Source organism: Gigantopelta aegis, chromosome 9, assembly GCF_016097555.1.
Source record: "Gigantopelta aegis isolate Gae_Host chromosome 9, Gae_host_genome, whole genome shotgun sequence".
NCBI lineage: Eukaryota > Metazoa > Mollusca > Gastropoda > Neomphalida > Peltospiridae > Gigantopelta > Gigantopelta aegis.
Window position 1 is genome coordinate 35,133,656 of NC_054707.1, and position 288,358 is coordinate 35,422,013.

Here is a 288,358-nt window from a genome sequence, read left to right on the forward strand (position 1 = left end):
CTAGGTATCTCCCAGGAACGAGTCCATGCAGTCATTCACAACAATGACTGCCATCCAGGAATGTGGATTCAAACTGATCGAACACCCATCGTATTCTCGTGATTGGCACCCTCTGACTACTACCTCTTCCCGAAGATGAAGGGGCTTGGTTGTCACCATTTTCCCTCGGATGATGACGCCATGGATGCTGTGGCAGACTTCCCGGTGGTCCAAGACGCCATCTTCTGCAGGGAAGGGATACGTACGCTCCATTACCGCTGGACTCGGTGTGTTAATGTACAAGGAGATTATGTAGAAAAATTACTCCTTCTACCTTAGGCCACAAACTCATCAATCTCTCCTCGTATGTCTAAATTAATAAAAGAATTATGAGTTAGGAAAATATTTATACAAAATGACCGGCCTCTGTGGCGTCGTGGTTAGGCCATCGGTCTACAGGCTGGTAGGTAATGGGTTCGGATTCCAGTCGAGGCATGGGATTTTTAATCCAGATACCGACTCCAAACCGTGAGTCAGTGCTCCGCAAGGCTCAGTGGGTAGCTGTGAACAACTTGCACCGACCAGTGATCCATAACTGGTTCAACAAAGGCCATGGTTTGTGCTATCCTGCCTATTGGAAGCGCAAATAAAAGGTAATCGGAAAGAGTAGCCCATGTAGTGGCGACAGTGGGTTTCCTCTCAAAATCCTTAACCATATGTGTTGAATGCGTCGTTAAATAAAACATTTCTTTCTTTATACAAAATGATTAAAAGAAGAGAATCGATAGTTTTTGACACTTGTGTTCTTAAATTTTATACACAGTTTTATACACATTTTAAAATATTATCCTTATCTATCTGTTTCATAAAACCTTTCCTTATGCCTGTAAATTGTTGTCATATAAGCAAGTCAACTGTTGAGCTGCAGACACTCACGGTTAATAAAGAATTGAATTGAATGTATCTAGAATGGGAGTATACCTAGGTTTTTCATAATGTAAACTCCATTCGATATCGATTTTAATGCTAGTTTGATCCAATTGTTTTCGACTCATTCTTCATATAACACCTTTTTAGTGTAATATGCCTTAGTATTTGTTTCTCGGACCGTACGCAGTCTCGGGCCAGCACCACGACCTGTTGTTTAAGGACCTGTTCATTCGTGGACACGTGAAACACACACCCCTGGTATTCAACAGCTCATCCACCGTCTCCATGACCCTGTCAATCACTCTCTTGCAAATTGAAGATGTGGTATGTACAAGTCGGATCTTGTTGAGGAGTCATTGTAGGCGTCGTGTGTTTATTGTGTGTGTGTGCGTGTGTGTGCGTGTGAAAGAGAGAATATGTGTGTATATGTGTGTATATGTGTGTGTGTGTGTGAGAGAGAGCGAGAGAGAGAGAGAGAGAGAGAGAGAGAGAGAGAGAGAGAAAGAGAGAGGGAGGGCGCGATATTGTGTGTGTGTGTGTGCGCGCGCGCACGTGCGTGTGTGTGCGTGTGTTTCTTTTTGTGTCCCAGTTTTTGACGTGGATTAATAAGCCGAAGATTTTAAAATGTTTACAGTGTTTCAGATGTTGTACGTACGAATGGTAAACTGATAGTCAACCTCATCGCCGACTCCTACCGCAGCCAAAGTATTTTGATTCTAGAATAAAAAGTATTTCATTACTTCTTCCAGATCCCCCCCCCCCCCCAACACTTAGAGATTTCCTTTTTTTATCCCTCGACTGCACACATACACGCTTACACACATACACGCGCACACACATACACACACATACGCACATACACACACACACACACACATATATACACACGCACACACACATACACACACACATACACACATATTACACACACACACATACACACGCACAAACACACGCACACACAAACACACACATTACACACACACACACACTTACACACATACACATACGCATACACATACATACACACATACATACACACACACAAACATACACACACACATACACACACACACATACACATACACACACACAAACGCAAACACACACACATACAGAGAAAGATTTGGGCATTTTTGTTTAATTTGAGCAAAAACCAGCCTGATGCCTTACACAGGCCCGTGGGACGGATTTTTAAAGGTGGGGGGGGGGGGGGGGGGGGCTACTTTGTATGGTTGTATCGTCTGGTTCCCGTATTACCATTATAAGACATTTTAAAGTCCCGAAATACAAACTGGCGAAAAAAGTGAGGCACGTTCAACAGGAGTTCAAATATTCATATTTGGTGGAGGAAATCCCTTCGTACATCATGATAAAGAAGTGGGCTGCGACGTTCAAACATCCACACTTGGGGAGGATGTCCCTTCGTACATCATGGTAAACAAGAGGGCTGCGGAGTTCAAACATCCACACTTGGGGAGGATGTCCCTTCGTACAGCATGGTAAAGAAGTGGGGTGCGGAGTTCAAACATCCACACTTGGGGAGGATGGCCCTTCGTACAGAATGGTAAACAAGTGGGCTGCTGAGTTCAAACATCCACACTTGGGGAGGATGGCCCTTCGTACAGCATGGTAAAGAAGTGGGCTGCGGAGTTCAACCATCCACACTAGGAAAATGATTCCCCTTCAGACAGCATGGTAAAGAAGTGGGCTGCGGAGTTCAAACATCCACACTTGGGGAAGGATTCCCCTTCAGCATGGTAAAGAAGTGGGCTGCTGAGTTCATACATCCACACTTGGGGAGGATGCCCCTTCGTACAGCATGGTAAAGAAGTGGGCTGCGAAGTTCAAACATCCACACTTGGGGAGGATGTCCCTTCGTACCGCATGGTAAAGAAGTGGGCTGCGAAGTTCAAACATCCACACTTGGGGAGGATGCCCCTTCGTACAGCATGGTAAAAACGTGGGCTGCGGCGTTCAAACATCCACACTTGGGGAGGATGTCCCTTCGTTCAAACATCCACACTTGGGGAGGATGTCCCTTCGTACAGCATGGTAAAAACGTGGGCTGCGGCGTTCAAACATCCAAGTGGGCTGCGAAGTTGCGGAGTTCAAACATCCACACTTGGGGAGGATGTCCCTTCGTACAGCATGGTAAAAGAAGTGGGCTGCGGAGTTCAGGATGTCCATCCACAGCTTGCGGAGTTCAAACATCCACACTTGGGGAGGATTCCCTTCGTACAGCATGGTAAAGAAGTGGGCTGCGGAGTTCAAACATCCACACTTGGGGAGGATGCTGCCCTCCACACTTGGGTACAGCATGGTAAAGAAGTGGGCTGCTGAGTTCATACATCCACACTTGGGGAGGATGTCCCTTCGTACAGCATGATAAAGAAGTGGGCTGCGGCGTTCAAACATCCACACTTGGGGAGGATGTCCCTTCGTACAGCATGATAAAGAAGTGGGCTGCGGCGTTCAAATATCCACACTTGGGGAGGATGTCCCTTCGTACATCATGATAAAGAAGTGGGCTGCTGAGTTCAAACATCCACACTTGGGGAGGATGTCCCTTCGTACAGCATGACAAAGAAGTGGGCTGCTGAGTTCAAACATCCATACTTGGGGAAGGATTTCCCTTCAGCATGGTAAAGAAGTGGGCTACTGAGTTCATACATCCACACCTGGGGAGGATGCCCCTTCGTACAGCATGATAAAGAAGTGGGCTACGGAGTTCAAAGATCCACACTTGGGGAGGATGTCCCGTCGTACAGCATGATAAAGAAGTGGGCTGCCGAGTTCAATCATCCACACTTGGGGAAGGATTTCCGTTCAGCATGGTAAACAAGTGGGCTGCTGAGTTCATACATCCACACTTGGGGAGGATGTCCCTTCGTACAGCATGGTAAAGAAGTGGGCTGCGGAGTTCAAACATCCACACTAGGGAAAGGATTCCCCTTCAGCATGGTAAAGAAGTGGGCTGCGGAGTTCAAACATCCACACTTATGGAGGATGTCCCTACCTACAGCATGGTAAAGAAGTCGGCTGCGGAGTTCAAACATCCACACTTAGGGAGAATGTCCCTTCCTACAGCATGGTAAAGAAGTCGGCTGCGGAGTTCAAACATCCACACTTGGGGAGGATGCCCCTTCGTACAGCATGATAAAGAAGTGGGCTGCGGCGTTCAAACATCCACACTTGGGGAGGATGTCCCTTCGTACAGCATGATAAAGAAGTGGGCTGCTTAGTTAAAACATCCACACTTGGGGAAGGATTCCCCTTCAGCATGGTAAAGAAGTGGGCTGCGGAGTTCAAACATTCACACTTGGGGAGGATGCCCCTTCGTACAGCATGATAACGAAGTGGGCTGCTGAGTTCAAACATCCACACTTAGGGAAGGATTCCCCTTTAGCATGTTAAAGAAGTGGGCTGCTGAGTTCATACATCCACACTTAGGGAGGATGCCCCTTCGTACAGCATGGTAAAGAAGTGGGCTGCTGAGTTCAAACATCCACACTTGGGGAGGATGGCCCTTCGTACAGCATGGTAAAGAAGTGGGCTGCTGAGTTCAAACATCCACGCTTGGGGAGGATGCCCCTTCGTAGAGCATGGTAAAGAAGTGGGCTGCTGAGTTCAAATATCCACACTTGGGGAGGATGCCCCTTCGGACAGCATCGTAAAGAAGTGGGCTGCTGAGTTCAAACATCCACACTTGGGGGAGGATGCCCCTTCAGCATGGTAAAAAAGTGGGCTGCGGCGTTCAAACATGGCAGCGAGAGCCTGGACGACGACCCTCGTCCGGGAAGACCAGTCGCCGTCACCACACAGGAGACCATCGCCAAGATTCTTAACATCACCATAACAGATCGACGAGTAACAGAGCGTTACATTGCCACTGAGATAGGTATCTCCCAGGAACAAGTCCATGCAGTCATTCACAACAAACTCCAAATGTCCAAGGTTTCAAAGGGGGAAGCTAACAATGGGGGGGGGGGGGGGGGTGCTCTTCCATCAAGACAATGCTCCAGTCCACAAGTCCACAGTGCCCACGACTGCCATCGAGGAATGTGGATTCAAACTGATCGAACACTCACCTTATTCTCCTGATTGGCACCCTCTGACTACTACCTCTTCCCGAAGATGAAGAAGTTTGGTGGTCGTCATTTTCTCTGAGATTGTGACGTCATGGATGCTGTGACAGACTTCCCGGTGGTCCAAGATGCCATCTTCTGCAGGGAAGGGATACGTACGCTCCATGACCGCTGGACTAGGTGTGTTAATGTACAAGGAGATTATGTTGAAAAATTACTCCTTCTACCTTAGGCCACAAACTTCTCCTCGTATGTCTAAATTAATAAAAGAATTATTCGTTAGGAAAATATTTATACAAAATGTTTGAAAGAAGAGAATCGATAGTTTTTGACACTTGTGTTCTTAAATTTTATACACAGTTTTATACACATTTATTATCCTTATCCATCTGTTTCATAAAACCTTCCCTTATACCTGTAAATTGTTGTGATATGTGTAAGTCAACTGTTCAGCTGCACACGCTCACGGTTAATAAAGAATTGAATTGAATGTATCTAGAATGGGAGTAGACCTAGGTTTTTCATAATGTTAACTCCAGTCGATACCGATTGATCTAATTGTTTTTTACTCATTCTTCATATAACACCTTTCTAGTGTAATATGCCTTAGTATTTGTTTCTTCGGATCGCACGCAGTCTCGGGCCAGCTCTACAACCGGTTGTTTCATGACCTGTTCAGCAACAGTCCTAGATACATGAAACACACTCCCCCGGTATTCAACAGCTCATCCACCGTCTCCATGGACCTGTCAATCACTCTCTTGCAAATTGAAGATGTGGTATGTACTAGTCAGATCTTGCTGAGGCGGCGTCGTAGGCGTCGTGTGTTTGTTGTGTGTGTGCGTGTGTGTGTTTGCGTATGTGTGCGCGTTTGCGTGTGTGTGTGCGTGTGAAAGAGAATATATGTGTATATATATGTGTGTGTGTGTGTGAGAGAGAGAGAGAGAGAGAGAGAGAGAGAGAGAGAGAGAGAGAGAGAGAGAGAGAGGGAGAGAGAGAGACAGAGAGAGAGAAAGAAAGAGAAAGAGACGGAGACACACACACACAGTCACACACACAATATATATATATTAGCACTGTAGTTGTGTTTGTATTTTACATTAGAAATTTAATGTTACAATAAATGAATGGATGAATGAATGAATGAATGAATGAATGAATGAATTTATGAATGAATGTTTAATGGTTATTGGGTGTCAAACTACAGTAAATGCAAAAATGAATTATCAACATAAATATAAAATTTCAACAGTTCAATTAAAACACAGTGTACAGAACTGTGGAGAAAAAAAAATATATATCACAGATAGGTAAAATTAAAATTTAGAATAAAATTCAGTAAAACGAAGAAATTGCAAGAAATGTTAAGGATGGAAATCTAATGTTACAAGATAGGGAGATAAGATTGCACCTTTAATGACTACACATGTGCTAGATACGTCGCCATCACACCGACATAAGAACAAAAAATAGCCTACAAACCTATCAAACAAGACACACACCATACAATTTAGGTTTGTGAAATGCAGAATTGATATTTGGTTTGTTGTGTAGAGTACCAGGTTTCAGTCCCTGAAGATGCAGACGTGGATGATGATGACGTGGAAAGACGGGAGACTGGCATGGGACCCCCACGAATACGACAACATCATGAACATCCGGGTTCCGTCCTCCATGGTGTGGGAACCTGACGTCATGTTGTGGAACAGGTGAGTCGACAGAGTGGGATTTTAAAGGCACTGTCCCGAGTCTGCTACCATTGCAGTGTGTATACCACCAATTCAAAACCCATAGACGACAATAGTAACATGTGTGGCCAAAACTCCCATAGACGACAACAGTAACGTGTGGCTAAAACTCCTACCTGCAGCGTATCATTCGACATAAACACCACAGATATAAATACTACCACACCTTGCCCTTAAAGTGAATCAGAAAAATATTGGGGTGAAGCTGCTCATTTCAGACATAACGGATAGCATCTATGACTACCCTAGTTCAGCACAAAATCTGAGTACATTTTTAACAGGTACCCCAAACATGTTTCAAGCACAACGCTACATGACACAGTGGTACTATATGAAATAAAATTGCATACATTTTTTGCCCAGATAAAGCTATTGGACTTGTGGTGTTAACTTCTCTATCAAAAGTTCGGTGCATCTCGAACTTTGACCCAGCCGGAAGTTATTTGGTTTAGTACTACCTGTAACATCTTTACGATCATCAGATCCTTTTTGATGACTAAATAGAGGATTCGTCACTGGTGCATATAAAAGATCCCTTGCTACTAATGGAAACATGCAGCGGGTTTCCTCTCTATGACTTTGCCAATATGACCATATGTTTGACATCCAATAGCCGATGATTAATAAATCAATGTGCTCTAGTGGTGTCGTTAAACAAAACAAACAAACAAATCGTCACGAGTGTTGTGTTTTAATATGGAAAATATCAACCGAGTCTATGTTAATCATTATTTTTCGAGGCTCTGTCGAGACAAATACCGATTAACTAGACGAAGTTGTAATTTTACATATTTAAAAAAACAACACGAGTAGCAAATTCTATTTATCCTATAACACTTCTAAAATTACATTTTAATTCGATATTTAGTAAATCAAAGTTCTGAAGTGATCGCGATTAGCACAAATATAGTTTGACGTCACGCACTTCAACTAAATCTCACCAAAACGTTACGCTCAGATATACAAGTCTTGTTGGCTGTAAACAAACGACCCATTGACAGCAAAACATTATTAAAGGGACATTCCTGAGTTTGCTGCATTGTAAGATGTTTCCGACTAAAAAAATATTTCTACGATTAAACTTACATATTAAATATATTTTCTTGTTTAGAATATCAGTGTGTATATATTCAGTGTGTTATTGATCGTTTTGATATTTGTAAGAAACCAAACTGGATTTTGTCTTCAGATAATTTCGTACGTACGAAAAAAACATATTTTAGGAAATAAAATGAAATTTAACCTAGTACAAATATTAGAACGATCGTATACAGCCACTAATATTTTATGCAGAAAAATATATTTGATATGTAATTACAATTGTTAAAATGTCTCTGTTAGTCGATAACATCTTAAAAATTGCAGCAAACTCAGGAATGTCGGAAAGTGCCTAGAAATGCACCATATGTGAATGTTAGTTCAGTTTTACTTTATCAGTAGAAACACAAACTCCTGATAGTTGCCCCCTGCCCCCTTCTCGAATACCAGAACACCCCTTAAAACCAGACAGTTGATTTGGTCCATGTTGAGTGCAGATTGAATCCATAGTTTAAACAGAATCAAAACTCAGTCGAGCTGTACAGCTACTTGTGTTACTGTTATGCTCCCTTCATTTCTGAAGTAATCGTTTCAGTTACCCCTGCGTTAGCTGTTCCTCGTCGTGGTGGGGCGGGCCGTAGCCCAGTAGTAAAGCACTCGCCTAATGCCCAGTCGGTCTGGGATCGATCCCCATCGGTGGATCCATCAGGCTATTTCTCATTCCAGCCAGTGCATAACGACCGGTATATCAGGCCGTGGTATGTGCTATCCTGTCTGTGAGATGGTGCATATCAAAAACAAAAAATTCCTTGCTACTAATGGAAACATGTAGCGGGTTTCCTCTCTAAGACTGTAATGTCAAAATTACCAACTGTTTGACATCCAATAGCGGATGATTAATAAATCAATGTTCTCTAGTGGTGTCGTTAAACAAATCAGTAACTCCTTCGTATACTATTCCTCACCGTGGTATAGGGTGGTAACATTTCCATGGGTCTCCTTGACAGTGGCGAATACAACATATATTTAGTATATCTTCGAAATTTAAAAAAAAGAAAGAAGTTATACAAGCATCTGTGATACTATAATGTTTATAGACATGTTTTTCGTGTTGTGCAATATCGGTTTCTTTATCACAGCTCCATACACCGTTTGCATGATCTGCGTGACCACAGCGTTTGTTTTTGTCTTAGCGAACATTTTATTTTTGGCATGTTGTGTTGATCTTTCGCAGCTGTATACTTTCAAATCTGTTGTGTTTTTTAGCCTTGATAATTCGGTTCAGTACTCAGGCCCATAGCCAATGGGGGGTCGGGGGATCGGGGGTGTGTCGGTCGATCCCCTTTTTTTTTTAATATGCCCCCAGACCCCCCCCCCCCCCCAAAATTCTTGGCTACATAAGCCTATACGACTCCCCCCCCCCCCCTCCCTTCTCAAAATTCTGGCTACGGTCCTGTACTACTGGTTTGTTTACCACATCTCTGTTGGTCACTGTTTTCGTGGTCTTATCATAGCGTTTATTTTTGTCTTTTTGATAATTTTAATCTTTATGTGCTTCGTTATGTCTTTCACAAAATTTAATTAATGTGTCTATTTCTTTGATGTCTTTGATATCAATATATATATTTTTTAATTTTACAGTGATGTTGATCATTATATAACTTTGATACCTAATAGCCATACGCCTATGATATTCATGAAATGTATTATAGACAGGATACATTTAAAGTTAACATTTGATTAACGTGTAATTTAGGGCGGGGCGTAGTCCAGTGGTAAAGCGCTCGCTTGATGCGCGGTCGGTCTAGGATCGATCCCCATCGGTCGGCCCATTGTGCTATTTCTCGTTCCAGCCAGTGCACCACGACTGGTATATCAAAGACTGTGGTATGTGATCTCCTATCAGTGGGATGTTGCATATAAAAGATCTCTTGTAGCTGGTTTCCTCTCTTAAGATCCAATAGCCGATGATTAATAAATCAATGTGCTCTAATGGTGTCATTAAACAAAACAAACTTAACTTTTATAAACCTCCGACGCCATATAGCCGTAAATAAAATGTGTTGAGTGCGTCGTTAAATAAAACATTTCCTTCTTTTATAAACCTCCGCCATATAGCCGTAAATAAAATGTGTTGAGTGCGTCGTTAAATAAAACATTTCCTTCTTTTATAAACCTCCGACGCCATATAGCCGTAAATAAAATGTGTTGAGTGCGTCGTTAAATAAAACATTTCCTTCTTTTATAAACCTCCGACGCCATATAGCTGTAAATAAAATGTGTTGAGTGCGTCGTTAAATAAAACATTTCCTTCTTTTATAAACCTCCGCCATATAGCCGTAAATAAAATGTGTTGAGTGCGTCGTTAAATAAAACATTTCCTTCTTTTATAAACCTCCGACGCCATATAGCTGTAAATAAAATGTGTTGAGTGCGTCGTTAAATAAAACATTTCCTTCTTTTATAAACCTCCGACGCCATATAGCCGTAAATAAAATGTGTTGAGTGCGTCGTTAAATAAAACATTTCCTTCTTTTATAAACCTCCGACGCCATATAGCCGTAAATAAAATGTGTTGAGTGCGTCGTTAAATAAAACATTTCCTTCTTTTATAAACCTCCGACGCCATATAGCCGTAAATAAAATGTGTTGAGTGCGTCATTAAATAAAAAATTTCCTTCTTTTATAAACCTATATAGCCCAATGTGGTCAAGCGTATCTGCACTGGGTAGGAGTTATGACTGCTAAAAAGCACCAAAAAACAACAAACAAACAAAAAAAACCCACAAATTTGCTCACGGACAGCACGGGTAACTTTGACATCCTTGTTTGTCTATTTTATAATAAAACTTTTTTGTTGTTGTTTAAAGACACCACTGGAGCAGATCGATTAACTAATCATCGGCTATTGGATGTCAAACATTTGATAATTCTGACTCGTAGTCATCAGAGGAAACCAGCTACATTTTTCCTAATGCAGCAAGGGATCTTTTATATGCACTTTCTCACAGACAGGATTCTTTGCATTACCATAGTTTGACACCCAATAGCCGATGTATTTTTCGTGCTGGGGGTGTCGTTAAACATTCATTCATTCATTCATTCATTGTTCAGTTGCGGTGCACTGGTTGGAACGAGAAAAAAACACACCAATCAGCTGAATGGATCTACCGCGGTGGTTCGATCCTGCGACGCAGGCACCCCAAGCGAGCACTCAACCGACTGAGCTAAAACCCGCCCTAACATGTGACTTGAAACATCTTCTTCTTCTTCTTCTTTTTTTTTTTTTGGGGGGGGGGGGGGGGGTGGCTGGAGTTGCTCAGTGGTACAGCGCTCGCCGGATGCGCGATCGATCTAGGATCGATTCCCGTCGGTGGTTTAACAAAGGACGTGCTATGTACTATCTTGTCCGTGGGATGATACATATAAAAGATCCCTTGCTGCTAATCGTAAATCAAATGTGTTGAGTGCGTCATTAAATAAAACATTTCTTTCTTTTAATATTTCAGCCCAACCGGTGTTCACTTCACTCGGGTGCCGCTCGTTCTGTATCACGATGGGTCTCTGACGCACGTGCGACCCACGTCCATCAAGAGTCGGTGCTCCATTGACAAGCATCGTCCGAACGACAGCTTCACATGCAAACTCAAGTTCGGTTCGTGGACATACGACGGCAACATGTTCGACATTAAGATGAAGGCTGGTGAACGCGGTTTCGACATGGCATGGTTCCAGCAGAATCCGAACTACGCCGTGATCAGCACGAACTCCACCCGCCACGTCGAGTACTACCCGTGTTGCCCGGAGCCTTACGTCGACATCACATTTGAAATTACCTTACAGCGAAGACAAGTCTGAGAAGAAACTCACTGTCCTCCTACCCTCACATTCACCCCATCCAGGCGCGTTTAATATGTACCGTGTTAAAATCATACTGAATTGACTGAACAATGAGGACTGGATTTCAGTAGGACTGGGCGAGTCAACTACTCGCCGACAAGAATCGGCGGTGAAAGTATATATATATATAGCTTTAAGTACTTGACAGGATTTTTTTTTAATTCGGGCAAAAACCAGCATGCCCTCCTACATAAATGGGAGCCCGTACGCCTATGGTTAGTTGTGGCATGGAGGGGTCTAGACTGTGGCGATTGAAGTTTATGGGGTGGGGGTCGAATCTGCTACCCCGGAAAATATATTGGACAAAAAACGAAGAAGGGTTTCTACCCTCGACCCCCCCCCCCCCCCCCCCCCCCCTTCATCTGCACATGCGCCTGCCATCCGCTTCGAAAGAATTCTTCGTGTGTGGAGTAGTGATGGACTTTTCGAAAATGTGGTCCTGAGGCTCAGTGGACTTAATTCAGGAGTTATTCTGTTGACAATCTATTTTAAGTTTCATTTAAAATGTTGAAAATAATAGAAAAAAAAAAATCTTTAAGATATAAAAGAAACTGGTTTTTCACAACAGTAAAGATCGCTTGCTTTTCACGCCAATCCAATTTTCTTATCCCCATCATGTAACGCCTTTACTCATTAAAAAAAAAAAACAATCTAAAAAAACAAAAAGCAACTTCAACAGACATAACGGCGTTTTGAAATTAAAACTGATTGGGATTGAATTGGATAACATATTAACGTGCCTACGTCCAGTTAAGGTTCAAACACGTCTCTCCTGAGCACAATCTCCGACTTCGCCAGCGACTGGTTCCGGGACGGAGGGGGGTAGGGGTGTGCGCATGGGCGTCATTTGCAAGGAAAAAGTGTGGGGGGGGGGGGGGACAATTGGGTTCTAACAATATTTCGTGCGACTAATCGCGAGCGCCCTAGGCGTGAAACGACTCTAGGGGGGTCGGGGGGCATGCCCCCCCCCCCCCAGAAAATTTTGAAAAATGAAGGTCATTGTAGCTGTCTGAGAACATTATTTAGAGTAGTACACCACCATGTACACTGAATATTTTTTGCCATCCCAAAAAGTGTGTGTGGGGGGGGGACATCAGATATTCTGTCCCCCCCACTGCTAAAAGTGGGGGGGGGCATGTCCCCCCTGTCCCCCACCAAATGACGCCCATGGGTGTGCGATAGAGTTGGAAATGGGCAGAATTATGGAAATAGCAATTAGCGAAACAGTTAATATAATTTTAAAACTGCTTTTTTGGATGCGATACTTTTACAAACGGGCTGCATCGTGGTATGTAAAACCAAGATTATTGACAGAAACATTATCTTCTGAGAAACAGTGGGTGCTTGTGTCTTTAAAAAATGGCAGCCTAATCCGTTTACAATATCTCAACAGTATTGAAACCTGGTGTGTTAAATATCACGAGTCAAATGTAGTCAAATTATTCGCGAGCGGTCGGCTTCCTGAACACGCCACTGTTACAATCATGTCTTAAATATAATGAAAAATGCATTACGCAAAAGTAGAACTGCGTGAATTAAACTATCATTCTTGCATTTTTAAAGGCCAACTGGTAAGAGTTCGCCAAATGGAAACACCTTAAACCCTAGCCGCAATTTAAACAGTAACTAGATCCTAATTTTTCAAGAAATACCAAATGGATGTGAACACGAGATCTGAATCCATATGATGATGTACTAAGGCGTTACACTCAACAAACTGTCCTGAAATCCAGAGATCGTTGATGACAATCAGACAAGTACAGCTAAAGCAACTTCACTCACCTAGCAACCTATAAGGACTTGCTTTAATAGTGATCCCACGAACAAAACAATCTACTGGATAAAGTTAAACCTAAGTGATCGAACCATAGGGGAATATGGGCACGTTAATAAGAATTCCAAGTTAAACCTAAGATCCGCTAAGCTAGAATTTATTAGAACTTCTTAAAACCAGCACACGATCATCTTCAATGATACGAGTACGTTTCATTACAACTGTATTTATTCTAATGGGAGTTCTGTTCGATGCCAGTTTTGATTTAGTACACGAGTGGCAATCCTCTTTGTGGCGGTGCAAGAGGGATGGAATCTCCAGTAAAGGATCTCCTCGGGACTGGCTGTCCTATAGACGAGGCAATAGATACAAATTCATGGAATAAACCACTATTTTGCCAAATGCCCATTCGACTCTGTATTGTGCAGATGGAGCCCAGGCTCCGTATTCATAAACGTACTTAAGTCAGTGTAGGATACCTAAATACATACTTAAAATACATTAATAAGTATCATATATTGACTTAAGTTCGTTTATGAATACGGAGCCTGGGGCCTATTTCACTAAACATCGAAAGTTTACGACTGCTACTAGCAGTTATACCGGACGTGCGTTTACACGTGTTTGGCATCTATTTCACATATAAAATTGCATAATTACGGAAGATGGAGCATTTTAAAGACAAACAAACAAAACAAAAACAAAAAAAAGTGTATTTCTAACTATATTTATTGTACTATAATTTTTTCATTTTTTTAAAATAATAGTATTCAGTTTAAAACCTATTAGCTTTTGTGTCTATTAAAATTATTGTCTTGTCAACATTTTAAGTCCATTTTTATAGTCTATTTACCGCATTAATTATATCATTAAATATACATATTAAAATATTCGCGTTTCTTTTGTTGTTCAGTATATTAAAAATTCACGGTATCTTATAGGCTACTCCAGAGATAAGAGTCACATTTAGGACAGTTTTTTTTATTGCTTAAAGGTATAATTTTTCATAAACAGCCATGTATATGTAACAATTTACAACAGCCACGTGTACACTCGATATTTTGTCCGCAGTTTAGGAGTTACAAGCATCTAGAACAGGACTTCCGAGATTATTATTAAAGCAATACATGTCTCCTACAGGGACCTATACATTTCCTATTTTCTAAGTTCAAGGGCCATAACTCTGTGAAAATGAGTAAATTTGTATATTTCCCAAGTTCAAGGGCTGTAAATGATTAAATCGCCATGAAATTCAAACTTGACCTGTAACAGTACATTATAAAGCTATATACAAAATGTCAGCTCGATATCTTAATTATTGTCAAATTAAAAAGTTTATTTTATTTAACTAAGAGCAAATTGATTTTTTTTATCTTATCGACTATTGGACGTCAAACATATGGTCATTCTGACAGGTGTTTTTTTTAAGGAAACCTGCTGTCGCCACACAGGCTACTCTTATACGGCAGGCAGCAAGGGATCTTTTATTTGCGCTTCCCACAGGCAGGGTAGCACAAACCATGGCCTTTGTTGAACCAGTTATGGATCACTGGCCGGTGTAAGTGGTTTACACCTACCCACTGAGCCTTGCGGAGCACTCCCTCAGGGTTTGGAGTCGGTATCTGGATTAAAAATGCCATGCCTCGACTGGGATTCGAACCTAGTACCTACCAGCCTGTAGACCGATGGCCTAACCACGACGCCGGTTATTGTCAAATTACTAGTGTGGAAACTAATATATGGGACAGACGGACGGACAGACAGACAGACAGACAGACAGAAGGACGGAGATGAAATAGCACATAACGCCAGCATTACAAGGATGGTACATGGTCTATTGCTATGTAAAGTATAATCCTCCAATCACTAGTCAACTTTAAAATCACACTGATACATCGATTCACTTGATGTCAGCAGTTAGCGTCATTTTAACAATGAAGTACATGCCACAGATTCCCGGAACCCTCAAAAGAACCTTTAAAAAGCCAACTAAGACTTTATGCTAGTCTCAGACTACCAACTGCCAGCAGAAAATTGGCCAACTCGATGGTTGCGTTGTAATTTCCCAAATTTCCGACTTACGACGGGTGCGCTCACATTAACAACTAATGGGTTATACGACGAGAATCGAGTTGTAAGAGCGTTCAGACTAGCAACATGACAGTCGTAGAAGTAGTGACAGCAGAATGTTGGCCAACTTTTTGCTGGCAATTGGTATTTTTAGCCTAGCATAAGAGTTTTGTGAATAAGGCTCCTGGTTTGAAAAAAAAAACACCCAAAACAAAAACAAAAACCCCACAGCAACCTAATCAAATGTTGTTATAAATATTTTGCTAAATTACGGAGATAAACCTCAACACGGCCACACGTTTAACAGATTTTAAAAGTCAGTCTCGCTTTCTTGAACACCATTCTGTTTTTGCCAATCCAAAGAGTACGAATAAATCATGCATAACAAAATAACTCTCATGACTTTTAAACTCTTTAAAATCATTTTATTACATGAATGGTAGTGCTTGTGTTGCCTATATCTACAAGACCTCAGCAACTATATATTACAGTGACATACTAGACCATACAATTGTACAAGTCAAATTTACTAACACCGACGAAACCAAAGCCTTGTTTATTAAATCTTTACCTGGACCCATGTTTAAAACTTGAGAATCCAGACTTAAGTCATATAACCGTGATACAACTTTAGTCCATACTAATACTTAAGCTCAAACCCCAAACCTATAAACAGGCCTAAATCCTTCAGAGCTAGCTGCCTGAATCCATGGTTCCACCGTGGCAATACCTATACCGCAAATGTGAGGAAAAGCCTTTTTTTCTTTTCCTTTTTTTTTTAAATGCAATATTAAAAGACCCGTTTTTATGCATGTTACAGAGACTTCTGAAGAATTCCAGTCCTATCGGCAGGGAAAGGAGACCAGGGACCAATGGAAACCACCACAAAAGCATTTCTGCTTTTAACAAATATGACCACTGACTAAAGCTTTAGAGATGGATGACTTGGTTGAAAAATATACATAACGTTAATGACGGTTTCATATTCACAACCCAAACCATACTGTCAAATAGTACCAGGCACAATAATTAATATTCATCTTAACATGAAAAAAGGACGAGGTTTAAAAACAGCCATGTATGTACCATACCAAAGCTTAATGGCCATATGTCTAATTTTAACGCTAGATGCTTGTGGCATGTAATTCTGAAGTAGATGCAAAAAATGGTCACAATCGCTGGACAAAATTATATTAAGTCCCTCTGTCCATGGGACATACCATTTCAGCAGCGGAATCTGCGAATAATACCAGGGTTCTCGTGGAAAAATATCGACCTTTGCTAGTCATTGGTAAAAACAAAAATAAAAATCCACATTTCTAAATAAAATTTTGTTTATGTAAGGAATAACATCTGTAGTCGGTAGGATGGTAGGTAGGTTGCAAAACTTTTAGTCCAACATCGAGACCCTAATCTTTCTGATGGAAAAAACCCCCAGAAGATGCAATGAAGTCCACAACTCTACATTACAGCAACCCACATTATAAGTCAAGTCAATTGAACATAAGACATTATAAGTCAAGTCAATTGAACATAAGGTTCAGCTTTTATTATACAGTACCACTGCAGTAAAACGGTTTGAAACAAGGACCCAGAGCAGTGGACCCTGGAAAGATATTGTTAACGGCCTAGGCCCCATGAGAGAACAAGTAATCATCACCACAGTGATAACAGGAAAGAAGGTCTGTGTTGATAGCAAAACTACCCGTACCAACATTTACAGTTTTATTTAATTACAATAAATACAAGATGGTCAATAATTTGGATCCTAGTTAAAATGGTTGTAAAGTTATAGTGTTCTCATTTAATATTCACAAATGTTGTTAATACAGCTTCATTGGCATCAAAATCAAATACAAGGCCAAACCTCAGACATCTAATTATTTTTGAAATTTTAAAGAAAATTATTAATATAACCACAACATTAGATGGACATACCTCTTTTAATTTATAACACACCTTCTTTTTTTTAGCATTTTAAGTATTTTAACAGTAAGCAAAATGTAGTTGGGTCGAATAAATGTCATTACTAATTTTACCTTAATGCAGACCAAAGGATTTGTTTCATGTGTGCCTAGGGTAACTTGATGAAATTGCTTATATGTGACAACATTCCAAGGAACCCCATATATGTATAGTCTATATATTTTAATAATTTCATGCACACATATATTATTATATTGTCATAAACACCATCGATTATACTCACAACATAAACATAACTAAAATAGACCTGTTGTAATAAATAATCTTAATGGTAAAACCTATTGTGACCTTCCAGTATAATAATCTTTCAACTGATCAGTTTCTTTTCATTATATTTCATTAATTAGGGGTCGTTAGTGATCAGTTCCAGCATATAAAGAACACCTCAACATGGCACTCTGTAACCAAGAAAAAAGAAGATTTAATGGAATGAAACATGGTGCTGTTATTCAACCACAAGTGTCTGCATAGAAATATACATAATGGAATGCGAAGGTGGCTGGATAAAAAAAAAAGAGAAAAAAAATATAATCAGGGCTGGGGGGGGGGGGGGGGGGGGGGGGGGGAAAGAGATATAAAATGAGCCCAAATGATGAAATACATTTTCACAAATATTTTAAAGATTTTACTGAATACCTTTCCAATGGCAAACCAAGAAGCATTGCTGTCTGGCAATGAAGCACGCATGGTTCATAACTAAATTCGCCCCCAAGGACCCTGAGCCCATATTTTCGAGGCTATCTTAGCACTACGATATCATAAAACCAGTTTGCAATGGCGTTTGCTGTAGTGACATCATAGCCTAAAATAGTTTTGCGATATCGTAGCAGTCAGATAGCTTCTAAAATCTGTAGCCAGAATACTTAACCTATCCTACCCTGTCCACATGTGTCACTTGATGGAAAGGAATAACCAGACTGAAAGGACTGAAAGAAATAATATGCAGTACACCTAACTCGTCATTTGTATTAAATATGAGATGCACTTCGTGGTGTGTTTGGTATTGTTTATTGTCTATGAGTATCTAAATGGTCTAAGTTACACAACCACTGCATCCGGTCTGTGTTACTGCAGCTGGTAAGACATCCACCTGGTATCACATATAATACACATAAAACATATCACTAGTCCGTCGGCCTGAACCGCAATCATTTCGTCTAATCATACAAAACAAATACACATTTGCTAGATAGTCATTATAAGTACATAGTTTAATAACCTTACATATATACACTATGGTTGGTCCAAAGGGTTTTTTTTGTTTGTTTTTTTGTTTATAGTAATTATGTTCGTAAATTATTCTATGTAATAAACATATTACATTAATGTACAATGTCATAAAATATGGATCTTGTTTAGACAGGCATTACATTTCTCCAATGTTGTCCATATCCAAAGTTGTTCACAGCATTCCCATTTGCATTTTTCAAAGCTGTTAATAAAATTGAAAGTCGTTAGTTTGAATATAATTTGATATTATGATATAGGCCAAGAGCTAACAACATGTCTCACCTGATACGAACCAATCACAAATCAATATACATGTATTCAACATTCAAATTTCAAAATGGATTATTCTCCACACTATACAACTAACTGCCAACTATTATCAGTAATAATTAACAAATCAAACAAGCTGACAAGTTCCATATATATATATATCTTATATTATATAATATATATATATATATATATATATATATATATATATATATATATATCTAATATTTATATCTTTTTTCTAAAAAATTTTGACAAACTACTATGACATATTAAAGTAAATCCATCACTGTTAGCAATAAGATTCTGACCTACTGACATCTATACACATCAGCTTAATTTATTATTTAATTAAGAAAAATAAAGACAAATGGGTTTATATTTAACTGGCTTGTTGGAATATCACTTCTGAAGGTTCAAGAATGAAAAGAAGATATTTTTAGTCCAATATGCACATCATCATGACCTTCCTTTGTAAAAAAAACAAGTCTTTATAGCAACAAAATGAACTTCCATTATTTTTCCAGACATGTTGGTTTAACTTTTAACTTTTTCATTAAAAAAAAAAAAAAAATAATAATAATAATGCCTGAAAAAACAAAAGTCGGTCTCTGGTGAGACCAAAGTTCCAGAATTGATGCAGTATAGATTGCACAGAAAAGGTTTAGTTTTTTTTACGTCCTCCTCACCTGCATTGGTCCATCCTCAATTGCCATGGTGCCCTCTCCTTTGCCTTGATACCCTAAATATTTTCCTAAACAGTAGCATGGGGGATTCTGTACAACCCACAGGTTACTCCTACAAAAATCGACGTAGTACAGCAAGAAATTAAAGAAAAACAAAAGTTGATGCTCTAGGTCAAAATCAATGACTCGCTGACCAGACACCATAAATTTAATAATAATAATAATAATAAAAAGCCTAAATGAACAAAGAAAATGCAACATTTAAAGATAATGTACATTGCACCAAAATGTACATGTATATAGGATCTCCTGGGCTTCTTATTCATATGAATTTATCCACACAAAAAAAAACCTTAATTCTATGAGAGTCAAAAGTTCAAAATATAATATATTTAATTTGGATTACAAAGCAGAAGATATTTTTCTACATTCAAGCACACCAAGCTATATTATTGGAAGTGGTTTTGAATAGACCAATTCAAATGCAATTTATTTTTTTAATTTAACACCTAAATCTAATTATAGTGTTACTGACACAACAGTGCAAATATTCAGAAAAAAACTTCCATATCTATGTGAACTTTTGATGCAGAACTAACAATATGCTACTTATACTTTTTACACTGTGGGTTCAAAACTGGTCGCATACCATCATAGAGCAACTGTTTACGACATCTGTAAAAATGTTTTGAGATCAATGTTCTATTTATTAAACCACTTGTGAAGGAATATCGTCAACCCTGTTATTTGGCAAATGTTGAAGTTTATTTATTCTATTTTCAATACATTGTACATATAAATCACTGTTAGCAATTTATTTTACAGCATAAAACTAAACAGTAGCTAACATGATTACCTATACATCTAATTTAATTAAAATGGACTTAAAATATTGCACATGAAGTAAATGTTAATCTCTATACCCAACGACTACACTAATTCGGTGAAACGTTAATTAGATGATGCTTGGAATAACTAGCCTCCAATATGTTTATATCATTTCATACTTGAATGCACATGTGCCTCTCACACAATAAGAAAACACAAAACAAAATACTGCATAAAATATTATGCAGCAATAACATATATTATATAATTCTAATCGTTTCCTAAACTTGGTTTAATAAAGTATGAAAAGGAAGAAGCTCAATTTACTCATCAGATATAACAAAAACAAAACAATATTTTTAAATGGTGCTTTTGTCACTGAAAACCATAAACAAAACTATTCGTACAACTGCAGTGGAAAAAGCTTTTTCTACACTGACCAAATGTAAATTATATACATGTACAAAAAAGGTTAACTCTGATAATAATTTCAATTAGATTTAAAAAGCTGTCAGACAACACCCAATAAAAAACTGACATTTAAATTTGAACAATGCAATAATGTACAAGAGCTGTGCTTATCAGATATGTTTATTAAGCTTTATGGTAATTACTTAACCTACATCAAAATTTTATCTTGCAGCACATTTTAGTTTTAAGAGGTCACCATGAATTATCTACACAATAACCATGTTATGAAAAGAAACAGGCAAAAATAAATAAGACAGAGAAAAACATTCTTACAAATATAACATCAGTCTGTAATAATAACTAAATATTTTTTTTACAAATAAAAAAATTTAAATAAACAATGTCCCACTTTAACAAAATGTATAAAATTGTATTTACATCTCCGTAGCAAAGTTGTTTTATTTTACTACTAGGTCATAACCGAGTTAGGGAAAACACATCTAGATGTGCTGTTAATTACAGTGGAGTCAAATATGGTGACCATGTTATGTAATCTTTCTGACTCACTCAGTTAAATAAATCAAAATACTACATAAGGAATGTATTATTTCTTTTAGCTTCATCAAGGTATTAAAAAAAAAAAAATAATCGAAAACACACCAAACATGAGCAAACTGTGACTCAGCAAAGCTGTTCATACAAACGTTTGCCATGCTTCTTTTTCTTTTTTGTGTTCATACCCAGATGAACCAAACGAAACAGAAAGCAACCCTTATAATTAAATTTTAAACATACTTATTAATATAAACTCAAAGTCACATTTTGTTTTCAATTATTTTTTGGTTCTAGGACAATAATGCTCAATAATACAAACTACCAATATAAAATGACATCATCTTATATGAGGTTCTCCGATATCACTTTTACATTCATCAAGAAATTAACAAAGGTGTTGCTACGACTGGATCAATGGGATGCCTTTAAATTGTATTGAATATAACAGAAATTTAATTATTAATCAAACAGACTGGGTGACTGGCTGGTTGGAAAGGTATTTCTATTTCACATCTACTTCCTAAACTAAGCTAGCCTGCACACTAACTAACCTACGGGAATTGTCTTGAAAACCAAGAACCAGTGGAATTGTTCTTAAACACTACATGATAACATCACATCACTAAACAGTGTTCTCTGTAACATATTTTTAGCAACACCGTTTATTAATAAGCAAAACAAAATAAATTTACAGATATATATATTACATAGGTTTATATATAGATCTATATATACGAAAATGTACAAAATCATGTAAATTATCAAATATTACAAGCAAGCATTAACAAACCCCTTAACAACAAAACAGATTTACCATAAACAATAACACTCAGGTTATAAATAAAATTTGTAATTTCACAGTATCAACAATTTTATTTTATTTTGTTTCAGATGACTGATGTTAATTTTTCAACGTCCTTGGTATTATTCTAACCTTCAAAAATATATCATGAAAAATAACATGAATTTCCTTTATATCACTTACTAATAATTCTAGAATATACATGACTGAAAATCTTCTGAATTTTTAACTTGATATCGACTTGTGCCTTCTGTGTAAGTTTACATGTTTTAATAAACTGGTATGATACAACCGAATATAATGTCGCATTTGTCTGAACATTATTAGATATTATTAATTTATTTATCTATTAAACTGTCATACCTATACCATTCTACAATATATTGGTATTTACAAGCATACTGGATTTTTTCCCTCACTTGAGCTAAACTGGTATATTATAAATTCTTACCTGCATTACTATACAGTTACTTTACTTAACACTAGTATTAATTACTTCAAAAGCACCAAAGCCTGAAAATGGAAATATGATGCACCACAGGCAACCCACTCATACAATACAGAATACCGGTATTGTACATATTGTAATATTAGAGAAAAAGTCACCAACGACAGAAAATCCAGCCCATTTTGAATCCAAGGGAGATCACCCACTAATGAGAGATCAAGAATGGGAGGGACCATGTTTATTATTGTTGTAACTGTTTCAGTAACAGGGAGTATAATTACAGATTATACCAAAACTGAACAGACAGCCACCATTATAACTGCTATTACACGATTGCAGACCATCAGGGATGGGAATGGGTGAACTGTTAAAAAGAGGATATCTAGAGGGGTCCCAGAAATTCTTGAAATCCTAGGTTAAAATCTGTGCCATCTGACCCATTTTGGAGGAAAGGACGATTAAAATGTGAGGAAACGCAATGTGCCATGAGAGGAAAATGGCTGATCCGAGGAGAATTCCCACCCCTGGATTATACTTTTGTCATAGCTGTAATGTCAAACGTAAACAATTTTGAATTCAAGGGGTTCACGCACTGTCAAATCGAGAATGTGAGAGGCCCTGTTCATTATTGTTACAACTTTGCATTAACAGGGGGGATAACTAAAGATTATATCAAAATTGAACGGACAGCCACCTTTATAACTGCTTTATAACTATAACAAACATATAATCTGCGATAGCATAAATACTATCGCAGATTATACGTTTATGTTATAGTTGTACTGTCAAATGTAAACAATTCTGAATACAAGGTATTTAATAACCGACATGACCATTGTATGCACCAAAAGGACAAATCTATTAGGTATATACGAGGCAATTTTAAAAGGGGGAATTAATTACAGTATATAAAATCAAACCTGGTCCTTGTGAATGTTGCACATGGCAGAACTAGATAATTGTGTGGTGTATGAATAGGGATTATCCCTCTTTCATCACTAATATAATTATTGTTGACTGTCAAATTAACGTTCTAAAAAAAATTATTAAAAAAAAAAAAAATCTAGTCAACATAAAGAGACTAGATGGCATGGCACATAAAGAGGCGTTCTTATGTTAAAGAGTTTTGTAGTAATGACTTGTAGTGCTCAGATTAATATGGGTGAACCCTGCAATCATAACCACTTTTCTAGGAAATAAGAACATGTTCTATTCCCTACTACAAATGGCAAGTTCCATGTCCAATCAAATTATGTTAAAACATACCCGTCAAGTTCTGTCCATTATATGACATCTTCCCACACGATATGATTCAAGTCACTACTACAAGTCGTTACTACAAACATTCTAACAAGAGAAAACACCCCTTAACACACAGCCAACGACCAAGTTCCTACCAACAAAGCAGGCAGACATTTTTAAATCTCTAATGCACAAAGAAGTCGACACTGAGAACGAAAGACCAGTCAATAGGAATGATTTTGTTTTGTTCTGTCACCACTGATAACAATCATGCAATATAGTCAACACTTTGTGTAACACAGAAACTGGTCACAGTTTACGCAGTGTGTTTCTACCCTCCTTTACTAAATGCTCAACTATTAACACAGATTACAATTAATCATACGCCTTTAACATTGGCAGGCAGATTATCAATATGACGGGAACCAAGAGTGTACACGCCTAACAAGTGATCTTCATGCCCACCAGAACTCCATGACAACAGCAAACCACAAATGTGTTTCACTCCAACAACGTGGTCCACGCTTAAAACAATCCTTCCAACAAGTTGGCAAGAATTTGTGCCACTGCATCTTTTGTCGACCGGACAGTCAGCCGATACATCTGAAATAATTGCAAGAAAATAAGCTGATTAAATAAAGAAGGAAGGAAATGTTTTATTTAACGACGCACTCAACACATTTTATTTACAGTTATATGGCGTCGGACATATGGTTAAGGACCAAACAGATATTGAGAAAGGAAACCCGCCATCGCCACTTTATGGGCTACTCTTTTCGATTAGCAGCAAGTGATTTTTTTATATGCACCATCCCACAGACAGGATAGCACATATTAAGGCTCTTGTCACACCAGCTGTGGAGAACTGGCTGGAACGAGACATAGCCTTGATTCAACAATGATAACAGTGTGGTATTATCACACTTTTTGAAGAAGCTGCAAAGATACAAAACAAAATTCTATAGGGAGTGGTTAGGACGCAATGCTATGACCCATCGTACCTCAGACAGAAAACTCCACTGATCAACATCTTGCTTCTGCTCTACCTACTCTGTACATACAAGTAGCTATCAAATTTACATTATAATAATACACATACAGTCAAACCTGTCTTAAGCGGTCACACAAGGGAGTAGATAAAAGTGGCCGCTTAAGACAAGTGGCCGCCGAATGCAGGTTGCCACATATATAGTCTTTAAAACATTTGTTGTTGTTTCTTGTTTTACCATCTGTATACTACTAATCAACGGGTGTGTGCTTCACAGTAGACTATAAATCTACTTTTGACATGTCGTCTCCTTCAGAAATAATGCAAATAGAATGTATTAAAATAACCGTTCTCAACAAGATTTTTTCTTTTTCTATTTAATTCCAACTTCATGCGGTGTATTGTTATAGTACGAGAAACTACAAATGTCAAGCGTAGCCTGCCCAGAGGCAATTAGATGCATTGCAGAGTCATACTTTCTTAATTGATACACGGTAGACATGTCAGGACAGAATGGGTCCTGAAGGTGTGAAGATCGATTCTTTGCTGCACCTTATGGCTGTTGTTAAAATATCCCTTTTGTATAATAGTACATATTTAATGTGGCTGCTTAATACAGGTATTTTAGCTATTTAAGATCAGATTTAGGTGGCCGCTGGCCATGTTAGACAGGTGACCGCTTATTACAGGTGCATTTACATCATAAATCGTTTGGGAGGGAAAAAAGTGGCCGCTTAAGGCAGGTGACTGCTAATTACAGTTGGCCGCTAGAACAGGTTTGACTGTATATTTACTTTTTTACCCATCTATCTTGAATTAGGTATGTGTTGTTGTGGATTAATTATGTTTAATGACACCACCAGAGCACATTGATTAATTAAACATCAGCTATCAGTTGTCAAACATTTGGTAATTATCATAGGCAGTCTTCAGAGGAAACTTGCTACATTTTTTATTTAGCAGCAAGAGATATTTTATATGCACTTTCCCATAAACAGAACAGCACATATTATGGCCGTTGCTGTATCAGTCATGGGGCGTTGGTTTGGAGGGAAGGGGGGGGGGGGGGGGGGGGGAGGAGAGAGAGAGAGAGAGAGAGAGAGAGAGAGAGAGAATAATTCAATTCTATTACCCAATCACATCAGATGAGCTCTTAGATGTATTTAAACAACCTGAATAATGTTCAATATCAAATCTAGGTGAAGCTGCGCTCTCTCAAGATTGTTAGCATTGTAAATACCTTCACTTCCAGATTAGGTTCCAGTCGAACCAGACAGCCAATTTGTTGATTCCTATTATGAAGAATTCCAGCTGACACAAAGTTTTCTGGGTTTGGATCGATTCCTTGCAAAATACTCAAGCCAAAGGAAAGAATCTAAAACGAAGCAAGAATGAAAGAAAAAGAAACAGAATTATCAATTAATAATTAAATGTACGTGTTAAAGATTCCAAATACTTAATCTAACACTTATTTTGTCAACAGTTCTATCAAATATTAAGTGTCTTTTCTGATGTCAAATTAAAATTCAAACTTTTAGCCAATATGTCGTGTTCAAAAACAAAATGTGACTTATGGGATAGTTCTTATTCATCAGTTTTACTTCTTTTTTTTAAACAGTTTGTTTGTTTTTGTTTTGTTTAACGACACCACTAGAGCACACTGATTTATTAATCATCGGCTATTGGATGTCAAACATTTGGTAATTTTGACATATATTCTAAGAGAAAACCCACATTTTTCCATTAGTAGCAAGGGATCTTTCATATGCACCATCCCACAGACAGGATAGCGCATACCTAGGCGTTTGATATACTAGTCGTGGTGCACTGGCTGGAACGAGAAATAGCCCTAAGGACCCACCAACGGGGATCGATCTCAACCGACCGTGCAACAACAAGCAAGCGCTTTACCACTGGGCTACGTCCCACCCCCTTTTTTAAAGGAATAAAGTTTTCCTCATTTAAAAAAGAACTCTAGCTACTACCATAACAAAACAATCGCATATTAATGACCAGCAGACATATATCTGGGAAACGTGTGTTGCATACTGTTGTAATCTTGGGGTGCTTAATGTAAAAATGGAATGTTTAAACAGTTAGGTCAGAAACCGACATTTAAACTTTTTTAATTATTTAAATTTAAAAAAATAAAAAAATCTTTGCTTTACCTTTGCTTTGCTCTGTTCTACATCTATTGGAAATTCAGCCTTAAATATTTTCTGACATTCTTGATTGGGTCTGAAAATAAAACAAATTAAATTACAAAGTGTAAGTGATAGGGATGATATACCCATTAAAAAATAAAGTTGAAATTATCTTTAAAAAGCTGAAAACTATATGCCATACTTAAATAAAGGTAATTTTTTAACATTTTACATAAAATAGTTTGTTCTTGGAAAAATATTTTATGCTAAAGCAAAAAGAGTAAAATCGAAATCTAAAATATCACATTTCTGTAGAGAACACTGAAAATTCACATTTCTGTAGAGAACGACGACAAAGTGTCTTATTCACCATTAGGAACTGACAGACGACCATATGCACTAACGGTAGTAAATTTGACTGTTTTACTGACAAAAGTGATTATATGTTTCGATATGGAATCACATTTTAATATTCCTTTCATCCTTTAATATTAATAAATGGCAAGACAGCCACTATAGTTTGATAAACATAATATACATTATGATCTGTCAGTGTTGATGATGAATAAGCTATCTTGCATGCACTTTACTATTATAAACAAAATTGCTTAAAATACCACAAAAACCAGGACAGTCAAATATAAAAGACACACTTCTAAGTATAATTCTCAAGGCAGTCCCATCCCTAGAAACATTCGGAGTTATCACCGAAATGTTTTTGAAATGAAATACTTACAAACTCAGTGCCTTCCACCTGGCGAAAAATGCTTCCGAGTTCATTTCAGCAGCCTCTAGAAATTTATTTAAAAACAGCGGCAACTTCAGGTTTAGTTTCTGTAACACGCCGCTGTATCTGGAACAAAATACAACAAACAATTCAAATACCTGTGACAGCCAAAATATTATTTACCTAGTGGATCTACAGAAAATTTATACAGACAATATAGCAGCCTAGAGAAACTGCAAGTGGATTTCATTTCATTGAAGAATCACACTTAAAGCTTCAGCTATCACATATACCCTAACATCATCATCAATTCCTGTCATGCCTAGTGGCATTTAGGGCAGTGACGAAGTTTCTCCAAGCCGGTCTATCCCTTGCCAATCTCTCGGTGGTGCCCCAACTGTGTCCTGTCTCCTTCATCTTTATTTCCACTGTTCAGCGCCATGTTGTTTTCAGACATCCTTTCTTTCTTTTCCCTTCAGAGGTCCAGCGCACTGCAGTTCTGGTGATAGATGTGTCTTGTTTTTGGAGCACGTGGCCAATCCACTTCCACCGTCTTCTGGTGATGATGGTTCTCATACCCTAACGTGGAAAGGTTAATTACCTTTTTTGATACCTGCCTTAAGCTGAAATACCAATCAACTGTGGGTGCGTGGGCAGTCCTCAAAATTCGCGGCGGCAATCGGCAATGCCGTCGCAAAAGCTATTGCAAAATTGATTTGTGACAGCATTTCATTGCCGTCGCAAATCTGAGAGTGGTGAAAGGTCTATAGGCATTTTTCTCTTAACTCTGTCCAATTACAGATCCCAGAAAAAATCATTTATAATCTAGTGTGGCCCAATGTTTCCTCAATTAATATAAATTGGTTTATTCCAGTATAGAAGCGCACTAAAGTAAAGATGAGATGTCATCTTTTAGCATATTATTACTACAGTGGATCGTAGATGAATAATTTTGACAGAAGTAATCTTTTCTTTAAAATTGCTGCCGTAGTGCTGTTGAAAAACTGATTTGCGACGGCACTTAACTGTAGTAGCAGACTTGTCAGAATTTCAAGGACTGCTTGGGTGTGGGTAATTTTTGGCATGCTTCCATCAGAACACTGTTCAAGCACACCTGTCATGGGCACAACTTCTGACTTTGCCAGAGAGTTCTGTCCATGACAGGCCAATCAACCAATCAACTTAATACTCAACTGACTTATGGGTAAAAGAAAAACATAAATGAAGACACAGAATATGATTTTACAGACCAATTAACGTAGTCTTCTCATATGTTTAATGTTGGCTGGCATTAAATAATGTAAAACCAAATCAAGGTGGTGAAATACTAGACACCGATTACATGTTATTAGCTTCGATCCTGGGTAGATGGGGTGGAGTTAAAATGCTGTTTAATTAGGGTAGCACATACCCTGATTAAACAAGCATTTTGAGAATACTGCTAAAGCAATACATGTCCTCTACTGGGCCCAACAATTTTTTGTATCTCCTAAATTCAAGGGACATTACTCTGAAAAGTGGGTAAATTGCCACAAAACTTCAAATTGATCTATAAAGCTATATACAAATGATAAAGCTATATACAACATTTTATCTTGATATCTCCAGGCATCGCAAAAATCCGGAATACAAATTTTCACATCTCCTAAGTTCAAGGGCCATAACTCCATCAAAAATGGGTAAATTGTCATGAAAGTCAAATGTGATCTGTAACAGTACATGATGAAACTATACACACAATTTCAGCTCAATATCTCAAAGCCTTCTGTAAAAAAACACTCGAAAAACATATGTGGGACAGACAGACAGACAGACAGATGGACAAACAGAGATGAAACATTAGTCCCCTCCGATTGGACTGGCAGGGGACTAATAATTCACTTACATATAGTTAATGTTGAGGAGGGGAGCTTCTGTGAACTCAACACACTCACTGTTAAACATTTAATGTTTAGTTAGGGCAGCACATACCCTGATTAAATGATTCACTTACACATAGTTAATGTTGAGGAGGGGAGCTTCTGTGAGCTCTTCAACACACTCAATATTAAACATCTGTTTAGTTAGGGCAGCACATACCCTGATTAAATGATTCACTTACATATAGTTAATGTTGAGGAGGGGAGCTTCTGTGAACTCTTCAACACTCTCAATATTAAACATCTGTTTAGTTAGGGCAGCACATACCCTGATTAAATGATTCACTTACACATAGTTAATGTTGAGGAGGGGAGCTTCTGTGAACTCTTCAACACACTCAATATTAAACATCTGTTTAGTTAGGGCAGCACATACCCTGATTAAATGATTCACTTACATATAGTTAATGTTGAGGAGGGGAGCTTCTGTGAACTCTTCAACACACTCAATATTAAACATCTGTTTAGTTAGGGCAGCAAATACCCTGATTAAATGATTCACTTACACAGTTAATGTTAAGGAGGGGAGCTTCTGTGAACTCTTCAACACTCTCAATATTAAACATCTGTTTAGTTAGGGCAGCACATACCCTGATTAAATGATTCACTTACACATAGTTAATGTTGAGGAGGGGAGCTTCTGTGAACTCTTCAACACTCTCAATATTAAACATCTGTTTAGTTAGGGCAGCACATACCCTGATTAAATGATTCACTTACACATAGTTAATGTTAAGGAGGGGAGCTTCTGTGAACTCTTCAACACACTCAATATTAAACATCTGTTTAGTTAGGGCAGCACATACCCTGATTAAATGATTCACTTACACATAGTTAATGTTGAGGAGGGGAGCTTCTGTGAACTCTTCAACACACTCAATATTAAACGTCTGTTGTACCTGGGCTCCACCTTCAACCAACTGGTCCACCGGCTTCGGCTGCACACTAAGAGCTGTTCTATGGTTAAGGTCCTTAACGTTTGTCAATGTAAATACAACCAGAACAAGGCTTAAAATTCATTTTGTGGAGTGGGATAGATAGAATAGATGTTTAACGACACCCCAGCACTTTTGTCAACTTGGAAGCAAAGATCTGCTTTTCAAAATCTTAATTCTGAAGCAAATGTAATAAATTATTATTTCAACGAAAAACGATGGGTTTATCGATTTAGAATGGGGATAGCTATCTTGTATTTGATCATCTGCAGATGTTGTTGCTGGTTTTACAGTCACAAATATCCATTTTACAGTCTCCACTTAGCATCACCGGGAAAACTCAATTTGCGACAGTGAAACCAGCATTAATGTCTGCAAATGGTCAAATACAACATTTATCCCCAAATTATTTTCGTTTCCTTGAAATACACCGATACCTTTGCCCTTTGCACAATCAAACTGTCATGTAGAAAACACGGATAGTTTTATCTTCTTTTTCCCATGGACTGAGCCGAACGTTCCGACAGCCCATTAATAGCTAAAATCTTCCTCAGAGTTCATCCTATTCCCAGGAATAGCCAATCCCTTCTTTCTCATTCATTGCTACAGTCCAGGGCCCCCATTCCATGAAACAATCTTAGTGCTACGATCACTTTAAGTGCACAAGGTAGTTATACACTAAAGGTGATCTTAGTGCTAAGATCGCTTCGTGGAACATGGCCCTGATGTTTTATTTGTTGCTCTAACAAATCTAAGCCAACTTATGTTTGGTGTTGGATTTGGACACATTTTTAGTTGGGGATTTTCATTCATCCACGTTTTATCTTATTCTTGTACCTTTTTTTTTTTAAAAAGCCATAGGTCAGAGGTCAAAGTTAAAATCTGTTTTGTTTAACGACACCACTATAGCACATTGATTATTAATCATTGGCTATTGGATGTCAAACATATGGTGATTTTGACAGTCAGAGAGGAAACCCGCTACATTTTCCCATTAGAAGCAAGGGATCTTTTACATGCATCATCCCAGAGACAGGATAGTACATACCATGGTCTTTGATATACCAGTTGTGGTGCACTGGCTGGAATGAGAAATAGCCCAATGGGCCCACCAACGGGAGCCAATCGTAGACCGACTGTGCATCAGTCGTGCGCTTTACCACTGGGCTATGTCCCACCCCTTAGGTCAGAGGTCAAATTATGTATCAAAAAACCCATCATATGTACATACAAAAGGGACAAACAAGGCTAATGTTATAAACCCTGGCATAATCACATGTACAATGACTGAAGAACACTGCTGAAAAGGATACCAGAAGTAAGTTTGCCCGGAGTGCTCAGAGTGCTGACGAAACTTGTGAACTGGAATGAAGTTTTATTCCCATAAAAAATGCCGACCCGTGCAAGATTCTGTCGATATTCCGACTTCACTCCAATCTGGAGGAGGTCATTTTCAAATAATACTCCATTATTTTTGGTGATAAATCTGAATAAAAACAAAAAACAAAGTCAATCGATCAACATTCCCAACAACTAAATATCAATCATTAGAGACAAACATTACTGCGGTGGATATTTTGTCTACACACGAAACTGGAAAAGATCATTTTCAAATTATACTTTGAAATTTAGAAGTAACACATAGCAATCAATCATTAAATAAGATTTTGTTCATTAAACAAAAATATATATAGTCTTGAATATACAGGATATCTATAACATTACAGTAAGTGCAAAGTTTAATTATTGTTTTTAACAGTTAATTTCATTTAATCTTAAAGATGTAATTCATCTCCCTATATTATAAAAAAAATTCTTAATGCAATACAAACACAACTACATTTTAATGAACTTGTGTTTTCAATATCGACTGTCTTGATATACTGACATGTTTTTAATACACTATTACAGAGAACAGTGAAGAAAGTCTGTGCGGTTTTTTTTATGATTACTGGCTGGTTAATACATTTTTATGTGACCAAGGTTAATGACTCCATTAAGACACCATGCCATTATTTTGTGTAGCAACTTAATAATGTCTGCTTTAGGAAATGAGTCTTCATTAAAAAAAATTATATAAAATATTAAAATGCCTTTTCAAATCTTTCTTTGACAATTACAAGTAGGCTGACCTATGTAGGATATAATCCACTGCTTTGAATTTAATTGTTATTTATATTACTTAAAACAAATGCATATGTAGAATGCTGCCATTTATATAACATTGAAATGAGGTCGTTCTCATGCTAAAAAGGGTGGATTAATGCAAAATTTTGGTGGTCAAACCCATTTTGATTTTGTTTTTGGAAGGTAGTTACCATATGACTATACTTCCTAAAAATAGCAGTCACATAGCAGGCTTGAACTTAAGAATTTGTCTTTTGTGCCATTGATGATGCTCCCAACCTACAGCAATTTGTATGTGAACAACGGCAATTGCCACTGGTGCTGTCATTAACTTCGAGCCCTGCATAGTCCTCTACAGAATGCCCCATTTTCACAAAAAAATATATTCAGACATAAAAATTGTAACGAACGTAAAAAGTCAATGGTGGTGAGTAACCTTTTAACCGATCAAGCAAACATACTTTTTAAAGTTTTCATTATTGGCAGCCGACAGACCGTCGATATCGAGACCATTTGTTGTGGTAGCCGTGGGCACACTTGAAGCTAGCGTGTCGAAAACGTCCACCAGAAACCCAGATGATGCTGGAACGGTGTTGGCAGACGGTGGAGCTGGCGAGGTGTCCATTCCCAACAGATCCACAGACCCGGTACTGCTGGGTGTCGACACGGAAACCTGGCGGCAAAACAAACATTGTCGGTTTTAGTATTCAAATAGTCTTCTTAAAGTGACAAACCCTAGTTTTTAAACATTAATGCAGATTTTTCAGGGGCGGGACGTAGCCCAGTGGTACAGCGTTCGCTTGATGCACGGTTGGTGTGGGATCGATCCCCTTCGGTGGACCCATTGGGCTACTTCTCGTTCCAGCCAGTGCACCACGACTGGTATATCAAAGACCGTGGTATGTACTACCCGGTCTGTGGGATGGTGCATATAAAAGATCCCTTACTCCTTAATCGGAAACAGCGGGTTTCCTCTCTCAATATCTGTGTGGTCCTTAACCATATGTCCGACGCCAAATAACCGTAAATAAAATGTGTTGAGCGCATTGTTAAATAAAACATGTCTTTTTTTCTTTGCATATTTTTCACCATCAGAACCATTTTTGATAACTGAAATCATACTTTACTTATATTTCATTCTTTAAATTATCCACATCCAAAGTGTTTCTGGTCATCCTGGTGTTTGTAATATCACAAAATGTATTAAAACCATTGGATCACATTGATTTAGTAATCATCGGCTATTGGATGTCACAACATTTGGTAATTTTGACCTATGTCTTGAGAGAGGAAACCCGCTACATTTTTCCATTAGTAGCAAAGGATCTTTGATATGCACCATCCCACAGACAGGACAGCACACACCACGGCCTTTGATATACCAGCCATGGTGCACTGCCTGGAACGAGAAATAGCCCAATGGGCCCACCAATGGGGATTGATCACAGACCGATCGCACATTAAGCGAGCGATTTACTACTGGGCTACATCCTGCCCGCTGTCCTATCAGAGACTGTCAATCACGACATACAGTCACCTGTACAGCCGCTGGCTGCTGCGGTTGTTGTTCTGTAGTGCTGTTGCCCATCTGCGGAGCCGGCAGACGATGCTCCTTCTGCTGATCAGATTGCTCCGGGATGCTCGCCGGCTTCTTCTTCTTCAGCTTCGCCAAAATGGACGACTCACGTTCAGGGAATGGAGGCATTTCTTCTAATACTGTTGCCTGTACAAACAAAACAGAACCAATTTTTAAAACATTTTTTATTGTTATGTTTTTTTAAACAAAGAGAACAAAAGAACAAAAAAGTGTAATGTTTACAATGTGGTCATAGTATGGACAAAACGGTCAACAAGGTATTGCGTACATAATACCATCATTCAAATCACATGTAATTAAAACCATTTATAGTCTGTCCCATTTTTCTATAAAAATGTTTTTGGTATTTAATTTCAGTTGTGTAAAAGTGTTTTGGAAATAACAAAAAATACTGTTTTTGTGTCCAATTTAGAAAACAACTGGCTCAAAAATAAATAACTTATAGCAAATTCCATAGCATGAAAAAAGGTGTTTCCCGAGGGACGGACTATAGACCATAGTCCTTCCCACAGGGAACACCATTATTCAGACTATAGAATTTACTACAAATTATTTATTTCTGAGTCGACTGTTTTTTAAATTGCACACAAAAATAGTATTTGCTTATTTCCAAAACACTTTTACTTTTCTTCTTACGTCAAACCAAACTAAAATTATTTACAAAAAAAACCTCAGTTTTGTAGGAGAATAGGACTGACTATAAACCGACACTTGAAATTTGACTGTTATATATTTAGCCTGACTAATCTTTTATATGAAATTTGTGCATTTTTAAATTTAGTTAATGAGTTAAAATTTCCAATCATGATCGTAGTATGTTAACAATAATAATAAAGTTTTGAACACGACTGAAAGAAGACTTACAAGAACATCTTGAGAGGCGACAGAGCTCAGATGTAGATACTCTACGGCTCTCTGCTGCAATTCAACATCTGGATTTCTTAGATTGTTATCACTGCGAAGCATCTGCCGATGAGTAAAGAAAACAAATATAATCACAAAATATTAGATGCTTTCATCAAGGATTTTATGTTAAAGTGTTGTTAATAAAGGTAAAACAATAGCTTATTTACACACAATACATTAATTCGTAAATATGTTTACAGATTAATTGTAATATTGGATACAAAGAAAGAAAGAAATGTTTTATTTAACGACGCACTCAACACATTTTATTTACGGTTATATGGCGTCAGACATATGGTTACGGACCACACAGATTTTGAGAGGAAACCCGCTGTCGCTACTACATGGGCTACTCTTTCCGATTAGCAGCAAGGGATCTTTTATTTGCGCTTCCCACAGGCAGGATAGCACAAACCATGGCCTTTGTTGAACCAGTTATGGATCACTGGTCGGTGCAAGTGGTTTACACCTACCCATTGAGCCTTGCGGAACACTCACTCAGGGTTTGGAGTTGGTATCTGGATTAAAAATCCCATGCCTCGACTGGGATCCAAACCCAGTACCTACCAGCCTGTGGACCGATGGCCTAACCACAATGCCACCGAGGCCGGTATATTGGATACAAAGGATATGAAATATTATGCAACCAATTCAAATAACCATAAGACAAAGGAAAGGAATGTTTGCTCAATGAAGTATCAGCACATACTGAACTAGTCTTAAGACATATGACACATCAGAAGAAACCTACTGTGATAGTTGTGGAATGAAAAAAAACAAAAAAACATTTGGATCCATCCACTAAAGGGATTGATCCTGCAACCCAATGCATGTTAAGAAGAGCTGTACCACCAACTCAAATCCCATTCCACAATACTGTTAAAAATGTCAACTTTCCCCTAAAATCATGAGAACATGACCGGATCGATATCTTAGTCATTTTAATTAGTTATCTCCCTTTCAACCAACAATTCCTTTCTTGCTTTGGTTAAACCGGCCTCGGTGGTGCAGTGGTTAAGCCATCGGACTACAGGCTAGTAGGTACATGGTTCAGTCCGGTACCGGCTCCAACCCAGAGCGAGTTCTTAAGTGCTCAATGGGTAAGTGTAAGGCCACTACACCCTCTTCTCTCTCACGAACCACTATCAATTAACAACTAACCCACTGTTCTGGACAGACAGCCCAGATAGCCGAGGTGTGTGCCCAGGACAGCATGCTTGAACCTTAACTGGATATAAGCACATAAATAAGTTGAAATGAAATGCTTTGGCTGTCGTTATTACTAATGGAGAGTATGAATTCCTTACTTCTTGTATCTGTGGTTTAATCTCAGGGAAGAGGTTGACAAACTTGATGTAGGTTGAGAGTAGCAGACCTCGTGTAGATGGCCCACACAAGTGATACTTCGAGTGAAGTAACCGAAACTGTACAATGGGACTGCAACACACAAAGTGTAGAAACAATTAATTCATTAAAAAAATGGTTTTACAGGATTTTTGTTCACTGGTAATACTGCAAGATTTAGTTACTTTTCCATCAGGATTCCAATGCACTGTAAATATCTTACCAATGAATGTATGTACATTGTTTTCAATTCTGTGTTTTCTTAAGGAATACATTACATTAATTATGAACTGAACCTATTGTCCTAAGGTACCTGCACAAATAGTTTGATGAAAACAGCTTCTTTATAAAAAAATTAAAAAAAACAACAAAAAAACCCAACACATTTACTATCAAAGCTTTGAACATTTTTTGTCTATAGGCTTAGAATACATGAATTTTCTCTGAAAAATAAATGTAAAACACGTCGGAAATCAACAGTTTGGACACCTCTAAGAGAAGCTCTATTTAACTGTATGACAAGGTATTGAGTCGAATAAGATGATACTACACACCTAGACCTGGGGTCTCCAGCAATGAGGTTACCAAATTCACCTAAAATGTAGCCTCCAACTTTCACCATGTTTTCATGGCAAGCTGGAGCCTGCAATGCCTGAAATAGACACAAAAAAACTGTTACAATATTGCACCAGCAAATAAAGCATAAGAATAAAGAAAGAAAGAAATGTTTTATTTAACGACGCACTCAACACATTTTATTTACGGTTATATGGTTAAGGACCACACAGATTTTTTTTAGAGGAAACCCGCTGTCGCCACATAGGCTACTCTTTTAAGACAGGCAGCAAGGGATCTTTTATTTGCGCTTTCCACAGGCAGGATAGCACAAACCATGGCCTTTGTTGAACCAGTTATGGATCACTGGTCGGTGCAAGTGGTTTACACCTACCCACTGAGCCTTGCGAAGCACTCACTCAGGGTTTGGAGTCGATATCTGGATTAAAAATCCCATGCCTCGACTGGGATCCGAACCCAGTAGCTACCAGCCTGTAGACCGATGGCCTGCCATGACGCCACCGAGGCTGGTCCCATAAGAATAATGACAAAACTAAAATATGGCATTGCAGTATATAAGATAGTCAGGTAATATTATTTTAAGCTGTATATATTAATAACACTTTTTTAAGAAATCACTCTGTCCACAAAGAGAGAAGTTTGTTTTGTTTAACGACACCACTAGAGCACATTGATTTATTAATCATCTGGCTATTGGATGTCAAAAATAATATGGTCATTATGACATAGTCAAAGAGGAAACCCGCTAAATTTTTGCATTAGTAGCAAGAGATCTTTTATATGCACCATCCCACAGACAGGATAGTACATACCACATCCTTTGATATATCAGTCATGGTGCACTGGCTGGAACGAGAAATAGCCCAGTGGGCCCAACGACGATGATCGACCCTAGACCGACCGAGCATCAGGCATGTGCTTTATAACTGGACTACATCCCGCCCCCTGTCCACAAAGAGTCTTATCATAAAGCTGGATGTGAAATGTTAGGCAGCTAGTGTGCTTTGGGATGTCACAGAAAGATTGATGATATTACATTACCTCAAAAACCGTTTTGGCAGCATACCCTTGGACATCATCTCTGTTTATTACTATCTGGATGACACGATACCACACCTTAAATAGCAAAATTCATCATTTATATAATAATCATTCTTAATAAAAACAATTTAAAGGAAAGGAAGATGCTTTCGTGGCAGTACGTCTCATAAGCACCAAAACTACTTGATCAGTCAATGCTCTATATTTCATTTCATTTCAACTTATTTTCGTGCTTAATCCAATTAAGGTTCAAGCACGCTGTCCTGGGCACACACCTCAGCTATTTGGGCTGACTGTCCAGGACAGTAGGTTAGTTGTTGTTAGTGGTTAGTGAGAGAGAAGAGGGTGTAGTGGCCTTACACCTACCCAATGAGTCATTAAAACTTGCTCTGGGTGGGAGCCGGTACCGGGCTGCGAACCTTGTACCTACCAGCCTTATTTCAGATGGCTTAACCATGACGCCACCAAGGCCGGTAATGCTCTATAAGAGAGCCTTTAGACTAAATCAACTTTAAAATTCTTGAACACACAAACAACAAATATTTGATGAAGAAATGAAAATACATGTTTCAGTCCGTTAACTATTACAATGTTATTATGATGATGTAATATTTTAGTAGTTCTCATGAAAAAAATAAATAGCAATCCATTATTACTCATCCTTGTTGCCGCAATTGCTATGGCCGATTTTTATCTCTGTTCTAAGTTTTTTTCAGAGCCAGTGTTACATGTATTCTTACCTCCTCACTGACATAGTCTCCAGCTATTCGGATAAGGTTCAGTATGACGTCCACATACCATGTGTAGTCTATGGCATACTTCTCGGCCAAGATGGCAACCTTCAAAACCTGAAATAAAATGTACAAAATAAACAGCATGTTATTCAAGGAAATGTTTTATTTAATGACGCACTCAACACATTTTATTTACAGTTATATGGCATCGGACATATGGTTAAGGACCATACAGATATTGAGAGAGGAAACCCACTGTCGCCACTTCATGGGCTACTCTTTTTCGATTAGCAGCAAGTGATCTTTTATATGCACCATCTCACAGACAGGATAACACGTACCACGGCCTTTGATACACCAGTCGTGGTGCACTGGCTGGAGCGAGAAATAGCCCAATGGGCCCACCGACCGGGATCGATTCCAGACTGACCGCGCATCGAGCAGGTGCTTTACTACTGGGCTACTTCCCGCCCCTACATGTTATTCAAAGGCAATCAGCAGATTTATTATTCTGATGAAATAGGTGCATGTCATTAATATATTTCAAAATATTCAATTATGGTCCGAGTACATCTATCTTCTTTTGCAGCCTCCTCATTCTGTTACCAAAAATCTTTCCGCAAAAGAGTTTTTCATTCAGTTACACAATGTACAAATATTTCATCAATGGAATGAAATGTCAAGGGAAATAACTCCAATGAGAATGATTATTACTGTTGAAACTATGTATATTTAAACAAAATGCAACAAATATGAAAAAAAGCACAACATCAATAGGTAAATGGGAAGATTATTTATTTATTTAGACTGATAGAGAATGTGACAAGAAAACTGCCACCTAGTTCAAACAGTGGACTGTTCTCAATATACTGTTATGTTTTCATTTAAAATGTCCAAGTGTGCTACGTAAATATGGAATATTGGTTTGAATTTAATTACTGAATTCAATTTTTAATGTTTACCATTTCCTCTCTGATAGAGTAGTCTGCTGTTTCAAGGTATTCTAACATTTCTCCAACTATTTCCTCAGCGTTTGTTCTGTCACACATCGCATACAACAAGTCCACAGCCCGCTGCCTCACGCTGACATCTCGCTCAGTCTACAAGGAAGGAAATGTTTTATTTAACGACGCACTCAACAAATTTTATTTACGGTTAAATATGCATCAAACATATAAAGAGGAAGTAAGGAAATGGTTTATTTAACGACGCACTCAACACATTTTATTTATGGGTATATGGCATTGGACATATGGTTAAGGACCACACAGATATTGAGGAAGGAAACCCGCTGTTGCCACTTCATGGGCTACTCTTTTTCGATTAGCAGTAAGGGATCTTTTATATGCACCATTCCATAGACAGGATAGCACATACCACAGCCTTTGTTACACCGATTGTGGAGTACTGGCTGGAACGAAAAATAGCCCAATGGGGTCAACAACAGGGATCGATCCTAAACCGACCGCACATCAAACGAACCACTTTACTAGTGGGCTACGTCCCATCCCTTCACTTCGTTTACAATACATCATACAAATATACAAATATATTCACATATCTATGTTATTATCCACTGTAAACTGATGGCGAGTGTGTTCTGTACTGTCATTGGTTAATTACATTCTTTTTCCGGGATCAAATAACACCTGGAAAGCTAATGACGTCATTAGAAAGTGACATTATTAGCAATTGGAACAGGCCAAGTGGACGGTTCAAGGGTCTACAGGTATTTTTTTCAAGAAATACCAAATATACAGTTAGTTCTGTAGAAAAATTATTCAGTTTACAATGGACATAACCGAATGGAGTTTTTAGATTTGCCGGTGTTATTATCTATTTGATGCCCGCAAATATTTCAGTTTTAACCTCAGGTTAACACCTTTAGTCCAAAATGACATTTGCAGGATCAAATAGACAATAACACCTACAAATCTCCTTAGTGTACATTTTTCTTCTAAATAGAAAGTACTGTAAATCTTCACGTTGTAACATAAGATACCATTTTGATTTTATCTGTCTTGATGCTGGGCATATTTGGATACCAAAAGAAATCACAGAAAAATATAACCATTTCATAAACATTATCGTTAATATGTTGTTTCTTAGACTGCATGTCCACTGCATACACAGATCTATACGTATGTTTTACAAAATATCCTAACTCATTAAAACATGTTTTAATTCCTTATGTCCGTAAAATGTCGGTATTTGTACATATCTGTGCGCCTACAGTGGAATCATGACCTACATCCATATATAATACAAATATATACAAGCAAAATTATCTTTTTTCCATGTTATATTTCACATCTACTAGTCATTTTAAAATAAATAAAAACTATAACAAAGATTAAAAAATTTTGCATTTAATTTTTTTGCATATAGTTGGTAGATTTCGGCAAACTTTTGATGAAATCAAAAAATATATATTCTATTTTAATCTCACCTTCAAAGCTGTTATAACTGTATCTTGGTGTTTTTTCACAGCCTCATGAGAGAATTCTGATGTTGCTAATAAACACATGCTTTCTAGAGCTAAATATCTGGAAGAAAACAAGAAAACCCCCAGTAAGTATCCACTCTAAAAAAGGGTTATTGGACAGACAGCATCAATTAACCACAGCTCCACATAGTGTTTTGAGGGTCTGACCTCAAAATATTTTATTGTGTTTCATTTATTGATTCATAGTACGCGACACACCACCATCCCAAGTTGTTCTTACATGGGAGGTTTGATGGTCCTGTATGCATCTGTATGTAAGATATGGTCTGGACAAGGATTTACTGTTATGTGCACAAGACTGAAAAGTTGGTCACAGTGACCTAGTAATAGTATGCGACATACCACCATCCCAGGTTGTTCTTACATGTGAGGTTTGATGGTCCTGTATGCAAGATATGATCTGGACAAGGATTTACTGTTATGTGCAATAGAATCATGAAAAGTAGGTCACAGTGACTAGTAATAGTACGCAACATACCGCCATCCCAAGTTGTTCCTACATGAGAGGTTTGATGGTCCTGTATGCATGATATGGTCCGGACAAGAAAACGTTAACAGACGGATGTACGTACGGATGAATGGACAACGCCATACCATAATACGACCCATCATAGATGGGCATATAAAAAAAGAAAAGAAGATAATTTCTGGATTCACATTAGTAAAGAACATAGCATCATTTTGTACCTAAGATTAGTTTCTTTATGCTGCAGGAATTGGCCTAGTTGGTTGCAGGCCCTGACTAGAAGGTTAGGATCACTATCCATGTGGATTATGAGGTTGATGGCTTCGAAGAGAACAGCGTTCTTCGCGTTAGAATGCTGCACTTTCTTCGACTTGGGTGGCTCCTGGGCCTTGTTCAGAATGGTTTCTAGACACTCGGATAGTCTTGTGCGAACACTTGGGTCCTCTGTAAACAATAGAATAGAACTCTTTTTAAAAAAACACCTACATAACCGCACAAACCCAGGTCTTTACCTAAGATTTTGACTTGATCAGGCAGTAAATAGCACAGAATCTTAAAAATGTGTAACTTAAATGAAAAGCATATGGTTTTAATGGTCTGAACACTATTTCAAAACACAACAAAAATGTGTTTATAGATAATTGTGGTATCACTACAATAATTTTGGATCAAGTATCAAGTATAAAACTAACAAAAATTTTTTTTACCAGTTTGATAATTAAAAAAATATATATGAATTTTCAGTAGCAATTTAAGTATGCATGTCTGGTAATACAGAGCATTGTAAACATACTTGTTTTGTGATAAATACCAACCTGGAGGGGGATAATTCTGTAACAACCTCAGCAGCTTGACAGACAACCATGGAGCGGGAACAAAATAGTATGTATAGTCCTGAAGATCTGTGTACGAGGATGTCACAATCTGAAAAATTAAATAAAACATAATTCGCCATACATTATTATTGTTTTATTTATTTTCTTGATTTTTTCCAACTGAAACTGTATTTCAAGTACACTTCTATGTCTTAACCATTCAGAATCGACCTACATGTTTCTTTCTGTGATATGCTATACTTCAATCAATTGGAGAAGAAAATGATTCTCAGATTCATTCTATAATGTACATGGGTTACGCAGATAGAACAACCAATACTACAAGCCTCAAATGCAAATAAAAAGTAAAATAAGGCCTGCTGTTGGTTGTTGTTTTTTTTGGTTGTTTTTTTTTTAAATAAAAGATAAAAAGAAACACGACTTGCCTAGAAAATATATAGCTTGCTGGATATAAGACAGCACAGGATGATGGAAGAGTTTGGGATGATGTATGAAGATTTAGCACCTCTGATATGTACATGTACTTCAGAGCATTATTGAATTACAATATCGCAGAATCATGAGCTAAATAGTAGAGGAGATAATTACACTTACATCTGTTTTTTGTTGGGGTGGTAGGGCAGATTAGCAGATGAATTAGTACTTAACCTGCTATTTCTAAAACATACACTGCTTTTCACAGGCTTCCATTTCAAGCCCTGTACATGTCACGAAGCAAAGACTGGAGGTACAAGCAGTGACATTAATAAGACTACTCTTACTCTGTTCAGTGTGGACACTGCCAGCGACACACAACCCCGGTATTCCTACATCCCACCCCAGTTATATTAATCAGACAAGTCTTACCCTGTTCAATCTGGACACTGCCAGCGACACACAACCCCAGTATTCCTACATCCCGCCCCAGTTATATTAATAAGACAAGTCTTACCCTGCTCAGTCTGGACACTGCCAGCGACACACAACCCCGGTATTCCTACATCCCACCCCAGTTATATTAATAAGACAAGTCTTACCCTGCTCAGTCTGGACACTGCCAGCGACACACAACCCCGGTATTCCTACATCCCACCCCAGTTATATTAATAAGACAAGTCTTACCCTGCTCAGTCTGGACACTGCCAGCGACACACAACCCCGGTATTCCTACATCCCGCCCCAGTTATATTAATCAGACAAGTCTTACCCTGTTCAGTCTGGACACTGCCAGCGACACACAACCCCTGTATTCCTACATCCCACCCCAGTTATATTAATCAGACAAGTCTTACCCTGTTCAGTCTGGACACTGCCAGCGACACACAACCCCGGTATTCCTACATCCCACCCCAGTTATATTAATCAGACAAGTCTTACCCTGTTCAGTCTGGACACTGCCAGCGACACACAACCCCGGTATTCCTACATCCCACCCCAGTTATATTAATAAGACAAGTCTTACCCTGTTCAGTCTGGACACTGCCAGCGACACACAACCCCGGTATTCCTACATCCCACCCCAGTTATATTAATAAGACAAGTCTTACCCTGCTCAGTCTGGACACTGCCAGCGACACACACGTTACCCCGGTATTCCTACATCCCACCCCAGTTATATTAATAAGACAAGTCTTACCCTACTCAGTCTGGACACTGCCAGCGTCTACATCCCACCCCAGTTATATTAATAAGACAAGTCTTACCCTGCTCAGTCTGGACACTGCCAGCGACACACAACCCCGGTATTCCTACATCCCACCCCAGTTATATTAATAAGGCAAGTCTTACCCTGTTCAGTCTGGACACTGCCAGCGACACACAACCCCGGTATTCCTACATCCCGCCCCAGTTATATTAATAAGACAAGTCTTACCCTGCTCAGTCTGGACACTGCCAGCGACACACAACCCCGGTATTCCTACATCCCACCCCAGTTATATTAATAAGACAAGTCTTACCCTGCTCAGTCTGGACACTGCCAGCGACACACAACCCCGGTATTCCTACATCCCACCCCAGTTATATTAATAAGACAAGTCTTACCCTACTCAGTCTGGACACTGCCAGCGACACACAACCCCGGTATTCCTACATCCCACCCCAGTTATATTAATAAGACAAGTCTTACCCTGCTCAGTCTGGACACTGCCAGCGACACACAACCCCGGTATTCCTACATCCCACCCCAGTTATATTAATAAGGCAAGTCTTACCCTGTTCAGTCTGGACACTGCCAGCGACACACAACCCCGGTATTCCTACATCCCGCCCCAGTTATATTAATAAGACAAGTCTTACCCTACTCAGTCTGGACACTGCCAGCGACACACAACCCCGGTATTCCTACATCCCACCCCAGTTATATTAATAAGACAAGTCTTACCCTGCTCAGTCTGGACACTGCCAGCGACACACAACCCCGGTATTCCTACATCCCGCCCCAGTTATATTAATAAGACAAGTCTTACCCTGCTCAGTCTGGACACTGCCAGCGACACACAACCCCGGTATTCCTACATCCCACCCCAGTTATATTAATAAGACAAGTCTTACCCTGCTTAGTCTGGACACTGCCAGCGACACACAACCCCGGTATTCCTCCGGATTCTTCTTCACCAGTGCCTCTATCAGACTAGCTGCTGATGTGACAACACCCTGAAAACAAACACATTCAGTCAGTGATACACAGAAATAGTTCTGTCTTTAAAACAAATATATAATGAACTGAGAACATATTGCTCAGCATTGTATCGAGACCCGCAGATCGCTATTTTGACACAGTTCTAAAACTAGTTGGTAATCACTTTCCATGTCTTCTCTTCAAGACTAAGTGGTGGGAGAATAGGATGTAAAAGTATTTTTCTGACTTGATGTTTATTGCAGGGCACAATACGTTACATGAACACAGGGATCGAACTTAAGAATTCGTATCCCACTGCAATTTTGTTTTTAAAAAAGGTGAAACGGCCTTTGCTATATGAAGTCTTTTTCAAATGTAGATAACTGTGTAAACATTTTGCCATCATTGGAGAGCTTTACTGCGACGGCAGTAATTATTATATTAGTGACATCCCTGATGTACAGCAATTTATATCATGACAGAAATTCACCGCCATTAAGTTCGAGCCCTGTGAATCCCCCTGACCTGTTCATGTGTCAGCTACAAAGTGTTGATCACTGAGATGTACCAACCCTTATTAACTTACCATGTGTTGATCATTGAGGAGATACAATAACACTTGTTAACTCACCATGTGTTGATAACTGAGGAGATACAATAACACTTATGAACTTACCATGTGTTGATCATTGAGGAGATACAATAACACTTGTTAACTTACCATGTGTTGATAACTGAGGAGATACAATAACACTTATTAACTTACCATGTGTTGATCATTGAGGAGATACAATAACACTTGTTAACTTACCATGTGTTGATAACTGAGGAGGTGTACTGACCCTTATTAACTTTCCATGTGTTGATCATTGAGGAGATACAATAATACTTGTTAACTTACCATGTGTTGATCATTGAGGAGATACAATAACACTTGTTAACTTACCATGTGTTGATAACTGAGGAGGTGTACTGACCCTTATTAACTTTCCATGTGTTGATCATTGAGGAGATACAATAATACTTGTTAACTTACCATGTGTTGATCATTGAGGAGATACAATAACACTTGTTAACTTACCATGTGTTGATAACTGAGGAGGTGTACTGACCCTTGTTAACTCACCATGTGTTGATCATTGAGGTGTGCTGACCCGTGTTAACTCACCATGTGTTGATCATTGAGGTGTACTGATCCTCGTTAACTCACCATGTGTTGATCATTGAGGTGGTGTACTGACCCCTGTACTGACCCGTGTTAACTCACCATGTGTTGATCATTGAGGTGGTGTACTGACCCGTGTTAACTCACTATGTGTTGATCATTGAGGTGGTGTACTGACGCCTGTACTGACCCTTGTTAACTCACCATGTGTTGGTCATTGAGGAGGTGCACTATCCTGGACGTCCACTCGCCCATGGGGATCAAGTCATGAGATGAGCGGAGCAATTTGAGCAGTGTGAGGGCAGCACTTTGTTTTACAGCATCAATCGTATCTCTGCAAATCAAAAGTAAATACAAGGATTATACACAATTTGGATAACAAAATTCAACTTTTAAAACAATTTTTCACTGTAAAATTCCAGATTAAAAAAAATGAATTTGAAAAAGATTAATTTTTAAATCTATCGGCGGAAATATGCAATGCAAGCACTTTTCAAGTTGATTTTTTGAAATTCAAGCTCTTTTCATGGGGTTTGACAAATTCAAGGACTTTTCGGTTTTTGTCCACTCAAATTCAGTCACTTTTTCAATCTGTATGAAGCCTGAAATCATGAATAAATTTTGAAATGCCTTGCAATAGTCTGTATGATAGCAGCATGAATATTAAAGTCCTGTGTTTAACAATTCACCAAAGTTAAAAGTTTGTTTTGTTCAACGACATCATTTGAGCACAGTGATTAATCATCAGCTATTTGATGTCAAATATTTGGTAATTCTGACACTTAGTTTTCTGAAGAAACATTTTTCCATTTGCATCAAGGGATCTTTTATATGCACTTTCCCAAAGACAGGACAGCATATACCACTAGTGATTTCCCTAGAAATTAGGCAAGGCATGGTAGAACAAACACTTTTGGGGCATTTTTACCATTTTCGTGGCACTTGTTTTCCATTAAAAATACCATTTTTTTTTATTAAAATAAAAATTAATGTAATTTATGTGCTTGCTTAAATAAATGAATGGCAAAAGATATAAAAGGCATATTTTATTAATTAACAATACCTTTTTGGGTGTTATATAAAGGCAATTTTAGAATTAATTACTGAAAAAGGCTTTTTAATTTCAGGGCAGCATGGCGCTGATTGAGGCAAGATGGTGCTAGACTATTGAGGCATGGTGCTGCACCATGCTAAAACAAGCTAGGGAAAATAATTTCAGTTTGTTTGACGTAAAAGTAAAAGTGTTTTGGAAATAATAAAAAATTACTATTTTTGTGTGCAATTTAGAAAACAATCTGCTCAGAAATAAATAACTAGTAGTAAATTTCATAGTATGAAAAAAGATGTTCCCTGTGTGACGGACTTTAGCAATGTTAATCAAATAAACATACACTGTTCTTTGGGAAACTGGGGGAAACTTTCCTTACTACTTTCTGCAATATTAAAATTTTCTTTATTGTTTTTTTTAATGGATCCTCTTTACATTCACCAACAGTACTCAATGAATGTTGCTTACCCAGAGACGAGCAGTCGTGGGATATCGGTGCACAGTGTCTCGGCCATGTCGCGGCTGCCGATGTTGGCCACGCACTGCAGGGCGAGGTTCACGTGGATGGGGTTGCGGCTGCAGAGATCGTTCTTGATGGCCTGGATGACTAGCTTCATGAGGTCACTGCTCGCTCCAACAAGCACAGAAATAAACAGGTAACCCTGCGGGCAGACAAAAAAACTACAGAACAAACTTGATTTAAAATGTTCACAAATTGTTATAGCACTTAATAATGTTCCATATGCTGTAAGGGTATTTGAATTTGTTTTGGTTGTTTTTCATCAAGTTATGTCAGAAATAACAGTTAACTGTCATAAATGGATTGGGGTAGTGATAATAAAGGGATAAATGAATGAAGGTTTTAACAACAAATTCTAACATGACCCTAATATATTACTAGTAATCAGTTATCGGTTACTGTCACACTTAGCATAGGAAATAAAAACTGCTACACCTTTCAACTAGTTGCAAGAGATGCAATGTATGGACTTTCTCATAAGCAGAATAGCACATATCATAACCTTTCAATATACCAGTAACCCAGAGGAAACACTAGGGGGAGGGGAGATTTTATCACCCAATGTATATCAGGTAGATGCTATAGTTACACTACATTTTGGACTATAAAGAATATTACATTCATGAGTAGCTGCTGTATACCATTTATCACATTCCTTTCAGATGTATCTAACAAGCAAAAGTGAGTTCAATACCTTTAGAAACAATGAGCTGTAAGATAAAGAGTACTAAAAAAAAAAATAAGTGTAGTATTCAATTTCTCACTTTCAAAGACTCCACAACTTCTTTATGCCACATTTGCACTTGCAGAGTTAAACTTAAATACATCACACAGAGCAATCAGTTTCATTTGTAGTCATTTCATTAGTCAGTGTGTCTTTGGTGCCCAGGTTGTTGCCAATCAATGTTTATAAAATCAATATCCCCCATGTGTGATATCATACCACATTCATGCACTACACATTAATTAAAATTAAAATGATTCAAACTTACAATCTGCTTTTCTGTGTATTTGTTGGAACTAAGTAGGTTGACTGCCTCCATGTGTCCGAAGTCAATGTCATGACCCAGCAAGAAGATGAACAGCAGCTTGCAAACATATTTCTTCTTCTGGTAGCCATCCAAAGTCTTGTCCCCTAAACAAGGCAACAGCATTAAAAGTGCACGATTACTTATGAAATTATGTTTTAGTCTTTCACTTGTAACTTCAAATCAGGAATTATATTAAAACACAGAATCAAGTATTGAGACTAGATTAACAATTCTTACATAGAGACTTGAAGTAGGAAATACTCAATTACCTCACCTGCAAATCTGTTGCAAGTAAAATACAAAATACACATTGGCAGTTCAGTGTCAAACAAATATCCAATGTGTATTTTTGTGCTGGGTTGTCAGTAAAAATGTGTTGAACAAAAGATCCCATATCCATCATTTATTCACGCAAAACACAAACACAAGTACAGTTTTAGCTATCAACAAAAATAACAGAAATAGCAGCTAACAGCAAAAACAGCAGCTAACAGCAAAAACAACAGAAATAGCAGCTAACAGCAAAAATAACAGAAATAGCAGCTAACAATAAAAATAACAGGGTTTTTTTTAACACCATCATCAGAGCACATTAATTAATTAATCATCAGCAACTTGAACATTGGAGAAAACGTGGAGTGTTTTCTCTTTTAAGAATACATAACCTGACCTAAAAAAAATAGGCATATCCCCCTCTAGGGATATTAGCATGGTCCAAACATTCCAACAGCTATTGGATGTCAAGCATTTGTTAATTCTGACAGCCTTAAGAGGAAATTTGCTACATTTTTTGTCATCAGTATCAAGTGTCCATTTATGTGCTCTTTTCCACAAAGGACAGCACATACCACTAATTTCTTAAAGCCATTTATCCTACATCACATTGTCCCTTGCAAGTTTGGCTGCTGTACTGTGCGCGGTGGGCGAGAATCACTGATGTAAGTTATTCTTAGGAAATCGGGTATATTTATGTACGTGGGTATGTGTACACATGGACAAGTATATTAATTTAATGGTCATTTAGACTTGTTTTTATGTTCGAGTGCAAATTATTTAATTGTTTCTAATTCTCTGAAGAACATGTCAACTGATATGTGTATATTATAAATTGTATGTAACAAAGTATGTGTGGAGAGGCATTAATATAGGCCAATGGCCTGTTTGCCAATCCATTTCTTTTGTGAAATATTGTTTAAACCACATACCACTACCTATGATATACCAGTGGTTAGGATGGGGAAAAAATCTAGTAGGTCTGCCAAAGAGGTTAGATCTTACGGCTCTGGCAGCTAACAGCAACTGACAGCTAGGAAATTAAACTGTACTACCTATTTTGAATACGTAACTATTATAATTGAAAATATACTTGAGATGCAGACGGTTGTTTTGTAATGCTTACCTTTGAATTTGTTTCGGACATTTGCTAGTTCTTTGTTTATCCTCTTTATTTCTGCTTCTTTGCTCTTGCCTGCAAACACATAAAACAGTATCATGAATCGTTACCTGTCAATTCTACACTGTTATTACCGATTCTCATGCTAATTGGTTAGGCATTGATTAAAAGTTAAGAAAAAACTCCATAAATACCAGAAAACAAAATTAATCAAAGCAGTGAATCGCAAAATCTCTTTAAGGCTTATCAAAGAGAGATTCTGACTGCTCCATTAATTATTGAAGGCGGTCGGAAACAAAAGAAATGGTTATTTCACGGACCTTCAGAATACTGTTTTAAGAGCAGCTAACACTTGACGTGTATGTAGATATGACTAATCATGCCAATTAGAAGACACCTTTATATGTATTTTTGTTTTTAAGAATAATAAATAGCAGTTATGCTTATAACAAATATAAGAATGTTTCATTTAACGACACCACTAGAGCACACTGATCATCAGCTATTGGATGTCAAACATTTGGTAATCCTGACTCGTAGTCATCGAAGGAAACACGCTACATTTTTCCTAATGCAGAAAAGTATCTTTTATATGCACTTTCCCACTGACAGGAAAGCACATACCACAGCATTTGACCAGTTGTGGTGCACTGGTTGGAATGAGAAAAACCCAATCAGCTGAATGGATCCACCGAATTGGTTTGATCCTGCGACACAAGCACCTCAAGCCAGCACTCAACTGACTGAGCTAAATCCCGCCACTTATAACAAATATAAGCAAACAAATTGATTCTACAAATCAAAACACACCAAAAAGATGCTCTACTACAGATTTATATTCCACTCTCTATACAGAACATAAAACGCTTCATTCACTACATGCACTTGTGACTTACTCCTACACACACATATACTGGCACGTATAATGTACAATTAACCATTAAATAGCTCAAAATTAATTAAAATCTAGTCTAGTGTTTACATTGTTCAAAACATTCTGTTAGCATTTTACAAATATGTTTGAGTTATGCTGCCAATGTTGTTTTTTGTTTTGTTTTTTTAAATGCCAAACAGAAGGTAACAAAATAAGGGATCTTTATGCAAGTTAGTTGCATGAACACATGTGATCGCTCCAGGGTTTTAGATTGCCTCAAAGTTGAGGCAATAAATGTGCCCAAAATACATTTGCCCAGATTAATCATGACAAATTAAATACAAACATGCTGACCTGAAAATATTTTACCCCCAAACCACTGAAATGTCAAGTTTAATTACTTAAGGATTGTCCGTTATTTCTTTTACGTTCATCGGGATATGAACAAAACAAAAATCATCAACAAACTGTAGTTTTGGTCTATAAACAATAACGCTCAATAACTTGCCCATATAAAATGACGTTCCCCAACGACGTAATTTTTACATTCATAGAGAAATTAATAACCTCCCATTGTTATGTCTTGATCAATGGATTTAATGTAACGGAAATTTAATTATATTAAAATCATTTGAAAAGCATTTCTGAATATTGCCAACTCTCCAGCAGCTGTTAATGACAGTACTGAACTAAAACAACCTTCCTGCGCTTAGAAAAGACAAAAGTCCCCGTTGTGCCCAAATTAGTGTGATTTAAAGTCCTGTCGCTCATATAGTGTTTGAAGAAGAAAATACACCCACACTTTTACTACTTCTCATGTTGTTTTTTAATCGACCAATACCATGATTCTGTCTTGGACAGCTAATAAACTAGTGGAACACGAGTCAAGGTTTCAGATGTGAAGCCAAACTGTCTTGATCTTTACTTCATATCATTAACTATGGCAGATGACGAGAGGTAACTAACATTCTGCAGCCAAGAATCAATGACAGAGACCACCAACTGGCAATTACCTGAAGCAAAAACCCACACATCTATACCTGATATGTGTATACCAAGAGCAAAAATTTTAGCAACTTGTTAAGTACTACTGAAATTAAAATACAAGCCACATTCAATGACCAATGACATGGCAGTTACGTCTTTCATATTGTATTGAAAATCTCCTGTTGTACTTAAATACTGACAAATGGTGCGTCAGTTAAATCCAGTGTCTGATTTCATTTCAAAGAAAGTCACAAGTTTTCTTTTATTTAAGCACATTTACCAAACTGCTAACCTTGTTTGTGTTAGTATATTTCTCACAGACTTCCAGTGGGGTATAATCACGATAAATACATTATGCAACTCAATGGGAGAAAAAACCTATTTCAAAACACAGCTTTACAAGATCAATAATGTAATCTTTCGTTTTACATGTATATATTTATACATCATTGATTTTTTTTATCAGTTGTTAGCTGCAATAAAAGATATAACTAATAATATATTTTTAAGACAAATGCAAAACACAAGCAACAGATCACATTAGATTGGATCTTGTTTTTAGACAGTTACATATTTTGAAATTACAGTTAACAACACCACTAGAGCACATTGCAGGGTTTCTGCCAGAGGGTAAAATGGGTATGGCGCCATACCCAGATTTTTTTGCAATTGTTTTTAAAAAAGTTTACCTTTTAACAAAATGAATAACTCTTATTATTAATGTACGATTTTCTTAACCCTAACTCTAAACGTAATCCATTTTCTTTTTGGGGGAGGCCTCCCATATCCCCTGTTGACTGCGGTTGCATTCAATTCCATAGTGCCATACCCAAAAATTTCTTTCTCGCAGACACACTGCATTTATTTATTAATCATCAGCTATTGGATGTTAAACATTTGGCATTTTATATGTAGTCCTAGAGAGAAAACCCGCTAGTTTTCAGTTAGTAGTAAGGGATCTTTTACATGTACTATCCCCACACACAGGATTGTGCATACTACAACCTTTGATATATACCAGTCATGGGCCACTGGCTGGAATGAGAAATAGCCCAATGGGCCCACTGATGGGGATCGATCCTAGACTGAACGCACATCAAGCAAGCACTTTACCACTGAACTATGTCCAGCCCCTAACCAGTTTAAAGAGATTGTTCTGTACTGATATTTAAAAAAGGACCGTGAAATTGAGGAAATTCTGGTTCACAGAGGTTCCAGTTAAATTATTAGGGCTTTTACTGTATTTAAAAGTTGAGCTCATACAATTAAATACAATTAAATCACGAAGAATTTAATGTGGATAATATCTGAGCACTAAAAACTAAAAAATACTTTGTATACATGAGATAAGCCGCTGAACCATTACTACTGCATAAATTTACAAACCAAATGACCACATGACAATTCTTAAGTTATTTAGCATGATGAGACTGAGAGACCCTTCAGAATCATACACATTTATGAGCACCTCATAGTAATTTTGCTGTTACTTTGCAGTAAGCATAGTGTCTCAGTAATTTTTGCAGTCATTCTGCAATAAGAATACCGTGTACAGCATACCACAAAATATAGACCTTGTAACGTACATGTATAGCTGAAGTTAAAAGCATGGATTCACAAGTCATCTGACTAGCAATATAAACTGTGTGTACAGTCTCCAGCTATGTTCACTTATATAAAATGTTTTGTAAACAGCTAACATTAGTCACAAATTAAAAAATTGCTGCGTTGAAAATTAGACCTTTATTAGCTACGGGCGACTAAGAATTTTAGAAAGGTAGTCCGTTGGGCGACCATCGATTTCAGTGTCTGGCGAGTATGATACTAGTGAAAAAAGAAACACTGATACTGAATCGAATGTGACAAAAGACACCGCGTCTAAGTCAACTACAGATCAGAAGACATAGAACATGTTCTATATTTTGACAGCGCCAACATAATGAATAAAGATAAAATTCATATAAAAACATATTAATTTATTAAGTTTTAAATCCATACCATCTCAAATAACATTTTATTGGGGGTAAAAGTGCAGTGTAAATTTAAAAAAAAATTCTTCACAAATTACAATCAAACTGCATAGGTTACCTCTTTTTTGTGATACAAGTTTCAAGGCAATTGATGGAACATCCAAGGTAATCTGAATGACACAACCGTAATACGTGATCAGGGCCGTATCTCTGCAAAATTATAGTTGAATGGGCATTTGGCAAAATAGTGGATGATCCCATGGATTTCCATCTAGGAGAACAGCCACTCCTGAGGAAATCATTTGCTGGGAATTTCACCCCTCTTGCATCACCACAAAATGTATTCCATCCCTCTTGCATCATGACACAGAGGACTGCCACTCCCAAACTAGTTTACTAAAGCACGCACAGTTCTACCTTTCGTCTGTTTGTACTGCATTATCTTTTACCCTGTCTTAAAAATGAGATTTAATATGTTTAATTTAATGGTACTTTGTAAAGAAACATGTTTGTTTATACTGGATTTCTTTTTCATTTTTTTTTTTTTTTATTTGAGTTGGTATGGGTTTAAAACTTAATGACATGTTTTTATATAAATTTTTACTTTATTCATTATGAAGTTAAATGTCAATTCATCGATTTTCTTTAATGCAAACAGTTATTATTGAACAAAAAACACTCTCCATAATTGGAGGGCTAGTTGAATTTGAGAAGGGTCAGTATGATTTTTCTTCAACTGGCCCTGCTGGTGACCTTGGCTTTCATATTAATTTTCAACCCTGAAATTGTGTTTGCCGTTTTTAATTAAATGGCTATGTAGGTGATATTTACCAATATACCACAATATCTGTAACAAGAAGACTACATGTATATAGCTGCATGAATAAAATACTTTTGGGGACAAATTAAAGGTATTTATCATGCAGCCATACTTCCTGTTGGTAAACCTAATAACACATATCTGATACAGTGAAAGCCCTATAAACCGGACACCCTCAGGACCAAGCAAAATGTCCAGTTTTAAGAGGTATCCGGTTTAGAGAGGTTACGTTCTTTACTGATTTTTTAAAAAGGACCATGAAAAATGTCCGGTTTTGAAAGAATTCCAGTTTACAGAGGGTCCAGTTTTGAGAGGTTTCACTATAATTTGAAGACTTAAGTGTTATCACATTACTGACTGATAATACCGGTACCTAAAATTGCAAGCATGATGATAACTTTGGCATTGTTATATGCATGACAGTAGGTTGGGCTCCAATTCTTACAATAAATCTTGAACTTCATAAATATCACTTTTATACAGTCTGCTTAAGCTTTAACACAAGTCTCCAAGACCGTTGCAATCTACATAACATGACAAGTTGTAACCGCATCCTAACCAAACCTTAATCCTTTTAACTCATTCTATCAGTGCACACACAAAATATACATGTGATTTACTATGGAAATCAAGCAAAATCCTGTTAGCTCTAGAATTCTACTGAGAATGAAGTACTGGTAACCTAACGACTTTTCTTTCAGGCATCGAAACGGCCTGTGGCCAGGTCACCAAATGCGACCAATGTCCTGTGTGGGTGACTTAAATATTGAAAAAATAATGGCATTAGTCGCCCAAATTACATTATGTGGGCAATCTTCTTCAGAGCTAAAACCTATGAGCTACTATTAATATTTGTATTCCACATATTAAAATCTTAAGTTTCGAGCCCTGTTCTTTACTATTTTGTTGCCTGTATTGGCAAGCTAATATTAATACTGAAAATGTTGGTACAATTTGACAGCTCTCAGAATTTACAACAGAAATCCGCAGTGTTGCTGCAGAAAGCTCAAGATTGCAAAATGAATCTGCAACAGTGGTGGTGGTGGTGGTGGTGGGGGGGGGGGGGGGGGCTCTTCCATCAGGACAGTGCTCCAGTCAAGTTCACACGGCCATGACTGCCATCCAGGAATGTTTATTCAAACTGATCGAACACCCATTATATTTTCCTGATTGGCACCCTCTGACTACTACCTCTTCCCGAAGATGAAGGAGCTTGGTTGTCGCCATTTTTCCTCAGATGATGACGTCATAGATCCTGTGGCAGACTTCCCGGAGGTCCAATATGCCATCTTCTACAGGGAAGGGATACATATGCTCCATTACCGCTGGACTCGGTGTGTTAATGTACAAGGAGATTATGTAGAAAAGTAAATGTGTTTCTACCTTAGGCCACAAACTTATCAATCACTCCTCATATGTCTAAATTAATAAAAGAATTATGAGTTAGGAAAATATTTATACAAAATGACCGGTCTCGGTGGCGTCGTGGTTAGGCCATCGGTCTACAGGCTGGTAGGTAATGGGTTCGGATCCCAGTCGAGGCATGGGATTTTTAATCCAGATACCGACTCCAAACCCTGAGTGAGTGCTCCGCAAGGCTCAGTGGGTAGGTGTAAACCACATGCACCGACCAGTGATCCATAACTGGTTCAACAAAGGCCATGGTTTGTGTTATCCTGCCCGTGGGAAGCGCAAATAAAAGATCCCTTGCTGCCTGTCATAAAAGAGTAGCCTATGTGGCGACAGCAGGTTTCCTCTTAAAAACAGTGTCAGAATGACCATATGTTTGACGTCCAATAGCCAATGATAAGATAAAAAAATCAATGTGCTCTAGTGGTGTCGTTAAATAAAACAAACTTTACTTTTTTACTTTTGTTATTATTTGTCCAAAACTGCCATTGCAAGATGATCTGACTGTCAGGGACTGATTTGTTATCTGCGTGAATACCAGTACATGTATTGATGCGGAATTACAGAGCAACCATAACAGTGTTTAAGTTGCCATCTTTCGGGACAGGTCTTCTCATGAATAATAATTGCATAAATTATACATGTATACACATAGACGTACAACCAAATGGGGAAAGCATATCTGGTAATATTTATAATTTAAGGCTAAAGGCATGGAATCAATGGTGTTACCATGACTGGACAAAAATGCAACATGAAACCATATATGGTTTAAATGAACAATTGATAAAACTACCTAGAAATGTCTATTTTAAAATATTCTTAAAACCAAACAAGAGTTTTGGTTGTCTGTAATGGTTTAATCAGACATTCACGATTCAAGTGAAAATAATTACCTGGCAGACACAAAACAATCCCATACTGTTACATGTAGATACTGTTTTATTACATCAAGACAAAAATAATTAAACACACCAAGCCTCATTAAAGAACGGCTTAAGAACCCATATCTTTTCAGCATCACAGAATCACATGAAAACCATTCAATAAAAAATACTTTGCACAAAAGCAGACAAGAGCTAAATTCAGATAAAAGCAAAAGCCAAAATGAGGGAGAAAAAAAAATCCATATCCGTGGAACTCCCATAACATGAAAATTTAAAATGTCAGATGAAATTAAGCACTGATTAAGAATTTTCCTTGTGGTGACAAGAAAAGCAACTGTGTGACAAACACTTTTACCGTCTCTCTTCATTATGTGAATAGCATATCTCTAACACTTACACTACAAGGATAAACCTAATCTATAGTCCTTCCCACACAGAACGCCTTTTTTCATACCACTGAATGTATTTCTTTCTGAGTCGATTGTTTTCAAAATTGCACACAAAAATTGTGGGGATTTTTTTTGTTATTTCCAAAACACTTTTACTGTTTTTCTTACTTCAAACCAAACTGAAATTATTTTTTAAAACATCTTTATAGGATTATGGGATGAACTATAGATGTGTGCGAAGGCCTGTTTTGAGCAAATTAGCCATTTTCATTAAGTTGCAGGGAAACCTGTGACAGTTCACATGCTTTACAAGACAGCTCCGATTTGACAAACTGTGAACAACGCTGAGGAAACTGGTCAATACTTTATCCCACACACTGCCATACAAGCACATGCTCTGGTCGGCAGATTTCCACAGATCAATACCCTGAATAAGACCTCCTATGACTCGTATCATGTGTTCATCGCTAAACAGTCAGCGGAATTATTTATCTGTTGTTCTTTAGACTGCATCCAGCTGGACAAAAGAGAAAACCCTAAGTGCACCTATACGTAGCAGTCAATCAAGCTGACAAATAATGTCGATGTTTACAGACGAAAACCCATTAATAGTCAGTCAACACTTAATCAATGCTTGATAATGATTCATTACAGTTTTGCAACTGGTCATTTGCCTAGTAGTCACAAACCTGAATAAAAACAAATATTAAATTAATTTAAAAGGAAGGAAATGTTTCATTCAATGATGCACTCAACACATTTTATTTACGGTTATATGGCATCCCACATATGGTTAAGGACCACGCAGATATTAAGAAAGGAAACCTGCTGTTGCCACTTCATGAGCTACTCTTTTCAATTAGCAGCAAGGGATCTTTTATATGCCCCATCCCACAGACAGGATCGCACATACCACGACATTTTATATACCAGTTGTGGTGCACTGGCTGGAACAAGAAATTAATTAAAAAGGAAAGTAATGTATTGGTTTCAAAGCTCCCCAGCACACTGTATAATCCAAAGATATGGTGTCAAAATATACAGAAAGTCTTCAACACGGGACCCTCTGTAAACTGGAATTACATCAAAACCAGTCATTTTTCAAGGTCCCTCGTTAAATATTAGTACAGACTATAACATATCTAAACCAGATATCCCTTAAAACCAGTGTAGAGACTTGGGTTTCACTATGCATCATGACGTTTTGGGAAGACACTCGTTGCTGACAAACATATTTGTTCATGTACTGTACATGCAAACTACATTTTTTTCTTCTTTATTTGTAACGACAGAATGCACATTCAAACAGCATAAGACATACCACTGTCTTTTCTTTAATACAATTCAAAAGGTCATGAATCAATTATAGGGCTGCCGAAAGTACTATAGTGCTGTCGGAAATAGAATAAAAAAGATTCTCGTCGATTATTTCTTACATATTAACCTTCTGACTACTGCAGGCGAGATATCTCGCCCGACGTCACGTCAGTCGATATACTGTACACTGTATACAGTGCATTCCCCAATTCATATTTCCCGCCGTTTTGCACACGACACTCACCGGAAACGGAAATATAATTAAAGAAAAAAGAATTTTTTTCAAAATGGTGGTTTTTGTTTTGATTTTTTCAATTGAAAATACCTTGAAATTTTGAGTTCAAAAAGTGGTTTTCGGCAAGTATTTTCGCTTGACAACAATGGCGGCACGTCGCGGTAATTTTCAGGGATCGATAGCTGATTGTAACAGCTAATTTGATAATAAATTTGATCGTTTTACCAACAACGAAAATTACCAAATATTGCAATATGAATCGTAGTTCAGGTTTAAAAAAAAAATCTGGTCAAAAAACCACTGTTATCGGGAATAATGGACATAAATACTGGACAGCTGGCCACAAATGCCCGTAAGTAAACGCAACTTTTTCGATTTTTTGCCTAATTTTAATCACCATTAGCCGATCTAAAATAATAAAAATTACAAAAAAAGACACGAAAATAATACTTACCGATTCATATATGAACTTTATTTCATGTATTTATGAAACATTTAAGTGAATATATGTGAGTAAAAATTATAAACTTGTACCCACTCAACGAGGTTTTTGTTAAAAATTAATCCAGTAGTCTAAAGGTTAAACAGATAAGTAAATATTTTGTAAATATCTATTTAATTATAGTCTACCTAATTTAGCATTTACTTGTTTTGGCTCTCAATGATGTACAAGGTGGTGTTTACTCTTGACATTAAAAGAAAGATGTCAGTAAACAGGTGATTTGTGCACTTTATTGGAACGGACTGTAACAAATTTCGGTCAACATATGTCAATGTCATTGCTGTTACTATATGTGAAGGACCGTTTCTGATGATGGTTTACCCCTATTCCTCTACAAAACTAATTATTTGTAGACATTTATAAGTAACTTTTGAGCAAAACTGTCAAGAACCATTTTGTGTTTGTGATCTATTATACCGGTATTAAAGGTGCTATCTCAAAGTTTCATAATGACAGCTATTGCAAATAATGCTTTTATTAAATTTTGCTTTAACATTTAAAGACTACACTTTTAACTATATGTCCATAAATGATTATAGGAAATGATTTTATCTACTAGTAGAAAATACATTTTTATTGGAGAATCTTTATCGCAAACAGATGCTCACATATAACTTCTGATATAGCACCTTTAAGTGGTTGCACGATTGTATAAATTTGAAATTTCTGCTGTACTTATATTGAATTTATATTCACTAAATATGCTGGTCATAATTAAAAATTTATGCTGCAATTCAAAATAATCAGTTAACTTGCAGTTTTAAATTAAGTTTGTTTACGGGTAATGAAATACGACACATATGGATCAAAATGTGTTATAGTCTGTTCCAATAAAGATCACAAATTTCCTGTTTACTGACATTTTAATTTTAATTTCAAGAGTAAACACCACCTGGTACATCAATGAGAGCCCAAACAAGTAAATGCTAAATTAGGTAGAGTATCATTAAATAGGTATTTACAAAATATTTACTTGTCAGTTTAATATGAAAGAAATAATTGACAAAAATCATTTTTATTCTATTTCCGACACTACTTTAGTCAAATGCGAGTGAAACTTCTGACGGACGGACTAGTGGGTTATATTTCATTTTTGCACGGCTGAATCACTCCACCTGGCACATACCCTGTACTCGTACAATTACATGCAATTGGACAGGTAGAGAATCCTGCTTCTAACATGGGACCATTTCATTCCTATACCCATTCTATGGTTCAAGCACACTGTCGTGGGCATTTAACTTGTATGCCTACCCAGACGTTACTGGCATGTGACAGCATGAGAAAACCCACAAAGGCCACTTAATATCAGTATTAACAGCAAGGTGTCTTTCATGCACAATGGGAAGAAGGGACTATTTGTTTAACACCTCAGCACATTTTAAAACCATGGCTACATGTATTTGGTGTCTAACATATGGTCCAGAGAAAAAGAAAGAGTAGAAATCAGCTACCACCACATAGGCTATTCCTAATGCTAAGGCAGCATGGGATCTTGTATATGCAATTTCCCACAGACATGACAGTACATACCACGAACTTGGATGTACCAACTTTAGTCTAAACTGGCTTCAAAGAATCGAAATACAGCGAAACCTGTTTAAACCGGACTCTGAACAAACCGGAATCCTGTCAAAACCGGCCACGTTTCATAATCTCAAATGTTCTAAATTCGAAAAAGCGATCCTCTAAACAGCGGATCCTGTCTAAATCAGATAAATATTAGGTCCCCGACGTGATCCGGTTTAGACAGGTTTCACTGTATAGCAAAGATCTGTGTTGTGTTGTGATTCGCTATGCAAGTTTAGTGATTTCACTAAAAATTTGGCAAGGCATGGTAGACCAAACACTTTTGGGGCATTTTCACCATTTTCAGGGCATTTGTTTTTCATTAAAAATACACAAAAATTAATTGAAATAAACATTAATGTAATTTATGTGCTTGCTTTAATAAATGAATTGGCAAAAGATATAAAAGGCATATTTTATAAATTAATAATAGCTTTTTGGGTGTTTTATAAAGGCAATTTTAGAATTAGTGAAAAAGACTTGTTTAATCTCAGGGCAGCATGGTGCTGATTAAAGCAAGATGGTGCTAGACTAGTGAGGCATGGTGCTGCACCATGCTAAAACAAGCTAAGGAAAACATTAAAGTTTCATAGATCACTACACAATTTTAAAACATTAAACAGTAGTTGCTAATCAATTTTCATTTGACTAGAAATATTGCTAATAAATATTTTGAAAGCAAAATGTTCCTTGAAAAATACTGGCCTATCAAGACTAACCTGGACTGAAGTCAAAAGAAGACTGACCCATTTTTGTAAACCAAGGTCAAAACGAAAACAACCAAAAGATACTGTCATGAAGTGGATATCTCTTTAGCAGGTACTGTAACTATCGACTTTGTTGGTGGATCTAACAAATGTAAATGTGACAACATCCGTTCACAGTGTGCCATAACCATGAAGCAACACGTCTTGTAGACCATTACATTTTTAATTTTCTACTGAAGAAACTGTTGTGTTTATGGAACAAAATGTTAATAACACACTATATTAAACATTGAATTTTTTTTTTCACTTCTGGTGATTGCATCTTAAAAGCACTCTTTTGTAATATAAAACATCAGTAGGTTAGGGTAAAAAGTGCTTTAATTTTAAAATTAAAAACATGTCCATATATATATATATATATATATATATATATATATATATATATATATACGTAGACACCATATATTGCAGAGTACGGTTCTGAGTTGGCTAGTGGGTTTTTTATTTATTTCCTAGCCAGTTGGCCGTACCTGTTTTACCCTCTAGCAGAAACCCTGCTGTTCTACATAAAGTATTAACAAAGAAACAGAAAACACCAAGAAACACAAGTTTCAGTCTACAACTTACATGATGATGCTAACAACCTGAGATATGCTTACTAGTAATAACTAAAATGCTTACAACTTAAAATGACAAATATTTCATTTAAAATTGAGACAAATGGTTTTAATTAATTTTTTCCAACACTGAATAATGGGTAGCCTAAAATACTATTTAAAACCAAACCAAACCAAACCACATGTACATGACAATGTTGTCAAACAACGTTATTTTGATTACGATGATTAATGCACTTGGTGGTCATACATAATAGGTGATGATGAGAGATTATTATTAGATAACTAATCAGAAATCTGTCATTTGGCTATCTAGCCATAATCAACAACCTTGCTAAAATGAGATATGTCATGGATGCAAGTAGCCAGAGTGATTTTAACGATTTCCCTAAAAATTAGTTTATCCCCTGCAACAGAACAAACCCTAAGAGATTTATCAACATTGATAACATGGCATAAAATTTGAATTTTTCAGACAACCAATATGTTGTTCGTGTGGTTTTTAGATTTTGTTCATAGTTCAGATACAAATGAAAAGGTTAATGGGCAACAATATTCAAACGAGAATCTCAGGATAAGCGATTTTCGTAGCTTTTCTCCTATCATAAATACGAAAATATACTTTTTGTGTGCTAGGACTAACTTAAAAAGCTACCAGGTGAAACTAAAAATTAGCTTTGCTTTTCCTAACCCGACCAACCCATTCTTCTGCGTTCAATCTTTTTATGGCCGTCATATCAGTAATCCGGATGTGGCGATAAAGTTTGCCGTCTTCCGGAGGTCGTCGACAGGTCCCCAGAGTTTAGTGTTGTGGGGTTTGTCTTCCGTCCAAACTTTCTGTCAAATTTCTTCTATGTGCGAGCAGGTTTGTAGAACATGTTCTGGTGTTTGCTCTTCAGCACCACATTCACATTGGGCCACCTCTGCAAGTCCTATCTTTTTAGGTTCTTCTTTAGGTCACAATGTCCAGTGCGAAGACGGAAGATTAAAGTTTGTTCTTTTCTGTCTAGTTGGTTAATGCTGTTACAGTCAGGGCTGTATCCACCATTCCTCGTCTTGCAATCACATTTGAATTTTCACTTTAGGATTGGTATTGGCTTCACTGTATGATATGGAAGAGTTGGGTTGTGGGAGGCAGCTGCCTGCTTTGGCCAGTTGGTCAGCCTTTTCATTGCCTGCAACTCCTTCATGTGCAGGGATCACCTTGCAGTTTTGATTAAAAGCAGTTTTTCTTGCAGTTGTCTAATCAGAAGTTCTGAGGGTCTGATGAAAGTGACTGGAGAGCTCACAAGGAGTCTGTTAGAAGCACTGTAGTCTGTTTCTTTCCTTTCTCTATCAAAGCTCTGTCGCGACAATCAGGTCTTGCAATTCTGCTCTGTAGTTCGAGCTTAGCTCACCAATTGGAATGGAGAGGGAGGCCGAGGAGCCATCTGGATTACTGATGTATGGTCCACTTTCACCTTTTCGTATAGCATTCTCCTCTGAGCCATCTGTGAATGCATGGATCCAGGCTGTCTTTGGATATCGCCAACAGACCCATAAAAATCAACCCGTGTCAACATCGTTTTTTTGGCTCTTTTGGTGAAGAATGTTTTTGTAAATATTTAACCAATTTCAATGTAGGCGTAAACAAGTATAATATATAATATAATGTAGATGATATCTGTCAAACATTTTAAAACCTCGATATAATTTAACAAAATTTTATTAACATCAGTTTGGATTCATTGAAAATTAGAAATTCTGTAAAATGCTATTCATAGTAATGAGAACACGATTGATTATCTCGTGACGGTTCGTAATACATGGTACATGCTCTTGTGACAGGCAGAATGGGTTTTAAACTAAATTAATCTTACAGTAGCTGCACAGGTACCTTCGTGTGAGCAAGATGAAATGCAGTGTCGAATTTCAAAACATTTCAAATTTATTATCACCTAATATTAGTAATAGGTGTAGGCTGCAAATTGAATACGATTCCATGCTTCTGCAAATGCCAGATTTTGGGCAGGAAGATTAAGAGACTGAATTCTAAAATATCTACCATTTTCACAATTCTAGCAGAATCTTGAAAAATAAATCCCAAATTCAGTGACTGGGATGTTTTACTTTTATTATGTACCCGCATTTATTTTCTGGCAGAAAGCCTGAGAAAAGTTTGGACAACATGGTTGAATAACCAACAAAACACAGGGTAATGGCTTCCTAAAATCATACAAAATGTCATTTTTGTTGAATACTTACAGTTTCGAATGTCCGATATGAAAACGGCAAGGCCTCTCATGCCATCTCCTTTGACTGCAGGCATCGTGTCTCACTAACCTGCTGGGACAAACAAAACATACATTATGTTAGGCTTCACATTTAGAGGAATTCCTTGTGAATCTATATATTAATTCTATATTTTGGCCCAGAAAACTATACATTTTCCTTTTAAGTGTTCAATAAATAATTTCAATTTTTTTTTTTTTTTTTTTTGCATCTATACACTTTACGGCAATCCGATTGGTTACCTTTTTTCACTCATATTTCAATGAACCGAAAACATTTAAGGCACGCCTACTACCCCCACCCCACCCCACCCCTCCACCGACTCGCACTACTTTTGTGCAACAAGCCGGATTATTCAGGCAACCATATTTAGATATTTTGAAGAAAACACATGTGAAAGATACAAAAGCAATTTAAAAAATGTATACAATAAATTAATGGAAAATGCTATAGCAGAGTACACATGTATAATATGCATTGATTAAAAAAAAACCCACTTTGCTAATAATGACACGAGACTCGGTCGGTGTCCAAAGAAATGTAGGAAACTTCACACCTGTAACTTACTTGTAAGCATTGTTCTACAGCTGTTGGCAAAAATTAAACGGTTCCCCCGACAGCATAAATGTTAGACACGTTCCCTTCATTCACATTCAAAACAAACTAAACACGAATTGGACAATTCCTTCCTATATAACTAAATGATCCGTAAAAATGCACACAACAGCAGCTAGAGGAAATGGCGCTGCTTATCAAAATTACGTCATTTACCAAATGATGTCAATTAAAAAATCATCTGATTCAAATAAAAGTAAATGAATGTTTGCATTTTTATGCGACATAAGTATCAATGAAGTTTAAACAAACAATACTACAGGCATATTTAAAGGTAAACAAAATAAATTCAGTTATGTATTATTAAAATATGCATATAAATTTAATTATAAGAATTGACTGCAATTATTTTTTGGTTCATGCAAGTATGAACCGAAAAAATAACTGTAGTCAATTCTTAAATGAACTAAAGTAAAGTAAAGTAATTTTATCAAAAGTCCACATTGACAAGCACTGAAGAATTTCTTTCAGCCTATTTAAAGGCATATTGTCACAGACCACTGTATTTTTTAATGGTCTAACAAAGTATTACCTGAACAAAAATAATTTGATTTGTCCCTAAATGTACTTTATTCAACCATCTTCATAACCACCAAACTCCATTTATTAATGACATTTTGTAAAAATAACTGAATTATGGCAATGGTCCATAATTCAAAAACTAAAATTGCCGAGAGGGTTGACATGGATTTCACTCCATCGTGGTTCAGTTAAGGCGATGCAATAGCTAGATTTGGTTTCCAACAATTAATTTAAGTTTTAGTTATTATCCATTTTTTAGAGAAATAAGGTCCTTAAATCCGTGACAGTATGCCTTTAAAAAAATAAAGTCGAAAGTTAATTTTTTTTATTTATATTAATTAATAAGCAACAAGTAGTGATTTTCCTTCTTACAATTAGATTTTCCTTCTTACAATTAGATGTGAATGTAGCTACCTGCAGTAATAGATTTCTGCTAACCTGCAGTCACCTGTATAATCAGCTATTGATCAATTTTAACAGGGCTACTAGAATTTTTTTTTTAATCATATTAATTAATAAGCAACAAGTAGTGATTTTCCTTCTTACAATTAGATGTGAATGTAGCTACCTGCAGTAATAGATTTCTGCTAACCTGCAGTCACCTGTATAATCAGTTTAAATGTACTAGCCACAATTAAAAATTCACTAGCCCTACTTTACTTTAAGTTAATACAATTTTACTAAATAATAGTAATAATCAGATATGTCACCTAAAGAGGGAGATAGAGCTTAAAAACACTAACATTGGGGTGGGGTCAGGATATTCATATTTACAAAATAGATTTAACTGCAACATTTGACCAAAAACATTTCACTAGCCATCAGGCATGGCAATAGCAGTTATTTACTAGTCCAGCACGGAATATCACTAGACATGGGAGTGGGGCTACCATAATCCAGAAGCCCTTATTTTAAACTAATATTGATCTGCTGGGCTCTAAGTACTGTTGTGATGATTTCATAATAAAAATCTATAATCAACTGTCACGAAAACTGTAATTGTTAACAGTTTAGTGATGGAAGTGTTATAATGGTATATGTATGCTGAGGTTGTGTTTGTTTTCATATATAAATAAACCCACCAGATACTGAATAGGTATTAAAAGGTAAAATGTGTTATTTGAAGGGTCTATCCCAGTTAACACAACAACAGGTGCATGGTTCTAATAATTCAAATCCTTCATGAATTCATATTTAATTCTAACCAACTGTATAATCAAAAGTTGATTTTTCGTTAGAGCAAACTGATTATAACTGAACAGCGATGATGAGATAAAAACTGCAATCTGTCAGGGGCATCATCGATGGCATTTTTGTGCCGCCGGATAAAAATTACTGCCATCGGTAATACCGGTACTCCTCACGGACGGAAAAACGTATAAACCTGTATGAATATTATCTGCCTGTATTTAACACAGGCATTTGGGTCCTGGTTGGAGTTAATGGGTGTTTAGTTAGTACCACTCGATGGAACGAGTCAGGCGCACACCTTGTATTGTCGTATTCCAAGTTTTGCCGCCCTTCTTCCGCCCCCTTTCATGTTCGGTAGCACCCTTTATTTTTCTGCACCCCTCTGCTCCACTATTTTAAAATGAAAAACACTGAAAAACATATTAGTCTGCACACTGGACATCGAAGGAAACAAGCTGTGGTGTGTACGGAAACGCAACATTACTGTTATGTAATTTAACAGTATTTTTAACAGTATCTATTATGTCCCATACCAGTATCCATTTGTATATTAGAAACACACAATGAACAATAAAACATTTAATTTTTTATCGTTTTGGGAATCTCTGACTGAAAGAACACTTATTTGGCACCAAATTTGTCATGTAATCAGAATGGTCATTCTGTCTTTTGTGTCTCCTGACTCTTGTCTGATATTTTGTCCTCAATTGCAGGTTTAATTGGTCGTAACTGGTGATTTTTCTTAGCGTCATTTGTTTAATATAATATTAGAAACTTTTAATTTTGTTAGGGATATTGCCTCTGATAAATAATATGTACACCGCCTTTACAAAAACGAGAACTACTTTTATTAGCTAGCTAGTGATACCATATTATCAATGGGATCGATTCATTAAAAAAAGATAGCTCTAATAAAAAGAAGTTTAAGAACAGACAAATGTTATCACACATTAGGGGATCATTAAAATCTTTATTACTTTTCAGATATTGCAAAAAGGTTATTAAAATTTTTATCGGTTCACCAAAACAAATGTCCGTGAATGTCAGACCGCCAAAAGCCTATTTCTGGTTCAACTACATAAAAGATGAGTCAGCTTGTACATCGTACCACCTTTTTTGTACCAGATATCAAAGGGCAAAATATGGGGTAGGACCAACACACAACGATATACAGTAACCAAGCTTTCCATTTTTATTATTATTATTTGTGGGGTTTTTGCTTTGCTTTTCCAATTTTTTAAATTTTAAAATGCTACTAGTCCATGATTCCATTTATAATAATTCTTGTTTATTGAAGTTTATTGACATAAACTGAAGAAATAAGACTACATGTACATAAAGTAAAATAAACTTTCAGTCAAGTTTATTGGCTGCAAAAGTCAGTTTAAAAAAAATAACTGTCAACCGACTTAAAATTGCTGTTAGTGGGTCCTTTCACCAATGGCAATTAAGACAAAAAATTCCAGTGGGTGATAAATTCTTACGTTTGAGCCCTGGATTACTGTTTAATGTTCCCTGTGTTGCATGCAGTAGTTTGAAGGGGGGTAAAAAAAAGATACTAAAAATGGCTGCTTTACTTTTAGTTTTTCGTGAGAAATACCTGGGACTTTTTAGTTGAAAAGATGGTTTCCAGCGATTATTTTCAGATGACAACAATGGCAGAATGTTTCAATCAAGTTATGGAATTGATACCTTATTGTGAAAGCCAATTTGACTGTTTTACCAACAAATGAAAATCAGGAAATATTGGGACATTAATCATAGTTGGTTTCCAAAAAAGATTGTGTTCAGTAAAGCATAGTGATTGGAAATAATGGCCATAAATACTAGACATCTGGTCACAAAGGCTTGTAAATAACCCAGTTCTCGCTGCTCAGCTTCATTTAAGTCGGGCGGGTCACCCCGCTTTTGCGTTTTGCCAAACCACGTTCGTGCTTTGCCGCCCCCCCTCCCCTTTATTTCCACGCATCCTAACATACTCTGTAGCACCCAGTTCCGCTATTTCAAAATGCACACTTTTTCACACTGAATAAAACTGATCAGTCTGCACACTGGATATCAAAAGAAAACAAGCCACTGTGTAAGCTACTGACGAAAAACTTCAGTAGCTTACAAGAGTTACAGTAACGTAATTTAACAATATTTTCAATAGCCTCTATCAATTGTGTCTCATACCAGTATCTAATTGTATGTTTGATACACACAAAAAAAGTTATTTAAATATTTTATTTGAGCAATGACAACATTTTATGGTTATCGTTTCAGCAATCTCCAACTGAAAAACCCCCACTTATTTGGTGTCAAATATGTCACATGAACAGAACTGTCATTCTGTCGTACAGCTGCAATCTTTTTACTTTCACCTATCGAGAACACTGTAACAGCAAGTTTATAAATTTTTTGCATAATTTTAAACAGATTTAACTACTCTGAATGTTCGTTAAAATGAGAAAACCCTACCAAAATAAGGCTTAACATTTCACATATATCAACATAATTATAATATTTAATTAAAATTTTAAAGTGAAAATATGTCAATAAAATCTTAAACCATGTACCCCCGTAACATGTTTTTTGTCAAAAATTAATCCAATAATCAGAACATTAAACAATACCATTTAAAGGAAGGGACAATCAAGGCATTTGACCTGGTATGCATATTCAACAATATATAATACACATTATTGCTTATTATCAACAAGTATAATCGTATAGTTAATTAATAAAACGATTAAATGTGACAGCTATTATATATAACGGGTGCAGCCATTTTGTATCATCCCAGTGAATACGCCCCGTGGTTATGTAATACCTAACGTGTCACGTCAGGAATTAGTCTTCGAAATGAAGAAACAAAAGATACCTGATTTTTTTGCGGATGCATCGCAATATTCTGTAATAATAGTCATCCCAGTAAGCCAGTAACAATTATATATTTATGTTTAATACAAAATAAACCACCATTGTCAAAGTGTTGAAATAAATGTATTATGGTTTGTACATAAATTAACACATGTACTGAAATAATAATCGGTTTTCTTAGTTAATTGGTCTTTTCTTTCCGTGGCCTGTACCTGTGGTTCTTGATTGGCAGGTGTATATTTAGACGGTCCCCAGACACTGTGTCTAGACACACTAAAAAGACGTACCTCTTTTATTAAGATCACAGGGTATTGTGTGTTAACCGTGCGGACTCCCCTCTAATTGTAATCAATCAGCCATCTGCTTTATCTGTAAGTAATTCTGTAAAACCCTTGATTAAGTACTTTCCCCATCTAAAATCACAAAACTGACCAATTACGTAGTCCCAAATAAAATAAAATTATTACTTGGGTATCGTGAGTGGTTGTTTTTGCTCGAACGTAGCATACAAATAGGCCTAATAATATGCTGCTTTTTTTTAGATTTAAAAAAAAAATAAAAATACTATAACTCCATTTCGTTCTATTGATGCAAACTGAAATATATTTAGTTAAATACTTTATTATACTATCAAGTCATTTATGTTGTTTACAAGTCAGGTTGATGAAAGTGAAGCGCCTTGTAAATCAGAGCGTTTGTTTACACTGTATATAGCTGAAGATGGACGGAGCTGACGTCACTTCACCCCAAGCTATACCACCGGTCGTCACAAAAACGAAACAAAATGGCTGCCCCCAGTTAGCAGGAATAATCATGTTTTTTTTATTAACTCTACAATTACGCGTTTTTCATTTGTTAAAGTGTCAGTATGTGTTGGTGGTCCGGGTATGCATCTTTCCAACACATAAATTTCTTGTTTGAGTTTACTCTACCTTTAAATAATATTCTTCAAGCAAACCAACATAATGTTCATACTTTGTAATTAATCCAATATCGCTATATTTTGCCTGCACTATGCTAAGCTAGACATTTTGGATATTTTGTGTAAAACTTTCTCCACAGGGGTGCTTTCATTGGTGGTATTGATATTGGCGAAAATATAGCATAGAAAAAGAGATATGGAATTATTTCATTTTATTCTATACATGTTCAGTTCAATGCATAACAATACTGTGAATACACCCCTATGAGCTATATATATATAAGTATTGATGATCCATTGTGTGGTTGTGTGGTCGGAATGCTCAGCTACAGTACCAGGGAACATTTTGTTTTCAAAATCTTGATTAGCGATATTTCTAGTCAACTGATAATTTATTAGCAACTTAGAACTCGGCTCGCGCTGTCGGTAGCCAAATTAGTCATTGGCTAATTTTTACAAAAAATGGCTAATAAAATTTGCAAGTGGCTAAAATTTTGGCTAAGCCATTTTCTGTCTTCTGATGTGAACAAACAGTTACATAATCTATCCGACACCTCAAACATAATAATACTACCAAATATTCAATTAGCGTAATAGCCATCTCGCGACCAGTAACGAGAAACAATGTCGGGCAGAATACAGCGTAGGCCTTATAATGTTTGCTTATGTTAATAATCACAGTTATTAATTTTAACGGCATGCATTCAACATGTATGACAGCAATGTCTGGAAGATCTGTAACTTGTTATTTTTATTTTGTAAAATCTTTGAACCAAAGTAATAAAAACAGACAGACAATGCGTGTCAATTTGAATACACAAGCCAGTTCAGGGCCGAAAGACATGTAGGCCGTCTTAAGGGCTGAGTTCAGCCAGACCGAACGAAAACAAAACGTTCGCTAGACTGGTTTGTGTGCTTCACGTTAAACCAAATGGACACGACGATCACCAATCAAATAGTTCGCAAACGTTAGGAAGAACGTTCGTTGGCTGAACTGAGGACAGCTCTCGGTGCGAATATACATCACGCTTCAGAGTCAGCCGACACCCTCGTGTCAAGAGACATCGTTGCGGACATTAAACAATACGATTACGTAAAAGTAAATCTTGATGTAAATTTGTAGAAAAACTAGTTGTTCGAATCAATGAATACCTAACTGCAGTTTTTGTTTATTCCTTTGTCTTTGTTAATTTCGTACCCATGGTCGATAGCACGCATGCAGATCGCTGGAAATGAAAATGCAGTCAGGGCGCAAAGTAGCACTTTATATTTACTCACCAACTGGCTAGTGAATGAAAAAACAATACTAGCCAACTAGAGATTGTTACTCGCCAGGCAACTAACTCCTAAAAAATCCGTTTCCAAGAATCCAGAAACAAATCATCAATTAGGCCCTATTTTGTTTTACTTTCCTTTGTAAACCGTTTTTTAATTGGGTTACGCGATTCCGACAAGTATACCGACGGCTACAGTTACCGAAACTAGGACGTATTTTATTTATTTATTTATTTTTGTTCACGATATGCTATCGTTACCAACAACTTTCTCAAACGTTTTTTAAAAATTTATTTAGCATATTCCCACCATGTAACATTTAGCTTAACTTTAGGTGCAAGCAAATTGGCTGCGAAGCAATTGGTCCAATGCTTTGTGAAAACTCATTTACAATCGGAAAACCCTGATGTGTCACGAGGCTTTCCGAACACCTCGATCGTCAAGTCGGCCGGAGAGTTCCGAGTGTGATATCAGCAAACAGGGCAAAATGCGGAAGTGTATGTTTACAGTTCCGATCATTAGTATATGTGTCGTCTGACTGATTAGTGAAATAAATGTTCCAGTGACAGCTTCATTCTGAAAAAATAATCTACTCGCCAAAAGGCTAGTGTTTTGCAAATTTAAATCGCCATAACAGAATTTCACTCGCATAGGCGAGTGTTTCACTCGCAGTATTGTGCCCTGGCAGTATTTAAATTGTACAAATTGCAGTTAAATGTACACTGAATAAAATTAGTTTACAATAATCATATTTGTTAGATAATTTTAGATATAAATTTGTAAGACTGTGAGGTGACATTTAATAAGTTAGCTGGATTTTAAAAAGACCGTAAATTTTAATTTTATTAAAGGTTGGGTTTTTTTTTTAATAAATGGAGTATACTGTGAAGTCGGCATTCTTAGCCATGGTATTTTGTAAGCATAAATCACAACAAGCATTTAACACGACGCTGAAATCAACAGCAACAACATGGCACAAATTATGAAATTGTTTGGGGTGAGGAATTGATGGGTCACTTTATAATAAAAAAATAAAAAAAAGCAATTTAAACTAATATAAAGATTGCTATTTAAAGAAATAATGAGCTCTATAAAATAAAATAAAAGAATAATAAAAAAAAAGCTCTCAAACTTTTATTTGGGGAAAAAAACCCAACACCACCCTCCATAAACATCCACCCACCCCCGTATTTCTGTATGTTTGTTAATTTAATGTCATACGCCTTAGAAGTGGGGGTGGGTGTAGGGTACTAGCTTCAAACTCTGAAAATATTGCATAACCCCATTCCCACCCCACCCACGCTGAAAAATCGAAGTAATATATTAACTGCCCCTACCCCCCATTGAGGTTTTATTATTCCAATTTATTCCAGTTTGTACACAATTAGCTGAAAAAGATAAATTTTTATATTCATATATAAATACTCTATACAGTTCTGCGTAAAACTAGCATGAACCAACAGGAACGATAACTCGTGACAGCATGAATTGCGTCTGCGCAAAAACTGGCTCCAGATTTGTCTCATTTAATGGGTACAAACTCCGTCTGAAAGCTCTTTTCTGATAGGTTCTGACACGGGAAACATAGCCAATGAGAAAAGTTAATACATTAATCTGCTAGAACATTCTATTTTCACTAATTATGCACGCATTTGCCTAAAAATAATTCAGTGTGAAAAGTTTGCTTCAGGTAAAAATGTAGTTAGGAGAGGTGTTCTACATCGTGGTTTGGTAATATGAAAAACCATCCATACCTTTATTAGTGTAAATCAGAAAAAATACAAAAAATGGGCGTAAAATTGTTGATTTTGGAAGTTTAACAATGTGACTATTTCCGAGCGCTCACGGAAATCAACGGAAATTTCCGATCGAAATCCAAGATGGCGGCGCCCATCTCCGATCAGTATTTACAAACTTTTAAACATGTATTCCTTGACAATGCAAGCAATTCTACATGGATTATTACAAGTAATTTGGGGACATATATCATATAATCAATACTTCGTATATGTATAGACCTCTATTATTGAGTAGAAACTGTTGCAAATGTTGAAACATTTATTTTGTAACTTCCTCCTCATACCACTTCGCACCCTTTTCATACTATTTAAAAAAATATATTATTGAGACGTTATAATCAAGGTACAAACATCATGTCAACTTCCCCAACCCATTCAGAATATTGTAATGCATGTTTTCCATGTCCATGTTGACAATGATACATCCACTCCGGCTCTACTCCATCGGCATCGGACACGTCCAACAAACTTTACAAAGATTATTCCAAATCACAGTCCTACCAAGTCAGTTCAGTATTTTGTTTGGTGATTCCTGATGGTGTATTTTGTGAGATCTCTGACTGATCTCTGTCTCTGAAGGAAATATTTGATAGATTTTGATTGGTCTATCTATTTATTACTGGCTTCAGGGGTCCCACAAAAGACACCACGTCACCAGCAAAAGTATTTCATGAAAACAAAAAACAAAAAATAATTTTCAGACATTGGTGGGTGAATATGAACATGACTATTCTCATTACTGACCCTAGTTGTGGACACGTTACTGTGCCAAAACTCCCGTAATATCCATAGCAGACACAGTACAGGAGTTTTTGCGGAGTTACGTGCCCACAACTACATGTACATACATACCAGTTCATTTTTCACATGCATTCTATAATCATAATGCACTAACATCAACATGGAGGAACCAAAGATATAGACGTAAGTAGTCTGTTTCGCTGAAAATTGTGACTTTTTGCTTGCATATATCGTTGTAAAACGATACTTAAAACCATTTTAATTCTGCTTTATATTATTTGTTTCCATTTTCAATCAGATTAGAGGTCATATTACATGTAAAAAACAAAATAATCACCAGTTATTTGGATGATTGCCCTGTTACATTCATTATATTTATTATACAGGTTTTTGGACAGAAAATGAAAAAAAAAATTTAAAGGTCCATCAACCGGTCGTATACAAAAATTAGTTAAAAATTAATTTTTCACTCATTTTCATTAAAACAAAAAGCATTCATCTTCTAAAACCCATACTATTATGTATGCAAACAAAGAGTTTCCTATTTGAAATTTTAAAAAATCATTGGTTCATGCTAGTAAAACAAATTTGGCTAAAGCATTTTCAATATGGCTAATAAAAATTCCCTTTGGCTAATATTTTGGCTACAGGTATTTTTGATCCAGGGTGAGCCTTGAGAACTACTGTTTAATGGGATGCTGCACACAATGTTCCCAAGTACTCACGGCTTTGAGTTCGAATCCAGGTGGAACTCTTTCTGATAATTTGTGAACCAGGTTCCAGTTAATAGTTATGGCTAAGATTTTTAAAATATTGTCCACTGCATTTTAAGACTCATAAATTAATGTTTTTAGATCAAATGTCAACAATACACATAGCCTTTTAGGTACCTGTATATTATTTATATATCCATCTGGAATTACTTTCAAATATAATAGTACGAACTATATAATTACGAAATTACTATAATTTGTTTGACCCATCATACCACGATAATACAGAGTTCCGGGTTACACTTACCATACATCAAACACCACTGAACAAGGAGCATTTGGTAACAAGCGAAAGTTAATCACATATTACGGATGATGCCATGAAATGTTAATTTTTTGTGAGAACAAACCAGAAAAAAAGAAATCACTAATTGCACGATATTCGTAAACCGTAAGCCTCGCCCCCCTATCAACATCATCAAATTTCAAGCGAGACACCGGTTCCGTTTATACCTGCAATCTACGTCACTTGTTTCGCGCTATACCTAGTTTGCACATAATGTGTTTTACTGACCGTCTGCTAATCCTCTTGCAATTGTCTTATGTAATGGAACCTATTTTGTGACTTTGGCAGGATAGTAGGTGTATCACAGTCTACAAATGGCCGCCATTAACATGCTTAGTTCAGAACGAGGTAATTTTCGAAAACGAGGCAGCAGAAGTAATCGGGAACTCCCACCATGGACATTTTATTGACCGTGAAGGACCACATGTGGTACACCGATCTTATAAAAACCATCTCAAGTACTGTACCTATGTAAGCGTACACATAAAATCTAAAGAAAGTTATTGTTTTAAACATATGTTTTGTGGACATTAAACTGCAAGTTGAATACTAATGTCCAACATTTAGTTTAACGAAAGAAAAAAACGCTGATTATTACGGACACCTAGATAGACTTTCATATCATGGGACAGTGGTTGCAATGAGAAATAATCATATAACGTTTTTTACTGAGGGGAAGTTTCGAAGGGCAAATATGTTGTAAGAAAAAATACTCAACTGTCAAGGCAAAATACTTTTGGTAGCAATTCTACTAAAATAGTAGGCCCATATATGTGAACTTTATCCAACTTTCAAAGAATTTTATTCAGTTGTTGATTGTAACCGGAAATTATGATTATGAATAAAACATTGATAAATTAAAAAATATTATGTAAATGTTATTCATTTGACTATGTTTGTACACACTTGAAAATGGAAAGTAATGAAAATTTAATTTAGATATCTCCATAACGATACAAATAAAAAATGAGTAAGTGATCAATGAGAATTTAATAACACCATACGCACGCACGCACGCACACACACCACACCAAACCACACACACAAACACACATACACCACACACACATCACACGACACACACCACACCACACACACTACATCACACAACACAACACACAAAACACACACACATACATACATACACCACACCGCAGCGCACCTCTCACACACACACACACACACACACACACACAAAAGAATACCGGCCTACCCTATCCCACCCCCAAATACTTGCTGCTGGTGGTCTACTTGGTACTTGGTGACACTGAAGAGGAAGACGTCGTTGACTGCAACAAGAAGATCGGGAAAAACCTCGGAACAACAGCGTCTTGCCTACCGGTGTGTACACAAGTGCACGAGCCTCCTCTGGGTTGTCATGCCATGACCAGAAGCGGTCAGGCCCATTTTAAGGGCCATATGGGCAACCTAGGGAGACACCACAATATCATAGAAGTCTAATTAACGAGCTACTCTCGATTCACTAATGTCAAAACCTATATTAGCTCTGGAACTTTCTTTTTGGCCGACCGTTCAAAATTGCGCCCAATTTCCTCAACCCAAATTGCGCACCTTTTCTCTTTGGCATAGTATATACGAAAGTGGGTCTAAGCAACCCATAAATGAATTAAAATCCACTGTCATTGACACTGTCGACTAGTTCTAATGGCGAAAACATGCTTACATTTGCACGTAAATTAGGGCGAAAGCGAAAGGTCTGCTAAGTGCCCATAACTTGCTTTTTCACAAAGCGCTTCATTTGCACGCTTTGCACGTGTATTCCATGTTCCCAATGCTGAATTTCCGTATAATTGGAGCTTGCGTTCGTGTACGGTGCACACTCCAAATTCGACAATGGTACGACTTCAACTGTCTATCGAAGATCGAGGAAGGGCTATTGCTTGGCTTCAGGATGGCAATACGCAAAGAAATGTTGCTCTGAGACTTGGTGTCAGTCAGAGTGTCGTTGGCCGACTGTGGCAACGGTACCAAGCACCGAATTCTGTTCGAAATCGTCCACGTTCGGGAAGACCCCGAAGCACTACAAATAGAGAGGACCACTACATCACCAATATGGCTCTACGTCAACGCACAACCACTGCACGCCGATTACGTGACAATCTGCGGACTGCGACTGGAACTCGAGTGTCTGATCAAACCATACGCAATCGTCTGAGAGCCAATAATCTACGCTGCCGTCGCCAGGCTGTTCGACTACCACTCCTACCACGTCACAGAACGGCAAGACGTCACTGGTGCACGCTTTATCTGCGGTGGCAACGTGTTCAGTGGGGTCGAGTGATGTTCACTGATGAGTCCAGGTTTAGTCTCCAGTTCAACGACGGTCGGGTTCGTGTCTACAGACGTCCTGGGGAACGCTTCGCTGACGTTAACGTTAGACAACGTCACCGGTTCGGTGGTGGCAGCGTCATGGTGTGGGGCGGCATCTCTATCTACCACAGGACCCCCCTCTATGTGGTGGATAGCAATCTGAATGGAATCCGCTATCTGAATGAGATTATCCGGCTGTTGGTTCTCCCAGGCCTTCAGCAGATTGGCGGCGGGGCAGTTCTGCAGGATGACAATTCCAGACCCCACCGCGCCAGGGTGGTAACGGACTTTCTCAGACAACAAGGTATCGCCAGGATGGATTGGCCAGCATATTCGCCTGACTTGGCCCCAATAGAGAACGCCTGGGACGAATTAGGCAGGAGAGTTCGGGATAACCATGCCCCTCCGGCCAACCTTCATGATCTGGGTCAACTTCTTATGGCAGAGTGGCAGGCCATATCCCAAGAGTTCTTCAGACGTCTGATCAACAGCATGAGGCAACGATGTGTCGAGTGTATTCGCGCCAGGGGTGGATTCACACACTATTAAACGAATGTTCTAATGTGTAAAATCCATGTTTGACAACCTTCAACTTTGACAGCATGTCATGTGACTTTCTTGTATACAGTGACGTTTATTTGTGTTTTTTTGTAAATATGGAACAATAAATAAAAATTTTGGTGTAGTTTACATCATCAATCTAATACACTCTGAAAGTTATTTGGTTATAAATTTTTGACCCTTAAATTCTTTTGAGTAGTATATACTTTGCTCCATTCCAAATTTAATAGCACCATCAACCCCCGCCTCCGCCTGCTACCGACCACGGTCGGGCTGCTGGTGCACTCTTGCACCTGTCAGTGCAGGCGGTCCCTCCTCTCCCCCTCCCCCCACCTTTCCTGTCCTGGATGGAGGAGCCGGCTCTTGTGCCCAGGACAGGCGTGCGTTACAACAGCTTGCTCTGAATGTGCACGTAAAGCCCTATGACCTGACCTGACCTGACACACACACACACACGCACCGCACCACACATACACATAACACACACGAAATAGCCCATGGACATACACCACACGCACACACACACACACACACACACACACACACACCACGTCGCACCACACACACACACACATGTATACACATAACACACACGAAATAGCACATGAACATACCCACAAATACGCCACCACACACACACACACACTACTTATACACCACACCACACATCGCACCACACCACACACGAAATAGCCCATGGACATACACCACACACACACACACACACACACACACACACACGAACACATACACTTACACACCATACCACACCACACCACACACACACAACACACAAAATAGCCGATGGACACACACACACACACACACACACACACACAATAAATATACGGAGCAGCTGTAGTAAATACAATATCACAATAATACATTTTAATTAGCTTTATTATTATAAATAGTAGATACCCTAAGTAAAATGATTTGTGATTTTAAAAAAAAGTTTAAGTTAAGCAGTACGCACAATGGTTAACTTATATCAACAAAAACAATAGTTCAAACTTGTGGTTAAACCTTAGTTTCGGTTAAAGGGACTGTCAAACTGAGTTTGTAGCCATTGTAACTTGTTTTTGACTAACAGAAAATTTTTGAGAACTAAAATTACGTATTAAATACATTTTTGTTTTCCTTAAATGGGGGGGGGGGGGGGGCTTTTTTTTTTTTTTTTTTTTTTTTTTTTTTTTTTTTTTTTTTTCTTCACCATATAGACATCGGAAGATGACAGTAACTGAGTTGGAGTCAGTAATTTGACTTTCAAACAGGCGTGTCAGGGCATTGTTTTGTTTTAATTAAGATTTGGAGCGCAGTGGCCCTGTCCCCTTCCCATGCTCGAGGACAAAAATGGTCTACTTTAAATAAATAAAGATAAAAAATATGGCTTGTGCCCTAATAACACACACACACACATACACACACACACACACACACACACACACACACACACACACACACACACACACACACACACACACACAAGGTTGTGCCCCTTTCCCCACTCGTTTCTGCGCGCCTGAACACTTTTTTTTTTTTTTACCTCCGAGTTATGTTGACGTCATTACTGTTATGATGTCAAATGGTTGCTAGGCCGACGTTAAGTTTCTTTTCAGAAGGACGATTTTCAAAGTTTGGTAAGTTTTGGTTATAATGTTGTTTTCTTTAAATATAAAAATTCTAATCCTTGATCGGATGCCACACACTGAAGTAGTCAGGATTTTAGGGTGGGTGGGGGGGGCAAACCACACTATGTATGTATATATGTATGTATGTATGTATGTTGTATGTATGTATGATTTTATAAAATTTAATATAGTTTAAAAAAAGAGAGAAGAGTTGGGGGGTGGATCCTGTGCCCCGCCTCCTTCGCTACGCCACTGATAGCTGTCGAAAAGGACAACAATTGGATGGTTGAAGTCTGTAATACATTAAATCGACTTCAGCTGGGAGGACAATATATTATTTTCAGCGTTGGAGGGCAGTGTCCCTGCCCCTACCAAGGCTTCCTTTTATATATATATATATATATATATATATATATATATATATATATATATATATATATATATATATATATATATATATATATATATAAAATACAAATCAGTAATGCGGAGTTTTCATTCGGCTACTTTGAAGTCCTATTGAACACGTTTTCACTGGTTATCGCCGATTTATGTTGACGTCATCACTATTATGATGTCACATGGTCGCTAGGTCGACGTAAGTTTCTGTTCAGAAGGAAACATTTCAAACTTTGGTAAGTTTTTTTTAAATATTTATTTTTAACATTACATATTAATCCTTGATCATCATGGGATGGGTTTATGAGGTAACTGATCTGTACTATGCCCCTATATGACGTTGCATGATGCGATAAGTAAGTTGGGTTCAGACTTGTTTTAAACGGCCTAAAAGCATCTAATACAAGTTATAGTTACATCATTCTTTTATGACAGATTCTTCTAGGTAGACCACGGCTATTGCGGCCGTCGAGTGACGGGTGTAGGCCTAGTGATCGATGGTGTGGCGTAGCCCGAGATCTATTACGCCCGTCACTCAACGGCCGCAATAGCCGTGGTCAAACTAGACGAATATCGAGTGATGGATAAGGTGTCTACCTTGTACTTTGCCCCCATGACGTCACTATGGTCGTGAAGAAGTTTTCTAATTTAATTTTAGCGGGAACATTTCACCTTGCTTCGTACGGACGTAGCAAATGTGGGTTTTTGCAATTTATTGGGTCCGCCTTGGGCTACTTGTTTCGATTAGCCTATATGGGGAAACATGTCGGGAATACTAATCCATTAAGATGATGACTTAGATGACATTCCAGGCGCGGATACAAAGAGAGAGTGCTGCGTAACCCCTCCTTCAAATTTGAAATGTCTGGGAAAAAATTAAATTTTTAGCAGGTGAATACAATGCATTTATTGTTTTGTTTTTGGTGGGGAACGTAATATCTTGCTCAACTTGATAATTATCCAGTGGCGGACCCAGAAAATCCATTGGGGGGAGGCAGTGACATGAGGTGGAATGCCATGAAAACTGGGGGAGGTTTGGAGGGGGATCGTAAAAACAAAAATGAAAATTAATATATAATAAAATTATAGCTATCGCAAAATTTAAGCGGGCGGGCCCCTGCCCCACCCCCTAGATCCGCATGTTATCATGTAGATAATATATATGTTGGTGAACCTTTGCACTATAGCTTGGCCGTGATTTTATATTATGGGTAGTCTACGCATACGTGGGCAGAATACCTACAGTGACACTGTCTTATGAGTCGTGTTATAAAGCAACAGGTAGTTGGTGGTGGGGGGGGGGGGGGGGGGGCACGGAGTATATTTGAAAATGGAGGCGGGGATGGGCCGAATGTCTGTATTTGTGGGCCCGAACTTTCGGGGAGGTGGGGGTGGGGACATGCTTCCCCGAGAACATTTTGAATTTCAGGTGTTAAAACACGCCATTTCAAGTGTCTGAACACAGTAACAGGGAAAAGTGGGTGCCCGTGCTCCGTAGCCCTTGCTATAAACGTCCTTTTTAACGCTGCTAACTTCCCCAATACTGAAGGTGCCCTTTTTAAATGTTGCAGCTGATTAGTAATGTAATGGAAAATGAAGTGAAACTATTTATTAATATTTAATTTTAGGTTTTTGGGGGCTTTTTTTTTTGGGGGGGGGGGGGGTTAAAGAAAATAATTATTTAATTTTTACATATTTATATTGTATCTTTATTACTGTTAGTGAAAGTGTTACTTTTAAAACCAATCTAATTAAAATTAGCTCCACTATTACATGTCATGACCGGCCTCGGTGGCGTCGTGGCAGGCCATCGGTCTACAGGCTGGTAGGTACTGGGTTCGGATCCCAGTCGAGGCATGGGATTTTTAATCCAGATATCGACTCCAAACCCTGAGTGAGTGCTCCGCAAGATTCTGCAAGTAAGGTTTTGATTGGTGGACATGAGCTCCAACTGGCTGTCTTTAGATCCACATGTAATAGTGGAGCTAATTTTAATTAGATTGTTTTAAAACAATGTTCTAATTTACTTCCTGCTGAACTATATGTGACCTGTAGGCGTAACTTTCTTCAGCCATTCAGCAATCGCTATTAAATGTAGGTTAGACACGCCCGTGGTCTTAACTATGGGATACACCACGGGTAAAATCAAAGGTACCGACACCAAAGCGTGGTACAATCCCAAATACCCGTATTTGAGGGATTTAGCTCAGTCGTTTGAGTGCTCGTCCGAGGTGCATGCGTCGCAGGATCGAACTGCGTCGCAGGATCGAACCACCTCGGTAGATCCATTCAGCTGATTGGGTTTTTTCTCGTTCCAACCAGTGCATCACAACTGGTCAAAGGCGTGGTATGTGTTTTTCTGTTTGGGGGAAAGTGTATTTCAGGCCCGTAGCAGGGAGGTGGCCAGGGGGGCCCGGGCCCCCAATGAGTTTGGCTGTTTTTAGGGTGTTTTTTTTTATAACCTTTACATCTCGACTGAATGTAAAAGTCGTAGCGAGACTAATTGATCGAGATTAACAGCGAAAGTTACAGTAACGGGCAAATAACCTTTGAATCATGCCCCCCCGGACCCCCCAAATAATTCGCTCGTTCAATCCCCCCCCCCCCCCCCCCCCAATAATGTCCACCATGCTACGGGCCTGCATTTAAAAGATCCCTTGCTGCATTAGGAAAAATGTAGTCGGTTTCCACTGATGACTAAGTGCCAGAATTACCAAATTACCAAAATCCAATAGCCGATGATTAATTAATCAATGTCTTCTAGTGGTGTCGTTCCTAGCTAGAAAACTGGGATATTTCTCATTCCAGCCAGTGCACTATGACTGGTATATCAAAGGTCATGGTATGTGCTGTTATGTCTGTGGTATGGTGCATATAAAAGATCTCATGCTACTAATGGAAAAAATTAGCGGGTTTCCTCTCTAACATTATATGTCAAATGTATTACATGTTTGACATCCAATGGCCGATGATTATTAAATCAATATGCCCTCGTGGTGTCGAGGGGCGGGACGTAGCCCAGCAGGCCCGACACACACACCCCACGACGCCCCCCCCCCCCTCCCTACTTGTGACCCTTTTTTCAATATTTGTTAACGCAAAATTGAACCTCAAAATTGCTTTGTGCCCTCAAAATCCTGGCTACGGGCCTGCCCAGTGGTCACAGGGGGATAATCGCAAGATAGCGGCGGACGCACATGGTGAGGATTAATCAGGGGCGTAGGCTGGGGGGTTCGGACAACCCCCCCCCCCCCCCCCGCTGAAGCAAATGGTCCGCTTTCAGAACTAAAACATACAGGTTGGTGCAAAAACAAAATAGAAAAGGTCCACTTGGTTCATATTCGACCCCCCCCCCCCCCCCCCCAGGTCCAGCTGACGCTACGCCCCAGTTAATCGATGTGAATTTCCATTCTTAGAGGGAATGTTTTAGATATCCATATAAAGAGACTTCATGAAATATATCAAATATATGCATTTTTGAATCATACGTTTAAAAAAAATAGTATTTGGGAATTAGATAACGGACATTAAAAATCGCGTGTGATGTTGGTAACTGGACGTGTTAACATCGTGAGGATGTGGGTATCTGTTAGGGCTGGATGAGGGTAACTGTTCAATGCAGAATGCCGTTCAAGTCACAAATAAATCAAAATTGGGTGATTGATTACTTTAATTTGAACCTAAGACGAAATGACTCGTATCGACGGTAATGTCATACTCTATTCTGTAAAAATATAATATAGATAGCTTTGTGTCTTTATAGTTTTCTTGTATTAACTTGATTAAAATAGTCCGACATACTACCCAAACTCTGAAAGAAATTAACTTCAACTCAGATGAAAGGACAATTATCCCAAATGAAAATTTAATAGCAGATAATACCAAAATTATAATTAAATTATACTGCCAATACATACCAAATCCCACACGCACGTACGCTTGATATTGTTACGTATTTAGTTGTTCAACATCGAATTGCCCAAATGTGCGAAGCTGTCCAACGTTTTTAGGTATGAGTGCTTCAATTAAAGTTTTGCCAGTTGATATAGTTATTAGATGTGGAATTGCAGAGCGCGTTGGCCATGACCTCGGGCTAGGACCAGAAGACATTCGAGTTATTGTCCAGTCAGTACAAATGCATGACAACCACACACATATCAAGGCATCCATATCCAACAAATTGCATAGGTCATATGGTGAAATATTTTTGTCTGAGAAACTTGATAGATAGTAAGTTGCCTTCGTGCCCCTCTTTTGATTGAAGGAAATGTTTGCCTTGGTGCCCCTCCAACTTGCCTTGGTTCCCCTCCAACTTGCCTTAGTGCCCTAATGTTTGCCGTGCCTCACAAATTTTTTAATTCGACCCCTGTTATTCACAGTGCATTTTGATGGTGTATGTGTTGGCTCGGGCGGGTATGTATCACACAAATAGCACATGTAATACTATGAATAAGAAAATTAATAGGAAAACATAAGAATAAATTTGTTTACTAATTGTTTCTAGACGCACATGGCAATAATTAATTATGAAGAGACAACTACAGCAGTTACTCTCGTCCTACAGTTACGCTCATCATTGCTTCGAAGTTACCTTCATCATTTTTAACTTTGTGATTTCATTATCAACTTGTCCTTAGGGTATCGATTCAAAATATATTCATCCTAAACCAACTGTCGATACGCTCTATTAAAATGTGAATGCCATGCTTAGAAACCATGCGGAAATTCACATTGATTAATACTCACCATGTGTGTCCTTCGCCATCTTGGATGCGAGTAACTACAATTACCCGCATGCGGTTATCCCCTGTGAGTGGTAAAGCTCTCACTTGATGAGCGGTCGGTTTGGGATCGATCTCTGTCGGTGGGCCCATTGAGATATTTCTCGTTCCAGTCAGTGCACCACGACTGGTTTATCAAAGGCCGTGGTGTGTGCTATCCTGTCTGTGGGATGGTGTATATAAAAGATCCCTTGCTACTAATGAAAAAATGTGGCGGGTTTCCTCTCTAAGACTATATATCAAAATTATTAAATGTTTGACATCGATAGCCGATGATTAATAAATCACCGTGCTCTAGTGGTGTCGTTAAAGAAAACTTCTTTTTTTGCGGTGTTGTTAAAGAAAACAAACTTTAACTTTTTAAACTTTTATAGACAATAGATTTGTTGTTGGGGAGCAGACCAGTTATCTGTGAATCTTTAGCTGAGATTTATGCATACCAGCCCACGGCATCCTATATGCCCACCTATGGTTTAAAAACTAAACAAAGATACAGGGGTTTGTAGTCTCAAGGAAATTACAAAAAGGGACATAATTATAAAGAGGACATATTTTAACTATTTGTAGTTAAATATTTGTGTTACTTTCATCATAATGTGTCCAAACTGCATGATTTTGGGTGCATTTTTCGCAATGTTAACACCCATACAAACCATACCCAAGCGGGAGTTGGCGGATATCACACATATATTTTATGGAAACTTTGCCTCAAACCTTACCAAAAAACTTCATTTCAATAAAGGTTTAGCTATTAAATTTTTCACAAAATCAGAAATTTAAAAATTACCCAAAATGATCGCGCCCCAATTTTGTCATAAGAAAATCCCGGTGTATCAGTTACAGCTAAAGCGTTTGCACTGCTGGTTACAAACCAATTATCATTTTTAAAAAACCCCATAACTCCTTAGCTATTACTAAGCATAATATTTTGCTACCTATTCCAAATAATTAGCCTTCAAACATGGATCTGTGCAAATCCGACTGGCGAACTCTTTGCGCGCACGGGTACACAAGGGAGCTAACTGTATACTAATACCTTGGTGCTATTGGTTTGGCGGGATGAGGTGGGTTGATGCTATTTTACCTTTGTTGGTTTATCGTTATATGTACTAGATTCTGTGTTGTTTCGTCTGTTCAGTTATATTTAGTAAATATGTTGGTATTACTATACAGTGAAAACAAAGAAGATGTTATGATGATGATGATGATTATGATGATAACGACGATGATGACGATGCAGCTGCTGATGATGATCATCATCATCATCATGGCTATACACTATTTACAGTTTTCTCTATTCTGTTCTAATTATTTTAGCTTTCTCTGCTTGATTTTGTATTTCTATTCGTTGTTTTGTTTTACTTTGCCTTTTTGTCGTGAAACGTTTTGTTTTGTTCTTTTCTATGTTTAATATTAATTTTTGTTATCATCCTGTTTTGTCTTTATGTTCTGTTCACATTACTGATTTCTTATTTTGTTTCAAGTTGTTTTGTCCTAGTAGACTGTTGTGTTTAATTGGTTATGTTGTTGTTGTTGTTGTTTTTGTTTTTGTTGGGGGTTTTTTGTGGGGGGTTTTTGGGGTTGTTCTTTTTTTTGGTGGGGGGGGGGGAATGGGGGGATTTACCCTGGGGTTTTTTGTTCATGATTTGTTTCTGATTTGTGTGTTATTTTTTGTTTATATGTGTTGGATTATGTTGTGTTTTGTTTTGATTATTGACTTATGTTATTTTTCATCCTGTTTTGTTCTCTTCTGGTCTGTAAGTTCTGGTTTTGCTTTTGATACTGATTTGTGTTTTATTTATTGGTTTATGCTTATTGGATTATGTTCTGTTTTGTTCTGATTATTGACTTATCATAGCTTAGGTTATTTTTCTGTTTATTGATTTATGTTATTTTCATTATGTTTTGTTTTGTTCTGTTCTGTATGTTCTCTTTATGCTTTTGTTGCTGAGTTGTGTATTATTTATTGGTTTATGCATATTGGATTATGTTCTGGTTCGTTCTGATTATTGACCTATCATAGCTTATGTTATTTTTCATCCTGTTTTGTTTTGTTTTGCTCTGTAAATTTTGTTCATGTTTTTGTTACTGATTTTTGTATTATTTATTGGTTTATGTGTACTGGATTATGTCCTGTTTTGTTCTGATTATTGATTTATATTATTTTTATCCTGTTTTGGTTTATCTGGTTCTGGTTTTGTTACTGATTTGTGTATTATTTATTGGTTTATACGTATTAGACTGTTCTGGTTCGTTCTGATTATTGATTTATGTTATTTTTTATCCTGTTTCGTTTTGCTTTGTCAGTTTTGTTCCTGCTTTTGATACTAATTTTGGTATTATTTATTGGTTTATGCCTATTGAATTATGTTCCGTTTTGTTTTATTGATTTATTGAATTATGTTCTGACTATTGATTGTTATCTTTCATTCTTGTTTTGTTCTGTACATTTTGTTACTGATGTGTATATTATTTATTTGTTTACGCATATTGGATTATGTTCTGTTATGTTCTGATTATTGACTTGTCATAAGTTATGTTGTTTTTCATTTTGTTTTGTTTTGTTTTGTTCTGTAAATTGTGTTCATGTCTTTCGTTACTGATTTGTGTATTATTTATTGGTTGATGTGTATTGGATTATGTTCTCTTTTGTTTTGATTATTGTTTTATGTTATTTTCATCCTGTTTTGTTCTGTTCTTTTCTGTAAGTTCTGTTTATGCTTTTGATACTGATTTGTGTATTATTTATTGGTTGACGTGTATTGCATTATGTTCTCTTTTGTTCTGATGTATGTTTTATGTTATTTTCGTCCTGTTTTGTTCTGTTCTTTTCTGTAAGTTCTGTTTCTTTTTCATACTGATTTGTGTTTTATTTATTGGTGTATATTCTGTTTTATTCTGAGTATTGACTTGTCATAGATTGTTAGTTTTGGTTCGTTCTGTAAGTTTTTTTACTGACTTGTGTATTATTTGTTGGTTTAACGCTGTTAAACGCCGCAGATGGAAATGGATTGGACACGTCTGCAGAATGCCACTGACATCCATCCCAAGAGTGGCCATGCGCAGGACCCCTGGTGGCAAGAGAATGAGGGGGAAACCCAACGAGACCTGGAGAAGATCGGTGGAGCGGGAGATGAAGGCTCTTGGGTGGAGTTGGAGCCAGGTGACGAGGTTTGCAACGGACAGACAACATTGGCGTTCTTTGGTGTCGGCCATATGTGTGACCGCACACGAAGAGGATTAACTAAGTAAGTTATGCATATTGGATTATGTTCTGTTTTGTTCTGATTATTGAGTTATGTTATTTTTCATTCTGTTTTGTTTTGTTCTGTAAGTTTTGTTCCTGTCTTTTGTTGTTGATTTGTTTATTATATATTGGTTTATGCATACTGGATTATGTTCTGTTTTGTTCTGATTATTGACTTATCATAAGTTAAGTTATTTTTCATTCTGTTTTATTTTGTTCTGTAAGTTTTGTTCATGTCTTTGTTACTGATTTGTGTATTATTTATTACTGGATTACGTCCTGTTTTGTTCTGATTATTGAGTTATCATAAGTTATGTTATTTGTCATCCTGTTTTGTTCTGTGCTGTAAGTTCTGTTTATGTTTGTGTTGCTGATTTGTGTGTGATTTATTTGTTTATGCATATTGGATTATATTCTGTTTTGTTCTTGTTTATTTATGTTATTTTTCATTCTGTTTTGTTTTGTTTTGCTCTATAAGTTTTGTTCATGCTTTTGTTACTGATTTGTATATTATTTGATGCTTTATGCTTATTGGATTATGTTCTGTTATGTTCCAATTATTGATCTATGTTAGTTTTTATACTGTTTTATTTTGTTCTGTAAGTTTTGTTCCTGTGTTTTGTTCTGCTTATTGATTTATAAGTTTGTTCCTGTGTTTTGTTCTGCTTATTGATTTATAAGTATTGTTCCTGTGTTTTGTTCTGCTTATTGATTTATAAGTATTGTTACTGTGTTTTGTTCTGCTTATTGATTTATAAGTATTGTTCCTCTGTTTTGTTCTGCTTATTGCTTTATAAGTTTGTTCATGTGTTTTGTTCTGCTTATTGATTTATAAGTAGTGTTCCTGTGTTTTGTTCTGCTTATTGATTTATAAGTTTGTTCATGTGTTTTGTTCTGCTTATTTATTTATAAGTTTGTTCATGTGTTTTGTTCTGCTTATTGATTTATAAGTATTGTTCATGTGTTTTGTTCTGCTTATTTATTTATAAGTTTGTTCATGTGTTTTGTTCTGCTTATTGATTTATAAGTATTGTTCCTGTGTTTTGTTCTGCTTATTGATTTATAAGTATTGTTCCTGTGTTTTGTTCTCTTTATTGATTTATAAGTTTGTTCCTGTGTTTTGTTCTGCTTATTGATTTATAAGTTTGTTCCTGTGTTTTGTTCTGCTTATTGATTTATAAGTATTGTTCCTGTGTTTTGTTCTGCTTATTGATTTATAAGTTTTGTTCCTGTGTTTTGTTCTGCTTATTGATTTATAAGTTTATAAGTATTGTTCATGTGTTTTGTTCTGCTTATTGATTTATAAGTTTGTTCATGTGTTTTGTTCTGCTTATTGATTTATAAGTTTGTTCCTGTGTCTTGTTCTGCTTACTGATTTATAAGTATTGTTCCTGTGTTTTGTTCTGCTTATTGATTTATAAGTATTGTTCATGTGTTTTGTTCTGCTTATTGATTTATAAGTTTGTTCCTGTGTCTTTTTCTGCTTATTGATTTATAAGTTTGTTCCTGTGTCTTGTTCTGCTTATTGATTTATAAGTATTGTTCCTGTGTTTTGTTCTGCTTATTGATTTATAAGTATTGTTCATGTGTTTTGTTCTGCTTATTGATTTATAAGTTTGTTCCTGTGTTTTGTTCTGCTTATTGATTTATAAGTTTGTTCCTGTGTCTTGTTCTGCTTATTGATTTATAAGTACTGTTCTTGTGTTTTGTTCTGCTTATTGATTTATAAGTATTGTTCATTTGTTTTGTTCTGCTTATTGATTTATAAGTTTGTTCCTGTGTTTTGTTCTGCTTATTGATTTATAAGTATTGTTCATGTGTTTTGTTCTGCTTATTGATTGATAAGTTTATTCCTGTGTTTTGTTCTGCTTATTGATTTATAAGTATTTGTCATGTGTTTTGTTCTGCTTATTGATTTATAAGTTTTGTTCCTGTGTTGTTCTGCTTATTGATTTATAAGTATTGTTCCTGTGTTTTGTTCTGCTTATTGATTTATAAGTATTGTTCCTGTTTTGTTCTGCTTATTGATTTATAAGTATTGTTCATGTGTTTTGTTCTGCTTATTGATTTATAAGTATTGTTCATGTGTTTTGTTCTGCTTATTGATTTATAAGTTTGTTCATGTGTTTTGTTCTGCTTATTGATTTATAAGTTTGTTCCTGTGTTTTGTTCTGCTTATTGATTTTTAAGTTTGTTCCTGTGTTTTGTTCTGCTTATTGATTTATAAGTTTTGTTCATGTGTTTTGTTCTGCTTATTGATTTATAAGTTTTGTTCATGTTTTTTGTTCTGCTTATTGATTTATAAGTTTGTTCCTGTGTTTTGTTCTGCTTATTGATTTACAAGTATTGTTCATGTGTTTTGTTCTGCTTATTGATTTATAAGTTTGTTCATGTGTTTTTTGTACTGATTAGTGTATTATTTATTAGTTTATGCATACTGGATTATGTTGTTATGTTCCGATTATTGATTTATGTTAGTTTCCATCCTGTTTTGTTTTCTTCTGTTAGTTTTGTTCATGCTTTTGTTACTGATTTATTACTTATTGGATTGTGCTTCATTTGGTTTTGTTACATTTTCATCTATTTGTTCAGTGATCGTCAATACACATATGGGAATCTATTGTGAATTGTTTTTTGTAAATGAAAAGTGAAAAAAATTGTTGTCAAATATCGAACATTTAAGAAATGAATTATATACATGATATCAAATTGAAAAATGTCGAAAAAATAGATTTTTGTGGGGGACAAAAAAAAAAAAAAAAAAAAAAAAAAGTCAATATATGCAGCCTTTTTTCCCCTGGAAGATTAATATCTATCAAAAATTAAATCATGTACATGCGGATATATGTAAAATGTACATGTTTATACACACACACACACACACACACACACACACACATATATATATATATATATATATATATATATATATATATATATATATATGTATGTATGTATGTATACATCATGTGTGTGTGTGTGTGTGTTCTAAACAAATTTAGACAACAAAACTACAGAAATGGAGCTTGGAGATTAGACAGTCACATAAGTTATCTCCCCTGCTACATCATAATTGAACATTTATCAGTTTAGTTCTAGTGATTGGAAGGGCTAGAAGAATAGGCCTACGTCCCTCCCAAACTCTGAAGATTATACATGTATATGTATTGCCCTTCCACTCACCCATCCTTATATCCCACCCCACTCCCTCCACCTCATTGCTGGCACTTTCCATATGCGTGCGTGCGTGTGTGTGTGTGTACACACATAAATACATATATATGTTACAGTCAAGGCCCTGTTTAGAAGTGATGCACGAATTAGCCTGCGTTCAACATGTCGTCCTACTGAGATTCTGAAGCGCCAGGTGTCAAAGATGACCTGAAAGCTGCACATAGCCACCAACATGAATCCCCTCTGATTCTCATGAAGTCGTGTTGACCAACGAGGTCCTTTCTACATTAAATTTCGTATCACCGAAACATGTATATAGATGGATGAATATAGATGTAGATATAGATATAAATATAGGTAAAGATAGATATAGGAAAGGAAAGGAAATGTTTTATTTAATGACGCCACTCAACACATTTTATTTACGGTTATATGGCGTCAGACATTTGGTTAAGGACCACACAGATATAGAGAGGAAACCCGCTGTCGTCACTTCATGGGCTACTCTTTTCGATTAGCAACAAGGGATCTTTTATATGCACTATCCCACAGACAGGATAACACATACCACGGCCTTTGATATACCAGCCTACCAAACTACAAAAGCCTTTGAATGAAACAAAAACAAACGAATGACAAAAAAACACCCCAAAAATCCTCAATTATTAGATTGGTATATTACATCACAGATCTATTGTATGACTATTCATATACGTTTCGTTGTTGTTTGTAGCTTGGTTTTGTATTGTTGTTTTTTCTGGGAATAAATATTTTTTAAATTTACTTTAAATATTTTTGGAAAGCATCTGGTCACAAAAACTTGAAAGTTTGATAAATATCTGACGAACAACAATCGAATGGCACCAATACTCAACATTGTATCAAGACGGTTATGCATGACTAGAAAACTAATAATAACCGAGGGCCGTATCTAGCGATGGTGTGGACAGATGATTCTGAAATAAAATAGGCCTACTTCTTGTTTTTCTTTTTGTATCACCATATTGATATGGTATTCAAAATAAGTAAAATATGTGTTTGTGCTGCCTTTACAACAATATTGATTAATATTCAAATTGGCGCGTGAATCAACAGGAGAACTTACGATGCTGACGTCTGCCGTGGATAAGTACAGGAAAGTGTGCGGGGGGGGGGGGGGGGGGGTGACTGGCAAGTGACTTTTTATGACGAGGTGGGTCATGCTCCCCTGGAAAATACATTAAAAAAGAAAATTAGCTTAAAGCAAGTTGGGTCCAACTACCTTACCCCACCCCGGCCCTATACACACGCGCCTGAGGCGTACGTCAGCATCGTACATTTTAAATAATGTATTGCATATATATTGTAGATGACGCCGATACGTCTCTCTCTGATGTCTTTGAATGGTGGCCACGAAAGTAAATAAAGTTCAACTCTGTTCTGCCGAACATTCGCATCGTTTGCGCGTTGTCTTCCTCGACTACATTTCCATAGAAATACGATGTGCTGAACCCCTTGAAAAAATCCATTTCATGACAACTTAATGTCTGGATCTCGAGCATTGGGTACGTAGGTACTGCTTTGTTACCAACAACGTTTTCCCTATATTCCACCCACAACTGAAGCATTGTGTATGGACACTATTCCTGCTACCAGCAACGTTTCACTACATGCCGCCCGTAACTGAAGCATTGTGTATGGACACTATTCCTGCTACCAACAACGTTTCCCCACATCCCGCCGGTAACTGATGCATTGGGTACAGACACTATTCCTGCTACCAGCAACGTTTCACTACATGCCGCCAGTAACTGATGCATTGGTTATAAACTCCATTTTTCCACTGGTGAAAGTCTTTAATCTACACCTCTACTAGAGCATATCTAAGCAGTTCGTGTTCTGAAATAAAAAATAAATGAACTGAATTAGTGAAATGAATTAAAGAAAGAATGAAATGTTTTATTTAACGACGCACTCAACACATTTTATTTACGGTTATATGGCGTCAGACATATGGTGAAGGACCACACAGATATTGAGTACGAAATTCGCTGTCGCCACTTCATGGGCTACTATTTTCGATTAGCAGCAAGGGATCTTTTATATGCACCATCCCATAGACAGGATAGCACATACCACAGCCTTTGATGTACCAGTCATGGTGCACTGGCTGGAGCGAGAAATATGAATTAAAGATGCTATGCCAAAGTTGAAATAATGGCGGTTCTCGCCAAAAATATTTATTACTTTTTGCTTTAAAATAAAGTTTATATCTTCAGCTACATGCCTATAAAAAATTACAACTAAATAATTCCATTTACTAGTAAAAATAAATAAAATTAAAGGTGTAATCTTGAGTGTGTCACACACATTAACTAGTGACGTCACTTCTTTATGCGTATACATGTACATTCAACGCAATTAGTTTATCCAGAATTATTTGTGGTCAACTGACAAAAGAAACCAAGATGGAAGCAGGGCTATATTTAGCCACAAATTATTTAGAAAACCACTCTTGTCGTCCAGTGAACACCGTATAAAATTATTATTCTAGAGTTAATTATGGAAAAATTATGCGTGGGATCGATTATTTGTAGGAAGGTGCCAGGGGGGGGGGGGGGGGGGGGGGAGCACACACACAAATATATAAAAACCATCGCTGGTGCTACAAGTGGGAAGCACATGCCCCCTTGCACCCCCACCCCACCCCACCCCACCTCGCTTTCTACGCCATTGTTTAGTTATTTATTACAAATAAATCTGAAAATAACAAAATATTCTAGTTTCAACTTTGACATAGCACCTTTAATGAGGTGAAAGAAATAAAACAAAATGGAAAAAAAACCCATCTAGTCTACACTAATAATTACTTTTTTTTAATGATTTTGGTGTATTTACTTACTGTAAATTTTTATTCTAATACTTTTCTCATATATAAAAGTATAAGAAAAGTTAATCGGCGTCGTTTGGTTATAAGTTTAAAGATATTAATCAGTTGAGTTACATTTCCAAATGAATTGTCAACACGTTGGAAAGTGCTTATATGTACAGTTTTATCCAGATAGGATTCTTGTTCCTAGATAACAGAATACATCAAATACTGCGACCACTGGCGTAGCCCGGATTTTATATTGGAGGGCCAACCCGTATAATTTTTTTTTTTTTTTGGGGGGGAGGGGGATATGGGCAACCCACACTATGTATGCATGTATGATTTTATAAAATGTAATTTAAAAAACAGATTTCCAAGTTTTACCCTGTCCGGAGTCCATTGTGTTGTCCACGACTTGAGTTGGACGTTTTTCATCGATGTTATTTGCTCGACGCCTTTTCAGCCATTTTACAACCAGCACAACCGCGATCACAATTATAGTACCACTCACAACGATGATTATGGTGATATCCAGCGGGGTCATCTTTGCTGAAAACACAAAATATGGATGGAAATGTAGATTATATCTACTACATAGACATACAGGAGTTATCACCGTTGAGAGAGAGAGAGAGAGAGAGAGAGAGAGAGGGGGGGGGAGGGGGAGAGAGAGAGGGGGGAGGGGGAGGGGGAGAGAGAGAGAGAGAGGGGGGGGGGGGAGAAGAGGAGATACAGAAAGAGACAGAGAGAGACAGCGCGTTTTGGTTTTGTCTGAAAAAATATCTTCATATATTTTTTAATATAAAATATATAGACAATAACAGTAATCAAACTTTATTTCAGACTACAGGCACAATTTTCAGATCGCTGATAACCCTCCCAAGAAATAAAATAAATTACATTTCCGAAACCCTCTACACACAGTGATCGTAGCCAGGAGTTTATATTGGCTGGGTGGGTTGGGGATCCATGATATTGTCTAAGAGTTGTGTTTTGGGGCAACAGGCAAATATAAATGGTTGTTGAAAACCCCCAGAGCAGTGTCTTTATCCCAGTTCACCGCACCGCACCTGTACTGGCTACATAGACATAGATGGATCCGTTATTGCCAATGACTAACTAGAGTTGTATCTGATTAAACCTTTGTTTTCTTGCAACCATTATATCAATTTACCTGGTTCTTTGTGTGTTAGCATTTCCGGTTCTACCACTTCCTGTCCTTCCAAATCGGGCAATTCTTTCGTCAAAAATCCTAAAATAATAATTATTATTATTATAATTACATATATTTCCATTGAATTAATTTTAAAAGTTGGGGGGGGGGGGGGGGGGTTCTTCTTTTTTTTTCTTATGTTTCTTCTATAATGAATAAACCTCAACATTAACATTTGTCCACACCAACATCAACAACAAGAGTATTTAAATACACCGAAAATAAAGTTAAACAAATATAAAAGATGAAATATTGATAAAGGAAGGTCTGAAGCTACTTAAGGGGTCGAGGTTGCGTATGATTTTTTTCGAAATATTGTTTATATAATTCTGCACCATTTTAAATCGGCTTTGAAAAAACAAAATGAACGCATCAGGTAAGTTTTAAATGTGGGTTGATCCTGGAACATATAAATGTATACATCTAATTCTACCCACCCCAGATCTTTCTTTTTTTTAATTAGGCGATTACCACCTGTAAAATGTCCAAGAACCTGCGTTTACGTAGGCCTTAATGTCAGCTTAATTGTGTCAAGGGAGTATATGACTGACTTCTGGTTCAAAACTTTCTCAAATTTTTGTTTTGTTTATCTTAACCTATATAGTAAGTACTTTGTGCAATGGCGTAGGAAGGTGCCAAACCATCGTTGCTGCTACTGGATCAAAGTAAAGTAAAGTTTGTTTTATTTAACCACGCCACTAGAGCACATTGATTTTTTTATCTTATCATCGGCTATTGGACGTCAAACATATGGTCATTCTGACACTGTTTTTTTTAGAGGAAACCCGCTGTCGCCACATAGGCTACTCTTTTACGACAGGCAGCAAGGGATCTTTATTTGCGCTTCCCACAGGCAGGATAGCACAAACCATGGCCTTTGTTGAACCAGTTATGGATCACTGGTCGGTGCAAGTGGTTTACACCTACCCATTGAGCCTTGCGGAGCACTCACTCAGGGTTTGGAGTCGGTATCTGGATTAAAAATCCCATGCCTCGACTGCGATCCGAACCCAGTACCTACCAGCCTGTAGACCGATGGCCTAACCACAACGCCACCGAGGCCAGTGCTACTAGATCAAGAAAGTGGGGGGCACATACCCCTCCCCCGCTTCCTACACCTATGTTTGTGTATGTACATACCTAAATAAAAATAAGCAATATTAAATAAATTCAGAAACTGCTCAAAGGAAACATTATAAACAAATTGTCAAAAGGCAGGTCTCGATTATTTTATCACCAAGGTCTCAATTGCTTTCTCTTCGCGTCTCGCTTACCTGGACATTTACTGTTACACTCGTCAACAGTGTCCTGTATGTTCGGTTTGTAGCACAGAACTCCACATGATGCACACTTTGCTACATGTTTGTCGAAGTACCAATCTTTCTTACATTGCTTTGGCGAAGCTTGTTCCCCAATCCGGCCATAGTCTGTCGAAAAAAAAAATGAAAAAAAAATAAAAAAAAAAAAAAAATATATATATATATATAATATATATATATATATATACACACACACACACAAAATGTATTTGACATAATTTTAAACCTGCCATTTCGAGCATTATTTTAAAACATTTATTTATTCAAAATGCGTCATCTAAGGGTGTAAGCTTGTGGTGATTCCGACGCACCTCCCTGCCAAGACTAAAATAATGTTGTACAGTGTAATATTAGGATATTCATATTAGTGTCCAGGAAAAATATAAACAAAAGGGTCTGCAGGGTTCATATTCGATCCAGATCTCTCTGTGCCTCTGTCCAATTTATCTTCCGCCAATGCACCATTCTTCGATTTGTGTTAGCTTTTCTCTCCATAAACGTACGAGAAACCAGTGCTGGAAACAATCTTCAATTTCCGACAAAAACGATAGAGATATTCGGACAAAAGAAGCTGGTCTGAATTCTTTTCACCATGTATTTCCATCTCCATCATTCTACCCACAATATTAGTTGTAATCCATGTAAAAATGCGTCGTGGTTCCTTTGGAACACTATACAGCTCTTTGGCAGTACTGCTAATATGAATAAATGTTGTTATCTAGATTCGGGCATTTTTGCTTAATTCGGGCAAATATTAGTCTGCCCCCAACCCCCCCCCCCCCCCCACCCCAAAAAAGGAAGCCCGTACGCCGATATTACTAATCTAAGATTGTCACGTACAAGGAAGGAAGGAATTATTTTATTTAACGACGTACTCAACACATTTTATTTACGGTTACATGGCGTCAGACATATGGTTACGGACCACACAGATATTGAGAGAGGAAACCCGCTGTCGCCACTTCATGGGCTACTCTTTTCGATTAGCAGCAAGGGATCTTTTATATGCACCATCCCATAGACAGAATAGCACATACCACGGCCTTTGATATGCCAGTCGTGGTGCACTGGTTGGAACGAGAAATAGCCCAATGGGCCCACCGACGGGGATCGATCCCAGAACAACCGCGCATCAAGCGGGCGCTTTACCAGTGGGCTACGTCCCACCCCCATTTCTATAGTTTTGTTGTCTAAATTTGTTTAGAACACACACACACACATATATATATATATATATATATATATATATATATATATATATATATATATATATACACACACACACACGTGTACATACATACACACATACATATGTGTGTGTATATGTATGTATGTATGTATAAACATTATATATAGAAATAGCGCAATGGGCCCACTGACCGCGCATCAAGCGAGCGCTGTACCACTGGTCTACGTCTCGCCCCCTGTCACGTACAAATGCAGTTGGCACATTCGCCATATAGTCTAGTCAATCTAAGTGATTTTGAGGCATAACGCAAAACAAATTCCAGTAGATTGTTTTCTTCACAACTAATTTAAGGGACATCCCTAAAACAACATATTAAAAATCCACCAAAATCCTCCATGGGGAAATAATGTCTAATTAGCGTTTTAACTTAACAATATGATAGAATCTAGAGAACATTTTTGAACCGTTCAAACAATAAAAATGGTTTTGGGTGGATGAGAAAGCTATATTTAATAAAAATCCTAGTTTGATCCAACACTTCCTTCTTTTGATTAATTCCAATATGGCCGCCAAAATACGTCTGAAAAGACAATTTTGTTTCCGGGATTTTGAAGTTGTTTACATACTATTTGGAGATGAGGAAGCTATTCCATACAATAAATAAATTCCTTGTTTTATCGGACACAAGGGGCGGGACGTAGCCCAGTGGTAAAGCGTTCGCTTGATGCGCAGTCGGTTTAGGATCGATTCCCGTCGGTGGACCCATTGGGCTATTTCTCGCTCCAGCCAGTGCTCCACAATTGGTGTAACAAAGGCCGTGGTATGTACTATCCTGTTTGTGGAATGGTACATATAAAAGATCCCTTGCTACTAATCGAAAAGAGTAGCCCATGAAGTGGCGACAGCGGGTTTCCTCTCTCAATATCTGTGTGGTCTGTAACCATATATCTGACGCCATATAACCGTAAATAAAATGTGTTGAGTGCGTTGTTAAATAAAACATTTCTTTCTTTCTTTTTCCATCCATCTTTGGCAAGTTTAGGTTTTTGTTTTTGTTTTCTTTTAATTTTATTATTATTATTATTATTTAATTAAACTAGTAGACAATTTTGTTACAAATGATGATGTAGTAATCAGTCTTACACCATTATCAGCCTCTGATTAAGCGTTAATTATATTATTTATTTTAACCGTCTATTGAATGGCTGAAGTAAGTTTTGACAGGAAGCAAATAGTAAAAAAAAAACATTCTTTGAATTATAACACAGTTTTAAAAAATACATGTCAGGGGCGTAGGACGAACCCCCCCCCCCCCCCCCCCCCCCCCCCCCCCGCTGAAGCAAATGATCCGCTTTCAGAACTAAAACATACAGGTTTATACATATGGAGTTTCTGGTGGTGCAAAAACAAAATAGAAAACGGTCCACTTGGTAAATATTCGACACCCCCCCCCCCCCCCCGGTCCAGATTACGCTACGCCCCTGCATTTAATCAGTTCCATGAATTGTCATAGAAAGAAGGTTGTTTTAAAATGTACGTTTCAAGTCCAGTATCATTGAACAAACACGTATACGCCAATATAGGTCAAAATTTCTATTTGAATGTGCTTTGGCGGCCATATTGGAAGTATACGATTATGAAAAAAAAAGAAAAAAAAAGTTTGTTTTATTTAACGACGCCGCTAGAGCACATTGATTTTTTATCTTATCATCGGCTATTGGACGTCAAACATATGGTCATTCTGACACTGTTTTTTTTAGAGGAAACCCGCTGTCGCCACATAGGCTACTCTTTTACGACAGGCAGCAAGGGATCTTTATTTGCGCTTCCCACAGGCAGGATAGCACAAACCATGGCCTTTGTTGAACCAGTTATGGATCACTGGTCGGTGTAAGTGGTTTACACCTACCCATTGAGCCTTGCGGAGCACTCACTCAGGGTTTGGAGTCGGTATCTCGATTAAAAATCCCATGCCTCGACTGGGATCCGAACCCAGTACCTACCAGTCTGTAGACCGATGGCCTGCCACGACGCCACCGAGGCCTGTAATTATGAACAAAGTATCTGATAAAACAAAAAAATGTATTTATTGTGCGCTTATAAAAATGCTAGATTGAACTAGTTTAAGTACTAGTTAATCACAACTGGTATATCAAAGGTCTTGGTATGTGCTGTCCTGTCTGTGGGAAATGGCATATAAAAGATCCTTTGCTACTGATGGAATAATGTAGCGGGTTTCCTCTCAAGACTTACCAAATGTTTGACACCCAGAAGATGATGATTAATATACCAGTTATGCTCTAGAGGTGTCGATAAAGAAAACAAACTAAAATGAAATTAGTTATGTGTGAATTTTGCATTACACATTGATAATATATGATTGAGGGCGATATTACCTTTAAGCGTCACAATTACATTTAGTTAATGACTCCTTCACAATGTATAGTTTTTCATGGGAGTGGGGGACGGGACTAAATCACCTTAATTATCTTAATTATTTCAAAACAAAATGTTTGGGACTGCCTCCCAGAGCCTATCGGCCATGAATCTAATTTAAGTCATGCCAGTTTTCAATTAGCCATTTTCTGGGAGCGGGACGTAGCCCCATTGGTTCAGCGCTGGCTCGATGCGCGATCGGTGTGGGATCGATCCCCGTCGGTGGGCCCATTGGGCTATTTCTCGTTCCAGCCAGTGCACCACGACTGGTATATCAAAGGCCGTGGTATGTACTACCCTGTCTGTGGGATGGTGCATATAAAAGATCCCTTGCTGCTAATCTAAAAGAGTAGCCCATGAAGTGGCGAACCAAGGAACAAAAATTGGAACCGGCCCGTTTTAAAAATAAAAAACCCTTGCTTGCTAATCCAAGGTACTGTTTTGGCCTTTTCCCCAAAACTTTGTTTATAATCTCGGCTCGATTTAAGGTTGTGGCTTAACCAACTCTTACAATGGAAATTTTTCAAGGGAGGGGGGGCTACCCCCCCCCCCCCAAACATTTTAAATTTTTTTTTTTAATTATTTTTGGGGGGGGGGGAAAAAATTTTGGGAAGCCCAAGAAACCTTCCCCTGAGGTTAAAGTATTTTTTACGTTTTAATTTTTACGGTTTATTTTGGGTGGTTGATAAAATATGGTTCGACACCCCCCCCCCGCTATTGGTCCCATAGTAACCCGCTAATGGGGGCTTTAAAACATTCCCCTGTTGGCCAATTGGGTTTTCCGTTTACAACCACAAACTGTATATCAAAATTTGTGTATTTGGGTCCTTTTGGGGGAAAGTCATTTTAAAGCCGCTAAGGGGAAAATACGGGTTTTCTCTAAACAGTATTCAATTTGCCAAAGCCATGGTAATTTTCCTTTTGTCTGTGGTGTCTAAATTTTTCGTTTTTGATAAAAGTTTTGGGAATAAAGGGAATTATTTGGTTACATTAATAATTTTTAACAATCCCAAAATTCGGCCCGGGGCATTTGGGCCCCTTTTTAAGGTTGGGTAGTACATTATCCGCAGGTTTATTTTTTAAAACCAAATCCGGGTAAACCATGATTGCACCCAAAACCAATGGTATGAAACCCATTAAACCCTGACCATAAATGGTTTAACAAACCTGGGTTTACTGCCTGTGGGAACCAAATAAAAAGGAAGAAAAACCCGATCCAAACGGGTTTCCTTAAAATTGTGGTTTAATATGTTTCGAAAAACCGAAAAAAATTGGTTGGTGCCGGTTAAAAAAAATTTTTTCATCCAAAATTTAAATTTTAAAGGGAAGGATGCCCCAATCCCCCCCCCCCCCCAAAACCCCTTTTAAATCCCTTACAAATCTTACCTTAAAATTTTAGCTTTAAAAAATTTTGGGAATCTTTAGCCCTTGGGAAATTGTTTTTTTTTGGGTTGTAGGGGAAAATTACATTCTTGTTTACCCTTTATTTCCCATTTAAAAGATATTTGAATAATGTTTACACCCCCAACAGAAAATTAATCCTAGGGTCAAATAAGTTGAACCCGTATGGGGTATTATTTACAAAAAGACTTGTAAATAATTTTTAAGTGTTTAAAAAATTGGATATATTCTTAAAAGAAAGAACATGCTTTAATGGGGTTTTTAGCCCGGTCGGTTTATTCCCCTGAGGTGGAAACCCATCAAATGTGGTTTTTTGCAACCACAATCAGTTCAAACCGGTTTGCTTTCCTGGTGGGAAATGTTAAAAGCCTTGGGGGGCCCTAAGGAAAAGTACGGTTTCCGGGGGATGTGGATTCTAAAGTTTTCATCCAAAGGTTTTTTTGTCTTGAGGTCTTAAAAATTCTTTTTTTCCTGGTTAAAAAACCCTTTTAATTTTAAAAAAAAATGTTTGTTTTGGGGAAGCAGTTTCTTGTTTTGCTGGTTTAGTTACCCCCCGGCATCCTAAATTTTCGATTTTTTAAGTGGCCCTTATTCGTCTATAAAATCTTCGCGGTTTTTAATGGTTGCAACAGCAACCCGGTTTTTTATTAAACCATTTGCGCATAACTTACAACAGTAAAGAATCTTTCTTCAAAACCCTCGGAAAAACCCAATTGTATTTTTAAACAAAATGTTTCCTGAGTTGGGCCTTTGCATAAAATAAAACACCCCACGATCCCAAGGTTTTTTTTAAGAACTTAACCAGAAATCTAAATCCGTAAATTGGTTTGGCGGTCCTGGACTAAATTCGCCTTAATTTGAGTAAGGAACTTCCCAAAATCGGGCCCGATCGTTCCGGGGAGTAATTTTAACCCGACAAAATTTTCTGTGACCGTGCTTAAGTCAATGAAGGCGGAAAAAATTTTGTAAAAAAGGTTAAATTTGCCTTAAAACGGGAGGATTGTCTTGTAAATAAACGTTCTGTTTCCTTTATTCCCAACTGAAAAACCAGGAAGCCACTTTGCACTTTTAAATTCTTTTCTTCCGTAAAAGTGCCTAACTTGGCTTGTAAAACGTTCGTTTGGATAATTAATTGAACTTATTTCCTATGCTTTTACGGTGGTGGATGTTTGGAATTTTAAAATAAACAAAAACAACTTAGGAAAATTAATGGTTTTTTGTAAATTTTGGTTTTTTTTAAAGTTACTTATTGTTAAATTTAGAACCTATGAAAAAAAAACCCTTAACAAGGAAACCGGGACAACAATCCGATTCGTTACGCGAACCTGCCGGGAAAAACAAATTGAACGGAGTTGGAGCTAACGCAGTTGGGACTGTAGTAATAGAAGCTGCGTTACAGTAAATCAAAATATTGATCCCTGATTGCCAATTATTTATTTTATTTTTAGTTTCTGTTGGTAACCGATTGAAAAAAATGTGATACTTTCAGGAAATTCAAGCCTACCTGGACACTTCGTTTCACACTCGTCCAGAGTTCCTTGCCTCTCGGCCATGTGACAGATTAAACTACATGGGTCGCACTTGTTGGTCCCATGGTCCCAGTAGGTGCCCGGTCTGCATGGCTTTATTCCATACACCAGCGCCGCGAACAACAACAACAAACCCGTAACGCGTTGTAATGACTCGGTGACACACTTAGCCATCTTCGTAGTGTTCAAGGTGTGTCAGAGCAATCAGAAAACGGGTGGACGAAAACTGAACAACTTTAAGCTGGTGACAACGGTCTCGTCTGGGTGTTCTCGTCATCTCAAAAGTTGTTTTGACTATTGCGTGTTATATATATACACTAGCAGTCCGAAGTTATGTTGCAATAATAAAAGGATGACTCACACAATGGTCACGCGGGTAGTTTAAGATTGGACTATACCAATTAAAATCCCATAGGCGACCATGTTAACGTTTGTGTTTAAAAACACTATATGCAATATATCAAACAAACTGTGACCCATAAATATCAGTACTACAACCCCTACCTCAAAGTATTAACTGCAGAAAATGGTACCTTTCATGGCTCATTTTCGGTATAACCAGATGTTTCTACAACACCCCTAGTTTCGGACAAAATTTGAGTACTTTTTTTTTTTACAGGTACCCCATACATGTTCCAAGCACAAGGCTACTTGACACGGTGGTACTACATCAAATAAAATTGCATACATTTTTAGCCCAGATGAAACTAATTTTTTGTACAACCAACACACATTTATAACCAATCACAGGACTTGTGGTGTTAACTTCTCTATCGACCCAGCCGGAAATTAATTGGTATAGTGCAACCTATATTAAGACTACGTCAATATGACAGAGTCACAGTGCAGTGGGTAAATCCCATAACATTTTGGAACGTTGCCAGATAGCAATGACGCAATGTTCAGCTACTGTTAATATTTCACAAACGATTTTATAGGTAACCTGGTAACAGTGAAACGTGTTTATATATGCTATTATGTATACGTTATTAAACACATGAATTTATCAATCGACCTTTATTAATTCACAGAGATGCAACTGGCTTGTTGCCACACACACATAGTAGTGGGTAGGGTGTGTGTATCACTAGCACCTGCTGGACTGGCGCCTGACCCGATATCATATTTGTAAATAATCTATATAATAGAAGTTTGTTTTGTTTAACGACATCACTGGAGCACATTGATTTATTAATCATCGGCTACTGGGTGTCAAACATTTGGTAATTTTTACATATAGTCTTATAAAACACTACATTTTTCCATTAGTAGTCAGATATCTTTTATATGCACCATCCCACAGACAGGATAGCACATATCACTGCCTTTGATATACCAGTTGTGGTGCACTGGCTGGGACGAGAAATTACCCACCAATGGGGATCGATCCCAGACCGATCGTGCATCAAGCAAGTGCTCTACTACGTCCCACCCCCCACTATATAATATACCTATATGTAACAAACTCTTAAGTACATTAAAAAAGTAAAAGTTTGTTTTGTTTAATGGCATCACTAAAGCACATTGATTTATTAATCATTGGCTATTGGATGTCAAATATTTGGAAATTTTGGATATATAGTCTTAAAGAGAAAACTTGCTTAATTTTTTTTTTTTTATTAGTAGAAAGGGATCTTTTGTATGCACAGATCAAATAGCACATACCAAGGATTATTATTATTATTATTTAGAACGAGAAAAAGCCCAATGGACCCACTAACAGGGATTGATCCTAGACCGACCACACATCAGACGAGAGTTTTACTACTGTGCTACATCCTGCCCTTAAGTACATAAATGAGTTGAAATACCTATGGGCATGCCTAAACACAAGATGCCCTACACTTCATATCACTGAACATCACAAATAAAACAAAATCAAATAACAAATTTAATTTTTCCATTTTCATTCACATATACAATTCATACACTGTGAAACGATATGTACATATTATTATTAATACACATTTTATAAATATTTAAATCATTTATACATGTACAAACAAACCAACCAAAACACTTCAGACATACTCTCTCCAAGATCTATTTTTTATTATAACTAAATGCACAGTTGTTACAATTTTTAAAAACAATTATTTAATGGAACTTTTTCTCCTGAAAATCAGACGTAAAAAAAATAAGACTAACATACTAAATAGGAAAAAAGTTACATAAATTTTTGTTTAAAAAAATATATTCCCAATTTATTCTTAAAAAAAAGAAGTCAAACTTATTATTTAATTATATTTGAGCAATATTAGTCTCGGCTCATTAGTCATATAATAAACTCTAAGCACGAATGGTGTCGCATTTTTCACATGATCTTTCATAAAACAGATACACTAAATTAAATCAATTTTAATGTGAAATATTAAATTTTCACACACAGAAAATTATTTTAAATGTGCCCCTTTTAAGTTTAAAAATGCCCTTCTTATGGGGTACCTGGAGAAGAATCACTCCTACTGTGCCCTCATTCATTTTGTTTTGTCACCCTTATTTATTTAAAGCTACACAGGCCCCAGATAACTCTGACATAACATAGCTGAATGTGCTGGATAGATAAGCAAGGCTACACAAACGTATTGACATTCATGCAAATATGTTAACCATTTTAACAATTAAAAAATCAGATAAAACTGATACTTTAACACTTCATTCATTGAATTCGGTGTGGCAAAATATTTTTCCCTGCCTGCCGCACAATGACAATTTCAGAATGTTTATGGCTTGATAGTCATGAAATGTGAAATAGTTCGTCACTGAATCTCCAAATGAAATAATACTGAGTTACAAAAGTATCAACAATAATTTTAATGCTGATGAACAAAGAAATCATTGTTACATCTTTTCCTATATTAAAAAAATAATAAATTCATTAATGTAAATAACAATTTCATTATTATATTAAATCATCAACTAAATATGTCTTTTTGTATACCTCAACATAGTCTGAACAAGATTTCTAATTTTAAGTTTAACTTGGCAAAAAAAATGGCTATTTCTTATATGTGTTGAAAACAATTCAAGTTGTCACTTAATGAATATTAAAAAACCAACCTAAAATAACAAAACCCCAAAATATCCAAGATGAATAATGAATGGAACATTGGTAGGTAAAAAATTATACTGTGGAATTTGTTCCTTTCGTTCTTTTACTGTTATTCAATAATTCAATATTGATCATAAGGTGCCAAAGAAAAACAACTTTCCTCAATGCTATATTAATTTTTGTCTATTGGGTAATCTTGACTATAAGACAGTCTTCCAATTTTAAGAACTAAAACTAATTTTTATCCCCATTTTATGACTAAAATTGTTTGTCATTTTAAAAAAAATGCAAATCATGGCTTTTTCAAGAGTACTATTCACAAAACAATACATTTCCATGATTATTTTTTAATTACAGTCGAACCTCGTTAATCTGGACTCCGATTATCCGGAAACCCCACTTTCCGGACAGATGAGCGACAAAACGAAACGGCTATTTTGCAAAAAATTTCATTAACCGGATATTCAGCTTCCGGACGGTCATAATCCAAAACAATGTGTCAAGAGTAAAGGAAATTCGCTTCATTTAACCGGTTACTGCTAAAACAACAAATCCCCTGCCTTCAATAAACGCGACCAGTTAAGACCAGTCAGGCAATCCACACACGCTCTAATGGCTGCAAGGGGTTTCACACCTCTGTTTGTTTTACACACTTATCGCTTATTTAGTGCACTGTGTTAGATATACCACTCTATGATCCTGTTGTGTTTTATAATCTTTAGAACAGTCAATTAAGGGTAATTAACTTTGAGTTACTGTTACAATTGGTCGACAAAAGACAAATGGTCAGAGTTAAGGGATATCACGTTTTTTAAATACTTATAGAGAAATGCACATTTTGTAAGGAATTTCCTTTGGTCGATGTTCCATTTAATTTAATGCTTCTTATCTTAACAATGTCCACTCAACTGAGGATAATCAATTTTGAGTTACTGTTGCCATCTGGTTGGGGCATAAAGATCAAACTTTTAAGGTTTTGACACCATTTTCTAACTGTCATTTTGAGACAGTTGGCGAGGAAAACAATCTCGAACTTGTTCTTAAAATGCAAAGCTCTTTTATGTCAAACTGCTATTAGACAATGCCTTATTTCAGAATACTTTGTGAAATATTCACTCTAGGTTTGTGCACGTGTGCATGTCATTTTTTAAAAAAGCAAAAAAAAAAAGCATGAAATACAATCATTTATTTGTTTAACCTTCAATAGAAGGTTAAACAAATAAATGATTGTATTTCATGCTTTTTTTTTTTGCTTTTTTAAAAAATCTTTTGTAATCAAAGAGAGACTACTCTGGACATGATTCAGTAGTCCGGAAATTCGTTTATCCGGTCAATTTGTGGGAAAACAATTCTGTCCTGATTAACGAGGTTCGACTGTAAATGATATTTTGATGGAAAAATATAATCAATTTCCAGGCAAAGATACATGGTTATATAAGAGGATATCAGCTGTTTGCTTTAATTTACAGTACATGTAGTTTTCATCAACAAGATTAGCGATCAATATATTTTTGTAGAATTGTCATATCACACTGTATGAGAGAAACCTGTATCAACCATATCAGAAAGTATTAAAATGCTACCTGAGATCAGTGTTTCTTATCTAGTAAGATATGACATTGATCAAAGTTTGACACAACATTAATTTTTAATACATACTTCACAATTCATTAAAAAGAACAGTACCAATTATATTACTGTATCTTTGGTGCAACTTTATATTGTAAACTACATTTTAGTGTGTCACAAATGCATCATAAGTGCCCATACGATGTGTGTTTTTGACAATTTCCTACGAATATCCTATGGGCGTTGGTGACATCCTATGGACATTGTTGAGTTTTTGGCCGATATTTGGGCATCGTAGTGTCATCAGAAACTATTAATGCGGAATTATAACTTTTTGAGGACCGTATGATTTTTAAAATCGGAAACCTACCACAGACATATCGTAGGGGCACCTTGTGCCTTGAGGTGACCTTGCAGCGGCCTTGAGGTGACCTTGCAATATCTCGAGACATCGCAGGGAGGCCACACGATGCCCCTACAATGTCAGGACAATGTACGGGCATTGTACGGTGACCTTACGATGGCCGTAAACACACCATATCTAATGTGACCATGGCAAAGATTTTTGCGAGAACCGTACGATTCTTTCCCGATGTCGCAGATGCTAGGACGCTGTACAGTTACACACAGACACACACACCCCCCATCACATGGCGGCCGGTGCATTTGTGACTGAGGCATCATCAAGAAAAACCTTTTGAGGAACATTTGTAATGTAAATGATTTCATAAAAGGGCAAAATGACCCCTTAAAGACATATGGTTGCTTAACTGAGGTGGCAACCTGAGTAAACAGGACTATTTATTGGTGAATGATTATCTTTGTGTCCGGAATATTATCATGAATTGAATCAATGGAATCACTGGCATATATATTTTCCTGTCGCCCCATAACATGACTCCCCACCCACTTATAAAATACTGGCTATGTCAGTGAACGGCATATCTCCAAGTGGTGTGATATATTAAATATGAGCTTGATGACATGGTGAAGTATATTCACTCTGTTTGGAACATGATCATGGCTTGCTCGGAGGTAGAAGTGGAATCAGAGTTTGTTTCTTCGGTCACAGTTTCTGCACTCACAGCCTGTGTGTTGAACCTATGCTGCTGCTGAGCCAGTTGCTGTAACAAAAAGTAAACAATTCTAGACATGGAAACCAAAGCATAAAGATTTAGATGCAGTGTGGTACATGTAGACATGTGCAGAGGGTGGTTTGGGGGTCAAAACACCCTCCCCCGCTGCAATATATATATTTTTTTCAATGTATTTTCTTTTTGCGCCAGTCTAGATCCCTCCCCCAACTCCACATTGCAAAATTTCCTGCACATGCGCCTGACATGGAAATCAAAGTTTAAACATTTAAGATGGATTTCATAAAAAAAATCTGGAAATTGAGATGGAACTTTTGTACTCAGAAGCCAAAGTTTATAAAGTTTTACATTCAAACCAAAGCTTAAAGATTTATATAAAAGTTTTTATGTACAAACTAGAGTGTAAATATATAGATGCATTTTTTGTACATGGAAACCAAAGTGTAAAGATTTAGATGAATTTTTCTACATGGAAACCAAAGCATAAAAATTTAGATGACAATGATGGATACAAGTCAACAACAACAAACCACCTAGGCGAAAAATAAATGGGGTTTTTTTTTTACGGAGCTAAGAGCACTAAAAAAAAGAGGAATTTAATTAACGACCAGAACAAAACCAAGACTGGTTGATCCAGAGTTTATAAAGTTAAAAGTTAAAGTCTGTTTTGTTTTATAACATCACTATAGCACAGTGATTAATTCATTGCATATCAAACAGTTGATAAAGTCTAAGAAAAACCAGCTACATTTTTCCATTGGCAGTAAGGGATCTTTTATATGCATTTCCCCCACACAGGAGAGCACATACCACAGTCATTGATATACAGTGAAATCTCTCAAGACCGGACACTCTGTAAACCGGAATTCCCTCAAAACTGGACGTTTTACAGTCCCTTTTTAAAAACCAGGACATAACTTAACCTCTCTAAACCGGATCCCTCTAAAAACCAGATATTTGTTTTGGTCCCAAGGGTATCTGGTTTAGAGGGGTTTCACTGTATCAGTCATCTGGCATTGCTTGGGAAGGGGGAAAAGAATATATCAGAAAATGGGTCCACCGAGGGGGTTTGATCCCATCACCCAGGCGACTGATATGTAAATCATCAAACCTGTAATGCCTCCAGCTGACTGGGGTCGGTAACGACAAGAACCTGTCGCCCCTGCAGATCTCCCACCGTGATGCTGGTGATGCCGTGAGCCTCCTGCAGCTGTTGGAGAGTTGGGGCTGGTAACGTCACCACACCGATACCTGATGTATTGGCACCGACGGCTTCAACCATTGCCACCGAGGCGGAAGTCTGTAGTAAGAAAAGATTGTCAATTTAAACCAGAATTCTGTGGAATTAAACGTCTTGCATACTATTAACTGTCGCTTAATAGTTGCATTTATAGATGCTCATTTAAATGAATTTTAAACTCCCATCATCAATGATAACACAATTTTTTCAAAGCAGTATGTTCAAACCAGATATTAATTATTATTTAAATCTGGGATCACCTTGCCTAAAGCCAAATTAGTCAACAGCTAATTTTTATATAATGTGGCTACAACATTTAGCATATGGATAAGAAATACTCTTCATATCTGAAAATTTACTACAATAGAACTATTCCCAGTTTGAGCCCCATAAATCACTTAATGTACAATAATGCAAACATCAATATAATTTATTTTTTTATACCTGTTGAGCATCTGAAGTATTTATCACTAGAGTTCCGTCCCCTTCTTCAGTTGTCACAGTGCTGCCATCTGCACTAGTAAGGAGCTGAAGTCTAATACGTTTTTCGGGAGGTTCCTCAGAGCCTTCAACTCCTGTTAAAACAATAAAACTTAACATGTACCAATGAAATACACAAACCACTGATTGCAGTATGCCTCAGTCTAGAAATTCCAATTAATTACTACAAAATAGACATTTTTCTTTCATTTGTAAAGCTGCAAAGGATGGTATCATTCATTGGCAGTGCCGACCTTTTTATTTTATTTGATAAGCTGGCATCCAGACTTATTTGATCATTGACAGTGTTGGCCTCGAGGTGTAGTCAATCAATAAAGAAAAAGAAGACATTTTTCTAATTTGTTTATGCACAAAATCCCACTGATACTATCTAAGGAAAAATTTATTACCAGTTTTGAGACCATACTATTCTTTTAATGTTCGGTATACAAGATATTGGTGTTCACAGATAAATATTTTGGTTCCACAAGAATGTTAGGAACAGGACCTACAGGGGTGAACTTAATGGAGTTTAATGAATGAATGAATGTTTAACCTAGCACAAAAAACCCACATCGCCTAGCACAAAAGTATTGATTAATTATATCGCCATGACAACCTACCTTGCAGAGCTGCTTGTGCTTGAAATATCTGAGATTCAGACTCCTGAGATACTTCCTCCCCATGTATTGTTCTCTTGTGCATGGCCAGCGTGGAAGTCTGGCGGTACGTTTTGCCGCAGTGATTACAACTGTAGGGTTTGGAGTGCGTGTGTACCACGTGATGCTTGTAGAGACTAGAGTACTCGGTGAAGCGTTTACCGCAACCTTGAACCGTACAAACATATGGCTTCTCACCTGTAGAAAACAAATTAACAGATTCTACATTACAGACATACGGCTTCTCACCTGTAGAAAACACATTCACAGATTCTACATTACAGACATACGGCTTCTCACCTGTAGAAAACACATTCACAGATTCTACATTACATACATACGGCTTCTCACCTGTAGAAAACAAATTAACTGATTCTACAGACAAACATACGGCTTCTCACCTGTAGAAAAGAAATGAACAGATTCTACATTACAGACATATGGCTTCTCACCTGTAGAAAACACATTAACAGATTCTACATTACAGACATACAGCTTCTCACCTGTAGAAAACACATTAACAGATTCTACATTACAAACATACGGCTTCTCACCTGTAGAAAACACAATAACAGATTCTACATTACAAACATACAGCTTCTCACCTGTAGAAAACACATTAACAGATTCTACATTACAAACATACGGCTTCTCACCTGTAGAAAACACAATAACAGATTCTACATTACAAACATACAGCTTCTCACCTGTAGAAAACACATTAACAGATTCTACAAACATACGGCTTCTCACCTGTAGAAAACACAATAACAGATTCTACATTACAGACATACGGCTTCTCACCTGTAGAAAACACATTAACAGATTCTACAGACAAACATACGGCTTCTCACCTGTAGAAAACACATTAACAGATTCTACATTACAAACATACGGCTTCTCACCTGTAGAAACAAATTAACAGATTCTACATTACAAACAAAGCTTCTCACCTGTAGAAACAAATTAACAGATTCTACATCACAAACATCAATATGACAGAGATCAATACTGCACAGTATTATACATCTTTCTCACACACCAATTGGTGAGAACATCATTCACTATTTTTGATAACACATACTGTTAACACATATATGTGCGATAACAAGTTAAAGACATAAGACTGACTGCTCGTAGGTGAGGACAAGGTCGCCAATACCATGCCATCCAATAAAACAAAAGCATGATCAAAATCAATCACTCTGTGACGAACAAATTAACTTGAAGTTAACTTGTCTGTGACGAATAAGTTAACTATAAGAGCTATGGTCGTAAACAGGTGTTAGTTGGAAAAGGCATTTAAATTTATTTTAAAATTGTTTTTTTGAAGATATGTAGCAAATAGAATACTACATTCGTGTCTGTTAGATACTATTTATCTTACAACTTGTTTAAAAAACATATCTAACTAGCTTTACTTCATTGGATACATTTTAAAACTACTTGTTGTAAGATTAATGGTAACTAATAGCCACTCGTGTAGTATTCTCTATACATATCTAAACCAATTCAAATTACTTCAATTAACACAAATAATCAAACAGTAATATAGCAATAGATATGAAAATAATTAACAAAATCCACACATATTTAAACCTGAATATAGTTCTTTCAACATTTTGGTGTTAATAAACGTGCTGATACTACAAGTACCAAAAGGCAGGAAAACACAAATATATATATATATATATATATATATATATATACACACACACACACAAAGGCCTTGGTATGTGCTGTAGTGTGTGGGAAAGTGCATATAAAAGATCCATTGCTGCTTATGGAAAAATGTGACAGATTTCCCCCAAGACGTGTCAAAAAGAACTAAATGTCTGACTTTAAATTACGTTGTTGAAACAAATAAAACATCACTGTTAAGGTTTCACCAGTTAGATGGCCTGATATTGTAATGATAGAACAGAAGTTAGCTATATTATGGTGAAGTTCATTTAAAGAAACATACCTGTATGTATTCTAATATGATTCTTATAATTGGTTGCACTAGCAAACGCTCTGTTGCAGCCTTCTGCTTGGCACACATAGGGCCGCTCCCCCGTATGTGTTCTGATGTGCACTTTACGGATGTTTGATGTGGTAAATGAGCGATTGCACTCTTCAAATGGACACTTAAAGGGCTTTTCACCTGCAAAATAAATATACAAAACATTTGAGAAAAGTCCTATACTTGAGCTTTTGCCAAAAAATAATTAATCAGGGGACTGTATAAGAATGTTGGGGTAAAGGTTTTCTTTTAGATAAGCCTTCTCATTCCACAATAGTAGCCTTTTTTTTTCATTCTTAATCTAAAACCAAATTCCTTCCAATGGGTTGCTTAAATTACTGGAAACAATTGAAGACAACCAACCTGTGTTCTGATATCAGATTTTAAGACTTAAAAATTAACATCAATCAGGCAATAAGTCTAAAATATTTGTTTTGGGAATTGGAATTTTACCCACTTTACAAGCTGGCAATACATATTATCCAGCAATCCTAGATACTGGAATCACCAAGAGTTTGACCAATCAGTTTTTAACTTGATGATTTAGCCTGAAAGGTTTAAAGTTTAATGAATTAATCAGTGGTTAAGACAAAATGTTTAAATTAGTGTAACCAATTATGCATACAGTATCTATAAGGTATCTTTCAGTATCAATAGGAACCATGGCTTCACTTTTTCCAAATATATTTTAAAAATAAATATTTCATTAACCCACCATTTTATAAACAACTGGGACCAGGGCACATGCTTATAAAACTTTAAAATCCACACTTATCACTTCAGCAAAAGTCTCCATACTATTTGTATGGATGAGACTTTATTCAATACTAAAGTCTAGACTTTAAAGTATTATAAACAACTAGGCCCTGGTCTAAGTGAATACATTTAAGAGAAAATCGAACAAGTAAGATTTAGTTTCAAGGCATAATTTAAATTCACCTGTGTGAGTTCGGACATGTTTCTGTAAATCGCCTGACGTCTTGAAGGCTTTATCACACGGGTCCTCCGGACATTTGTACGGCTTTTCTCCAGTGTGAACTCGAGTGTGGCTCTTCAACCCATAGCCAGTCGCAAATGCCTTGCCGCACGTCTCAAACTCACACTTGAATGGACGGTCACCTGTATGAGATCGTTCATGTACCTGTTGGGGGGAAAAAACTATTTTTTATGCAAGAGGTTTTAAATATTACACAATGCAGGAATTACCATACTAGATCAAAAATTAATTGTCATTTGTTTCCAACATTTAATTCTTTTTAGAGAACTGTGTATTTATATAAGTAGATTATTTTCCTATTTAAGGATTGTCTGGTATATTTTTATGTACATCAGAGTATGAAAAAAAAAACCCCACTAGAAAACTATAAATTTGGCTAATAATAACACTAAAAGTACATATTTTATATCTAATTTTTTTTTGTTCTTAAACAAAAATGCTCAATAAGATAAAGTACCAAAGTATGTTATTTTTTATGTTCATCAAGAAATGACAAAACTCTCATTGCTACAGCTGGACCATTTGGATGACTTTTAAAGTGTAACGAATGTAAAAGAAATTTAATTATTTAATAATGAAAGGTATTCAACTTGTGCACATTTTGTAACTGAACAAATGACAACATAAACCATGCTACCCTACAATACATTTTCTAATGGTAACTACATTTTAAGAATTGGATTCCTTTACCAATAAATGTTTCACATGCCACAGGTCTTTTTGCAAGCCACATTTTTGTATTATTGAGCCGGTTTAATAAACAACATTATAACATTCAAAACAGAATGACTAAAAGACAAAGTTATTCCCCCTAATTAAACCATGTCAATCATACTTAAAACATTACCACCTAATGAAACTTAATACCTAATACACAGTGTCACAAGTGTTTCAAAACAAACCATTTACCTTCAAATGATGAAGTGTTGTGTACATTCTACCACAGCCTTCATAGCCACATTTATAAGCCTTTCCTTCAATACCCTTGTCTCCTGTCACGCGATACACACTGGGGCTGTTAGCCTGTCAACAATACATCCAAAACAATGCATATTATAAATATTATCTGTGGAGTGCATTTGCTGGACAAAAATCTATGAATATGTTTGTGGTCCATAACAGAAAATTTTAAAACAAAATTTTAATCCAATTTTAGTAGTAAGTGAAAAATTAAATATACTGAAATATTTATTTTCAGGAACTTGAGATAGCAATATAACATCAGTTTAGAATAATCTTTAGAAATCAACAAAAGTTCCACAACTAACATATCAAAGACCATGGTATGTACTGCCCTGTCTGTGAAAATGTACATACATAACCTTTTAAGACCCCATGCTGCTATTAAACAAAATATCTTATGATAGTAATGGGTTTATGTCATTGACACCTTCATGTAACAAACAATATGTTGGGGGGGGGGGGGTCGTTAACATTCCCCATCTTTCCTTCAAAATATTGTCAAAAATAAAATATTTAACTTATGGTTTAGTTATCTACACTTTGAACAATGCACTTATATTTACCTGTGAGGTCAGCTGTTCCAAATTCAATGTTCCATTTTCCAGACCAGATCCATCTGCAAAGATGGCCTCTGGGTTTGGATGAGCAATGAATGCCGTGGTCCCATCTTCCAGTGTTATGGCCTGCAAACCTTGATCCACTAAAAACCAATAACAAGTTGAATTAAATTATTTATTATAATTTAAACTAATTTAATAATATGTGCATATTTTTACAGACTTACACATTTTGTAGAATCCGTCAGTGCCATAATTATGAACATTCAATGTTTTTTTAACTATTTAAAGAAAGCCATTTTTTAAACTTTGTTGTACCAAATCACTTCTATCATTTCTAGATTTCTCAAGTTACTCCAATAATGTATCTGTTAACTTTTCTTCAATTCTCAACTTTTATAAGATCAAAAAATTAGTGTTGGGAATTTTAGGCCATCCCATTGGCTGTTGGGATGTTCATACCAGACCACTTGCGTGTGGGGGGAGGTGTACTTGTTGAGGACAGGTAATGTTGAAAAGAAAAGTCTACCTATGTCTTGTACACATGTATTTTCATCCAGTCACATCAACTACAACAGGATGTATTATGATGATACAACAAACAAGTACCCATGATACATTTAAAAAAAAACATTTCAACTACTCACACGCTGCCTTTGGTGTAGTCTGCAGGTAAGCTGTGCTACCATCTTCAAGTTGAATAGCCTGACCCGCTATAAGTTTACTGACCGATTCACCTGTAACAATCATAAAACGATCAGTACATAATTATAGGATATTAAACAAGTTTCCATTTCGTATAATGTTTATGTCCTGAGTGAAATAATTTCAACTGTCATGAGCTTTAGCAAGTGACAATGAACATTATTTCACTAGGAACATAAACATGATACAAAATGGTAGTGAGTTTAATATCCAATTTATTACCCATAGTCGATCTTAATTTATATCGCTTGGCTGACATTCTTGTAAGGTTGTAGTGTGTCAATCGATGATGCCATCGTGTGACGTCGAAGTGTTATGTCCCACTAGAACGCCAATATCACTTTGATATGTACCAGGATATTTTTAACCATACGGGTAATAATAATTTGTGCTAACTAGTACAAAATTATTATTTTAAACTCTCTTTTTCTGTATCATCTTATTCCATTTAGCTGGTCCACTTTAATTTAAGAGTAAGGCAGGGGTAATACAAAAGCTACTCTATTGGTGTAAATAACGCAACCAACATGAAGGTAAGGTTCCAGCAACGTGCTAGTATTCGACTAAGTCAAAACAAACAAAACAAACAAACAAACAAAACTAGCTCTATTTCAATTTCGGTGAACCGTTCTAAATTATGTGTCAAAATTACCTTCACAAAATTATGCAACTGTTTCTATTTGACTATAATCCCACAGGACATTTGCAAATTCAATAGCACCAAAACCACCCTCCTCACCCACCTCCGACCCCGGTTGGACTGCCTTTGCTCCCTTGGACAAGATTGGGAGGTGAGATTGCATGTTTAGAAAGCTTATTTACTTTTCGGTGTATCTCCTTGCACGACAGCTGTACTTCCATCTTCCAGGGTAAGAGTCTGTCCTTCCAGAAACTTCTCATTAGCTAAAATGAATAATGGCAAGACGAGGAGCCAAAGTTATATAGATCTACAAGACACTACAGTAAAATACACAATGACAAAGGCTTTATAAAATAAAATACAATTAGCTCAAATAGACCTTAGATGTTAATTGTTTTAACACAACCTTTCCATACATTTACCTTTCTTGACACCAAATAGTCGATGCATATTTTTGTGCTGGGGTGTCATTAAACATTCATTAATTCAATTCACAAAGCTGTATCAAGAATCTGATGGTATTTAAATTAGTGACTAGAATAAGATGGAGAATATGGACAAATTTGGACAAGCAACAGAAAATCCGGAATCACTGTACAAATGAAAATCAGAAAACTTCAGGATGCCAGCACTTGTGGGTGCTCAGTATCTATTCTTCTTCTTCTTCTGTGTTCAAGCTATAGTTGATCATGCTTTTGATTTAGATTCCGGTTGGGGTGATAAAAAACACTGTCTCTGTCAAGTCTTCTTTGGAACCCCAAAGCTTGACAGCCAGTGTTGCTCCATTCGGCCAGTGCTTTATCCTGGCTTCATTGTAGAGGGGGCAAAATTGCAGGATGTGCTCTGGGGACTGTGGTCCTGTTTGACATGACATTCATCAGTGTCTGCCAGTTTCAGGCGGCACGTATGGGATCTGAGATGGCAGTATCTATTCAAAATGATGCATACTGAATGACTTACAGGTACATGCAAGGTCTCATCCACATGAACACATTACTGGTGTGAGAAATGGCAGCAATGATGCCTACACTGCATATGTTCTAGTAGATACACAGCCAAAGCAGGTATTGAATTTGGGGATTTTTTAAAGATATATTATATGATTTATTATAGATATTTTAAGATACCGTGACATAATGTGATACTTGTGACCCAAAATCTGGGATTCGTGCAAGCATGAAGTCGTGCTAAATTCGCCACATACAAAGTATTACAGAAAGACTCACCTTTAGGGTGCTGTATGAAAGCTGTGGTGCCATCAGCCAGTGTGACCGCCTGGACAACGTGACCATTTGCCATCGTTACGATGTTGCCGTCTGGCAGAGACATGCTCACTGGATGAGATGGGTTGTTGTCGGGGAATGCCTGGGTGTTCTGCAAACAGTAACACAAGGAGTTCCACATTCTATTACTGCAATCACTAGCTTTATTAAAACTAAACTCTAGATCCTACTTATGTTTCCCGCTTTCATTTGCACTGCAGTGTAATGGGTCACACAATTGATCCCCAATAGTAAGCCATTATTTCCTATTTCAGCCAATGTTATATTGTAAACTCTAAAAAAGGGCAATTTGAGTTTGTTGAAGGCAAGTGAACCAAGCTTCCAAAGGGAATGAGAATTGTAGTGGGGGGGGAGCTCGGGAGAATACAAACTTTGAAATAAAGATTCTCAGAAATGCATTTTCAGGACAATTTAGAGTTGTGGTTGGTAAATTAAAAAAATCAAACAAGACATTTAAAAGGGCACTGCAAATGGGGGGGGGGGGGTATGGGACCCTGGTGACTCTCCTCTGGATCTGTCAGTACAACTTATAATAATAATAACAGTAATTTTTATTTTTCATACTAAGCATCACCACTAACATTAATATGATACACACTTTTCAGCTGAAAACTGAAACAACATTCTCAAGTCATTACGTTAATATATTCCTCGCCTTTCCTCTCATTTGTAATGTGCATCATTATTACTTTAAAGGACAATTGCTATATTTTAAATTATTAAAACAAGTTCTTCTCTGCAATTTACCTCAGCAGACTGCAACAACAACCCAACGACCTGGGTTTCCGATGTTGGAAGAGGAACATTCTCTCCCAAAGATAAACCCATCCGTTCTCCGTCTGTATTTTCCTCTTTAATTTCTGTAGCATTATCAGCAGCTGCAGCCTCTGAATGGGATAAAATGGGAGTCTGTATTACATCACATAAACAACATTTCTCTATACAGCGGCAGCAAATAACCCAAACAGATTTGTTTAGTACATCCCATTTGTTATTGAAGTATTTGCAGCAGTTAGTTTAAAAAATATTTTGAGATTATTGCTATAGCAATCAGGGCATAAAATTTGACTTTTCCCCGACAACCAATATGTAGTTTGTTTGGTTTTAGTGTTTACATGAACAATTTTCTTCAGTAGTTCAGATACAAATGAAAACGTTAATGGGCAACCATAATCAAACGAGAATCTAACATGAGCGATTTCCGTAGCTTTTCTTCATCACATTACCTATCATAAATACGAAAATATACCTTTTGTGTGCTAGGACTAACTTGAAAGCTACAAGGCGAACATAAAAATTAAGTTTGTTTGTCCTAAACCGACTGACCCATGAAAATTGACCCATGTCAAAATCTTTTTTGACCTCTTTTGGGGAAGATTTAAAAAATATACACATGTATATATTTAACAAATTTCAATTTAAGCTTAAACTTTTTAAAACTTCAATATTATTAAACCAAAATTTATTAACGTTAGTTTCAATTTGTTGGAAATCAGAAATTCTGTGAAATGTTATTTTATAGTAACGAGAACACAATTTTCTCGCGACGGTGGGACGAGATCTCACTCACAGCAGTGCATGTTCGTATTACATGGTATAGGGTCTATACTCTTGTGACAGGCAAAATGGGTTTTAACCTAAATCAATCCAACAATAGCTTCACATGAGCCAGATGAGGCTATATGTATTGAAATGCTTTGACAGTGACAACATTAATATTAGCAGTTATTTCGTCCGACACTAGGCACAGTTGCTAGAATGCCATCGCATTTGCTATTAATAGACTCGATTCTGTCCGAAAGAAGCTACACAAGCTTAGTGTTGAACTTCGGCCGACTTATTCCGATGGGCTTGGAATAGTGGTGAGAGATTTTCATGACACCCATCTATAATGTATTAAACATATTTTGTTTTCACCACTGGCATTAGACTGCATCAGTATATAATATAATATTCTAAGAAACTACCCATAAAAGTTCAGTGACATGCTTTCGAACACCGAATATCGTGATGTCAGGAGTTTGAGAATTTCAGCAAACGTCCGTAATTTGTAAATATGTCGGTGGCGTGCTAACACAGGTAGCATTTTATAACGAAAGTAGACGGAGGACGTGAAGAAAATAGTTGGACACGTTGAACGATGGAGAAAAAGCTGGTTAGAACATTACCATCAAGCACATATGACGTAAATCTAGGTCAGGGATTTCCCACTGCACACAGTTTTTCAAAACATTGATATTAGCCAACAAACGTTTGTTTGGGTTTTCTGATGAGTGATTACAGCTTTTGCACGAATGATCTGTCGTTTATGTTGATATTGGTTTTGCATAATCGACAGACGAACGACAAAATCATCAGTGCCAAATTTTATGCCCTGGCAATACATATCCCCAACTGGGCAAAACAATGTTTCGTATCTCCTAAGTTCAAGGTCTATAACTCTGTCAAACATGGTAAATCGTAATGAAAGTCACACTTGATCTGTAATTGTGCATCAAATGCCTGAAGTATACACAAAATTTCAGCTCAATATCTTGAAGCATTGCAAACAAAAAATCTGGAAAACTATATGTCGGACAGACAGACAGACAGACAGACAGGAAGGACAGAGTCTAAACAGAATTTTATAAAACATGCATGAATTTATAGGAGGAATTAAACAAAGGCACTATATTTTTATAAGCACTTTCTCACCAACAGGACATAACACAGCCTTTGACATACTAGTCGTAGGATGCTGATTGGGACTAGTCAAAGAACAAAGAATAAACTGTTTCAAAATACAAAATTCTGGAAAAATACAGATGACGTTCATGTTTGTTTGTTACGTTTTTTTTCTCTCAATTCCAAATAATGATCAAATATGACAATAAATACAACAGATTAGCATGCTGAATAATTATACCTGACAAACAGGCCAGGACATTCTGGCCAGGAACTCCCTCACAGACATCTCCTGTGGCTTCTAGAGGCAGCACACTAATGTGACCCGACTGCTGTGCTCCACTAGACATTCCTTCTGCTCCTGCAGTTAGTGGTGACATATCGTTATGATCTGCATTGGACATACCGTTTGCCTCGGAGGTCAAAGGCAACACGTCAACACGGTCAGCATTGGACATCCCGTTATCCCTGGCAGCAAGAGTTGATACACTGTTGTGGTCAGTGAGATGAGAGATTCCGTGACTGTCTGAGGTAATTGGAGACACATCCTCGTGGTTGGTGGCCGATATTCCGTCGTCGTCGGGAACAAGCGGAGACATGCCGTCCTGATGTGCCTGAGACATCCCATTTGTTCCGGGACCCAGCGGGGCATCATGCTCGGTGGAGAGTCCATCGCCTTCCGGAGTGATCGGCAGCACGTGCTGTTCGTTTCCCGGGATCACATCGTCACTGTTAGCTAGTGGGGACACACCATCGTGGTTCACATTGTCATCAACTTCTGGCAGGTCAGAATCAAGTATACCATCCATATTTCCTTCCACATATCAGTCTAGAAAAAAACAACAACATTAAAACATCCATATTTCCTTCCACATACGAGTCTAGAAAACAAGATTAAAACATCCATATTTCCTTCAGTCTAGAAAAAAAAAAAAAAACATTAAAACATCCATATTACCTTCCACATATCAGTCTAGAAAAGTTTTTTTTTTTTTTTTTTAAAAGCTTTAATAGCCTCTATTAGAAATTAGCAAAAAACATTAGGCAGAGTCATGTCCCCTAACCACTCTCCAGTTCTGGCACGTTCTGCTAACATGGCTGATGACAACAGTTATTTGTGAATCTTCAGCTGAGATTTATGCATGCTAGCCATTACAGAAATGATGAAATGGGGTGGGGGTGTAGGAACCAGTGTAGTTATTTTATGCCTGGTGGCCCCCCATGATGCTTATTTGGTTAAAATTACAAGATTATGTTAATCACAATAAATAAAAGAATTCCTCATCACAATATCCTTTACCAAGCATGACTTTTACTGTTAATTGAGTTATTGAATCACATGGTAAATGTTTCTCACAATGAATTGCTTAGGGTTACAATGGGGACCACTCTATAGTCCGAAGGTTCAATAATCCGAGGTTAGGTCTATAAACCTTCAGACTACTGAACCTAGGGTTAGGGTTAGTGTTGAACCTTCGGACCACCGAACCTTCGGACTATCGAGCTATAACCGTTACAATAGCCATTATCAATTTAAAATACCTACAAACTAACATACTTTTCTGCAATGTGTAGATGTCATAAAGTACTACACATAACTTACATTATAGACAGGTTGCACTTTATATTTTTTTTTTAACTTTTTTCAACTGTACATGTATTACACTTAGTCATTTTGGAAGTTATTTTACACAATGTGTTATGTTTGACGTGTGTTGTCAATATAACAAGCAAACTTGAAAGCTGCTTGGGGTAATCTTAAAAACAGCATTAATTAAATACCTGAACTTTTAAAACAAAGAGAAATAATACATTTTCTACTGGTATGTGCACTCCATAAAGTATTTAATTTAATCAAATAATAACCAACATATTAAGATTCTAATTAGAATAGTACCAATTTTTGTGACATTTTCCGAAGGGCGAGGGCTAACGAATAATGTAGCTGGTTTTCATAAAATCCTATCCCATCACATTATTTTTATCAGCCACAAAAATAGTTTAAACAAGCAAATGCATGCACTTGGGCTCCTAAATGTGCATCTGATCAACAAAACCATGTAACCATCACATAATGTAGTATGTAGTGTAGACACAATGATCTTGATCACTCTATTCTGGAGAATGAAGCCCTAATGCAGGCCGCTACCACAATCAAAATATAAAAGTCTTTCCCCAAGATGCTCCTCAAGTTTTGCGAGACTTAGAATTTCAATGAGACCAACTGATGGAAGGCATCCAAGAGGGTGCAAAGGAGAGACCAATAAGCCTGCTGTGGATTCCAGTCCACTGTAGGATCCTAGGAAGGATAGAACTGTTTTATTTAACGACGCAATCAACACTTTTTATTTACGGTTATATGGCATCAGACATATGGTTAAGGACCACACAGATATTGAGGGAGAAAACCCACTGTCGTTACTTCATGGGCTACTCTTTTTGATTAGCAGCAAGGGATCTTTTATATGCACCATCCCAAAGACAGGATAGTACATAGCACGGACTATGTTACACCAGTTGTGGAGCACTGGCTTTAACGAGAAATATCCCAATGGGTCTACCAACGGGGATCGATCCTAGACCGCCCACGCATCTAGCGAACGCTTTATCACTGGGCTACATCTCGCCCCGTAGGATCCTAGGAAATAAGGAAGTAAACCGACAAGCCAAGTGAGCAGCAAACCAAATGCAACCAAACAACAGTATTAACTTCTTTGGGGAAAAAAATCTTGATCAGGCCAAGGACAGTGAGGGATGCAGACGTGTGCAGAAATTTTAATGGGGGATTACACTGTGGTGAACTGTTTAGGGAGGAGGGTCAAGTTATACTCCACGGGAAAATATATTGAAAAAAAGAGAAGAAAAATTGACACTCAACACCAACCCACCCGCACGATGATTATCACCTTCTATTTGGAACAAGTAACCCTGATAAAACTCTGTACAGGCCAAACAGATTGAATGCTCACATGTTCAAAAAGTTCAAACTAGCAGCTGTGGTCTGGACCAATAGAGCACATCCTAAAGAGGTGTGGTACATGCCCTACCTATCAAGCATGGAAACAATGTGAGTGGTCCACCAAACTATCTGGAAACAGAGAACTGGAATTTAAGACAGCAGCTCATTTCATCCTACAGACTGGACTACTGGTGTACCTTGTAAATGAAGGAAGGAAGGAAATGTTTTAATTAACAACACACTCAACATATTTTATTTATGGTTATATGGCATCAGACACATGGTTAACGACCACACAGATATTGAGAGACAAAACCTGCTGTCACCACTTTATGGGCTACTCTTTTTCGATTAGCAGCAAGGGATCTTTTATATGCACCATCCCAGACAGGATAGTACATACCACGGCCTTTGTTACACCAGTTGTGGAGCACTGGCTGGAACGAGAAATAGCCCAATGGGTCCACCAACGGGGATCGATCCCAAACCGACTGCGCATCAAGCAAACGCTTTACCACTTGGCCTCAAGCTTGTAAACGAGAACAAGAAGTAGACCACTCCATTCTTTACAATTAACATCTCTCTCATATGACAAGAAACTGAGATGCCATCATTTTGGTTCTGTACACAATAAATACAATATACATGTATTTCACCTTAATTTAACATTAGATTAACTTTTGTAAATACTTGTGCTTTAAAATGTGTTATGTTCTTTGTATTAATCATATATTATAACCATTTGTTTGCTCAACTTATAACATGATTGCAAGACATCAGAATTGTTATATTCGTTTTTCTAAAATGTTGTCTGTTAACATTGGTTCTCGAGGACTCCCATTTTGTAATTTTCATTAAAATATTTAAAATAATTTGTATAAATTATTATACGTACATGTTTTGTTGAACATGAATGTTTTGATAAAACACTGAAAAGTTTTGTGTTGTACAGTTTTTGCTGTAAACTGTACCACTAGTTTCACTCAGCAAAACAGGTTACATAGTTAGCAATATTTACTGCTGATGCATGCTACCATTTTTGACGCACATGCTGTGAATTTTGTTACATAGCATCCAGTTTAGTGCTCATTTTAAAAGTGGAAATATTAATAAAAAGGTAGCCATTTGAATAACAACCGTCTGTTTATAAATATTGATAAACCAAATGTTTATGCTTAAATTGGTTCACCCATGATAAAATTCCTGTCAAATTTCAGAAATAAAACCATGGGACTTTTTTGCCTATAAATGTAATCTGTTTCATAATTTTGATTTCTTAATTTTTAGTTGTTTAAGAACAGACACACCAAACCACAAGTGGCGGTGAACAGGACTTTTTTTTGTCTTGTTGAACTGGTATGCCGTATGGGGCAAACCAGTCTGGAGCTCACCCTGTCCACTGCCAAATTAGCCTACCGGGTATTGCTAATTTTTATACAAAGTGGCTACAACAGTTAGTCTTTGGCTAATAAAATATTCCTTAAAATAACCACATTTTAATTAATTTTTAAGGCATTAGACCACATTAAAAAAAAAAAAAAAATTGTTTTGCATCCACCCATTTCAGTTTTTCCAGGTAGGTAGGGAGGTTTTTGTTTTTATTTTGTATGTAGAATGGCGGAGTGCAGGAAGAAGGCATCTAACTATGGTATTCATGGTCAGAAGGCAGGATAGGAAGATACAGAAGACCACAGAAACTTTCAAGCTAGAAATTGCATAAACCTTCTATTCACTCGCTCCATTGCATAATTGTTGTATTTACATGATAATGATTGAACAGAAAACAAAACAAATGGCATAGATGTTAATACGCAGACGCAAGCGGTAAATCCTTTGTCCGACAGAAAATTGACGTCAGTGATGAAGTTTGTTGGTGATTGCACAATAACTATAATAGGCGGGAAAACATTGTTTTGAGAGTTTTTACTCTTTATTTGAAATATAAAAATAAAATTTAAAAAATATTTGGGAGACGGGGGCATTTTTCAGGTCAGACGGGGACGCTAAATAAGTCTTTTTTTTTAATGTTGCCTTACTGTGTAGATTTGAAAATTAGCTAAACCAAAATTCTGTCCAGTTGGAGCCCAGATTCCTAAACCTTTAAGACCAACAGACCTCTTTCACATACTACTGCGCATGTCCGTGTAGCAGAGCAACTCGTGGATGCATGCTATCCGTGAACTCACGCGAGACCTCACAAAAATAGCCCTGTGTATTTATTTATCTTATTTTATTTCAGGGCTTCTAGATTATGGTAGCCCCACTCCCATGGCTAGTGATATTCAATGTTGGGCTAGTAAATAACTACTATTGCCATGCCCAACGACTAGTGGAACAAATATTTATTGTCAAATTGTCAAATGTTGCAGTTGTCTATTTTGCAAATATGAATATCCTGACCACCACCACCCAACGTTAGTGTCTTTAGGTGACATATATCTGATTAGTACTATTATTTAGTAAAATTGTATTAACTTAAAGTAAAGTAGGTCTAGTGAATTTTTAATTGAGGCTGGTAATTTTTTTAAATCACCGATCCCATGGCTAGTGGATTTAAACAAAATTCTAGAAGCCCTGTATTTACTCTTCACTATCACTCATCAGTCACATACAATTTCATTTGAAATATCTGGTATTTACGAAGGTTAAAAAAAAAAATTATTTTATTATTCAATTTATTTCCTTTGTTTGTTTGATTCTTTCTTTATTTACACTTCACCATCATTTATATTAGTCATATACAACTTCATATGAAATATCTGGTATTAACGAAGTTTTAAAAACATTTATTTATTTAAATAGGCCCTATTTCATTCACCTGTTTTAATTATTTCGGTTTAAATTCAGGCTTGGCGTGTTTCCTTTTGTTGTTTGTCCGTCGTCCAAGGAATTACTTAATATGTTTGCTTCCAACATTCAAACAAATTACCTTATGACTGCACATAATAAACCCTCACGAGTTTATAATAAAGAGACCATCCCAAGTTTGTAGCCATATTATCAAGCTGTCGGCTAGTCTAATCTGTTATAAATAAAACTTACATATTTCTTAGACTAAATAATCTTGCTTTGAATTTAAATAGCTGAATATGCAATACAATTACATTTCTGACCATTCTCAGGTCAGTATAAACCTGGTTTAAAATATGGCTTTTGCCCCCCCCCCCCCCACCCCCCACCAACCAGACTGTGTCCCTCCACTACAGATTGTACTCCCTCCCCTCCCCAAACTCCAGATATCGTTCATACTGACCTGATTCTAATGTTTTATAGTAACATAGCTCAAAATTCATATGTATCATTTAATTTTATTCCAAATACCGAACAAAATTTTTAATAACTTGGTGAAAAACAAATCCTGACAAGACTCCTGAATGTATTTATCTGTATAATGCATTATAAATATTTAAATCATGTTAAATACAATAAATATCTGCGTGCACACATTAATATTATTTCAGCCCATATCAGATATTTACTGCATACGAATCCGAAAAATGGGAATGTGAAACAGGTCTATTATAGGTTCAATATAAAGATCTGCTAAAAATATGGACTTGGCAAAATAAAAAGGCTATAAATCATATAATTTATCATATATCTTACATTTTCAGTGCAATCAAAGTATGATATTTTTAAGATCACATACATTAAGAATTTGATAACATTGCAAATTAGATGTAAATTAATCGAGGTCACGGCACTAGGTTTATTGACATTTAAGCAAACGTACTTGTGTAACACTCCATAATTGACGTATGCATTCATAGTCATCGAATAAAAACATTTCAATCGCAATTTGACACTGAAAGCTGTCCAGCGTTCAGAAAACAAACAAAAAACCTGTTAAGCTCTACTTTGTTTTGATGCAAGGACATCCAAAATGACATCATTCGAGTTTGACGTCATTTCCATTCAAAAATATGCCGCACCACATATTCTTATGTCATTTGAATATCTAGTAATGGCAGACTGGAATTAAAGTTGAATGTGCAGTTTACAAAAAAAAATTGTATTAAGCTTGAGATTATATGATAAAGAGATTACTACCCTCGTGTATTTCGGTATCGTCAATATCACATATTAGGAATAAAAATAAATGTATTATGCTCGCATAATACAATTTTTATTCCTAATATGAGATATTGACGATAGCGAAAAACTCTGGTAATAAACTCTCTTTATCATATATTTGCTGCAGGGTACTTTTTCCATTAAACCCCCCCCCCCCCCCCAAAAAAAAATACCTACTTGTTGAGCTACAGTGCCCCCCCATGTCAAAAACAAATAGAAATCTGTATTCATTAAGTGTATTTAAATAAAAATGTAGAATGCGTATTTTGAAACCCATAATACAACACAATAAAAACACACTCTTTTGTTCTTAAATATGTTTTATTCATGAGAAGAAAAAAATAAGAAGCATCAACCGTGTTCTTCGATCAAAGAATGGAAAGAAAAAAAAAAAACATGCTAACAGACGATTCGACGACATAAATCGACAGCCAGTCAGTCTTATCCTCCATGATGGACAAAAATGAAGCTGAATTAATTTGGAGGCTCGTGCTATGTGTAACCATAAGTTTTCATAAATATGTCGATAGCAACAACTGTATTCAGATGCTCCTAAAAACTCTGAACAACCAAACAACTTTTCCCCAGTGAAGCAACAGAGAACACTGGGAAAACTTACCCAAAAATCCTCACAGGACCGCCATGCACCGCTTCCAGATCCTTGTATCTAAAATTAGATTGATCTGTATGCTTTATATTTGTTGTGGAGAGTGTTGTGATTATGTCTTTTAAAATAAACAAATGCGTTTTCTAAAAACAGATTAGGTTCTGCAACACTGGTTTTAACAATATATGTTGATTTTAAATAATTAATAAAACATTTTCTTTATTTAATCATTTAGTGATGTCATAGTATACACCGTCAGGGCCCTCAGTGACTACGTAATCGATCAATTATTTCACTCGGGTGTTTTCGGCTAGCTCCGATGTGACGCTAAATCTTGAAGGTTCTGTTATACCAAATCAATTCATATTACCGAAAATGTTAACAGTTTTTAATAAAACCGAAACTGGTACCATATCATTTAATATACCCAGGCAGTACACGTGTGGTACCTCACATTTAATCTAGCTGCGACAAAAATGAGGGTGCCACGTGATATTTAAAGATTTTTTTTTCATTTAAAAACTTGTTTTTCTCAGAAATTCCCAGTTCCATATATTTTTACAGCAACAAATTATCAATTTCAAAAAGCATATTCATGTTATAATTAAAGGATGAACGTTATGTTCGTAGTGGTAAATAAGAATGACAAGATCACAAGACACATTCAAGTTATACGTAAGGTCGAGGACGTTTTGACATTGTGATAATATGCTCTCGGGGCCATCCCCCCCCCCCCCCCCCACACAACCCAATTATACTCCCTTTTTTTTCTTTCTTTTTTATTGTATTAAAAATTTCATACAAACCATACCACACGTTTTGTTGTTATACATATACTGCCTGGGTATATTCAATAATATGGTACCGCCCAATTAGACCTTTTTTTTAATTTTTTAATTTTTTTCACTGTATTAAATGTTATACAAAATCATACATACATAGTGTGGGATGCCCCCCCTCCCAATCTAAAATCCTTGCTACGCCAGCGCTCTCATAAATCATTGCCAGGTACATCACGCTAGGGTCTGTGCATTCATCCTCTGCTCAAGAAGATTAAATACACCGTTAAAAAAAAATGCATTCAAAAAGGGTTGCATAATTTACTAGCATATGTCATGAAGAATGTTACTTGTGTAGAATGCAGGGAACTGCACTTCAGGACACATTTTCGGAAATTTCTTGGGAAGCCTGGAAGCATCGATCCTTTCTACTTCGTTTTCAGGAGACTTGTTGATCACTCCCTATATTGGTCTGACAAATTTCAATCTACACAATAAATATCTCTTGAATTAATATTTTGACAGTATTAGTGAATTATTGTGAAAATAGTAATGACACTGTCACACCAGATATTCGAGAAAATCGAACATATTCTTCCCTACTATAAGCGTACGAGACGGGGCGAGATCAGTTCCATTTGATTGGCCAGAGTAGAATGACAGCAAGATTTCTGTTACTAGTAGACTGTCGAAGGTATTCATCCTCAGTATGTATTTATCCGGCATACTTGCCATCGGATTCATATACACCTGATAGGTATTCTGGTACGGATGTGACGATTAATTGATAACTCGGCATGTTACGATATGTCTTCCCACGATACGATTATCGATACATGTATCTTTGTATCGAAATCGACCTTTTTCATTTAGTTAATCTTCTAAATAATAATTAAACAACAACAACCCACATTTGCAAACACATCTTTGTTCAAATAAAGACTCACCCAAAAAGTTAAGTTTGATTAACGACATCACTAGCAGGGTTGAAACTTAACACGAAAACCATTGTTGCCAGCAGGGCCAGTTGAAGAAAAATCTTACTGGCCCTTCTTAATTTCAACTAGCCCTCCAATTTAACTGTACAAAATCAAAAATAGAATGTTCATTGTTGAATAATATAACCATGTGCTCACCGTAATACAGTCCGTTTACGTCAAAAGGAAACCGATGAATTGGCATGTAACATCATAATGAATAAAGTTAAAATTCATATTAAAAAAACCCCGTATGATTAAGTTTTAAACCCATACAAACCCAAATAACATTTTTTACAAGTTACCGTTAAATTAAATTAATACAGGGGTAAGAAGAAATGTTTTATTTAACGACGCACTCAACACATTTTATTTACGGTTATATGACGTCAGACATATGGTTAAGGACCACACATATATTGAGAGAGGAAACCCGCTGTCGCCACTTCATGGGCTACTCTTTTCGATTAGCAGCAAGGGATCATTTATAAGCACCATCCCACAGACAGGGTAGTACTTACCACGGCCTTTGTTACACCAGTTGTGGAGCACTGGCTGGAATAATACAGGGGTAAACAAAAACAGCCAAGGTATGCAGCTGCACTTGCATTGTCTCGGTAGAACTGCGCCTTTTAGTAAACTAGTCTAGGTGTGGCAGTCCTCTTTGTGGCGATGCACGAGGGGGCGAACTCGCTATTAAAGGATTTTCTAGGGAGTGGCTGTCCTCCTGTAGACGAGGCACTAGATAAAGATTCACGGAATCATCCGCTATTTTGCCAAATACATATTCGACTCTGCTTTGTGCAGAGATACGGCCCTGGTCACGTGTTACGGTTTTGTCGTTCAAATTACCTTGGATGTTCCATCAGTTGCCTTAAAACGTGTAGGCCTATCAGAAAAGATTTAGTCTATGCAATTTTTTTTTTTTTAAATTAAATGCATTTACACTAATCGTTTTTACCCAAAAAATAATAATGTTATTTCAAATGGTATGGATTTACAATTTAATAAATTAATATTTTTGTTTAATATGAATTTTATCTTTATTCATTATGAAGTTATATGCCAATTAACTGTTTTGGGGTGGGTTTTTTAAATAATCCCTGTAGTAATGGAAAATTTCATTGTTATTATGAGGTAAAACAACAAGATAGATTTTTATTTTGTGCCTGAATAATGTAAGCTAATTAAATATGATTCATTTTTACCATAACATTGAATAATGTCAAACATTAGGTCTACAATATAATAATGGCGTATCCAATCTATTCCATTAAGCCGATGACTTTAAAGTCCCGGACCAAAATCGCAGTGTCTGGTCAGTCTGGCTCTGTCAAAATATAGAACATGTTGTACAATATTGTCTGTTGCCAGATCTGTAGTTCGCGCCAACACAGACGCACGTGTGTTTTGTTATATTCGATTCAGTATCAATGCCTTTCTTTTTCAACGGGTACCATACTCGCCTAACCCTTAAATCGAAGTTCGCCCAACGGACTATCTTTGTAAAATCCATAGTCGCCCATAGCCAATAAAGGTCGCCACGGGCGACTTCTATTTTCTAATTTCAACCCTGCGTGACTAGAGCATATTGATTTATTAATTATCGGCTATTGGATGTCAAACATTTGGTAATTTTGACATATAGTCTTATAGAGGAAATCCGGTACTTTGTTTTCCATTAGCAGCAAAGTATCTTTTATTTGCACGATTTCACAGACAGGATAGCATATACCAAACTGTTTTTTCGTTACACCCTTACCTATATTCGGTATATATTAGTACAGCCTGGGAGCTGGTCAAAATGTTGCATCTCTCCATGTATACTGGAGGTGTCCTTTTAAAATGTTGCACTCTGTTTTTAGAAAATCCCTGCATTCGTCCCAGGGAGAAGGGCCGGGGGCGAGTCGGTTTTGGATATATAGGACCAGTTACCGCTTAACTTTGCTCGGTCATTTCCGTCTTACATAATGTCGGAAATGAGCGAGGTATTCCGAATAGTTCCGAATTTAACACTTTCATGTTTTACAAAAAAGAAATTAAATACTAAAATATTCAATGTTTTCATTTTATCACTATTTTTATTAATATAATATTGCTTCCAGTTATTGAATGATAATTTTAAATGTTATAAAAACAAAACTAATATTTCACCACTCCCTTCCCATCACCCTTCAACGCACCTTGCATTGTGGGAATTGCTTGAGAAATTTTTATTAACCAAACACGAAACAATCTTCAAAATTCTAAAAAGTAAGCATTTTGTTGTCGAGTTGTAAGTTCTTTTTAATTTGATGTTATTGTGAATGTCTTTAACTTCTTCTGTATTAATTTTGGTAGCCATAAACACTATATATTGCTTTAAATTATGTGTTCTAAAGGGAACCCTAATTTTACCTTGGTGATTCATCCACATGATGCAGTAATTTTTTCATGGCATTTCTCTTTGTCACTTTCGGTGAACACTCGTTGATTATTATCAGCAAGGGATGTATTATTCATATCCCAACTAACTTGTATAATATATATGTGTTAAATATATTAAAACAGTATATGTAATTGAGGTTATTAAGATGTATGAAAGCAGTTTTTCATTTGCATAATGATAATGGCTGCATAACTTACAAGTCGGGGATTTTTGTTATTTTATTTCATGATCTTAGAAATCATCATTTTGTTTCCAGTTGTTTATCATTATTGTAGGCCTAAACAATAAAATAGGGGTACTTTGATATTAAATTTAAAAAGACTCCTGAAATTGTGATCAGTTGTAACATTTCTGATTAAAAAAGCTATATTTAATGTTTTTGGTCATAGTAATGTTTGTAAAAACTGGATTTTGTGCCGCCCCCCCCCCCCCCCCCCCCAATAATTTTGTTTGTATAAATATTTTATATTAACAAATTAAATATCTAACATTGTTTTTATTTTGTCAGATTTATAAATGTTGCAAGAATGTTCAGTATTGTTCAGTGACTTTTTCCTTCCCAGGAGCAAGGGGAGAAGTTTGAACATGAGTTTGACCCGTACCCCACTTTTAATGGTTAGGGTAGTTTTAGGGTTAGTCTTTAAAGCCTTTGATAGGTAATCTGAACATGTATTGGTACATTTTGCCAAGTTCTGTGAGTATTTGGAAAGGTACGGATTTAGACACTCGGTTCGAATCGTAATATTTCTTATCGAATGATACTACTACCAGGGCTAGCCCTGGGGCTTTCCGGACGTTTCGTCCACATACAATTCGTCCACCCACCTCGGACAATTTGTCCACTCGATTACAACATTTAGACCAATAAATCTAAAATGTTATTTCTTAGCCATTAAACTGGTCAATTATTTTTGTTTTCTGGTAAACTACTTGTATACATATGAAACAAACTAAATTTTAGTGGCACTATTAACTTATTTTCTGTCTGTCCATTATAGTACAGTAAGTACTTCATTGATATGTTATTCAAATTGTTCTTCAATTACACCTATAATTCTGACACATTATTTAGAAAACAAAGCTAGTAACTGAACTAAAATTACATCATTTATGTAAAAAATGCCATAACGTGACGTCATTTGAGGTAACAAACCAATAAACAACAATATTATGTCCATTCCGCTACCAAGAAAGAAAGAAAGATAGAAATGCTTTATTTAACAATGCACTCAACACATTTTATTTATGGTTGTATGGCGTCAGACATGGTTAAGGACCACACATATTTTGAGAGGAAACCCGCTGTCACCACTTCATGAGCTACTCTTTCCGATTAGCAGCAAGGGATCTTTTATTTGTGCTTCCCACAGGCAGGATAGCACAATCCATGGCCTTTGTTGAACCATTTATGGATCACTGGTCGGTGCAAGTGGTTTACACCTACCCAATGAGTCTTGCAGAGCACTCACTCAGGGTTTGGAAGTCGGTACCTGGATTAAAAATCTCATGCCTCGACTGGGATCCAAACCCAGTACCTACCAACCTGTAGACCGATGGCCTAACCACGACGTCACTGAGGTCAGTCCATTCCGCTACCAGGTTCCTGCTAAGTTCTAAATTTAACTAAAATTTATAGTGGACGAATTGTCCAAGAACAATTTTTGGTTGTGGACAAATCATGTCCAGTTCAACAGTGGACAGATTTTTAGTGGACGAATCATCGTCATCCCGCCCTTGGTTCCAATTTTTGTTAGCCCCAAAATTTGCCAATCTTAATTTTTTTTTCTCCAAAATAAATATGTATTCGCCAATTACTTCTTGGTATTTCAGTCATAAGATTTTGTTTTTAATCTCGTTCTTTATGGTAATATTATAGTATATACTCTTCAAAAGAAGAAACGCAAAACCACATTGTCATAACATTTGGAGAATTGATTTAATTATTGAATGGTGAGTCCGATAATTACCAAATGTTGCAGGATTGTTCACAATTCAATCTAGTCCATTGTGAGTAAGTGATAGGACACACCACCAAGGTCAAGGTCATCTGGAGTCAATACCGGGTGTGGCCTCCGCGTGTGTTGACAACTGCCTGGCACCGCCTGCCCATTGAAGCAACCAGAGTACGGATGACGTCCCGGGGGATGGTGGCCCACTCGGCCTGCAAGGCTGCTGCCAGCTCGGGCAGGGTCTGGGGCTGTGGTTGTCGCTGTCGGAGGCGTCAGTCCAACTCGTCCCATAGATGCTCAATTGGGTTCAAATCCGGTGATATCGATGGCCAAGGAAGGACATTAATGTTGTTGTTCTGTAGGAAAGCCGTTGTGAGACGTGCTGTGTGAGACGTGCTGTGTGAGGCCTGGCGTTGTCATGTTGGAACACTGCGTTGGCGTTGGCCATAACTGGAACGATGTGTGGCCGGAGGATCTGGTCAATGTAGCCCTGTGCATTCAGGTTGCCCTGCACGTGGACCAGGTCAGTTCTGCCAGTGTGTGAGATGGCTGCCCACACCATGACACTACCCCCGCCGAATCTGTCCACTTCCTGCACGCAGTTTGCCGCATAACGTTCACCACGACGCCTATACACGCGACATCTTCCATCATGACGTCGGAGCAGAAATCGGGACTCGTCACTGAACCACACCTGTCTCCATCGCAGTTGAGGCCATTGTCGATGAATCTGGCACCACTGCAGTCGGAGTCGACGGTGTTGTGGTGTTAAGATGACACCTCGAACTGGACGTCTGGCACGAATTCCTACCTCACATAGGCGGTTCCGTACGGTCTGGTCGGATATCCTGCACAAACCTGGTATTGCTGCGGCTGTGGAGGTGGCAGTAGTCAATCGTTCCCGAAGGCGGCGTACCCGGATGTAGCGGTCCTGCCCGGGGGTAGTGACCCGTGGTCGACCGGATCTAGGGAGGTCACGTGCTGATCCATGTTGCTGGTAACGGTCCCACAGTCTGGAGATGGTGCTTGGGGACACATGGAATGCCCTGGCAACGGCCGTTCTGGATTCGCCTGCGTCTAGTCGGCCGATGGCATTGTTTCTCTGCGGTTCACTGAGACGTGGCATGTCCTGGATTGTCAACTGTCGGCCAGATACAGAGGCCAGGCAAGCGAACACCCTGCACTTTTATACTGTCGGTGTTCATGTTGCACGTGCAGACAACGCACGTGCAGTGGTGACATGGTTTGCACGTGGCTGCGTTTTTGCGAATATTCACATTTTGGAACTTTATTGTACAGTAGCTGAGTTTTATCGAATGTAACCGTGGGAATGTGTTTGGGACATGCAATGACCTTATATTCACAAAGCATGAACCGGTAGGAAACATAAAATCGGAGTTATAACCCATTTGTACCCTTTTGCGTTTCTTTTTTTGAAGAGTATATGTTAAAATGTACTTACTATTCAGTTTACATCTTGTATGACATTGTTTTAAGGGATCTATTTTTTATTAATCTAATCTGTTCTCGCTGGGTGAAAATTTGTCCAAAAAAAACAAAAAACAAAAACGTAAAGCTAAAAAAAAAAAAGGGTGGGGGATTCGTTACTATATTATTGTGTGTGGGTTGACTTTGTGGGAAAAACATACTTTTTATTTTGTTTACAAAAAAAAAGTGCAATTTTTTTTTATACGAAATACAAGCAGACTCGTCTTTTAATTGAACCGGATATATCCATCTGACATTCACGGGCAGTTCCGGTTTTGCTGAACCGATCAAAGTTTTAATATTATTTTTAATAAAGATTTCAAGGTATAAGTAAAACAATAAAGATGTTTGTAAAGTGGTCCCCAAATTTCGGATACATTCTTTGTTATTTCCATCTTTATCAAATGAATCGAACGCTGTGATTAATATTATCGCCAGCTGATAAAAAGTAAGTTCGTTTTTGTACAGTATATTGTTTGGCACCCAGTCCCAAGATAAATTATTTTAATGATAAACATTAAACACTTCCCTTGTTTTTATAAGGAGTGATGTCCCCCCAAAATGAAAAGTTTATAATATTTTTATAAAGAACTGCTGAATAAACAGAATGACGGAAATGACAAAGTAAAAATCATCAGTTACAACCAATTAAATCTGCAATTGAGGGCAAAATATCAGACGATAGTGGAAACAAAAGACAGAGTGACCATTTTGATCATGTGACAAATTTGGCACCAAATAAATGAGGGGTTTTTTTTTCAATCAGAGATTGCCGAATTCGTAAAAAATTAAAAATGTTTTCAATGCTCAATATTCATATACTTACCATTTGTGACACCCAATAGCCGATGTGTATTTTTGTGCTGGGGTGTCGTTAAACATTCATTCATTCATTGCTCAAATAAAATATAACTTTTCTTGTTTGTATTAAACATACAAATGGATACAGGTATGGGACAAAATAAAGGCTGTTAAAAATACTGTTAAATTACGTTGTACGGTAAATGTTTCGTCAGTTGCTTTTTCTTACAAAACGCAGCGTTTCCTTTGATGTCCAGTGTGCAGACTGGTCGTTGTTTTTTGTTTAATGTGTGGAAAAAAGTGTGCATTTGGAAATAGCGGAGACAGGTGCTGGAAAATAAAGGAGGGCAGAGAACATAAAAGGAGGGCGGAGAACATAAAAGGAATGCGGCAAAATGCAATAGCAGGGCGGCCCGCCCCGCTTAAATGGAGCAGCAAGAACATTGCTAAGGCGTAGTAAAAAAAATTGTTTGGTTCCGGTTACCCGACCGTCCTTAAATTTTTGGTGTTGACCCTAAACTTTTTTTAACCTTTTCCCCACCCTTTTTTTTCCCACCTGTTTTATTTAATAATCCATTAATATCAATCAAAATTTTCATCGACTCTAAAAACAACAACTGCAGAGAGATGCCACAAGATCTGTCAGTCCAAGATCTCGTTACCAGAAGACCCGGAACTCTTCGCGCAATTTTACTTCCAAAGAGTTCCAAATGAAAAGCTTCCGAGAGCCATTCGGAACTCCTCGTACATTTCCACGAAATATAAGCGTAGCGGAATGTGACGAGGTGTTCCTTTTCCTTGAATGTCGTTTCATTTGAAATTGATTTAAATACATGTGTAATATTATTTGATTTGAATGAGCACATTTTTGACATTCTACTCTGTAAATGGAAGACGCCATTGACACCACATGCTCTCGGACGTGTTCTCGTACTCATTCGGAACTTGTGAATCCAATCTTCAAAATGTTACGCTAGTTTACTGTTAGGTCTCACTACACCGATCACTTCCGGGTGAGAGTTCATTCATCATGGTCCACTATAGTTCCTAATTGTGACACATGTTATGGTTCACATATTCACTTCTAGGAAATGGTGAAGAATTAAAACAATATGTATGTTTAATGGTAAGCCTTCTGGTTGTATTTTGCCCATGTTATTTTGTAATATTGTGCATCAACCTTTTGGGACATGGGTATATAGCGCAAGTGACAGCCGGAGGGAATCGGTTAATGAACCACCTGTTCGGACTGGTACTACAGTCAGATGCGGTCCTATAGCAAAAAACTGAGACAGAAATGTTCTCAATTTTGGAGTGAAAATAAATGCTTATATAATGTATGTTCGCAATGGTGTGTGTTGTTTGTGCCAACGAGAACCCGTTCTATGGGCAATCTTCGCTTGAAGTTGGGCCGTTTAACATGGGTTTTAATGGCAGATGGCATCTGTGTAGTGAGACCTTAAAAAGCAGAATGATAAAAATTTCCAGTCTATTTTGGTAGGGGAATTCCCTAAAACGTAATCGAACTTCTAGAAATACTGAGTTACGATTCAATGTTAAACAAAGAGTAAACATGAAAATAGCCGATTATGCTGAAAAGATTACTTAAATTAAATATTTAGACATCAACTCTATCAATATTTTGCATTTGTTTGACAAATAACCCCTGTATTTATTATTAAATATGATGATATCCATGGCATTTGAAATGAACTGGTAGTACCCAAAACCTTAAAGCCGCACACCCTAGTTCCATCCAGCAAAAATAAATTATAATTTGGTTAATCTACAAACCTGTAACACACTTAGATCACGTTTTTATCAAAAGGAGTGAAAAAGCAGGTTTTATATCGATAAATACCATGGGAATCCCCATGTCCCAATTGCTTGAAATAATTTTGAAAGTTTGTATTCTGATGTCACCGGTAGATGTCGCTCGAAGCACAACAATGCCTACGTCACGACAAATTTCACAGACTTGGGTTGCGTTCTTTTCACCTCTCCTGGACATGTTCCAACTGTTCTGTCCTGGTTGTATCCCCTCTCCAGATATCGTAGGACTTAGCAAAATTATTGGTTTTAAGGGTTTGTAACGTTTTGTATTGAGATACTTACTTGTCTGAACTTTATTGTTACTGAAAATGTTCACGAACTGTGAAGAAAAATCTCACAAATGAACAACAAATCGGATGTTGATAGCGCGAACCGTGCACGAGAAAACAAACCGAACCAAAATGATAACGGTCATGTGGTATACCAACGTCTGTGACATTGAAATGGAAATATCCCGTCTAAAAATAGATTAGACCTTGTCTGCTCAACAATTTTTTCTCAAACGTGCGCCCGTTTTTCAGAAATACGAAAAATGCATTTTGTGGTATTACAAACACCAGGATTACCAAAAAACACTTCAGGTGAATGGAAATGTATATTCTAAATAATAAACAGTAAGTAAAGTGCAATTTTATTTGGGAAAAAATGGGTTTAATAGCGAAAAACAATGCCGTAATGGTTAACAACTAGCCGTAACTAGGGTGTGTCCCTTTAAGAAATGACAACTCTTTTCACATTTAATAGCGTCTGCAGTGCTGTAGTTGTGAGGGGGTGTAACCATGTTGTGGATCAGACCTTTAAAAGCAAAAATACAAACCTGTTTTACCTCTTTGTCAACAGTGCAAAGATACTGTGCAGTGTCCTTATGGATGACCAAAAGGGAAACTGTTTTCTTGAAAATAGTTGTTTTCTTTTGATATCTCTGCTATGAGGATAGTTAGTATGGAGATCTTTTTGTTAACTTATTTTGTTAATTTTTATTGACATCTTTGTTGTGTTCATGATGCACATTTTGTTACTGCAATACTGGCAATGAAATAGGTCCGGGAAGATCAGTGTTGTTGCTATAGTTGTGAGGGGGTGTAACCATGTTGTGGATCAGACCTTTGATATTAAAACTTTTTTCCAATGAACAAATTATAGTGTGTTAGTGTTATCGTAGTTTATAACCTTACCGTGTAGTATTAGACTTGGGTGGTGTTTACATTAATACCGATTGTGGGTTGACTAGGTTATGACATGTTGTTTTTTTTATATAGAAAATAATTAATGATTCTCATTAGAGTATGTATTGTCAGTTGCACTGTAACACAAAGAAAGAGCCTTTTAATATATTAATCTGCTATACTATAAAGGAAATATTAGCTCTAAAATGGGGGGGGGGGAGGGGAGGGGAGTAGTTTTCCCTACCTACCTACCCTATTTGTTTTTGGCATGTAACAGGAACCATACAATTTTTTTTACTTGGCCTAATAGTAAAATGCTGCTGCTGTCTAGGGCAGGCTGTAACCCAGTGATACAGTGCTTGTCTGATGTGTGGTCAATCCCCGTTGATGGGCCTATTGAGTTGTATTTCTCATTAAAGTCTGTGCACCACGACTGATATATATCACAAAAGAGGCAGTTTTACTTTTTGTATGCATCAGAAGTATTCCTCACCAACATACCCACTTTGTGGAAATAAACTCAACCATATGACCTATATTTACAACATTAACCAGTACGACAAAACATGACCAATAAAAAGTAAAACTTGTCGCTAGTAATCAAACTTTTAGTATCAACAATGCAACATGTCTTAAACAGTAGACTGGCCATGCGGACATGCAAATGGCACTTATTCATACTGCAAGGTGGATCAATTGAACAAAACTGGTTGAAAGCATGTTTGGTTCTAAAAATCAAGATTAGCACACAAATTTATGAAATATTTTTTCAAACTGAACATTCTCTTGCAAATCTTTTTAATTTTTCACAATTCGTGAATGACAGCTCAAGCCCCAACTACTTCTAGTAATAAAATTTATGCCAAACAAACATTTTCATTAAAACACAATAGTCTTAAATACTATGTTGTTATGTTAAAATGAAAATAATTAGTACTTATGTCATTATTGAAATGAATTTGGACAAGAACTACACTATCCTTGATTAGTTACTGCAAACAGTGCGAAGTGTTGATGCAAAAGTAAACTATGGATTGACACAGTGTATTTGAGCTGTGACACTGCAAGTCAGTGACTTGATTTCTGTTGTGTAATTTTATTTTTGAAATCAGATTAGTACTAGAATATTATACTGACTTCAGCTAATAACTTTATGCCTTTTGAAGAAAAAAACTTCATTTCGTTGACTAGAAAAGACCAACCCCCAAAAGAAGCAAAATGCAAGCCACTTTTAATGGTAAAATATTCTGCTAGATTATAGTTAGGATTAGATTTGTGCATGACTGGTATATCAAATGCCATGGTATGTGTTGTCATGTCTACTAATGGAAAAATTTAGCTGGTTTCCTTTCCAAGAATATGTCAAAATTACCAAATGTGTGACATCCACAATTAGGGTTTCTGCCAGAGGTTAAAATGGGTATGTCGCCATACCCAAAATATTTTGCAGATTTAAAAAAAAAATGTTTAGTTAACCTTTTGACAAAATTAATTACTCTTATTATTACTGTATGATTTTCTTGATCCTAAACGTAACCCATTTTCTTTCTGGGGGAGGCCCCCATACCCCCTATTGACTGGTTACATTTAATTCCATAACACCATCCCCAAAAAAAATTTCTGGCGGAAACACTGACAATAGACAATGATTAATAAATCAATGTACTCTATTGGTATTTTTAAACAAAACAAACTTTTATTTTTGAGTGTTAGTAAGCTAGGTTCCCTCTTTATAAATGTGTCTATAATGGGGGGTAACAAGCAGACATCTTTTCACCTTTTTATTTTTGCAAATGACAGTTTTTAATAATTTCAAAAATATTTTTTTTTTTTTCACAAACAATTTTTTATCAGCGTTTTGAAAAACATGCATTCAAATTAACAGTAGTATTAAGACTTTAAAATAATTAATACATGTACATCACATGTAAGTTTCTTTCATATGTTCATTGATAATAATTAGCTATATTTACATTATAAAGATTAGGTACAGTAGCAGTTTTCATTATCGAAGGCATCAAACAGGGCTAGCTCTGGGTCAGCAGAAGATTTCGCCAAATTTTGTAACAAAATATCAATTGCTTTATAAAATTATTTCGTCAAATTTTGTAACAAAATATCAATTGCTTTATAAAATTATTTCGCCAAATTTTGTAACAAAATATCAATTGCTTTATAAAATTATTTCGCCAAATTAAAATAACCAATTCACGAGTGCCAGAGCTAGTGTTGTCAAATGAGTGATATAATTTGGCCCCAGCAAGTACTTTGAAGTTTCTCATGAAACATTGAAAATGGATAGACTACTCAAAATACTACATTAATATATATGTATCTGTATCTGTATCTGTATCTGTATCTATGCCATATTAAACAGATTTAGCTACAACTTTTTGTGTATGTGATGCTATCACATTCTTTGAATAACATCACCCAACAAAAGTTAAAATCAGTCAGGTATTTATTTCATGTGCTGGGCCGAAAAACTGGTTTTGCACAAAAAGCATGTACACAACTAAACTGAAGTATTCAAGGAGCTACATACTGAATCAACATGCTGAATGGTAGCCATTGAAACACCACCCACCCACCCCCCCCCCCCCCCCCCCCCCCCATGAAAAACATCAGATATTGAACGTGTTAAATGACTAGGTTCAATCAAATTAAAAGAAAAAATGCAATAGGCATTCCTAAATTCATTTATACTACTCAAAAGAATTTAAGGGTCAGACGATATTTTCGACATTATTTTCTGAATGTCAATTATATTAGCTAGACCATAATGTCACGCATGGTATTGTTCCATTTTGACGAAAGTGGGTCTAAGCAACCCATAAATGAATTAAAATCCACTGTCATTGACACTGTCGACTAGTTCTAATGGCGAAAACATGCTTACATTTGCACGTAAATTAGGGCGAAACCGAAAGGTCTGCTAAGTGCCCATAACTTGCTTTTTCACAAAGCGCTTCATTTGCATGCTTTGCATGTGTATTCCATGTTCCCAATGCTGAATTTCTGTATAATTGGAGCTTGCGTTCGTGTATAGTGCACACTCCAAATTCGACAATGGTACGACGTCAACTGACTATCGAAGATCGAGGAAGGGCTATTGCTTGGCTTCAGGATGGCAATACGCAAAGAAATGTTGCTCTGAGACTTGGTGTCAGTCGGAGTGTCGTTGGCCGACTGTGGCAACGGTACCAAGCAACGAATTCTGTTCGAAATCGTCCATGTTCGGGAAGACCCCAAAGCACTACAAATAGAGAGGACCGCTACATCACCAATATGGCTCTACGTCAACGCACATCCACTGCACGCCGATTACGTGACAATCTGTGGACTGCGACTGGAACTCGAGTGTCTGATCAAACCATACGCAATCGTCTGAGAGCCAATAATCTTTGCTGCCGTCGCCAGGCTGTTCGACCACCACTCCTACCACGTCACAGAACGGCCAGACGTCACTGGTGCATGCTTCATCTACGGTGGCAACGTGTTCAGTGGGGTCGAGTGATGTTCACTGATGAGTCCAGGTTTAGTCTCCAGTTCAACGACGGTCGGGTTCGTGTCTACAGACATCCTGGGGAGCGCTTCGCTGACGTTAACGTTAGACAACGTCACCGGTTCGGTGGTGGCAGCGTCATGGTGTGGGGCGGCATCTCTATCCACCACAGGACCCCCATCTATGTGGTGGATGGCAATCTGAATGGAATCCGCTATCTGAATGAGATTATCCGGCCATTGGTTCTCCCAGGCCTTCAGCAGATTGGCGGCAGGGCAGTTCTGCAGGATGACAATGCCAGACCCCACCGCGCCGGGGTGGTAACGGACTTTCTCAGACAACAAGGTATCGCCAGGATGGATTGGCCAGCATATTCGCCTGACTTGGCCCCAATAGAGGACGCCTGGGACGAATTAGGCAGGAGAGTTCGGGATAACCATGCCCCTCCGGCCAACCTTCATGATCTGGGTCAACTTCTTATGGCAGAGGCAGAATGGCAGGCCATTCCCCAAGAGTTCTTCAGACATCTGATCAACAGCATCAGGCAACGATGTGTCGAGTGTATTTGCACCAGGGGTGGATTCACACACTATTAAATGAATGTTCTAATGTGTAAAATCCATGTTTGACAACCTTCAACTTTGACAGCATGTCATGTGACTTTCTTGTATACAGTGACGTTTATTTGTGGTTTTTTGTAAATATGGAACAATAAATTAAATTTTTGGTGTAGTTTACATCATCAATCTAATACACCCTGAAACTTATTTGGTTATAAATTTTTGACCCTTAAATTCTTTTGAGTAGTATACAAGAAACATGTTGATGGTGTACAAATTTATAACTTTTTATAAATGTTTTTATAAATAAATTAGTTTCTATTTGAATTTGTAAGTATTACTTTTGTGGGTTTTTCTAATTTTTTTTTTTTTTTTTATCAGTTATTGTTGATTAAAATTAGACAAGAAATTTTTTAAAATGTGTTTACGTATGGGCAATTGTGGCCAGATGTCCAGTATTTTTATCCATTATTCCCACTGTTTTTCTGATCATTTTTGTTTGTTTTTAACTACGATTCATATCCCAATATTTCGTTTTTTGTTAAAACTGTCAAATTTATTATCAAATTACCTGTCACAATCAACTATCGATACCTGAAAATGACTGCAACATATCGCCATTGTTGTGAAATGAAAATACTTGAACAAAAACCACTTTTTCAACTAAAAATTCCCAGGTATTTTCCATTGAAAAACAAAAAACTAAAGCTGCCATATTCTCAATTAATCTATTTATTGTTATTTCCAGCGAGTGCCATGTGCAAATTGGCGGGAAATAATGAATTGGGGAATACAGTGTGTCGACCTGTGTGTGTAATGTTGGTAGAGAAATCTTGCCTGCAGTAGTCAGAAGGTTAATGGAATCTGGTTTGATATTATCATTGTCTAAATCGGTGCCTTTCCAAAGATCATAAAACTTGGTGAAATGTACCGATAAATGTTAACATTACCTATTTTTATCAAACCTCTCCCGGGAAGGAAGATGTCACTTCTACTTTTTAAGTTCTAGATTGGGCTCTGTGCAATGACACCCCTCCTAAATGAACGTTCCTTGCAACATTTATAAATCTGACAAAATAAAAACAATGTTAAATATTTTATTCAGGGCTTCTAGAAATTTTTTTTAATCCACTAGCCATGGGACATACGATTTTTTAAGTTAACTAGCCACTATTAAAAGTTAACTAGCCCTACTTTACATTAGATTAATGTAATTTTACTAAATAATAGTTATAATTAGATATGTTACCTAAAGAGGGAGATAGAGGAAAAAAACACTGACATTGGGGTTTCTGATGGGGTCAGGATATTCATACTTACAAAATAGACAACTCTTTTTGCTTCTTTTTTTTTCACTAGCCGTCGGGCATGATAATAGTAGTTATTTACTAGCCCAAAAGTGAATATCACTAGCCATGCTTTTTTATCACTAGCCATGGGAGTGGGGCTACCATAAACTAGAAGTCCTGTTTTGTTATCGGCCTCGGTGGTGTGGTTAAGCCATCGAACATAAGGCTGGTAGTTACATGGTTCACAGCCTAGTAATGGCTCCCACCCATAGCGACTTTTAACAACTCGATGGGTAGGTGTAAGACCACTACACCCTCTTTTCTCTCACTAGCCACCAATAACTAACAACTAACCCACTGTCCTGGACAGATAGCTGTGTGTGCCTAGGACAGTGTGTTTGAACCGTAATTAGATATAAGCACGGAAATAACTTGAAATAAATAAATATTGTGATTTTCTTTTCTATTACAAGAATTAATTTGAAAAAGATTTAGTGTATGATTTATTTTAGTGTTCGGTATTAAATCTTTAGTTAACATATTTCCTATTATTCTGACCGCTTCTCCTCGTTTTGATTTGTACTGACAATACAACATTTCTGAAGGATCATTTTGTTTAGTGTTATTAAAAAACATTTATATAACTCTCATTTATTTATTAGTTTACAAATCTCGGCTTTAGCTTACCTGTTATAGGACTAGTACTTTCCTTTATTTTCAGAAGGAAGTTCTCAACAGTCATAAACCATTTTTGTTGATTCCTCCCCACCCCACTGTGCTATTGCTGTGCTGGTATAAGAATAAGCAGCATACTGGACGCAAAGTTAGTGAAGGGTGGTGCTTCTCCACACTTAGGAGGAAGGTAAGTGTTCAAAAACTTAAATTATTTATCCAGTGTTTTTAGAAAAGCAGATTCAGATTTTTAAAAATGTCTTCGTACAAAAATGTGGTTTCCCTTGAGTGCACCTGACCAGTGGTTGGCATAAGATTCAGTAATATGTCAAAGGCATTGGTTCAAATCTTATTAGATGCTGCCTCATCCTGTTGCTCATCCTTTTCTTCCTCATTGTTTTATATTGCACATTCAGCCTCATCATCTTTAACAAGACCACTGGTACTAGTTTAGACATATATTATGATTGTGTCGTTAACAGTACCAGACTGGTAGGGTCATAAGAGACTGGCATCTTTATGATGAACTAAATTGTTAATAGCTACTTTGGGTTCTTGGTTCGGGTTTTTTCCTCATAACATTGATGCGTCCACCACTCGACAGCAGTAGGTTTGTCTTGTTTCTTCACCAAATTGCAAAAATCTGGGATATTGTGATGCATAGAGACATTACTGTTTTTTATGGAAACAGTTGTGTTTTCATAAATGTTCTTTTTGTGATGGTTTGAATTTGTTTGTTGTTTCAGGAACGAGAGACCACCCACTCTCTCTAGCCCAGGTGCAGCAACACCTGTAGGAAAAAACAGATGGATCCCTCCAAGCACAGTAAAACGAGAAGTCCCTGTACAAGAGGACAAAAATGACCTTGTATTCCGTAGAGTCAGAGCGTAAGTGTTAGTCTGCTTCAGGACAATACATGTTTTAGAACATGAATATATATATGTACAGTATATTTGTCTCGTTGATCTCCTGACATCCCTAATCTAGAATGACAAAAGTAGACAATTGACTTCTCCCGTCCCAGGAAAAATAGTTTGATAAAAATAGGTGGAGTGAACAAATATCGTTTACTTTTGTAATGTTCCTAATTATACACTCAGTTTGAATCGTAATGTTTCTTTACTAAATACCACTACTTACGATAATAAAATTTAAGTAAAAACTAAATATTTTCATTAAAATACCATAGTATTAATAATATTGATAATTAATGTGGTATTATGTTAAAATGAAAGCAATAATTATTTTTTGGCATTACTGAAATAAATCTTGAGAGAACTAAACAACACTTGACTGGTCACTGCAAACAGCAGAATGACCCAATAGAAAAATAGACCAACACATTGTTAAGTGAGCTATGACAATAAACAACTTGATGTGATTTTATTTTTTAAATTGGATTAGGTCGAAAATGTTATGGTGGTTTTGACTTGTTACTACTGTTTTAATAATCTAGTTTTGCCGAAGAAAAAGCTCCCATTTGACTAGCTATATTAGTGCCTGTGTTTTGTTGCAAAATTCTTGTCGTACAGCATTTGCCCATGTCAGAACAATTTCATTTGCTTGACAAGACTGTGATGTTTTTTTAATTTTCAGAATTCTCAACAAACTTACTCCAGAAAAGTTTGATAAGCTCAGTTTAGAACTTCTGAATGTGGGAATTGACTCGCAGATTATCCTTAAAGGAATTATTCTTCTGGTAAGTTAGAGAGAAATCTGTTTTACAGTACTAGCTTTATTGTCTATTGTTGCAGTGAGGCTAGTAATCTGCCTTTGTGAGCATACATGTAACTTTAATATTTTCTTAATTTATGAATTAATTTTATTATTATTCAAACGGTTCCTTCTGTAGCAATAATTGTAATGTCTGGGGGGTTTTGAAGATATAAATATTGTTATATAGAAGTTAAAAGAAATAATTTTTCTTGTTAGCAAAAAAGTACTTGTTACAAAATATATTTGCCCATTTCAGATTTTTGATAAGGCTTTGGATGAACCTAAATATAGCTCACTGTATGCCCAACTCTGCCATCGACTATGTGAAGACGCACCAAACTTCGAGCCAGGCAACAATTCAATCACAGTAAGTTAATTGTTCAGCAAGTCAGGATGGAAATAAATTACTTGTGCATTAAAAGTTTCATAGAAGATTTAACTCAACAACTCTGCAGAGTGAACAGTTGGTTACACTTGCCTTTTATCAGTTTGATTTAGAATTGGTTGTTTCGGTGCATATCATTTAAAATTTCTAGTCTGGATTGTCAGGACAGCAATGGGTTGCTTTCATCCTATTCCAAATGGAGAGACCCGAATTACGCTGCCAGTTTTTACTGGATTTCTGCAAACATTGGTCTTGATTAATATTAACAACTTTCCAAATATAAATGTTCATGGTGAACTTTGAACTTTTTCATTTCATGTCATATAAAGGCATGCCCATGTAGTTTTGTGTTTAAATTATTGTGACAAAATTAACATTGTACTTTTCCATGGCTTGTAGATTGTATTACATTTTTTCCTTATCCTTGGTTTTTTTTTTTTTTTAGACCTTCAGGCGACTTCTTTTAAACAAGTGCCAGGATGAGTTTGAAAATCGTTCTAAGGCAACCGAAGGTAAATTACTTTCATATGTACTATTATATTTGAATATTTTTTTTATTAGGGCTCTTATATAAGACGGTTTCTGAGTGTGTATACATGTGTACATGTATATAATCCATGACATAAAAAAAAAAATTGTGTGACGAGAGTCATTTTAAAAAACCTGTAAATTGTCTCCCCTTCGCTTGATTGATTCAAAATCATCCATAATATCGCAGTGTAAAATTCATGAATAAATTGTTCTGTTGGTGTATTGTAATTATAGTTCCTTTTCCTACACCCATAACCACTCAAATGAACGAGCTGTGTTTTATCAGTTCATATATGAAATCTGAAAATGTAACGTTATGTAAAAACAAAAGGGGTTCCATTTTGTATAGTTGAACCATTTTATTAGTCAGCATGGCATAAAAAAAAATTTGTGTGCCTGGTGTTGAGATGAAATTTTATAAGAATGTTATTTTGATTTTAGTGTTTGACAAGAAAGATGGACCGCTTACGGACGAAGAGGTGGAGCAGCTACATTTGGCCAAGCAGAAAATGCTCGGCAACATTAAGTTTATCGGTATGATATGCCTAAATGTTTTGAACTTCTGTACTAGTGATTTTTCTGATGTTATTTTAACTTCATGCTCCAATATAAAAGTAAATGTGCAATTTAGGATGTCTGTTTTCTAAAGTCGTGTCTTTTTCAAATTTATTTATAAACTTAACCATGAAAGAAATTTCGTATTGACCAAAAGTATTTATTTGCTTTTCTTTCAAATGTAAAAATTTCCTTTGGGCTATTTCTCGTTCCAGCCAGTGCAACACGACTGGTATATCAAAAGCCGTGGTATGTGCTATCCTGTCTGTGGGATGGTGCATATAGCGGGTTTTGTCTCTAAGACTCAAATTGCCAATATCCGATTATTAATAAATATCAATGTGCTCTAGTGGTGTCGTTAAACAAAACAAACTGCTATTTTTTTAATTCTTGATTTTATATGTCCACAAAAATTACATCTAAATAATATTTTTTCTGTTTTATAAATTTATAAACCGATGTTTACACTGAGGGGGGCAGCATATTACAATTTTAATATTTTTTGTTAATTGTGCACAATTTATATGTAAGATTAATGCATTCGTAATTATTTTACATTAATACATGTAGAAATAACCAAATATGGCACTTGCAACTTTGAGAATGCAGCTTTAACAAAATAATAAATATAAAAAGAGCCGATAACAGACTGTTAAATTTGTTTTGTAGGAGAGCTCGGTAAACTACAAATGTTGCACGAGGGTATTCTGCACCGGTGCATCAAACAACTTCTGGAGAAGAAAAAGAACACCCCAATCCAAGACATGGCGGAAGACCTGGAGTGTCTGTGTCAAATAATGCGAACTGTCGGCCCACGCTTGGACACCCCTCAAGCAAAGGTAAATAGTGTCTTTAACGTGTATAGATTTACCTGGAGAGAGAGTGTCAAATAATGTGCACTGTCGGCCCACGCTTGGACACCCCTCAAGCAAAGGTAAATAGTGTCTTTAACGTGTATAGATTTACCTGGAGAGAGAGTGTCAAATAATGTGCACTGTCGGCCCATGCTTGGACACCCCTCAAGCAAAGGTAAATAGTGTCTTTAACGTGTATAGATTTACCTGGAGAGAGAGTGTCAAATAATGTGCACTGTCGGCCCACGCTTGGACACCCCTCAAGCAAAGGTAAATAGTGTCTTTAACGTGTATAGATTTACCTGGAGAGAGAGTGTCAAATAATGTGCACTGTCGGCCCATGCTTGGACACCCCTCAAGCAAAGGTAAATAGTGTCTTTAACGTGTATAGATTTACCTGGAGAGAGAGTCAAATAATGTGCACCGTCGGCCCATGCTTGGACACCCCTCAAGCAAAGGTAAATAGTGTCTTTAACGTGTATAGATTTACCTGGAGAGAGAGAGAGAGTCAAATAATGTGCACTGTCGGCCCATGCTTGGACACCCCTCCAGCAAAGGTAAATAGTGTCTTTAACGTGTATAGATTTACCTGGAGAGAGAGAGAGAGTCAAATAATGTGCACTGTCGGCCCATGCTTGGACACCCCTCAAGCAAAGGTAAACATTGTACTTAAGATTTAGGACTTGTATTACTTGTGGATGTTGGTGTTATGGTAATTAACAGATCACAAACTTTTAAGTTTGAGGTTTATATCCTGGTATCGGCTCCCACCCAGAGCGAGTGTTTTTGCAACTAAATGGGTAAGTCAACAACAACAACAACCACCACTAACCATTATCCTACTCTTGGACAGACAGCTGAGATTACTAAGGCTTGTTCTTGAATGTTTTTATTATTTAATCATTTAGAATAAATTATCCCAGTGAATTCTTCAATATCTTTTAGATGCAGTCATTTATCAAAGTACTATGTTAAAATTATACGGTAGCCATTAACACTCAAAATACTTCTCCACTGTCATGTCACAAGTTAATTTCTTTTCAACATTACCTGTCCTCAAACAAGTGCACTCTTTCCTCTTTCCCTCTAGTTCCGGTCAGGTGACTGTAACTTCTCCTTTTTTTTCCCTTCGCTGTTCAGTTCGGATGTCATGCTTTGGCTCTGATTCACTCGGTAGTCTTATCGTTTTTACAGGTAATGTATCCATGAAAGAGAAACACCAAGTTTTTTCCAAATGTATAGTAATATATTTCTTGTATAAAGTATTGTGACATGCATATATACTTGTTTGGTGGACCTGATTATATATACAGTGAATGACTGGTTTGTTGTATTAAGGCAGTTGACTGCCTGTTGTGATGGCAAAAGAACAAAAGTTCATTAAACTGTAGTGCATTAGCGAACAATGTAAGATTGCACATATACTGTGTATTTTCTGGAAATTTTTAAATGGTTACCAAAAAATTTGTTTTGACTTTAAAAATTCATAAATTTTATGCTTTTTTTTTGAGAAAAAGTTGTATCCATACAAGAAAAAAATTGACATTAATTGTTTTAATGTCGAAATGTATTCTTGGTTTTCCCCTCGTATTGTTGCATTAGTTTTGATAAAAGAGTGTATTAAAACTAATATAGGTGAATTGAGCCTTTTGTAATTCGGCTAAGATTATAAAATGTTATTATTTTTCAGGCCTGGATGGATAAATACTTTGAGCGAATAGAGCTCTTTGGCAAAAACGCCCATTTGCCTTCACGTATCAGGTTTATGCTGCAAGATGTGGTAGATTTGAGGGCAGGAAAGGTATGTTGTAAATTTTAATATACCTTAACTCATTACCACATAGAGCCCTATTGTCTGCTGGCTGCTAAGCACCATGACCTACTTAGGCCCTGCAGGCAGCATCTCCATAAGACAATTTGCCAATTAGCAAATAACACCACACAACAAAGGAAATTAGTTATAACTTTTTATATATACATCCTAGAAAAAAAATGAAATAACAGCTAATGTAGAGAAAAGGATGAATATTTTTAAAATGTTACTTACATTGTCATATTTGGTTATGTTTCAGGCAAAAATCACAATAGAAAGTCACAAAACAATAAAAAGTGTTCCACTGTATGAAAAAGAATTATAATAAAAATGTTATGTTCTATTTACAAGTTTGAAGTGTTCCACTTGAATTTTGTCCTTTGAATGTCACTGAGTGTTATGGAATTTTGCATGGCACCCCTCCTTACACAAATGAACCCCACACAATTCACACCCATAAACAGTTTCTTTGCGCTTTCCACTTTTGCTGTGAACTTTGCACCTGCGTGCTTTGCCCATGTGTGTGTTGCAATGCAATCTCACATTTGCATTAGCAACAGGAATGTCCTGAATGTCACACATGGCACTTCTCTTTCTTGAAGTGAAGCCTCCAACCAGGGCCCTGGCAAGCTCCCTCCGGAAGTCCAAGTGCGTGAATCGCTTGTGCTGGGTTCTTCTCTTTGACGATAAACTGTACAGGATATATGCATTCACAATGGCACAGTTCACCAGAAAGAAGAACAAGTACTTCCACCACCGTTTGCTCTCCCTCGACACATCATACTTCAGGCGATACTGGTCGTGTTTGTCGACACCGTTCATGTACTTGTTGTAGCTGTGTACAGAATGTGGCTGGTTGAGCTGCACCCGGTTGTTTCCAATCCTCCTGCTTGCTTCTAGGATGTCTTGTGGAGGACTCAAGCTACTCAGCATACTCACTTGCTTCTTGTCTTGCCAAATAACAGCTGTAATGTTTCTCTTTGAAGCCGACTGCACAATTTTGCTGTCTCCACGTTGCATTTTTTTCACGCGTTTCAGTTCATCCGGAAAGTGTCGCCGGTTTTGTCGAACAGTTCCACAAGAATATATGCCGTCTTTCAATAGATCTTTCAGTAGTTTGACACTGGTGAAGAAGTTGTCAAAATATACATGGTGATGTTTTCCTCGTAGATCATCAGTTAGTTCAGTTACAACTCTGTGTCCCAGGCCATTTTCGTATGTCTTGTCTGATTTGCCCAAGTAAAAATTAAACTTTGTGAGGTACGAGGTTTTGGATTCACATCTCATCCACACTTTCACTTGTTTCACTGGTTTGGCTGGCATGTACTGTTTCATGGAGTTTCTTCCAGCAAATTTGATCATTCCCTCATCAATAGCCATCTACCTCTGTGGTTTGTACGACTTAAAAAAATGTTTCTTTCACAGTGTTCATGATGGGTCTAATTTTGAATAGCCGGTCATAGTTTGGAGATCTGCGTTCTGGTTCACTTTGTCGGTCTGTCACATGAAAATACTGCGTTAGTTTTTCATAACGATTGCACGTCATTGTTTTTTTGAAACCAGCATTTCCAATAAATTCATCTGTTGACCAGTACATGTTGTAATGTGGCTTGGAATCGATCCCCATAAAGATGTTCAGTCCGATATACGCGGCCATTTCTTCAACGGTGGTAGCTATCCATTTTGGGTCATTTTCGCCGGATTGGGCCATTTTCCAAATTGCGTAGTTGTTTGTGTGGTCAACAATATTAGCAAATAATGTCAAAGGAAATAACATGTAAAAATAGTCTAACGGCGAAGCAGTATTTACATCAAAATCTTCAGGCAGTTGAGGTCCAGTTTCTTCACGAAAATCGTTCACCAAGAAAGTGTCGTCAAATTGATCGGTCCAGTTCAGGTCACCATCTTCAGCGTCGTCGGACAGTTCATCGTCACTTGATTCAACATCACTTACTGATATATTTCCAACATCAATGTCAGAAATATCATCCCCTACTTCACTCTCATCAAAACCCTCAAATAATGACTCTCCATCGCTCTCTTCACTGTTTTCTTCCATGGTCGACATTTTGTAAAATTTTGCTACACGTGTTGTTAAAACCCGGATATAACCTGTTTTTATTTATAAACAGTCACGACATGGCTTGTGGGAAATTTTCATCAGACCTTGAACTTTGAACTTTGGAAAAATACGTCGGTTTATTACCGAATATTTACGAAGTTATAATAGGGTTTTTTCGTACTCGTCAAAAGACGTCTGCATGGAAATGCGCTTACACGTCAAAAGACGTTTCCATGGAGAAATGTACCATACGTCAAAACACGGTTCTATGTGGTAATGAGTTAATTGTGTTTTTATGTATACTTGATATTGATTAATGAATTATAAATGTTTTATTAAAGGATCAGTTATATTAATGAACAAAAATAGTCTATGCTGGCTATCCTTCAAAAACACTATTTTTTTATTAATCATAATGACTTGTGCATGCTGAACATTTCTAGTCTTATGGGGTTCTTTTTTAAATAACACCACAATTAAAATATTGAAAGATATTAAAACATTGGCCATGTATCTGAGTTCTGTTATGTTTTAATTTACAGTGGAATCCTCGTAGAGGACGACAGGAAAATGGCCCTAGGACAATTATTCAGATACGACAAGAAGCAGCTAGTGTAAGTTTGTATTTTAATGTTATTAAAATTTAATGAATACTGATAATATAGTAATTTAACAAGTAAATAAATGCCATTGGAGCATGTTATATTCTCATTGAATAATGTGGTACATTAGAATGTTTGATTGCCAATTGTCTCATATTAATGCTGGCCAGAAGCTATTGTATAAGCAGTTAAGAGCAACATTAGAGTAGAATGATGTTTGCTTTTGTAAGACATTAATTATCTAGTCTTTCAAAGATACTGAAAAATGCAGTGTTTTCATTCCAATTAAAATAAAGTGATCATTGCATTGGTGGGGTTTTTTAATACAGGAACTTGGTGGTTACACGTCAGGAAATCATGGAAGAGGATCATCTATGATGGGAGGTAGAATGATGAATGGTAATGCGGGAATGTGGAAGGGAGGTCACTCTGGATTAGGAGATTTGTTTAGTGCACCTCCTGGATCAATGGGTAAGCTCCTAGAAAAATTATCATGATCATATCTAAAAGAATTTTATTTTATTTAAATTTAAATATTTCTTTTGTTGCCATTATGTGTAGATCAGAGTATGTTAATTTTAAAATCACAACTGTTTGTGGTATGTAATTGTGAAAAACAAAATTGTCCATCTTAGAATTTGTTATTTATAAGCTGATCTTTTAGCAGTGTGTTTGTTGCATATTTTCAGTGAACTCCATAGGAACAGGCCCAGGTGTGATTCAGACAGATGGGTATGGGTCTACATATCAGAATAACATGGGAAGAAACCGAAACAACCAACAAAATCAAGGTAATGTACACTGTAGTAGCTTTACATGTCATTTATTGGTTATTACTTTTACTAAGTAGGCAATGGTTAAAATTGTGATATAGTGTAAGAAATTGGTCTGGAAAACACATCATTGATTTTGAAAGTGAAAGAATTAACATGGATTTTTATTGTAAATGTACATTTTGTGAAATAGTGGGGGGAATGGATGAGTTTTTTTATTTTTTTATTAATTTTTTCAATAACAGTTGCATTGAAAAGAAAAAAGAAATTGGCATAGCCATTTTAGATTAATTTCGACATGATCAAATCTTGATTTTGTTCTCTTTACTCAGGTTATTTTTTTATTTTATTTTTTCAATAACAGTTGCATTGAAAAGAAAAACGAAATTGGCAGAGCCATTTTAGATTAATTTTGACATGATCATGTCTTGATTTTGTTTTCTTTACTCAGGTTATAACAACTACAATAACCGTCGCCAAGACATGACGGGTAGTCCGAGAAATCAACACAACAATCAGAACATGCAGCAGTTGTCGCCAAACTCACAACAGCAACAAGCAAATCATTATAAACAGCAGCCTCAAGGTTTTTGTTCTTTGATTTCATTAGACTTAGTTTATTTTATGACAAAACACTGTATACAACTGCCTATGGATGATAGTAAGATCCTAATTATTCCAGAATGCAGTTTATAAATCTTAATGTGAAACAGTAGCCAGGTCAAGCTCTGAGCAATCGGAGAAAATATTGCCAAATTATCTGAAAGATGCAAATCTATAGCTATTTTGCAACAAAATATTAAGTATTGCAAAAAAAAAAAAAAATCGCCAATTCAGATTTAGCAAGTGGCAGGTGTAAGTAACTGCTTATCTGTTTAATGTGTGCTATACACAAATATTTTATATTTTGTTGTGATAAAACACTTATGTATATCATCATTACTAGCTAACATATATTTTTTATAATTTTACAGTGACTTGATTTCTTTAATATTCTATAATATAATTGTTTATTGGGATAGGTGAGTTTTTATTAGCAGTTTTGTCGGAATGAATATGGTTTGGGGGGGGGGGGGGGGGGAGTAGTAGCAATATGAAATAATACATTCAAGTGTGCAAAATATGGCATATTTAGCCTCAACTTAATTTGATGTTCAATATCTTTGTTTGGTAACATTATTAACCCTGCCGATGCCATATAACCATAAATAAAATGTGCTGAGTGTGTCGTTAAATAAGACATTTCCTTCCTTATTAACCCTGAACCCTGTATGTTTACAGCGAACCGCGACTTGCCCCCACGATTTCAGCGGATGACCGTACAGCAAACAACCACTATACAGCCAACATCTGGTGGACGCACGTCTAAGGATGAGGTCAGTCTGAGACCGGTGAAGAACTTCACCGTCTTGAAGCCCACATCTCCAAACATGCTACCAAAGTCTGCACAAGGACCACCCACAATTGGCTCTTTTACTAACCTGCAGCCCAAGGTAGCCGGACCGGCTGTAAATCCAGTTGCAGCTAAGCAAGTGAGTAGAACATTGAGATATCCTATACATTAGAGATGACATTATTTTTGCAAAAAGGTGTCTTGTATGCATATAGATTTGTCTTTATGTGGTTACAATAAATGGTAAAAAGAGTAATATTTTATGGTTGAAAATTAAACATTGAGATATTCTGTGCAGTAGAGTCCACTTTTGAGAAAAGTCGTCTTGTATTCATATAGATTTGTTTTTATGAAGTTACGACAAATAATTGTAATAATATTGATGATTGTCAATTAAATACAAATTTAATTGATATATTTGTCATCTTAACTGCCAAAAAACTTGATTTCATTCTGTAATAATAAATGTTTGTGTTTTTCCGGCTCAGATTACCATTAAACAGATCAGTCAGGACAAGAATAAGTCTAACAAGGAGAAAATCTCTAAGGAAGACATGGAAAAAGCTGTGGTATGTAATGTTGATTCTATTGTCCACATGGTACTTGCAGGCCTAGCTCTGAATGAGCAAAACATTTCGCCAGATTATCTTATTAAATGCTAAATCAGTTATTTTCCAACAAAATACCATATATTACATGAAATTTGTTCGCCAAGTTAAAATAAAAATTGGCCAATTCTTCCTAAAATTTCGCAATTGGCGAATTTGGCGATTGGCAGAGCTAGCCCTGACTTATGATGGCAGACCGATGTCTTATATTTTACAGTATTCTGATTTCATTAAACAATCTTTCTTTTTTCTTATTTGTTGTGTCAAATAGGTTGTCCAGTATTCATTTATTTGATGAATAGGAGCAATATATTATGTGTTAGCAACGATTTCTACACTATCCCACTTTGAAGATATAGCTGTGTTTCCCAGTTGCCATTATCTTCAGTGCCTGTCATAGCATATATCATCTGTCAAAGTTACTATATATAAGGACACCTAATTTCTATTTATAATGGGCTGGGGTGTCGTTAAGAATTCCATTCCTTTATTTGATGAGTATTCAGTGATTTTATAGACTGTCCATGCTTGAGATAATATTTGTTAACAAGCACTTCGAAGACATGTTGGTATTCTTAACAATATAGACTGTACTTAGTATTTTATGTAATATCTTGTTCAATGATGTCATTTGTTTTTTATTTTTATTTTTCTTGTCATTATTTTTCAGACTGCTCTGTTGGCTGACTTCTTGTCAAATGGTGACTATAACACTGCCGTGTCCACTATTAAACAGTTGTCAGTTCCTAAGATGTAAGTAGATAGGTGAAAACATTATTAAATCTTTTGGTAATATGTTTTGCCGAAGTTTGGTTTTGATCTATTAAATATTATTGTGTTTGCCTTTGCTAAATGAGAAGTTCCAATATTTTCTCTATCAGTTTCAGTACTTGAGTTCATTTTGTTAGTGGGACCGGCCTCGGTGGCGGCGTCGTTAGGCCATCGGTCTACAGGCTGGTAGGTACTGGGTTCGGATCCCAGTCGAGGCATGGGATTTTTAATCCAGATACCGACTCCAAACCCAGAGTGAGTGCTCCGCAAGGCTCAATGGGTAGGTGTAAAACACTTGCACCGACCAGTGATTCATTACTGGTTCAACAAAGGCCCTGGTTTGTGCTATTCTGCCTGTGGGAAGCGCAAATAAAAGATCCCTTGCTGCTTGTCGTAAAAGAGTAGCCTATGTGGCGATAGCGGGTTTCCTCTAAAAAAAACTGTCAGAATGACCATATGTTTGACATCCAATAGCCGATGTTAAAAAATCAATGTTCTCTAGTGGCGTCTTTAAATAAAACAAACTTTACTCTTTTTTCGTTAGTTGGTTATTGAAATAAAGATATGTATGTACTTTTGGAAGTAGTAGTTGTGAAAAGTTAATGGAACAAAGTCAAATAATGATTTTTATTTATTATTATTATTTGGTACATTCGTGGTGGGTTGTCAATGTCAAAAAAATAAATTTATATGAATCAACATTTTGTTTTGATTTAGGCTGCTGCCAGACTTGTTAGCTCAACTGATGACAGAAACCATTGACAAAACAGGTGGGGGTTATTCTGTTAAACTGTTTTTAGCTTAACAATGATAGAACACTTCTTGGTGTCAAGTGTTGTAGAATTGACAACAATTGTAGGCTTGACCAAATAAGCAGTATTTATTACATGTAGCTTATTAGTGGTTTGGTTTCAACATTATTTATTGTCATTCTAAAATTAACGGTATAATAGTTATGACAAAGAGGGGAAGTAGGAGGTAAAGGTATAGAGGTTAAAAAGGTTATTATGTTTTTTAGAATATTATTAAATAGAGTAAAGTAAGGTGGCGAATGATTAATTTCAACACACTTGCCATTTGTTATCAGCAGGGATGACTTGCCAACAGACTGTGGAGCCTATATTGAACACCTTGCTATATAAAATAATTCTAAACTTTAGCAGAAAGAAAACATTAATGTAAAATAGCAATAATGAACCAAGAAAATGAAAATATTAATTATCCCTTGTAGTATAATTGAAAGAGAAATAAAGTTACCATGCCACTCTGCCTTACCACCTCCAATCAAACTACAGTAAATACTCTTAAGAATGTTGGTTACAGAGATTATGATACAAGCTGCTGTATCATACTGTTTTTATAAAACGAGTGTCAGGATTCTTGTATTGAATCCTGACAAAAGTTTCGTAAAATCAGTACAATTCACACACGAGTAATAATTTCTTTATTATCCACATTATTCATAATATTATTTTTATGAATAACCAGGACCATGTTAAAACGTTTCAAACGTAACTAGGAGACTACAAAATGATGGCATTTAAAAAAAAACGTCATTTTGTAAAACCATTACACAGAGCTAAGACTGGGAAAGCCGGATTATGTTACGATGTAGCTTTACAAAATTGTGTCATACTGGTTATATTTCCCTGTATATCTTGAACTGTGGATAACAACTTCTTATATACACTGTAATAGGTGTTCCAAAATGCTATGCAATCTTTAATGACATGTTCTCTTTTCTTTTCTTTTTTGTCAGATGAAGAACGTGAGAATGTGATTAAACTGATATGTGAACTGAAGAAGGAAAATCTTGCTACGTCTGATCATTTTATGCAGGTATATCCATACGAATCTTGAATATAACTTATTAGTTAAGATAATTTGGGAAGAATGCACACTAAACTAATTTTGACAGAACATGTTTTTTTAATTATTTAATTATTTAATTATCCCATTGTCAGATCTCAGTTTCATATGTCGGAGAATACTACATAAGTGTTTAATGAGTTATATAATTTTATACACTCAATATTAGCTTATTTACTTTGTGTAAAGATAGATATATTGGCAAATGATATCTTGCCAACATCACATGGGTGTAAAAATTGTGTATATATTTGAAAGTAATCTTAATTGTCTTGTTAGTTATTGTCTTACTTGCAACTGAAAGCAAAATAGAGGTTTTACTTTTTCTGTGGCATTAATGAACATTTGTGTCCATGTTAAAAGTGTTGTATTTAACCTGGTTTCTCAAAACTACATTGTGCAGAACACAAAACTCAATAACAAAACAATCTGGTTAAAAAAAAAAAGTGTATTAAAGTTTATTTTGTTTAACGACACCACTAGAGCACATTGATTTATTAATCATCGGCTATTGGATGTTGGACATCTGCTACATTTTTCCATTAGTAGCAAGGGATCTTTTATATGCACCATCTCACAGGCAGGATAGCAATCTGTTGTACATTTTTCTTCGTAGAGTTTGCACAAAGTGATTGTGAAGATGCCCGACCTCGAAGAGGATGTCCCACTGGTGCGATCACATGTGGCTCTTTTTGCTGCGGGTGCGGTGAGTGAGGCTATCATCTCGTTGGGTGAGCTGGCACAGCCGATGGAAAATGGCACGCACCATCCCTTGTTCCTACTCACTCTGCAACATCTACACACTGTTCGCGACAAGCAATGGCTTCTCACAGTCTTCAACGATAGCAAGGTCAATCTGAAGAACATGTTGCCAGGTTAGTAATACATATTTGACAGTTTGTATGGGTAGCATGCATATATATATATATATTCAGATTTTGTGCCGCATTCTGAGGATCACTCACTGTCTTTTGTGTTGGAATAGCTTTGTGGTGACAGTGTCAGAAAATCTTAAGCTAGATGGATCCGCAAATGGCCATAGTTCAAAATTGTGTTAAATTATTATTTTCCTTTGTTCAGTATTTTGTTTTCTTTGCAAATATTTAGTAGGAAAATGTATGACCATAGAAGTTTAGATTTTGCAGACATTTTTAATAAAAAAGATCAACCAAAAATGTGATGATTTTTTTTTATATATATAAAGGTAAATACGGTATTCAAGCCCACATACCTTGTTAAAATAAGTGTATGGAAATGATTTGTCTTTATCATAGAAATTGGTGTGCTTTCCTGTCCGTTGGAAAGTGAATATAAAAGATCCCTTGCTGCATTAGGAAAATGTAGCGGGTTTCCTATGATGACTGTGTCAGAATTACCAATTGTGTGACATCCAATAGCCAATGATTTATTAATCAATGTGTTCCAGTGGTGTCATTAAACCAAGACAATTTTTTTAAACTTATCACAGAAATTGATCAGAAGAAAGAACGAATGCTTGAAATTCTTGAAGACCGTGATCTGGGCTTCCTGTTTCCACTACTGACCATTCAGTCTGAGTTGTGGAGGCAGATTCAGACCGAACCCTCGGCGGCGGCCGTCTTCAAGTGGATCAGGGACAGAGTGGACACCAACATGCAAAAAACCACAGGATTCATAAACATTCTCACCACTTGGTAAGCTCAGTAGTATTTAATACTAAATGTAACCAGTACTAGGAATGGGAAGGTTAAGATGGTCTTACCCAGGGCTAGCTCTGGCACTGGCCAAATTCGCCAATTGCGAATTTTGAAAGCAGTTGGCGAATTTTATTTTGACATTTTGAAGAAAATAACTCTTGAATTCTGCAATTTTTAAAGTTTAATAGACAATTTGGCAAAAAATATTAATGCTGTGTAGATAGCCAGCCCTCAATAGCCAAGCCTACGACAGGTGTGTATATAGCCACTTCTGTTTTAATTAACAAAGATGATGGCGACAATTATGGTTGTTTTTATGGAATTCATCTTTGTATGCGATATTTAGCACAATATGCATATGGTAGTGGACTGGACCTGAGTGCAACAAGAACCTTGTGAAATATAGTGGCGTAGATGAAAAGAGAAGTGGTTAGAATGGTAGGAAACTGTTAAAAAGCCCTTGCGTATTATAGGGTGTATACTACCAAATCAAATCCCATAGACTACAATAGTAACATATGTGGCTAAAACTCCTACCTGCAACATATCAACCGACATAAACGCCACGGATATAAATACTACCACCCCTTACACTTAAAGTGAATCAGAAAAAAAATGGGGGTCAAGCTGCTCGTTTCTGAGATAACGGGTAGCGTCTATGACTACCCTAGTTTCGCACAAAATTCGAGTACTTTTTTTTACAGGTACCCCATACATGTTTCAAGCACAAGGCTACTTGACACATTGGTACTAGATGAAATAAAATTGCACATTTTTTTTACCCAGATGAAACTATTATTTTTTACAACCAACACACTCACATTTATCAGCAATCACAGGACTTGTGGTGTTCACTTCTCTATCAAAAGTTGGGTGCACCTCGAACTTTGACCCAGCCGGAAGTTATTTGGTTTAGTACTACCTATATTATTTCAACTCTGCATATGTGATGGTAATAATTGTTTAAACCAATGTTATTTACATCGTTTCAGACTAATTATTTTTGTTATTTTTATGATTTATAATGTGTTGGTAATTTTTTTGTCCTATGATGCGTAGTAAATTGTGTGAGGAGTTGAATCATTTTTTTGTCCTATGATGCGTAGTAAATCGTGTGAGGAGTTGAATTGTCAGCAGATGACTATTGTTTTCTAAAAAAAACTAAAAACTTTTATACCTAAAATTAAATAATGAATTGGGAATGTAGAGTTATTTTTATGGTCATGTTTGGGTTTTTCTTTTAGTATCTTACGACATGTAACAGGAGAGACCACTCTTGGTAATTCGATTGATGTGACTGCTGTGCCCGACAAGACTGCTGTGGAAAAGGAGATGGAACTCTTAGACAAACTGAAGGTACAGTTAGTGTTAGCTTACAAGGCTTATAATACCAAAGGAATTAAAAAGGAAAGATGCATTGACAATAAGATTTCTCCACTTTGGTGGAATGACCCTTTTTTGTTTTTTCAATATATAGAAAATGGGAAAATGTATTTATTCTTTTAAAAAAACATTTTAATTTTTATGCAGTTATACAAGAAAAATAGTGAGTTAACGTTTTATATTATTGGTTTTATTCTTATATGGTTCTTGTTTTGATATAATTTTTGTACTTTATAACAGTTATTATTGTAATGCTGCTGTTATGCTAGACAGCTGTACCTCTCTACACATTGGTTACTGTAAATTTATTTCTTCTTGCCAGGCTGTGCTACAAAGATTCCTACACGAGAATCTGGAGCTGCAGGCCAGCGCTTTGTACGCCACTCAAGTGTTTTGTCACAACAACCACTTTCCAAAAGGTAAGATCCTAGCTCCAGTCCAGTAAGTCTGATAGACTTGAAAATCTAGTCTCTGAGTCTTAAAAATCTAACTTGATGTGCAAGACATAAAACCATGTCAATCGGTGAGACTTGAAAACATGGCCTTCATTGTCACTTGCTTACCGTAGTTGGCACCCAATAGCTTGTGTACATTTTCTTTACTTCTTGTATGTAGAGTCTAGAAATTACCAATTGCCCAGTAGCAGATTGTTTTTAAGGATCTAATGAAATGTGTCAGAATGTATGTAGGATACAAGATCATATATCTGCCATCATTCCAGTTAAAAACATTAAAATGTGTGTGTGGTGTGTGTGGTGTGTGTGTGTGTCTGTGTCTGTGTGAAATAATAGGAATTGCCACAACTTTAAAATGTTTGGAGATGTTATTTAAACCAGCCTCTGTGGGTATTGAAATTAATGCTGCTTGTAACCTCTGTAATTCTCTTTTGTTGTTTTTATACATCTGTTACGATAAACATTGTAGGAATGTTGCTGAGGTTCTTCATGGCTTACTATGACCTGGAGATTCTCGACGAAGAGGCTTTCCTCAAGTGGAAGGAAGAAGTTAATGACGAGTATCCTGGAAAGGGGAAAGCACTCTTCCAGGTAATTTGTCTGAAGACTGGTGCTTTAAACTACTTTTTCTAATTCTTAGTCCTGTATTGGACCAATGGGAGGGACTATAAGTTTTGTCTCCGTCCTATCTGTCCATCTGTCCCAATATAGTTTTCGGACTTTTTTCCCACGCTGCTTCAAGATATTGGGTTGAAATTTTGTATCTAGTTTTATTTACTGTTGCAGGTAAATTTTCATGGTAATTATATATATATTTTTTTTTTTTCAAGGAAGGCTTTTATTTTTATATTGCACAAAAAATAGTTACGTATACAGCATACAATTGTACAGTAATGATTCGAGGCCCATAACCTTGACATTGCTCTTGTTTCTGGGGACAATAAATTTAAAAAAAATCTTAGGACTCTTTAAAAAAAAAACCAGAACCTTTCATGGTGATTGTTTTCCAAAATGTATTCTCCCAATGCCTCAAGATATTTAACTGAAATTTTGTGTATAGCTTTATCATGTAGTTACAGATCAAGTTTGACATTCAAGGCGATTTACCTTCTGTTTTGTTTTACCTTTTTGGTTTGCACAATTTCTGTAAATATTTATAGTCCGTATAATAAGGGTGGGCGGGACGTAGCCTAGTGGTAAAGCGTTCACTTGATGCATGGTCGGTCTGGGATCAATCCCCGTCGGTGGGCCGATTGAGCTATTTCTCGTTCCAGCCAGTGCACCACGACTGGTACATGTATATCAAAGGCTGTAGTATGTACTACCCTGTCTGTTGGATGGTGCATATAAAAGAACCCTTACTGCTAATCAATAGGAGTAGCCCATGAAGTGGCGACAGCGGGTTTCCTCTATCTGTGTGGTCCTTAACCATATGTCTGACGCCATATAACTGTAAATAAAATGTGTCGAGTGCGTCATTAGATAAAAACCTTTTTTTTTTCTTCTTTTTTTTTTCTTCTTTTTTTTTTCTTCTTTTTTTTGTATAATAAGGTTACAGAAAATGTTTTTTTTACCTCGTAAATAATGTGTAGTGTTTTAAAAAAAAAAAAAATTACATGTTTTAGACCACATATTTAGCAGCTATTAACTTCTTAATATTGAATAATCTACCTGTCAGATTGGTTTCGCATTTGATGACTTAAATCTGGTAGGAACTGGAATCTGATGTTAAATTCCACATTTCATTGAGATAAGATGCGATTCTGGTTTCTACCGCACACATACATTGTTCAGAAACAAGAACTCAAGATTTGTGTTTGCTTTTGTTAGGTAAACCAGTGGTTAACATGGCTGGAGCAAGCAGAAGATGAGAGTGAAGAAGAAGACGATTAACTTTGATGTACTAGATGAATTAGGGCGAAGAAGAATATTTTAGGCTTGATGACTCTTTGACTGGATGTTGTCATTTGTGCAACAGTTGTATCTCTGTGACATGCATGTGTTTTATTTTAACTTTCGTATGAAAATAAAGAAAAGAAAAAAGCAAAAAAAAAGGACAATACAAACAAGAAGACACTTTAAAAAATGGAATGACAAAGATGTGTGGACTTTAAGATTGTGAAGGATTATATGTAGCAGAAAGCAAATAACTGTTGCAGATTGTTTGGTCTACCTTACCTCTTGATGTGCTCTAGTTCATCAAAATCGTCAATAAACTGGTGCCTTGCATCCGGAAACAACAAAACAAAAAAAATCTGTATTCTGCTGTAACAGAAGTTGTGCATCTTGTGATTGGAGCGTGTGCATTTTGTTCAGCAGACTTTATGCATCGTCAGTGAAATCTGTACTTTTTGCCAGCAGAACTGGCATTTTGTGTTGGTACTCTTTGGTGTGGCAGTTTTTCAGTTGGTGCTTTGCTTAAACAGTAAAGAAAAGGATGGATATATTAAATAAAAACCCCAAAATGCAAGCTTTGCTGCAGATTTAACCTTCTTTGCGACTCAACAGCCAGCCAGTCTGCCCGCCATTTATTGGTTTCAGATCTTATGTGAAGATTTTTATCATCGTTTTATATTATACCATGTGAACATTTTTACCCAAATGAAATAATTCTTTGTTTCTTTTTTCATGTTTTATAGATATATAAATAAATTTATTGATATAATTTTTTTTCTTTTTTCTTGTAAGAGTAGAATTGTATTGCATGACTAATCAAAAATAGCATCCTCCTTTCTGTGTCTGTGTTTCTTGTGATATATTTCATTGTTTGGATGGTAACGGTTTTGCTAACTTATTCTTATTCACATTTTGTTGGGTTTTGTTTTCATAGCACCTTGTGGTAAAAATTATCAATCCTGTTTGTCTTGTGTATAGTAGGTTTTGGCACCATTATCTGATAAATTTAGCTGAAAAAAACCATGATCTGTGAATGCAGATTGATTTTGTGTGGGTGAAACATGTGTAATGATCTCGGCTAATTACAGCTCCCGAGTTTTCATTAAATATAAATATATAATGGTATATTTGAGACTGGGTCCTTCAAGTATAAATTATGGGTATTTATTTAATTTTTTGTTTGATATTTTGTGGAAAAAGTTTGTATTAAAGAATTGTTTGGTTAAAAGCATTATTAGTTGAATATTTATTTTTAAAATTAATTGTAAATGTTTCTTTTAAGGGATTTTGCTCTTACTCTGTAATTTCGCTTCATTTCCTGGATGCCAGGATAATTTGAAATTTGTGCTTTTATTCCAGTTAACTATTTACAGAAATAATTATTTTACATTGATCATTCACATCATGTTTGTTGAAATTTATCAAACAATAAACTTGACGTTTTGTAAAAAACCAAAATATCCACAAAATTGTCAGTTGTTGAATTTATTTCTAAATTAAATTTGTAGATATTTTCAAAATGGATTCATGTATTTAAAAAATGATTAGTAAGTAAGTAAAATGTCTCATTGGATATACATTTTATACCGTTAGATGTTTTGAAATTCTCTGATTAATTCCTTTGAAACCATGGATGTATAGTGAACACTTCTAGTCGAGATGATTTACATAAATGAAATTAGTTTGAATAATTTGTATAATAACATTGACTTAAAAAAAACCTTAATATTTGTTTTCATAAGAAAGTTCAGTTTTATTACTATGTCATATTCATTGTAGTTGATCATCTGTGTAAATTATATATGTGTGTGTCGTGCTGTATTTGTATATAATACAATATAATTTTATCACATATTTGTGCTTTTATGCATCTTTTGAACTTTTTGTTCTGGTTCTGTCATGGTGTGGAGCTATCTTTTAAAAGTTAATTACTTGGTAAAATGATTCATTTATGGCCTACATTATTTCTCAGAAGTTTTTACGAACTTCAACTTCATTTTGGTATTGGGAGGAGATGGCGTAGTGGGGGCATTTTGCTTATTTATTGATAGAATTTGCTGTTTAATCTCGACCATGTTGTTACCTCGTCACTATATTAAATTCGATCAGAAATGTAGATACAGTATATGCAAGGTGAAAATAAAATTAGTTTTACCCAGTGAATAATATTCTGTTAATAGTGACCTCAAATTGAAGTGTTTTCTCTAAAAGATAATTATTTATTGTGAATTGTGAGGCCCTGAGACAAGTTATATGTATCACTTATTAAATATTACTTGAAATTATGTACATCAATATGCATAGGCAGGGCTTCTAGAATCTTTTAAAAATCCACTAGCCATGGGATCAGTAATTTAAAAAATGTACTAGCTACGATCACACATTCACTAGCCCTACTTTACTTTTAAGTTAATAAAATTTTACTAAATAATAGTAATAATCAGATATGTCAGAGGGACTACTAAAGAGCCTTAAAAATACTAACATTAGGGGTTAGAGTGGGGTCAGTATATTCATATTTACAAAATAGACTTAACTGCAACATTTGACAATTTTTGTTTTTCACTAGCCATTGGGCATGGCAATTGTAGTTATTTACTAGCCCAACATTGAATATCACTAGCCACGGGAGTGGGGCTACCATAATCTAGAAGCCGTGATAGGTATCGCATGTTCTTGTCACTGATAAAGTATGTAAAACAACGATTGTCTTCTAGTTAATGAATAATACTATTTTATTGTAGAAAATTGAATGAAATAGTCGTTTGGTAGGGAAAATGGATTTCTTTGTGGTATTTTTCAGTTGCTGTTGTATAACCATTAAATGATCAGATAACTTCTGAAGATTTATGTATAGATTTCAGCAACAAATATGTATTTATTATTAATAACCAGACATTTGGATGATCATGTACAAAGCAAAATTCATTGGCTTAGATATTTAACACACAAAAAACTAAGTTGGTTTTTATGCAACAGGAAAAAACAGAATTGAAATAGAAAAACAGTGACGGTTGATATCCAAATATTTCAAATCTCAAGATATATTAGGGGCTGATACAGATGTAAAGTATATTGTTAAAGTTTAGTGTGATTTGGCTAAATTTAATTTGTCAGAGAAATGTAGTTGTAAATATTTATAAAGATTCAATACAAAATTGCTACCTTAGATTGTTAATACATTTGAACAAATGTCTGCATGTCGTGTTCATGTGTTAAAACTGCCATAGAAGTATATGTGACTAAATGGGCATTTTTATACCACTTCTAACTGCATTAAGTGAAGTGTTAAATGATGATTAAATGGGCATTTTCATACCACTTATTTTTAGATTAGTTAGGGGAAAATTGATTTCTCTATTTTGATAAATCGGTTTAAATCCTATTGTATGTATGCAACAACTCGCCTCTCAGAAGAAAACCTACTTGTAATTACTACGATTTTTTAACAATGAAATTACAAATTTATAAATTATATCTATGTGTTGGTGAAAACAAAAAAAATAATGTATAATTCCAGTTTTGAGGACAATAGTTCTTAACAAAATCATTGTCTTTAATTTTGTTGAATATTTCTTTTTAGAACGTTTTGTAATGGCTGTTCTGATCCGATCATTCCACATGTTGCATTAACATGACTAAATTTTGAAGCTGCTTTGTAGGATCATATTTTATTCTGATGCATTCACAGATACTTGGTTTGATATATTGTCTTGTCTCCTGTATTATAGGGAATAAAGTTTGTGATAATTAATACTGTTATTGTTTTGTGTGAATATATTAAATACCATATTATACTTTCTTTTAAATAATGTTCGTGCTTTAATCCAATTAAGGTTCAAACACACTGTCCTGGGCACACCTCGGCTATCTGAGCTGTCTAGGACAGTGGGTTAGTTGATAGTAGTTAGAGAGAAGATGGTGGTGTGGTCTTGCACCTACCTATTGAGTTGTTAAAACTCGCTCTGGATGGGACCCGGGTACCGGGTTGCGAATTCTGTATCTTACCAGCCTTACGTTCAATGGCCAAACCACGACACTGGTCCATATTGTACATTAATGTTTTTCCAAACGCAGAATTGCAAGGGACATGACTCTTTGTCATTACATGCTCTGCTGTGTGGTCTTCTATTCGCCACTGCCTTCGCTGGTTTTGGGGTCGGGACGTAGCCCAGTGGTAAAGCGTTCGCTTGATGCGTGGTAAATCTAGGATCAATCCCCGTTGGTGGACCTGTTTGGCTATTTCTCGTTCCAGCCAGTTCTCCACAACTGGTGTAACAAAGGTCGTGGTATGTACTATCCTGTCTGTGGGATGGTACATATAAAAGATCCTTTGCTGCTAATTGAAAAGAGTAGCCCATGAAATGGCTACGGCGGTTTCCTCTCAATATCTGTGTGGTCCTTAACCATATGTCCAACGCCATATAGTCCGTAGACAAGAGGCCCACCTTGCACACACACACACACACACACACACACACACACACACACACACACACACACACACACACACACACACACACACACACACACACACCCCTCCACCCACGAATTGTCTAAACTATGTTTTTCTAACAGTTTCGGACCTATATTTTAGGATTATGAATGTTAACATTGGATAAACAGGGACGCACTATGGTTTTGGAGGGGTTAAAGTGAACCATGACGCAAGATTTTTGGAATTAGAATAATGGGGTAGGGATAACAAAAATGGACATAACTTAGGTTTAAATTGACAGAGAATACTCAAAATATTGGTGGCCTCTGTTCGTTGGTATGTATATTATAATTATTGTCTCACCAAAGGTCAAAAGGTCACAGATTTCAGGCAATGCTTAAAATCTGACATATAAGCATTTATTTGATTAGTACTCTCTTAATATTCAATTATTTTGGTGTTAACAACTTGAAAACTGTAGGGGACACATCTTGCAACAAATCCAAAGTGTTAGTATTCATTTATTTTGCAAAGTAGTGTTTGCGTGACAAATGGAAAAAGGTCGTATTTTTAACGTTAACAAAAATGTAGCTGTAGCTAAGGGGAAATTAAAATGGTCATATCTCTAAACCAGATCAGTGTTTACTAGCAAACTGACAGTCAACATATTGATACTGGGGAGAGGTACACGCACACCAGTGATATATTCAATTGGGGTCAATAAGTAGGTCATCAAAGGTCAAAAGGTCACGGATTTCAGACGACGCTCAAAATCATACACCTAATCAGGTATTTGATTTGTATGCTAACAACTTAAAAACTGTAAGATAAATACCTTACAGCACGTGCAAGACATCAGTATTCATTAATGTTTTTAAAGTTGGTTTGCATGACATTAGCAAATAAACAAAATACTGTCATGCATTGAGAGAACTATGAATTGTTGTAACAATACACCATATCAGTATATACTAGAAAATGAACATTCCAATTTTTATATTGGTGTTAACCATAGACAGACAGACACACACACACACACACACACACACACACACACACACACACACACACAACACGCACATAGAGGGGGGGGGGGGAGCAATAGAGCACAACACAGACACACGTGTAAAATATCTTGGTTCACCAGAGGTTAATATTTAATCAATGTTACTATACTTGATACTTCTTTACTGTCACTACAGCTGTCATCGTAATTGTCATCATCACTGCCTTCCTCTTCGTCCATCGGTCTACAGACTGGTAGGTACTGGGTTCGGATCCCAGTCGAGGCATGGAATTTTTAATCCAGATACCGACTCCAAACCCTGAGTGAGTGCTCCGCAAGGGTCAATGGGTAGGTGTAAACCACTTGCACCGACCAGTGATCCATAACTGGTTCAACAAAGGCCATGGTTTGTGCTATCCTGCCTGTGGGAAGCGCAAATAAAAGATCCCTTGCTGCTAATCGGAAGAGTAGCCCATGTAATGGCGACAGCGGGTTTCCTCTCAAAATCTGTGTGGTCCTTAACCATATGTCTGACGCCATATAACCGTAAATAAAATGTGTTGAGTGCGTCGTTAAATAAAACATTTCTTTCTTTTTTCCTCTTCGTTGTCTGTGTTGTACTGGACCTCCTGTAGGATATCACCCAATGTAGGTGGCAGGATTTCCCCATCACACCACTTTGGTTCCAGCCTTTCTCCATGTCCATGAGCGGCAATCCACCCATTAGTGTTTATGGGTTCAGGAATATCTGGTTTGGGTGTATGGGCTCTCTTCCAAATCCCTACTTCATAGTTTACCCTTTTGTGTTGACGTAGGCAAACTTATGGCGGTGGTAATGTTGACAGGTCAACATTTTTCCTACGGTCGAGTTTGCCTCCTGTCCGCCCACACTTCGACATTAACATAGACAAACGAAGGTCATCAGCTTCGGTGGTGGATGTCATCTGATAGATCCTGCAAGTAAATGCTTCTAAGCTAAGAAAACGATCCTCAGTGACTTTCAAGGACTCGCCAAGCTTCTGAAATACTTCTTGATATTTTGGTTTTGTCTGAATAAATTTTATTGGCTTTACTTTACCAATTCCTTTAAATGCTCTCGTTGTGTCACATCTGGTGAATGCTCGAAGTCCTAAAAGAGCGGTGCAATAAACTGGAGTGAAATCATCAGCTAAATTTGAAATGTCCCGTAGCTTTCATTTGTTACCAGAGCCAGTATCTAACAAGATGTGTGTCTTTAAATTTGATGCCTAGCAGAGCAGAATGAAAAAATATATCACTGTTTGGACTTCTGACACGCACAAAGTCAAAGTTCTCTTTCTCAGCATATTTGCAGTACAGAATCACCCTTGTGTCAGTTTCTTCTTGGCCAGACTCTAACATGGGTACTTCTGACATGAGGACAGTTTGCCCATCAATATATATCAAGCTATATGCTTTAATTTCACAAATAGTGATGGCCTCCTTATTGTGCAGTTTTGAGCTGAACTCATTACGTCCCTGTGACACAAGGGTGATTCTGTACTGCAGATATGCAGAGAAAAAGAACTTTGACTTTCAGAAGCTTGGCGACACTTAGGATCTTTTGCTTAGCTTAGAAGCGTTTACTTGCAGGATGTATCAGATGACATCCACTACCAAAGTGGATGACCTTCGTTTGTCTATGTTAATGTTAAAGTGTGGGCAGACAGGAAGCAAACTCGACCGCAGAAAAAAATGACAACCTGTCAACTTTACCACCGCCGCCAGTTTGCCTGTGTGAACACATTAAAAGAATAAACTATGAAGTAAAGTAGGGATTTGGAAGAGAACCCATACACCCAAACCTGATATTCCTGAACCCACAGACAATAATGAGTGGATTGTCGCTGGTGGACATGGAGAAAGGCTGGAACCAAAGTGGTGTGATGGGGAAATCCTGCCACCTACATTGGCTGATATCCTACATGAGGTTCAATACAACACAGACAACGAAAAGGAAGGCAGTGATGATGACAATGATGATGGCAGCTGTAGTTACAGTAAAGAAGTATCAAGTAGTGATAGCGACAGTGATTAAATATTAATCTCTGTTGAACCAAGATATTTTACATGTATGTCTGTGCTGTGCTCTATTGCCGCCCCTCCCTCCCCCACCCCTCTCTCTGTGTGTGTGTGTGTGTGTGTATGTATGTGTGCGTCTCTCTCTGTCTATGGTTGACACCAATATAAACAATTGAAATGTTCATTTTCTAGTATATACTGATATGGTTTATTGTTACAACCATTCATAGTTCTTTCAAAGCATGACAGTATTTTTACTTTATTTTTTGGCTAATGTCATGCAAACCAAGTTTAAAAACATTAATGAACACTGATGTCTTGTACGTGCTGTACGGTATCTAACTTACAGTTTTTAAGTTGTTATCATACAAATAACTGATCATCAATAAAGTACAAATCAAATACTTGATTAGGTGTATGATTTTGAGCGTCGTCTGAAATCCGTGACCTTTTGACCTTTGATGTCCTACTTATTGACCCCAAATGAATATATCTCTGGCGTGTGTGTACCTCTCCCCAATATCAATATGTGGAATGTCAGCTTGCTAGTAAACACTGATCTGTTTTAGAGATATGACCATTTTTATTTCCCCTTAGTTACAGCTACATTTTTGTTAACGTTAAAAATACGACCTTTTTTCATTTGTCACGCAAACACTACTTTGCAAAATAAATGAACACTAACACTTCGGATTTGTTACAAGATATGTCCCCCTACAGTTTTCAAGTTGTTAACACAAAAAAGAATTGAATATTAAGAGAATACTAATCAAATAAATGCTTATATGTCAGATATGCCTGAAATATGTGACCTTTTGACCTTTGGTGACCTACATAATGACAATAATTATAATATACATACCAACGAACAGGGGCCACCAATACCAATATTTTGAGTGGTCACAGAGTATTCTCTGTCAATTTAAACCTAAGTTATGTCCATTTTTGTTATCCCTACCCCATAATTCTAATTCCAAAAACCTTGCGTCATGGTTCACTTTAACCCCTCAAACCATAGTGCGTCCCTGTTTATCCAATGTTAACATTCATAATCCTAAAATATAGGTCCGAAACTGTTAGAAAAACATAGTTTAGTCAATTCGTGTGTGTGTGTGTGTGTGTGGGGGGGGGGGGGGGTATGCAAGGTGGGCCCCTTCAGCCCACGGACTAATATAACTGTAAATAAAATGTGTTGGGTGGGTCGTTAAATAAAACATTTCCTTCCTTCATTGGTTTGTTCCCAATAGTTTATACTGTCTGTAATGATATACTTACATAGATTGCCTATATTAATCTACTTACTCCAATCCGTTTCATTTGTTTTAATTGGGCTTTCAAACTTTCAAATCAACAGATTGTTAATCTTGTATGTTAGTTCTTCGTTAACAGAAGTAAACGGCCTGGGAGAATTGATATTGTGTATTAAAAAAAACTTAATAGAAGAAAAAAGTGATTTAATGTAATGGTGGATAATAGTTAAAGAGCATTGCCAGAGATTTGCAAAAAAAACCCAACCCAAAGATTTAAAGATCTTTTATTAGATCGTAGGTAACAATCAGGGGTGGGAATTTTCCTCGGATCAGCTGTTTTCCTCTCATGGAACATTGCGTTTCCTCGCATTTTAATCGTCCTTTCCTCCAAAATTTGTCAGATGGCAGAGATTTTAACCTAGGATTTCAAGAATTTCCGGGACCCTTCTAGATTTCCTCTTTGTTCCAGTTCACCAATTCCCACCACTGAACAATGAAAAAACTGTGTTATACATATTAGATGATGTGAAATACTCATCTGAACTTTAGCCCAACAGAAACCGCTCAACTTTGGAAGTTTGTTTTACAGATCCTATAAATAATATGAACTCTTGTTAGATGTTTTGTTAATGATGGGGAGTGGGACGTAGCCCAGTGGTAAAGCGCTCTCTTTATGTGTGGTAGGTTTGGGATCGATCCTCATTGGTGGGTCCGGTCCAATGGGCTATTTCTAGTCCAGCCAGTGCACCACAACTGACGTGCTATACTGTCTGTGGGATGGTGCATATAAAAGATCCTTTTCTACTAATGAAAAAAAATGTAGCGGGTTTCCTCTCTAAGTCTATATGTCAAAATTACAAAATGTTTGACGTCCAATTGCCCATGATTAATAAATCAATGTGCTCTAGTGGTGTCCTTAAACAAAACAAACTTTTTCTTTTTGTTAATGATGACCACATGAGCAGGATTAAATGGTTATACAGGGAGTTAAAGAACTGATACAAAATTGAATGTAATGATTAAATCTTTTACGTACCGGCCTTGGTGGTGCAGTGGTTAAGCTATCACACTATAGGTACAGGGGTCGCTGCCCAGTACTGGCTTCAACCCAGAGCAACTTCTTAAGGGCTCAGTAGGTAGGTCTAAGGCCACTACACCCTCTTCTCTCATCCCATGCTGCTAATCGAAAAGAGTAGCCCATGAAGTGGCGACAGCGGGTTTCCTCCCTCAATATCTGTGTGGTCCTTAACCATATATGTCCGATGCCATATAACCGTAAAAAAAAATGTGTTGAGTGCGTTGTTAAAGGTAGGGTCAACTCAAACAAGAGTCTTTATTGTTGGAAAGATGCATACCTGGACCACCAAGACATACTGACACTTTAACAAATGAAAAATGCGTAATTTTAGAGTTAATAAAAAAAAAAATTCATTCCTGCTAACTGGGGGCAACCATTTTGTTTCGTTTTTGTGACGTCCGGTGGTATAGCTTGGTGCAAAATGACATTAGCTCCGTCCATCTTCTCTATGCACAGTGAAAACAAACGCTCTAATTTACGACAAGGTGCTTCGCTTTCATCAACCTGACTTATAAATGACTTGATAGTATAATAAACTATTTAACTAAATATATTTCAATTTGCATCAATAGAACAAAATGGAGTTATAGTAGTTTTCTTTTTTTTAAAAATCCAAAGAAAAAAATGCATATTATTAGGCCTATTGGTAGGGTACAATTGAGCAAAAACGACCACTCACGATACCCAAGTGATCATTTTGTTTTCTTTGGGACTACATAATTGGTCAGTTTTGTGATTTTAGATGGGAAAGTCTACTTAATCATGGGTTTTACAGAATTACTTACAGTAATAAAGCAGGACGGCTGATAATGTCAATTACGGTTTGAGGGGTATCCGTGCGGTTATCACACAATACCCTGTGATCTTAATAAAAGAGGCACGTCTTTTTAGTGTGTCTAGACAGTGTCTGGGAACCATCTAAATATACACCTGCCAATCAGAAACCACAGGTACAGGCCATGGAAAGAAAATACCAATTAACCAAGAAAACTCTCCGATTATTATTTGAGTACATGGGTTAATTTATGTACAAAACATAGTACAGTTATTTCAACACTTTGACAATGGTGGTTTATTTTGTATTGAAAAATAATATAAAATTGTTGCTGGCTTACTGGGATGGCAATTATTACAGAACATTACAATGCATCCGCAAAAAATCAGGTATGTTTTGTTTCTTCAGTTCAAAGACTAATTCCTGCCGTGACACGTTAGATATAACGTAACCACCAGCTCGCCAAAGGGCATATTCACTGGGATGGTACAAAATGGCTGCACCCATTATATATAATAGCTGTCACATTTAACCGTTTTATTAATTAACTATACAATTATACTTGTTGATGTTAAGCAATAATATGCATTATATATCGTTTAATATGCAAGTGCCTTAATTGTCCCCTCCTTTAAATACAACATTTCCTTCCTTCCTTCCCTCTTCTCTCTCACATACTACTAACCAACTAACAACTAACCCACTGTCCTGGACAGATGGCCCAGATAGCTGAGGTGTGTGCCCAGGACAGTGTGCTTGAACTGTAATTGGATATAAGCACAGAAATAAGTTGAAATGAATCTTTTCGGATCATAAAAAAGCTGATGTGATTTAGTGGTGTGGTGAAAAAACAAAAACATTTTACTTTTTGATCACAAAATGTCACTCATTGGAAAGGACTAGTCTTGTGAAACTAGTTTAAGTCCATGTTACGTAGGTATGACATTATGTAAATAACAAGTCTTAAAGAAGCACAGTTCACCCGGTGATTTAAAGTATGGTCAAATGCTTAACAGATTTATGAGCTTTAATAGGAGATACTGATATATGAACATGAGAAAAACAATAGTGCAAGCAACAAATATTCTCCATCACTCGACAGCTCTTTTAAACCTGACTCATGGAGAATTCAGTGACTCCACTCCTTCAGAAAAGTGTTTTGGAATGGAGTATTTATTGATATAAACAGTTCTGTTAACCTGAGAAACATAACAATGGAAGACTGTTCACAATAGTTCATATCAAAATACAGTTATTTGCTGACAGTCAGCAAGCGTACTTTCAAATCATTTGATATGAGTTTGTTCACTCTTTCTACGAGCCTCCAGTATTTAGTATCTGGTTGTAGCTGGTCAGCTTCATAAGATCCTCTTGGTGCAACTGCCAAATTCCCTGCAAAGTCTACTGTAAAGTCTTGATCTGAATCACTTCCCTTGGAATTTGTATTCATGTCAGACTTAAAGCCACTCCCATAACTTTTGGGATCTCTGATGTATACCTGTTTTTGAGATGCAGAATTCAGTCCGTTTTGACTTGTATCACCAAGAGGAGAGTCTTTATTGACATCACTCAAAACCTTTGATTTGACCCTGGGTGATTCTGAAGAGTGTTTTGGACTGGGAATATTCATGTTGGATAACATTTTTGAGGTGACCCTGGGGGAGGAAGTATTTAAAAGTGGAGGAGATGTTTTACATTGATTATAGGAAGAACTGTGTTTGTTTTCTGTTTCCATCACCTTGGTTGCAGTTTGGTACTCAGACTTTGGTGTCTTGCTTAAAACAGCTGTAGATTTCTTTTCATCTGACCCATTTTGAGCTTTGTCTGTTGCTGCATCTGGAGGGACAGCTTGCATTTTCATTACTGGCTTTTTCGTTTCTCTCACTGCCATCATTGGTACAGAAGAACCATCATCCTTTTTGACTAGGGGTAGAACAGAGCCCAATGGTCTTTGTGATCGAGACGCTTGTTGATGGATTCCACTCTCCTGTTCAGTGTCGTGTGGTCCAGCTTGTAATGTGGAGCTTGTTTGACTCCTGACCGGTGATGCTGGCTGGCTAAATCTTGCCTCCAGGTCCTTAGATTCTGCAATTTTTTCCAGGAGAGAAATTTTCCCTATCTGACCGATCTCAACAATCTCCAGCTTGCTGTGCTGCATTGAAGGAACTGGAATGGCTTCCTCATCATTGTCAGTCTGCTCATCCACAGATGTTCTCACAGCCCCAGAAGATCGTCTGTCCTCAAAGCCAGAATCGTATGGCTCAAGATTTTCTTCAAACGCTGAATATCCAGAATTGGACTTACTGTCCAGTTCCTTCTGTTGTTGTGGACAATCAGGACTAAAATGTTCTGATTTCTGTGATGCCCGTCTCTCACCAGCTGCTGATACAATGCTTCTAGCTTTCTTGGATTGAGCTGATTTCGGTGATGATCTGGTTGAAGATGATGCAGCAGTTCTTATTCTAGGAGATTTGACTATTCTGGTAACAAAATTCTCAGGACTTGGACTTTTTATTGGTCTTGTTTGATCAAGGGTCTGTTTCTCAAGAATGGTGTCTACTTTGCTGCTCATATCCATCACAGCAGAATTGGCATTGGCATTTTTTGACTCTTGTTTCAGAGATGAGATTTTACTCAGACCGGATGCTCCTCCAGCACTACCAGAAACAGTGTGTGTTATTGGAGTGAATGGACCACGAGTGAATTCCATAACATTAGAATATTCTGATGAAATGTGCAGAGCTGCAGGGGCAGTGATTGGACGGATTCTAGATGGGTATCCTTTACTCTTTTCTACCTGACTCTTGTTTGTGTACCGATACAGGAAGTCGAAATCTTTTACATGTTGAACCTGTGACCTTGATTTCTCGTACAGACGTTGAAAGAAAATGCCTCTCTCTGACGATTCGTAGAACGGTGAGACAAGGATAAAATGAGCTCCTCTTTGTTTTTTGACTGGTTCCCAGCCGCGAAATCTGAAATTTGGAAAATAAAATACAGAGAGACTTTGTTTTTCCAAGACTTATTTTAAAAAGAATAAAACATTATTTTTCCTTTTCCTTGTAAATAAACACATTGTTTAACTCGTTAATGTTATCTACCAAATAAGTGGTTTAGAATTTTACACACAAATTAAATTAATAAATAAACAAATAAATAAATAAATAATAGGTTTTCTGAATGGAATAATCATATAATTCTCACAATGCAGGCACTCCACAGAGCTAAAAAATGACAAAACTATTAGCACAGCCACAATCATATCTCTGTGAACAACAGAATCCATAGGACTATCCCGCTTAATTACATATAAACAAAAGTTAAAGTTTGTTTTGTTTAATTACATCATTAGAGCACATTGGTTCATTAATCATTAGATGTCAAACATTTGGTAATTTTTGACATTTAGTCTTGGAAAGAAAACCTGCAACATTTTTCCATTAGTAGCAAAGTATCTTCTGTATGAACCATCCCACAGACAGAATAGCACATACCACGGCCTTTGATATACCAGTCGTGGTGCACTAGCTTGTAGTGTAAGCAGTTTTTCCATTAGTAGCAAGGGATCTTTTATATGCACCATCCCACATACAGGATAACACATACCACAGCCTTTGATATTTCATATAAACAGTTGCAATAATAAGTTAACCATTAGGCTACCTGGCATCACACTTCCTGTCATGAGCAGGAGGACTTCTGAATGGCCGAGTCGAGAAAGCAGCATCCTGGGTCCAGCGGATCTCTTTCTTCTGTTCGGTTTTCGGCTCGGGGGTTGGTGCTGCAAGTCACAAAAGTGTTAGAACAACATATCAGGAGAAACTTTGCAGTGTATTCAAAAGTAGGGAGTTACACAGTGTACTGTTCTTCAAACAACAAGGATAGGAACACATTTCAGTAAGGAAGGAAATATTTTATTTAACGACGCACTCAACACATTTTATGTACGGTTATGTGGTTAAGAACCACACAGATATTGAGAGAGGAAACCCGCTGTCGCCATTTCATGGGCTACTCTTTTTGATTAGCAGCAAGGGATCTTTTATATGCACCATCCCACAGACAGGGTAGCACATACAATGGCCTTTGATATACCAGTCATGTTGCACTGGCTGGAACGAGAAATAGCCATATAACCGTAAATAAAATGTGTTGAGTGTGTCGCTAAATAAAACATTTCTTTCTTTTTCCTCTGTAGGCTACATGTTAGAATTACTAAATTACCAATAGCTGATGATTAATTATTCAATGTGATCTAATGGTGTAGTTAAACAAAATAAACTAACTTTTAAATCAGAATTCAGTTATTTCATACCAATCAATGATTTATAATTTAGCACCAGAAGCTGACGACTGTTTCTGTTACAAGGACTTACGAGGTAACGGTCGGCTTGCAATCATTTCTTTATATCCAGGAATATATTCATCCATTTCCTCTTCTTTCTTTATCAAATAACGACTTTCCTGAAGAAACAAAACATGTAAACTTAAAAAACATAATGAGAGGGAGGAATACATGGATGGATGGGTGGGTGGGTGGATGGATGGATGGGTGGGTGGATGGATGGGTGGGTGGGTTTTGGGTGGATGGATGAATGGATGGGTGGGTGGGTGTGTGGGCATTGGGTGGGTGGGTGGGTGGGTGTATGGATGGATGGATGTATGTGTGGGTGGGTGGGTGGATGCATGGGTGGGTGGGTGGGTGGATGTGTGGGTGGGTGGGTATTGGGTGGATGGATGGATGGATGGGTGGTTGGGTGGGCAGGCGGGTGTATGGGTGGGTGTATGGGTGGGTGGGTGGGTGTATGGGTGGATGGATGGATGGATGGATGGATGGAAATAGACGGATGGATGGAAATGAATGGAAATGAATGGAAATGATGGGATGCATGGATGGGTGGGTGGGTGTATGGGTGGATGGATGGATGGATGGATGGATGGATGGAAATAGACGAATGGATGGAAATGAATGGAAATGAATGGAAATGATGGATGGATGGATGGATGGCAGGAAATAGACAGATGGATAGATGGAAATGAATGGAAATGATGGATAGATGGATGGATGGATGGATGGATGGATGGAAATAGATGGATGGATGGATGGATGGGTGGATGGATAGATGGATGAGTGGATGGGTGGGTGGGTGGATGGATGGGTGGGTGGGTGGTTGTATGGGTGGATGGATGGATGCATGGATGGATGGATGGATGGAAATAGACAGATGGATGGATGGAAATGAATCGAAATGATGGATGGATGGATGGATGGCAGGAAATAGACAGATGGATAGATGGAAATGAATGGAAATGATGGATAGATGGATGGATGGATGGATGGATGGAAATAGACAGATGGATGGAAATAGACAGATGGATGGAAATGAAGGATGGATGGATGAATAGGTGTCTGCATGCATGCATAGAGGGATGGAGATATGGGTGGAAGCATTCATAGATATGCATGGAGGGAGGAAAACAACGAGGTGGGTAGAGGGGTGAAGGTATGGATTGATGGAAGCAGGATAGGATGGAAACGGATGTAAAGATGGAGGAATATATTATTATGTACCTTAAGTATGTGGATGATGGATGGATTTGTTGACACACAAACGGTTTTCATTTCATTCAAAAATGAAACTTATTACAGGTATAAAAGAATAAATAAAACATATCAGTAGTTGAGTTGAGTATTTTTGTTAACATGCCTCTATTCAAACAGTGGGTGGGATGTAGCCCAGCTGTAAAATGCATGCCTGATGTGCGGTAGCGGGGTTCTTCTCTATGACCGTGTCAAAATGACCATATGTTTGATATCCAATAGCCGATGATTAATAAATCAATGTGCTCTAGTGGTGTCGTTAAACAAACCAACAAAACAATCCAAACATGGTTCAGGCACGTACATATCAGTGAACAATGGACTTACCATTGTCATCATGGCAAATTTGAGACTCTCCATTTTCTTCTCTATCTCTGTCTTCTCCTGACAGCTGACGGCGCGTGGGGTCAAAACACGGACGTACTCCTCCACCTGTGGCCGATCGCTGAACGTATCCGACTGGTAGACCGAGGAGCCTGGAAAACAATATACAAAATACAGTCGACTAATTACGCCATATTCAAAATCTGTGTTTAAGGTAGTACTAAACCAAATGACTTTCTGCTGGGTCAAAGTTCGAGGTGCACCAAACTTTTGATAGAGAAGACTGCTGTGGAAAAAGAGAAGGAACTCTTAGCCAAACTGAAGGTACAGTTAATGTTTGCTTACAGGTAGTACTGAACCAAATAACGTCCAGCTGGGTCAAAGTTCGAGGTGCACCAAACTTTTGATAGAGAAGTGAACACCACAAGTCCTGTGATTGCTGATAAATGTGAGTGTGTTGGTTGTGAAAAAAAATAGTCTTGTCTGGGCAAAAAATGTATGCAATTTTATTTCATGTAGTACCACTTACCTCTGGATGGCATGGATCTGATCTTATCTCTGGATCAGATGGATCTTACTGTCTTACCTCTGGATGGCATGGGTCTTATTTTACCTCTGGATCAGATGGATCTTACTGTGTTACCTCTGGATGGCATGGAGCTTATCTTACCTCTGGATCAGATGGATCTTTTATTCTTACCTCTAGATGGCATGGATCTTATCTTACCTCTGGATCAGATGGATCTTATATTCTTACCTCTGGATGGCATGGATCTTATCTTACCTCTGGATCAGATGGATCTTATATTCTTACCTCTGGATGGCATGGATCTTATCTTACCTCTGGATCAGATGGATCTTATATTCTTACCTCTGGATGGCATGGATCTTATCTTACCTCTGGATCAGATGGATCTTACTGTCTAACCTCTGGATCAGATGGCTCTTACTGTCTTACCTCTGGATGGCATGGATCTTATTTTCTTTCTGAAGCTGTTGTACGCCTGCTCTGCTGTTGTGCACGATGTACTCGACCGCTCCACTTTGACCCTGAAACTGTTGAGTCGTGCTACGGAGACTGGCCGCGATCGGATGGATCCCGCGTGGGCACGGTACACTCGCTTCTGTGACGCTGTCACCTCGTGTTTCAGATGGCGGTATCGTCTTTTGTCAAGTCTCGCCTTTAAAATACACATCACTGGATTTAATACATGTATGTATGTTTCATTATCTTGAAATAATTAGCTTTACAGCACTGATGCAGGAATGTACAAATGGGAACTGTGATGATGAGTCTAAGAGATGATAAAGGGCCACTACTGAAAGAGATAAACTAAAGTGCAGACTACAGTGTTAAATGATGAAAGTTTCAAAATCATTAGCTATTATTTTAAATGCTGGTCTTTTTAATTATTAACTATAACTATTATGTTATTTTAAATTCTGAATTTTCTGTTTTAAATTACAATCTATAACTATTGTAGTAATTTTAAGTAAGTAATAAAAATCTATACTATCAGGGGCATAAGCTGGTGCTTCAAGGCGTTTGAATACCCCTTTTTAGGGTTAAAACTATTTTTTTACAGTGCCAAATTGGGCTATTGATATAGGTGACAAATGTAGACAAAGGGATCTGCTAGGTTCATATCTGATTCACACACGCCCCTCCCCACCCCACCCCCAGATCCAGACCATGCTACACCCTGACTATCATTTTCTGATTAGCAAGGCTTGATATTGACAGGGATATTGACATGTGCATCACACAGTTGCCCCATACACGTTGCGTGGGGTGTCATTCTCGATTTTGACAATTTCCAGGAAGGTCGATTAATCACTGTGAAACATTATTTCTGTCAATCTTTTTCATTCTGTTGATCATACAGTTGTTATTGTTTTGTTTTTAGTCATTTTTATTGTTTGAATTTGCGATTTACTGATAAAAAACCGCCAACTTTCAAATTTCACTTCTGACCCCAATTGTCCTTAAAGATCTTTGGTGGTTATAAAAACTACTGTAATACTGAACTACCGGTTGTAACGTTTTCCCAATTAATTCACTATTATCATATAACCATTCCCCACAGCTAATATACCTTACAATTTTGGCAATTGTAAATTCTTATTAGAGTTCCCCAACTTTTTTTGAAGAGTATATATTATCAATAATTCTTTATTTTTAGAAGCAATAATATCAATCTTACATTTTTATTCACATTTATCACAAGTCTTCACATTGCTCTTAAAATGTTACATGAATTTTTTTTTTTAATTTTGAGACTGTTCTAAAACTTCTTCTTAATTTCTAGGAGTTGCTTCCATCTTAAAATTGGAGAATCCCACTCCACATTATGAATTGTATGCCTTGGATCAGTGGTGGTAGTAGCATTATGAACGTGGATTTAGAGGGGGTGGGGGCAACCTCCACACACACCTTTTATTGATAAACTGCATCCTGCCAATGTTGTCACGGAAATTTTTTGCTCATGGGGACGGAACGTAGCCCAATGGTAAAGCATTCACTTGATGAGTGGTCAACCTGGGATTGATCCCCGTCGGTGGAATTATAAATATTAACCTGACTCACCTCTTTTTAGATACAAATATTGGGGTGGGTTTTTTGTGGGTTTTTTAAATGGCAGATCTTGACATATAAATAGGGCAACCATAGCCTAGCCTCTTAGCATACCACCACCTTGCCAAACACACAACACACTGCTTACACTACAAGCCAATGCACCACAACTGGTATATCAACCTCCGTGGTATGTGCTATCCTGTCTGTGGGATGGCGCATATAAAAGATCCCTTGTTACTAATGGAAAAACCGCTTACACTACAAGCTAGTACACCACGACTGGTATATCAACCTCCATGGTATGTGCTATTCTGTCTGTGGGATGGCGCATATAAAAGATCCCTTGCTACTAATAGAAAAAACACTTACACTACAAGCCAGTGCACCACAACTGGTATATCAAAGGCCGTGGTATGTGCTATCCTGTCTGTGGGATGATGAATATAAAAGATCTCTTGCTACTAATGGAAAAAATGTAGCAGGTTTCCTCCCTAAGACTATATGTTAAAATTACCAACTGTTTGACATCCAACAGCCGATGATTAATAAATCAATGTGCTCTAGTGATGTTGTTAAACAAAACCTTTTTTTTTTGCTAACACTACATGACTGAAATCACTAATAAAACTTATCAGTGATGTTGATAATACTTTCATCATGCCACAAAAAATAATGTTAACTAGTCAGATATAAAATGATCTTGACATAAAAAGGGTGGGGCGGGGCGGGATGTAGCCCAGCAGTAATGCGATCGTTTGATGCACGGTCGATCTACAATCAATCCTCACTGGTGGGCCCATTGGGCTATTTCTCGTTCTAGCCCAGTGCACCACAACTGGTATTTCAAAGGTCTTGGTGTGTGCTATTCGGTCTATGAGATGGTGCATATTAAAGATCCTTGCTACTAATGGAAAAATGTAGCAGGTTTTGTCTCTTAGACTATATGTCAGAATTACCAGGGGCGGCACAGTGTAAAAAAAATAGTGGTACGGCTCAAGGTTGCCACTCTTCTTTCAAATTCACCTGTGGAGGACATTTCACAGATACAACAAATAAACACACACACACATACACAGAGATGCACACACACACACATACACACACATACACACACACACACATACACACACACACACACACACAAAATTGGTACGGCCATGCCGTATCTCTTTGAAAATTGATACGATCATGGCTGTACCGGCCGTACCATCTGTGCCACCCCTGATTACCAAATGTTTGACATCCAATGATAATGATTAAAAAAATCAATGTGCTCTAGTGGTGTGTCGTTAAACAAAACAAACTAACTTTTTTATAAAAAGGGCAGTCCTAGCCTAATGTAACATGTTAGCACACCTCCACCTTGCCAAACACACACAAGAATGTGTACACTACACGACTGATCGCTAACAGTGCTTATCAGTGATGTAGATAATACTTTTATCATGTGACAAAAAAAAATGCTAGTCAGATATAAAATGATACAGTTAGATCTTCATTAGACTGTTAATAACCATTAATGTTATGTAAATAGCAAGTGATATTTGTCAGTGGCAGCCTGTTATTTACCAGTATATCAATGTATTATGTAATAGCTTTGATTTATCATTATTAGTATTAATTATTATTCAGGTTTATGATGACTAGCTTGTACACAATTTATGACATTAAAATACTTCAAACATTCTAATACTAGCACAATGGACTTTACTGAAATGAATCCATGTGTCATACTTTATCCACCCCCACAAAAACAACAACAACAAAAAACAACAACAACAACAAACAAAAAACAAAAATCAAAAACAAAAATCAAAAACAAAAATCAAAAACAAAATCAATAAAATGCAAATAATGAATGCTGGGTGCTTTGTCAATCTAATTAAAATTAGCTCCACTATTACATGTAATAGTGGAGCTAATTTTAATTAGATTGGGTGCTTTGTCTGTGTATATCTGTGGGTATGACAAGTTTAGTACTTATATTAGCAGTAACAGGTCTTCATATCATAATTAAATTAGAAATAGGGGTATTCCAGAAAATGTTAATTAATTATTTTCTTTTAAAGTTGCTTCGATTACTCCTCTGACACCTTGCAAATAGTTAAAAAACAGTTGAATTTGTGTTGGGTTTTTTGTTTGTTTGTTTGTCATTTTTTTGTTTTGTTTTTGTTTTTTTGTTTGTCGGTTTTTTGTTTTGTTTTTGTTTTGTTGGTTTTTTGGGGGGGGTTTTGTGGGTTTTTTTTTGGGGGGGGGTTAGGTTGGAGGAAAAGGTTTGGTAGGAAAGATTAACAAACAAGGACCACTTTACACAGTTTCTAGTTTGGGAGAAAATGCATATGATACATATCTTGTTTTTCAGCCTGTACTGAATTGATAATAAAATAGAAATAGTTATTAACTTTATTCCCCACCTCCATAACTGACCACTGGTACAACAAAAAACATCTTCATGAAAAAAACAAAAAAAAACTTATTGCTGTTTTAAGAAATTTCATCAGAAATGTAATTCATGTTACAAAAATTGGCCCAAAGATCTTGGAAACCCAGAAAATTTCAGAATATATTTGAGATACATGTATTTTGAAAACAGTTCTAAAATCTACAATCTATTATAAAGATTAAAAAGCACCAATAAGCAAAAATAAACATTGTTTGATAAACTTGTGTACATAAAAAGCATCACTAAGCAACTAATTGTTTTTAGCTTTGTTACCATCACTATGGAGATATTAATGTAGATACTAGCTTCTAAACTACAGTTACATGTTATTACCGCTATTTCAGTCGCTTGGATAAATTCATCACACAATTTCCGATCTTCCAACTGGAGGTTGTAAATATTAGATTAGTTGTCAAGAAAATAGTGTGCAAAAAGCAGAAGTTTCTACATTCTACCAACCAGATGAGTAATAATCATAATCCATTCGGAACATTTAGGAATATGTTAAAAATACTAACTGTTTGAAGTTGTTCTATTTTAAAAAATTTTTAATTTACATAACCGGGTAATGCAGAATGAGAATATTGTAAAATTGTTTACTTGGGAAAGTAGTGCATCATGCACTTAGGGGACATTCACAACAGTCAACACTTTTAAAAGCGTACAAAGCATATGCTTTTATGCTACCCCTTCCTAAAAGTATACATGAAATTGGTGATTTTTGTAAAATTTATTATTTTTGTTTACTTTCATAATAAGAGCATATGACATCCCTCCCATCCCCACAACTTAAAATAAATAAATTTCCTTCTGGGTGTAGTATAGTGAAAGAAATTAAATTCAAAATCACAATGTTTTCATTTAAAGCAGCAACCTCATCTCCCCCATCCTATAATATTGTTTACTAATGCAAAATACAAACAAGGTGAGTCTTTGCTGTTTAATGTATATGGTCAACAATTATGATACAACATACAAGTCCATCAACGACAAATACTACATCTTACATGGCCTAGATTAGTGATTGCAACTCATGGATATTAAAACACAATGCGTCACTGGAAGAAAATTAATATGAATAATCTGTAATAAAATTAAAATAATAATAATAATAATAAAATAAAAAATAAATAAAAAAAAATTATTTAGGGATTGTCTGTTATTTATTTTATGTTCATCGGGGTATGAACAGAAAAAACCCTATGTAAATCGGTGAAGCCTTTCTCACATATGTTTGCGGATGATTTTGTTTTTGTTCATTTGGAGATGAACGTAAAAGAAATAACCGACAATAATTATAATTAAATTTGAAACATACTTTCTAATAATAACATTAAAAGTTCATATTTTATTTTCAATTATTATTTTGATTAAAACAACAACGCTCAGTAAAACAAATTACTAATATAAAATGACGTCATCACGTATGACGTTCCCTGACAACGTAATTTTTACATTCATCGAGAATTGAACAAACTCCCGTTGCTACGGCTGGAACAATGGGATGACGTTATACTGTAATGAATGTAACGGAAATTTAATTATTAGAGATCTATTGTTGTTAACTATTGAAGGATTGTCTGTTATTTCTTAAACGTTCATCGGGGTATGAAAAAAAAAAAAATCATCCACAAACTGAATCGGCGAAGCTGTCCTCACATACATTTGCAGATGATTTTTTTTTTTTTTTTTTTTTTTCAAAACCAGATGAACGTAAAAGATATAACAGACAATAATTATAATTATTTGAATTTGAATCATACTTGCCAATAATAACACTAAAACTTCATACTTTATTTTGAATTATTTTGGTCAATAAACAATTATAAAATGACGTCATTAGATATGACGTTCCCTGACGACGTAATTGTTACGTTCATGGAGAATTGAACAAACTCCCGTTGCTACGTCTGGACCAATGGCATGACATTATATATTGCAATGAATGTAACGGAAATTTAATTAAAAGGATTTATCACAAAATTATCAAAAAATTTGTGATAAATCCTTTTATCACCCATTAATGACTTTTGTAGGAGATATCGCTGGCACTATAATTTGCGATATCTCCTGCAATATTCTCCTAGGAAATATCGCTTCTTATAATCTTGACTGATTAAATTTTAATCATAAGACATTATTTTGTTACATCACTGTGTATATTTCAGCGCTAAGCTTTATCATTAAAGGGACATACCCTAGTTTTTAAACACTAAGGCATATTTTTTACTATTAGAGCCTTATTGTGATCACTGAAATCAAACACTACTTATATTTTCTTGCTTAGATTATCCATTTCCGTACAACCGAAGTGTTTCTGGTCATCCTGGTGTTCCTAATACCACATAATGCATTTTTCATATTTTTAAAAACGCACGTGCGTCTGAGAAGTAATGATTATTGAATCGCGTTTTAGTCTATTTTAAGGGTATTTAAACGTCACAGACTCTATTGTATCCAAATTTGTTACAGGTTTGAACATTAACCAAACTCAGTGTCCATTGTTATGGGTTAAAACTAGTGATTAGGTGAAAAATATGCCTCAGTGTTTAAAAACTAGGGTCTGTCCCTTTAATGACGTCACGCCACTGTCGTTCTGCTAGTTAACGAGTCTATCGCTGCCAAATATAGGGACATTCAACCCATATTCCTGATATTGTTTACAATTATCGCAAATGAAAAGTATGATGATGGATGATAAAAAGAATAATCCCCTCATGTCTTGTGATAACATAATTTATTAGCACTCGTTGATAAAAGTATAAAAATCCTCGTCAAGCCTTTTATCAACTCTTGCTAATAAATTATGATACCACAAGACTATCGGGGAGTATCCTCTATATAGTTAACAACGAAACACAGTGATATTATCACTATTCTAATACTACACCTATTAGGAGTAACTGTAAGCAATTTTACTGTGTTTTTATTAAAGAAATCCCACAAATGTTAAAAACGTAATTATCTATTCTCCTTTATCATCCATTAAGGGTTTTGTAGGAAATATCGCTGGCACTATAATTCGCGATATCTGCGATATTCTCCTAGGAGATATCGCTTCTTGTAATCTTGATTGGTCAAATTTTAATAACAAGACATTATTTTGTTACGTCACTGTATATATTTCAGCGCTTAACCTATCATTAGTGACGTCACGCCACTGTCGTCCTGCTAGTTAACGAGTCTACCGCAGCCAAATATAGTGACATTCAACCCACATTATTGACATTGTTTACAATTGTCGCAAATGAAAAGAATGATGATGGATGATAAAAAGAATACCCCCCTCGTGTTTTGTGATATCATAATTTATCAGCACTCGTTGATAAAAGTATATATATAAAAAAAAAACCTCGGCAAGCCTAGGATTTCATACTTTTATCAACTCGTGCTGATAATGTATGATATCACAAGACACTCGGGGAGTATCCTCTATGTATCATCCATTAAAAGTCTTTTGTAGGAGATATCGCTGGCACTATAATTTGCGATATCGCCTGCGATATTCTCCTAGGCGATGTCGCTTCTTTTGTTACGTCACTGTGTATGTCTCAGCGTTAAACACATCATTAGTGACGTGGCGTGACGCCACTGTCGTTCTGCTAGTCAACGAGTCTACCGCTGCCAAATATAGTGACATTCAACCCACATTACTGACATTGTTTACAATTGTCGCAAATGAAAAGAATGAAAAGAATGATAATGGATGATAAAAAGAATACCCCCTCGTGTCTTTTACCAGCATTATTATATCACAAGACACTCGGGGAGTATCCTTTATTTACTTACGATATTCAATGAAAACGCTTGTCGTAAGTAAAAGTATGACGTAATATAATTTTTCTTTCCTTTGACATGACGTCACTGACTTAGGAGCGAAGCGAAGGCAAATTTAGTAGTATTGTAGTCTGTATTTTGTACATGATTTATTGTAATACAGGATACACTAAAAATGTTTTTTCGTTTGCTGTTAATTTTTATTGCAAAACGTATGCATATGATTGGACTTTATATTTGTGAAGTGGTGTTTTTCATATTGAATTATTTCGAGGAATTCGCCTGGATTAATTATGGCCAAGAACCACGTTGATGGAGTAGGTCTACAGTACAAGTTTATAACTTTTACTAAGTTACATATATTCACTTATTGTTTTTATATATACATAAAATAATATTTATTTATGAAATGGTAAGTATTATTTTCGTGAGTTTTTTCAAAATGTTGCGATATTTTAAAGCAGTTAATGTTGTTTGAAATTGCGTTTACAAAAACGATAGTCATTTCCATTTTGTCTTCTTTATCACATTTATTGTCCCAAAAAGTATGTTTTGCGCAAAAATGGTGTACTTCAGATTGTGATCAATTATTCCTGTGAACCCGCTTGTGCCAAGTGACAGCATATCGCACCAATTTTCGGAATTTTGTCATAGTGATAAATCCTGGTTGCCCACGACAGCGTACATCTATCGTCCAATTTATCACGAAAATTAACCAGTGGCAAAAAGGCTTATATGACAGTTACAAGTATTAGAATTGTTAGTAATAATATTTCTTAAAGGTGCAAATTGTGTGACATGTAATCGATCTGGGACCGGACCTTACTCGGGGAGGGTGGATGTTCATTGCTTCTAACCAAGTGTTAAAAAATTACAATGGCACGAAATAACAATAAAATAAGAACAATAACATCATTTTGATCTGAAGTTAGTAATATTTTTGAAAATTATTTACAACGTTTAATAAATATAATGGAATACGCGGAATTAATATACTACTGAAAACACCACACATGAGGCCAAGTGACAGCATATCGGACGAAGTTTCGGAATTGTGTCATCGTGATAAATCCTGGTTGCCCATGACAGCGTAGGGGCCTACATCTATATCGTCCGATTTATCACGAAAATTAACCAATGGCAAAACGGCTTATACGACAGTTCAACTGTTGTATTAAAATTGTTATTAATAGGCTCATATTTCTTAAAGGTGCAAATTGTGTGACATGATATCTGACCAATTGTGTTTTGTAGTTTATTAGCTGACGTAAAAAAGGTTCAATTTCACAAAACATCGTAAGCCTAGTTTTGCACGTAAACGTAAATCTACAACTAAACCACAATTCTTATTACTATTATACTACAACAAATATAGTCAGAAATACACATATTTCCTTTCCTTTTGTCTTTAAAATGCTCCATCTTCCGTAAAGATCAATTTTCTGCGTGAAATAGACGCCAAACACGTGTAAACGCACGACCGTTATAACTGCTAGTAGCAGACGTAAACGTACGATGTTTAGTGAAATAGGCCAATACTAATACTACGGTAATAATGATTTATAGGCGTGTTTCCTCCCTCACAGATAGACCTTTATTGTTTATTAGCCGACGTACAACTTTCCAATACTAATACTGATTTATAGGTGTGTTTCCTCCCTCCCTTCATTGTTTAAATGTCTACCTGCATGATTCGTCCTTGATTGCGTACTGGGGGCTCCTTGGGCAGTTGTTTAGTGCCAAACGTCTCGCGTTCAAACCCGCATTCCTCTTCTAAGTAGTTTGCATTAAGCGAGCTCATTACCCTGTCATCATAGTGAGTCAAGAGGCGCTGAAAGTCAACGAGCTGAAAAACAAACAGTTTAATTGTTATTACAGTGAAACTTCTCAAAACCGGACCCTCTGTAAACCAGCATTCCCTCAAAACCAGACATTTTTCAGTGGGTTTTTTTTTAAAAATCGGTGAAAAACTTAACCTCTCTAAACTGGATACCTCTTAAAATCGGACATTTCATACGGTCCCCTAGGGTGTCCGGTTTAGAGGGGTTTCTCTGTATATATGTATTCATCACTAAGTTGAATCCCAATTGCTTTTGTCTACATAACATCATTATAATGTAATACATATACTCATCTTTGAAAAAATGCATTTTCTTTTATAAAAATGAACACTTTGAAAACACAAACTAAAGCAATATTTAAAATCAATGTCTTATCGTAAAATCATCAGTATTGAAACAAAATAATTAAAATTGTAAAAATCAATCCAAACTACTTCTTAAGGCATATGAGGGAAGAACAAAATATATAATGTTAATGAAAAATATCAGTAAAAGTCTCTGTTTAAAACCACAAGTTTAAAAACTTGATTTTTCATCAACTAAATGTTGACATCGTTAGGAAAAAACTAAACATAAAAACTGCATTTAAAACCAGTAGGGTAAAAACAGTTCAAACATTTATTTTTCAGATTAGTCAGGAATAGTACGCATGTATACTAAAACAAACATTATTATGACAGCTGTATTAGGATGTTTTAAATCTTCACAGTTAAACATGTACATATTAGTTAGAAAAAAAATATATAATTAAAACAATTTAAATTAATGTTGATATCATTAGAGTCCCGTTCTCAAATGATACAAGACCGGCCTCGGTTGCGTCGTGGCAGGCCATCGGTCTACAGGCTGGTAGGTACTGGGTTGGGATCCCAGTCGAGGCATGGGATTTTTAATCCAGATACCGACTCCAAACCCTGAGTGAGTGCTCCGCAAGACTCAATGGGTAGGTGTAAACCACTTGCACCGACCAGTGATCCATAACTGGTTCAACAAAGGCCATGGTTTGTGCTATCCTGCCTGTGGGAAGTGCAAATAAAAGATCCCTTGCTGCCAATCGGAAGAGTAGCCCATGTAGTGGCGACAGTGGGTTTCCTCTCAAAATCTGTGTGGTCCTGAACCATATGTCTGATGCCATATAACCATAAATAAAATGTGTTGAGTGCGTCGTTAAATAAAACACTTCTTTCTTTCTTTTTCAAATGATACATCACAATGTAATACCACCGCCAAGTAAGGAATACAGACTTGCTGCTATGAAGTGTTTTTCACAAATATATCTTTGTCAATGTGGAGCAAGAGATTGTTGGATAACAGTCTGACTGTGTTGTTGTATTATGCAGTACTGTGACAATCTTGCCTGGCAGGCATACAATTAATATATTGACAGAAGATCAGTGGAAGCTGGGCCCAGTTTTTAAATTAACCCTGGGTTAGTCTAATTTTTTTTAAAATTAAAATTGACTTTTAGATTTTATTATGAATTGATACTTTTTGATTGTCCTAAATTAAGCTTCACCATTATGTCATCAATTATTAGTTGTATTGATTCAGTCCTTGGTTGTGAAACTTTCTGTTAACCACTGGTGAAGATAACAAACGTTTGAACAACCGGTCCTTGGTCTATAGGAGGATTCAATTAGATTACTGATGGATGGATGGATGGATGGAAGGATGGATGGATTGATGGGATGGATGGAGGTATGGAAGGATGGGATGCATGGATGGATGGATGGATGGAGGTATGGATGGATAGATGGAGGTATGGAAGGATGGATGGATGGAGGTATGGAAGGATGGATGGATGGGATGGATAGAGGGATAGATGGATGGATGGTGGGTGGGGAGGTGGATGGATGAATGGGGTGACTGGGTGGGTGGTATCAGTCTTAGGTGGGTTTGGACCGATGGATGGATGGACAATTGGATGGAGAGATGGATATATTGACAGATGGATGGACAAATGGATAGACTGATTGATAGGTGAGACATGTAGATTGATGAATGGATGAGAATGAGTAGATTAATGGATGGATAGATGGACGAATGAATGAATGAATGAATGAATGAATATACGAGTGTACTAAATCTATCGAGTGATGGATGGGTAACATGAAGCCTGAGTGGCTAATACAGTCATATACTGCTTTATTATAATCTGTTACCTTAAACAACTGGTCTTCTTTTCCTTCTGAATATTCCATCTCTTTGGGATTAAATGTCTTGTAAACATCACACCTAAAATGTAAACATCACACCTAAACATCACACCTAAAATGTAAACAACACCCACGTAAGTAATTCAGTCAGTCAGTCTACAAACACACTACACATATTTTATAACTGTTTTACTGAAAGATTTGCTGTGAGTACATTTTACTGAACTGGACAGTTTTCATTTTAATTTATTTTCATGCCTATGTCTATAGTCCGTCCCACCATCATACAAAAATGTTTTTTGGTAAATAATTTCAGTTTGTTTAAATTGAAATTATTTACCAAAAAACATTTTTGTATGATGGTGGGACGGACTATAGACATAGGCATGAAAATAAATTGAAATGAAAAGTAAAAGTATTTTGGAAATTTAGAAACCAATCTGCTCAGAAATAAATAACTTGTAGTAAATTCCATTGTCTGAAAAAGGCGCTCCGTGTGGGACGGACTATAGAACAATGATCAGTGGTTGTTACTGGTTAGAAAGAGAGAAGTCAGTGTAGTTAAAACTCATTCCGAGTGGAAGCCAGTACCAAGGTGTGAACCCAGTACCTTCCAGCCTTAAGACTAATGGCTCAGACACTACACCATTGAGGCCAGTCTGAAAGCGAAAAGTTTTTTCCCCCAGAAGAATCAAAGTCTTGACTGGAAGAAAGAAAGAAGAAAAAGAAAGAAAGAAAAAGAAAGAAAGAAAGAAGAAAGATATTTTATTTAACTACACATTAAACACAGATGAGAGAGAAAACCTAGTGCCACCATTCCATAGCAGCAAGGGTTTTTTATATGCACCATCCCTGAGACAGAATAGAACAATCTTTATTACATTAGTTGTGGAGCCCTGGTTGGAATCAGAAAAAGCCCAAATGGGCTCAGAAATGATCATCTATTCTAGATCAATCTGGGCTATGTCCCACACTTGGAGGTGTGGGAGGGGCATAGTAACACAGGGTCTTCTCACGCTAACAAAAACAGCACTTTTAAAACTTCAAAGCACTTGTTCATATGTTTATGGGAGGGCCAACGGTCTTCTTCACCCTTCAACCCTTTTTAACTAGTTATAGCCCTGGCCTAAGCAATCTTCCACGACAAAAAGTCATTTCAGATGTTTTACAGTTAGTTCAGTACTTAGCGTTTTTAATTGGTCAAAGCTAACGTTGGCTTTCAAGATACAATGATAGTAAGATTTTATTTCTGGGAAGTAGATAAAAAGAAACTTCCATTCATTAATATGCTAGGTTAAATTACTCATTCACTTCAACGGTCTACCAGCCAAAATGAGTCATTACTATCTTAGCATTAAGTTCACCTTAGTGCATAAGGTAGCTATGCACTTAAGGTGATCTTAGGGCTAAGATCGCTTTGTGGAACAAGGCCCTGAATGCGTAATTCATTTCAGTAGTATACTAGACAGAATGAGTCATTCATTTTAACAATTTAATATATTCAAGAGCAAAAGAAACATGAATATTAGTTTAGCTGTATTTACTGTTATTTAAAATTACTCACTTTGAATCCCGTTAGTTTTCATGTATGTTAACATAATCAATGTCTTGTAAGAATTTTCATAGACTCATATTTACCAAAATAACTATCATGAAAAATGTATATATACTCTTCAAAAAAAGTAGGGGAACTCCAATAAGAATTTACAATTTCCAAATTTTAAGGTATATTAGCTGTGGGGAATGGTTATATGATAATAGTGAATTAATTGGACAAACATTACAACCGGTAGTTCAGTATTACAGTAGGTTTTATGACCACCAAAGATCTTGAAGGACGATTGGGGTTAGAAGTGAAATTTGAAAGTTGACGGGGTTTTTTTTATCAGTAAATTGCAAATTCAAACAATAAAAATGACTAAAAACAAAACAATAACAACTGTATGATCAACAGAATGAAAAGGATTGACAGAAATAATGTTCCTGGAAATTGTCAAAATCGAGATTGCACGTGTACGAGGCAACTGCGTGATGCACGTGCAGACTATGGAATGTGTTTCGGTGTGTTGATAAACAGACCTGAATGTTCTTTACTAAAGTACTGTCGGAAATAGAATAAAAATGATTTTCGTCTATTATTTCTTTCACATTAAACTGACATGTAAATGTTTTGTAAATACCTATTTAATGATACTCTACCTAATTTAGCATTTACTTGTTTGGACTCTCATTGATGTACAAGGTAGTGTTTACTCTTGAAATTAAAATAAAGATGTCGGTAAACAGGTGATTTGTGACCTTAACTGGAACAGACTATAACACATTTTGATCGATATGTGTCAATTTCATTTACCCTTAAACAAACTTGTAATTTAAAACTGCAAGTTAACTGATTATTTTGAATTGCAGCATAAATTATTAATTATGACAAGCATATTTATTGAGTATAAATTCAATATAAGTACATTAGAAATTTAAACAATCTTGCAACCATTTAAAGGTGCTACATCATAGTTATATGCGAGCATCTGTTTGTGATAAAGATTCTCCAATAAAAATGTATTTTCTACCAGTAGATAAAATTATTTTCTATAATCATTGATGGGTATATTGTTAAAGGTATCTTCTTTAAATGTTAAATCAAAATTTTATTTAAAAAAAAAAAAAAAAAAAAAAAAAAGAAAAAAAAAAGCTGTCATTGTGCAACATTGAGATGGCACCTTTAATACCGGTATAATGGATCACTCAGAATGGTTCTTGACAGTTGTGCTAAAAAATTACTTATAAATGACTACACGTTTTGTTTTAGAGAGGGATAGGGGTAAAACATCATCAGAAACAGTCCCTGACATATTGTAACAGCAATGAAATTGACACATGTTGACCAAAATTTGTTATAGACTGTTCCAATAAAGTGCACAAATCACCTGTTTACTGACATTTTTCTTTTAATTTCAAGAGTAAACACCACCTTGAACATCAATGAGAGCCCAAACAAGTAAATGCTAAATTAGGTAGACTATCATTAAATAGATATTTACAAAATATTTACTTGTCAGTTTAATATGTAAGAAATAATCGACGAAAATCATTTTTATTCTATTTCCGACAGTACTTTAGGATGTCTGTGGTCAAAACGTATGTTCGGTCTAATAATTGATATTAACATTAATATTTCAGGTTCCCCATCTTTTTTAAGAGTATATATTAAACTGCATTTATTTTAGTACTCAGTATACTAGCCAGTGAACGAGATCTTCAGAATGGACTTGTGTTAGTTCTGTAATGATGTTCCACACTGTCTTACCAGAGAACAAGATCCAGGAACTCGGAGAGTTGTATGCGACCTTTCTCCTCAAAGTTTGCTTTCATGTGTTTGATACGATGCATTAGCTTCATTGGAGCAATTGTCCGCGAACACATCTGTTGGCAAAGAGTTGTAGTAGTAAACCAGTGGCGGATCCAGAAAATCCATTTAGGGGGTGGGGGCAGTGACATGAGGTGGAATGTCAAGGGAACTTTGGGGGAGGTTTGGAGGGGATCGTAAAAAAAATGAAAATTAATATAATATAAAATTATAACTGTCGCAAAATTTAGGGGGGAAGGCCACTCCCCCCCCCCCCCTAAATCCGCCTCTGTAAACTAACAAGATAACATGGAGTATCTTGTATTACACTATTTATATAAAGGTTTACGATTTTTCACCACAACAAGCCCGCATAAATGTTGTTGCAGACGCAATTCCATGTTTAAATAGAGAATAATACATGACTGGCCGTTAATGGCCCTGTCACACTGTAGCGTATCGTACTTGCGTATGTCAGCGTATGACAAATATCACTCATACGCTGGTATACGCTGACATACGCTAGGGGTACGTTAGGCATAGTATGTATACGTTTGAAGCACGGTGGCATACGCTGGCATACGCTGGCATACGGCGAGGTAGAAAATAATTTTTAAGCATGTTTAAAAAATGTGTGCGTACTCCGACGTATGGTTTATACGCTAAGCATACGTTAGGCAGACGCTGAATACGCTAGACGTACGCTAGAGGTACGTGACTCCTAGGTCGAGTACGCTGGTCGTACGCCGACATACGCTGGCATGAAGGTGTACCGTATAGCTAGCGTAGTGATAGCGCATTGATAGCGCATGAGTAACGTACTTCTAACGTATGTCTGACGTATCTGCAACGTATATAGACATCTTGGCTAGCCATACGCAGAGTACGTTGGCCATAGGCTAACATTTCCTGACATTCGCTGGTCATACGCTGGCCATACGCTGGCCATACGCTACTCATACGCTACGCATAGGTTAAATACGGTAAGTATACGCACAATTCTGCATTTTCAAGGGCGTCTTGTGCGTATGAAAATTATTTTATGAATTTTCATACGCAACTCATACGTTTCTCTCATACGCTATAGTGTGACAGGGCCATAAGTTACCATTTATCTCGCAACGTTTTGTTTTAAAATGTATCTAACGAGCGAAAGCAACTTTGATACGTTTTTAAACAACGAGTTGTGAGATAAATGGTATCTAACGGACACGGGTGTATTATTCTATTTGTTACATATCCTCAAAAACCAGGTTTTAAGCAAATCTTAACATCTTTATGGACTAAAAGATATTTACAATCCTTTGCACTTGTAGCTGATTTACGCGTCACAGACACATGATTGCCAGGTTAACTATACGTCACAGTGTAATCGATTTCCACCATGCTGGGTTTTTTTTTTATTGGACGTATGACATTGGTGACCTGGTCATCACCTAGGAAGTCATATGTCTTGAAATTGTCAACACACGTACGTGTGTGTAAACAGGTAAATGTAATCATAAATAACGCACGGTGTTCTCACCAACTGGTGTGTGCAACATGTTTCTGGTTATCAAAGCCTTTGTAACGACCGAAATAACATATTCAAATTCATTTTCTTATTTTGAATATCAGTAAACGTATATTCAATATGTTTTTGCATGGTCGTCCTGGTGTATGTAACAACTGAAACTGGATGTTACCTTCCAATAATTTCGTACCGTATTACATGCTGTTCGTATGAACAAGACCTTAAAGGGACATTCCTGAGTTTGCTGCATTATAAGACGTTTCCCACTAATAAAATATTTCTACGATTAAACTTAAATATTAAATATATTTTCTTGTTTAGAATATCAGTGTCTGTATATTCAATGTGTTTCTGGTCGTCTTAATATTTGTAAGAAGCCCAAACTGGAATTTGTCTTCAAATAATTTCGTACGTACGAAAACATAATGTTTTAGGAAATAAAATGAACTTTAACCCAGTACAAATATTAGAACGATCAGAAACACGTTTAATATACAGCCACTGATATTTTATACAGAAAAATACATTTAATATGTAATTACAATCGTTAAAAAGTCTCTGTTAGTCGATAACATCTTAAAAATTGCAGCAAACTCAGGAATGTCCCTTTAACGCTACCACAATGACACACTGATTTATTAATCATCGGCTATTGGATGTCAAACATACGGTAATTGTGACACGTAGTCTTCATAGGAAAACAGCTACATTTTTCTATAAGCAACAAGGGATCCTGCTAAAAAAAAAATCTTTGCAATGAACTATTTTAGACCTATCATTAAAAGGACATTCCTGAGTTTGCTGGAACTTTTAATATGTTATCGACTAGCAGAGCCTTTTTAACGATTGTAATTACATATAAAAAAATAATAATTTCTGCATAAAATATTAGTGGCTGCATAATAAACGTGTTTCTGATCGTTCTAATATTTTTACTAGGTTAAATTTCATTTTATTTCCTAAAATATTTAATTTTTTTCGTATTATTTGAAGACAGAATCCAGTTTGGGCTTCTTACAAATAATATTAGGGTTTCCTCTCAAAATCTGTGTGGTCCTTAACCATATGTCTGACGCCATATAACCGTAAAATAAAATGTGTTGAGTGCGTCGTTAAATAAAACATTTCTTTCTTTTTTTCTTTCTTACAAATATTAAGACGACCAGAAACACATTGAATATATAGACACTGATATTCTAAACAAGAAAATAAGTTTAATCGTAAAAATATTTATTAGTCGTAAACATCTTACAATGCAGCAAACTCATATCCATTGTATATCCATTGATTCATATTAATATTTATATCTGCTTTATGAAATCTATACATGACTTGGTTCAAGATTTACAATGTAGGCCCACATGTGCATTTGGTTTACATTTTTTAATTTATGACTTAATTTTCTGACCTACTCGACGAGGTCACGTCTGTCTGAATGTGTGTATTACACTGGAATCTAATAGGCAAAGTGGAAAGTCATAAAGACGCTGTGTTGATAGGTGGGTGCATTTATAACCTGTATATGACATGTCTACCCCTTTAATCTCGCTTCGCTATTCGTGTACTGTCGAAAGGAGAGTTATTGATAGCGTACAGCACGAGACGAAAACTACACTATAGGACACACAAATGGCAGCTACATGTATTAATTTTTCTTCTTGGTGTAGACTATTTATATAGAACCAAAATGTTGATGATACTGAAGGTGAAGTACAAATAAAAGTCGTCGTTAAATATAAAATTTGGAGAAACTATTTTGAGTAATAAATATTTTGCTGCATATTTAATGAGTATCCAGACAACATGCATGTGCGCGTGTGCACATGTATCTGATCCTGGAGTCTGTTGACCTTCCCACATAGCCTACACTCGGCCAGACCAGAAGTGCAGAAAATTATAAAATATTAATAATACTAATAAAATAAATAAATAAATAAAATTAAATTAAATTAAAAAAAAAAATAATAAAAAAAAAAATAAAAAAAAATAAAAAAATCAAATAAAAAGCATTTAAATGAAATAAAACTGGACGTGGCAAGTTAATTGTACAAAGATCACATTAAAAAAAAACCCTAGAAAAAATCAACAACAACAAAAATTCACATTGCCCCTCCCATAAAACAATTTTTGAAATACATTTGTATATCATTATTAATAATAATAAATAAAAATACAAAAACACCCCCATAAACAATGTTTGTAGCTCATTTTGGTTTTCGGTTTTTGACCTAACTACTAAATTCGTATTCCAAATTCCGCCCACCTCCAACTTACCCTCCCCTCTGGCCCGGACCATATAGATCGGACTTTAAACTTTTAGACCTCCGTTCAAAATTTTATGTCGAAATTACTTCTTTTTTGTTTTTTATAAAATTAAATAGTCCGATCCTCTCTTCTTTCTCTTATTTATTTTTGGACTGTCCTAAAATGCTCCAAATTATATAAATATTCGGCCGGGCAGTCAGTTCATTTTATTTTTGGCTTTTACCTCTTTTTTTTAATCCTACTAATTTCTTTTACTAATTTCTGTCCCAGAGCAAGTCAATGGCTATCCAGAGACAGGCCCCGGGACGGACATGCTCGAAACTCTAGTGGTGTATGAGCATGTAAAAATTATTCGCACTCGCATCCATAAACACTCCCAAAATACCACGAAAAACACAAGCACAACACAACTTCGGTCTCTAGTTTATGTTTTTTGAATGTATATAATGTCAGTGTTATCTGGTATGAATATATATTAATGGATATGTTTGTTGACTTTGTCTTTGCGCAGACTACAGAGTGTGACTTTAACCGAAGTGTAAATATTAAGTTGACTGATTCACTGTTACTTTGTTCAAGTGCTCTCTAAATAAAGAAGGCGAGATAAGACGCCACAGTGTGCTTGATGTTTTTTTCTCGATGGCGTTTAAATTGATATTAAGTTCCTTGTTTAGCAGCTAACTATATATCAGTGTATATACAACCACAAACGTTTATCACACAAAACTTAAAAAATTAAAAAAAAGAAAATTAAAAACCCAACAAAGATACAACAAACGCCAACATATAACTGGGGGTGGGTGGGTAAAGGGCCGGTGCTAGCGGAGAGGGGGGGGGGGGAAGAAAAAATCCAGAAAAAATTATAGAAACTTAAGACAGTTCTCTTCTTAACCATTTAAGGAGTTTTAGATTATTAACTACTCAGTTGCCCCCCCCCCCCCCGAGATAGGCTGGGAGATTCGACCCCCGACCCCCCCTCCCGCGCGCTGAGACTAAAATAATTGTTTACAAAGATACAAAGATAAAGTTTGTTGTGTTTAACTACACCACTAGAGGACATTGAATTATTAATCGTCGACTATTGGATGAAACCTGCTACATTTTTCCATTCGTAGCAAGGGATCTTTTAAATGCATGTCATGACAGCCCATACCTTGGCCTTAGATACACCAGTCGTGGTGCTCTGGGTGTAACGAGAAATAGCCCAATGGGCCTACCAACTGGGATATAGCGCTTTAAATATTATTACTAACGTGACTCCAACGGTGACCAGTTTTTAATAGCTACAGCTAGAGGAACTCTACTACACTACTCATGAAACAGTTACTGACTTTGAGAGTTCTCAGGAGAATATGCTGATCCTCAACCATTCCTTTCATATCGGCTGCTTCGTAGACCTGATACGCCATACGTATGTCATGAAGTTCCTCAAATCTGAAATACACAGTAAACTGATACGACATACGTATACATGTGAAGTTCCTCAAATCTGAAATACACAGTAAACTGATACGACATAACGTATACATGTGAAGTTCCTCAAATCTGAAATACACAGTAAACTAATACGACATACGTATACATGTGAAGTTCCTCAAATCTGAAATACACAGTAAACTGATACGACATAACGTATACATGTGAAGTTCCTCAAATCTGAAATACACAGTAAACTAATACGACATACGTATACGTGTGAAGTTCCTCAAATCTGAAAAACACAGCAAACTGATTCGATATGCGTATACATGTGAAGTTCCTCAAATCTGAAATACACAGTAAACTTATTCGACATACGTATACGTGTGAAGTTCCTCAAATCTGAAATACACAGTAAACTAATACGACATACGTATACATGTGAAGTTCCTCAAATCTGAAATACACAGTAAACTGATACGACATAACGTATACATGTGAAGTTCCTCAAATCTGAAATACACAGTAAACTAATACGACATACGTATACGTGTGAAGTTCCTCAAATCTGAAAAACACAGTAAACTGATTCGATATGCGTATACATGTGAAGTTCCTCAAATCTGAAATACACAGTAAACTGATTCGACATACGTATACGTGTGAAGTTCCTCAAATCTGAAATACACGGTAAACTGATTCGACATACGTATACGTGTGAAGTTCCTCAAATCTGAAATACACGGTAAACTGATACGACATACGTGTACATGCCGTGAACTTCCTCATATCTGAAGTACACCCAAAACCAGATGTAAGCCATACCAATACGTCATGAAGTTTCTCATATATGAAGTTCATAGCAAACCTGACACGCCTTACGTATACGTATCGTGATGTGCTAGGTATCTCAAAATTAAATACAAAGTAAATATATGATACGCTATACGTATCTCTAATAGCCTTGATAGTAAACCTAAAACATCTTACTGTCTTCAAACGGGTCAATCGAAGACCGATTCTGTGAGATGACAGACAACACAAAGAACGTGATGGTTGAGAAGGTCCAGACATTTTGTGATGAGAGATTAGACAACACAAAGTAGTTTGTTTACGTGAGAGCGTAGTGGTTGAGAAGGTAGATACATTTTCTGATGAGATGACAAACAACACAAAGTAGTTTGTTTACGTGAGAGCGTGATGGTTGAGCAGGTAGAGACATTTTCTCAATTGATGACAGACAATACAAAATAGTTTGTTTACGTGGGGTAGAGACATTTTCTGATGAGATGACAGACAATACAAAGTAGTTTGTTTACGTGATGTAGAGACATTTTCTGATGAGATGACAGACAACACAAAGTAGTTTGTTTACGTGGGGTAGAGACATTTTCTGATGAGATGACAGACAACACAAAGTAGTTTGTTTACGTGATGTAGAGACATTTTCTGATGAGATGACAGACAACACAAAGTAGTTTGTTTACGTGGGGTAGAGACATTTTCTGATGAGATGACAGACAACACAAAGTAGTTTGTTTACGTGATGTAGAGACATTTTCTGATGAGATGACAGACAACACAAAGTAGTTTGTTTACGTACGGGGTAGAGACATTTTCTGATGAGATGACAGACAACACAAAGTAGTTTGTTTACGTGGGGTAGAGACACTTTCTGATGAGATGACAGACAATACAAAGTAGTTTGTTTACGTGGGGTAGAGACACTTTCTGATGAGATGACAGACAATACAAAGTAGTTTGTTTACGTGGGGTAGAGACACTTTCTGATGAGATGACAGACAATACAAAGTAGTTTGTTTACGTGGGGTAGAGACACTTTCTGATGGGATGACAGACAATACAAAGTAGTTTGTTTACGTGGGGTAGAGACACTTTCTGATGAGATGACAGACAATACAAAGTAGTTTGTTTACGTGATGTAGAGACACTTTCTGATGAGATGACAGACAATACAAAGTAGTTTGTTTACGTGGGGTAGAGACATTTTCTGATGAGATGACAGACAATACAAAGTAGTTTGTTTACGCGAGGTAGAGACATTTTCTGATGAGATGACAGACAATACAAAGTAGTTTGTTTACGCGGGGTAGAGACATTTTCTGATGAGATGACAGACAATACAAAGTAGTTTGTTTACGCGAGGTAGAGACATTTTCTGATGAGATGACAGACAATACAAAGTAGTTTGTTTACGTGATGTAGAGACATTTTCTGATGAGATGACAGACAATACAAAGTAGTTTGTTTACGTGGGGTAGAGACATTTTCTGATGAGATGACAGACAATACAAAGTAGTTTGTTTACGTGGGGTAGAGACATTTTCTGATGAGATGACAGACAATACAAAGTAGTTTGTTTACGCGAGGTAGAGACATTTTCTGATGAGATGACAGACAATACAAAGTAGTTTGTTTACGTGGGGTAGAGACATTTTCTGATGAGATGACAGACAATACAAAGTAGTTTGTTTACGCGATGTAGAGACATTTTCTGATGAGATGACAGACAACACAAAGTAGTTTGTTTACGCGAGGTAGAGACATTTTCTGATGAGATGACAGAACACATTAATTTGTTTACGTGAGAGCGTGGTGGTTGAGGAGGTAGAGACATTTTCTGATGACAGTCATGTTCCACTCTGCCGTGTGCATGTTCACCGTCTGGTGCAGAGGACGATACAACAGCTTGTATTCCATCATCCTCAGGATCTCCTGAAAGTAGACATGTTGTTACATACAAAGAACTCTTTTAATATCTCACAGTAGCGTCGCGTTGGGTCAAGCGCCTCTGACACCGACTATTTTAAGCTTCCCTCCAAATCGAAAATAAACACACTTTAACTTCATTCTAGCATATGATAGGAATTATTTTCGGATACATTGCAGAACTGTATTTAGTTTAAGTACCTTTTGAATAGTTATTAATATCCAATATATTTTCTTCTTGTTTGTATCAAAGTAAGGTTCTAGCACGCGATACTGAACAAGGGGCGATTTTAGGGATTCAACTTTGCCAAAACCCCCTCCCACTACCAATATTTATCTTTGTAGGAACTGATATCTCTATAAATATTAATGCTATGTGTAAGTCATTTCCATCCCCCGAGAGTGAAGAAATAATAAATACTATTTCTTTTACCCCCCTGCCGTCCCATAAGCTACGCCTACCGAATATAAAAAACAATGGGCATTATATATATATATATATATATATATATATATATATATATATATATATATATATATATATATATATATATTTATATATATATATATATAAACAGTACACACCACGGCCTTTGTATATCAAAATACAACTTATCGCAGTTCAGCAATAGTTTGCATACAAAACAGCTGATTTTATGTATTCGTTTTATATTTTGTATGTAGTATATGATGTTTGTTTGTTTCTTCTTCTTGTTGTGTTGCAAAAATATTTATTTTTCAACGATAAATTCGTCAATAGCTTTGAACGTTTGTCATTCCTACCTGTATCAGCATTCCATCACTTTCCGCCGATATCTCACCGGTCACGTTCGATTTGAACAGATCGATTTGAAACTGTAAACAGAAAATAATTAAATAATTGAAAGATAACAACAAGCTAAGGCAGTAAATTCACATACATGTATCTTGTTTTGTTTTTTACTTTTTTGTTTTGTTTTTTTTAAATAGATTTTTAAGCATTTAGAATAGATCATCCAATTTAAGTTCATCCCATAACATGCCATTGATTTACGTTGATTATTATCTCCCATCTATAACAACTTAAAGGGACAGACCCTAGTTTCAACCAATGAAAACTAACACTAAGTTTAGTTAATCTACAAACCTATAACACATTTGGATAAAGTTACAATTGAGAGAAACATGAGTCTGTGACTTTGAAACGGTGAAATACCCTCTAAAAATAGATTAAAAATCAACTCCATAACTGTTACTTCTCAGACGCACGTGCATTTTTAAAAATATGAGAATATGACCAAAAACACTTCGAATGTACGGAAATGGATAACCTAAACAATAAAATCTAAGTAAAGTATCATTTCAGTTATCAAAAACGGCTCTAATAGTAAAACATAGTGTTTAAAAACTAGGATATGTTCCTATAAGTGTTTTTGGCTCCCAGCCAATGAAATGACGATGTCTGTTCGAGCGTCTAACCATCTGATCGTGTTAACATTTGGTCATGGGCGTACATAGGATTTTGAAAAGGGGGGTTCCAATACATAGGATTTTGAAAAGGGGGGTTCCAAAATAGATTGCAGAGATATTGGGCATATATTTCTATGTTGAGTAAATATAATAATGTCAGGTATCAATGTCAGATATATTAAATTATAAAAAAAAGCGATTTCGGGGGGGGAGGGGGGGGGGGCGGTCGAAACCATCGAACCCTCCCTATGTACGCCCATGTTGGTTAAAGTCAAGTTAAAGTTTCGTGAGAGTTCGTCCACATCTCCACCACTGGTTTGGCTCCTGTATATACAGACATCATGGATTTAGCTTATTCAACTGAGTGCTCGCTTGAGGTGTTTGCGTCGCAGGATCGAACCACCTCGGTGGATCCATTTAACTGATTGTTTTTTTCTCTCGTTCCAGCCAGTGCACCACAACTGGTCAAAGGCCCGTGATATGTACTTTCTTGTCTGTGGAGAAAGTGCATATAAAAGATCCCTTGCTGCATTAGCAAACATGTAGCGGGTTTCCTCTGACGACTACGAGTCAGAATTACCAAATGTTTGACATCCAATAGCCGACGATTAATTAATCGATGTGCTCTAGCTGTGTCGTTGAAGAAAACACACTTTAACTTCATTCTAGTATATGATGGGGATTATTTTGTGATATATTTGCAGAACTGTATTTAGTTTAAGTACCTTTTGAATAGTTATTAATATGCCATATATTTTGTCCTTGCTTATAGCCAACTAAGCTTCTACACGCTATACTGGACACGGAGCCAAGCTGCCCGGACATTTCAAACAACGCTATGTCATTATGTACAGTTTTATGTTAGACACTGGGAGGCTATATCTACTAAATACTATGCATCCAGGGCCGTAGCTAGGATTTTTTGTTTGGGGGGGGGGGGAAGGGGGGGCAACTGAGTAGTTAATAGTCTAAAACTCCTTAAACAGTGAAGAAGATAATTTTCTTTAAGTTTCTAGAATGCTTTCCGGATTTTTTTCGCCCCCCACCCCCTTGCCCCCCTCCCCCACCCGCTAGCTACGGCCCTGGCATCACCGATGCTATTCCATATTTGTGAATACTTTTTCATCTCTTTGGTGAAATCCAGGGCCGTAGCTAGGATTTTTTGTTTGGGGGGGGGGGGGAAGGGGGGGCAACTGAGTAGTTAATAGTCTAAAACTCCTTAAACAGTGAAGAAGATCATTTTCTTTAAGTTTCTAGAATTCTTTCCGGATATTTTTCGATTTAGGATCGATCCCCGTCGGTGGCCCCATTGGGCTATTTCTCGTTCCAGCCAGTGCTCCACAACTGGTGTAACAAAGACTGCGGTATGTATTATCCTGTCTGTGGGATGATGCATATAAAATATCCCTTGCTGCTAACTGAAAAGAGTAGCCCATGAAGTGGCGACAGCGGGTTTCCTCTCTTTATATCTGTGTGGTCCTTGACCATAAGTCTGACGCCATATAACCGTAAATAAAATGTGTTGAGCGCGTCGTTAAATAAAGCATTTCCTTCTTTCCTTTCTGCACATTTGTTTATAGTTTTAGATGAAGTGACTGACTTGACAAGACAACTGTGATGGCAGTACTCATGACGAGTGCCACCAGTGAGACGGGATATGTTCATCCTTCGTGTAAACCTTTATATCATCACTGTTTTCACAATGATTCACGAGTGCTTGTCATCGCAGCTATATGTATTCCAATGAGCTCTTTGCTAGTTGTTTTTTTATGTAGTAAACTAGTCTGAGAGTGGCAGTCCTCTTTGAGCGGTGCAGGATCTGTTGTCCAGTAAAGGATCTCCTCTGGAGTGGCTATCCTCCTATAGACGAGGCACTTGATAGAATAGAGATTCATGGTAAAGCGTTCGCTTGATGCGCGGTCAGTCTGGGGTCGATCCTCGTCGGTGGGCCCATTTGGGCTATATCTCGCTCCAGCCAGTGCACCACAACTGGTATGTCAAAGTCCGTGGTATGTGTTATCCTGTCTGGGATGGTGCATATAAAAGACCCTTGCTGCTAATCGAAAAGAGTAGCCCATGAAGTGGCGACAGCGGGTTTCCTCTCTCTATAGCTGTGTGGTCCTTAACCATATGTCTGACGCCATATAACCGTAAATAAAATGTGTTGAGTGCGTCGTTAAATAAAACATTTCCTTCTTTCATGGAATCAACTGTTTAAATACTTACCCCAAGAGCTCTTGCCAAGCATCTGAAATGTAACAAGATGAAAATCAACATCAAAATAGTCAATAATAGACATGAGAATAAATATAATTTCTTACACACCCACTGGAGAGAACACCGTGTGATATTGTTTTGTATCATAGATTTCAGACCAGTTTTTACATGCCTATGTCCACTATGGTTCACATAAACTATAGCGATATTCGATTTGATAACATCTGATTGGCTGCCCCATGGCGACGACTCGTCTACCACAGCCATACCATCCAATGAAATAAGCAGAATCAAAATTGATTTACTCTATGAATTGTAAGTTAAATTGAACTGATTACGCAGATATATCAGTTAATTGCATGCATAAGCGCTATAAACAGGTTTTAGTTGGAAAACACGTTTAATTGTTATTGTTTTTTCAACCTGGTTCTTGAGGATATTTAAGAAATAAAATATTGCACCCGTGTCCGTTAAATACCATTATCTTACAACTCGTTGTCTAAAAACCTATTTAGATACGTTTTAAAACTCGTTAGATACATTTTAAAACAACTTGTAAGATAAATGGTATCTAATGGCCACTCATGTCGTAAACATGAAAATAGACACGTGAGAATAAACACGAGAATAGATATCGGAATTACCCCAAGAATAGCAATGAGCATAAATTTGAAAATAAAGACAGTAAACATAATTTTTTTATTATAATAATAGTAGACATTAGAAATGGATATGGAAATAAACATGAGAATAGGGATAGGAGTAAACATCACAGGTTATACTAGTATATAGAGAATAATACATGAGTGTCCGTTAAATACCATTTACTTTACAACGAGTTGTTTTAAAATGTATCTAACGAGCGAAAGCGAGTTTGATACGTTTTTAAGCAACGAGTTGTAAGATACATGGTATCTAACGGACAGGAATGTCTTATTCTATTTCTTATATATCCTTAAAAACCTGGTTTTAAGCAAATTTTAGCATATCTTCGACTAAAAGTTATTTACAGCCCTTGCACATAACTATGTCGCATTGTAATAGATTTCAATCGTGCTGTTTTTTCATTGGATGTATGGCATTAGTGATCTGGTCATCACCTAGGATCAGCCAGTCGTATGTCTTGAAATTTTTAACACACGTACATGTGTAAACATGTATGTGTTATCAAAAATAACAAATGGTGTTCTCACCAACGGGTGTGTATGGAAATAGTTTATACGTGCATTTATGAAATTAAACGTGTACACATGCACGTGTATTTGAACATCACGCACGTATGTTATCTGTCTGTATGTCTATATACGTGTTTAAATTATATATGGTGTAAAGTGTGTCAATCAATAAACTACTAAAATATAAAGACATTTTGATTTCTTGAAGAGATAACATTTAATTCTTCTGTTTGGATACACACTTCCAAAATGTTCACTGGATCGTATATTTAATACTTTCACCAGGAACAGAATGTGTTAAAGATAGTGTATACTATTTCTAGTATATGGAGGAAAAAACCCCGAACAACACCTATACGACTCATAGATTTCACCTTACGATTGTCAGTGAAGGTGTATATATATATATATATATATATATATATGAAATCTACACGGGCAATAGATTTCAGCTTTAGTCAGTGACGTCGGTAATGCTATTCACCCAGTCACACGCCTTGCACAGTGATAAATGGTCCCAGAAACTAGATTAGCGGGGCACAATGGTTTCACTTGTTGGTTTCGATCTGCCGGGCAAAGCAGCCAGAATGTGGTCGATTTGTTTTGTGGAAATATACAAGACGAAATAATTCAATTCCACTTGATTGACGTTTTTCTTCTTCTTTATAGACAAAATGAAATAATAAATAAATAAATATAATATAATAAAAACTGAAAATAATATATGATAATATAAAATTTGTACTTGTAAATGTGTTGCTTTGCTTTAGCTATGTTTACATGCTTCATAGCACCAGTAAATATATCACATACTATATACGTATATTATTTGACTTTCAAAGAGGACACGGAACCGATTTAGGCCTAATGGCGTTAGTAAATATTGGCTAAATAAAGAAATGTATAAATGCAGTGTGAAAAACAAAAGTGATATAAAGAAAATATAGTCTTATTTATCTAGTTAGAATGATATTGAAGGAAGGAAGGAAGGAAGGAAGTAAGTAATGAAATAATGAACAAATAAACGAACGAACGAACGAAGAACGAAAGAAAGACAGATAGAAAGAGCATGAATGAAAGAATTTGTAAATGAATGAATGAATGAACGAACGAACGAACGAACGAACGAACGAACGAATGAATGCGTAAATGAATTAATAGATAGACATATGGATAAGAAACAGCCTGCAGGAAAAAAACTGACCTGATGATAGACAGATAAATGGACAGACAGACACACATACTGGCAGACAGACAGACAGGTAGACAGACAGACAGGCAGACAGACAGGCAGACAGACATACAGGTAGACAGACAGACAGACAGACAGATAGACAGACAGACAGGCAGGCAGGCAGGCAGGCAGGCAGGCAGGTAGGCAGACAGACAGACAGACAGACAGATAGACAGACATGCAGACAGGCAGACAGGCAGGCAGGCAGGCAGACAGGTAGACAGACAGACAGGCAGACAGACAGATAGGCTGGCAGACAGACAGGTAGACAGACAGACTGACAGGCAGACAGACAGACAGACAGGTAGACAGACAGACAGGCAGACAAACAAACATACAGGCAGACAGACAGACAGACAGGTAGACAGGCAGACAGGCAGACAGACAGACAGGCAGATAAACATACAGGCAGGCAAACATACAGGCAGACAGGCAGACAGACAGACAGGCAGACAAACATACAGGCAGGCACACAGACAGACAGGCAGGCAGGCAGGCAGGCAGACAGGCAGACAGACAGAGACAGACAGACAGACAAACATACAGGCAGGCAAACATACAGACAGACAGAGATGTAGACAGACAGACAAACATACAGGCAAGCAAACATACAGACAGGCAGACCGGCAGACAGGCAAACAGACAGACAGACAGACAAACAGGCAGGCAGGCAAACGGGCAGGCAGACAGACAGACAGACAGACAGACAGACCGGCAGACAGGCAGACAGACAGACAGGACAAATTGTCATAGAAACACATACGGTAAAACAGTGCAGTACTCTTACCCAAGCTCATCCCACGTTAAAAACCCGTGTCTCTTTGGAAACTGAATATGAAACATAGACATGTTTCTCTTCTTTCGTCTGTCATCCACTAAATCCTGATCCCTGAACTCAGCACTACCAGCTATACACCCACATTAGTATACCTAGAGTCAGTATAGACCCGACCCCTACGAATCATACATCCAAATACTGCCACCCTCACTCGACACTAACCGAAGGGTAGATAGGTATACACAGTAGTAATTCTTCGACGGCGTCATTAACAACGAGAGTTAGCCACCCGGGTACAATGGTATAATACGGTACAGTATAGTACAGTACACTCCACTATACCGCCTCGGGTGGCACATATGGGTTTACGTTACACATTCACTAGTTTAACGAATATAATGTCTTTTGTTATCGCGTGTCTCGTGACGGGGTTTAACGCATGGCGGATAATCGCTTAATCTCAAGCTGTCAGCTGTTTAAAGCCGGACCACGGCTTCCTGATATAGATTACTGTAGAGAGTTTTTAAAACTCGCGAAATTTAATTTCACTTCGCGTGACGTCTAATGCTAGTGTCAGACTATCAAATGTCACGACACAGTTGTGATTTCTCCCACTCCCAATTTACGACGGGTGCGCTCAGATTAACAACTAATCGGTCATAGGATTTGAATACGACGAAAATCTAGTTGTAAGAGTGCTCAGACTAGCAAGTAGACAATCATAGAAATTGTGAGATCGGCGAATTGGTCGACTTTGTCGTGACAGTTGGTAGTGTGACACTAGCATAACTCAACGCATGAGATTTAAGAAATCAAAGTGGTGCGTGTATGGTGTGGTGTGTATGTATGTATGTATGTGTGTGTGTGTGTGTGTGTGTGTGTGTGTGTGTGTGTGTGTGTGTGTGTCTATGTGTATGTGTGTCTCTCTCTAGCCAGTGAACCACGACTGGTACATCAAAGGCTGTGGTATGTGCTAGCCTGTCTATGGGATGGTGCATATAAAAGATCCCTTGCTGCTAATCGAAAAGAGTAGCCTATGAAGTGGCGACAGAAGGTTTCCTTTCTCAATATCTGTGTGGTCCTTAACCATGTTTGACGGCATATAACCGTAAATAAAATGTGTTGAGTGCGTCGTTAAATAAAACATTTCCTTCCTTCCTCTGTGTGTGAGAGAGAGAGAGAGAGAGAGAGAGAGAGAGAGAGAGAGAGAGAGAGAGAGAGAGAGAGAGAGAGAGAGAGAGAGAGAGAGAGAGAGAGAGAGTGTGTGTGAGAGAGAGAGAGAGAGAGAGAGAGAGAGAGTGTGTGTGTGAGAGAGAGAGAGAGAGAGTGTGTGTGTGTGTGTGTGTGTGTGTGGGGGGGTTACCGTGTGCATGAAATGGCCCCTAAGTTACTCTTCATACTGTTTAAGTAAAGCATGTAAGTGGATAAAAAGTGAAGGTAGACTTTCTGTAATGCGACAATAGCTGAGAGAATGGCATTGAAAACGGTAGGCTCCATGTCCAAATTTAGAAGAAAAATATATGGGTGGGCAACTAAACTTGCAATAACTGTGTAACCAAAACTCACAGAACAGCACATGATCATTCAAAATGTTTGTATTAGGGTCCTCTATGCAATGAAATAATCATTATGCAAATATTGTATTTAATTAGGTCACCAAAAGTCAAGATGTCATAAACATTGATCAATTTATAAAGTTTGAATGCTAGACCAAGGTGATTCATTGTTTAACATGTGATTGCAAACAACACAAAAACATATAACAGAGGCGGATCTAGGGGGTCCCCAGGGGTTCGGGCCCTCCCTAAATGGGGGTGTTGGAGGGAACACATGTCTAAAAAGGACAATACAAGTTTGTTTAAGGCAAATAAGCCAAGCTCTCCAAAATAGTAAAACATGTAGGGGTATTTGGGGATATGCTTCAAAGAAAATTTTGAAATAACGATGCACAGATATGCTTTTTCGGTGCAATTTTGTGTTGTAAATGGTTGATGTATACTACTCAAAAGAATTTAAGGGTCAGACGATATTTTCGACATTATTTTCTGAATGTCAATTATATTAGCTAGACCATAATGTCACGCATGGTATTGTTCCATTTTGACGAAAGTGGGTCTAAGCAACCCATAAATGAATTAAAATCCACTGTCATTGACACTGTCGACTAGTTCTAATGGCGAAAACATGCTTACATTTGCACGTAAATTAGGGCGAAACCGAAAGGTCTGCTAAGTGCCCATAACTTGCTTTTTCACAAAGCGCTTCATTTGCACGCTTTGCACGTGTATTCCATGTTCCCAATGCTGAATTTCCGTATAATTGGAGCTTGCGTTCGTGTACGGTGTACACTCCAAATTCGACAATGGTACGACTTCAACTGACTATCGAAGATCGAGGAAGGGCTATTGCTTGGCTTCAGGATGGCAATACGCAAAGAAATGTTGCTCTGAGACTTGGTGTCAGTCAGAGTGTCGTTGATGAGTCCAGGTTTAGTCTCCAGTTCAACGACGGTCGGGTTCTTGTCTACAGACGTCCTGGGGAGCGCTTCGCTGACGTTAACGTTAGACAACGTCACCGGTTCGGTGGTGGCAGCGTCATGGTGTGGGACGGCATCTCTATCCACCACAGGACCCCCCTCTATGTGGTGGATGGCAATCTGAATGGAATCCGCTATCTGAATGAGATTATCCGGCCGTTGGTTCTCCCAGGCCTTCAGCAGATTGGCGGCGGGGCAGTTCTGCAGGATGACAATGCCAGACTCCACCGCGCCAGGGTGGTAACGGACTTTCTCAGACAACAAGGTATCGCCAGGATGGATTGGCCAGCATATTCGCCTGACTTGGCCCCAATAGAGCACGCCTGGGACGAATTAGGCAGGAGAGTTCGGGATAACCATGCCCCTCCGGCCAACCTTCATGATCTGGGTCAACTTCTTATGGCAGAGTGGCAGGCCATTCCCCAAGAGTTCTTCAGACGTCTGATCAACAGCATGAGGCAACGATGTGTCGAGTGTATTCGCGCCAGGGGTGGATTCACACACTATTAAACGAATGTTCTAATGTGTAAAAATCCATGTTTGACAACCTTCAACTTTGACAGCATGTCATGTGACTTTCTTGTATACAGTGACGTTTATGTGTTTTTTTTGTAAATATGGAACAATAAATAAAAAATTTGGTGTAGTTTACATCATCAATCTAATACACTCTGAAACTTATTTGGTTATAAATTTTTGACCTTTAAATTCTTTTGAGTAGTATATTTAAAAACCCACCAAAAAAAAGTCATTAAAAAGGGTACGTCAAACGAACGAGTGAGGGGGAGATTCACGAGACCCATGTGAAACCCCCTAGATCCGCCAACGTGACAGGCCCGGATTTAGGTGTCCTTTATAAATTGGTAGTTGTTATACAACGTGCATTTCGTGGTACACCACACCCGTATATATACAACCAGTGAAGGCGTTACTATAATATACAGGTAATAAAATAACAATTATATTAGGAACTACTAGCGTCAAGCATCGTTGAACCAGGAGATTAAATTTCCGGATGGAAATCACACAATTCCATTTGACAATCGATATCGGTCTTTGATTGCTGGCAAGCTGGGTGGAAGTCGTAAAGATAACACAGGACGATTCATTCCTCATTCTACAGAACTATACGCGATCAATAACCACGTGTATGAAACATAACTGTCATGTCGCTGAACGAGGAATGTCATTTGTCCGACACGCTACTTGGAGATGATGGTCTATTGCCATTAAATAAGTTTAGGTCTCAAATACATATACAAGTTTTGTTTTACAATAGGTGATTAAAAAAATTTATTTAAAAAAGATTACTACTAAAAAACAAAGCATCCCGCCTTTTGTCATTTCGAATTTGAATGTCGGGAAAAAGTATGCAGTGCAAAGCATTGAGATTTTTTTGCCCCACAAAACTAGTGTATTATGTATTTTGACGGTAAAATTATCATTTCGGTATCATTAAAGTGAGTTACCTTTAAAACTTAAAACGGCTCGGGATTCAAAACGTAATGTTCAAAGCATACTACTAATGTAAAACCTACTCAGCACGGGACAAAGCAACGACCGGGGTTCTAAGAGTCGTAGGATCGGACCCCCTCGGTGGACCCATTCTCTCACTGGTTTTTCTTCCATTCCAACCAGTGCCCAATCTAATTAAAATTAGCTCCACAATTACATGTGGATCTAACACCAGCCAGTTGGAGCTCATGTCCACCAATCAAAACCTTACTTGCAGAATCCTGCCAGTGATTTAAAATTAATTTGAAAACATTCCGAATTATCCTGAGGGTATACGACATGTTTCGTGTGAATTACGAATGCCTTAAAACATGTTTTATTTTATAAAATAAATAATTTGTAATGTAAAACTGAAGACTGATTTAGTTGGGGTTTTTTTTATAAATAAATAAATAATTTTTAATGTAAAATTGAAGACTAATAACCCACCCCGTACGTATTGGTATGGTTCGCTGTACTGCGGCCACTAAAATAGACTCGCCCGATATTTTTAGAATTTGTATGCTCCCAAATAACGTTATAAAAGGCGAAGTGTAATTGGTCAATATTTAAATTATTATTTACAGACGAAATGTTACCTGGACATTGGGGACTACGCAGTGTTGTTAGTTTTAAATCACTGGCAGGATTCTGCAAGTAAGGTTTTGATTGGTGGACATGAGCTCCAACTGGCTGGTGTTAGATCCACATGTAATAGTGGATCTAATTTTAATTAGATTGACCAGTGCCCCACGACTGGAATACCACAAGGCCGTGATATGTACTGTCCTGTCTGTAAGAAAGTACATATAAAGATTTCTTGCTACTAATGACCAAATTTAAGTTCCCTGTTAGAATTACCAAATGATTGATATCCAGTAGTTAATGTACTCTAGTGGTATCATTAAACCAAAAACAAACTTACTCATTATATACTGTACAAACCAAAAACGATCGTCCACTGACCCACCAGTTTTTGTTTTGCTTTTTTTCTAAAATATTTTATTTTTTTTCATTTCTTCAAATGCTTCAAATTTGGAGAGATCTTATTTTATTTTCCCCGAATACACTATGGACTATTGAATATGGGACTGTCTCTATAAGACAATTTCAACAATAAAAAAAAGAGCTTAAAATGGAAAAATTTTCAATGTTTTGCTTTGCTACTATTCTCACTGTTTAACTTCAAACTTTAGAACTCAAACTGATTCCAACCAGTGTCTGTTCCAGCCAGTGCTCCAGAATTGGTGTAACATAGGCCATGGTATGTACTATCATGTCGGTGAGATGGTGCATATAAAAGATCCCTTGCTGCTAATCGAAAAAGAGTAGCCCATACTACAGCTTTTGATATACCAGCCGTGGTGCACTGGCTGGAGTGAGAAATAGCCCAGTGGGTCCACCGATGGGGATTGACCCCAGACTGACCATGCATCAAGCGAACGCTCTACCACTGGGCTATGTCCTGCCTGCCCACCATTTCAAAATGAAATACCACAACTGGTTTGTCCAATGTGGAGAAATAAACTGGACTCACAAGTTTCCATTACATGTAACAAATATAAGAAAGGTCCCAGGGAATAATTTGTGAAGTCCAAATAAACAGTCAGTATTATGAAGGTCATGTATGTCAAGATCAATATGATGCAACAAAATAAAACAAACTATAATTATGGTAGACCATTAAAGGCATACTGTCACAGATGGATAATAAATGAAAATTACATTAATTTTTAGAAACCAAATTTAGTTATCGCATCACCTTAACTGAACCACGGTGGAGTGAAATCCATGTCAACCCTGTTGACAATATTAGTTTTTGAATTATAGACCATTGCCATAATTCAATTATTTTTTTATGAAGTATCATTAATAAGTGGAGTATGGTGGCTACGAAGATGGTTGAATAAAGTACATTTAGGGACAAATCAAATTTATATATTTTTAGGCAATACTTTGTTAGGCCATTTAATAGGTCAATGGTCTGTGACAGTATGCCTTTAAGGTTGTTGATAAATCATGCTTGCTTAGGTATACATATTCCACGATTGCAGAGTTGTAAACTTTAAAATTCAATTGTATCAAATTACCAAAAGTGTGACATCACAGGTTATTCCATTCAATATGTACAAGGAAGGAAATGGTTTATTTAACGACGCACTCGACACATTTTATTTATGGTTATATGGTGTCGGACATATGGTTAAGGACCACACATATATTGAGGGAGGAAACCCAGGATAGCACATACCACAGCCTTTGAATGTACCAGTCGTGGTGCACTGGCTGGAGCGAGAAATAGCCCAATTGGCCCATCGATGGGGATCGATCCCAGACCAGACTGCGCATCATGCGAGAGGTTTACCACTCCGTTACGTCTCGCCCCCAATATGTATAAGAGTTTCATCATGTATTAAAATAAAAACAAACACAGAGTTAATATTATTATTTTTGTTTATCTTTTATTTATTCTAGTCGGTGAGTTGTTTGCTTGCCACTGTATTTTATGAGTGCAAACAATGGCTGCAATATATAAAAAATATCAGACACATGATTGACAGGAAGTGGTTTCTCACCAACTATAAACAATAAATGATGCAAGGTGTTTTAACACATAACAATTGCATTCTAAAACTACGTTTTGGCCTCACCTGCATGTACAATGTATTACTACGCTAGGGCCCCAGCCCTGTGATTAGGTTTGGCGGATTAAAAACGACATCTCATTATCACACGAAATTCTGACGGTGGCAAATAGTGCAGCCGATAAAAAAAAAAAAAATTGTAAAACTGGTATTATATAATTATAAAGTGCAGACGTTACAACGTCTTAGGCAGGACAGTAACGAATAATATTTACTAGGAAATAGTGTCTGCTATTCTGAATTTCATCTTTGAAACTTTCCGTTAAAAGTCAGAGTAAAACATCACAATAGCAAATATGATTATTTTGAAATACATGTATTCTATCCAACAATACCATAGCAACTGTTCTATATTTAAAAAAAGACATTGAAATATTTTTTTTAATAAACTCGACATGTTCCTGATTCCTGATGTTGGACCATTCAAATTTGATGATTTTTTTTTTTTACCAAGTCACAAGAATTCATCCTTCCCCATACAATACTTTTTGTGTTAACACTATATAAAATGTACTGCACTGAATTATTATGCTTTTATTTTCAATGAAAAAGGGAAAAACAAGAAAAAAAACCTAAAAACAAAAGAAGGTTTCTGAATAATTTTGATGTATAAAATAACAGTATAACTTTTGTAACCAGAACTGTTTTATCAAATGTTCAAATTATGGAATCTTGTATGCTGTATAATTAAGATTTTTACAGCGAGACATCGTCTGTTGATGTAATGGAAAAAAAACTCAGAACACAAAGAGATCCGAAATGCTGAAAGATAGAGATATATGGAGACCGGTGTATCGTATTATGCATGTTACAACATCCTCTTAATGAATATCATCACAACTCACAACTTTCTAAGCCCAGGATTAAAACAACTTCACCGAGACTTAAAAAAACAGGAGTCAAACTTACGTCATATTCTATGGTACATGATCCTACTACATGAATTCCGAGAGTCATATCATATGTTACATGATCCTACTACAGTGAAACCTGTCTTAATCGGACCCTGAACAAACCGGAATCTTGTCAATACTGGCCAAGTTTCATGGTTCTGAAATTTTCTAAATTCTAAAATGAGACCCTCTGAACACCGGATCCTGTCTAAATCAGATAAATATTAGGTCCCCAGTGTGATCCGGTTTGGACAAGTTTCACTGTACCGGTACATTAATTCACAGAGAAAGAGATAGAAAGTCTAATCTCCAAGTCCAAGTCTGGAGTCTACATTAATATCATTATCACAGGGCTTGGGACACTCATCTTGAAAACTTAAACATGTCAACAACTCTGTTTCAGTCGAACATCTATGCAATATAAGAGAGTGCTGGGGATTCACAAGACAATGGATGTATGAATGATGAACCCCTAACAGCTCCAGTCTTTTTCTGTGTTTTACCGCAATTTGTAACACTTTTTGATAACTGTCACACGATTGAAATGATCTATCATAGTTCAATAAACGAGGGGCTGTTTTCCTATGTGTGCATTTTTTTGCACAGTGTGGCCACGGAATGAGGGATCCATAAAACATATATCAATTCTGTGGTTATCAGTAGTTGTGTTTCCATAAGCACAGCATGGTTTTGGTAATTGCGCATTTGACGCCTGTACCGTGTCAAAAACTGAGCATATGGAAAATGACCCTAGGTAACAGAGACAGTTCAAGGATTTCACATTACAAAGGTTCATCTAGTTTTTGAGAGACAGAAAAAGAAAAAAAAAAACCCTAAAAAATTAACAAATACCCCTCCCCACTCATAAATGTTAGATTCAATGGAGGGAAAGGATGGGTGATGGGTAAAGTAATGTCATCCCCGTTCTTTTCCAAATGTACTCTGACCAAAGTAATTGACAATACAGATAACAGTAAAGGGCAACATATTTTTAATAGAAAGTAAATGACAGATGATACCAGAGCATTAATTTATATGGATAGTATGATTTATGTTCACTCTCTCCCCCACTAAACAAGTCTGATGTTGGACATGATATACCGGCACTATTTCACAATTATTTACTCAAGAAATGTCAAGCTGGTAATCTGAGGGTTTTTTAATGTTATAGTTATTCTTATATTTCACAGAGAAACTCACTAAAACGTAGTTAAACCTCTGTGGAATTGCTGTAGAATTAGTTACTTTGCTTCTGTGATAAAGAGGGAGGGGGTGTGGGAATGGGAAAAAAACCCCATATCAACAGATTTATTTAACAGCCTTGAAAAATGAAATAAAATGAAACATTTCAATGAGTTAAAATTGTTTTAAGTTGAGGAGACTTTTCTGTAACAAGAATGAATCCTAAAACAATTCAGAAAGAGAATCAAGGATGGTGCTTAGCAAAATATTAGACTTAGGCTAAAGATGAAGTCTTGACTCAAGTTTTAGCATTGGTCCTGACACAAAAAGTCATTCAGTGGGGGATGGATGAGGGGAGGGTGGTGGTGGTTTGGAGAGATGCACACATAAAAAAGACAAATTGGTTTATATGGGTCAGGACTAGGTTAGGGAAAAATTATTTAAAAAAAGTAAAAATAAAACCAAAAAAAAAAAAAAAAAAATGACAAAAACATTTCATGAGCAAAGGAATGAGTATTACTATTAAAATTTTAGTCCAAGAATCTTCTGACTCTAAACCTTGAACTTGTTCTGCTTTTAAGATCATGACCTATTGTACTTAATTTCTATAATTCTGACACAGCCATACATTTTTATTGCGGTAATATTAGTTTTGAGGTCAAAATTTCCCATGATTGTAAATGGCACACACTATTTTAAAACTGTCAAATCATTTCAGGTGAAATTACATCAACATTATTTCTTCTGTATATCTCCCCCAATGTGTCATCAAGGTGTGAAGTATATGTAGGTTGACTTATTTCAAATCTTCATGTCTTTCAGAGGAACACATACTTTGAAGACAACCTGTAGTGCTTTAACATATAGTCATGAAACCTCAACCCCTGCAATTGCCCACGGCAACCGGCAATGCCGTGTTTTTTATTCTCCACAGCACTTTTTTTGCTGTGGACTGACTACATTAGGTTTTTTTATTCCCCCAAGGCATGTTTTTTTTTGCCGTGGACATTTTCTTAATTGCAGGGGTTGAAACTGAAAGACTACCCAGCCATTCAAACCTAGAATACAGGTTCTTCCTCATTCCACAATTTATTATTGCTGGTAATGGACATGCACAAGCTAATAATTTTCAACTGCCAAGGCCAAGGCATACATTTTAGTACACTCAACAAAATTAATTATGGGCCGGTATATTTAATTTGGGTGATTCTAGGCAATTCTCTGCAAGTGTCATATTATTTTAGCATGTTCTGATCACAGCTGACTGCTAAACATTGTTTCTGACCCATGTTACACAGTGCAATTTCCATGCATTTATCAGGGCTTAACCTTAGCGGTAGCCTGGGATAGTTTAGCTACCAATTTTTCACTCGGGCTACCAGACGTTTAAACCTGGTAGTTCGCCGGGCTACTAGATTTTTTTTTTGCACCTCCAGTTACTCTGCAATCAACAAGATGCTTAAAAACTAAAAAAACAAAAAACATCCTAAAACAATGTTTAAATAAAAATAAATGATTCTGCTTTTTTCTCTCCTTTTTTAAAAGTTTATTAAAATTATGGGCTACCAATTTTACTGAGGGCTACCAGATTTCATAACCTGGAAGCCCGGTGGGTTACCACTTAGAAAAGTTAAGGTTAACAACCAGTTTGTGAAAACTACTGAAATGTGTATACAGCTAGAATTTGTTACATGTCCGACACGCTACTTGGAGATGATGGTCTATTGCCATTAAATAAGTTTAGGTCTCAAATACATATACAAGTTTTGTTTTACAACAGGTGATTAAAAAAATTTATTTAAAAAAGATTACTACTAAAAAACAAAGCATCCCGCCTTTTGTCATTTCGAATTTGAATGTTGGAAAAAGTATGCAGTGCAAAGCATTGAGATTTTTTGCCCCACAAAACTAGTGTATTATGTATTTTGACGGTAAAATTATCATTTCGGTATCATTAAAGTGAGTTACCTTTAAAACTTAAAACGGCTCGGGATTCAAAACGTAATGTTCAAAGCATACTACTAATGTAAAACCTACTCAGCACGGGACAAAGCAACGACCGGGGTTCTAAGAGTCGTAGGATCGGACCCCCTCGGTGGACCCATTCTCTCACTGGTTTTTCTTCCATTCCAACCAGTGTCCAATCTAATTAAAATTAGCTCCACAATTACATGTGGATCTAACACCAGCCAGTTGGAGCTCATGTCCACCAATCAAAACCTTACTTGCAGAATCCTGCCAGTGATTTAAAATTAATTTGAAAACATTCCGAATTATCCTGAGGGTATACGATGTTTCATGTGAATTACGAATGCCTTAAAACATGTTTTATTTTATAAAATAAATAATTTGTAATGTAAAACTGAAGACTGATTTAGTTGGGGTTTTTTTTATAAATAAATAAATAATTTTTAATGTAAAATTGAAGACTAATAACCCACCCCGTACGTATTGGTATGGTTCGCTGTACTGCAGCCACTAAAATAGACTCGCCCGATATTTTTAGAATTTGTATGCTCCCAAATAACGTTATAAAAGGCGAAGTGTGATTGGTCAATATTTAAATTATTATTTACAGACGAAATGTTACCTGGACATTGAGGACTACGCAGTGTTGTTAGTTTTAAATCACTGGCAGGATTCTGCAAGTAAGGTTTTGATTGGTGGACATGAGCTCCAACTGGCTGGTGTTAGATCCACATGTAATAGTGGATCTAATTTTAATTAGATTGACCAGTGCCCCACGACTGGAATACCACAAGGCCGTGATATGTACTGTCCTGTCTGTAAGAAAGTACATATAAAGATTTCTTGCTACTAATGACCAAATTTAAGTGCCCTGTTAGAATTACCAAATGATTGATATCCAGTAGTTAATGTACTCTAGTGGTATCATTAAACCAAAAACAAACTTACTCATTATATACTGTACAAACCAAAAACGATCGTCCACTGACCCACCAGTTTTTGTTTTGCTTTTTTTCTAAAATATATATTTTTTTTTCATTTCTTCAAATGCTATTTTTACCCACAACATTTGGAGAGATCTTTTTTTATTTTCCCCGAATACACTATGGACTATTGAATATGGGACTGTCTCTATAAGACAATTTCAACAATAAAAAAAAGAGCTTAAAATGGAAAAAATTTCAATGTTTTGCTTTGCTACTATTCTCACTGTTTAACTTCAAACTTTAGAACTCAAACTGATTCCAACCAGTGTCTGTTCCAGCCAGTGCTCCAGAACTGGTGTAACATAGGCCATGGTATGTACTATCATGTCGGTGAGATGGTGCATATAAAAGATCCCTTGCTGCTAATTGAAAAGAGTAGCCCATACTACAGCTTTTGATATACCAGCCGTGGTGCACTGGCTGGAGTGAGAAATAGCCCAGTGGGTCCACCGATGGGGATTGACCCCAGACCGACCATGCATCAAGCGAACGCTCTACCACTGGGCTATGTCCTGCCTGCCCACCATTTCAAAATGAAATACCACAACTGGTTTGTCCAATGTGGAGAAATAAACTGGACTCACAAGTTTCCATTACATGTAACAAATATAAGAAAGGTCCCAGGGAATAATTTGTGAAGTCCAAATAAACAGTCAGTATTATGAAGGTCATGTATGTCAAGATCAATATGATGCAACAAAATAAAACAAACTATAATTATGGTAGACCATTAAAAGCATACTGTCACAGATGGATAATAAATGAAAATTACATTAATTTTTAGAAACCAAATTTAGTTATCGCATCACCTTAACTGAACCACGATGGAGTGAAATCCATGTCTACCCTGTTGACAATATTAGTTTTTGAATTATAGACCATTGCCATAATTCAATTTTTTTTTTATGAAGTATCATTAATAAGTGGAGTATGGTGGCTACGAAGATGGTTGAATAAAGTACATTTAGGGACAAATCAAATTTATATATTTTTAGGCAATACTTTGTTAGGCCATTTAATAGGTCAATGGTCTGTGACAGTATGCCTTTAAGGTTGTTGGTAAATCATGCTTGCTTAGGTATACATATTCCACGATTGCAGAGTTGTAAACTTTAAAATTCAATTATATCAAATTACCAAAAGTGTGACATCACAGGTTATTCCATTCAATATGTATAAGGAAGGAAATGGTTTATTTAACGACCCACTCAACACATTTTATTTATGGTTATATGGTGTCGGACATATGGTTAAGGACCACACATATATTGAGGGAGGAAACACAGGATAGCACATACCACGGCCTTTGAATGTACCAGTCGTGGTGCACTGGCTGGAGCGAGAAATAGCCCAATTGGCCCATCGATGGGGATCGATCCCAGACCTGACTGCGCATCATGCGAGAGGTTTACCACTCGGTTACGTCTCGCCCCCAATATGTATAAGAGTTTCATCATGTATTAAAATAAAAACAAACACAGAGTTAATATTATTATTTTTGTTTATCTTTTATTTATTCTAGTCGGTGAGTTGTTTGCTTGCCACTGTATTTTATGAGTGCAAACAATGGCTGCAATATATAAAAAATATCAGACACATGATTGACAGGAAGTGGTTTCTCACCAACTATAAACAATAAATGATGCAAGGTGTTTTAACACATAACAATTGCATTCTAAAACTACGTTTTGGCCTCACCTGCATGTACAATGTATTACTACGCTAGGGCCCCAGCCCTGTGATTAGGTTTGGCGGATTAAAAACGACATCTCATTATCACACGAAATTCTGACGGTGGCAAATAGTGCAGCCGATAAAAAAAAATTAATTGTAAAACTGGGATTATATAATTATAAAGTGCAGACGTTACAACGTCTTAGGCAGGACAGTAACGAATAATATTTACTAGGAAATAGTGTCTGCTATTCTGAATTTCATCTTTGAAACTTTCCGTTAAAAGTCAGAGTAAAACATCACAATAGCAAATATGATTATTTTGAAATACATGTATTCTATCCAACAATACCATAGCAACTGTTCTATATTTAAAAAAAGACATTGAAGTATTTTTTTTAATAAACTCGACATGTTCCTGATTCCTGATGTTGGACCATTCAAATTTGATGATTTTTTTTTTTACCAAGTCACAAGAATTCATCCTTCCCCATACAATACTTTTTTTGTTAACACTATATAAAATGTACTGCACTGAATTATTATGCTTTTATTTTCAATGAAAAAGGGAAAAACAAGAAAAAAACCCTAAAAACAAAAGAAGGTTTCTGAATAATTTTGATGTATAAAATAACAGTATAACTTTTGTAACCAGAACTGTTTTATCAAATGTTCAAAATATGGAATCTTGTATGCTGTATAATTAAGATTTTTACAGCGAGACATCATCTGTTGAGGTAATGGAAAAAAACTCCGAACACAAAGAGATCCGAAATGCTGAAAGATAGAGATATATGGAGACCGGTGTATCGTATTATGCATGTTACAACATCCTCTTAATGAACATCATCACAAGTCACAACTTTCTAAGCCCAGGATTAAAACAACTTCACCGAGACTTAAAAAAACAGGAGTCAAACTTACGTCATATTCTATGGTACATGATCCTACTACATGAATTCCGAGAGTCATATCATATGTTACATGATCCTACTACAGTGAAACCTGTCCTAATCGGACCCTGAACAAACCGGAATATTGTCAATACTGGCCAAGTTTCATGGTTCTGAAATTTTCTAAATTCTAAAATGAGACCCTCTGAACACCGGATCCTGTCTAAATCAGATAAATATTAGGTCCCCAGTGTGATCCGGTTTGGACAAGTTTCACTGTACCGGTACATTAATTCACAGAGAAAGAGATAGAAAGTCTAATCTCCAAGTCCAAGTCTGGAGTCTACATTAATATCATTATCACAGGGCTTGGGACACTCATCTTGAAAACTTAAACATGTCAACAACTCTGTTTCAGTCGAACATCTATGCAATATAAGAGAGTGCTGGGGATTCACAAGACAATGGATGTATGAATGATGAACCCCTAACAGCTCCAGTCTTTTTCTGTGTTTTACCGCAATTTGTAACACTTTTTGATAACTGTCACACGATTGAAATGATCTATCATAGTTCAATAAACGAGGGGCTGTTTTCCTATGTGTGCATTTTTTTGCACAGTGTGGCCACGGAATGAGGGATCCATAAAACATATATCAATTCTGTGGTTATCAGTAGTTGTGTTTCCATAAGCACAGCATGGTTTTGGTAATTGCGCATTTGACGCCTGTACCGTGTCAAAAACTGAGCATATGGAAATTGACCCTAGGTAACAGAGACAGTTCAAGGATTTCACATTACAAAGGTTCATCTAGTTTTTGAGAGACAGAAAAAAAAAAAAAAAAACCTAAAAAATTAACAAATACCCCTCCCCACTCATAAATGTTAGATTCAATGGAGGGAAAGGATGGGTGATGGGTAAAGTAATGTCATCCCCGTTCTTTTCCAAATGTACTCTGACCAAAGTAATTGACAATACAGATAACAGTAAAGGGCAACATATTTTTAATAGAAGGTAAATGACAGATGATACCAGAGCATTAATTTATATGGATAGTATGATTTATGTTCACTCTCTCCCCCACTAAACAAGTCTGATGTTGGACATGATATACCGGCACTATTTCACAATTATTTACTCAAGAAATGTCAAGCTGGTAATCTGAGGGTTTTTTAATGTTATAGTTATTCTTATATTTCACAGAGAAACTCACTAAAACGTAGTTAAACCTCTGTGGAATTGCTGTAGAATTAGTTACTTTGCTTCTGTGATAAAGAGGGAGGGGGTGTGGGAAAGGGAAAAAAACCCCCATATCAACAGATTTATTTAACAGCCTTGAAAAATGAAATAAAATGAAACATTTCAATGAGTTAAAATTGTTTTAAGTTGAGGAGACTTTTCTGTAACAAGAATGAATCCTAAAACAATTCAGAAAGAGAATCAAGGATGGTGCTTAGCAAAATATTAGACTTAGGCTAAAGATGAAGTCTTGACTCAAGTTTTAGCATTGGTCCTGACACAAAAAGTCATTCAGTGGGGGATGGATGAGGGGAGGGTGGTGGTGGTTTGGAGAGATGCACACATAAAAAAAGACAAATTGGTTTATATGGGTCAGGACTAGGTTAGGGAAAAATGATTTAAAATAAGTAAAAAAAAACAACTAAAAAAACTATAAAAAAAACTGAGAAAAACATTTCATGAGCAAAGGAATGAGTATTACTATAAAAATTTTAGTCCAAGAATCTTCTGACTCTAAACCTTGAACTTGTTCTGCTTTTAAGATCATGACCTATTGTACTTAATTTCTATAATTCTGACACAGCCATACATTTTTATTGCGGTAATATTAGTTTTGAGGTAAAAATTTCCCATGATTGTAAATGGCACACACTATTTTAAAACTGTCAAATCATTTCAGGTGAAATTACATCAACATTATTTCTTCTGTATATCTCCCCCAATGTGTCATCAAGGTGTGAAGTATATGTAGGTTGACTTATTTCAAATCTTCATGTCTTTCAGAGGAACACGTACTTTGAAGACAACCTGTAGTGCTTTAACATATAGTCATGAAAACTCAACCCCTGCAATTGCCCACGGCAACCGGCAATGCCGTGTTTTTCATTCTCCACAGCACTTTTTTTTGCTGTGGACTACATTAGGTTTTTTTTCCCCAAGGCATGTTTTGTTTTGCCGTGGACATTTTCTTAATTGCAGGGGTTGAAACTGAAAGACTACCCAGCCATTCAAACCTAGAACACAGGTTCTTCCTCATTCCACAATTTATTATTGCTAGTAATGGACATGCACAAGCTAATAATTTTCAACTGCCAAGGCCAAGGCATACATTTTAATACACTCAACAAAATTAATTATGGGCCGGTATATTTAATTTGGATGATTCTACGCAATTCTCTGCAAGTGTCATATTATTTTAGCATGTTCTGATCACAGCTGACTGCTAAACATTGTTTCTGACCCATGTTACACAGTGCACTTTCCATGCATTTATCAGGGCTTAACCTTAGCGGTAGCCTGGGATAGTTTGGCTACCAATTTTTCACTCGGGCTACCAGACGTTTAAACCTGGTAGTTCGCCGGGCTACTAGATTTTTTTTTGCACCTCCAGTTACTCTGCAATCAACAAGATGCTTAAAAACTAAAAAAACAAAAAACATCCTAAAACAATGTTTAAATAAAAATAAATGATTCTGCTTTTTTCTCTCCTTTTTTAAAAGTTTATTAAAATTATGGGCTACCAATTTTACTGAGGGCTACCAGATTTCATAACCTGGAAGCCCGGTGGGTTACCACTTAGAAAAGTTAAGGTTAACAACCAGTTTGTGAAAACTACTGAAATGTGTATACAGCTAGAATTTGTTACATATTACCGGCCTCGGTGGCATTGTGGTTAAGCCATCAAACATAAGGCTGGTAGGTACAGGGTTCGCAGCCCGGTACCGGCTCCCACCCAGAGCAAGTTTTAATGACTCAATGGGTAGGTGTAAGGCAACTACACCCTCTTCTCTCTCACTAACCACTAACAATTAACAACTAATCCACTGTCCTGGACAGACAGCCCAGATAGCTGAGGTGTGTGTCCAAGACAGCATGCTTGAACCTTAATTGGATATAAGCACGGAAATAAGTTGAAATTAATGAAATGTTACATCAGAAAAACCTGTATGAATTTATTTTTTAAACCATATATAAAAAAAAATATTAACTGAAAATATCTAGTGGCCCTTAAAAGTTTGTTTTAAAGTTTGTTACACCACTAGAGCACATTGATTTATTAATCATCGGCTATTGGATGTCAAACATTTGGTCAATTTGACGTATAATTTTAGAGAGGAAACCCGCTTAAAAAAATTATTTGTAGCAAGGGATCTTTTATATGCACCATCCCACAGACAGGACAACACATACCACAGCCTTTAATATAGTCGTGGCGCACTGGCTGAAACGAGAAATAGCCCAAATGGGCCCACAGACCCTTAATTAATTTTGCTGAGTATATTTGAAGTAGTTATGCACAGCAGTTGACTAAATATACCAATCTGATGCCCTTTCAGCCATCCAATACGGGAGTTATTAGTCTACATTATATTCCTGATTTTTAATTTTAATACTTAGAAATGAAAACCAAAATTAGATAGACCGTCATCAGTTCATCTGTATTGCCCTAGTTGTATACCACATAATTATATCTGTGTAACAGTTACCAGTATTGCTTCTACACCAAAACACAAGCAATGGGGCTAATGCAGCTGAATATTATGATCATCTATTTGGCAACACATATATTTAATAACAGCATAATATATATATACATTACAAAAAAATGATTTTATATTATATATTAATATGTTCCGTATGTGCAACTGGGTTTCCAGTTAACATTAAAAAAAAAGAAAAAAAGAGTTATGCATAAAGATTATCTTAACTATGATTTGTCGTACAGAGGTAATACATATTTCTGCAAATATATACACTGTATATATATAGCAAAACAACCATTCAAAATACAAAATGATTAAGATCTACTTAATACATTTGTTTAATCCTTCAGTCTCAACAACAATGAAATGGATAGAGAACAATAAGCTATAGTCCTGAGGTTTTGAAAAAAATTTTGATGAGAAGGAAATAGTCTTCAAAAACATAACAGGATATAATCTTGCTGTTTTAACATGACCAGACTACTAAATGAAAAAAAGGTCACTTCAATGATTTGCAATTACGCATTACCAAAAAGTAGGTCAAAGTGACCTAAATATCTCAATATAATTGTTAATATCAATAATCCACATCCGGTCACTATGAAGAAATGTAGACCAGAGAGAAAGTGGTCGTACTTCAGATAAACTCTTTGGCACTGTGGACTATTAAATCAGAACATTAGGTGTCACCTTCAGTGAACAGTATTTTGAGTTCAGTTTAGCTTAACATTACAATACATTTCAGGGACCAATAAAATTACATTAAATTTCACAAGTTTTTCATTTACTGGCACAACATTACTAACACTGGTTATTTAGATATCTAAGTATCTCTTTCTAAAAAGTGTTAGTTTTTGCATCAAATAAAAATGTAATTTTAATCCAAACAGATTTTCACTTCTTCATGCAGTTGAAACATACATTTGTAGCATATCTGTTTTTAAAACATTGTCCAAAAGTTTCTCCTTTGTTAGTTTAGTAAGTACTGTTACTTTAACCTTTACTTGTCAGGAGATGTGATGAGTTATTATTATTACTATCAGTGGCAGATCAGAAAATCCATTTGGGGGGGGGGGGGGGGGGGGCCCAGTGACATGAGGTGGAATGCCAAGGGAACTTTGGGGGAGGTTTGGAGGGGATTGTAAAAAAATGAAAATTAATATATAATAAAATTTTAACTGTCGCAAAATTTATTTAATAAACATAAAATTGTTAGTGCTTTACATAGTGGGACTGGTAACTGTTTACTACTAAAAATATTACATTAGTGTCTGTTCGAGAGCTCGAACAATTTGACTGGTAACATTGGCCTTTACAATATCACATTCATCTGATGAGCAACTGCGATTGATTGCCCTCCTGAACATCTTGTAGAATTTTCATTTGGTTCCATCTTATACAACGTACCTGTTTCTATACGGCATGATTTCTGTCCTGAGTCGAACCCCTGATCTTATTGGAAGCCGGACTCGGGATAGGCGTGTTCGAAACCATAGACGTATATGGACACGTTAAATACCTAGTCAAGTCAAGTCTATACGGCAATTCATTTATCCATTCCAAACATAAGTGCAGCTAAATTTATGTCTATAAAGATCACCTCCAAGTAAAGGCCACATATTGTTAATTCACTGACTTGTGGCCCTTAAAGGCGTTCTCATTATGCGACTAGTCACACCGACTTGTCGCATGCAATCATGTGCCGTACTGTGATAACACCTAAATCGGAACAACTTTAGTCATATACGTTCCGATTTTTGTTCAGCCGATAAACCGCATGTGACAAGTCAGTGCGACTAATCGCATAATGAGAACGCCGCTTTACAGGCAAATCAAACTGTATAAATCTACAATTAAACACAACATTGTTATTTTTCATATTGATCAGCGGTTAATGACATGTGACAGAACTTGTGAAATTATTGTAACATGATAGAAATTGCTGTAAGTTAAAACTACACAGTGATGCAGTTTTGTAACATTATAAACAAAAATACAGTGCACATTATTCTCCTAGTAAGTTTTAATAAATGATGAAGAAATCTGAAAACAAATCCGATAAAACATCTACACAGTAAGGTAAAACCTGGGTAACACATACAATGTTGATAGTGATCATGATGAAGTGAATGGTAGAGAAACACAACCGAGATCTAAATACTAAATGAACTCGAGATGTCACGGTGAAGATTCTAAATGAACTGGAGATGTCATAGTGATAATTCTTTAGCACCATTAAGGCTGGTTTATTTTCTCTCTCAACCACATCAGGTTTTCATAATAATTTTACAATTTCAGACTTTTAAAAAACACCCAGTCATTAAATATGATTGATGTTCAACAAATAAAATACCTTCTTTTTGTTTGTTTGTCATTTTCCTTTTTTATCACAAAAAAATATGCATATAAAGAATTTTTTACTTTTATTTTGGAATTATAAAATTGACAACGAATTTTAAATAATCGGTAATTTTGCAGGGTCTTGAAAAATACAGGATTACTATGAGATTTTCATCAGAGGACAAGGACAAGAAAAGTTTTTGGATAGCACTGTTATTCTGGAATTTGAGAAAAATTCTGACGTTTTTCATATCTGCATGATTTTTTTTTATATATACAAAAATGTTTTAAGATACTGAATTCATAAACTGAAAGATAACTTCCTGAATTAAAGTGCTTTTAGTAAGATGGTGTTGGATTATCAAATAGAGTTATGTCCTTCCAGATATTCTGAAAACCTGATGTGGCTGTAGAAAAAATAAGAATAATTCTTGCTAAGGCTTCACAACCTGGTTCCTCCTGCTTGTAATGCCGGGAATGGATTTCACCTATGACAAACAATGATGCACAGGAAACATTATTGCCGTCTTGTCCAAACCAGACCTACGCAAAAAATTAATGTGTTACCAAGTAGTGAAAATGTCTTATTTCTGAATGAGACTTAACAAGAAAATGTTCTGCATGAGTTTTACCACATATTATTTATTATTCAATGATGTAGTAAGATCATTGAAGTATTCATCTGCTTAAGAAAAACAAAACAAAGAAGCAGCATCAGGAAAAGCCTTTTGCTTAAAGGATTAAGTGGCCGTAATTATTTAGGAAAAGAATTAAAGGTATTTTTGTTTAACGACACTTCAGCAAATACAGCAATTTGGTGCCTAAGACACGACTGTTTCAACACTTGACTCCGAAAGAGAAGCCAGAGATGTGATATTCATTTAAAAGTAAATGCTGAAATTGTTTTTAAGAAGCTGAAATATCTGTCCTATAACTAAATAAACACAATTTCTGAGCATTTCAGACCAAATCCAGTCTATTTTGTTAAAACCATTTTACACCCAAAAAGCTGAAATCTGATAATAATAAAAATAAAAATAAATCCCTCTAGGTCTGGTTTGAACAAGATTATGGAAAGACAACTCTACCCAAGCCATCTGGGGGAAGGTAACTCATTCCACTTTCTAAACAAGGCAACAGATTCTTGCTGCAGTAAAATAAATGATTAATGACGTTCTATTTTAAGTAAAAAATATGGCACATTGTAATGCTTGGCATTTGGAAATAACAGATGAGGATCACGCCACATAACTTAGATTTGCAATGTAAAAAAAATGCAGACCAGCAAGCTTTATTGGTGGGGTGGCAGGGAATCTAGTTTTGATATGGTCATACTTTACCAACAATTAATGTCTATAGCTCACCATATATTTTCTTTCATTTTTTCATTTATATAACAAAAAAGGCAACATTCTATACTTGTTTTAATAAATTTCCACATTTTTAGCCTGTTTTTAAAAGCAATTTTGCTCTCACTTACACTATCAAAACTACCATCTTATATAAATTTAGTTGTAAATCATAAATGCATGGCTGAATTGAATTTTTACAGCAAATTCTTTATAATGCTATTAACAATCTATTTAGGCTTAATGGAACTGATAGCTTGTGATTCCCCCCCTACTGTATTATTTATTTATAAGAGAGAACACATTTAAGAGCTAAGAGCTAATACATGGTGTCCACGAATTACTGGTTAAGAAACAGTTGTATATGACCTAGGGGAAGACAATTCCATTTCTGTAGAAATGGATAGCATTACAAGTTATTCCCCTTCCATCCACCATTAAGATTTCATTAAAGTAACATGGGTTTATCAACTGCATCCCTCAAATTAGAACAAAACAAGTGGTATTAAGTAACTGAGTATTCTTAACATAAATATCAATGGACATAATTTCTTTGTTTCAGTATTAATGCTACTAATTGTGATACTTTTATGAGAAACAAAAATGGCATCGCATAATCCATAAGCCACAATTGTCTTCGATAACTGCTAATTTCAAAGTCTCTACTCACAACCAAATAAGCCACATGAATCAAATATATTATGCTGCATCCTAATAATATTAAAGTTGAAATCTTACAAATTTATGCTACATTTTTAAATATGATGAAAATAAACGTGTGTTTTTGCTATGAACTGTTCAGGGGCCCCATTTGACTAAACATCGTAAGTTTACGTCTGCTACTAGCAGTTATACCGGTCGTGTGCTTACACGTGTTTGGTGTCTATTTCAAACAGAAAATTACATCATTACAAAAACTGGAGTATTTCAACAACAAAAGAAAATGAAATAGGACTTCTTCTAACTATATTTGTTGAATTATAATAGTAATAAGAATTGTGGTTTGGTCGTAGATTTACGTTTACTTGCAAAACAAGGCTTACGATGTTTTGTGAAATTGGGGTCTGATCAAAGGACTTGATACAACACAAGTCTGTTATCATTTACTGTAATATCAGGGCTAGCTTTGGGTAAGCAAACAAATTTGCCAAATTGTCTATTAAACTTAAACAATTGTAAAAATCAAGTTATTTTTTTAAATGTCAATTATTACATGAACATATTTCGCCAAATTAAAATCAAATTCGCCAACTGCTTTTAAAATTCACAACTGGCAAATTTGGTGAGTGCTAGAGCTAGCCCTATATATACTCGAAGAAAGAAATAAGGGATCACACCAACACTATTACACAGGACAGAGTGACTGCAATGAAAACCCTTCTCTTTAAGAGTGAGGAAGTTAACCGTATTAATGACATTCAATCTTTGTACATTATACAGACAGTACAATGCTAACAGTGACTGAAATTTGGTCTAAATACCACATATTCCCTTATTTCCCTCAGTATATTTATACATTATACAGACAGTACAATGCTAACAGTGACTGAAATTTGGTATAAATACCAAGTATTCCCTTATTTCTCTCAGTATATTTATACATTATACAGACAGTACAATGCTAATAGTGACTGAAATTTGGTCTAAATACCACATATTCCCTCATTTCTCTCAGTATATTTATACATTATACAGACAGTACAATGCTAATAGTGACTGAAATTTGGTCTAAATACCACATATTCCCTCATTTCTCTCAGTATATTTATACATTATACAGACAGTACAATGCTAATAGTGACTGAAATTTGGTCTAAATACCAAGTATTCCCTTATTTCTTTTTTTCAGTATATATTCTACCACTAAACCTGTAGTAAAGCATTCTTCTTTTGAGCACTGAAATGTTGAGTAATACATTTTTATGTGACCTAGGATAACCACTGTAGCTAAAGGACAGCAGAGAATGATACGTCTTTAATGTAAACAATCAACTGAAAATTGTAAGAGAATTAAAAATATATCTGATATTGCAGCTTTAATAAAAATGTGTTCTGCTGGATTTTAAAAAAAAAAAAGGAAAAAAAAGAAAAGAAAGAGAATCAAAGCAAGGTCCCTGGTATTATTGATATAAATGTAACTACAAATTATTTTTGATGAATACAGGTACCTCTAACCAACCCTAGCCCTACCAGAAAGAAAACATGGACAATTGGTGTATGTCTTAAAAATATGTCCGATACAAACATCTGCGAAAAGAAATTAACAATACACACGTAGTGATAGGTAAAACAAATCGTTTAGTTAATACATCTACAAAATAACCCCAAATTCCTCTCACTGCCCTTGTCTGCTTCACATTAAACAAAACTGGTTCTTGGGTTCTGGCCTCAAATATAAATTATTGGACTCGTGTTACGTATATGCCATTACAACAATAAATAGAACAAAAACTAAACAACCTGTTATATCTTTTTTGGGGTTCTACATTAAAGCACAAATATATTTTATGGTTTAACACATCACTTAAAATATTACCGTTAATTTTATGCGTATTATTTTTATTTGTGTATTAGGAATATATTGCTATACAAATGTTTGTGTTTCGTTCAGACACTTTTACTGTATAGACGTGTAATCAAAGGATTTCAGAGAACCTTTTGTTCAGAATCGCGACACGATTTGCTACACAAGTTTCAGAGATGTCACTAATTCTGTTATGTTTATTACAGAAAATTACATCCCCTGGATATACATTTGGTACCACAGCCGTGCCATAGTTTTTTCTTTAGACAAAGCCACAAGAAGCAAATGACTGGTCTTTTAAAACATTTTCATAAAATCCTTTGTATTACTATCATAAACAGCCTTAGAGTAAAACTGTTTATATACTATTGTCCGAACCAAATTGTTAACAACTACAAAAAATTACTCTCCTACCTTTAATTGCCGTTAGATTTCCTCCAAAGTTTGTCCAGACACAAATCGCAAAAAAACCACTACAAATATACAGATTCCACACACGAGACTGCAACGATGTCGCCGATATTGTCTTTGCTAAGATTGCATAGGGACAAAATTCAGTTTTCTGCCATCTGCCATGTTGTTTGTTTATGGAATACTCTTCAAGAGGGGTGAAAGCCTCCAAAGTATGTGACACAACTAATATGAAATCGATGATCTCTAGTGGCATCATTAAAATAATAATAATAAAAAATAATAATAATATGACGTCATCACGTTTGCTTTTATATTATAACATGTTATGACGTTGTTAGATTAAGTCCTATCCTTTCACCCCTCTTGAAGAATATTCTATAAAAAGTCAAAATGGCAGCTGATACAAAATTACATGCTTTTTTCCCTATGCGCTCTCAGCGAAGTCGATATAGATGACATGGTTAGCATCTGGTATGTGGAATCTGTGTCGTAATGTTTTTTTCAAGATTTGTGTCTGGACAAACTTTGGAGGAAATCTGACGGCAATTAAAGGTAGGGGAGTAATTTTTCGTAGTTGTTAACAATTTGGTTCGGACAATAGGTACTTCCAGAGACAGCAATCAGAGTGTTTATCACTTTTCTATCATTATGACTTAACGAATCTATTATCACTGTCACATTTTTTAAAGAAAAAAAACCCCATGTGTCCGTCACCTGTAACCATAGAGATGACCTTGTTGATCTGAAGGTTTGCATAATTTGGTAATGCCGATGGGTATCACATGTTGTACATTAAAAGTACAAAATAAATAGCTAATGTTGTACAGGTGGTTCCAAAAAACAAAACAAAACAAAACGGGGTTAAAAAAAAAAAAAAAAAAAAAAAAAAAAAAAAAAAAAAAAACCTATTTAAAAACCTATTTAAAAACCTGACTCTACTACTTAACTTTATAATGATTATAATTAAAGCTTATGAACTACATTGAGGAAATTATTACATAATCTCCGCCGCCACACTCGATGAGACACACGATGATATGAACACAGATTTGACGTGATGTGCATCTTGCGGCCAGTCACGTGACCCAGCAAGCAACGACTGGAATTGCACAACTCGACAGGACAACGTCACAGAACCAGAAAACGTGTGTCAATTTTGAAAAACACCAAATTAACAATTTCCTGAAGGATTTCCATGCACAGGACACACACACACATGCACATGCGCACACACGCACACACACACGCACACACGCACACAATATTCTTGTTTTTAGTATTTTTTCTTGGTTGGTGTCCTACATGACCCTGTATCACTAAGAATGCCATCTAGTTGTCAGACAATGTGAAATCACAAAATACTTCGGTCACACATCACACTTTTACGTGTTTGTATTGCCCTGCACTCACAATTGATCCCTTAACTCTAGTAATAAAGCCGTCTGAATAAATTATGTCAAACAGTCAGTGTCTGTCCCGTCCCCTCTGTTAACACAGTGCGTCAGTAGTTCTTGTGTTCGGAGGCGGAGGAGGAGGAGCGGCGGGGGAGCGTGGAGGAGTCGTTGCCGTGACGCGTGTGCTGCGGAGACTGCTGGCCGTAACCTTCGACCCCGGTCTCCTCCGTCTCTCCATCGTCACTCTCACGGCTTTTTCCGTCTCTCGTTCGGAACTTTTTACGCCATGATGGAGCGCGTTGGAACTTCCCACCTTCACCCTAAGACAAAAAATAATAAAACAAAACAGATGTTAAAAAGTGTTTGAAATGCAGTTTTAACTAAATTACTACAGTTTAAAGGAAAACTATTGTGCCCGTTTTTTGACGAATGAAAGATTGTTACTTCACTGGAAAAGAGTATAAATGTATATAACTTGTATATAACTTGTATTATCACTGCAAGCTTTGGCAAACAATAGTTCACTGTATTACTTACTAAACACAATTAACTGTAATACTGAAACTAATTCTAAAAATAATGATTATATAAAAGATTATTTGGCACATCAGATATGTAAAATATGGAATCTATGAACTAGATACATGATCAACCTGCCAATAAAACATACCATGGGACAAACAAAAAGTGAACTTAATATACATTTACAAAAAAAAAAAAAATTAAAAATAAATTTAACAAATATTTTTGCATTTTGTGTTTATAGTGTTGAGTTATCATTTTATTCAAGTTGATATTGAGGTCCACAATATATATTGGCGGAAAAAAAAGACGAAAAGATTATCATAATTTGAGCATGTTTATTCAGCAGTTATTAGTGTGGGTTGTTCAACAATTATGTAACACTTGATGGAAGGGTGGGAATAGGGTTATGTGGTTTGAATTCAAAATACAAGTTAAAAAACAATTCTGGGGAGGAGTTGGCGATAAAAAATGGATTGTTTTTGTATTAATTAATTGTTAAGAATGTTAATTAAAAGATGTCTGAGAGTGAATGAACAGGCAGGAAACACAGCCAACTTACAGAACAGAGTTTGCGTCACAATGCAAATAATTTGTTTTAAATCTCACCTAGTTTGTATTCAGAATATAAGAAAATTATCTATAGTTGTATGATAAAATACACAAACTATGTTTTAACTACTGGTACCTAAAAAACCAACAGATCAGAATGTACAGTCAAACTTCATTATAACGACTGTTATCAAAAGTAAAAAGTAAAGTTTGTTTTATTTAACGACGCCGCTAGAGCACATTGATTTTTAATCTTATCATCGGCTATTGGACGTCAAACATATGGTCATTCTGACACTGGTTTTAGAGGAAACCCGCTGTCGCCACATAGGCTACTCTTTTTTACGACAGGCAGCAAGGGATCTTTTATTTGCGCTTCCCACAGGCAGGATAGCACAAACCATGGCCTTTGTTGAACCAGTTATGGATCACTGGTCGGTGCAAGTGGTTTACACCTACCCATTGAGCCTTGCGGAGCACTCACTCAGGGTTTGGAGTCGGTATCTCGATTAAAAATCCCATGCCTCGACTGGGATCCGAACCCAGTACCTACCAGCCTGTAGACCGATGGCCTGCCACGACGCCACCGAGGCCGGTTTGACTGTTATCACTACAAAATTTACTCTATATGACCAAGGGGTGAGACATAGCCCAGTGGTAAAGCGCTCGCTCGATGCGCGGTCAGTTTGGGATCGACCCCCTTCAGTGGGACCATTGGGCTATTTCTAGCTCCAACCAGTGCACCATGACTGGTAGATCAAAGGCTGTGTGGTATGTGCTATCCTGTCTATGGGATGGTGCATATAAAAGATCCCTTGCTGCTAATCGAAAAGAGTAGCCCATGAAGTGAATAAAACATTTCCTTCCTTCCTTCCTTCCATCTGACTAAAAATTGTCGTGAACAAACAAACATCAATAGTATTCTTCTTTTTTTTTTTACACCAGAATTCACACCAGTAAAATTCACACCAATGTGTAAGTATTAGTAAAACCCAGCATTAACATCTGCAAATGGTCAAATATATAGTTTAATGTTTGTTTTGTTTAAAGACACCACTGGGGCACATTGATTAATTAATCATTGGCTATCGGATATCAAACATTTGGTAATTCTGACTCATAGTCATTAGAGGAAACCTGCTACCTTTTTCTAATGCAGCAAAGGATCTTTTATTTGCATTTTCCCACAGACAGGAAAGCACATACCACGGCCTTTGTCCAGTTGTGGTGCACTGGTTGGAACGGGAAAAACCCTAAATACATAGTTAACCTAATTTTATTACATGAACATGTCTTTAATTGCTATACAATAATTATTTAAATGCTATAACAACATTATAATAACTATTAAGCAATATTTTTCCTTATGTCATTATGGTAAGGGAAATAACTTATGACAAATTCACTACAGTGACAAATTCGATATAATGACAAAGTGACTCGGGGATGAACGTGATCGTTATAACGAGGTCCGACTGTATATAAAATGTAAAAAAAATTTTTTTAAACATTCAAGAGATTCAAAGAAGAAAAATATTACATGGTAGTTTAGAAAAAAAAAGAATAAAAAAATCTAAGGCACACAAATCAATATTTAGAAAATTAATAAAATAAAATGAATTGTTTTAGTAAGGCATATGCATAGAAACAAATTCTACAATACTAAACATATTATTAATTATTAAATTAATAAGTCAAGGCATTGCTATAATCTAGTTGATGTTATGCAATGTACTGTAGACTTATTCAGTCTGAATTCAGTAAATAAATTCTTTATTTTTTAAAACAAATACCGTATATCTTCGCCTATAAGTCGAATTTTTTTCACCCAAAAATTATTTTATAACTTGGGGGGTCGACTTATAAGAGGGTAAAAAAATTTCACCAAAAAATATTACTGTTTTGGGGATTATTTTACAAGTTTTACTGTTGAAGTATGCCATGTATTTATACTCAAATATGTTAATTTGACACATTTATTTTTTATAACCTTTTTTTTTTGGCATTAGAACGGTTTTGGTTATGCGAAAAGGCGTACGATCTCACTCACATGCCAAGACAACAGTCCACTTAGTTAAATTAACAGTCATAACTAATAGTAAAAATGTAAACAATACTAACTACCTGTTGCCTGAGTTTATTTTGAAATCTGGTCACTGGCATTAATGGTTGTTCAAACAATGTTTTGGCGGTGATTAACTTCATGAATATTACTAAGCTTTCCCTTAAAATAGACTGATCTCTGCAGTTCACTTATCTAGAGCAATAGGGACACACGTCATTTGGTACAAAAACCAGTGTACTTTCCAGAGTTATCCTCCTTACATGTATTAATATGGCGGCAAAACGTGATACTTTCAGTTTTATTGTAGTGATCTGTTGTCAGTGTTTATAAATAAAGTTGTTGTCTGTGCACAAAACCATCTGTACAGTACTATACAGTAACAGTCAAACAGCTTTCACTCTCTACTAAGGGAATATTTCGTTTTGATGCTATGTAATAATGATAGTTTGATTGGAATAGTTTGATCATATTGCGATGTACAAAACGTGATTGAATGTTTAACGACAAAACCGAAGTTTGTAAAATAATTTTCTTTTGTTCAAATATTATTGTTCTCATGTGCTGAAAATAAGAAATATTTCAATATTTATAAGTAGTTTTTCATGGGTCGACTTATAAACGGGTCAATAAAAAAATACGTTTTCAGGGCTTGAAATTAGGGACTCGACTTATAGCCGAGATCGACTTACAGGCGAAGATATACGGTACTGTAAAATTATTAAATAAACTTAGTTTTAAAAATACACAATAGCTATTCAAAGCAGTCAATACAATTAGTTTTTCCATATTATAACCATATATGTACACACACCACATACATACACCACACACACATCACACACCACACACACACAGACACAGACACAGACACACACACACACACACAATAAATTCCCATAGATAATTCTAATAATATTGGTAATTCATAGAAGCAATACTAAGGACTGTATAGTTATTAATAGTAGTAAAGACGACTGTTATAGTATATCAGACAATAAATATGGGATTATTATACCTTACAATTGTCCAAAGTGAAAACTATTTGGATTAACACCTGTACACTGTACAGGTATTCAGTCAAATGGAAAAGCTGATTGCCGGTATAGTAGCCCTTACAATTCGATTTAGCGTTCAGCAATGCTGAGGTAAAAGCAAAGTAAAATCTATTAACGTCAGCCTTTTTAATGTGAGAAGTGTCTAGTAATAAGCGTTAGAATACAAGTGCTGAAGCAATGGGCTGAATTGTAAGGGCTACAGCCATTCACACTTAGAATGGTGGATTTATTACAATAGAGTGGTTACGGCTGGCAGGTACTGGGTTCGGATCCCGGTTCCGGCTCCCACCTGGAGTGAGTTTTAACGACTTTGTGGGTAGGTTTAAGGCAACAACATCGACTTCTATTACCACTAACCCACTATCCTGGACAGACAAAGAGTTGTGGGTTCACATCCCGGTTCCAGATTCCACCCAGATTGAGTTTAAACGACTCTGCAGGTTGGTTTAAGGCCACAACATCGACTTCTATAACCACTAACCCACTATCCCGTCCCAGAGTTGGTCACTGGTGATGTCAGCAATTAAATCCGGGATGGGCGTGCCTGAACCTTAAGTGGATAGGGACACGTTAAAAGAGTACCCGCACCCACACTAACCCACTATCCTGGACAAACAAGAGCTGTGTGTCTAGAACAGTGTGCTGGTACCGTAATTGGATATATGCAGGAAACTAAGTATAAATTAATGAATAGAGAAAGAGAGACTCCGTTATTCAGTCGAAAAACTGATCCAAATAACGGACTTTGTGGTCTACTACGTCATCAGTTCAGACATACTGATTTCCACTCTTGTTACAAGTCCTCTTTTGGGAATCAGGTTCTGGATCTCAGCCGAGTTTAGGCAATTAATTTTGACATGATATTCAATACACATCAGTTAGATTGTATCTGTTTATTTTAGATCTGTACACATGCTGTGGTAACAGGAGTGTTAAGTATTGATTTAATCATACACAATGATGTCATAGAGAGATTGAGCTTCTGCATGCGTATGTAACTGATCTACCTGCGAATGATGACACAGATATGTCTAGACTGTGTACAGAAACTATGTGTAATATTAAGACAAAAATATGCAGACTGCAATACTTAGAAATAATGTACTAGTAGGCTTTAAATACACATTTTTACAATATTTTATATTAAGTATATGTAGGCTTTAAATAAAAAATTGTTTTTAATGTATAATTTTTTTTTTACATACTGCATTTCGTATAATAAGGGTCCGGGCACTTATTCATTTCAAAATGGTCACTTATTGGAGACCAGCACTTATTGGAGACCAGCGCTTATTGGAGACCAGCGCTTATTGGAGACCCGGCCTGTATTTTTTTTCAAACAAATTTTTAAAATTAAAGCTAAAAACTACAAACTTATAATTGTATTTATTTTTAAACTTTTAATTCCGAACTGTAACAAAAGTTTAAACTTTAACAAAACAATAAACAAATTAATAAATATTAGTTGTCCACGTAAAGTGCCTAAATTATGCCATGGAGAAATCCGTTTTCGGCTGTCTTACCCGGCATTTATTTGAGGCCCGGCGCTTATTAGAGGCCCGGCGTTTATTTTGTTGCACAGTGTTACAGACCCAGTGCTTATTGGAGGCCGGCACTTATTAGAGGCCCGGCGTTTATTTTGTTGCACAGTCTTACAGACCCAGTGCTTATTGGAGGCCGGCGCTTATTAGAGGCCCGGCGTTTATTTTGTTGCACAGTGTTACAGACCCGGTGCTTATTGGAGGCCGGCGATTATTAGAGGCCCGGCATTTATTTTGTTGCACAGTGTTACAGACCCGGTGCTTATTGGAGGCCGGTGCTTATTTAAAGCCCAGCGCTATTAGAAGAAATATGTTATACATATTTTTACATCATTATCCCAGCGGTCATTCATAACAGGAAAATGTTTTTCATATTTTCTCAGGGACGCTTACAAATCAATGACCTTGTCGGTACTAAACATGACGACATCACGACATGACAAACATACAAAATGATGTCATGTAGTTTCAAGAGTTTGCATTTACGGTTGTCTGTTTTCAGTGTTAAATTTATGATAAAATGCCATTTTAATGCAATTCATTATAGATTTTTTAGCAGAATAAATATAACTTGGTTTTTAAAAATGATCTAAACATGATTAAAATACAAAGTCATAGCAATACTTAGAACAGTGTGTAAAGTGATTTACATCATTTCTATACATGTATGTTTCTATACATGTAAGTATATAAAAAATAGAGGCTTTTAGAGAAAAAATAGCTAGGGTAATAAATAGAATAACAAACTCAGTACCAGTTATTATCAAATTTATGTCCCTCCTGAAATAATTTTCATTTGTTACTCGCAAAAGCTCATGATAAGTGAAAATTATTTCATGAGGGACATAATTTTGATAATAACTGGTAACTTGTTTATTATCCTCTATATATATTTTATAGCGTATTCAATGATGGAAAACCAAAAGTCTATACGTGTACTTGTAGAGATACTTAGTCTACACACAGATGTTCATGTCTGACTGCTCAATCTCTCTAATACTGTTGGCCGACAACCAGAATCAGCTATGTCCTAAATCATGGTTTTTAGAGAAACAATTTTTAACATTTAAATTATAATCAGAAAAATTGAAAGGTAATTTTAATGTTTTTGAAAATTACATAGCTCTCTGCATCATTCCAATTACAAGGATATTCAGCAGCACTCCCTTAAAAAAAAAAGAAAAAAAAAAAGGAATAACTGACTACTCTCCTTTTTGCAGCAGACATGACCCTTTCTGGTTGTCAACCTTTGATACGACATAAAAGCCTCCCTTAAAACAATCTTGGCTTGCTGTAACCCAACACATTATTTCATAGTTTAATTGGGTGGTATTAAAAATTATTGAAATTAGTATATTAGGGCCTAACCCCCCCCCCCCCAACCCCCCCAAAAAAACCCCACAACAACAACAACAACACCACCAACAACAACAACAAAACAACCCAAACCCAGGCTTATAAATATATCAGGCTAATTTATATTTTCTGTTGGGTTATAGCAAACAATACTTTGTCTTAAAGGCTGGTGTAATGTACAAAGTGTTGTACGTAACACAACCATGCTATTAATGGGGAAATAATAATCGACATCAATACAGTGCAATATAACTTAGTGGAACCCCATTGTGTCTCCAAGTCATGTCAGTGTTTTAACTAGACTTCAATATTTGGAATCACCATCATTCCATGGCTCACTTTGAGCGAGTGGTACAGAGTATATTCGCGAATGATCTTGACAAGTTGAGTAACAAAGATTTGTCTACTGGAGTACTGAGAATGAATTAAATTGCTCTTCTACCTATGAGTAACGACAGTATGTCACAAACTCCATATGGACCTGGATACATAACGAGAGTATGTCACAAACTTCATATGGACCAGGATACATAACGAGAGTATGTCACAAACTTCATATGGACCTGGATACATAACGAGAGTGTGTCACAAACTTCATATGGACCTGGATACATAACGAGAGTGTGTCACAAACTTCATATGGACCTGGATACATAACGAGTGTGTGTCACAAACTTCATATGGACCTGGATACATAACGAGTGTGTGTCACAAACTTCATATGGACCAGGATACATAACGAGAGTGTGTCACAAATTTCATATGGACCTGGATACATAACGAGTGTGTGTCACAAACTTCATATGGACCTGGATACATAACGAGTGTGTGTCACAAACTTCATATGGACCTGGATACATAACGAGTGTGTGTCACAAACTTCATATGGACCTGGATACATAACGAGTGTGTGTCACAAACTTCATATGGACCAGGATACACAACGAGTGTGTGTCACAAACTTCATATGGACCTGGATACACAACGAGAGTGTGTCACAAACTCCATATGGACCTGGATACACAACGAGAGTGTGTCACAAACTCCATATGGACCTGGATACACAACGAGAGTGTGTCACAAACTCCATATGGACCTGGATACATAACGAGAGTGTGTCACAAACTCCATATGGACCTGGATACATAACGAGAGTGTGTCACAAACTCCATATGGACCTGGATACATAACGAGAGTGTGTCACAAACTCCATATGGACCTGGATACATAACGAGAGTGTGTCACAAACTCCATATGGACCTGGATACATAACGAGAGTATGTCACAAACTCCATATGGACCTGGATACATATAAATAAACTATGAACCAATGATTTGAGTACTAGTATCTTGTGCGAATTATTTCAAAAGGGACTGAAATACATACAGTGTTAAGGAAATTCTTGTTTACCGAGGGCCTGATATTGAGAGATTTCTCTGTATACATTAAATTGTACCAACTTATCAAATAGAATACTCGAGTCTAGATGTTAGAATATAAGGGGTTAATTGTTGTTAGAAATTGAATATATGGAGTTAACTGTAGTTTCGTGATAAAAGTTCAAAGCGACATAAATTAGTTTATAGTTAGGAGGGGAGATACTGGGCTGGCATGTGTCATTAACAGAACCCAAGTGGTCAGACAAAAGACTGTTTCTAATTTAAATTTTTGGTATCCAAAGGAGGTCGTCCTGATCTGGTCAGACCAGCTTAATTTGCATACTGGGCTTGTTTTGTATATGGTTGCAGTGAGAAATAAAATCAGGTTTCCTTATTTGGTCTCTTTGGTCGTCTTTTGTGTGTGTGTGGTATGGGTAATTTTTGGCATGCTTCCATCAGAGAACTGTTCAAGCACGCCTGTCATGGGCAGAGTTCTGTCCACGACAGGTTTGTCTTCTGTTTTCAGATGGGTGGTAATCTTACAAGTTAAAGAGTAGACGAATGGGGTTCCACAGAGAGGGGTGTATGCTGTTATTAGTGCACTCACAATACATAATAAAACATACATGTACTGGTGCTCGGTAAACGTAACGAGTTAGTCCTTTCTGCCTTCTAGAAAACAAACAATACAAAACAGATAACCAAAGGTAACAAAACACAATTAGATACTCATTAAAAAAGTTACAGAAACCACCTACTACATGTACAATACAGGACAAAACACAAAATATTAATTAATACTTAATTAAAATTACTCATTAATTACTCAAATTAATTAATCTACACTGGCCTATATTAGTCACTTCAAATTAACGCAACTACGACTTAGTAGCATAAACTTAAAATTTAATATTAAGTAAATAAAAGCAAATTGCTAATTTTGGTTTCTGAAAAATGTACTAAATGAAATACTGTCTTGTGACCTTTTTATTATTTACAAAATCAGCAAAATCTAAATATGATTATTTTCTTCACACTTTCTAACAAATAAGTTTGTTAAATACAGAATACCACATTTCTATGTTACATATAGAATTTCAACAAGTCAATTACTTATTACATTTATCATGCAAATACCTGTTATTATTTGTCACAAAACATTGTTAAAGGAGACCGGACACCAAACCATATATACGGCGTAATGAATTGTTTGCCGTCATAAACCACAACACGCAACTACCGCGCTCCCCTTATTGACTAAGTTAAGCGTGCCAGTCTTGGTTGGGGTTTTTTTTTCGCCGATTTCCGACGTTTGCCGGAAACTGTCAACAACTGATGAGCTAGACCCGTGACGTCATCGATGAGAGGAAAACTGAAGAAACTACCAAGCAGCATGGACGAACTTAGCGATTCGAGTGACAAAGAATTGTTCCCAGCTTGTGCTAATGGCATTAAACCGTATCAGTTTGAACCACTTATCAGAGACTTTGTCCCTAATCCTGGAAATGTTGTCTTAGACGAAAATTCGGATGAATCAACTGCCGACGAAGACAAGGAAGCCACACGGTCATAGACTAGCATACAAGCATTTTTTAAAACATAATTTTTTATGACATTTTTAATGTAAACTGAAGCAAATGGACCTAATTAGAAGAAAAGCACACAAAATTTAATAATATTTCATCATAAATCTTGTTCAGCATAGATGTAAATATGACACGTCAGTGGATATTCCACAGGCCGATTTCGCAAATTTGCAAAAAGCATCCCCTCCTCACCAAAGCAAGATATAATAATTTAACAAAAAACTTTGTTCTCTTAACTAGTTACCCTCCAAGTTTTAATGTGTGTGGTTAAACCGTGTATTTTTAATTATTAAGAAAATGTGTTACCAGTTTGCCGAAACCCGGCTGGGTACAGAAACACAGAAATGTTGGAAAATATTATACTGTTGCCGCATACTGACATAAAATACAACAGACCCATAGGAACTGGGGAGGGGCGGGCCTAGGGGCTTGTTCTCCACCACACACTCTAGGATGAAAATGTATGTTTTAAGTTTTTACTACTTTGCATAAATAAAGATGATATAAAGATAAAAATCTAGTTTGTATCCCTCACTAGAGACTGTTTTTTCCCTCCCCCTCCCCCACTTCAAATATCGTTCCTACAGGCCTATACAAATGTAGATACTATGTAGAGGGCGAGGTTAGGAACCAGTTCCTTTTATCTTTAGGATTTTGTAATCATGATTTCAAACCAACTGTTTCAGGTAATTTGCTCCACATACTGACATAAAACACATTTGTTATATATTGGAATAAAATAAAAATAATTACAATATATCCAGTGTTATTTTCTTTACCCATTCATGGAGGAAGAAGGAATTCCTGATGAAAATATATTACAGGTAAAACAAAATAATATATGATGCTTATTCCATGTGGTAACTATTGTTAATTTTGGTTGAAATTGCTAGATGCCAAAAGTGATTAATTATATTATTTTATGGTACCAGTTGAAAATTAGACGACCAATTGTTTCAACCTCTGCGAAAAGTACCAGGTATTCTGCCAGAAAATAATTTGAGGGTACGTAATAAAACAGGCCCGTAGGAACTGTGTGTGTGTGTGTGTGTGTGTGTGTGTGTGTGTGACCTCCACTTGTCAGCTTTTCTTTATCACATTAAGTTTTGCCATTGTAACCAAAATCTGATGTAGAGTTTATACCCAGTCCGTCAGTGCCCCCCCCCCCAAGTCATTCCTGCGGGCCTGTAAAAACTAAATATATTCAAAGGAGTATATTGGGTGGTTATAGGTTTGAAATGGGTTTTTTTATTGAACATTTTATTTCATGCACTTTTATAAATTTTAAACAGCAATTATGTTACTATAATCTATCGAAAAAATCAAACATTATATATATATATACACACATTAATTTCTGAGATTATTTAGTACATACATGTAAGTTTACCCTCCGCACCCTCTACCAGAAACCCAGGGTAGGTATTAAAATAATGATTTGGTGTAGAGTATTTTTAATATGACATACAGAAAGCATTGAAAAGTACAATTTTATTATGCTTTAATAATCGACATTAGCTTTAAAACTAATTAACCACCATTCCTTCTGGCCACAGTACATATGTTGTTCCTGCCAAAGTGTTAGCATTTTAATTTTAATGACAATATACTGAACTGACTATAAACATTGTTAACTAACGTAATAATTCACGTTTTGAAGGTGTTTTGTTATAAGGTTAACAAACCAACTAGATCAAGAGACGTTAGTATGGAGTCGTTATGGGCTGTCGGTGAAAATTAATTTGGTAATTATAGGTAAATAAATGTGAAGTTTAAATATTCGTATGTGAACAAATTGCAATACCTTTATTTAATGTATATCTTAAGTACATACTTGTTTTAATTTTCACATTGTAAATGTACCATAACCTGCTGTATTTAGTTGGTGTAAAGCTCGTTCGACGACAATAATGCTTCCATGTTTTAAAACAACTTTCGTTTTTTTGGAAATCGAAACCATGATGTTGGCTGTTTCTTGGGATGCATTGCTGTTACTGTTGCAGTTAAACACTGCGCAGTTAACCATCATATAATTACATCGACAGTATATAATAACACTAATTATCTTGTAAATTAAATTTCCGATAAACCTGGAGACAAAAAAAGAAAAGAAAAGACGACTAAAAGGCACAACCAAAGAATCAACACGTATACCGGTATTGCTTGGTAACTCTCACCGATGACGCATTGCCTCGCTTTCGTTCAGATCTATGCATAATCCCGCCCACTTCTGTTTTTACCCCAAACCTAAGACGCGCAGCTGACCGGTGCCTTGCAGCGAGCCGGGCGTTAGAGTAATGCGGTCTTTGACGCTAACTTAATCCATTACACACTACATGTCTTTTGGTGTCCGGTCTCCTTTAATGAAATGCCTATTTTCGCTAAATCAAAATCAAATTATTCCTAGAAGTAGGTGAACACAACTTTTAAATATGACCATAAAATGTATGTAAAAATACTACATTAGTATATACATTAAAAAAAACCTTTTAGAAGTGAATCTATAATGTCATGCTTGGGATAACAAAACACTATAATGTAATAATGTGGATAATGTAACCAGCATTAGAAGGGCTACTGGTGTGTGGGTGTGTGATTCAGGGCTTGAGATTTCTACTTATGATGTAAGACTGTCAAAAACAATACAATGACAATTTCTGTTTTAATGTTAAAAATTAAAGTTGGTTTTGTTTAATGACACCACTAGAGCACATTGGTTAATTAATCAGCAGCTATTGGATGTCAAGCATTTGGTAATTTTGACACTCAGTCATCAGAGGAAACCTGCTACATTTTTCCATTAGTAGCAAGGGATCTTTTATATGCACTTTACCGCAGACAGGAAAGCACATACCACAGCCTTTGACCACTTGTGGTGCACTGGTTGAAATGAGAAAAACCCCAATCAGTTGAATCATCAATGGATCCACCGAGGATCCTTCGACACAAGCACCTCAGACGAGCACTTAACACTTAGGTAATGAATAATTTATTTATGATTTTCAGTACCAGTCATCGCATCCTAGATGTTCTCAAGTTGTTGCCAAAACTATTTTTTAATTTAAGATTTTACAGATTTAAATTTTGAAGTGGCAGTAAAGGTTACTTGAGTCGACCCTAATGTTGACAGTAAGTTGTTACAGTAAGCCATAGCAGCCATCGTTCAGTGAAACCAGATTGCAGTGAGCAAACCTGAATATTAGGCGGGATTTAGATCAGTTGGTTGAATTATCAATGCATAATACATTTTTTATTTCCCGAATTTTGAAAGGAACATTTTTCTTTGTTACTGAATGCTAAGTAAATGGATACAAAACAGTTTTTTTTACACAAATGACTCTGTAGTTTCTTATTAAATCATCAAGTTTCATTTCACATCCAAGTTAATGGCTTACACTAAATTATAGCAGTGCCCTAAACATATTCAATGTAACTTACGGTAACAGTATACTGAAGTCATGTGAATATATTTATAATGAATTATTAATCTCAAGCCCTGACAGGTAAATTATAGAATGCAGTGCTGGTAGGGATGTTGTGATTCAAGACAGACAAACAGAACAAAATTTATATAAATAACGAAAACAACACTCATTAAATTATACCATTTTAAAATCAATTATATAATTTTTAAGAGCAATATAAGAATACAAATATTTTATTGTAAGGATTATAAACAGACACAAGCAAAGCCGGCTCTAAATGATATTTAGAGATATACAAAATAATGTAACGTAAATAAAAAAAATGAATACGTTTTAATGAAAATGTACACCTCAAATCATAACATGTTAATATTAGTGATTTGAGTAAAGACATTTTATGGGTTTTTTTTAATAGGTTTTAAAAACGAAGAAAAAAAATCTTGTAAGAAAAGCACTCTATTTTTAATAAGAGTGAAGCACCAGTCTACTTTAAAACATCCGACATTCGGGAAACGTTTAAAGAAAGTAGTCTCATAAACAGATATCAGTGCTCCTCTAAAAAGGGTTACGAGTCACAGAAATGGCATATATAAAATTTATTTACTACAGATTTGAAAACGGTAGAATTTACTAAAGTCAAGAAATGAGAAGACATGTTAATACACTGAACTCGGATAATAATCAAGTTTACATAAATAGAGGTTGCAACAAGGCTTATGAAACTATAATGTTCACAGCAGAAAAAATGGGAGATTTCTGACAAGTATATTATACCTGTTTGGTAACCCACAGTAGGTGATATACATTAATTTATCCTGACAAACGTAATCTTAATCTGACATGAATAAACTTTTCTTCTTTTTTAAATATTTTATTCACCATCCACAGTACAAATTAATTTTGTTTACAAATGCCTGCCAACTGACATAATGAGAAAAAAAGTATATATCTTACACAAACACACTAATAACATACTGTAGATTAATTTACATTTATGTCTGTCAGGGTTGGCTCTGACTGCAAGAATTTGTAAGCAATATATTCTTCACATTTATTATTATTACAGTATGTATAGATAGACTTTGTCTAAGTCTAACATTCTTAAAGTAGCAGACCCTAGTTTTTAAACACAAGGGCATATTTTACACTATTAGAGCCGTATATGATAACTGAAATCATACCTTACATAGATTTTATTGTTTAAATTATCAATTTCATATATATCTGAAGCTTTTCTGGTCATTATGGTGTTTTTTATATCACAGAATGCATTTTTTTCATATTTTTATAAACACATGTGCGTTTAACAATTACGGAGTCCATAGACTGATTAATCTATCATATTTAAATTAATAAACTTGATTGCGTTCTGTGTTTAGTAAAGAGTTAAAACCTTAAAAAAATCTGTAAATCTGTTCATGTAAAGAGCAAAGCATAATAATAATAAATAATAAATTAAAAAATAATAATTAAGAAACTAAATAAAACAGTAAGGTGTCAATCAGTAAGTCTGTTCACGTAAAGAGGAAAGCACATCAAACCAGCAGTGAGGTACAGCAAGTAGCACACACACACAGAGAGGTGAAGGCCATCAGGCGGCGATGGGCATCGGATACATATTTTACAGAAAGTTAACTGACCTACCTCGTCCAGCCGTCGGTCTGTGCCTATTGCTAAAAGATTGTTGAACTCTCTTTCTAAAACTTGTCTAGCCTGAAGAAAAAGGTAAAACATGGTCAAAACATAACTCAGATATAGTCCAGATTGTTTTTGTAATGGCCAGGGGCCTAATTCACTAAACTCTCACAACTTTGCGATCTCACAGTGCAATGCTAAAAGACTTACAAAGAGGATGCTTTGTTGTCTAGCAGAGCCTAAGAGACCATTGTGAATTAGGCCCCAGATTTGTGACGTTCTGACTAACTGTGTTTGATAGAGAATTACAAGGAACATTTTGTTTTCAAAATCTTGACTAGCGATATTTCTAGTGAAATAAAAAATTATTAGCAATTATTGTTTAATGTTTTAAAATTGTGTAGCGATCTCTGAAACTTGTGTAACGAGACACGATGCAATGCTGAACAAAATGTTCCCTGCAATACTCACTTTAAGCATTTAATTGAGTACATGTTTCATAATCAAGTACAATACCTACTTACTTGTCTTCTAGTTCATGGACTTTGATGTGAAATAAAATAACTACTGAAATATATAAACATTTAAATTATTTTAACCAAAAAAAACCCCATAAGTTTAATATAGAAAATAAACAAAACTTCATGTCCAACCCATAAGTTAAGCATTTTGTTTTGTTTAGCAACACCACTAGAGCACATTGTTTTATTAATCACTGGTTACTGGATGTCAAACATTTGGTACTTTTGACATATTGTCTTAGAGAGGAAACCCGCTACATTTGTTTCCATTAGTAGCAAGGGATGTCCAACTCATAAACTAAAATATTTAGTACTCTAAAACACATTTTAACTGATTATTAATCAATCATTGATCGGTTTATACAAATGGTGATCATCACATTTTATCCTATTCACAAAACTACTGAACATAAAAGCCTTTTTTTAACGAGAAAAGTTACCGGTACTATTTTGACTTACTTGAGTAGATTGCGTTGGTATTTGTAAAGCCAGCCCCATGCTGTTGTGGTCGAAGCTTTCATCGAGAGCTAAAAGAGCACCATGAACTCCGTATTCGAGGAGATTATTTGCATATTCTCGAAGGCCTATACATTGAACCCATTTTATGACTCTTTCACTAGACCATACTAATACATCTGAAAGGGAGAAACAAAACAACATGATCGTAAGAACTCTAGCATTCAATAGACAATAAATGTTGTGCTGTTGTAAAATTAAATTAAAAAATTGCTTATTTTCATTATTATTCATACTTACCTAGTGCTAGCACAACAACAATGCTATACGACCTGGAGTCATAACCTCCACTGCAGAATTGTCTCCCATTGCCAGATGTATGTAGTACACCTGCGCATGGGCAGACTATCAACCTGGTCTTAGATCCTGCAGTCCTCTATTGCTAGCACAGTATGTTGAATAAGACTATCTCTATCACGTACATAGACAAACCATATACATATTGTTATCATAAATTTGTATGTAACAACTTTATTATTATTATTATTGTCAATTATTTACCTTTTTTTTTTTTTTTTAAATGCTTGGTTATGGATATATTAGATTTTTTCATTTTGACCAAATGTATCAGGTTCTTACGTATTCATACCTTCATTTATAGTCCGTCCCATCCTCCTACACAAACGTTTTTTGTAAATAATTTCAGTTTTGTTTGATGTAAGAAGAAAAGTAAAAGTGTTTTGAAAATAACCAAAAAACACTATTTTTGTGTCCAATTTAGAAAACAATCGGCTCAGAAATAAATAATGCGTAGTCAATTTCATAGCATGACAAAAAGGCGTTCCCTGTGGACTATAGTTTTTAGTGACCAGAATAAATGATGAACAACTCCATATAACTTACCTTTTACTTCACTCGCACTTTCTTCTCGCCGTCTTTCTAATTCTTTCCTATCATAATTTATTTTTTTCAAACAATTTATTCCATATTGTAAAGATGTTCTGGAAAGGAAAGAATAAAAAACACAAAAAAACCTATTAGTACTTTGTAGAAAGTCAATGTAAACAACACAACAAAAAACAATAACAATTCCTTAGGGTTTGTAGTAGCCAAAGTTTACTGTATTTTCTGTAGCATGTAACAAGTACTTAAATAATATGAACTGGACATAAAATATAATGATCAACAATGAAGTAATGAATAAATATTTTAACAACAACAACTCAACTTTTTGAGGGGTGTTAGTGCGATTTCACCTATGCACTCTTGTTAATCCGAAAAGCGAAAATGGGAGAAAGTTCTTTTTGTTTAATGAAACTGCTAGAGCACATTCATTAAAGGGACATTTCTGAGTTTGCTGCAATCTTTAAGATGTTATATCGACTAACAGAGACTTTTTAACGATTGTAATTACATATCAAATATATTTTTCTGCATAATATATTAGTAGCTGTATATTAAACGTGTTTCTGATCGTTCTACTATTTGTACTAGGTTAAATTTCATTTTATTTCCTAAAATATGATTTTTTCGTACGTACAAAATTATTTGAAGACAAAATCCAGTTTGGGCTTCTTACAAATATTAAGACGACCAGAAACACATTGAATATACAGACACTGATATTCTAAACAAGAAAATATATTTAATATGAAAGTTTAATCGTAGAAATATTTTATTAGTCTGAAACATCTTACAATGGAGCAAACTCAGGAATGTCCCTTTAATGACTATTGAGTATCAGACAGTCACTAATTTGGTCAAGTAATCTTCAGAGAAAATTCATTAAATGTTTTCATTAGCAAGGGATTATTTATATGCACTTTCCTACAGAGGAAAAGACATATCACAGCCTTTGGTGGTACATTGGTGTGGATGGGAAAAATCCAATGTATCCGTCATGGAGGTTTGATCCTACAAACCAAACACCTCAGTCAAGTGCTCTACCAACTGAGCTAAATCCCACCCCATTCACTTGTAAGAAAAGCAATTTATTAATGTAATTTTAAAACCCCCCAAAAAACTCCCCAAGCATTCTGAAGGTACTGCTAAAGCAATACATGCCCCCTACCAGACAACAATTTTTCATATCTCCTAAATTCAAGGGTCATACCTCCGTAAAAAATGGATAAAATCACCATGAAAGTTAAACTTGATCTAGAAAACAAATTTTCATATCTCCTAAGTTCAAGGGCCATAACTCTGTCCAAAATGGATAAATTACCATGAAAGTCAAACCAGGCCCCGTGCTTAAACCTTAAAGTCTAGACTTTAATAAAGTCCAGACTTTAACGTCATGGCAACACCATTCAAATAGCATTACGTTAAAGTCTGGACTTTATTAAAGTCTAGACTTTAAGTTTTATAAGCATGGGCCTTGACCTATAACAGTACATTGTAAAGCTATACACAAAATTTCTACTCAGTATCTCAAGGCTTTTTGAAAAAAAAAACATCCGGAAAACTATATGTGGGACAGATGGACAGACAGATAGACAGAAGGACAGAGATGAAATCTATTGTCCCTTCCTGTTGGACTGGTAGGGGACTAAAAAGACTTTAAATCTAAGAAATTATATATGTAGGTTATAAATAAATATTACTTAAGACACTTAACAATGTTTTAAGAGTGCAAATTCATCTATAAATTTTCTCCTTTTATATTTTAATAAGTGCACAAAATTTTCTCTTTTCTGGGGTTAATAACAGAATTTATCACCGTTGTGAGATATAGATAAGGCAATTCCAACACGAGAGACAAAATGTAGTTTTTTTAAGGGCAGAGATTTACCGAGGCCAAAAACATTTTGTCCCATGGGCAGTGGGCAAGAATAAAAAAAAAAAAAAAAGTCCAATGGGCAAGAATAAAACAATAAAGTGTGTGTAAAAAACCAAAAAGTAATCCAGTACTCACCTATGAAAAGTAGCTACCATTTTTAACTGTCCTCTCAAGTCTTTTTTCGTGAGGTGGTCTAACATGCGTGCGTCTACTAGACACTCCATGAAGTGACTGCGGTACTGGGGCAGACCGAGACTGGGTAACCACTCGTTACCTATCCACTCATGGTTCATATCACCAAATGCTAAAGTCTGCAAAACAACAAAACATCTTCATTAAATACGGAAATGGAAAATATTAAAATCTGCATATAATATCTGAAATAGTAACTGTAATATTTTATGGCCTAACATTATGTTATTTGTAATATTTTGAGGTTCAATAACAGAGTTATTGTGACATTTTATGGCCTAACACTATGGTATTTATAATATTATGAGGTTGAATAACAGAGTTATTGTGACATTTTATGGCCTAACACTGTGGTATTTGTAATATTTTGAAGTTCAGTGACAGTTATTGTGACATTTTATGGCCTAACAATAGGACATTGTTCTATTTAAAGCCTAACAATAAGTATAAATATTGTGGAAATTGAAAGCATAAAGCCCAATCTGGCCTCGACACATTATAACATCACTGACAAACACAAATGTTGCTTTAACAAACTTGTGTGTTTTTGTTACCAATGAATATCGTCAACTGCCTTCATAGAAATCTAATACCACATCAAAAGAAGCGAGACAGCCCAGTGGTCAAGCGATTTCAATCCCCAATCGTGGGCCCACTGGCCTATTTGTCAATCCAGCCAGTGTTCCACAACTGGTGTAATAAAAGCTGTGGTATGTACAATCGTCTGTGAAATTATGTATATAAAAGATATCTTGCTCTGAATCGAAAAGACCAACCCATGTGAAGGTGGCAGTGGGTTTCCTTTCTGATTATTAATGTGGTGCTTAACAATTGTAATTGTAAATAAAAATGTGTTGAGTGTGTTGTTAAATAAAACATTTATTCTTTCCTTCCATTTTAAAAATACACTGTAAGCTTTTAATGCTGAACGGTGAAAAAAGAAAAGAAAAGCAACCTGCTTTTCACTATTAAAACGGCAAATAACCGATTAGCGAATCCACCTGGGCCCCATTCCACAAAGCGATCTTAGTCTTAAGATCACATTAAGTGCATAGCTACCTTATGCACTATGGTGATCTTAGTGCTAAGATCGCTTCGTGGCACAGGGCCCTGGATTTGAATGGCCTGTTGTGAGAAGAAGAGTATGGTGGATGATGTATTATAAACCACCACATAGCAAAACTCTTCTCAGAGATTACAGCTTTAAGTTAGAACATAATACTTACTGTTCTGGAAGTTTTAGGAGCCGATGGGCTGGTAAGACTGACCATTTCCTGAATGGCCAGCCTAAGTTTTAACCGATGGAGTGGATTACTAATGCCGATCTCTCGCTGAATCTCCTGATCCGACAGAGCAGACATAATGGCGCCACTTTTGACATTCGCTCGACACGCTGCAACATACCAGGCAGGCATGCCCACCCAGAGCTGAACAAGAAGAAGACAGGGTCATTTGTAAGAATGTAAAATCATGCATGCTAATGACTGGTTATAAAATCAAACAACAAGTTATTCATCATATTTGCTAATGATACGGTCCGAATGCCAACTGTCATGATAGAGTTGCCCAACTCACCGATATAACAACTATCCAGTTGCTAGTCCGAGTGCTCTTTCAACTCGATTCTTGTCGACTGATTAGTAGTTAATCTGAGTGCACCAACTGTAAGTTAAGGTAGTACTAAACCAAATAACTTCCGGCTGTTTCAAAGTTCAAGGTTCACCCAACCCATGATAGAGAAGGGAACACCACAAGTCCTGTGATTGGTGATAAATGTGACTGTGTTGGTTGTAAAAAAAAAAAAGTTTCAATTTTATTTCATCTAGTACCACTGTGTCGAGTAGCCTTGTGCTTGAAACATGTATGGGGTACCTGTAAAAAAAAAAAGTACTAAAATTTTGTGCGGAACTAGGGTAGTCATAGACGCTTCCCATTATCTCAGAAATGAGCAGCCTGACCCCCAATTTTTTCTGATTCACTTTAAGGGTGAGGGGTGGTAGTATTTATATTTGTGGCATTTATGTCGATTGATACGCTACAGATAGGAGTTTTAACCACATATGTCACTATTGTTGTCTATAGGATTTGATTTGGTAGTATACACCTTTAACAGTGGGAGAAATTACAACACAACTGTCAAGTTGGCAAACTCTGTCATGATAGTTGATAGCTTAAGACTAGCAAAACACACAAATACCACGCCATGAAAAAATTGAGGGGAGTGATTAATTGTTTTCCTAACTTAGATTGTAGGGAGCCATTTAAGATATTACCATAAATAAAACCATATAAATTCACATGCTAAGGGGAGCGAAAAATTACTCGCCTTTAACCAGTCTCAGGGGAGTGATGGGGAGCATGTGTGATAGCTGAGTGATTAATTGCTCTCCTAACTTAAAATTATAGGGAGCCATTTGAAACAATATAAATTCACATGCTAAGGGGAGCTAACAATTACTCGCCGTTAATCTCTAAATGTTGGGGAGCAAGAGTGGTAGCTCCCCTTAAACAGCGAGGTCTGCATACATATATATATAGAAATGTTTTTAATGTGCTCAAATTTCGATAAACAAACATTTCTACACTTTATTTCCATTACCGTACATGCGACCCTGCATTTAACACATGTATGAAATCCCGGAAACTTACTTCTAACCAAGCTACTACTGTGGGTCCGTTCCACAAAGCAAATGGGGTTCCTGCCTTCATAGCCTCTTCCAGTAGCTCATGCCTGTAACAAACAAAACACAGTGAGAACAACTTCCAAAACACAAATCTGACAAAAATACTGTAATGGGAGATAACTCCAGCTGACAATTATAGTTATTTTGATTCTTGGTCTAAAGATGGAAAGAGAGAGGAAACCCACTGCTGCCATAAAGCAGCAACGGATCTGTTACATACACACTCCTAGAGACGGGACAGTACATACATGTAGTAAAGGCTCTGATGTACCAGTCAGAAGTACTGGGTGGGACAGAAAATACAGTCAGTGTTAAAAGGAAGGAAGGAAGGAAATGTTTTATTTAAAGATGCACTTAACACATTTTTTTGACGGTTATATGACGTCGGACATATGGTCAAGGACCTGCTGTTGCCACTTCATGGGCTACTCTTTTCGATTAGCAGCAAGGGATCTTTTATATGCACCAACCCATAGACAGGACAACATATACCACGGCCTTTGATGTACCAGTCGTGGTGCACTGGATAGAGCGAGAAATAGCCCAATGGGCCAACTGACTGGGATTAATCCCAAACAGACTGCGCATCAAGCGAGCGCTTTACCACTGGGTTATGTCTCGCCCCGTGTAAAAAGGATTATGATAGTATTTTATGCAATTAAAATATTGTTAAACCATCGTTTCATTAACAAAATATAATAAGAGTTGATGTAATATATGAAACGTTTACAGTATAATGCCATTTCCAACAAACAGGTGCCCAACATGACATTGTGCCACACTGAAATTCCACATCATTTTCGACAATGTTTTCTGTGAATGACATCATGCCACATCTGTACTCTTCTTTTGGAGATGCGGTCACATACTATTTAGAGTTGGACTCACTGTCCAATTAAAAATATGTCAAGATAAATATCCTGAACATAATTCACAAAAAGAAAACTCAGAACAACTTCATACATTGGGGTCGGGTGGGGTGGTGTGTGTAAATTAAAAATTCTAAGAAAACCCATCAAAGTGTTTAGGCTGCTTTGACTCATACTTCTTCTTTTTTCTTCTGTCAAATTCTGACTGGCCAAGTCCCTACTGTGACAGCTTCACCACTGCCATCGGAGTCTGTGAACGCTGCACCTAGAAAACAAAATAACATAACATATTATGGGAATATGCTGACAAGTAATGCACAAATCAAGCCAGCGGATGATCAAAATGATCAGACAGAAAAATAAAGTAAGGTAGAATAAATAAATAAATAAATAAATAAATAAATAATTTAAGTAAGTAAGTAAGTAAGTAGTAAGTAAAAAAAATAAAAAAATCTACAACATAAATTATATTTGTGAAAATGTTGATTAAAATGAATATGTGTTTTGTCTATAACACACATAAAAATCAAAATCTAAGTCATCTGTGCGTTCTGATACATTATTTAATTCAAAACCAGTCACTTAGTGTGCCGATCGCAAAGCTAGGTACTATAGTGTTTCTTGTGACAAATTAAATTAAAAATACGTATTTAAAATTCCATTGTGAAAGCAAATAAATTTGATAATTTAAAATTACCTACCTGCCCCTGTTTCGAACCGGAGAGCCTCCTTGGGTTTATTTTTCTCCTTTTTACTGAAAAATCTGCCCAGGGAGCTCTTGAGTCCCTTTTTCTTGGGGTGTTTGTGTAGGGAATCTTGACTGCTGTGCATGCTTCCCAGCGGACTCACGGTGCCGTGACTTAAGTCGTGAAGCTTATATCTGCTGGAAAATAAGATGACCACAACGATAAACATTTCTGAAATTTCTTTTTTAAAAGACTGGATTGGTTGTTTTTTTACCCGTAACTCTTAAAGTGACAGACCCTAATTTTTAAACACTAAGGCATATTTTTCACAATTAGAGCCATTTTTGATAATTGAAATGAAACATTACTTATATTTTATTGTTTAGATTCTCCATTTCAGAACATCCAAAGTGTTTCTTGTTATCCTGATGTTTCTAATACCACAAAATGTATTTTTCAAATTTATTTTAAATGCATGGGCTTCTAAGAAGTAATGGTTATGAAGACGAGCTCTAGTCTATTTTTAGAGGGTATTTCCCCGTTTGATCATCACAGACTCTTGTTTCACTCTATTGTAACTTTATCCAGATGTGTTACAGGCTTGTAGATTAACCAAACATAGTGCCCATGTTCACGGGTTGAAACTAGAGTCTGCACCTTTAAACTCAGACCAGTAATCTACTACTTAAAGTTTCATTCAGTCAGAGAATTACTGCATTTAACAGAAAGGTAAATTGTAAAAGTGTTCTTAAATGTAGGTTGTAATGATACAGACGGAACAGAATTACCCCCCCACCCCAACCCCCCAAAAAAATCCTGAATATATCTGCTTACTAAAGCGCTAATCAAAATTATAGCCAGCCATGTTTTTGCTCATTACATTTGATTGGTATAAATCCCAGGCGTGAAAACCTGAACACTCTTTATTAGCATTATTCCTGCACCGTGTGCTATAGTTTGTTCACAGTTTTGACACACAGACAGGATGAAACATAACAGAATCTATGAATACAAATTGTAGAGCATTGGTTTCATGGGAAATAGTATATAACCTTGCTCAATCTTAGTGTGGATTGTTTGTTGGTTTTGTTTAAGGACACCACTAGAGCACATTGATTTATTAATCATCAGCTATTGGATGTAAAATATTTGGTAATTTTAATATATATATATATAGTCTTAGAAAGAAAACCTGCTACATTAGTAGCAAAGGATCTTTTATATGCACCATCCCCCAGACAGGATAGTACATACCACAGTCTTTGAAGTACCAGTCATGGTGCACTGGAACAAGAAGTAGTCCAATGGGCCCACCAATGGGGATCGATCCCACACTGATCACGCATCAGGCTATCACTTTACAACTGGGCTTTGTCCCGCCCCTTTAGTGTGGAGCAAGAAAGGAAGGAAATGTTTTATTTAACGACGCACTCAACACATTTTATTTACGGTTATATGGCGTCAGACATATGGTTAAGGACCACATAAATATTAAAGAAGGAAACCCGCTGTCGCCACTTCATGGGCTACTCTTTTCGATTAGCAGCAAGGGATCTTTTATATATACCATCTCACAGACAGGGTAGTACATACCACGGCCTTTTATGTACCAGTCGTGGTGCACTGCCTGGAGTGAGAAATAAGCCTAATGGGCCCACCGACTGGGATCGATCTTAGTGTGGAGCATGGCTAGATAACTTACATTGGAGTGTCGTCATTGCTCTGGGCCAGAGCGGCCGCCACCCGTTCAAGACGCAGTGACCTGGGGGTCGGTGGACTAGATTCACATTTAATTTGACGCGCCTCCTCTTTCGAAGTAATGGCGCTGTCATCTCGACTGTACTGAGGCTATTGGAGGTGAGAAAAAAAGAAGAAATTATTAATATTTTCATTACTTTATTTTGTTCAATTGTATACACAAATTAATGAATATTTAATGACAAGTCAACATGAAAAAATACATAGCATATATGGCCATTAATTCAATCATTAGGTTCCATGCAAAATGCAGATATTGAGGAGGGCTATTCAGTGCGCGATTTTGGTTTTAAAAGTTTAAGTGTCATAAGGACTCCCTGTTTACAAATCTTGAGAGCTCAACACCAACCCAGCGAGCCCTGCCGCGCGTCTCCATGTAGGACAGAAGATACACTAAATGTTTTGCATGAAACCATGGTAAAGATCGCTATTCAAGACTGTGGTTTTGCCATGATTTTGAGATATACGTTTACTGTGTAATTTGTACAACCAATGTTTACAATCAAAGCGGGCTCGTATGCTAGCCAAGCCACAGAGTCCTACATGATTTTTGTAAACCTTGGGCTCCTGGACTCTCCTCAAAATCGCACACTGCTATTAAACCTTTTGTTGTGTGTGTCTCCTCTATTTGATCTCCAATAATAATAGGGGGAGAAAAATGAGGCATATTGATAACAAAATATGAAACATGGAGGGATGGGATGGCCATGTGTGATAAACAAAGCAAGCTGTTGTGAAGCACACCCAACTTGAGCATGTGTTTTCAGGCTGAGATCATTGTGAAGGGGCGTTCTCATTGTGCGATTAGTCGTACCGACTTGGTTGCATGCGATAGAATCTTACCGTGAAAACACCTAAATTGGTACAACTTTAATCTTATACGACAAGTCGTGTAGGAATTGTACTGATTAGAACATGTCCTGTTTCTAACGACAAATCGTCAGCTCTCAGCCAATCAAATCACATTAAATTCAACCATTCAGTTTTGTTACCTCTGAGTTTTTTGGTTTGCTTATAAACATGTCAAAATGTCTAGATTTCATGGGTCCATAAAACCTATTATTGTCAAGATATGGTCAATAACTGTTTTGGTACATAATACCATCAGTAAATTGTCTATATGCATGTTTTCTTTATTTTAGTGGAAATTTGTATGCACTTATATTTCCCACAAAATATTTATAAACTGACTAGCTTTGTTTGACATCATGGAATCTTATGACGTAATGTTTTCCCACACATGATTCGAGTCTCTATGACAAATCACATGCGACAAGTCGGTGCAACAAATCGCATAATGAAGTAGCTGCTTAAAGGAGATTGTTATGCTAAATAAACAATGTTGGTCCTCGAAACAGCAATCCAGTGCCACTACAAAAAAGCCTACTTTTTTTTTTAATCAATACTAGATATTTACTTTGTTATCATCTGTATTAAACTGCCATCAAACGATGTTCTGAACTTCAAGGGCTGCAATGCACTGTATTTCACATCTCTGACACCCTAGATAAACCTATGTACACTATATTTTACACCTCCGACACTTCGACATACTGCAGGTTAAAACCCTTCCATCTAGTAGCATTAGACCTTTAGTGGCATTAATTGGGGTATGCATTAAATGTATGGTTAGTATTACCCCCCAGCAATCCCAGGTTAACTACACCAATGCAGAAGGAATGAAATGTTTTATTTAATGACGCACTCAACACATTGTATTTACAGTTACATGGTGTCTAGACATATGGTTAAGGACCACACAGATATAGAGAGAGGAAACCCACTGTCGCCACTTCATGGGCTACTCTTTTCGATTAGCAGCAAGGGATCTTTTATATGCACCATCCCACAGACAGGATAGTACATACCACAGCCTTTGTTACACCAGTTGTGGAGCACTGGCAGGAGCGAGAATACACCTATGCATACCAAAAGTAAAACTGACAAGGAAATTAAAAACCACCACCAAAATCCCAAGTAAATCTAACATCCCAAGAGAAATAACTCCAAATTATTTTATATCAGTACTTTACATCTTGCAGGTATCGAAATAAGACAACAACGGTTTTTCAGGTTACCAGGCCTGGTGGTTATAAAACTTGTTAAGCATTGCAAATATATGTAGTTACACGTAAGTCATAAACAGGCTTTGTAAATGTGGCCTTTAAGTCTAGACTCAAGGCTCTAATAGTCTGTGAGATTTTAAAGGCATGTGGCAATGTGTGGCATCATTAGCTGTTTGAGTCTAGACTTTTTTTAAGCAAGGGCCCAGGAGGTTATTTACGTTTTCAAGTAAACTGAGAATAATATTTTATTCTCTATAAAAACTTATTTTAAAATAAAATAAAAACACCCTACATGACTTTTGGTCAACTGTGTTATTTAAATTGAGAATATTACATGAGTGGGCATTCCATTTATCTTAAAACAAGTTGTTTTAAAACATATCTATATGAGCAAAACCGAGTTGGATATATATGTTTTTAAACAACAAGTTGCAAGATAAATGGTATCTTAATGGATATGAATGCAGTATTCTATTTTTTTTTACATATCCTCAAAACATCAAGCTTAAAATACCCCAGTAAATTTAAATGCCTTTTCCAACTAAAACCTATTTATGGCCCTGGCGCTTGCAGTTAACTTATGCATCATGATGTAATCAGTTTTAGGTTAACTTGTACGTCACAAATTAATCCATTTCACGTGTTCTCTTTTCAATGGATGGTAAGACAGTAGCGACCTAGTCATCACCCAGGAGTAACCAGTTGTGTGTCTTTAAATTGTTATCACACGTGTATGTGTTATTAGTATGTGTTATCAAAAATAACATAGTTATTCTCACCAACGAGTGCGTAAAAAATATAAGATACACATTCAATGGATGGTAAGACAGTAGCGACCTAGTCATCACCCAGGAGTTGCCAGCCGTGTGTCTTTAAATTGTTATCACACGTGTATGTGTTATTAGTATGTGTTATCAAAAATAACAAATGTTATTCTCACCAACGAGTGCGTAAAAAATATGATACACATTCAATGGATGGTAAGACAGTAGCGACCTAGTCATCACCCAGGAGTTGCCAGCCGTGTGTCTTTAAATTGTTATCACACGTGTATGTGTTATTAGTGTGTGTTATCAAAAATAACAAATGAAATTTTCACCAACGGGTACGTAAAAAATATCAGAACAAGACCAGCAATAACAGAGTATTAGTGTTTCTGTGAAGGGAGTTTAAAGTAATAGTAATGGGAATTGTAAACTTGATAAATTTGTCATAACCTATAGGTTAGGAGCTAAACCCTTGCAACCCTGTAATCTCAATTTTAATTTTGCAATATATATGTACTTTAAAGAAGGTTCAAACATATCCTTTAAAATGTCCAATTTCTATTAAAATCTCTGTTACTGAATATCCACAAATTAATTACTGGGAAGGGGTTAATAAAAACACTTCAGAATAACAATATAAGTTGTAGAAGCATCACGAGGGGTATATGGCTTTTTATGTACCCTCTATGTGTTCTTCTACCCTGAGGCAAAGGCGAGAGGGTAAAAGAGCACACAGAGGGTACATAAAAAGCCATATACTGCGAGAGATGCTTCTACAGCGAATTTATCTTGCCGACATGTTAAACCATATAGCCAAATAATCAAAATAACGCCAGACAATAACTGTTAACAATTTATTAACGGAGCCATACCACACGGACGCGAACGAAACCACTTGCCAGTGACGAAAAATAGTTCCATCGATAAACGAGTTTTTAACTTCAAATGTTTGTAATACGAAATTGTCTAAAACATATTAATAAAAAATTTTTTTTTTTTTTTATCAGAAATGTATGTAGTAAAAAAATTAAATTATTAAAAAAACAAAAACAAAACCCCAAGAATATTGCTAATCACGCATTAATACAATAACACCACGACCGTAATTAGGTAGCCGAGTTCAACATTGCAGCTTTTAAAAGTATTGAAATAGTATTTTATAGTAAAAATAAAATTAATTATGTACACTTGATTGATTATCAATGTTATTTATAATCTAATTATTGCTTTAGCATTAACTGGGGTGGCTGGAAACCGTTGGAAATTACAGACAGGGTATAAGAGAATTTAACTCCACCCACAGGGGTATAAGGGATTTGTCCAACGGCAAACAACCAATGAGATTAAAGAATTTTACATGAAGGCGAGATAATATATATATATATATATTTTTAAATCTTAATTTAATTATTTGACCCAATCTTTCCACAAGCAGAAATTGACCAATTAAAAGACATACATGTATCTGACGAATGATATGTATTTAGCATGAGTTTGGCATGTCAAGAATGGCCAATGGTGGTACTAACACACCTACGTCACAATTACTGTCATATATTAAAACAACAAAAGAAATGAAATCCAGATTCGCTTGCTGAAACTAACACAGCAGCCAACGCCAACTCGAAGAAAGGAATATTCTCAGGGGAGCTGTCAAAGGTTCACTCCATTCCTTCTTTCATTAACGGGTTGGCAATCCGACAAAGATTGCTTCTATGGTTTTTATCCCTGTAGAAGATCCGGATTCCACAATCACAATGCTGTTTTCATTTATGGAATGAGAGATCTACATGTAGTACCGACCCCAGTAGTTAATTAGGCAGTGCAAAATATTGTTGGCCCTTAACAATTTTGTTTTGTTTTTTTACACATTACTTACAACTTATTGTTTACATTATCAGTTTTGACAAATCCAATGTGTTTTGGGATGTCCTGATGAGTGTGTAGTAGCACTAAATGCATTTTTATGTAAAACATAAACATCGGGAACTAGAAGGAAGGAAAGTTTAATTAGGGTTATAAGGTGGCGAACATATTATGGTTAAGGATCACACAGGTGATGAGAGATGAAACCCACTGCTGCCACATAATAGGCTACTCTTTCCAATTACCAACAGAGGATCTTTTACATGCAGTATCTGATGGACAGGATAAAACATACCATGGCCTTTGTTATGCTAGTTGTGTTGCACTAGCTGAAACGAGAAACAGCCCCATGAACCCCCAATGGGAATCGATCCTAGACTGACCGTGCATCAGGTGAGCGCATTACCACTGGACTACATTTCACCGTCTACCACTAAGAGCACGTTAATTAATCACTGGCTATTGGATGTCTAACATTTGGTAATTTTTCCATCAGCAACTTTTCCAGATAGAACAGCACATAACACAGCCTTTGAAATACCAGTAATGAGGCACTGGCTGGGATGGGGGGGGGGGGGGGGGAGGGAAATCTGATAACTGGTCCATCCTATGACACGAACACATCAGGCAAGTGCTTTACCCGATGAGATAATTCCTGCCCCAAATTATTAAAAGAATCTTATATTTGTTATATTTTTGTTAGACTAACTGAAACATATATTTTGTTACAGATTTTTTATCCAAATTTACCAAACTGCTAATAATTTTGGGGGGTCCAGCTTAAACCCAGATATATATCCTTAAAGTTGAAGATCTTTGGCTTGAAGATCAGGGAAAATTATTCACAGACAAGGAAGTGATTAGGTACAAATATTTACCATCCACAAACATTACAACATACAGTTATAATCCGTCCAATCATTCTATAAAAATGTAGTTTTTTTGGTAAATAATTTCAGTTTGGTTTGACATAAGAAGACAAGTAAAAGTGTTTTGGAAAAAACAAAAAATTACTATTTTTGTGTGCAATTTACAAAGCAGTCAGCTAAGAAATAAATAACTTGTAGTAAATTTCATAGTATGAAAAAGGCATTTACCTGTGGGACGGACTATAAGTAATGGGAGTAAAGATCGACACACTACATATATGTACAAAAAGATCAGAAACTTGTGAGCAATCAAACGGCTGCATTTGATCAAGACTAGAGAAAGGATCAGGTGGCCTCACCAGGGAAACAGTCGTTTAGAAAATAGCATGGGATTATCTCAGCTGTGGACGCAGACAGACACTTAAAAAATAATAAATACTTAATGGATTTCACCGACACTTGCAGCATTCCTGTGCATGACAGGTGCAATTCTAGACTTGATAAATCACACCTACAAATTGGTAACAATATCTTTTCTTCTAAAAAACCCCACGTAAAAGTAAATTGAAAACAAACAAAAAAACCTTTTAGGACATTATGTGTCATCTTTGAAGTAATATTCGTTACCATGGAAACCACACAATGTCATACTGTCCAAGACTGTTATAAGTGTACGACCTTGACATTAACACACTAAATCGTGATTTTAAAGATGCAGTCTGAAGTGTATTGTTTTATATTTCAATATTTAAAATAGATAATCCATTTATGGTTCTTCCTACAACATATTTCTCTCTAATTCTGCTTCTGTATTCAAACTAAGTGACATATATTTTGAAATACATGGCTACTGAACATTGATGGCACCACAGTCAGATGGCAAGGGTGAGGAAAAGCCCTTTTTTCCCGCTCTGGGACCGATTCTCGATATCTGAGACCAAAATTATGTTTTAAAAATGTGTTTGCCGGTCCCACTTTTGTCATTCTGGTCGGTCCGAAGCACCTGCCCGTTTCTATTATTGGAACAAATTCCTATCTGTCAAGTGGACCGGCCTGCTCAGACATCGGTATCTCGAGCATGATTTAAAATAATAATAAATAAATAGTGGTCAATATGGCTGGTGTTTCAGACGTGTGTGATTTTAAAGTCTGCCATAAGTACCATATATATCGCCGGTCAATTAAGTCGGACCTACAGTTATGAGTACCAAGTAGTATCAATCCACTTTAAAATTAAAAAAGGTGTCAACCTTTTTTGTGGGAGTGAGCAGCTACACTGGTTATTTCCAGAGCCAGTAAAGGTCAAATTTCATCCAATCAGTGATGATATTATTAATCTCTTTGTTTAAACATGTGCCAGTTCAGGCTGTCAAACGCTTTAACCGTGTCATCTTTTATTAATTTTCAGGACACAGTACTCAATACTCGTACTTTTTTAAAAATACATATATGGAAGTTAAAATTCATAACTTTTAATCCTTTTTTTATATTATTTATTCCATTATGTACAATATAAACAATTTTTTATTTTTTTTTACTGATGTGATTAAAAAACCCATTTCCTTCATGTTTTCATGTTTATCATTTCGCATTCATGATTTAAGATAAAAATATACCAATGCCACTATGATTTTTTAAAAGTACAATTTGAAAAATATCGCCTTTTCAATGTTTTTATAATATTTATTCCTTTCTTTTCACATGACATTACGTGGGACGGATTGACAATTTTATTTTCCCCCACCCCTGCTTGATAGAAAGTATGAACAAACTGAATGTAACACACCTCTGATAATGGTGTTTGTACACTGAACAGAAAGTATGAACAAACAAGTGGTGGTCTAGGATCCTATTCTGAAGGTCTGTTTCTCCGAAGTTCCATTACTCCCAAAACTAATTCTAACCTTAATCCCAAGTAACAGACCTTCGGAATAGATAAACATTTTGAAATCTTTGGGCTAACAAACCTACAGATTAGACTAATATCCACCATAAATATATTTCATTTACCCATCTCCCTCTCCCTCTTTCCAATCCAACCAACGTGTATCCTGACATAAACATGCATAAAGACAAATACACTTTTTCACATATCTGCCAGTCTTCACCAGGGAAGGCAAGCGATCACTCTCCTGCTCCCCTCTACACTCACATGGAAAAGTTTTAGGAAAGCAGCAAATAAATTGCCTTGATAAAATTTATAAAGGGATTGTTCCGAGTTTGCAGCCATTGTAACATGTCTTCGACTAACAAGAGCCTTTTTAACAACTAAAACTATTTATCCTATAACTTACCCATTATATCCCATGTGATAATTTAGTGTATTAACACAGTTAATAATGGTATGCAAATTTAAAGGTATATGCACATTTTCAGGTCTCTAGGTAATAATGTGTTGCTGTGAATGGGTAATTTTTTTTACAAGTCATCAAGACCTGTATACCTGAGTGTAACGTTTTCATAAGATTTAGTTAAAATGTGTGACGTCAAAGAGATTTGTGCTAATAGTGATGACGTCATATGACCGATGAAGGCTACTTAGTACTGCAATTATCAAATGAAAATGTTATTTTAGAAGTGTTATAGGAGAAACAGAATTCGCAACTCATGTTTTTTAATATGTAAAATATCAACCTTGTCTAGTTAATCGGTATTTGTCTCGGCAGAGCCTCAACAAATACTGATTAACACTCGGTTGATATAAAAAAACACTTGTGACGAATCCTCTATATATTATATAAAAAAAATTGTTTAAAACATCAGTGTCTGTATATGCAATGTGTATTTTTTTTTGTTCTAAAGTTTGTAGTAGCCTAAACTGCATTTTACCTCCAAATAATTTTGTAGATATGAAACAAATTTATATTGGGAAGTAAAATGAAATTCAATCTACTATAAACATTAGGACGACTAGAAACACATTTGATATACAGAAACTGATATTCCTAACAATATACTGTATTCAAAATGAAACTTTAGATGTTAAAAAGGATGTACTACAGTGAAACCTGTCTAAGCCGGATCATGCCAGCAGGGTTTCTGCCAGAGGGTAAAACGGGTATGTCCCATACCCAAATTTTACTATTTTTAAGTTTACGTTTTCACAAAATTAATTACTCTTATCATTACTACTTTTCTTAACCCTAACCCTAAACTTAACTCATATTCATTCTGGGGAATGCCCCCCCATACCCCCTATTGACTGTGGTTGCACTGAATTCTATAGCTGGTAGAAACACTGGCCAGGGACCTACTATTTATCCGATTTAGACAGGATTTAGTGTCGCATTTTAGAATTTGGAAAATTCGGGACCATGAATCTTGGCTAGTTTTGACAGGATTCCAGTTAGTTCAGGTTCTGGTTTAGACCGGTTTCACTGTATTTGGAAATATATCACAATGGTTGCAAACTCAGGATAGTCCCTTTAATACATTTTATTTGAAATTTTATGTGATTGCTCACCTAGCACCATTTCAGGACAGTGATCTTCAGCTCGCCTTGATTTAATTTTTTTGTTCTCATGACGAAGACTTACTGTAAAATCCTAAATGAAAATCCAACCCCAGCAGTTGCCCATGGCAATTAATCAGCAATGCTGTGGAGTTTTTACTTCTCCACAGCCCTGTTTTTTGCTATGGACTATATTTGATTTTTTTTTTTCTCAGCATGTTTTTTTACCATTAATTTTTTTTTTTTAATTCCAGGGGTTAAAATGTAGCCATATATATATATATATATATATATACACATTATGTACCTGTTGTGGAGGGTCGGTGGAAGTAGCTAGCTGCGGACTAGATGAAGAGTACGTGTACATATGGGAAGCAGAGATACCAGCTGGCGCCTACAAGAGGAAAGCAGGTTAGCCAAAACACGAACACTAACAGTGAAAAAAGCCAACAAGATTACAAGCAGAAGGTTATAAAACCCACAAAGCCATATTTTCGCACCATATTGCTTATTATGCTAATAGCAGCCTCAAACCCAAATAACTATAGCCTCAACACCCAAGCTGTTTATTAAAAAAAAAAAAAAAAAAATCCATCATTAGTCTCGAAACCAAACTGTTCAGCTAGCATTTTTTTGCTTGCTAAACATTAAAAAAGTTATTTTGACTGGTTCCCGAAGTGGTCATTCGGTTTAATGAGTAGCATAAACACAAGTTTAGTAAGTGTTAATGACTGACTGAACTTGTCCTTGTTATACTCTGAAAACCCTAAGTATTAAAATAAATATTAGTCTCAAAACCAAAATGTTATACCCTTAAAACCCAAGCAGTAAAATAAACATTAATTTCGTAACCAAAATGTCATACCCTTAAAACCCAAGCAGTAAAATAAACATTAGTTTCATAACCAAAATGTCATACCCTTAAAACCCAAGCAGTAAAATAAACATTAGTTTTATAACCAAAATGTCATACCCTTAAAACCCAAGCAGTAAAATAAACATTAGTTTCGTAACCAAAATGTCATACTTAAAATTAGCATTAGTCTCAAAACTAAACTGTTATACTCTTAAAACCAAAGCAGAAAATAAACATTAGTCTCGAAACCAAAATGTCATGCCCTTAAAAACCAAAGCATTAAAATAGCTGCAAACAGGAGAGTGAGCACCCTCAATGGTTGGGATCAATTTAATTTGATAAATACTGAATTGGCTGACAGCACACATGACTGCATGCCATGTGAAATATGCTACTGGAATTCTTATACTCTCAAACCCAAACAACTAAAATTAGCATCCATCTTGAATTGTGACATTATCTTCAAAAGGCAAAGAAATAAATACCAAACTAATTTTTGGAGGTTTTTTTCGGTTTAAAGCATCAAAATTTAATAATTAAGTTCCAAACATAACCCTAAAATCAAACCTAACATTATGTTTAAATAAACACCAATCAATCAATCATTTTAAGAGTATATACACACAGGAGACTGTATTCAATTAACTGAAAAATGTCAGTTTTTCTTTTAAATTAATTTATGACATCTAGGATTCATTACTTTTTAGTTCAAAGCACTGTGACAGTTCTTCATTTTTCTAAGAGTATATAATTACATTCAGGGGCTGTTCAATATTTTTACCAGGATACGTTCCATATGCTGGGGAGGTGGGTTATGCCAGCATAACACTTAAAAAATACTGATAAAACTATGTGATATACACTTTTAGTTGTGTGAGGGTTGGGGGAGGGGTGTTGCGTGGATAATAAACCAAAAAAGCAGTACTCTTTGAATACTTGTGAAAAATAAAAAATCCATCTAAATTATTACTACTAAAATTATGTCAAGTATTATAGCTATATTGCTTTCAAATGTATAACCTGTTTTAATAAATTAAACAAAATACAGAAATAAAAAAATATTTTAAATACATGTACTAGTGTTTAACAAAAGACAAACTAATGATAAAGTATTATTTACCAAGATTGTAAAAAAAAACCCAACCCGTAATCATATATGCCAAAAATAGAAGATAAGAACAGTATCTTAATGATGATTCACCCACCCACCCAACCCAAAAATAAAGTAAGCATTATCTTTAGGTAGCTTAAATGTCAAGCATCCCTTCGAGTTAAAATCAATAAAATGATATGCCCATTATTATGGAATTTCCTTTTTTATGTGCTAAGATGAAGCACCGACAAAAAATAAACCATATAATGTACCTGTATATCCATTATTGGTTGAAAAGGTAACAAAGCGTATGATATGAAATATCAATATTACAAGCTTACTTGAAACAAAATGTTCTTGTCAGAGGCATAACATGCCAAAGAAAACGACATCAATTTTCTCTTTAAAAGGACATACCCTAGTTTCAGCCCACGAAAATGCACACTAAGTTTAGTTAATCTACAAACCTGTAACAAATTTGGATAAAGTTACAAATGAGTGGAACATGAGTCTGTGACTGTGAAATAGTGAAATACCCTCTAAAAACAGACTAGAACTCGACTCCATAACTGTTATTTCTCAGACGCACGTGCATTTTTAAAAATATGAGAAATGCATTTTGTGATATCAAAACACCAGGATGCCTCAAAACACTTCGAATGTACAGAAATGGATAATCTAAACAATAAAATCTAGGTAAAGTATGATTTCAGTAACTATAAACGGCTCTAATAGTAAAAAATATGCCTTAGTGTTTAAAAACTAGGGTATGTCCCTTTAATACCCACCAACACTGTCAACGTTTTTAAAAATAAAGAATCTGCTTCTATTGATATACCATTATTTTGATAATAAATACAACAGTAAAAAAAAACCCTTTGTTTAGTTTGCTGGATAATAGGTATGTTTATACCCATTAGAAGCATAACTGTTCATTATTGTTTTTAAATATTAAAAAATAAAATTAACATTAGCTGGAAGTTTATTTTAAAATACACTCGTGTATATTTGAGTAATCCATAAATATGTGCCTACTGTATATATTTATGATGAACACCATTCTGATGTGAAAGATCTTCTATTTTTGGCTAGTTTATGACTATGTTTTACACTATGCAGAAACGTACCTTCTTATTAAACATAGGTCGTAATAACCTTCTATCATTAGACTAAAATGTTGCTCTATTTATACCATGAGATCTGTACTTTAAGCACAAAGTAAATTCTAACTGGAGAATAAATTACTGATATGACTTTAAATATGCATTTCACTTGTTTGACTAAATTTATTATCACAATGGATGCAAATAAATTATTACTTGTACGCGTAATTTTAAAATATATTATAAATGGTACTGAAAATATAAAATTGTGCAAAAAAGAATGCTCTATACGTTATTATATTTTTATATATTTTTTGTTACAACAATGCAACATTAGTCATCAGGAATAAACATCCCAGCCCCTCCCCCACCCAACCCTAACAATCCATAGATTTCCATAGTCAGCAATGTATGAATAAATGTTTAAGATTTATTATTATTTTTTGTATATTCAAAACTAAAGAATACAGCAAACACAATTTTAAAGACTGCAATGTATTATGATACATTGAAAAACACAATGTTAAATAATTTACACAATTAAACAGGCAGTTTTTATAAATAATAATGTTTTACTTGAATAGCTTTATTATTATTTTATTTTTTTTAAACCGAGTGCAGTCAATGTGAAATTTAATTTTGTAATTCTATACACATATACATTTTAATACCTGGCAGTAAAGAATAGAAAATTAACCAGACCTATACCAAGAGTCACACAGAGGAAACTCACCCATGAGAACTGATAAAGACACAAAAATATTAACTGATCCAAAACATCAAGTAAAAATCATAGCGATTATCAAATACCAACTAAAAAAAGAACAAAAAACACTCACTCCATGCAAAGTATGATGAAGCAATACCTCTATTTTGTTTTCATGCAAGATGGCTAAGAAACAAAATATTAGGGAAAAAAAAGAACCTCCCCCCTCAACCCCCACCTAGGCAAACCAAATTAAATCCCCAAAAATAAATAATTAAAATTTTTAAAACTAAAACAACTGAAGGTGGAATACCTTAACATAAGATCATAATGACTTTACACCAAGCTATAAACAATGTTAATGTCATCTATAGTACTAACTGAATTTTATGCCTTCGCTAATGTCAATCAATATAATTAGTTAATAACTTATTGTTTTACAAAAACAACAAACATATACAAACAACAGAAGGCATCAGGGCGACATATTGGGTAGAACATCGGGTAAAAACACTACACTTAAAAGAGAAAAACCCAAATGACAAGAACCAAAACAAGAAACCAAAATCAGATTATAAAAACAACAATACCACAAAGAAAAGTAGGAATGTGTACAGGGATCAATTGTTAATGAGAAACACGACATAACTGTAATCAAATAGAAGAACTGAAGTCTTTATGTTCTAAAGAAAACCATAAGGCACACGAGTTGCTTATCACTTGGGAAATGTTGATCTTTATATTAAATTTTCTCCAAATCAAATCCAAATGACAAAAAAAGAATTAGAATGCTTATATTAGTTCTCAATAAGCAATTGACTACGCACGTACTGGTACAAGTTGAAATACTGATGATCACTAATACAGAAATTCAATGTGATAAAGTACTGCAATTCAACATGATGAAATACTGGTGATCACCGATACCGAAATTCAGCATGATGAAATACTGGTGATCACAATACCGAAATTCAGTGTGGTAAAATACTGGTGATCACCAATACCGAAATTTAGTGTGGTGAAATACTGGTGATCACAATACCGAAATTCAGTGTGGTAAAATACTGGTGATCACCAATACCGAAATTTAGTGTGGTGCAATACTGGTGATCACCAATACCGAAATTCAGTGTGGTGAAATACTGGTGATCACCAATATCGAAATTCTGCATGTTGAAACACTGGTGATCACTCATATAGAAATTCAGTGTGATGAAATACTGGTGATCACCAATATCGAAATTCAGTATGATGAAATACTGGTGATCACCAATATCGAAATTCAGTGTGATGAAATACTTGTGATCACTAATATCGAAATTCAGTATGATGAAATACTGGTGAACACTAATACCAAAATTCAGCATGATAAAATACTGGTGATCACTAACACCAAAATTCAGCATGATAAAATACTGATGATCACTAATACTGAAATTCAGCATGATAAAATACTATGGTTACTAATACTGAAATTCACTGGGATGAAATACTGACGATCACTAATACTGAAATTAACTGGGATGAAATACTGATCACTAATACTGAAATCACCGAGATGAAATACTGAAGATCACTAATACTGAAATTTACAGTGACTATATACTGGTGATTACTAATACCAAAATTCAGCATGGTTGGACTCAGCTTAGTACTTGAGTAAAAGGAATACTACAGTGGTAAACATTACCAGTACTAAACCAACTTTACCAGTGCTTCACATGTAGCATATAAAAGGTTGTGGTATGTACTGTCCTGCCTTTAAAAAAGTATGTGTAAAGAGGTCACTTTGCTGTTAATAAGCAAGACAAGACTGTCCGAGCAACAGCTTTCCTCTCACTTTTTAACATTTAGAACAAAGAAATTAAGAAAGAAATGTTTGGGTCGGTATCTGGATTAAAAATCCCATGCCTCGACTGGGATCCATACCCAGTACCTACCAGCCTGTTGACCGATGGCCTAACCATGACGCCACCGAGGCCGGAATATTTAGAACAAATTTCAGGAGAGCCATTAGTCTCAAGACTTGTAGGTGCTATTTTTTAATTTCAGTGTATCGGTTTTAAGCCAGAATGAATTCTAACTGCTTAACAGCAAGGCGTGAGACACTAAGTGGACTTCCCTCTTGCTTTTCAAACTTGCAAGAAAATACAATTTAGGTAAATAAAATAAAATAACTTTTAAAAACCAACAAATTTTAGGGGATATTTTAGTCCAAATGGTGTTTAGTTATACATGTAAATAATACTAGAAAACTACTTTTAAAAAAAAAATATAACATTGATAAAACATTTTTTTCCTAAATACAAAATATTTAATTTTTTCTAAATACAAAATATAATAAAAAGAATTTAAAAAAAGAAAGAAAAAAAAATTGAATAAAAAAGAAAGAAAAGAGAAGTAAAAAAAAAAAAGGAAGAAAGAATTAAGATAACAAGACCAGATGGAATTTCCAAATCCAAGCAAGCCGTAACAAAATACATGAAGCTATGATCAAACATTAACAAGCCAATCTCGTTCACGGAATCATGCTGTGATGCTGGCTGTGGGTAAAAGTGATGAACAGCAAAATGCAAAGAAATAAAATCCTTCAGGAACTCTTACCTGATATTGATTTAATTAAGTACTTGATGCCCCCTCGCCCCAACCCCCTCCCAACAATGATGACAATATAATAACAACAATCTGTTAAGATGTTAGAGGTGACAGGATGGAAATGCTTAAACAGACTGTCCTCAAAGTTGCTGCTATTGTTAACATGTTTCAGACGAACAGAGCCTTCTTAACGACCAATATTATACATTAAATACATTTTCTGGTTTAAAATATAAGTCAGGGTTCACTCTTTCCATTGCCAAATTTGTTAAAATTTATCAGGGCTTCTAGATTATGGTAGCCCCACTCCCATGGCTAGTCATATTCAACGTCGGGCTAGCAAATAACTACTATCTCCATGCCTGATGGCTAGTGAAAAAAAAAACCAAGATGTCAAATGCATTTAAGTCTATTATGTAAATATGAATATCCTGCCCTCCCCCCCCCACCCCCACCCCCCTTTACTAAGGGTTTTTAAGCTTTATGTACATCTTTAAGTAACATATATTATTATTCCTATTAGTAAAATTGTATTTACTTAAAGTAGGGCTAGTGAATTTTCAATCGTGGCTAGTAAAGTTTTTAAATCACTGAGCCTGTGACTAGTGGATTTTATGAAAATTCTAGAAGCTCTGTTTTTATACATTATGGCTACAATATTTAGTCTTTGGCTAATGAAATATTCCTTAAATTAACCACCTTTTAATAATTTTCACACAAATACTCTACATATTTTTAAAAATTGGTTTACGCAAACTTCAATCCAGTGTAAGCCCTGTATATATTCAATCTGTTTTAATTCATCATAAATATTTGTAGTAGCTCATACTTCCCTAATACAGTCATCTCCACTTATTTGCACATCGGTTTATAGCATAATTCGGTTAATCGACTATTTTCACCCAACACGGAACCATTTGCCCGTATAACACTACAAAACATCCGGTTAATTGCACAGACTACAGGCTATATATCGGTTATTTGCACATATAAATAACGTAGTTTTTTTTGTTTGTGCTAAATTAATGTCACAAATGACTGAGAAAGTCTATCAAACTTTGGTATGTACAAAATTATTGAGAAGTAAAATTCAGTTTTAGCTACTTAGGATGGCCAGCAATGTATGAAAATACAGACAGCGACATTCTAAACATGGGGTGGGGTGGGGTGGGATGGGGTGGGTTTTTTGGTTAAAATCTGGTTTGGGCAAACTTTAGGACGACAGCAAATGCCTTGTTTATACAGACACTTGTTATATCCAATGTATTTGTGACTTGTGTAGGTAGCATTTGCAGCATTAATGTTTATTTTATATCGTAATATATATACATATATATATATATATATTTTAAACAAGAATTTTTAAAAACATTTTGTGGGGTGGGGTTTGGTTAAAATCTGGTTTGGGCAAACACTAGGACAACACCAAACACCTTGTTTATACAGACAGTGATATTCTAAGCAAGAAAATATATTTAACATGTTATTTTAGTTACCAAAAAAGGCTCCGATAGTCAGAAACATATTACAGTGGAAGCAAACTGAGGACAGTCCCTTTAAACGAATGCACAATATTCATTGATAAGACAGGTGGGCTGCGCTGCAGACCAGTCGAGTAATGTCCACCTCTCAGTGCTACGATCAGACCCATGCAGTCGTTGTGTATGAACAAAGACACGAAATGTAGAAGAATGAACGAATGACGGACAGACGGATGGATGAGTTGCAAGACAATGGATTTGCTACTGGTTATTGTGGTGGGTTTTGTTACATATGAAACGATGCTCAAACGTCTATCTACAGAAACATCGGAGGCCATACAACGTGCCAGAAAAGAAACAAAAGGCCTTGATGGCTGTTAAAACAAAAAGGTTTTGCAATACGTATACTAAATAAATGTAAAAAAAAAATTGATAAAATCTTAAGAAACCAAACATTAAATAATGAAATATTACAAATTAAATACAAGGAAAAATTTATTAATCTTTTTAAATTCTAAAATTAGAAACATAAAATTAAAATTAATTAAAATTCACAATTATGTAAATTAAATGAGAATTTGTTTTATTTGTATGCTATATTTAACACCTGTACAAATATTTTACAAATTTTGTTTCTTTAAATTGCAAAAACACACCAAAATCTTCAAAGAAGAAATAAAAGAAACAATAAAAAAAAGAAACAATAAAGAAAGAAAAAATTAATAAATAAAGAAAATAAATAAAAAAGTGCTGGGATTGTAGATGGGGAAAACCAGATGCTATATTTACACGAGCCAATGAAAACACACCACACCAGTAGAAACATGTCCGAGGTTACAGCGCCCGGATAGCACTTCCCAGACTTACAGTGTTGTATTTTTGGAGAGAGTCTCTCGACTTGTTAGTTCTAGGCGTGGGAGTCGATCGCCCACTGAGAGGCGGGGACGAGCACTCGCCTGCACCCCCACCCCACCATGCCGTGGCTATTGCCTCAAGACTTCCGCTCCCTACCCTGCTCTGCAGTTCTTCAGCTCTTTGCTCCGTGCTTTCTTTCTCCTCTTGTATTAATCTGAAAAAGAAAAAAAAGAAAATATATTTTTTTTTTTTTAAATTGAAAGATAAATTTACATAAATTTATTAATTTAAAGATTAATTTCAATTAAATTTACAAATTTAATTATTTAAAGATACATTACGTAAATTTTATTATGTCTTACAAATTGGTGTTATATGTTTATATATATATATATATATATACATATATTAAAAAGTAGTTACTTTGGAAAGGAATATTTTTTAACTGTGCCTCAACATATTTTAAACTACTATTCTCCCCACCCCCTAAAAACAAACTGTAGTTTTGAGATTTGAGACAGAGACAGTGGGAGAGAGAGAGAGAGAGAGAGAGAGAGAGAGAGAGAGAGAGAGAGAGAGAGAGAGAGAGAGAGAGAGAGAGAGAGAGAGAGAGAGAGAGAGAGAGAGAGAGACAGACAGACAGACAGACACAGACAGAGAGATAGTAGTTCAATCAGTAGCAGGTTTCCTTTCGAAGACTATATGCCAAATTTACCAAATATTTGACATCCAACAGCTGATGATTAATAAATCAATATGCTCCAGTCAAAGAAAACGAACTTTTCAGTAGATGTTGAACATAAAAACAAACTCTATGTAACCAACACCACTGTAATATCATCAAACTTCCAGCAATAGATCCAATATAATTATGTATATATACACAATCTGATACCAACGATTAAACCAGACTCACCTAATCTCATTATTAATTGCATCAAGCTGTTCTTGCAGCATCAACGCCAGCGTCTGTGCATCTGTGTGTCCCGTGGGTGACAGCAGGTCGACGGCGCCGAATATGGACTCGTTGTCGTCAGTGCCCTCCGTGTCGGACGTGTCAAACGCATGCTGGACGTTCGCCAGTACGTGGGCCTGCTGCAGCTTTTCCCACTCCTGTTCATTTAAAGTGTTCACCTTCAACATTAAAACAAAACAGGTCAGACAAACAAACAACATCCATTTAGTCTACAGTTGAATAAAGTTGGCTCGAAACCCCGTCAGTGCTCAAGAAAGTGTTCGATCGGGTCACCCGGTAGTTCGACCTAACCATTTGGTCAAAAATGTGTAAGTGTTAACTCGGTGACTTTGTTTTTGGTTCAAGCGATGCAGTTCAAGAAATTGCTTGAGATGGTGTTTGACCCAACCATTCGGTCAACAATGTATAAGTGTAAATCAGGACTTTGATTTTGGTTCGAGCATTGCGATATATTCGACACTTCCGAGTTCGACCCAACGGGACTCTACTGTATATGTTTTTTTGTTGTTAAAATGGATTTCCTAAACATCGAGTGTGTTAGGAAACTCGAGAGAACATCAGGTGTTTCAGGTATTTTGACAGGTAAAAATTTACTCCTGAAATTAAAGTTATTGTTTGTTAATGTTGTCATTAAAACAAAACAGGACAGACAAACAAAAAACATCCATTTAGACTATATATATATTTTTTTTTGTTAAAATAGATTTTCTAAACATCAAGTGTGTTAGGAAATGAGAGAGATGATCCAGTGATTCAGGTATTTTCACAGGTAAAAAATTACTCCTGAAATTAAAGTTATTGTTTGTTAATGATGTCACAGCACATCATCTGTTTCTCTGGATCTGCATGTCCTGATTATCCACACATCAAAGAAAGATAGGGATTATCTTTTTAACAATGATTGTCCATACATAAAAGAAACAGGGATTATGTTTTTAACAATGATTTTCTGCATTGACACATGGATGGATAATGAGAAGAAAAAGAAAAACTGCTGCTACCACATGCTATTAGTAGCAAGAAATCTTTTAGTTACATTTTCCCAACATACTGGACAGTAAATATGATTACCTTTGATATACCTAGAGATAAAAATTAATTTAAGACACAAGACACAAAATGCAGACAAACTATGCAGTCTCTTAAGAGCTTTTGGGTAGTGCTGAAATCAACAATTTCTAGCTAGTTTTCATGTCTGTATACCACTTGTAGATTGCAAATCTGAATGAGTGAGGGAAGATAATTCACTGAAAGGGATCTATAACCTTTTCCACCACTAAACTAAACACAATTTAAAATTATATCTATAAATGCAAACAGATTTTGCTTTTTATTTAGCTTTTTACATAAATCATGCAGTCCATTCCAAAAGGGACAATGAAAACATACTACAAACTATTAATGCAATTTTTTTGACAGTTAAAACATATGAACACAGATTTGATTATGCATCGAGATTTCACCTTGGATGGGTCTTCAATGAGAGCCTGCTCCCTACCCCGTGATACACGCCGCAAAACACTTTCTTCAACACCCATACCAGTCCTGAAAAACACAATCATTATTCACATCAATCCTTAAAAATATAACCGTTATTGATGCTTCCTAAAAAAACAATCATTATTCATGTATGATTAAATTTGTAAAAAAGTTAATCTTGATTTAAATAAACTAAATTAATAATCAAACATTAGTGATTAACATTAGTGATATCCATTTAAAAATAAAAGCTAAAATGAGTTTTTTAAGAAGCTGAAATCTCTGTACCATACCTTTTTTTTTAACATTTTACATCAAATCCTATTTGCTTTTCTACAATTATTTTATTTTTAAAAAGCTGAAATCAGATAAAAAGCTGAAACATTATATTCCTGTTAGTCATAACACAAAAAGACCTGCACATAATATTGAAAAACAAACCTAAAATACCATATTTTCCTTGCTATTTAAACTACTGATCACACATTTAAATTTAGTAGCATCTATGATTTTATTTGACAATGCCAGAATAATCTAATGTTACCTCATTATTTGTTCAATTTGTGACCTGAGAATCTCCACTTCTTTTCTGTACCTCATAAGATCCTCATTGATTCTTTCCTGAAAAAATAAACACATAAACTTCCATCAGTAAATATTATTGTATGATAAACGTTAAAAAATTATATAAAAATATGGGGGGGGGGGAATGAAAAAAAAAAAAAAAAAAAAGGCCACAAATTCCTGCAGACTCCTCCCCTTTTACAATCATAGATTATATGACTTTCACTCTCATGTAGGGTTCATACACCTTGGAAACAAAATAATTCCAGACCGTTTCCAGACTTTTTTCCCCAAGACAAAATATTTTTTTTTAAGACTCACTGTATTGCACAACAAATCTTCGGTAAATGTCGGCAATTGTTAGTCTTGATTTCCCAAATGTACGTTAGTGCCAAGATTGGAAAACATCATCAGATTCCGCCAGTTTCACGCAACAGAAATTTTCTACATGAGTCCTAAAGACGAATTTCCATACCTTTTCCAAACCAACTCACAAAAAAAGGTATTTTTCCATATTTTTTCCAGGTCTGGAAAATGGATTTTCAAAATTCCATACTTTTCAAGGTTTTCCAGACTCTGTACAAACCCTGCTCATGGCTTTAGCAAATTGGGAAAGGGAGTCACCATTTGAGATTCCCCCTTTATTGGAGAACTGTGTTTGCATTGTACATTTTTATATAGTTCCACCAAAACAAGGGGTGAGAGAAAGATCACCTGCCACCGAATCTGCCAGTGTTAGTATTAGCAGCCCTCAAGATTCATGACAGCAATCAGCAGTGCTATCCCAAAAAGCTGTTGCAACAGCATTTTTATAATTAACAGATATTTATTTTGTTATTGTTTGTATAAAAACTGCCATTGCATTTCATTTCAACTTATTTTCGTGCTTATAACCAATTAAGGTTCAAGCATGCTGTCCTGGGCACACACTTCAGCTATCTGGGCTGACTGTCCAGGCAAGTGGGCTAGTTGTTAGTGGTTTGTGAGAGAGAAGAGGGTGTAGTGGTCTTACACCTACCCACTGAGCCATTAAAACTCGCTCTGGGTGGGAGCCGGTACCGGGCTGTGAACCCTGTACCTACCAGCCTTATGTCCAATGGTTTAACCATGACACCATCGAGGCCGGTCTGCTATTGCAAGATGATCTGCATCTCAATGGCTGTAGTAGTGAGACTAGATTTACCTTTTCTTGCTGCGTCTCATCAAGAGCCTTTCTCGTCCGCTCCAGCTCCTGTGTCAGCTGATTCTTCTCCTCCAGGGCAGCCATTCTCTCCTTGAGGTGAAGCTGTAATCTCTCGTTACTCTCCGACAGCAGTTTGTCCACAGTCGACGACAGCCGGTTGTTGTGTTCCCCATTCAGCTTGTCCCGTTGCCGTGCCTACAGAAAAACGCAAAAATTAAATATACTTTTAATCAATATTTACACATATAAACATGTAAGAAATTGCTATCGGTGAAATGGTGTGGGGTGGGGAGAGGGGGTGGTAGTACTTATATTCAGGCATCAGACAAAAGACGAATCTTAAGTTAATTTTCAAATATTTCAAGAAAAGGCTAATCTTACGATCATGTGACCTCAATATCCCAGTGAAGAAAGCAAAGGAAAGGAAAATTACGGTTATCACAACAATTTTGGTCTAAAAGATGAGTGCAGGAATCTGTTGTCATCAAAAATGCTGGACTCTTTGTCTAAACCAGATAGAATGGGGACTGACAAAAGGTGCCGGTATACTCATTGAGAGATTAGACACCCAAGCTATTGTTTTTAGACGGGTCTTTGATATCATGCTAGTTTACAAACAAATCCAGACGGTTTGGACAAAGACCAGTGTACATGTACACTAAGCCAACTGAACAGCAGTAAAATATGGGATATTTTATATATATATATATATGTGTGTGTGTGTGTGTGTGTATACATATGGTGAAACTCCTCTAAATACTGGACATCCTCAGGACCAAGAAAAACGTCCAGTTTTAAGAGGTATCTGGTTTAGAGAGGTGGGCTCTCAAGATGATTTGCAAACAGGGAGTCCTTATGACACTTAAATGTTTTAAACCAAACTCAAACACTGTATTTACAGTACATACCCTCTGTAATTCCGATTCCTTCTCTGTTAACTTGGATTCCAGAGTCTGCAGTCTTTCTTCTATTGAGCCCTGCTGTTCTTCCGCCTGAAAAAATAGTCCATCAAATTAACATACATTTACAGATTTTTACAGTAAACAAAAAAGAAAAAACCAGATATACATGTATACAATGATAAAAATTATAACCAACTGATGGAATATGATTTGTTTAATACAAACATTTTGTTAAAATTACTAAAATGAATGTGCATGATGAAATGTTATTTCATGTATACAAGTATGATAAACATGCAAAAGATTATCTTGAAAGTACAAGTATGAACTTCTTTTTTTAAACCTCAAGTTTTATTTTTTTTACTTCAAACAGTGCAGAACAGAAGTCTGGTTTATTTTGCTTCAAGCAAAAAGATTCACAAAACTTCCTGCACTCTACGCTCGAGATTAGGCCAGATCAACATTGTTATTTAAAAATAGCCCTATATTCCCAAAAGACCAATTCGGG

At 36.3% G+C, this 288,358-nt stretch overlaps 7 protein-coding genes and 1 long non-coding RNA gene across 11 annotated transcripts in view; 3 read left to right on the top strand and 5 right to left on the bottom strand.

Moving 5' to 3' along the window:
• The first annotated feature begins 5,573 nt into the window (after positions 1-5,573).
• On the top strand, positions 5,574-12,509 carry LOC121381863 (acetylcholine receptor subunit alpha-L1-like). The gene is made up of 3 exons (XM_041511239.1): positions 5,574-5,776; positions 6,552-6,706; positions 11,293-12,509. Exons 1-3 carry the CDS (start codon positions 5,693-5,695, stop codon positions 11,639-11,641), a joined length of 588 nt encoding a protein of 195 aa, XP_041367173.1. The 5' UTR covers positions 5,574-5,692; the 3' UTR covers positions 11,642-12,509.
• Positions 12,510-20,445: 7,936 nt separating this feature from the next.
• LOC121380638 (AP-2 complex subunit alpha-2-like) lies at positions 20,446-76,466 on the bottom strand. Of its 3 annotated transcripts, none has more exons than XM_041509549.1 (24): positions 76,357-76,466; positions 65,116-65,193; positions 50,594-50,662; positions 49,156-49,298; positions 48,112-48,305; positions 46,800-46,929; positions 45,364-45,465; positions 42,811-42,919; positions 42,217-42,439; positions 41,473-41,569; positions 39,986-40,123; positions 39,030-39,137; positions 38,290-38,364; positions 37,227-37,324; positions 36,636-36,765; positions 35,287-35,388; positions 34,363-34,548; positions 33,287-33,498; positions 32,012-32,184; positions 30,592-30,715; positions 27,854-27,970; positions 27,142-27,211; positions 26,214-26,348; positions 20,446-24,588 (listed from the first exon to the last, which is right to left on the bottom strand). In XM_041509549.1, the coding sequence occupies exons 2-24, from the start codon at positions 65,177-65,179 to the stop codon at positions 24,511-24,513; spliced, it is 2,877 nt and encodes a 958-aa protein (XP_041365483.1). In that variant the 5' UTR covers positions 65,180-65,193; positions 76,357-76,466; the 3' UTR covers positions 20,446-24,510. The 3 variants fall into 3 exon arrangements, with proteins under 3 accessions (XP_041365483.1, XP_041365481.1, XP_041365482.1); XM_041509547.1 differs by having other exon boundaries at positions 34,357-34,548; XM_041509548.1 differs by having other exon boundaries at positions 34,357-34,548; positions 65,116-65,196; positions 76,357-76,453.
• A 4,763-nt stretch (positions 76,467-81,229) lies between these two features.
• LOC121381211 lies at positions 81,230-93,736 on the top strand. Its single transcript, XR_005959062.1, has 3 exons — positions 81,230-81,286; positions 88,832-89,079; positions 93,601-93,736. It is a non-coding gene; the product is annotated as an uncharacterized LOC121381211 (long non-coding RNA).
• LOC121381210 lies at positions 92,913-104,576 on the bottom strand. Its single transcript, XM_041510409.1, has 5 exons — positions 104,166-104,576; positions 97,591-97,743; positions 96,278-96,355; positions 95,488-95,652; positions 92,913-94,130 (listed from the first exon to the last, which is right to left on the bottom strand). Exons 1-5 carry the CDS (start codon positions 104,362-104,364, stop codon positions 94,093-94,095), a joined length of 633 nt encoding a protein of 210 aa, XP_041366343.1. The 5' UTR covers positions 104,365-104,576; the 3' UTR covers positions 92,913-94,092.
• Positions 104,577-108,451: 3,875 nt separating this feature from the next.
• Positions 108,452-129,785, bottom strand: LOC121380759 (zinc finger protein 76-like). Of its 2 annotated transcripts, none has more exons than XM_041509723.1 (14): positions 129,751-129,785; positions 122,340-122,927; positions 120,182-120,312; positions 119,378-119,525; positions 118,334-118,414; positions 117,454-117,543; positions 116,813-116,949; positions 116,196-116,309; positions 115,229-115,430; positions 114,251-114,430; positions 112,249-112,482; positions 111,590-111,720; positions 111,017-111,205; positions 108,452-109,935 (listed from the first exon to the last, which is right to left on the bottom strand). In XM_041509723.1, exons 2-14 carry the CDS (start codon positions 122,905-122,907, stop codon positions 109,810-109,812), a joined length of 2,331 nt encoding a protein of 776 aa, XP_041365657.1. In that variant the 5' UTR covers positions 122,908-122,927; positions 129,751-129,785; the 3' UTR covers positions 108,452-109,809. The 2 variants fall into 2 exon arrangements, with proteins under 2 accessions (XP_041365657.1, XP_041365656.1); XM_041509722.1 differs by having other exon boundaries at positions 120,182-120,321.
• A 1,388-nt stretch (positions 129,786-131,173) lies between these two features.
• LOC121381540 (eukaryotic translation initiation factor 4 gamma 2-like) lies at positions 131,174-170,281 on the top strand. Its single transcript, XM_041510868.1, has 24 exons — positions 131,174-131,211; positions 147,313-147,375; positions 147,932-148,072; positions 148,782-148,884; positions 149,158-149,268; positions 149,732-149,798; positions 150,259-150,351; positions 151,042-151,211; positions 152,917-153,027; positions 155,644-155,715; positions 156,033-156,174; positions 156,393-156,494; positions 156,928-157,062; positions 157,758-158,008; positions 158,358-158,438; positions 159,148-159,230; positions 159,966-160,018; positions 161,008-161,087; positions 161,734-161,992; positions 162,586-162,790; positions 164,038-164,149; positions 164,499-164,595; positions 165,101-165,222; positions 166,462-170,281. Exons 1-24 carry the CDS (start codon positions 131,174-131,176, stop codon positions 166,522-166,524), a joined length of 2,754 nt encoding a protein of 917 aa, XP_041366802.1. The 3' UTR covers positions 166,525-170,281.
• Positions 170,282-178,127: 7,846 nt separating this feature from the next.
• LOC121382191 lies at positions 178,128-214,151 on the bottom strand. Its single transcript, XM_041511714.1, has 13 exons — positions 213,971-214,151; positions 210,784-210,805; positions 207,892-207,963; positions 206,984-207,114; positions 204,291-204,393; positions 199,143-199,258; positions 195,842-195,914; positions 193,523-193,684; positions 183,999-184,221; positions 183,044-183,192; positions 181,491-181,578; positions 180,778-180,895; positions 178,128-180,089 (listed from the first exon to the last, which is right to left on the bottom strand). The coding sequence occupies exons 1-13, from the start codon at positions 214,030-214,032 to the stop codon at positions 178,367-178,369; spliced, it is 3,042 nt and encodes a 1,013-aa protein (XP_041367648.1). The 5' UTR covers positions 214,033-214,151; the 3' UTR covers positions 178,128-178,366.
• Positions 214,152-254,919: 40,768 nt separating this feature from the next.
• LOC121381325 (liprin-alpha-1-like) overlaps positions 254,920-288,358 on the bottom strand; it is a 131,385-nt gene continuing 97,946 nt past the window's right edge. Inside the window, 16 exon segments of the mRNA XM_041510586.1 lie at positions 254,920-255,171; positions 256,074-256,249; positions 256,974-257,071; positions 258,985-259,160; positions 260,268-260,468; positions 261,691-261,772; positions 262,771-262,831; positions 263,296-263,477; positions 264,983-265,128; positions 274,365-274,451; positions 282,903-282,960; positions 283,663-283,880; positions 285,186-285,267; positions 285,746-285,822; positions 286,949-287,143; positions 287,857-287,940. Coding sequence (XP_041366520.1) covers positions 254,956-255,171; positions 256,074-256,249; positions 256,974-257,071; positions 258,985-259,160; positions 260,268-260,468; positions 261,691-261,772; positions 262,771-262,831; positions 263,296-263,477; positions 264,983-265,128; positions 274,365-274,451; positions 282,903-282,960; positions 283,663-283,880; positions 285,186-285,267; positions 285,746-285,822; positions 286,949-287,143; positions 287,857-287,940 — 2,139 coding nt within the window. The 3' untranslated portion in view covers positions 254,920-254,955.

Bases quoted from the DNA above. Each gene is read 5' to 3' on its own strand.
- LOC121381863 (XM_041511239.1), top strand. From the start codon at position 5,693: ATGAAACACACTCCCCCGGTATTCAACAGCTCATCCACCGTCTCCATG. The intron at 5,777-6,551 runs GTATGTACTAGT...TTTGTTGTGTAG, and splicing joins TCTTGCAAATTGAAGATGTG to AGTACCAGGTTTCAGTCCCT. The intron at 6,707-11,292 runs GTGAGTCGACAG...TTAATATTTCAG, and splicing joins GACGTCATGTTGTGGAACAG to CCCAACCGGTGTTCACTTCA.
- LOC121380638 (XM_041509547.1), bottom strand. From the start codon at position 65,179: ATGCCTGCAGTCAAAGGAGATGGCATGAGAGGCCTTGCCGTTTTCATA. The intron at 49,299-50,593 runs GTAAGCATTACA...TGCCTTGTTTAG, and splicing joins TGTCCGAAACAAATTCAAAG to GGGACAAGACTTTGGATGGC. The intron at 26,349-27,141 runs GTAAAGCAAAGA...GCTTCGTTTTAG, and splicing joins TAGAACAGAGCAAAGCAAAG to ATTCTTTCCTTTGGCTTGAG.
- LOC121381210 (XM_041510409.1), bottom strand. From the start codon at position 104,364: ATGGCTAAGTGTGTCACCGAGTCATTACAACGCGTTACGGGTTTGTTG. The intron at 97,744-104,165 runs GTAGGCTTGAAT...TTTTTTCGACAG, and splicing joins GTGTGAAACGAAGTGTCCAG to ACTATGGCCGGATTGGGGAA. The intron at 95,653-96,277 runs GTAAATTGATAT...TTGTGTTTTCAG, and splicing joins GCTAACACACAAAGAACCAG to CAAAGATGACCCCGCTGGAT.
- LOC121380759 (XM_041509722.1), bottom strand. From the start codon at position 122,907: ATGGATGGTATACTTGATTCTGACCTGCCAGAAGTTGATGACAATGTG. The intron at 115,431-116,195 runs GTAAATGGTTTG...TCCCCCCAACAG, and splicing joins CAACACTTCATCATTTGAAG to GTACATGAACGATCTCATAC. The intron at 111,721-112,248 runs GTAGGTTGTCAT...TTGTTTTAACAG, and splicing joins AGCACAAGCAGCTCTGCAAG to GAGTTGAAGGCTCTGAGGAA.
- LOC121381540 (XM_041510868.1), top strand. From the start codon at position 131,174: ATGACAGCAAGATTTCTGTTACTAGTAGACTGTCGAAG. The intron at 150,352-151,041 runs GTATGATATGCC...TTTGTTTTGTAG, and splicing joins CGGCAACATTAAGTTTATCG to GAGAGCTCGGTAAACTACAA. The intron at 164,150-164,498 runs GTACAGTTAGTG...TCTTCTTGCCAG, and splicing joins AACTCTTAGACAAACTGAAG to GCTGTGCTACAAAGATTCCT.
- LOC121382191 (XM_041511714.1), bottom strand. From the start codon at position 214,032: ATGTCTATGTTTCATATTCAGTTTCCAAAGAGACACGGGTTTTTAACG. The intron at 180,896-181,490 runs GTAAGTCCTTGT...TGTGACTTGCAG, and splicing joins TGCAAGCCGACCGTTACCTC to CACCAACCCCCGAGCCGAAA. The intron at 180,090-180,777 runs GTAGCCTAATGG...TCCAAATTTCAG, and splicing joins GACAGGAAGTGTGATGCCAG to ATTTCGCGGCTGGGAACCAG.